This window comes from Carassius carassius, chromosome 36 (genome assembly GCF_963082965.1).
Source record: "Carassius carassius chromosome 36, fCarCar2.1, whole genome shotgun sequence".
NCBI lineage: Eukaryota > Metazoa > Chordata > Actinopteri > Cypriniformes > Cyprinidae > Carassius > Carassius carassius.
The window spans coordinates 15,556,132-15,844,489 of NC_081790.1; the positions used below are offsets into that span (position 1 = coordinate 15,556,132).

A 288,358-nucleotide genomic window follows, 5' to 3' on the forward strand; every position below is an offset into this window, starting at 1 on the left:
CTTTAAAAACCATGTCCAACAACAGTGCTGACAAATGGATTTTTATGCTAAGAAGGTATGAGGAAAACCTGTTGATTTACTCAAATCCTTTGAACTGTAGAACTGATGTTGTATTTCATTATTATAATGAATTTACAATTTTGGAGTAAACATTTCAGATGTCTCATGTTGATCATGCAGAACCATCATGATAGGGCCGTGCAGTTATCTCTTACTTTTCCAGGCACCAGTCCAAGAAATGCAGATACTAGCCTGGAAAGGAAAAGGAGGTCAGCATGCTGACTCAAACCGGCAAGGACAAAATTGTCTTGCCATTTGGAAAAGGTTTGCCTTTTATGAAATCTCTAACTGTACCACAAACCACTTGGTTGAATTTGGTTTCATTGAATTGAATGACTCAAGGGTCTGTGTAATTGGCTTAGTCCCTCCAGGATGCCTGATTGATTTCTTGAGAAATGATCAATGACAAATGCAAATGAGGACTTATGCTATTTTGTTCTCAAGTTTTTACTTGAGAATTACTGTGAGAATTTCGTTGTGTTGTGGCTTAATTTCGTTGTGTTGTGAGAATTTCGTTGTGTTGTGGCTTAATGTATTTGTGTTGTGGCTTAATGTTGTTGTGTTGTGAGCTTATGTTTGCTTTTTTAATGTCGTTGTGTTGTGCACTACTGGGTCACTGTATGAGAGGGACACAATGTGCTCTGACGTGTTTACATGATATCTGAAACGGGAAGGAGGAGCTTCATTCTGAGCATTACGCTCCAACTTGCTCTGTATCTGACAAAAAATAAAATCTCCACAAACATTCAGACAATTACACACTGAGCTTTTGTGTTTCCACAAAATTATGCATATCAAAATATGCTTTTGCTGTACTTAAATATTCCATGTGAAAACATTTATTAAAACATCAGGACATGTTTTCTTCAATGTCCCTGCTGATAGATCATATTTCAGTTTTCCAGACAGGTTTTAGGAGACCATGTGGAAACACAAGTATTCTGTAGGCTGTCAATATTTTTCTGAAGCATGGGTCTTTGCTGTATTCAGTGGACATTAAATTTATAGTGTAAGAGAAAAGCACATAAAGAAAAAAAAAGATAATGAATAGTTTGAAACCTTGAGGTTTTATATGGGAGTTTGTTGTTTATTATTTTGAATCTGTGCTCTTGTAATTATTTTGCTGTGTCATCAATTCCTGATTAATAAAGCTATACTCCTGAGTCTATTGTTAATTCAAATAAAAGAGCCACAGAGGTGCATTTAATCAGGCTTAGCTGCTTAAATTACAAAAGAACAAAATTAGCGTAAAGTTTGGCCAACTCTTTTGTCACATAATTCCAATATAATTTCCTGATCAGAACTGTATAAATACAATTTGAATGTGAAAACATAGCCTACTATAAATACAGCATATAGAGATATTTGGGTAAACAGTAGATTTTTAAGATTTTTTGAGCCCTAAGGAAAAACTGTACATTGAGATTCCTGTTTACACCAATGTGTTATGCTGTTTCTAAGATCTTTCTAAGAAAGAAACTCAATACCCTCAACCCCCAAACGTGTTTATGGAGGTCTTGTACAGTTACGAAAACAACAGGGAGGAGAAAGAATAAGGCAAGTAATGTCAGGCAGTTAAGGTGGACTCTCTTAAATGCCACAAACTGCAGGTCAACAAACCTTTAATTTGTTGGTTTTCTTTATACAGGCCACAGTGAAAAGAAATCACTGCTACTGGTCATATTCAATCTAAATCTGTATTACTCATTAAAGTGGAATACTTTGCCCATAACTGACCAAAAGAGTAACTGATTCAACTAGTACTGAATAACTCGATTCATGTTGTGGTGATTCCTGAGCGAATCGTTCTTTTGAATCTGATCTTTGGTGGGTAAACATAAGAGTTAACTGATGGAGCAAATATAATTTTACTTAAAGGGGTCATATCATGCAATTTCAAGTTTTCCTTTCTCTTTGGAGTGTTACAAGCTCTTGGTGCATAAAGAAGATCTGTAAACTTGCAAAGACTAAAGTCAAACCCCATGAGATATTCTTTATAAAAGTTAAGACTCATCCACGCCCCCCTAAAACGGCTCGTTTAAACACGTGCACACATCAAGATTTGCATAACGCCACCCGAATGTTCACACACAAAAAATGAAGTCGTAACTTTTGTTTCTCACTGTTGCTGCCGACACCATGACGTGGAGTGATTGTTATAGTGTGAAAGCGAAAATACTTTGTTTGGCCTTCCAAAAGAGGACACAACTAGAAATCAGTGGTTAAATTGTATTTCCAGAACTGTTCCAGAACAGTATATTCAGATTTGTGCAGCACATTTTATGGAGGACTGTTTCCTGAACCTGGGATTGAAGACTAAAATGCTGGCGCTTCTGACACACAGTCTGTAAGTATGTTTACATATTTAAAGGATCTGCCAATGACAAGTTTTCAGCAGTTTGCTTTTTGTTTGTCATTTCTCTGATCACAAATGCAGACATGGTTTTATGTTTATGCGGTCATTATAATCCGTAATTATATCCCCACTGGATGCAACAAATGGCTCATTTGTAATGGGTTTTATTGTTATGTCTGGTCTCTCGCCGATGTTCTGCCAAGGACATGCATCACTGTGTATTAACAGTATCTGTGGGTAACATTTCCGTCACATGCTTGAGGCATGCGGCCAATAACAATGCACTGGATAGCTGGCCAATCAGCTTTGTAATCTACCGTCTCAGAAGGCGGGGCATAGAGGAGAAACAATAATGTACACTATATGGAAATGTATGTGTTTTTTTAACCTTAAACCACAAACATTTCATTAAACCAAATACACAAAATAATGTTCTTTTTAGCAACATCATATGACCCCTTTAAACAAGTTAATTAAACTTAAACCATAAATGTTACTGGTACAACATACTGGAAATGTGTTTGCGAGACAATTACATGGTAGTTTCATCATGATGCAAAAAAGGTCATTTAAAACGAATTGTTCAACATAATCGATTGGATAAAATGTAGGGTGTAGCTTAAAAACTGGTTTTGAGCTGCCACCTTAAATGTGGGCGGAGATATAAACACGCATGAGACCCAGAGCCCCTTTTTTTGCCGTATATAAGCTTGAGCATCCCTGTGAATACAGACACGGGCGAAATCAGCGAGCATTTGTCATTTATCCCAGATACATTAACGAAGATTCCCTCATTATTCCAGTGCAGTATTCAAGGTTGGTCTTGGTTAAATTATTATTATTTTTTAAATGTAACGCTGTCAAATTTGCCGGTGTTCTTGATATTTGAGAGTAACGTTACCACGAGTCATACCCTTTATGTCTATTAATGTTAAATAGCACTTTTTCATTGGTATGTTTCTCTTATTTGTATTTAACTTTTTTTACTCGTTCACTGAAAACCGGCGCAAACAACTGGACCAATTTAGTTTAACATTACAAAAGGTCGCGCGCAACGTAAAAATGTGCTTTCAAAACTACCGATTTAAACGAATCGATCGCGTTATATAGTTAACGCTTTTAAACGTAACATTTAGGCCTACGTCAAAATAGAACATGTATTTTTTTTGTCTTTATAGATTCGATAAGGATAACGTTAGATCTGGTACCGGCGTTGTGTTGCTATGTCTGGATTAACTGGATTAACTTTTGTTTTAACAGAGCCAAAATCTTTTTAGAAGGCAAAAAACCTCTTGTATTGTATTGTATTGTTATTCTGGGTATTAGTACATTTGTCATAACTTATTTTTTCTTTTTTCTTTTCAAAAAGTCATCTCTTCGTGTACGGTTTTAGGTGATGCAATCTTCCGGGTATCTTGCGCGTGTTACGCCCATGACGTCAAACATGTGCTTCCTTCCATGTGCTGTGGCGATAGTTCCGTCCTAGCAGCTAATCTAATTTGTTTTATTTTCAGGAGATTTGACAAAAACTGACAGAATGACCAACGATACTGAAGTGGATATGAAAGATGTGGAGCTCAGTGAGATGGAGCAGGAGAAGAAGCCCATGACAGAGGGGGAGGCTGGAAATAATCACTCTATCTCTCCCGTATCCGAGATGAATGGCTTTGTAAAGGTGAAGATTCCAGAAGAGGAGAGCAAATTCACTGGGTTAACCAAAGAAGAGCTCATGAAAGTGGCTGGAACAGCAGGGTACGGAGCCCCTATTTCCTTTCAGTTAGATCTTTGTGTGGATTTGGCCATTTGCAGGTACTCAGATTTAACTGCTGTTGTCTTTTCGTGAATAGGTGGGTTAAAGTTCGCTGGGTATTTCTGATCCTGTTCTGGCTTGGTTGGGTGGGCATGCTGGCTGGTGCGATTGCCATTATTATTCAAGCTCCTCGATGCAAGCCCCTTCCTGAGATGAACTGGTGGAACTATGGACCTCTGTACCAGATTGGAGATGTGAACTCCTTTACAGCGTCTTCAAAGTTGAACGGTAAAAACAGACGACTCTATGAGCCAACATCCAAGTAACCAAAATAGATCTTGTGGGGTGGAGGGAGTGTTAATGGGTCACAGGGATGGGTCAGTTCAGGGAATGAAGGCGGATGACAGGCTCTGAACATGTTGAAACCCATTAATTGCTCTGTCATCAAGCAACAAATCTGGTTTCCTCCCTTACTCTCATGCATGCATCCTGTTTGCTGAGCGCATTTAACAGCCTGTGGACTATTTTAATGAAATAGCATAAGTTATTTTAAATGAAGAGTGGTAGAACGTCTTTTAATGAAGAATATGAGTTACAGTAAACTGCCTATAAATATGGATGTGGTCTGTTATTTGAAACCTTTCATATTTCCTCACTGTCTTTAATACTTTGCAACGCTGGTTACCCCTCAGGTGTTGAGGAAAAGGTTCAGGTGATGGATGAGTTGAAGGTGAAGGGACTGATCATTGGCCCAATCCATGTGTCCAGTGCTGATGAGCCTGAGAAACTGAATTTGACTGAGATCGCTGAAGAGGCTGGTGATCTGACACAGTTTAAAGAAGTCATTACTGCTGCACACAGGAGAGGTGAGCTACAGTTGGCATTATAAAACAAAGCTTTTGCTACTTCTGCATTTAGTTTTTTTTTAATGACTTCCATATACACTGATTGGCCAAAATGTTGCTTTCTGGATTTAAATAAGCAAATACTAAGATTTTAGGGTTGAATCATAATTGCAGTTATAAATATGTTTCTAGCATACTGTATGTTTTGTTATGATTATTTGAACACTAACTGATGCAGTGTGTCACATTTTATTTCTCAAACAACTATGTCAGAAGTCATACCCATGTCGGTATTCTAGGATGACTAGGATTTTTTTTTTTTTTAAGTTTATTGTACTTTTGTTGACTTCTAGGTATCTCTGTTGTTTTGGACCTGACCCCTAACTATAAAGGCAAAGAACCCTGGTTCGCCGATGCTGTCAGCACTGTGCTCCAACTGGAGGTATGATAATCAACTTAGATAATTGCTTGACTTTCTCAATCTACGTTGTCACTTTAACTTGATTTGTGTACTTGTGTTTTTAAAGTAAAAATTGTGACTTTTGCCTCTGCAGTCTGCTTTGGTGCATTGGCTAGAAGAAGGTGTAGATGGATTCCTCTTCTACGGTGTCGATAAGGTGTTTACTGCAGCCCCATCCCTTTGGGAGGATGTTAGAATCCTTATCCACAACCGAACGGAATCAAAAAAGTGAGCAATCGATAGTTGAACTTTAACTTTTAAATTTGATTAGTGCACATTCACTGTTCTGTGAGGTAAAGGAGCCACCTTGTGGTGGTTGGTAGAAATTTTTACAGCCTTAACTCCAATCAAAGGGACATGAGTGGGCCATTTCTTAGTTTCAGATTGTGTTCCAAACCATGCAGCTCCATATGGTGCTCTATACTTCTATTAAATACTTTTTTTTTTTTCTTCTTCTTCCAGGGTCTTAATTGGTGTTACAAATCAGTCCTCTCCTGATGACATTGATGCCATGTTGAACAAAACTGGTGTTGACCTGCTCCTCAATGGTGCTTTAAGATCCAAATCTGCTATGGGCATTGCCAATACTGTTGATTACTTGTATTCAGCTTACGGTCAGACCAGACTGGCTTGGAACATAGGTGGTCGTATTGCTGGACACCTGGCTTCATTGGTGGGGCTTGCCAAAGTCAAGTTGAATCAGCTGCTACTGCTCACTCTGCCAGGCACACCGGTCTTTAATTACGGGGATGAGATTGGACTGCAAGATGATGAGGTGAGTAAACTGAAGATTTTTATCAAGAGAATTCCGACAGTTCTAGGTGTTTTCCAGGAGCAGATCCTTAAATGTTGTGTTCTTTCCATTTAGGGGACCAAAAATCCGGTCATGGTATGGGATAAAAAGCAGACGGAGGTAAGGAGCATGTGCACACAGTGCTGAATCTCCAAAGTGACCCTTTTTCAGTGTTGTGACCAGCTAAAGTTGCATTTCCATGCATTTATTTTACAGGGTGAAAAAAACACTTTCCAGTTCTTCAAGTCTGTGAGTGAAAAACGGTCAAAAGATCGCTCTTTGCAGCATGGAGAATACTTGCCTTTGTTCAACTCGACCTCCGCCATGGCCTATGTGCGAAGCTGGGACCAAAATGAACGCTACCTTATTGCGCTCAACTGGCACACGGAAGAAACGGTCACTCTTGAGCTGAAGCATGCTGAGATTCCTGAACGTGCTACAGTAGTGTTGAGTACTACTGATGATAAAAATGGTGACGTGCTTAAGCTTGCACAACTAGTGGTGAAGCCAGAACAAGGTTTAATGCTGAAGTTTCCTTACACTCCCTAAAGACACATTGTAAACTCCCAATTAGTGTGAGGATGTTGCTTTTACATGCACAAAAGTTTGATTGGCCATTCTGTTACAATATTTATCATTTTTTTCGTACAAAAACACTGGTATAGATCCTCAGATTGTACTGTTACATGCATCACATGCACTGCATGACAACTAAACTGAACTTCAAGCTGGTTGTGTTTTTGTTACTTGGAATACATTCCATAGGAAGAAAAAAATATTTGTTTTTATTTAAATCCTTTTTTTTTTTTTTTTTAAATGTACTGCAATTCTCCACACTAAAAATGTTGAAAACCTAAATGGTTTCTTGTATGTAATTGGAAAAAGATGCATGAAAATGAAAGCTGTGGACAATAAATTAAGTGATGCGGTTCATCTTTGTTGTTTGTTTTGTCATTGTATTTATTCAGGTGGGGTTCCCTCGTCTATTTTCATAAGTGTTGCCAGCATAATGAGATGTAACCGAGACATGGTTGAATTATTAAAATCTACCGCCATAAAGTGGAGCACCTCTCATTGTCTCACGCGTAGTATGATATCAGGTGTCTCTACTGATGACTTCTTTATTTAGAGCTATTCATTATTCATCTGGAGAGCTCAGTCTCACCTGGATATTTTAACTCATTACAGATTTATGAACCCCTACTGAGATCGGCTCAGTGCCTAAAGAGTGATGAGGGAGATTGTGTCAAGTGTGTATGAGGTCTGAAAGAACAGACCTAAACATCAGAAACAACTGTCTTGATAAAAGATATTCTTTGTACAGTTTAGATCTAAAAGGGTGTAAAACCTTTAGTAGATACATGTATGAAGTCTTTCTCATGAATGAGTTTCTTCTTTGTGTCCTCTACCATTTTCACAACACAAATTTTTTCTAGGTCAATTACTCATTTGGGATCACAAACCTGACCATGAACCTCTACTTTTTAGGCAATGCGCCATAGTCGCTTCTAACCTAAGGGTGTTTTTAAGTTAAACGCACATAATTTATGTAAATAACATTCAAAATCAATGTATTGACCATAAAAAGGACGGAATACCAACAGCAGACTCTTTCTCTGACATGCTGCCAGTGTTGCATCTGCAGCAGCACTATATGCACTAACTGCCCTAGTCGGTTTTCTACGTCTGTCTCTTTAAGAACTGCTCTCTTCGAGGACTCCCTGACGCATTGCAGGTGGCTGTCAACCAATTAAAAGACACTTCCTAGGTCAGCTGACGAGTGCCATCAGACTTCTATATATAAACTCACCGGACCATCCATTCAAACCTGAAAGCCCACCGTCGTATGCTATGGCTTTTCAAAGCAATAATACTAGAATAGAAACTTACAGTCTATAAACAACGCCGTATAATATATCGGTTATATAAACGAAAACGGGACAGTTTCACGGCGCAATTTAGAGTTCAAACAGTTCGACTACGTGGAGGAGGAAGACCATAGTAACAAATTTGTTGTCAAGGAGTGCTGCGTCCCACTTTGGACCGAAGTACCAAGGCGTAGTGATCTCGAAATTTGGGCGCACCGCAGCAGAAGATAGTGCTTGACAATCGCACGGGTGGAAAGCAAACGCTTTGGGATTCCGTTTATTTTCTTTACGTACAGACTAACGAAGTTCACACTAAAGTACAATGGTAAGTAAGCATTTATAACACTTTATACTAATAGCCAAATTGCATCGTAGCTGCAAAAATGGCTGAGCCTTCATGGCGAAGTGATAGGTGTGAATGGGCTACTGTTAGCTTAGCTCCTCGCGAGCTAACGTAACCGTCATTCTATTGAAAGCGCGCGAGCTCCCGGGCTAACGTCACTTCAACGGGTTACACATTTTCAGTGTGGAATAAACCGCTTGAAGCTTTCTGTGACGTTTTGCAGCGCTTTCTCTAATCGCAGATGGGCGTGAGATGTTAACAGCAGAAAATGCGCTATACTAGCACATCCTTGACTAGTTCCCTTTTGCTAGCTCGCCTCATGTCGGCGTAGAAATCGCCCTCATTTACATTAGACAAACCCATAGCGTCCCTTGTGCCAAAATAGCCCTGCTTTTTCTAATATATCCGTCACAACATGCTCGTAGTTCCCCACAGCATACGCACCAATTCATTCAGTTGGCTTTATAGTAACTTTAAACCACATTATAGATCAATAAAAACAACACGCATGTTAATGTGGTCAAATACAGCAGTATTGTCTGCTGTGAAAGGGTTTTGTAACTGTCTAACGTTAATGCCCCGTGAATGACAACAAACTTTAATACACAAGGTATCAGGTATTAAACGCGTTCCGTCCAGTTTAACACGCAATAAATAAGTTAAGCTTCAGACGAAATGGGAACATTTGGAAATATCTCAGTGCTATTAAAATAATTTTATTTTTGTGTACTCCTTACAGGCTGATCAGCTAACAGAGGAGCAGATTGCTGGTATGGAAAATTAACCTGTGCTTCAAACCTTTACCTCAAATCGGTTATTTCAATTGTGTGCAATACATTATTTTTATTTCGTTTCAGAATTCAAGGAGGCCTTCTCCTTATTTGACAAAGACGGTGATGGCACCATCACCACTAAAGAGTTAGGGACTGTCATGCGGTCCTTGGGCCAGAATCCTACAGAGGCAGAGCTTCAGGATATGATCAATGAAGTTGATGCTGATGGTAAGGGAGCCCTTCCACAAATAATGCCATGGTCGAATACTTCTCTTTTTCTAAATCTGTTGGCTACCCCCCCCCCCCTTTAGGCAATGGAACAATTGATTTCCCAGAGTTCCTTACTATGATGGCCAGGAAGATGAAGGACACGGATAGCGAGGAGGAGATCCGAGAAGCATTCAGAGTTTTTGATAAGGTAGAGAAGTGTTCTCGTTCATAAATGCCTCTTACTGAAGGTATTTCTTGGGGGGAAAAAACAAATGTGGAGGGAATGTTTATCTCTTTTAATGATTAATGCTTTACAGGATGGAAATGGTTATATCAGTGCAGCAGAGTTGCGTCACGTCATGACAAATCTGGGGGAGAAGCTTACAGACGAGGAAGTCGATGAGATGATCCGGGAGGCAGATATTGATGGTGACGGCCAGGTCAACTATGAAGGTATTTCCATATATTAATCTCATTGGTGCATTGTTGTGTTTTTTTTTATACGTAAGTGAATGTTTTGTCGGAATAAATGCCAAGCCTGCAGTATAATTATGAAATCAGTTTGTGAAGATTGCAACGTTGATCTCATGCATTTTATTTCCCCCCGCAGAGTTTGTCCAGATGATGACTGCAAAGTAAAAACTGAAAACCAAAGGAGCACAACAGACCAAACAGTGGGCAGCACTCTCACTGTCAACCTTCAACAAGCATCCACAACCCAGTCTCTAATCCTCTCCATTTAGTTTTGCTCTCTTCCACTTTCCCTTAGTTTGATCAGTCCTCTGCTCTGCTTGTTTTTCCAACATGATCTCCTGTCAGCTTTTTCCCAACATTATCTGGTTTTCTTCGGAAGAAAATACTTACATGCACAACAAAGTTTAAATCTTGCATATATGATGGTGATGATAACAGCAGTGTAACACATGTATCAATATTTTAAAGATTGGGACATACTATATGGACAAGAGCAATGCATGCTTTATTTATGTTTGGCATGTTTCTGTGTTTTTTTATTTTTTCTTCCCAGCTTGCCTCTTTTTCTAACTTGCTAGTTCTCCTTTAACTGCATGTTTCTCATGCAACCTCTGCTCAGTGGTCTTAGAACTGTATGGTGAATAACCATTCATGGATAATCAGGGGCTTTATATAACAAAATAGCTCAAACTTCCATGTCATAGTGTGATTGTTTTTGTAAGTGTAGATCTCTGTGTCTGAGCGAGTGCTTGTTGGATTTAAAGTGGAGCCATGCAGTACAGTTTACGTTTTGGTATAGGGCTTGTTCTTTAGGGACCGCATAACTAACATGTAAGATAAAAAGAAAATTAGACAAACCTGTGTAGAATAATCCTGGGAATGGTTAATCGGGGACCAGTTATTTCAGTTAGTTAGTTTACTTGTTTTGCCCGTTTTTGTATTCTTTGAGAGAAACATGATGGAAAGGCTCTGACCTTCTTTCCAGCTTGCATTTCCTCATTAATTTCACTACTGCAAAGAAAATGCCACCTATTTGTTCTAGACTGGTGTAGAGAGGTTTAATGTTTGGTTTGAGCTCTATTAGTGTGGAGTTTGTACCGAAGATGTAGAATAGTTTTCACCTAAATATACAGTCTTACATTTTGATGCTGCATTCAGTGTCCTAGTCTGTGGACTATTTCTGTCTAGGGACAAATATGAAATTCAAGCTGTGTGTTGGTTCTTCCTGCAAGCTGTTCATTATATTTGTATACATCAAAAGCATTTGCATTTTATGATCTTTTTATGATCTTTTCTCAAAGAAACAACAGCATGTTCTCCTCTTCCATGATCCTGTAGTTGTGGTCCATGCACAATGGCAATTGGAATGGTGCATAATGCTTGTCATCCAGTTAGACTGTGTCTGCCATGTTGGTGCAGCAACTGCTACCATGAAACCTGCAAATGCAGGCGCTTTGAATGAAATCCATTTTTTTGTAACTGTATAGACCAAGTTTAAACAAACAGCGCTTAATAGTAGAATCACATACATTATGGTGGTAGTATTGCATCTTCTGCCCAGTTGTTAATTTATTCTACTGTTGTATTTTCTTTTTTATGACCTTTATATGCTTTTTTTTTTTTCGAGATCTAAGTTTACTGTCTGGTTCTTTTTTTCCCCTCTCTCTTCTTCAGACCATAAGGTAATAGTAAAAAAAAAATTTTATGCATTCCATTGCAGAACTCTGGTTTTCTTCCTAAATAAACGTCTTGGACTTCTGTTTCTAAATTACCTCTTTTTGTTCATAACACTGTTGCCTATATAACTGTAAACCTGCATGGCCTTATATTAAAAAAATAGTGTAAGAGAGAAAGAAAAGTGCATCTAATGTATATCTATTGTTGTCTATCTTATTACATTTTTAGTACAATTAATAAACTGTCCACACTATGTCAAACATTACATCATATACAAGGTTTGCACAGATTACAAACAAAACCATTAAGAGATTATTTAATCTTTGGAAAGTACCTTACTAAAATGAAGCATGGTTTTATTGTAGTGAAAGTGTATTAACCATTGTTTTTTTTAGTGTATTGATTACCATTTCTATAAACACAGTTTTACTACATATATCTCAATAACAAAACCATGGTTATTTTTGGTTAAAACTATAGTAACCGTGTTTTATTTTTAGCAAAACCATGGTTAATTTTCGTAAGGTGTGTAAAATTAGAAACAAAGTGAGGGAAACAGGAAAGTCCACAATGCATTTGTAGTTTTGTCCCGCCGTGAAACTACAGCACCCAAGTTTCTCCAAGTGTCGCTGATTGACGTGACGCAGAACGAATAAGCTTCAGCGGCAACCAATCACATCAATGACAAGTGAGACGAGGGCGGGGACGTCTGTCTCGGTGCATACACCAATAGTTTAGCAGCATACAGATGGGTGGATTATTGATTGAAGAAAAAAATGTTGCAACGGGCCGAGAACTAAATAGAGTGTTAAGGTGATTTGGAACAGGACAAGCCAATTCAGACGATTTGGGCACACAATTTTAACCAGTTCAACGTTCTGCAGAACATCTGGACCCATCGGCCAGGATATAACACACTGTCAGATGATGTAAATAAGCGAGTTTGGGACAAGCGCATATAGTTACTTTGCTACGTATTCACTGAACTTACGCACCGAGGTTTCTACGTCTTCCTTCTAAGTTACAAGGAACAGGATTGGACACCCGAACGCAGTTGCTGTGAGACAAGAATAAGAAGGTAAGACTGCATTCTCGCATATAATGCATTCATCAAATCAGATGATGCACGCCACGCTTTTTGACACGACTGGTCTAAGCTGTGTTATATTGCATGTACGATGTGCACAAGTTGCTGCCCTAATAAACATTAGCTGCATGATGTGTAAACTTCATGCACAATACGTGCATATTATTTCAGACGAATAGACCGTAAACTACAGTAAACATTTATTAAACTCAGAGATCGAGTTTGTTTTTGAAGTCGTGCAGCATGCGACCAAAGGGCATGCTTTGATCTGTTTGCTAACGCATGTGCCAACTAAATTAATTAAACTGGACAAGCTGGTGGATTTAGCTCATTTGATTGACCTATAAACTATTCGTTGCCACATAGCCAAACATAAACGCTTCATGGCTGCGAGTCAGGTAAAAAAGCAAAGTAGCAGCTTTAGTGTGAAAGTTGTTATTGATTGCGTGGCAAGTTGAGATTCAAGTTGGCAGCTTTCGATGGCATTTAATGTTCATCTGTCCAGTCTAACCCAAGCATGTGTCAAAACTGTCTAGGGGTGCCCATATGATGCATAAAACCGTTTTATATGGGCAGTTTGCTTGGACACACATTCAGACTATTGCGTCATTTTGTGTTGTACGTAATAAAGATATCTTGGCATTCTGGAGAACATAAATTTGTTGTTTAAAAGTGCACTCAGTATTTTAGCTTATTAAAAAGTTTTGCAAATAAAGAATTTAACACTGATTTTAGACATTGATAACTTTTCGCTACATGCAGCGGGTCGCTCATCAACCGGTCTTGGCTCAACAGCACTGCATATATAAAATAATTTAGGATAATGATAGTACTAATACCTGCATTGTACGGAGCAAAGAGTCAAATGGCAGCAGTCAGTAGACTTCATGCATTCAGGCCAATAGGTGTCAGTAAAGTACAAAACCACTGGTAATACTGGAACATAATTGAGCTAAACGTAAACAAAAACTTAATTTTATTTATTTATTTTTTATATGATCTTAATAATATATAAAGTCATTTGATTTTCTGAATGGTACAGGAAGTGTAAAGGCAAAAGTTAATTTGAGAATGAAGCTAATTCCTGTTCCGTTCCTCCTTAGAAGTGTCTAAACACGCCTGTTAGCCAGCACCAGAGCCGTTAAATATAAAATACGTTTTTCAACGGCTCTGGCAAGCACCCCCATTATGGGACTCACAGCTGAAAGTGCTCTACCAAACGTATAATTGTAACAGTTTCCTACTTCAGTGTGTTACAAACATAATTTTGGTGTCTTTGGAAAGAAGACACTTTGGGCTTTACTTTTTATCAACCAGATTTAATAATGCTCAAAAATATTAAAAGTTATAGACACTGAAGTGCCTTGATTTTTTTTTTTTTACCACACTTAAATATTTTTTTATTTGATATAAAAATATATGAAATGAGTCCTGGAGCAATCTAGAAAAGTAATTGGTTGAAAGTCACATGTCTCATGAGTTTCTATTTCAAAGCTGAATAAGATATCATGAAAAATGAGAGCAAATATTTTTCTGAGACTATGTCTAGACCCCCCACCCCCCAAATTTGAGAAAATATATTTCCCAATAGTATTGAAGGCTTCTACAAACTATTTAGTCAATAAACATACCACTGCATAGTTTTTTTCAATTATAAAACACTAGACAGAAACTTAGACATCATATAAATGATTTATTTGAGCACTAGAAAAATACAATAAGAATAATTTGAGTAAGAAAAATAAGAATAATAAGAAAAATAAAAAAAGATTTAACTTTGTTTGCCAATTACAGAAAATCCTGAGATTGCTAGGAATGCAGCATTTACAATGAATTACGATGCAAATAATTGCTGATGTGCTGATGGCCACTTATACAGATGGTAATAACACAAATGCGCCATATAGTAAATAATCCACTCTCTCTATTCATATAGACGCATTCACTTTGATAGCCGTGATCATGCAGTAATAGCGAGCTGATTTGGGCTGATTTGCACTCAAACAGATGGTAATCATGCAGATACATTCACATTCAACATAAAACACACTCTCACATATATAAAAACTAGGGCTTTACTGACGAGATGCGCATTAACGATCGGCCGATCGTGATCGGAGCAGCCCTAATAAAAACTGTTGAAAAATGAAACAAACAAAAAAAAAGGCGATCGCTATAAGTTCCGCCTCCATCAGCTGACAGGTGCGTCAAAGCGCGTCACGAGCCCTCAGGAGGGAGCGCCAAAATTCAAATATACTATCTTTTGCTTATCCTTTATTCATTCTTTTTCTCCGGTGGATCGTCTCATTCTGTTTGTGACACTGTACGCTGCAAAACCATGATGTTTTTTTACTACCAAGAAGCAGTTTCCGACCATGAGTTATTCCATAATGGACACAAACAGTTCTGTCTCTAAAGAACTGAAACGTAAACAAAGGAATTATGATCCATATTAAAACGTTATTGCCTCCATGAGATGTCGTTCAGTGGACCCTTACCTTTCTAAATAAACCGGGATTTACAGCTGTGGATGTGTTTATGACTCGTTATTACGACGGATCTGGTATGTAAAGCGTTTCCATTGCTCATGTTTTATGTGTACTGCTTACACAAATGTAGCAAATACAGTCTTTATAAGCTTTCCATTGAAAAACAGCAATGAGTCGTCGATGCTTGAGGCTTAGATCTTTATAATGATACATAGTTTGTCAAGATTAAATTTGTCCCGTTTCATTTAATCTATTCATAAACACTGACACGTCAGTTTAGGTGTTTTCAGGACGAGGGCGTCGGGGTGCTGGCTAAGAGGTTTTAAAAAAGGCCCTGTTTTAATCTTACCTTGAATTGGTATCAGTTCATTCAAGACACAACATGTAATGCTTTTGCCTAAGCATCTGTATCTTTGTTTTTATTATTTCTCTTTAATAGATAAGTTTTGACTTCTTTTATTGACACGTCAACCACAAGTCTGTTATTTGTAAAGGAACTAGATTACAGATTACGTTGGGAAATCTTTATCTTGTTTATGGCACTGTTGCATTGGTTACCTGAATGTCATGCATGAACAGAATTGTTGGGGGTTGAAGGAGGAAGTTGGTTGTATTATTTTCTTTTATCTTTTTAACAATAGGCTAGACCATATCTCTTTTATAATAGGTTGTTGTGCAGCTGGTATTTAAATTAATGTCCAGTTTAAAAATACCTGGTGGGGGGTGGATGTTGAGCTTCAACAGTCTGGCTCTTAAAAAAAATTCTTTTTTTTCATCCCATTCAATATTCAGAAATTATTCATTATTGAGAGCTTTAATAATAATAAAAAAAGAACTTAAAAATTAAACCTGAATTTGTCACACAGAAGGTACATTTAAAAGATCCAGTGAAGTCAGAAAGGTGATTTAAATACCTAAAAATACATAGTGATACACATTTACATTTACACAAGAATATTCAGTTTCTCTTATGCATTTATTGATGAACCTTTCTTTCTTAACCCAACAAGAACTTATTGTAATTTGACAGTTTGTCACAGCAATAAAATATGAAGTTGTAAATTCTCCAGCAACCTGAAGACTCTTGCACTATGGGATATATCTGAGTCATCATCAGCCATGTGATGGCACCCTATGAAGTGCTAAAAGCTCTGTCTGTCTATCTGTCTATCAAGTGTGAGTTAGCGACAAACATACAGCTATAAAAGATAGAATAAACAAGATAAAAGTGTATATATATAAGATGAATTCTATAAAATATTATTTAATGAGTCATAAAGGTTTAGTAGATTGAATACAAAAGGAGGCTGTTGTTTTTTCTCTTTTAAATGGGAATAAATGGCCTGGTTCTCACAGCATAACTCGGACGTGAGTGAGTTTGTAAGTGGATCTCTGTGCATTATTAAGTTTTTCCTTTGAGTAGAGTACAATTCTTTTTTTATTATAGACTGAGGCCACAGGCTGTGCCAACATACTCTGGATAAAAGGTTCCGTGTGAATGGTTCAGTCAACCTCTCAAAGCCACCTCCTTCCACCCAGTCAGGAAGATAGGATCATTTTGCTATCAAATCACAGCAGCTCACCCCTCACTGTTTTACATTCCCCGTTACACATGCAGAATGCCATCTAATACATCGGCCCATCTCCATACTGTCCTAAACTCTCACACAAATGTGCTACTATTGTTTACAGCAGCTCCAGTTTGTCATTGGTGCAGAGCTCATGTATCAGTGTCATGTTCTCTCTCTCTCTCTCTCTCTCAGCCAGGACCAGGACACAGTAACTGTATTGTTGTGATTTTGGCAGAGGGACGTCCCTTATTTAGGTGCAGACAAGTATAAGGAACATTAGAACCACTAAGTAACCATAAAATGGTTTGAGTGAAAAGAGACACCATAATATGCTCCCATAAGAAATCAGCCATAGCTTTTGTATGGGAATTTTATGTTTTGGAGATTTGTCATGCGTGTCCATTATTTCTTTAGCTTTCCCTCTGCCCTTTCATCTGAGGGGCCATATGCTGTGCAAAAGCCTTTCCTCTGAACTAGGTAGACATTTGAGCATGTTTTTCCAATATCCCCTTAGTTATCAAATACATGTTTTATTTAGGTAGTGGGCAAGTATGAACAAGATGCGTTCGAGGAACAAAGTCTTCATTTTTTCAAATGAACTGATTTAAAGCATTGATTTTTAAGCTGGTTTTGCATCAGTACATTGGATCATCTGACTCCTCACAGTACCAGTATGGTTTATTGTATTAAAAAAAATATTAAATACAAATAAAAAGTAAACAATGTTCCTAAACATGAGTTTTAATAGTATCGCCATGGACTGCATAGAACATAAATTTATGTTGAACATAAAAGATGTTTTGAAGAATACAAGAAGAATCAAATCATGCAGAAGAGTCAATGAAGCATCAAGCAGTTGACTCCCCCATTGACTTCCATTGTATTTATGAGGGTGAACTATTCCTTTAATGTGTGCTATATTGTTACAGTATTAGTAATTTCCAATACAGGATATTTGAATGTACATGTTTAGTTTCCCCATTTTTTTTAAATGTAGTAATTTGGTAACAGTGTTAAAGGAATAGTTCACCCAAGAATGAAAATTTGCTGAAAAACTGCTTGCCCTTAGGCCATCCTAGATGTAGATTAATCACTTGCTCATCATCAGATCCTCTGCAGTGAATTGGTGCCGTCAGAATGAGATTTCAAACACCTGATAAAAACATCACAATGATCCAAATGATCTGTTTGTGTTTTTTAGTCTTCAATCTGATGTACGTCATTTCATTGATACTTAAATGTAATAAAAAAAAATCACAAAATAAATATTCTTTTTTATTTTGTTAATTGCTGTAAAATTGCCTAAATACACTTGTAGCATTTAAACGATTGATTTAAAATTTTTAGTATTGCATTTTAAATGTATGTAGTCTAAATGTCATAATTCAGCATAATGTTATTTGGCTTTGTTTAGTTGCATTTTATTATATGCATTTAACATTGTTTTGCTGTTTTAAAGGACTTTAGTTGTCTTTCAGAGTGGCTTCAAAAATCTCAACAAGTGTTACTGTACAGTTAGGTTTTTTCTAATTTAAGTAAGAGCACACTGGATACAGCACTGGTTTTTGCCTTGCGACACCTGTATCGGTGCAGAATCACTTCCTCATTGTCTGGGTTCTCCCATGTTGTTTTAAAGAATCCTAGTAGATTAGCCAAGTGAGCTATTTTACTTTGCAACTGATAGCGCACACATCATGTTTTGATTTAGTCATGCTCTTTCATTAGATTAACTCCTTTAATTGTGTAATTTATATTCTGTTCTGCCTTTGTCTCCCGAGGCCTCATAGTCTCTGATCCTTCAGTTTTTCACACTGAGTTTAATCAGCGCTGCTGTTGTTTCAGGTGTTCAGTCTCAGCCTTTAAAGCTTTGTCCACAGGCAAAATGTCACAATATGATATTGTGTTCTCTTCAGTTTGGCCTGGTGGGCACTTGACTGAATTCATGTTTTGCAGAATGTGGATATACTTGACCTACAGCATATTCTTTAAAAAAAGCCTTGAGTATCTTCTCACGCAGTCAAGGCCAGTCTTTGCCCAGTTGCTTGTTGATAGTTTATTTGTTTGTGGTCACATTTTGCAGCACTCATTTGTACTATATCAGGCTTGTTGACCTCACTTTCCCTTTAGTTTGAGTGTTGACTCTTGCTATCTCAGCTCCTGTGTTGGTTCTTTAGAAATGCTGATAACACTCAGTAAATATTACTACATCAGACTAAATGACCTGCTTTCTGTAACAGGTCTATTTTTTGCTTTTGCCTTCTAGATGCTGCTACAGGTGGGAGGAAAGTATTCTACCCTGGGCCTGTTGGCCATCAGGAGGGTGTGGAGTATGAGCCGCTCTGCCCATACTGCACCCCAGACACTGGAGTACAAACCCATCAAAAAGGTCATGGTGGCCAACAGAGGTGTGTTAGTGTTCAGAATGTGTGAGACATTCCCAAAAACGTCATACTTCATATTATCAGCATATTAGAATGATTTCAGAAAGATCGTGTGACACTAAAGAAATCTATTAATAAAATAGCCAGAGTTGGAAACTTTTTATTTTAAAGAATACTTTTGTTGCAGAAATAATAAAGCCAGAATGTTAACTGTCTCTCTGTCCTCGGGTATAAAAACACTTGGCATGAATCAGTTATACACTCCTGAATTGTATTTAATAAAATGCCTTTTTTCAGGAGAGATTGCCATCCGGGTGTTCCGGGCATGCACAGAGCTGGGGATCCGCACGGTGGCCGTCTACTCTGAGCAGGACACGGGCCAGATGCACAGACAAAAGGCAGATGAAGCTTACCTCATCGGGAAGGGGCTGCCACCTGTAGCAGCCTATCTGCATATACCAGACATCATCAAAGTGGCCAAGGTCAGACTTTGCACCTGAGTGGTTCTCTGTTAATCTTTACAGATATATGTCGCTTAAGATTCCTGATATGAAAATTGTAATTGAACTTTATTTGGAGTACTTCTTGTGCAAAATGCACATTAAGCCTGCTTTAAAAGTTCTATAGTTCCACTTTAGCACAGTCAAATATACTTCAGTATATCTTTAGATGGACCTTAGCACTATTTCCAGACAATTAAAGTTAGGGGTGTAACTGTACACAAATATGATGGTTCGGTATGTACCTCGGTCTTACCGTCACGGTTCGGGATGATTTCGGTACAAAAGGGTGAAAAACTAAACTTTTTAAAAATTTTACAATTACATTTTTTTTTTATAAACAGTGGTTTACTGAAGTTGCGCTTTCTTTAAATTCATTCAGTTATAATTAAAAATGTTCTTAATGATAAAAATCTACCTCAGCTTGTGCTTTAGGAGCCCTTTTACAATATAAGGTTACAATTAACACTTAACTCAAACTTAAATTTAATAACTGTTTTTTTTTTTTTTTTAAATATAATAATCAACCCACAGCTTAAAAAATTGTACGCAGACATGTAAATTGCACATAATGCAGTTTTTAAATTAACTTTTATAAATTATCAAATTTCTATTTGTTAAAATATATTCAATTGCACAGTGGCTGCATCTTTTCTTAACAGATTAAATTAAACATACATTAAATAATTAAGGGAAATTAGTATTATAATTAGTCATTTTTGCAGTTTTGAAAAAACGTCATCTACAGCTAGTCAGCTAGGTCATTTTTATTAGAATTGACAATTAGATGTCACAGAAAACCATACTTTAAGGCATACAAATGTAAAATATAGCACTGACACAATAGGTGACCGTTCCATTAACTGGCCCAAAACTCTCTCACAGTTGTCCCGAGTCAGCCAGAGAACTGTGTTTGGTGTGGAGTTGAAAAGCAGAACGTGTTCACATTTAACACCTGCAGCTTTTGTTGAAAGTGTTTGTGTGGTAAAACATCAGATTAGTATCTTGTGACCTGTAAAATGCACACACAGCCTGCAGTGATTGGACAGACAGAGCACAAACAAGTCTGCAAAGTGCAGTAATTGCACATAATTATGCCTTCTGACAAAGGGTTCAGAGTCTGACGCCAAGAAGAGATGGTAGCCGTAAAATAATCGCTGACAGGCAGTCGTTCTCCCGCATCTCATTTTCTGATTAAATAGCTTTGGCAACAATCAGTCAATTAATGGCTTTATCAATAAATAAATCAATGGCTTTAACAGCTTATCAGTTTAACACTATACCTCATGTGTGTTAGAGAATGACCCATGTTGTGTTAAGCATCTGAAACATTCCACACCTCCTGTTGTGACTTGTTAAGAGAACTAAACTGGCTAACCTTGAATACAGGTCCATAAACGAAACATTTCCTTGACTCTCACTTTTGATCAAAAGTTCTCAATTAGAAAAAAAAAACATCTGCACTGACCCCAGACTTTTGAACGGTCATCTCTTGTCATTCTCAAAAATAAAAGTGAAGATAACAGCATATTCATCTGAATGGTATTACAGGAATTTATTGTGACAGAATTCTTGTACTGGCAAATGGTGATGTTGTGCAATCTGTCCCTGGCAGAGGAATGGTGTGGATGCCATCCACCCAGGTTATGGCTTCCTGTCTGAACGAGCAGATTTTGCCCAGGCGTGTGTGGATGCTGGGGTACGTTTTATCGGCCCCACCCCAGAAGTGGTGCGCAAGATGGGGGACAAAGTTGAGGCCCGTGCCATTGCCCTCGGTGCAGGTAAAGTGTTCATCATCTTATCTCCTCAGTGAACATCATGCTGTCTTCTCTCTTATCAAATTCTTACATGATATCAACAGTCACAGAACAGAGTGCAACAGCACTTCTTCTTGAACTAGTTTTGCCCTAAGGGGTTTTAAAAATCTTCAGAAGGAATTATAAGGCGTGAACCAAACCAACTAGCTATGAGATGAAGTGCAACATTTCAACCTTTTTTTTTTCTTTTGTCAGATTTTCAAATATTTTTTGCTTCAAATCAAAGATACAAGACTAATGTCCTAATGTGGGAATTACTTTAAGGCAAAGAACTCTCTCTCTCTCTCTCTCATGTGAAAAAGTTCGGACACCCTATTGAATTCCAAGGTTCTCCAAATCAGGACATCAAAAAAAAACATGGTCCTTGGCAGGTCTTAAAATTTGGAAAATAAAACCTAAGATGAAAAACATCACATGACATGTTGCATTATTTCATTATTTATTTAACAAAAATAAAACCAAAATGTTATTAATGTTAACACAAGAATTAAGATGGTAAGTAGCAGGCAGGCACTGCTAATCAGATGCCTTTGATTAACTGATCCTCAGCAAGTGTGTGCAGCTCTAGAAAAGCAGAGGTTTTGACAGTTTGCTGATCTGGAGCCTTCAGGTGTGTTTTAACACAATGCCAAAAAGGAAAAACACCAACAATGATCTTAGAGAAGCAGTTGTTGCTGCCATCAATCTGGGAAGGTGAGGAAAGTTATTCACAAGTGGAAGATATTCAAAACAGACACCAGTCCTCCCAGGAGTGAACATCCCAGTAAATCCACCCCAAGATCAGACTGTGTAAGGCTCAGAGAAATGGCAGAAAACCCAAGAACTACACCGCAGACTCTATAGGCTTCAGTTAACATGCTAAATGATAAAGTTCGTGACAGTACAATTAGAAAAATACCAAAAGTCAAGCAATCTGGTGGAAGGCTGATGCTTTTGTGCTGGTTTTGTAGCCCAAAGACCTTGGCATCTCACAGTCATTGAGCCAACTATGAACTCCTCTGTTTACAAAAGTGTTCTAGAGTCAAATGTGAGGCCATCCAACCAGTAGCTAAAGCTGGGCCAAAATTGGGTGATGCAACAGGACAATGATCCCAAGCAAATCTACAACAGAACGGCTGGAACGAAAAGAATCAGGGTGTTGAAATAGCCCAGTCGAAGTCCAGAGCTCATCCTGAAAGAAATGCTGTGGCGAAAGCTTTGCACAAACAAATGCCCACAAATCTCAATAAACTAGAGCATCGTTGGAAAGAAGAGTGGGCCAAAATACCTCAAGAACGACGTGAGAGACTGATAAAATCATACAGAAAATGATCAGAGGGTGTATATATATATATATATACACACACACGGTACAGACCAAAAGTTTGGAAACATTAATATTTTTAATGTTTTTGAAAGAAGTTTCTTCTGCTCATCAAGCCTGCATTTATTTGATCAAAAATACAGAAAAAAATGTAATATTGTGAAATATTATTACAACTTAAAATAATAGTTTTCTATTTGAATATACTTAAAAAAAATTATTTATTCCTGTGATGCAGAGATTTCTCTGATTGTAATTTTTATATATATATATATATATATATATATATATAAAATTTACAATCAGAGATCTTGGAAGACTGACATTTTTTACCGCATTCACAGTGCCTCATGGGAGTGAGTGCTAATGTATTCTTTTGGCACTATTTGCTTGTCATGGTTTTCTGATTGTGGAGATTTCTTTGCATAATCATGGGTAGTGTTGTTTTCATCAGAAGTTCTGCTGTTAAACATGATTCATTTTAAAATAGGTTGAAAAAATACTGGCTAATGGCTTCAGAAAATGCATATTCCACTAATTATCAACCTTGTAGGTCTGGATTTAACAGATCAAGTCGCCTGATAGAGAAAATTAATATAACTGATTTTCATAACCAAACTCTGGCGGTCTATTAAAGCTAAAGTGTGCCTTGTTATATTAATCAAATGCTTTTTAAAATGAAAAAAAAAAATATATATATATATTTTATTATTATTTAGTATAAAGGGATAGTTAACTTAAAAAATGAAGACATTGTCATCATTTACTAATCCTCTTGTTGTTCCAGACCTGTACCAAACCGTTGCTGCAAAGTTCGAACAACTTAGAGTAAATGAAGACAGAAATTTCTTTTTTTGGTATGGTTTTAAATTAGTCTACTAAACTGGTATTGCATCTTGTGTATACCGGTATATGGTACATCAAAGAATGGCATGACATTGCTATGGTGCATGCCCCCCCCCCCCAACAAAATGAAATAAGGCAGATCTATCTGGTCATCCTGCAGGTGTGCCGGTGGTACCTGGAACAGATGGTCCCATCTCGTCTTTGCAGGAAGCTCAAGAGTTCTCCAACAGCTACGGTTTACCGATTATCTTCAAGGCTGCATTCGGAGGCGGAGGCCGTGGAATGCGAGTGGTCAGGGAATATGAGGTAATGTGTCCGAGAGTCAAATTATTTGTAAGGGTTTAAAACACTTTTTTTAATGTTTGGGCCATTCCTTCTGAGAGCCAGTTGTGAGCTTTCACACTGGAGGGCTTTTAAATGAACGCAAAAGTGAGGCCCGTGTGTGCACTTTAGGTTTGTTGGCTCTTGAGTTACTTGTGGTGTATGAGTTGGTCTGCTGGGTATTTACACTGGATGACCCTGTGGCTTTATGTGTGATCAGGAGCTAGAGGAGAACTTTCAGCGTGCGTACTCTGAGGCCCTGGCAGCCTTTGGCAATGGAGCTCTATTTGTGGAAAAGTTCATTGAGAAACCCAGACACATCGAGGTGCAGATCTTGGGTAAGTGAGTTTGTGTTTGGTCCGTCTCTGGCTGATTAAGTATCCTAATAATAAAGAAACGGATAAAGCGGAAATTAACATTGTCATCATTTACCCACCTTTGTTACATTCCAAAGCTGTCTTCTGTGAAATAAATACATTGTTTGGAAGGTAATTAAAACATATTTGGATATTTCCATAGAGCGCATGGTTCTCAACCGTGAACAGAATGGTGCTAATTTGCATAGTGTTTATTGATCAGTTATATAATTGTGTTTGTTATTATGTTTTGGAGAAATACTAGCAGATGGGTATGTTTACAGTGCCAGATGGGTTTAAGACTTCTGTGTTATGCTCAATAAGTTGATCGACCCTTTGTGTGTAGGCGATAAATACGGCAATGTCATTCACTTGTACGAGAGGGACTGCTCTATCCAGAGGAGACACCAGAAGGTGGTGGAGATCGCACCGGCCGCGCATCTGGACCCACACCTCAGAGACAGACTCACTGCTGACTCCGTGAACCTCGCTCGACAGGTACAAGGGAAAACATCTGACGGATGGCAGCATTGGCTCCTTTCCAAATGCTGATTTACAAAAGTTCATGGTTAGGAAAGAATGTATGTATAAACTAGCTGCTCAAACATTAAGTTTTATTTGGATGTTCTCAGTTAATTTACTTCATCTGAATAACTTAATATTACCATAGAATCTCACTGACTACATTCTTAAAATGTAGTCAATATTTTGTCGTCATATTCATTATTTTAGTAAATTTGTATACTTATCTCCTCATGATGTTTTATTTTCGACTGGCAGCTAGCAAGGATGAAGTAAGAAAAATGTGTGACTAAGTTTAGCTGAGGATGCAGTGCACTGATTTAGACAGCTGGCGTCGCTGCTGTGCCATTGGATTGATAACAACCATAATCAAACTTTTCCATTCATCCATTTCACTGCAGAAACATATGCCAAGACCAAAAAAATGGTCTGTTTTGCTGCAGCACACAAGCCGTCATAGAAACACAGTAACATCTGTTTTAAAAGAGTAAAAAAGCTCCTTAATATATCTGTAGCAATCCATTACTTTTATTGATAACCGATTTCCACCGTAACTCCACTTGTGCTGTAACATCTTAGTGTTTTTCAGATGATATCCAGATGGGTCTTGACACTGATATCTGTTCATTATTACAGGAGTGTTTTTTTTTCTTTCATATGTTGTTCATCTGGCTGACTCTCATCTCTGTATGCCAGTCTAAGCGAGCATATGGACTGCCTGCACTGGTATTTGGGGAGGTTTAAAACTCTCAGTTGTGATTTTAATATTTTATCTGCTGGAGATATGAGAAAAAGTGGTGCTTTTTCTTTGGCAGAGATTTTTGGCACAAGGTTACAAAAATTATGGGTAAATCTGAAGCTGTACAGCAACCAAAACCAGTCCATCCTTTCATAAACTCCTCCCTTCTTGCTTACTGTTGCTGACTAAGACAAACATTACAGAATTTCTCAAAGAAAATGTGATTTTCAGTAATATACATTCATAAAGATGTTAAAATGGGATATTTTGGAAATTCTTCTTAAAGGCACATTTCACCCGAAAAATGACAATTCTGGCTCATGTCGTTTCCAAACCCATGAGGCATTTCTTCATCTTCAGAACACACATTAATATATTTTTGATGAAATCCGAGAGCTTTCTGACCCTGTATTGTGAGCAACACAACTAGCATGTTTAAGGCCCAGAATGCTAGTAAGGACATTAAAATAGTCCATGTGATGAATGGCTGTAGAGACTGACTGGAAGAGAAGAAATTGTTGAATAAAGTCTACATTTTTGTTTTCTTTGCGCAATAATTCAAGTATTCGTGTAGCTTTATGAAATTACAGTTTTACCACTGATGTCACATGAACTATTTTACTCCTTTTCTGGGCCTTGAATGAGTCAGTTGCATTGCTGTCTACTCAGGGTCAGAAAGATCTCCGATTTCATCAAAAATATCTTAATTTGTGTTCTGAAGATGAACGAAGATCTTACGGGCTTGAAGCAACATGATGGTGAGTAATTAATGACAGAATTTAAATTTTTGGGTTAACTATCCTTTTAAGTAGGCCGGAATGAATAAGGACATAGTACAGCATTTTTATGTTATTGTTCTTTTAAAGAAATCACTTGATATCATGTTTAAAAACTGCAGAGGTTGCAGATCAGAATCAAGGGAAACACTTAAAGCATTTTCTAGCAAAAAAGCTTATGAAAAGGATTACATCTGATCGCATTAGTGTTAACTGCACAGAACTGTTCTACAGAATGCTCGCAGGCACTATGAACTCTGCTTTGACCTGCATCAATACTTAAATGAATTAACGTTACCTTAGTAAAGCTCAATTACCTGGGAGCAAATGTTGGTGTCCTTACCGATTATTACTTGTTCGTCTGGGAACGAAGGCTGACATATGATTTATTAAAAGATTTGGAAGAGGGAAAAAAAATACTGGTGTAACAAATTCTTGCATAAATTCTGATTTATTCAATTTAAAGGAACCAACTCAGGACTTCCATGTACGAGCAATGGCTTTTCTGAAAATATAGCAGATGGCATCGCATGCTCTCATAATATTGATCATTAACTTATTTTTTAAGGCAGATGTCAAATTTTTCTTTTATAACACCACTATAGCATACAACCAGAAAACGCAAGTCAAACTGACAGTTAGCTCAAAATCAAAAGAGTGATTTCTTGACAGGAGCTTTTTGCTGCGTCTGTGATCAAATGCCATTGAGGACACGTGTATATGTGCGATTTGCGAAGTCATTTTGGATAAAAATGTCAAATGCATTAATGTAAATGGAAACCATGTGTCCTCTGTTGTGTTCTTCATCTTTAGTGCTCCAGTGGGTTTATATTTGACGTCCTAAGTGACAGTTGAGGGCTGTATATGAAGAGAGAGCTTTATTGACTGACTATTGACATGTGCCTGTGCCGATGATCTGACTTCATGAGCGAAAGAGTCCTTCTGAGCTCAGAAAAAGAGTATATTGTAGCCTGCTTTTGAAGGGGAAAGATGAATTACTCCCAGACTGTGTAGAGACTGAATTGACTTCTCTCGTCTGTAGTAGAAGAATTGCTTGAAAATGCTACATCTTTTGTGTTTAATGCTTTTTTTTTTATTTGTAATTTTAATCATATTAAAGGGGTAGTTAAACCTTACTAACCCTCATGTCATTACAAACTTTCTTCTGTGAAACTGTGCTGGTGTTAATGGGGTCCAATGTTGTTTTGGACCCTAAAGGTTTTTGAAATCTCATCTTTTTTGTTCCACAGAAGAGTCATGCATGACATGAGGGTGAGTAAAAGATGATCAAATTTTCATATTTGTGTGAACCATTCCAAGGGAAGACAGAAAATGGAATAAAGGGAGCAGGATTTCAGATTCAAACTTGCGATATACAGTGTAGCATCAAGGTTCAGTGTGAGCAAAATTCACTAATTTTCCCAAGTGGACCCAGAACCCCTCTTATGTTTATCTGTTAACCCACTTTACACTCAAATGGAGTTCATTTCATGGTTGGCAGCAGTTTTTGCAATTTCTGTTGACTTGTTTGTGCGAGCGTGTGTAATCATGTCCACGCACAGATACACCACGTCCCTCTATGTGCGCAATTGCACGTCTGCCTTGCAGAGTTTGTGTCAGTCTGATGAATCACAAACCTGACATTTCTTGAGTAGTATAAATAAAGCTTCTGACTATTCATGAAAGACCTTACACTTGGTAGATTTTTCCAAGTAATGTCAAACACGTTTACATTTTTAATACCTAGCAGTTTTAGATATAGAGTTCCTGAATAAACATGAATGATTATATTTGGAGAGTCTGGAATCATCTGCCACACTGTAAAGATTCATTGAGTGTGTTATCGGCGTAGAGTTCCTTTCGACGACCCACTTCTGAATTCAACAGACGCACGTACAGATAAAATACAGCGATTGTCACCTGTCTTTCACCCCTTCTGGACTCTCTGCTGTCAGTTGTTATGTGTTCTGGAGAATATGAATGCATTAGCATTTATGTGTGTGCACGTGTGCGAGCAAGAGATATGGAATATTGTGTGTGTGTGTGTCTGTATAAGAAGTGAGGGAACTTGAAGGAAGAGCGAGAGAAAGCTGAAGAGAGTGCGTGAGCTAAAATCTCTCCTCCATCTGTTCTATCATATGGACGAGGGAAATGGAGAAGATGGCCAGGCTTTCAGATTTCTCAGAGCAAGCATTAAAACCTCATTTGAGCTTTTGACATGTTCCCTTAGACGCTTGAAGCTCCCCTCAATCTCATTTCTTTCTGCTGAGTACAGCTTTTCTCTTAAGAGCAGTGGGATGTATTCCTTTGTTCTCTCACGCTCTGTCTTAAATGTCAGAGAAAGTTCTCCCTGGCTCTCTTAATTGTTTAATACCATTTTTGGAAGCATGGTAGAAGTTTCATGTAATTCAGTAAGAGCGAAATGGCCTTTCACCATCATGTTTAATCATTAGGACCGGGTGTCACAGAAATGGAAATGTCACGTGTGATAATGTTTCCCGTTCTTCATATTGGGGCAAACATGACTTGAACTGACCTTTAGCAGATGTTAAAGAGTTTCCAGCAGTAGCCGTAAGAATAACTGGGCCGTTCCATGAGACAGGTGACTTTTTTTGGTTTCTTTCAGATATTTGGTATTGTTTTAGCCATGTAGTGTGACAAATATAAGCAGTTTCAATGAGCCAAATTTATACATTAATCTATTATAATAATTTAATGAATAATTGAAATGTATCAGATTTGATGGTAGCAGGGTTGATGGTTTTGCCAGTTAATTATGTTTGGTTGTGAAATATACTATGGTTGTGATTCTTATGAAACTACAGTGCAAATCATGGAGAATTTAATACTGAGGCCTACAAATTTATACTTTGGTAACAGAGTTGATGTGTAAGCTTGTGCCCTATTCACTGACAAAATTAAAAATAAGATGAAATCATAAAATGAGTGACTTAAATCACTGAAGGTTGCCGGCCTAAAGGATGGTGATGCCAGTATCAGAATCTATTTATTTATTTTTGGGGTATAATTTGTTACTTTAAAAGGGAAGGAATATTGACGGGGTTGATTTTAAGAAAACAACTTAATGATAAATGATACTTTATTTTGTTTGTATGTTTACTTTAAAAATTAAAATGGAAATAAAAACCTTTAATTGTCAACTAAAATATTAATTATGTCTTTCGAAACGCAACAGGGTTGATCGTTTTGCCAGTTAAATATGCTTAAAGTTTTAAAAACGAGGTGTTGATTTGAAATATTTAATACTAATGTTTACAAATACAAACTTGGTAACAGAGCTGACATCTTATGATGCATCCTAATCATAAATCTATATAAACATTAGTGGACTTTAATTAGTCGAGTTTACTTTCGTAAAGGAGGATGATGATGCCATTATGACTGTTTATTTATTTTCAATCATTTATTGTGCATAACCTAAGAACACAACTTCAAGTCTTTATAATAATACACTGTCAATTAAAATCGAAAAAAAAAAAATTTAGATAAAAAATGCATAATATTGTTTTTCTTGATTTCCATTGTAATATATAATTAACCCTATATAACCCTTATATTTATTTAATTTAATTTATATATAACAGATAGCATCTGTTTATAGGATGATTCGACTACATTCTACAGAGTTATGAGACATCTCACCCATGTCCTAACTAATGAAAAGCGAGGATGTGGCGATCTTCTCTCTGACCTTCAGAGCTATCGCCATTTCATGCTCTCTTTTTATTTTCATTTTTTTTGTTCTCCTGTGCAGGATGTCTGTCATTTTGTTCCTTTCTGTTCTCCGAGGGCTTCCTCTTAATAGTTTTTTTTATATGTTGTTGTTGTTGTTGTTCAGTTCTCTGTGTTGACCCCATGATGGGCAGCCTTGTTAATTTGTCCTTTTTGTCGGATCCCTGTTAAACGGTTAACCGAGTTGTCATGGAGGGAGGAATATGCGAGACGACTCTCTTCACCAATTACATTATGCACATTTCGGCAACCTTGTTCTTCTTGGGGTGCTGTTTATATTGTTGTGGTAGCTGTTACAGCTTTTTTATGTGCTGGTAAGACATCAGGATGAGGAGTTAAATGGTATTAACGTGACAGAAGCATCTTTCCTGTTTTAACGTGTTTTCCTTTTTTTTTTTGTTTTATGGCAGCTGTTGCCATGGAGACAGCTGCTCTACCCACAGTGCCTGAAGCTCAGGTTGGGGATCACAGACTTGATGTGCTTTCAGACCCACACTCTACACTCACTGTTATAAACCCCGTTTGCATGGGTTTGAGGCATGCTGAGTTTGATTGTGAACAAAGCGTCTTTGCTGCTAATCATCAGTAAAAGATGAGGGTATTTACATAAGGCTATTTAACTTCAGTGATTGCATAAGTTGTTCTTTGCTTGTCAGAATCAGTTTTCTCACTCTCACTACGCTCTCGATCTCTTTCATGCAAGGATGTAACCGAATCTATAAAAAAATTGTGTAAAGGAATAGTTCACCCGAATATCATTTACCCTTCCTCTCATATTTCACATTATTCAGAGTGTTAGTCAGAATTTCTGAGCTGCTGTTTTTGGTGCAACAAAAATAGGAAAGGTGAAAAAAGGAATTATTGACAAAATTGCAAATTTGGTCAATTTTCATACCAACACCATTTTTTCATTTTTATGTAAAACACAAGAACAGACCTGAATGGTAGAGCGTATGTTTTGAATACAAGGAAAATAGATTTGACACTATGACATGAAGTGATTTAGCTGAAGTGGTACATGTGACTCATACAAACCACGTTCCCCTTCACACCTCTAAAAAAATAAGTTAATTAACTAAGTTTGACATTGTTGGTGTGAAATGGTAGTGATTTTTCTCATGTCATGTGAGAGTTTAATGGCTCCACTAGAGGAGACATTATTAGTAAACAATGAGACATTTTTCAGACTGTTCCTCACACAAAGCAATATCAATATCTTAAAGGTCCCGTTCTTTGTGATCCCATGTTTCAAACTTTAGTTAGTGTGTAATGTTGTTGTTGTTGTTGTTGTTGAGTATAAATAATATCGGTAAAATTCTAAAGCTCAAAGTTCAATGCCAAGCTCGATATGTTATTTTACAGAATTCGCCTACAAAAAACGACCCGTTTGGACTACATCCCTCTAGTTCCTGCAGTAATGACATCACTAAAACAGTTTTTTGACTAACCTCCGCCCACATGAATTCACAAAAAAGGGGCGTGGTCTTGTTGCGCTGTTATTTTCATCTCTGAGTCCAATCATTTTTGTTTGGCCTTCCCAGGGACGCTGTACTTGGAGATCAATGGTTACAATTTAGTTCAGATAAGGATTGCCAGTTTTTCAAAACAAATCATGCCCACTTGCTTCTCAAAACTAGCCCAATCGCGTTTCCAGGAGGGCAGCGTGCTCTAAGCTGGTGTCGAATCACAACACAGGAACCGTTGGCACAATCAGAACTCGTTACGTATTTCTGAAGGAGGGACTTTATAGAACAAGGAAGTCATCAGCCCGTTTTTATGAGAGTGAAAACAGCGGTGTACAGATAGGTGAATTGTGTGAAAAATATTGTGTTTTTTTACACGTGAAAACATGAACACAAGTTACATTGCACACTCTAAACACAATCTAAGCTTCAAAAAAGCACGAAAAACGTGACCTTTAATGACTTCAGAAGACTTCAATATAACCACACAAGTGGTAATCACTGCTTTTATGAAGTTATTTTGCTTTTTTCCCCTATTTAGAGCTTGGCAGTATAAAATCACAATCCACTTTCTTTATCTGAGAGAAGTTCTGCCTAAGATCTCTATTCTTTTTTGTGATGGAAAATAATATGGAGCTACAATGACATTTGGGTTCAATAATGTGATGTTTTTATATGTTAAGTGTATATATGTATAAAATAAAAGTGAAAAAATAAATGTTACAGTGAAAACATTGTGAAATAATATAACCGTTTAAAATTTAAAAGTTTAAAGTTTATAAATTAAAAAATGAGTTTTCAGCAGTTATTATCTCAGTCTATAATGCTCTCAGATGGAGCAGCATTTACTACCGGTACACAGAGCCATAGTTCACTGAGAAAAATACACAAACCACTGTCATTATTGCAGTTGATTTCATTGATTTCATAATACTGCGATTTATATCGTCTGCAATTATGAATGCGATTTTGCATAGCTTGTCAGAGAACTACAGCTCTGTGTAGTAAATGCTGCTCCACCTGAAAGCAGTTGGAGATTTACTACTAATCACAGAACTGGCTTTACTGACAAAATGTGGATGACAATTGCCATTAATTGCATTCGATTAATCGTGCAGCCCTTGTATTAGCACAATGAAATGTGAAATATAACTTAGTTTAGTAATAAAGTGTTGTTTGCTTCATGTATGCGCTCAAAAAAAAAAGCGCATATCAGAACAGCACACAGATTAAATGTTTAACCTGCAAGGCTTTAAAACATGCAAATAATGTACTTTTGTGATTGCGAATAAGTGCAGTGTCCCGTGAGTGTAACTCTACTGCTGAGTTAACATGTGATGTACTGTAAATGTATGTTGCGTTGTATAGTATATTGAGACAGAGGTGTCAGAACTGGAACTGTACTGCAACAAAGATCGTGGAGACATTTTTAATCATTCATGGTCAAAAATCATGATATCGCACACCCCTATTTGGAAGTAAGGATTAAGATTGTGCACTCACATATATTAAAGGTAGATAAGGAAAATATTAAATTACTTTTTACTTTCTGGAAACACTTATATCTGTAAAAATGTTTTAGTTGATTATACCCTATACCCTGCTGTAAAAAAAAAAGAAAAGAAAAAAACTCCCCCTTGTCTGTTTCTCTCTTCTTCTGTCAGTCATAAATCCATAAATTGACTCTTAAATGAAAACCAACTCCACACCCCTCCCTCTTTGACCTCTTCTGTCTTTTGTCATTGACTTCCGGCACCGGCAGACCCTGTTTATTCTATGGATGTTGTGAAGTAATTAGAAATTGTATCAAGCTGTGAAACTCATAATTACTCATTTCTCTCCCTCCTTCTTTCTCACCCTCTTTAGTCCTCTCAGTGGAATGCCATCTGTCCTCCTCTCTCTTGCTCTCCATCCTTTCATCTTCTTATTTTACCCAATTAATCTCCTGTCTGTACCTTTCTTCTGGTGGGCATTGTGCACCGTCTTGTTTAGTTTCATCTCTTTCATTGCGACGGTCTAATAGTTTTAATCTGCTCACTGTATTTCAGTGTGTGTGTGTGTGTGTGTTTGTGTGTGAGAGAGAAAGTGCTGAGAATGATTGATGTACTCAAGTCTAAGTGTAAAGTCTTCATGTCTTCTCGCGGTCTCACAGGGCTTGCAAGATTTTCGAGCGGGTGTGAGTATGAATATCAGCCAGGAATTTGAAGGGTTGGTTGTTTGATCTTGGTATGTGTTGGCAGCCAGTTATCAAGGATGCTTTACTTTCCGAACACTACACGTCTGTGTGTGTGAGCGAGGCAGTGTGTATCCAAACGTGTTGCATTAGTAAATTTGGCAGCTGTGACAGGGCTAAGGACGAATTGGATTGCACTTCTGCGAAATTTGGGGACGGGATTATAGATCCCCTATTGGGCTTTATGTGGTGTGTGTGTCAAGACATGGCCTAGTAAGAGGCAACCTGCTGTCTTGCTGCCTTTCCAATAATCCATCCTTACCACAAGGAACCATAATTTCCACAAAAATATATCATAGTTGACTATTATTGCTGCATAAAAATGTGGTAACTTGGTATTAGCCACAGTTTAAAAAATGTAAAGAATAAGCATTAAAAAAACAGCAACTGAGACCTTTTTTCATGAGATTCTATAATTGTTTATTTTGATTTGTTTGTAGTTGCATTTTTAGCATTTGGTGTCCCATTAAAGAGACATCCAGTTTTCCTTGTAGAGAGAATTTTTGGATAAGCTATTATCTAACAGAAATCAGTATGGAAGTAGTTTGTTGTAAATATATACAGTACAGACCAAAAGTTTGGACACACCTTCTCATTCAAAGAGTTTTCTTTATTTTCATGACTATGAAAATTGTAGATTCACACCGAAGGCATCAAAACTATGAATTAACACTTGTGGAATTATATATGGAATTATATACATAACAAAAAAGTGTGAAACAACTGAAAATATGTCATATTCTAGGTTCTTCAAAGTAGCCACCTTTTGCTTTGATTACTGCTTTGCACACTCTTGGCATTCTCTTGATGAGCTTCAAGAGGTAGTCACCTGAAATGGTCTTCCAAAAGTCTTGAAGGAGTTCCCCGAGAGATGCTTAGCACTTGTTGGCCCTTTTGCCTTCTGTCTGCGGTCCAGCTCACCCCTAAACCATCTCGATTGGGTTCAGGTCCGGTGACTGTGGAGGCCAGGTCATCTGGCGCAGCACCCCATCACTCTCCTTCTTGGTCAAATAGCCCTTGATGCCTTCAGTGTGACTCTACAATTTTCATAGTCATAAAAATAAAGAAAACTCTTTGAATGAGAAGGTGTGTCCAAACTTTTGGTCTGTACTGTATATACTGTATCTTTTGAATGCATCTGTCAAGCGCAATTATTAAGTTATTTATTGACAAACACATTTATTTAACACAAACTATACTTTTTTCCATTTAAAGTTTATTGCTTTTAACAAAATTACACAGGTCTTTCAAACTGTGTTCAGTCATGTGAGTCAGGTAATAAGGATGCAACAGTCACCCTAATAAAACAAATGACAAACTAAATGGCATGTATAATGTTAAGTTTGACCTTCTGAGGTAGACAAATATAGACGTTATATCCAACTTTATTCACATACATTTACGTACATACTCCTGTAAAGCAATATATACTACAGAGTATAGCAAATCTCAACTGCTTTTGTTGAAAAATCCAAATTTATCATCACCCAGCTCTTCATATAAAGTTGGATATATACAAGCATGTCCAACTTTCACAAATCTCAACTGCTTCATTGCTTGTATCTTCACAAAATATAAACTTTAAGTGGAAACTAATATAAAATGTAAGCCTAAATGTTTTTTATATGGATATAAGAGGGGTTTAACTCCTATTATGCACACAATTTTTGAATATCATCTAGTACCTGTGGTGGTTTGGAAGAAATTTTGATTACCTCTGTAAATATTTTATTGGGGCACACTTAATATCTAATTCAGCCATTCCAAGGGATATTTCACCCAAAAATGAAAATTCTATCAATAATTACTAACCCTCATGAAGGGGGTAGAGTTCGATACTTTATAGGCACCAACCAAATTGCCTTGATACCATTGAGTCTCGTCGTTCGGTACCAAATTTAAAGAAACCCAAGGGGTAAATCTCATCAGCGTCAGTGAGCCAATAAGCCCGCAGCACTAGCTGGTGTGTTTAACTAGAGGCATGGTGCAGATCGATCAATGTTTGCAGTCTGCTCTCCATAGCTCTCATCTAATACACTGATCGATCTGCACAGTCAGTCCTCGTCAAGTCGACACAAACCTACTAGTTTACACTGGTTACACTCTGAGATGTGTCACACATGTGAGGCTGTCATGTGAATGCACCCTGGCCCCTTTAGATGTAACGATACATTTACACTGGTGTGTTTTTGTTTTAATATGAAAACGATCCTCATCATATACTGGCATTTCCACTTTCTCCGACAAACGCCAAGCGAAATACCAGAAGTCATTCATTTCCAATGGAGCGTGCAGGAGCTGCATGGAGTTCTGATCATATGCAGATGTCCGTTCATAAATACTAGATGACCGAAAGCATGTTATGTGTCCATTCATGCAAACTATAGCATCATACTACATAAGACAATAAATACGATTTATATTCTGCTTTTACTCAAAACTCACTTTAAACCACCATTGAATATTTGTAATAAATTCCGATTGCCGTTTAATGTGTGTTTTGTCTATGTAAGGTTGCTGAAATTAAAGAGTCAGAGCAGCGATCATAGAAGAGAGAAAACAGGCAGACAGCGCTGGAAGCTGCTAATGCTCATCAGGAAACCAGTGGAAAATAATAGAAATCATGATTCTGATCATGAGCAATGTTTTTTTTAATGCGAACACGCACTAGTAAATGTAATTGTAGCCTAACAGATGTGTTAACAAGACTATTTGAGCTTTATTAAAATTTGTGTTGGTTAAATTTTTTTCCTTTGTGCAGTGGCTTAGGAGGTGAGTCTTTGAGTTTGTATAAACCTCAACAAGCTGAAAAACTTAAAACAACGTTTTTTTAGATAATGTAATCTTGTTCAAATTGATTTCATAAAAATGGTATTGATTAAAAAGTGTCGTTCAGGAACCGGTATCAAAGTCAAGGTATTGGTATTTTTTATTTTTTTTTTTACAATACCCAGCCCTATCCTCATGTCATTCCAAACTCGTAAGAACTTAATCGTTAAAAATAGTCCATGCGACAACAGTGGTTCAACCGTCATTTTATATAAAGCTATAAGAATACTTTTTGTGCGCAAAGAAAACAAAAGTATACATTTTATTAAACTATTTCTGCTCTTCTGTTTCTGTCTTCGACGTGCATTCACAAAAGTACTACGACGCACAAGCTGGAATTCTGATGTAGAACTCAGGTGGGCTGTGTCAGTTGCATTGCTGTCTATCCAGGGTCAGAAAGCTCTCGGATTTCATCAAAAATATCTTAATTTGTGTTTTAAAGATGAACAAAGTTCTTATGGGTTTGGAAAAATATGAGGGTGAGTAATTGACAAGATTTTAAATTTTTTTAGAAATAGTTTTGTGTTTTATAGTTTTAGGTGAACTATCCCTTTAAAGATTATTTACTACAAAACTCGGTCATCACACCATGTGCCAAATTGAAATAATGTTTTTGTAATTTTTTTTTATTTCATAGTATTTTTTATTTTATTTTTCATGAGGATGCAAATTGTGCCTGTGAAAATTTGAAAAGTTTGTAATTATCATAACTCAGTCGGTTCTATCTCTTTCCTCAGGTCGGTTATGAGAACGCAGGCACAGTGGAGTTCCTGGTGGATAAACACGGTAAACATTACTTCATCGAGGTCAACTCCCGTCTGCAGGTGGAGCACACGGTTACTGAGGAGATCACAGAGTGAGTGTCTCTCTGTCTCTGAATGGATCTGTCTCTGAAAAAGAATGGTTTGAAAATTACAAATCAGTCAGTAATGTTGCAGTGTGTCTCATTGATTTTACTGTGTGTGTGTGTGTGTATATATATATATATATATATATGTAAAAATCTTTTTAATTCATCATTCATTTTTTATGCCATACTTGACATATCTGAGCCTCATATATATATATATGAATATATATATATATATATATATATATATATATATATATATATATATATATATATATATATATATATATATATATATATATATAATATTTTTTTTACACAAAACCAAGTGTTAACAAAATGCATAATGGTTCCGTTTTTAACCACCTGACTGTCTGACATTTAGATTCTGAGAAGGTATGCTTTTTTTCACAAACTAATGACTCCGCTAAATATTCCTTGACATTTATTAAGACATTTTGTGTGGCCAAATGCAATTAAACTTGCATAAATGTGGGGCGATGTACAGCAGCCCCATAACTCTAATTAACACTCAAAATTTGTATTGTACTACGGCTCTTAAAATGTCCGTGTTGGGAAAAAAAAAAACATGATAATAAGTGCAAAGATATCATCATCTTAGACCCTTTGAAACCTGTAAGATTCTGAGTGGGCTTGTATCTGAAACGCATCCTTCCTCATTTTAGTAAGAAGCTCACATAGAAGAGCGCCTTGGAGAGGAGGAAAGTGGTTTGTTGTTATCTTTTTCATCCCAGAGGCAAAAGACACAGAAGGGAGAGGTTAAATGTGCTAGACTAAATATATAGGTGGGGGAAAGGTGATTCTTCTAACACATGATGTCAGCACATTTTTTTTTAAATATGGACTCAATTAATATTGGGCTGAAAGAAAAAAAGAAAAGCTAATTTAAAAGCTCAAAGGATTCATTAATGTGTCAAAATTGTAAGTTTGTACACATGCACTCTTGGATGAATACGTGTGATTCTAACCTCTCTGGACAATTTTCCATCTTTGCTGCTGGTTCTGACTTTTCTGAATTCGTGGAGCGTGACTGCCTGTGCAGACGTACCAGGGCTCCATTCATTATAAATGTCCATCTTGTCGCATAAAATTGAAGCTGTCAGCTTGCAATTGGCATCGCGTGGCAACCCAGCTCAGAGCGAGAGGCCTTGGAAGCGCATATGACTGTAATGAACTTGATTTCCAGCTCTCTAGCCAGCAGTTGGGCTTGTATGCCAAGACCTTCACCAGCAGCCACCTTCTGTTCCTCATACTGAGTCACTCTACACCCCACCTGCTCTGCTAACTCACTGCCTTTTATGCTGCTCCGGGATAAAGTCTTCACACTTACGCTTCAGATATTAAACTTGACCAGTCTGATCACACCATGTGCATCATGTTGGGTCCAATGCCTGTCCTTCTCACTCTTTTCAGCATGTATATTTATGTTGTACAAATTATTTCTATTTTCATAATCCAAAATTAAGAAGTCAGCATCAGAAAAATCTGGACTGGAAATATTTTGACTTTAGAAAGGTTTGGTCACCTTATTTTAAGGTCCAGTTAAGTATTAACAATGACTTTTGACTCTGTAAACTCCGTAAACTGATTACTGTTTATTAATAGTTATTAGGGATGTAGAATATGGTCATACAGAATATGTACTTTATAATAAGTACAAATAAACAGCAATATTAATAATAGGCAAGCTAATAAGATAGTACTTAATAGCAAAAATGTGTCGCCATAATGAAGGGTACAGAAAGTTTATACTGGATAGATTATTTTTGAGATAAAAAATAAATAAATAGTTTGTCTATTAAAAAAAATGTGGGAAACAAATATAAAGTATAATACAAATAAATTAATCTGTGCTGACAGAAACCCATAAAACAGCAAAAAAGGTTATATAAAGTTATTTTCTTTACATTTTTAAAATACATTTTTTATTCTCATCAGGACAGCAATATTGTGAAACATTATTAAAATATAAACTAAATATTTAATTACTGGGATGGCAAAGCTGAATTTCGAAAGGCCATTACTCCAGTCTTCAGTGTCACAAGATCCTTCATAAATCTTTTTAATATGTTGATTTGTGCTCAAGAAATATTTCTTATTGTGAAATTTGAAAACCGTTGTGCTGCTTAATATTTTTCTTGAAACAAAATACTTGATTTGGATACTTTGATTTACTAGGATTTAGATTCTTTGATAAATAGAAATTTTAAAAGAACAGCATTTATTTGAAAACATCTCTTTTAGAATATTCTAAATGTCATTAGTGCCGCTTTTGATCAATTTGTCTTGGCTGAATAAAAGCATTTTTTGAAGAAATAGTTACTGACCCCAAACTTTTAAACAATAGTTTATATTTTTAATATACATTTTTGCAATATTTTTGCTAATAGTACACCACTCTCTTGCATACCATTAAGTTGACTGAAATTTGCATTATCATTTAGCTTGTATTTTGCTTTTGAAGCAGTCAGATGGGTTTATTAAAGCATGCAAATGTCATGAATGCTTTTTCAGTTGGTTTCCTGTGTGTGTGTGTGTGTGTAGGCCTTTAAAGCAAGACGAAAGAGCTGGAAAAATAGGTTCTCTTTTGTGACGAGCCATTTCAGACTCCAGTAAAAAGAGCCTTATTCCTCCTGACCCTTCCTGCCAATTACGTTCGCCTTAATCTCTGGTGTGTGTATTGTTGATCCTGAGACAATCATATTCAGCTGTATATTTGTATGCAGCTGGTCTTTCGTCTGTCCCCCAGTCTCATTCTCTGTGTCGGTGATATGACCTTCATTTGGGCACAGTAATTAAGATCAATTACCCTCTGCCACTCTGTCGCTCCATGCCACTGGCAAGGTAATAAAATATGCCAGCTGCCCATAATTACCCATCATGTTTTTTATAATTTGTTATCTCCTCCATCTTTGTGTCATTCCTTTGGGTCAGAAAGTCTTAGGACCGTAATAAGACAGCTGACCACAGTTATAGTTGGTGGAAAAACACAGCTGGTTAGTTCTAATCTGTTCCTGTCAGTTCTGGTTTATTGCTTCACGATCATTTACTTGGACAATTTACAGTCTGTCTAGTTTCTAATGAATATTGGTTAAAAAAAGGCAAGATTCAACCTAATTGGCTCTTTTCATTAGCAACTATCCTAAACTGTGGCATAAAGGCAGCAGACAAGAGAAAATAAGTTATTCTCATTTCACACCAGAAGAAAGTCTGATTCTGGTATCAACATTTATTACAGTATAATAAAATCTGTTATAGTATAATATATTGGGGTCGAATGAGAGCGGTACATTAGCTCATAAATGTCATATGCAGGCTTATGTTGGTGTAAGTCATAGTCTACATATTCTGTTTTAAAGATTTTAGGCAAGTGATGGGCTCTATTATGTTGTGTCCCACAGCCCTCTGAAAGTGCAGAGCAATAAATATGACAACAGAGTAAATTAATATCATAAATTAATATTAAAAAAATGCCTTAAATCAATGACTAATCGTTAGCTTGTATAAGCTTTGCATAGCTGCAGCTCTACAATATATTCTGAAACTAAATAAATAGCCATTCAGTTGAGCATTAAATCTTTTACAGTATATTTCAAAAGTAATATTTTTAACAGTAATTTTATTATTAGTAGTATTAATGATATTTGCTTGATTTATTTTATTAATTTAGATTTATATTATTTAATTTTATATGTCTAATTTTACATTACATTATATAATTAACACATAATTTTTTTTAAAAACTTAAATAAGCAGATGAAGGGCATTTGGGAATATAATATAAAATAAAATAATATACTATGGTAATAATAAATTGTTATATTACATTATATTAAACAACATGCATATAATGTGGGTGTTTCTGCAACTACGGACTCTCCAAAAATTTGGAAAAATCAGCTGCTGAGAATTTCAACTTTAACCATCAGAGTCTGTAATGCATATAAAAAGTAGGGCTGTGTATTGCCAAGAATCTGGCGATACGATGTGTATCACAATACCGGAGTTGCTATACGATATGTTGCGATACTGTAAGCAAGACGATATATTGGGATATTTCTTATTTTAGGAATAGTATATAATGTAAGGAAAGCTGTCATTTAGAATACACCACAATATGCAAACCTTAGCAATAAATAAATAAATAAAAATTGTTTAACCAGAACACAGTGTGATCTGCATTTGTAATAATCAGTCCTTGTAACATTCAACGTTATTGAACCCCTTTTTGTGCACTATGAGTAAATGGGGAAAAATAAAAGTGCTTGCAGGATCCTTCAGTTAAATGTATAATATAAAATGTATTTTATAAAAAGACCATATATATTTTTAGACCCTGCTTTAAAGGTTCACAGCTTAAGTTTACAATTGTGACATACAATGTCATAAGATTTTGAGCTGAACAAAAGAATTACATCTGCTTAATATCTATGAAAAATAAAGTGCTAACAGGATTCCCAAAGAAAACAAAACAATTGTAAAACAAAAAATAAATACAGATGTAGAACCTTTCCACTTGGATTTAACAGGTTTTTCAGTTTGAATTTATGTTCTGGGTGGAATCGCCCAACTGCACAAAACGCCCCCAAAATGAGAGAAAGCTGCAACCGTGGGGCAACCCTCTCGCCTATGGCTGTGCGTGAGCCTCTTCATCATGCGGCAAGCGGCGTAACCGAGGCAGCGCCAGCGCCACAGTCCCGCAGTGGACGTTACCACAAAAATATTCAAAAATAATACAAAAATATTCATAATTCCAGCAGCTCATTAATCCTTAGGGTGTTTTATAGTTCTTACTAGTAGAATTCATATCATTATTATCTTAAGTGTTTTTTTTCCCAATTTGATTTTTTACAGAAATACTGAATGACCAAAAAAAAGCACCACCACCAGTCCAGTTAAAATGTTAAGTTAAAATGGCTAATATGCATTCAAACATGGTTATCAAGTTTATTTCTAATTACTAAAGTTATTTTATTAAATAATATTTGATTATTATAATGCTTGACTGACTGATGTTAAGAGTGTACTTTCAGATATTTAAAAAACTGTGCTGGTTTAAACATGTCTGTCAAACGGCCTCATGGACGGGCCTTGGCCAATGAAAGCTACCATAGATTCCAGACCTTCAGTCTATGCGAGAATAGCTTTATACTGACCCTGATTAACAAAGCAGTCTGCTGTCAAATGATTCGCGCAGACATAAAGTAATTTCAGTTGAGTTGAGGGAGCATTTTCTTCAAAAACAAAATTAATCCACCTCGTCTTCAGTGGCTCAAATTTTGGGAGTAAATGGAGAGAGCTACGGCGGTTCTATGTTAAAACGGCAGTGTCAACTATCGTGGGCACGGCCTGTGGCTAATGTGATGTCACATTAGCAGCAATGCTGAAAACAGGTCGGTGGGAGACACTGCTTATTATTTATGAGGATTAAAAAGAAAAAAGACTTGGTGGATGTTTATCAATATAGGGTGGTTGTGTACACACACTGCAAACACACATTTATGTCCAAACAGTGAAGGTGAAATTTACATAATAGGTCCCCTTTAAATCACACTAATCATTAAGTTTTTTGTCAATGTGTGTAATGACACTGTGAATATATTTATAAAGCATCATATGACAAATTTTAACATAAATCAAAAAATGTCACTGCTGGGACTTAAAAGTGCCCATAGTTGCAGAAACACCCATATGCTAATCAGCATTGTTTTAATATTATTTATATTACTGTATTTTTTTATGTTTTCAGTTTCTTTCTTTTTAGGTTTTTGTAATTTTATGCTTTTTTAAATTATTATTAGCGTTTTAAATGTCTCTTCAGCTATATATATATATATATATATATATATATATATATATATATATATATATATATATATATATATATATATATATATATAGCGGTGGGCATAGATACATTTTTTTTAATCTAGATTAATTTTACTTTAATCTTGGAATTAATCTAGAAAAAAATTCAGCTGCATCCATGTTAGCACGTCATGTTTGATGTGGTAATTTCACAGTAGGCATACACACAGGTTTAAAGACTCGTTCTGGCCCCCTACAGATTCGACTAGGTATACATCTGCGCTAAAATATCAGGGTGAAAGTCATCATAGCTCACGTAGTATAGACCCAGCTCTCAACCCAAATTTGAGAATTTTTTAGCGCCCGATAAGAGTCTCCTGTTAAAATAGCATGTTAACGCCAATAACGGCCCACCACTAATATATATATGTATGTGTGTATGTATGTATGTGTGTGTGTGTGTGTGTGTGTGTATGTATACATATATATATATATATATATATATATATATATATATATATATATATATATATATGATGATCGGATTAGTTGAATTCTACAGGATTTCTGCAGGATTGCTTTATTTCAACAAGTTGTAAAAGTTTTAGTTAACTATTCAAACACTGGTGCAAATTAATAAATAGCTGATATGATAAATTTTATTACATTAAATTAAATAGATTTTCTACAATTAAATTAAATTAACATTTTAGTTAAATTACATTTTTAATTAAATTAAAATGAGCCTGACCCTTTGACCAGAACAAGCTTCTGCGTGGACCAGACTTGATGCTGATGCTCAAAATTCTGGCTACGCAAGACTACTCTCCACATTTCTCCTTGATTATGCAGAAGCCAGCAAGTGCATGGCGAAGAGTTGATTGAGTGCTTCAATTCTTTACTCACTGCCTCCTTCCACGCCTCACAGCTGTGCAGTTATGCCGTGACTTTTCACGCTTATTCTGCATTCATGTTTGTTTTCTGTGTGTGTGTGAGAGAGTGCATGTCCTTTGTGATAGTGTGTGTGTGGGTGCACTGTCTCTAGGTGACCCTGGTAATGGGTTTCTAATTACTTTGGGTTGTTGCTAAATTGCAGCTGCTCATTTGTATTGGTCCATTTTTGCAGGGAAGAGATTGGACAAGGGCATTAGGGGGCTTGGAAAGACAGAGTGATGAAAGTGCAGGAGAGAGAGAGGAAATAGACACTGAGAGAGAGAAGCAAGATGAATGAGGCGGATGAACCTTTCTCACCTAACAGGAGAACAGGCTGAGACATTAGTGCATTGTTGTAGTGTGTTTTCTGCAAGCGTATTTATTTACTTTTTAATGGATGGCCAACTAATGGAATAGATCATTACGGGACGTGCAAAATGCCAAAAGTTTTAAGGGTGAAAGTTAGCTGGAGAGAAGACTTGGTAATTAAAGGTCCAATATGAATTTAAGGGGAATGGTGTAGGAGGAAAGAATCTGATGTATGTGAGGTTGTTATTTTCTTTCTTTCTTTTATTTTTTATTTTTTACTGAATGTGGACTACCCACACTAACCCATTGCGCTCTCTCCATGGCTGATTTCAGTCCTTTGTGGGTTTGGTCTTATGACCTTTTGCTTGTGTAGTTTTGCATCAGATAATGGAGTGCTGTTTACTGTCAATGTGATTTTACTTGTTTGGATTTGTTGTGGTATTGATGTGTAAAGCTTCTGTCCTTTCTGATTTGGCTCTGAATGGAGCAGATAAAAAAAACGAGCGTTCCTAGGAGGCCCTTGAGAGCCCTCTATGTGATGACAGAGACTTGATCCGTGCCAGAATCCCTCTCCAGGAGTTCAGTGTGTTCTTCCTTAGCAGCAGGTAACAATAGGCTGATCGGCTCAAGCACTTTGTCAACAGTGGTGTGTAATGATGCTGTTTAAACAGGCTGGTTGGACCCGACACCTGCACACGCTTCTGACCAGAGATAAGACTGAGGGACAGTGTTCCCGTTAATCTGTACAGGGGCTCAACTGTGCTCTTCTGATGTTATTTCTCCGCAGACTGGAAGAAATATTAAACACTGAAATCAGACCCAGACATTTGTGTGAAAAGATGAGATTTATTTAATTTGAGTGGTCGCTCGATTGTCCTTTGTATGTCCATAAGTCTATCTGTCTGTCTATTAAGCTTTCATTCTATCTATGTAATTCTGTTATCCTTTCTAGCTGTTGTTTTATCATTTTGTCCTCCTTTTCAAGCTGTCACTCTCTGTTGTTCTGTCATCCTTTCTAACTGTCGCTCTTATGTCTTTTCTAGCTGTTGCTCTGTTGTACTGTCATCCTTTATAGCTGTTGCTCTGTCGTTCTGTCTTCCTTTCTAGCTGTTGCTCTTTTGCTCTGTCACTCTGTCATCCTTTCTAGCTATCTCTGTGTTGTTCTGTCATCCTTTCTAGCTGTTGCTCTGTTGCTCTGTCATTCAGTCATCCTTTCTAGTTGTCGCTCTGTCATTCAGTCATCCTTTCTAGCTGTCGCTCTGTCATTCAGTCATCCTTTCTAGCTGTCGCTCTGTCATTCAGTCATCCTTTCTAGCTGTCGCTCTGTCATTCAGTCATCCTTTCTAGCTGCCACTCAGTTGCTCTGTCATTCTGTCTTTCTAGCTGATGCTCTGTTATTCTGTTATCCTTTCTAGCTGTTGCTCTGTTATTCTGTCATCCTTTCTAGCTGTCACTCTGTTATTCTGTCATCCTTTCTAGCTGTCACTCTGTCATTCTGTCATCCTTTCTAGCTGTCACTCTGTTATTCTGTCATCCTTTCTAGCTGTTGCTCTGTCATTGTCATCCTTTCTAGCTGTCACTCTGTTATTCTGTCATCCTTTCTAGCTGTCACTCTGTCATTCTGTCATGCTTTCTAGCTGTTGCTCTGTCATTGTCATCCTTTCTAGCTGTCACTCTGTCATTCTGTCATCCTTTCTAGCTGTCACTCTGTTATTCTGTCATCCTTTCTAGCTGTTGCTCTGTCATTGTCATCCTTTCTAGCTGTCACTCTGTTATTCTGTCATCCTTTCTAGCTGTTGCTCTGTCATTGTCATCCTTTCTAGCTGTCACTCTGTTATTCTGTCATCCTTTCTAGCTGTCACTCTGTCATTCTGTCATCCTTTCTAGCTGTCACTCTGTCATTCTGTCATGCTTTCTAGCTGTTGCTCTGTCATTGTCATCCTTTCTAGCTGTCACTCTGTCATTCTGTCATCCTTTCTAGCTGTCACTCTGTTATTCTGTCATCCTTTCTAGCTGTTGCTCTGTCATTGTCATCCTTTCTAGCTGTCACTCTGTTATTCTGTCATCCTTTCTAGCTGTTGCTCTGTCATTGTCATCCTTTCTAGCTGTCACTCTGTTATTCTGTCATCCTTTCTAGCTGTCACTCTGTTATTCTGTCATCCTTTCTAGCTGTCACTCTGTCATTCTGTCATGCTTTCTAGCTGTTGCTCTGTCATTGTCATCCTTTCTAGCTGTTGCTCTGTCATTGTCATCCTTTCTAGCTGTCACTCTGTTATTCTGTCATCCTTTCTAGCTGTTGCTCTGTCATTCTGTCATCCTTTCTAGTTGTCACTCTGTTATTCTGTCATCCTTTCTAGCTGTCGCTCTGTCATTCTGTCATCCTTTCTAGCTGTCGCTCTGTCATTCTGTCATCCTTTCTAGCTGTCACTCTGTCATTCTGTCATCCTTTCTAGCTGTCACTCTGTTATTCTGTCATCCTTTCTAGCTGTCACTCTGTTATTCTGTCATCCTTTCTAGCTGTCGCTCTGTTATTCTGTCATCCTTTCTAGCTGTTGCTCTGTCATTGTCATCCTTTCTAGCTGTCGCTCTGTCATTCTGTCATCCTTTCTAGCTGTCGCTTTGTCATTCTGTCATCCTTTCTAGCTGTCGCTCTGTCATTCTGTCATCCTTTCTAGCTGTCACTCTGTTATTCTGTCATCCTTTCTAGTTGTCACTCTGTTATTCTGTCATCCTTTCTAGCTGTCGCTCTGTCATTCTGTCATCCTTTCTAGCTGTCACTCTGTTATTCTGTCATCCTTTCTAGCTGTTGCTCTGTCATTCTGTCATCCTTTCTAGCTGTCACTCTGTTATTCTGTCATCCTTTCTAGCTGTCGCTGTGTTGATCTGTTATTCTTTCATCCTTTCTAGTTGTCGCTCTGTTATTCTGTCATCCTTTCTAGCTGTCGCTGTGTTGCTCTATTCTTTCATCCTTTCTAGCTGTCTCTCTTTTGCTCTTTCATTCTGTCATCCTTTCTAGCTGTCGCTCTGTCATTCTGTTTTCCTTTCTAACTATTGCTCTATCGCTCTGTTGCTCTTTAATTCCGTATTACTTTCTAGATGTTGCTGTGTTGTTCTGTCGTCTAGCTATTGTTTGATCTATCTGTTGTGCTTTCCAGCTGTCGATTTGTGTATGTAGGTGTCAGAGATGGGAACTCGAGTTAGTGACTCAGACTCGAGTCACACTCAAGTCATATTTTTATAGACTTCACACTTGACTTCAAACTCGACCTGAAATTACTCCAGATTTGATTAGAGGAAGAGGAGTTGTGAATTTTTTAAAAGCAACTCTACTCTTTTATCCTTAGATACTTATATAACTGATATTCAAAAGGCGGACTGCATCTGCACCCTGGCATCCATCCTGACCACGAACCGTAACAGCAGCACCAAGTGAGCAGCAAGTCAAAACAGCGGAGCAGATCACAAAACAAGTGCTCAGGGTCGTTTATGGCAAATATCTTTCAGCACTATATACTCAAGTATTTTTATCTAAAGCCAAATGCGCTTTATGCAAGACTTTTCAGCTCCGTGCACATTCTGTCTCTTTCTGGCATGCGCCAGGGCCAAGTTTATGATCTGCGATGTTGCAGTTATTTTGTCAACAACAGAAACAATGTGATCAGCAAAATTATAATTATTTTAACTAAAACAGCAGAAAAAAAACAGTGCTGCAAATAGTTATTTTTCTTACTATCTTTAATTGGAACTTTAATTGAATGTATGTAATATCTGTGTCACTTATTTTCTTATGTGTCATGGTAGATCGGACACTTATTATAGAATTGGATTATAGAAAAGCATATTTAACATGGTAATGGATTAAAACAAAGCCTATAAATAACAGGCTGGATGTACATTAACCTTAACACCTCTTTTTTTTAACAAAGCAGATCATAGATTATATATGTTCTCTATAGCCTATAAAACAGCTTCATTAATTGGAAGATTTCAATACATGAGGATTATGAATGGGATTTTTTTTAGCGAGCCATTAAATGATTTGCGACTCGACTCTGACTGTGACCAAAGACTTGGGACTTGACTCATACTCCAGCGATAAAGACTTCAGACTTGACTCTGACTGCAAGTTAAAGATTTAGAGTCTCTGGTAGGTATGTATGTGCATGTAAAATCAATGTTTGGGGTAATGCATTACAAGTAACGCGAGTTACGTAATCAGATTACTTTTTTCAAGTAACTAGTAAAGTAACACATTACTTTTTAATTTACAAGAAAATATCTGAGTTACTTTTTCAAAAAAGTAATGCCAGTTACTTTGTATTCCCATTTTTTGACTGACAAGCCTCCTGTTCCCATATTGGGAGAAATCGGAAGTATGGAGGCGTTGTGTGCGCTGTGTGAACATGTTACTGTAGTTCTAGACTAAATGTGAATGTGCATTAATTCATCCCACTCACAAAAAAACAAAAAAAACAAACAGATTTAGTATTCATCAAAATTAATCAAAACAGTGAAATGCAAACTCAGAATATGACGCAAACCTGCAATAACTAAATATATTAAATAACACAAATGTATCTATTCCCATTTTATTAACAGTGTCTTTGCTGCTGACCTTTAATGATCCAGTTCAACCATACTAATAATTAAAAAATGACTTTAGATAAACTAACAATTGTGCTTCATTGTTTTTTTTTTATTGCTGAAGAGTGTTGAACCTTCTTCTCCTGTGTTCTACTGTACGGACGTGAATTTACTTTTCCTTCAGCCTGAGGTTTATTCATTGCACCTTTTGGTGTGAAAGGGCTTTTACATTTGCTATAAATAGAACTTCTTATATTAAAAACAATCAAGCCCTGCTCATATTTAAAAAGTAACGTGAAAGTAACGCAAAAGTAATGTAACGCATTACTTTCCATAAAAAGTAACTAAGTAACGTATTTAGTTACTTTTTAGGGAGTAACGCAATATTGTAAGGCATTACTTTTAAAAGTAACTTTCCCCAACACAGTAGATAATATTGTTTTAATTTTAATACTACCGGTATATTGATGTTAATTAATAGTCATTATTATTAAAATGTTAATTTATATACTAAAATGTTAACTACTAAAATTAATTGACATCTATATATATCTATAAGTGATTTGTTCCATTTTTTTTGTCCTTAAACTTTTATAATATTGTAATATCAGTAATTAAATCGGTAAATGACATTTAAAATGAAAATGATCAGTATATGACATTAAAATGAAAAGGTTTTTGTTATTGTTAATATCGTAAATAATAATATTGACAAAAATATATTATTAATATATTGTAGAATTATCATTTTTTTTAAACATTAAAATTATATATATATAAAATGTTTAGCCATTTACAATTATTAAATAACTTTCTTTCTTTTACATTTAAAAATTAAAAATTTGTATTTAATTATTCGTACCATTTTCTACCCTTGAACCTTTATACACGGGTAGAGAAAAAAACGGAATATATCAATCATGTATTCAGTCATTATATTATGTTAAAATTAAAAAGTGTGTGTTTATACATAGTCAAACTTAGAAGTGGGTCAACAAAATTTAGAAGAGATATTGATGAGGGAATATTGTCACACATCAGACTTTGACTGTCTCGAGTCTTGGATACTCAAGTGTCGTCATTTGTTGATTTCTTTAAATTCTGGTTGGATACTATTCAGGAGCATTGGAAGATATTAAACATTGTGGAAGAACACACACAGACACACACACACACACACAGTCAATCACACAACAACACACTGTCACTCAGGGGCTCAGTCTGTGTTGTATTACTGACTGGGATTGTTCCACTCCCACATAATTTCTGCATATGCTGCTGCCTGGCTTTGGCAATTAAAATGGAATAGCGAATCAGACTGAATATATTAACATGGCTCCCCCACCTCATCACTGAGCAGCTTCCATCACCATTCTCATGCTGCTCACTGCAGTCGCCTCTTTTCTGCTGTCCTCCTTTTTCTCTCTGCTCTCTTGTTTTGTCTGTCTACTGCTCCCAGTCTTCATTGTTTGTGTCTCTCTTCAGCACTCTCTCACTCTTTCTCATCTGTCTGACTGTAGGCTGCTTAAATGCAGTGGTGTCTGGAGATTTGAAGGGTACACGATGGCAGTTAGGGAGTAGGAAGTGTGGTAGTGTTATTTTTTTGTGAAATGTAATGTTTCAGAAGGCATTGACCAGCACTGTGATCCATTCATGTGATACATGTTCCTGAATCAACATCCTTTGTTGATCCTCAAACAACAGACCTAACAAATTATCCTTGCTGAGTAATATAAAACTGCAATTAATTATTCAACCCCTTTTCTGAAGTTTTTTTATTGCAGTTTAGTGTCATGTTGAAAGTAATAATGTCAGTATATAATGTAATATTTGTAAATATCATATATATGATACAGTAGTTATATCATAATTATTTAACTCCTGTTCAGCACTGCTGAGTAACGTATTTATGTTTACACAACTGTGTATATATAAAAGCACAAACAAACACATATACTGTGTCTGTGTCTGTGTGTGTGTGTGTGTGTGTGTGTGTGTGTGTGTATGTATATTTATGTATGTATATGTATGTTGATTCAGCTGCCACTTATTCTTCTTGAATACAAATCACATTAAGCTTATTTCAGAATATTGAATATTGACACTTCTATGGCAAAAGACATAGAACAACCACTCTTCAACCCTTCTGCCTAACAGTTCAGATTGCCATACAGTTGAAGATTGAAGACGTTGATGATACACTTTTAAGAAATGGTTGATTTATCAGCCGTAGTCTATTGTATTATCCCATATAATGCACCGTTGCCTGGGATTTAAATGCCAGGAAAAAAAGAGTCACAGACAGATGAGTCATTGCTTAAAATGCCACTATTAGTGCATTCTCATCTCATTCTGATGCTTTAAAAACAGGTTAGTTGTGAAACAAATATTAAAATCTCTTCTGGATCTATAGCAGATCAGGGTATTGTATATTTTGGGAAGTTTGGTAGGCGATGCATGTTTGCTGAATCAGAGCCTGTTCATTTAATATTGCAGTTATCTTTTTGAGTTTTTAATAATGTTTTGCATTATTATGGAAGTCATTGTAGCTTCTAGGCATGGATTGCTTGGAGTAAGTATTGCTATGGGTGCAGTATAGATGCATATAGTCTGGAGAAGCTTGAGCGAGAGAGCGTGGAAGTGAACATTGTGCCCTTGAGACTGGGTCAGTGGCCCCTTATGGCTGTGATTTTATGAGTAGTTTTCACTGCTGCAGATTCTTCTTCTTGTCTAGCTCTGAAAAGCCAAACTGCTAAATAGATTATGCATTGATTATACACTCTTGGGTCTTGAGACAACTTTGTAAGTAAACAACTTTTAAGAGCTGTTTTTTTTTTGCAAATTCCCTAGTTATTGGCTTAAATAGTCTCTTCAGATTTTTTTTAAATGGAGTATTGCAGGAATATTGTTTATTATAAATGTGTTAAAAGTGTTAAAGTTAACATCTGATTTGTTTTGTGTGTGTGTTTCTTTAAAAGAAAAATGTCTTCCTGACAGAACAAAGAGATTCATTTTACAAATAAACTTCTTTTCTTTTATAAGGTTTCAAAGTTGCATATTTATTTGTCTAAACCGTCAGATAAGCCCATTCTTTATTCTCAATTCATTCTTAATTTAAATTCAGTTCTAGATTTCTCAGTTTATAATAAATATTTGATATGACAGTTGTATTATTTATATATCAGATTGTGTTGACATTCTGTGTGATGGGCAAATAAGGAAAAATAAGTTTTGTGAGTAAATGGAGGTTGCATGAAAGCATAAGCGAATACTTCTGAATCCAAAAATAAATACATTGAAGTACATATAAGCCTTAGTTTTAAGTTTGTTTGGTGGGTTTCTGAAAGATAACCTAACATTAATGCTAACATAGCGTTACTAAGAACAGCTTTTAAAGCTTTTGAATGCAGAATTAATGTCTTAAGCATTTTAGCTCATCCACACTGACTTGCCTTGTCAGTTGAGTAACTGCAGGGACAGTTTTTATGGGTTAAGTGTCTTGATCAGTTGTTTCACCTAGTTTTAATTCAACTTGCAACCTTATTGTTTGCTGCTCTGATCCCAAATAAATCATCTGATGAATGTCATTTTAACAATTCCAGATCTGCTGGAGTATTTACATGATGAAAATGATAGGGATAATCCATTAAGCTGATTTTGATGTTTCATTTGGTAATTATTTCAGCTTGCAGCTATAATGACCAGAGTTCATGTGAGAAATGTTAGCATTAGACAGCAGTGTCATAAAGACGTATGCGTGCAATATTCAGAGCCTGTTTATACCATTGTTAAAAAATTAATGAGGCCTAGCCAGATAATGTTGAGAGCTGTGCAAATATATTGCCTTTGCCATCACCATGTGTGTATGTGCATATGAATGTGTTGCCGCAATGTTATCGAAAGCATGCTGTGCAGTATATATGTCGGCTTTCGAGAAATCCCACAATTTCTAAATACCTCCTTGCTGGAGATAAAAAAGGCAGACACTTTGTAGCATAAATTATTGATGCACAGCATGAAGGCAAATACGATCTCACTTTTCTTTTATTGGTTAAAAATATTTTCAGACCCCCTGGTGCTTTCAGGTTCTGTCTCGCACACGCACTTTTTCATTTGATTATTCATTCATCATAAAGTTTTAGCCTTTTGAATGCCTTTTATTCCTTCTGATATATGGTGAGACAAACATTAGTAATGTGGAATAAATACCTTGTAGCGTTTCCCGTACACGCCAGCATTGATTTCCAACAAAAGCCTGCAGATTCATAGCATTTCTGTTCGCTAGTATATGCATCTTTTCTCCCATTAGAGTCAACCCAGTCCACTCCTCTTTGCGTCTGTAAGAATGCAATTGACCTGATATATGAGTATTAGGAATTGTGGGACATGAGAAATGAGTTCGGTAAATCTAGGGTGAGTAAATATATCAGAGTGATTTATATGGCTCTTAATAAATCCAACTTTACACCAGGGAAAGCACTTATCCAATAAGATGGCAGATTCAGCCAAATGTAACCAATCAGCCCCGGAAAAGCCTGGTTCATTCAGTTGAGCTGAGGGAGTGATTTAATTGTGAAGCTATTGAGGCCGGATCAGGCGCTAGCTGTTAGCCATGAATCTAGCAGGCATTTCCTGTTTGTATGTCGCTGAGTGACTTGCTCGTTTCCTTCTACAATCCCCTCATCCTACTCTTTGTGCAGTGTTATGAAGCGGATTGCTAGTTGTCATGCCGGTCTAATAGAAGTTATTGGAGCAAGCAGACATCTTGCGCATTGTCACCTCACTGTGGTGAATGCTGCCTCGACGGTTTTCCCCCTGCTGGAATGTCAAGCAGTTGAGTTTGAGTGAGTCTGTTGTGATTCCAGATCACTGAAGCAAGGGGTCTGGTCTGATAACGTGCATTCATTTGGAGCAATAAAGTGTTGGGGTTTGATGTGATCTTTATGGCTGTGGGGCCCATGGCAGGATGTGGTTTTTTTTGTTTACCAAATGCAATATAACCTCTGTCTCTGTTTTTCTCTATGTCTTTCTCATCCAGTGTGGATCTGGTACACGCTCAGCTGAGAGTGTGTGAAGGTCGCAGCCTGCCCGAGCTAGGCTTGAAACAGGACAAGATACGGATCAATGGTTATGCCATCCAGTGCCGAGTGACCACGGAGGACCCGGCACGTGGCTTCCAGCCTGACACGGGAAGATTGGAGGTAGGTTAACATCCTACATTCAACAGCTGGGCCATCACACATTTTTTTTAAAGGGGACATATGATGTTGCTAAAAAGAACATTATGTTGTGTATTTGGGTTCATGCAGTTTAAGGTTAAAAAACACATTATTTTCCACATACTGTACATTATTGTTTTTCCTTTATGCCCCGCCTTTCTGAAACGCGTCGATTTGTACAAAGCTCATTGTTCTGAAAACAAGGTGTTGTGATTGGCCAGCTGACCAGTGCATTGTGGTTGGCTGAATACCTCAAGCGTGATGGAAATATTACACCCCTTAACATATTGTGATGCCGTCTCCCGGTACGACCAGACAAAACCAATAAAACCCATTACAAACGAGGCATTTGTTGCATCCAATGGGGACATAATTACTGGTTATAATGGCTTATACTGTGTTTTTACGCGTTGCATATTGTGATCTGCATTTGTGATCGGAGAAACAACAAGTGCTACTCTACACTGCTCAAAACTCGCATTTGAATCATCAGTGGCAAATTCTTTAAATATAAAACGTACTTACAGACTGTGTGTCAGAAGCGGCAGACCGTCCTTGCAAAGTTGGAACTGCCCCACTTTATAGAAACAGTTTTTGATCACAGATCCATTGTAGGCTACTCTGCAGGTTCAGGTTCAAGTCTTCAATAAAATGCATCACACAGCATCACACACCAGTGAGGAACGGCCGGCGGGCTTCGTCAACCACATGTGACGACCACGGGCTTCAGATTTTATTATAGCTGAAATAATTAAATTCAATATTAAATGCATATGGAATTGACCTTCATCACAAACTATTCCAACAACTAAAATATGATGAATTGTTTTGTTACAGAACATGGGTTTTTAAACGTATGTGTTTGTCCCCTTGTGAGAGACAGTTTAAATAAAATTTATTACATTATTTTTAGTCTGAAGTCTAAATGCAGATTTATTTATCTTTACGGTTAAACCTACTGCTATTAAGAGAAGCAAAAAAATTGCAATTAATGTTGTGATTTTTGATCAAATTTCTGATCAGTCCTTCATTTTCATGGTGTTATTTTTATATTAGTCTGTATATATATATATATATATATATATATAATTTTTTATTACTATATTATTATTATTTTTATTGTAGCAATTAAAAAATGACATTACTCGTATCAATTTCATCTGAATATCAATTATTTTTTTGTGTGTGTGTAAGTATCTGCACAGGCCATTTTCTAAGTTCTGGACTGTCTAAAATGACGTACAAAACGCTATATGGTCTTATTTCATGATTCAGGAGGGTGCTCATGGACTGCTGTGCCCCCCTGATGAGTTTTTATTTGGCTGACTGGTAAAGTTTAAACCCCTGGAAGGGCTGACAGCCACTTCTTCCAAATATTGGACTTGGCCGAAAGTTTTGGTGTAAATCGAACACTGACCACCACAAACACATCCCAAACACGCTCTTCTGAAGTGTGTACCTGCATGTGGTGATATCGCAGAGGTGTGAAATTATCTGAGATGTTGCTGACAGAAGCTTTTACCTTTGGGCCTTAAGGAAATTATTTATTTCTGGATGAATAATTGAACAAATATTGATATCAGCTTTCTCTGCCCAGTCACTGTCGAGCTGCAAGCCTTACATCGGTCCAAATATCTCACAGATGCAACTCGTGCTGTCTGTCTGTGCGGTTATCTGGTTTTGAGCCACAAGGTTAACTGGGGTCTCTGAGGGTCTCTGATTGAGATCTTGCAGGCTAGATGTGTATATATACATAGAAATACCCCAAGGAGTCGACTAGCCCACAAACCCCATCCTGGAATCATCCAGTTATACCCACAATCTGTCAGCTCATTGGCTAGACAACCCCGTATGGTCCAGATGCATCATCTCTCTTCAACAAATCTTTGTTCTTCCATCCAGCCACAGGGTCTTGGCTGTATCAAAAGAGAGCTGGATCTGTCTGATAAGAATGTTGCTCTATTACCTTTAGAAAACTGTTTGGCACTCAGCTTCAAAGACTGACGTGGACGTCATGTGATGTTGGAAGAATGTTTCCATGAAGATGGAGAGATGAAGGGAGAGGGGCGGGAGAAGCAGGGAACTTGGGCGAAGTTTAAATGTTATTGAGATTCCTTCAGCATGACGGCCTGGGTCTCTGCTTTTGCCAGAGCTAAAACAGAGAAAGCGATTGAGAATTCACCTAATGGAGTGTGAGAGAGAATATGAGATGGTTGTAAGAGGGGGAAAAAAAACTTGAGTGACCATCCCTGAACCAGAGGATGATATCTTCAGCATCAGATTGAATGTAGTGGGGAATTATGGGTATGTATTGACCGATAATTAGGCTGAGAGTCTAGACAGCTAATTGAGAAAGATAATAAACCACTGTTCAAAATTAAACACTCACCATGAATGCAAGAAAGAAAATTGGCTTTGACAATTAAATTACACCAATACAATCCAGTTAGTCTGTAACTTTATTAAGACCGGCAATAATACAGTATAATCACATTTTATGAATGATGGACTGACCATTTACATCAGCTTAAAATTGCAAACTCTCTGCAACTTCTTGCAAATGTTGCGATGACTTATGATTTCACTTCAGTGGAAATGTATCATCTGAAGCTTACATAAAAGATGCTTTTTTTCTGTGAAATCCAGCCTATTTCTTCCTTCAAATCTATAAAACGATGTTTTGGGATGGCTAACGGTTGAGAAAGGTTGCTTAATTTTATCGCCACCTTACAAAAAACAAAATCCATATTTTATACCACAATCATATTTCTGGATGTTTCATTGAGAAATGGTGCTCATAAGTATATGATATTGTCTGACAATATGTATTAGTATGTTTTGTGGGTTTTTTTTGCAAACACACAATGATCTGTGTTCTTTGTTCAAGGAGAAAATGGCTAAATCATCTTGGTAGATAAAACATATTTGAAATAAAATATTGCAAAATACACAGTATCTCACACCCACCACTGGCTGTAGGTCTGAATGATAGTGAATGTCCGCAATATATACACAATAGTTTAGTTAATGGTCTGAAACCTACTGTACAAAACTTTAATGCTGGGATATTTAAAAACTTGTTCCTGAACTGAACTTTTTAAACTGCTTCCTAATAAACACATCATTAGTCATTACATTTCAAGTATTCCTTGATTTGCGAGTATGAGAAATTTTCATGTAATACGTTTTTATTGTTACGGTTTAAACAGTTTGAATATACTTGGTGAGAGCAAACAAAAAAATTAACATTGTCTGATATATTTAGATATGCTATACTGTTCAAAAGTTTGAGATTAAATTTTTTTTTAAAGAAATGAATACATTTATTCATCAAGAATGCAATAGGCTACATTGAGCAAAACTGACAGTAAATACATTTACATATACATATTTATTATATTTAAATAAATATAATAAATATGTTGTTAAAACTCTTTAAACTGACAATAACTGAAGGTTTCCACAAAAATAAGCAGCACAACTGTTTTCAACATTGATGGTAAGAAGAAATGTTATTTAGCATCAAATCAGCATATAAAAATGATTTCTGAAGGATCACTGAAGACTGAGGTAATGATTGATGAAAATTCAACTTTGCCATCACAGGAATAAATAGCATTTTAAAATGTATTAAAATAGACAACAGATATTTTAAATGGTGATAATATTTCACAATATTATTGTTTTCATTGTATTTTGCATCAAATAATTTTTTTCAAAACATTTGAAAATCTTACCAACCCCAAACTTTTTTAATGTTAAGGTATAATGTGTGTGTGTGTGTGTGTATATATATATATATATATATATATATATATATATATATATATATATTAACTGTCAGCCAGATCTAATTGGCACATGTGGTTAAAAAAAAAAAAAAAAAGATTTTTTTTTTTTTTGGTAAAGTAACATTTCTACATTTAATTTTGATTCTTGTGGCCTTGGATAGGAACTTGTGGAAAAAAGCCAAATCGAGATGGAGAAAGACTGTGCTGTGTGAAGGTATAATCAGCCTCGCGTTAGATCTTCTTCCATTTCAGTATGTCAACACAAGCTCTCCTGTGTTTGTGTGCAGTACCGACTGATGTGAAAATAAGGCCGCAGGTAAAGAGAAAAGCGCCGCTCTCTCAATTCCTCTGTCTGCTTGGAAGTTTCTCCTCACTTTCTGACGTGTCTGATGTCGTGCTTCAGAGGGAAAAGAGGACGGGCTGTGTGCGGGTCGGCAGAGCTCTTGTTTTTGTTGGAGGGAAAATAAGTGCATAATGGGTAAAGTGAAGTGCCAGGATGAGAGCGTGCAGGGAACAGGCACTGAGAGCTCTTCTCCGCTTTTGTTTCTGAGGGATAAAAAAAAATATGGCTGTTGTCTGAAGGGTGCTCTCTGTAATCAAATGAGAGCGAAGGAGAGGAGAAGGTAGAAGCATTTAGTATAACATGGTGCATCAGAGGAAATATGGTCTATATATGGGCAATTATAGTCTCATCTTCTCTCTAATTCCTCAGATATGAGGCTCGGGTGATTTATATGTGTAGTTTCAGATGTATACTGTTATAGGATCTGATCTTTGAATGCAGACTTTATTTAAGCGAAGCTATGAAATAAATTTCGAGCCACTTTGATGGTGGTGGTACTCGTTTTATCCTCATGTTGTATGTGTGTGCGATCAAATGTTGGTTCATTAACACGTCGCTCTTGCTGGCGCGCTGAGAGAACATAATGCTGATGAGGAGGATCGAGTGATTTGCATTATCATCATAATAAACATAATTATGTTGTTGAATGTGCTGATGGTAAATACTGCTGTGGTGGAAATGGGAGTCCATAATTCACGAGGCGGAGAACAGCGTCGCTCCTCCATTTGCTTTCCAGTTTGATAAATAGAATTTCAATGTGCAGAGGAAGTTGGTGATTTGTGGTGCTTTGGCTTCTGCACCTTGGCTTTTAGCTTTTTCCCTTGGGTGGATCCTCACTAGTCATTTAGGTGACTATATAGACTATATAGACATATAGGCTGAATGTAATATAAAATTGAATTATGTAAATTTAATTTATCTCCTAACATTTAAATTATATTTCTTTATTTTTTACTTTTTTTATTTTATGTTTATTTTATAAGGTTTTGGGGTTTTTCAACCCTGTTTTCACATAAAGCAGACTTTATTTCCTAGCAATATACATTAACATAAGCATCAAAACAAATAGAAATAAAAAATGCTCAAACTAGGTAACAGGGTTGGAGGTTTAGGCTAAATTAAGCTGCCAAGCTAGGTTTCTCATAAATTAAAGAAAAATATTTAAACTTTTTTCTGTTCTTTCGAACAACACAGGTAACATTTGGATAGTTTAGGCTTACAAATGCAAGCAGAATGACAGTTTTGTAGAAAATGATAACATACAATAATTATTTACATTTTATGCTGTCAAAATGCTTTCAAAAATAGGGTTAAAGTTATGTAACGTAATCATTTTATTATTATAGTATTATTCAGTTTTTAAATTCTTAATAATTAATATAATAGAAATTCAATTGTTTATGACATTGGTGTATGATTTTTAATTAATGAATAAAGTAGTGAGGGTCTGTATTAATCTCCATTACAGAAACTCGCTTAGGGATCTACTTTTCAAATGACAAACTCAACGAGATTTACTAACAAAAAACAAACAAACAAACTACAAGCCAAAAATATGTGTATCTTTATATTGATTTATTCTAATAATTAAATAAAAATTTCATGTTTCATTGTTAAATTTTAACATTACTTTGAAAATACCTACAGAATGATAGATTACGACAGCAAGGATAAGATCGGGTGAAGTCCATGAGCTAACTTGGGATGCCCGAAGGGTAATGGCGTTATATTCCGGGCTCGTTGCCCAAAAGGTTATCATTGGCGACAGCTGTCACTCCTTTTAATTGTTAATTGCGATCTCACAAAGTTTCATTAGAATCAATGAATCTCTCTATACCACATAATCAATCTATTATTTACATTGTGTATAAACTGTATGTTATAATGAGAACATTTGTGAGCTTGTATAACTTTTAAGAAAAACTCCAGTGTTTTAAGCGGTGAGTGGATACTATTTAACATAAACATCTCAAATTGGCCTTTGCATTCAAGAAATCGAAGGATATGTCTCTGATTGGCTACAATGCTCAATGCTGTGAAAACACCTTTTACGTTCTCCAGAGCGGAAACACAAATAGGCACTGGATATTTTGCTAGATCTGTTTTGCAAATATGATTTTATTACAGCTTCAACTGAGGATGCTTTTGCTTTCTTTTGATGGCGCTTAGGACCCCTGTAGAACCAGGCCTGCATTTACCTTATAAAAGTTTATCTACCAGCATTGACTTTGTGATAGACTTGTTGGTCACCCCTTTCTTAGAGTGTACAGACACGTGATGTGCTTAAAACTAGCTACTTTTCATTTTAGGCTACTTTGAAGTTAGATTCTAGTTCATATAGCATATCTAATAGTCCTTGCGGGATTTGTGCCTCTAATGATTTAAGTGTGCCCTATTCTTGGAAGTGCCTGTTAATGTCTGTTCATGTAAACAAATGCTTAGATATTTATTTCCCATCTTAATGGCTGCAGATTGACCATAGGTTAATATGCTACTGTCTCTATGCTAGGCCTCTTGCCAAGTTAAAATATTGCTCGCTTACGAAAGTCCACCAGGAGCCCTCCGGTCATTGTTCATAGAGATTCCAATTAAAGAAAACAAATGGAGGATGAAATGCCATGCTGAAAAATTTCTGGGAAAGATTCATGCCTCCTAGGTAGGTATAAAGCATATGTTGATTTGTGTGACACTGCCTCGCTGGCTCCGTGGGCATCTCTGGAGCAGATCTCCATGACCACAAGCCTTTCATCTTTCATCCTGTCTGCCAATAATACACACAGAGCACCCTGAGAAAGAGCCATCTCGCGTCTTCCTTTATTAGAGAGGGAATGAGAAAATATTGTTTTCTCTTCCAGATGGCTGGTGCGAGACTTGTCTCCTCTTGTTTGCATGACATGCTCCTCTTTTGTAGATTGTAACTGATGACAGTGCATTTCCTCACCGCCCTTCACCTGAGGTATGAATCCGAGACAAAACCGATTCTAGCGTTCCCTCGCCGCAGCTCCGTCGGAGTCTGCTGCCGTTTTATTCACAGATGCAAACTCCCTTTGCCGCCACGCAATTTGAAACAATGCAGCTCCGTCAAGAGTCACATTGCCAAGCTGTTATTTCCAGACACAAATGCGTATGGGAAATGCCTTGGGACTGGGTGTTACTGCAGAGGTTGCATTGGTATTCTGAAAATGGCAGCTGCTTCGCAGGCCATTTACAAACATTATTGAAGAGGTGGCAAAACTCCCTCAAGAGCGTCAGCACATGGATTGGAGTGTAGGCACATTTGAAGATATACTCTTTGTCACTTTCTGATTTTCCCAAAATATGCTACACGTATTCAGTGTGCCACAGGCTATTTGTTCTTGGAGCAGTTCAATATGGGTGACTAGTCAAATTGATCTCTTGTTAAACACGGTGTTAGCAAACCATTTGCAGTTCACTTAACGGGATAGTTTCCCAAAAATTTAAATTCTGTCATCTTTTACCCGCCCTCTAGCCATTCCAAACCTGATGACTTTTATTTTTTTCTGTGAAGCACAAAATAAGATCTTTTGAAAAAAGTTGGAGTACAAAATGCAGTTGGACCCCATTGACTTTCATTGTATGGCCAAAAAAAACCAATATACTTTTCAAAATATCTACTTTTTGTTTTTCTGTTTCAAGGAAGAATGAAAGTCATACAGGTTTAGTATGATACAAGGGTGAGGAAATGATTGACAAAAATATAATTTTGGTTATTGGTTAGACCTGCCCTGCGATGCATCATTTTAGCTACAGGCTCTTTGCAGTATTATTCAGTTCAGTGCAGTACTGATGCACAGTGATTTATATAGGACCTCAGAGGAACACTTAAAGCTCATAAGACTGGAAATGGATCCAACAGGAGTTCTGAAGCCTCAGGCATCCAGCTAAAGACTAGCTGATTGTTCAGCAACACTACTGGCACAGTGCTTAATGGTCTAAAATGCTCAATACCAACACCCAAAACTCATCCCAACTGAAGAACTGAGGAGATGTAATGAGGTGGAGCTGCGTTTGCTGCCTCAGGGTCTGTATGTCTCACAATTATTAAAGAATTCTTAGCTGTTCAAGGACAGAATTTATGTTTTATCCGAATATAAAGCTGACTTTCTGTTATCTGAAACAGGCGATGAGTCAGCACAATCAAAATGACCCAAAATTCCAGAATAAATCGAAAACTAGCCGAAGTCATAATTTTGTCATGGTCTTATCTGTAGAAGGCCAATGAGGACAGTATATTCCAAAATTTTATTTATGCAAACTGAATGGTCTTTTTAATCTCCACATATGTTTTAGAAGCCACGGAAAGCACTTTTTTTTCTGAACAAAGGCTCTTTTTAGAGATTTCAGTATGCACATTTGTCTGAAACTTGTTTAATTCATACCTTTTGATATTTGCAGATTATTTGCTTTAAACTTTAAACTACCATCTACGAACCTTCATGTCAAAACTGCTTTTTGTTTATTAAAAATGATATATTAAGTCTGGAATTAAACCTGGCTTTGCTTTCATGTTATATACAGGTGCATCTCAATAAATTAGAATGTTGTGGAAAAGTTAATTAATTTCAGTAATTCAACTCAAATTGTGAAACTCGTGTATTAAATTCAGTGCACACAGACTGAAGTAGTTTAAGTCTTTGGTTCTTTTAATTGTGATGATTTTGGCTCACATTTAACAAACACCCACCAATTCACTCTCAACAAATTAGAATATGGTGACTGGCCAATCAGCTAATCAACTTAAAACACCTTCAAAGGTTTCCTGAGCCTTCAAAATGGTCTCTCAGTTTGGTTCACTAGGCTACACAATCATGGTGAAGACTGCTGATCTGACAGTTGTCCAGAAGACAATCATTGACGCCCTTCACAAGGAGGGTAAGCCACAAACATTCATTGCAAAAGAAGCTGGCTGTTCACAGAGTGCTGTATCCAAGCGTGTTAACAGAAAGTTGAGTGGAAGAAAAAAAAGTGTGCAAGAAAAAGATGCACAACCAACCGAGAGAACCGCAGCCTTATGAGGATTGTCAAGCAAAATCGATATAAGAATTTGAGTGAACTTCACAAGGAATGGACCCAGGCTGGGGTCAAGGCATGAAGGGCCACCACACACAGACATGTTAAGGAATTTGTCTACAGTTGTCGTATTCCTCTTGTTAAGCCACTCCTGAACCACAGACAACGTCAGAGGTGTCTTACCTGGGCTAAGGATAAGAAGAACTGGACTGTTGCCCAGTGGTCCAAAGTCCTCTTTTCAGATGAGAGCAAGTTTTGTATTTCATTTGGAAAATCTATGGGGTATTGTCAAGAGGAAAATGAGAAACAACATACCAAAAAATGCAGATGAGCTGAAGGCCACTGTCAAAGAAACCTGGGCTTCCATACCACCTCAGCAGTGCCACAAACCGATCACCTCCATGCCACGCCGAATTGAGACAGTAATTAAAGCAAAAGGAGCCCCTACCATGTATTGAGTACATGTACAGTAAATTACCATACTTTACAAAAGGTCAACAATTCACAATTTTTTTTTTTTAATTGGTTTTATGAAGTATTCGAATTTGTTGAGGTAGTGAATTCGTGGGTTTTTGTTAAATGTGAGCCAAAATCATTACTACTTCAGTCTGTGTGAATTGAATTTATTTAATACATGAGTTTCACAATTTGAGTTGAATTACTGAATAAATGAACTTTTCCATGACATTCTAATTTATTGAGATGAACCTGTATACAGTATTTTTTAGGGATGGAACGGTTAAAAATTTTTCATGGTTCAGTTTGTTTCACGGTTTTAGAGTCATGGTTTTGGTACGGTTCGGTAATTGGTATGTTTATGGAACAGCTATACTAAAAAAGAAAAAAAAATCCAATCTAATTGCAAGCAACAGCACAAATAAATACATATAAATATACAAAAAAAATAAACAGTGATTTTTCATTTTTTTTCTTTTAGGGAAGTTACGGCCCATTACCATTTCAAGGCTCGTGAATTCTAAGGACACAGGCCGAACATATAAAAAAAAAGAATCACAACCCCTGATATGAGTTCCAAGACGTCTCTATTAAATTAACAGAATTCAAATCAAACATTCACAAATAATATTTATAAGAAAGAAAAACAATCTAATGGATGATTATGAGAACAATCAGTTCACGGGTAGGGAAACTAAGAAAACAGTCCCCTTACTACACCTGTTCTCGGAATAAAGTTCTTACCTGACTACCGAAAAATAAAAACAGGTGAGTCTTCCGGACATCTGCTTCCCTTGCTCAGTTCTTACTAAATAAGCAAACGTGAACTAATAAATAAATACATACACTACCCGCACCTGAAAAGTAAGAAATATACCAAATATCAAAACAGAACTTTATACGTTAAACCCAAGCTTAACATAAAACAAACAAAACCGCCTCCAAGAGGCGATGAGAGACGCTGGTGAATGGGAAGCGGAGCAACGGAGAGAAAGAGAGCACCGCCATTGCCGTCTCGGAGCCTTTTATCCGGTATCCCTGATGACGTCACATAATTCTCGCGTAAGAAATCCTCCCACAACACCACCTACGGACTCAAAAATAAATAAATCACACAGATACACATAACACCCTCACCCTTAAGTGAATAAATTGTAGAAAATCTTTCTTACCCGTTTCCCTTTTGCTTTTACCCTCTCTTTTAACACAAAGGGGGGAAAACAATTTATTCCTATTAGACACGTGATAAAGCGTCAGCGATAACATTATCTTTACCATGAATGTGTCGAATTTCTAGGTCAAACGTCTGTAAAAACAAACTCCAACGCATCAAACGTTGGTTGTTGTTTTTCATTCGGGCCAGGAAGACTAATGAGTTATGATCTGTGTAAATAATCAACGGATACGAAACAGAACCCACATAGACATCGAAATGTTGGAGAGCAAGGACGAGAGCTAATGCCTCCTTCTCAATGGTGGAGTAACGTTGCTGATGTTTATTAAATTTCCATGAAAAATAGCACACGGGATGCTCAACACCAGTCTGATCTCGTTGGAGAAGTACAGCTCCAGCACCTGTGTCACTTGCGTCAACAGCAAGCAAGAACGGAGAGGAAAAATCAGGAGCAAAAAGAATAGGAGAATTAATCAGGAGCGCTTTAATCTTTTGAAAACTTGTTTGACACGGTTCTGTCCATTTAAATGGTAATTTTGGACTGAGGACAATGGAAAAATTTACACAAAAATTCCTGTAATACCCAACCATGCCCAAGAATCGACGCAACTCACGGCGTGTAGTGGGCACAGGAAAATGAGTAATAGCCTCCACCTTAGACTCGACAGGCCGAACTTGACCGCCCCCAACAATCTTTCTCAGATAAGTCACCGTAGCTCATCCGAACTCGCATTTCGCTAGATTGATTGTAAGATTAGCGTCAGACAGACGACTGAAAAGAACATGAATTTGTTCAACATGTTCTGACCAGGATGCACTATAAATAACCAGTTCATCCAGATATGCTTCAATGTTGTGCATGCTGTCAATAACACGATTTACTAACCTTTGGAAAGTCGCCGGTGCGTTTCGTAGACCAAAAGCCATTACAGTGTAATGCAGGAAATGATCCGGTGTTACAAACGCAGAGATTTCTTTTCCACGATCCGACAGAGGCACCTGCCAGTAACCTTTCAAAAGATCGATTTTGGTGACGAAAGCAGCATTTCCAACACGATCCACACAATCCTCCATAAGAGGCAGTGGGTAACTATCTGGTTTCGTAACGGAGTTAACACGTCGAAAGTCAGTACAAAAACGAAACAAGCCGTCGGATTTTTTAACCAGCAAACAGGGTGATCTCTAAGGGCTAAAACTTGGCTCAGCGATGTTATTTTCAAGCATGAAAGTAACTTATTTTTTCAACTGAGCTCGCTTCTCAGGATTCACCCTATATGCATGCTGTTTTATAGGAATTGAATCGCCAATATCAATATCATGTTCTACCAGCGAAGTACGTGAAGGAACGTCAGAGAACAGATTACCATATGTCTGAATTACATTAATCACGCATTCGATAACAGTCAAATGAGAAAGAAACGAGTCAAGATTTTGAATTATCTCCGAATTTCTCAACCTTCCCGCCACCAACTCTGTAGAGGGAAAATCAACATCATCCTCCAGCGTGGTCAGGACGGCGGCACTATCAGAGGTATTGGAGAACAATAGACAGGGCAAAGGTTCAGCACTGGACAGCACCCCATCAGCAGGTAGATCAGCACTGGACAGCGCCTGCTCTTTAACCACCGGAGAATCTGTAGGTGAGACGATTAACACAGCCGACTTCGCTCTTGACAGATCTGGCTGTCTCTCAAAGTACGGTTTAAGCATGTTAATATGACACAGACGAGTTTTTTTCTTTCTGTCAGAGGTCATTATCACATAATCAAGCTCACTCACCTTCTCCTTCACCTGGTAAGGACCATGATAACGAGCCTGCAGTGCAGATCCAGGTACTGGCAACCGCACTAGCACTTTATCACCAGGAGAAAAGCTACGAAGTTTAGCACCACGATCGAAACGTGTTTTCATTCGGTGTTGTGACATCTTCAAATTTTCTTTGGCTAACTCACATGCACGGTGCAGTTTCAAACTGAACTCTGAAACATAATCAAGAACATTGTTTGTTCTCAGATCATTAGTCCAATGATCTTTGATCAGCTTTAGTGGGCCACGAACAGTATGACCGAACACTAACTCGGCCGGACTAAAACCTAACGATTCCTGTACTACCTCCCTCACTGCAAACATTACCATAGGCACTCCTTCATCCCAGTCTTTCTGGAACTCTAGACAAAACGCACAAAGCATTGATTTTAAAGTCTGGTGGAACCGTTCGAGTGCCCCTTGGTTTTCTGGATGGTAACAACTTGACGTGCAGTGCTTGATGTGTAGCTTATCTAGAGCCTGTTTAAACACACGCGACATGAAATTCGTACCTTGGTCGGATTGAATAGTATGCGGAAGACCAAACAATGAGAAAAACTTGAGAAGTGATTTTACGATCACCGGTGCAGTAATTTTCCGCAAAGGAATTGCCTCCGGAAAACGCGTATATGTAAACATTATTGTCAATAAGTACTGATTACCAGACTTCGAGGCAAGGGACCAACACAGTCAACCATCACACGCTCAAATGGTTCACCAATGGCTGGAATTGGATATAACGGAGCAGGTGGAATATTTTGATTCGGTTTCCCAATCTTTTGACACGCATGACAACTTCGGCAATAACTTGCTACATCTTTTTTTAAGCCAGGCCAGAAAAAATGTCAGATCACGCGATCATATGTTTTGTTTACTCCTAAATGACCGGCGAACGGACCGTCATGCGCAAGTCTCAAGATTTCATGACGATATGAGGACGGAACTACTACCTGTTTAACAATCTGCCATTCGTCAGCAGCAGCAGCATTTGATGGTCTCCACTTCCTCATCAGCACACATCTTCAACAAAGTATCCTTGCGTTACACACTCGAGTTGCTCAACAGAAACAACAACTTCAAAGAGGGATGACATTTTTTTTTATCTTTCCTCTGTTCAACAATAAGCTGCTGGCGTGACAGAGACAATTTATCAAACTCCATAGAATGTTCATCTCGTTTCTTGATGGCGATGTCTAAACCATCAACAGGGTTTGAACACGTCATTTCACCAAAATCTGAATTCGAGAGGAATGTATTATTCAAATCAAATTTCCACTCACCTTCTGATTTATCAAAGCTTTTATCTTTAAGTCTCTGTGAAATAGCGCGAGTTACAGCACACGAAGGAAATACCTCTGGATATTTCTGAGCCAATTCATCAGGAGTATCACAGGAAAGAGGAACATTTGTTACCTCAGGGCTGGCAAAAACTTTTCCTCCCGCCAAGTCATTCCCCAAAATAAATGTGACATCACGAACGGGAAGACACGGACGCACTCCAACAACAACGCGGCCGGTAACAAGGGAGGTCTCAATTTCAATTCTGTGCAGAGGCACATTCACAAAGCCCATCTGGAATCCCTGTACCAAGACACTTGAACCAATAGAGCTCTCATTTGACAACGGTAATATTCCTTCTAGAATAAAACTCTGAGTGTCACGAAGTACCCTGACTGATTTTCGCGAATTTGCATTACCAACCAAAGATACAAATCTGTCCATTATGAACGGGACATACCCCTGTTTTTCACACATGTCAGCCTGTGAAGCTAACGACTCCAGTCCTTCTAAATGTGGTGAGAACATCAATAAACCTACCGGTTTAGGGACACTATTTTTCTTTTTGAGTGCTTTGCACTCAGCAATAATGTGTCCATATTTCTTGCAATAGAAACAAACGGGTGAGGACACGGATTTGATAGTATTCTCCGCCACTTTATCCTCACGTGGAGCGCGATCCAAGATGCGCTTTAACCGTCTACTGTTGCTACCAGGATTTTGTGCAGTACCAAACACAGTCTTATGTGTAAGCACATATTCATCCGCTAGAGCAGCAGCGGCAGAACATTTGAGAACTTTCTGCTCATTTAGATACGTTTCAACGCGTTCTGGTAAACAGTTTTTAGAGATAAATCAGTTCACGTAGCTCTTCATACGTTTTTACTTTCATAGAAGCACACCACCGATCAAACATTGACTCTTTCTCACGAATGAATTCAACGTAGGTCTCATCAGTTTTTCGATGATTATGAAACTTTTGGCGATAAGCCTCAGGAACCAATTCATAAATTCGAAGAACAGCAGCTTTTACTTCCTCATAAACGAGAGACTCCTCCACGGACAAAGAAGAATAAGCTTCCTGGGCTTTCCCCACAAGAACACACTGCAACAACATGGGCCAAAATGTTTTCGGCCACTTAAGATTGATGGCAACCCGTTCAAAAAGAGCAACAAACTTGTCTACCTCTTTTTCTCGAAAAGGAGGAACCATACGAATATTGCGACCCACATCGAAATCCGAAACATCCGCGGCACCCGTTTCATGAGCTTTCAGCTCGATTTCCTTGAGGCAGCAAGCTTATTCCATCTCAAGCCGTTTCAACTCAAGTTCATGTCTCTCACGCTCTCTTCGTCTCGCTTTCTCACGCTCCCATTCCTCTCTTTCTTTCAACAACTCTCTATCGTGCTCTTTAGCTTGCAACTCCAACTTCTTGACTTGCAAAGCAAGATCTAAACTACCCTCATCCCCTTCAGGATAATCAACCAGCTTTTCCTCCTCACCAAAGATGCCCTGTTTATGCATAGAATCCACTAGCAACAACTGAAGTTCGCGTTTGGACTGCGTATTACGAAAACCAACCTTATAATGTGCAGCAATCTTCATAAGATCAACCCTATTAATTTGGAACAAATCAGCTTGCGTCGGATTCGCAATAAAATTTGTTAATTCAAACATGATTTATAAACGTCTCAGGTTAAAGAGAAAAAACAATAAAGCACTACACAATCCAAAATGCCCACCAAAGTCTGTGATTCAACAAAGTTACAAAGTAACAAATTCAAGTGTGAACAGATCAAAAAGATCACACGAAGTCACACAAAATCCAGATCAATCCCTCGACGAGCGCCCAAATATGTTACGGCCCATTACCATTTCAAGGCTCGTGAATTCTAAGGACACAGGCCGAACATATAAAAAAAAGAATCACAATCCCTGATATGAGTTCCAAGACGTCTCTATTTAATTAACAGAATTCAAATCAAACATTCACAAATAATATTTATAAGAAAGAAAAACAATCTAATGGATGATAAAGAGAACAATCAGTTCACGGGAACCGAAAGGTTAAATTTTCTTTCAGCGAACGGTCCCATCCCTAGTATACATTAAGCTAAAAACTAGTTAATTTTTAAAAAAGTGAAAGTTTTGGAAGTATTATAATTATTTGTTCAATATAAATTTATTTGCGATATGAATGTTTTTTTTTTTTTTTTTTTTAACTAAGACTTTTTATTCATTATTTGGAAGCTCTGAAACCATGGTGTTGGAGACATTTAGAAATCCGGATAATGCCAAAAAGGTTTGCAGATCTTTTCCTCACCTAATGAGCTCGATAAGAATTACTATCTACCCAGTGTAAACTGAGCAGCAGAATACCTTTCAGGCAAATCGATTCGACAGAGCCGCCCTTAAGTGAAGAGATTTAGCCACATCCTCCCAAATGTGTTTACTAATTCATCTGAACCAGCAGAACCTGTGAGTTAAGGAATGGCCTTTAGACATATGCACGGCTGTGGGAGACATGTCTTGACGTAAAATTCTGCCCATTGAGAGCAACTCTACGAGCAGTTTCTGTAAGTAAGGAGCTGCTTTTTTCCTTGAGGCGTTTTCTTATTTTGCTCTTGTCAGCAGTTAATGGCTCACGGGGCACTAAAACCCTTCAAGCTTCATGATAACACCACCAAGAGTAACAACTAAATCTAAAAAAAAAAAAACGAAATTCAAAAACATCAGGCAGGTATATGGCACACCGGTGTGTTCTCATGTGTCCATATTTGTGCACAAACACTCGCACAGATATGTCTACAAGAAAAGGTTTTTGAAGGATCACGTTTGCTGATGCCTGGTTAGCCCGAAGCTCTTTTCTGGGTACGGACGCCTGCAAGATTTCTTAATTATACTAGTTTGACCTCCAACGGGCCATATGCACCCTTGAGTTGCCTCAAACAATCACTCCTAAATACTTTCTCTCTTTTATGTGAAGCAGTTTATCACATCCATACCAATAAGAAAAAGCTGACTTCCCTACAGATAAAAATGGCTTATAAAATGGCATTGAAATTTCTTCCTGCAGGCTTTTATCATATTTCGATGTAGTTTGGTCCAAAAGTATTTGGATATTTAAGTCAGATAGTCTTTGATGAGTTAAAGTAATGTGTAGAGATTTGCTATAAAAGCTAAAATGTGTCTGCTTGTGATTAGAAACAGAATAAGCTTTGTGTACTATCCAGAATTATGTATGAAATTATCAGGATGTGAATATGTGAATATTTCCCCCCTCCTAATATAAACATCTGAATGTCATGAATATTTCTCCAAATGACAGTCAACATGAAACATGAAAAATGGGTCATATTTCAAATTGAAAGGCAACACTTGATTATATCCATTTGGAGTTGACTGGATTGGGAAAAGAGTCTGTTACTTACCAGTTTTTTTCAGTTTGATAACAGTTTCAAAAATGCACACAGTATTATAAATGTGCTTGTCTTATTAACATTGTTAATAAAGTGAACCACTGAATCATGAAAAACAAGACCAGGATTGTGTAAATACTTAGATTTCATGTTGATTTTCTGGGTTCCATTATGTTCTTTTTAAGATGGGGATTAAAAATGCTTTGGAAACTCTGGCTTTTAACTTGTAAAATATTAAACTGTTTGCCTGTTGTGCGTGTTGCCTGCAATATTCATGATTCAGCTAAATAAGACGAAAGTGTCTCAATGCCTCTAAGGCACCACTCCTCTCCGTTCATGTTGTGACGTAATGCTGGTTAGGGGACAACAGGTGTTGCTGGGATTCAGGGAGCTATGTGGTGTACATGCTGTGCTCCATCTTCTGATACAGCTGGAATGCTGTTGACCTGTGTTTATCTTAGTAGGGATAAATGATGAGGATATGTTGAGCAATTGATTGACATCAAAAGACTACGTTATTTATAGATATCATTTTCTTAGCTGGATTTCTTGCTCTTAGGAGGTGGATAAGAAACACTTTTATATGTTCTTAGTGCTTTTGAATTTGAATTGATGTAACAGGATGCATAAGTGCAGTTTGTAAAGTAAATTGAAATGGGAGGAAAAAAAGATTTATAAATGTTGAATGTTGCCTTATTACATTTTTATGTTTTTGTCATTTAAAAAAATGTGTACACAGGGAATGATAGATAGAACAATGATAGCTAGAATTAGGGGTGGGTGATATGACCAAAATCACAATATGTGTAATTTTATTTCACAGTAATGATATCACGGATAGTTATTTTTGCTTTAAATAATGTCTTTATGATATTGATTGGTTTAAATGTTTGATGCCATAAAAATGTATATAATATTATATCACCAATGTCAAGATAAAAAAAAACTTATATTAGCCTAAAAAAAAAAAAAAACAAGCTCTCTGAATATAAGTAAAAAGTAAGTGATTAAGAATAAGAATAGTAAACTTATTACAAGAAATAGGGCAAAAATTACAGTAGAACAAATAGAAAAAATGCTACATTGTACGCTTATTCTTAACTGTGTAAATTAAATATTTCTTCTTGTTAAAGTTACACAAGTGAGAGAAAACGTTATTTAAGAGCAGTGAGAGATTTTCTTTCTTTTGTTGTTTGATTAACATGAATAACAGACAGCAGGACTATTAGACTGCTGTCACATTAAGAGCTTCCCAGATCCAATATACAGTTACACGTGTTTTCTTTCTCAGCTGTTTGCTTTCACTTATGACCTAAATTTCCAAGGATACTTGCAAAGATGGGCATTTTGACATATACAGGTGTGTGCAGAGGTGTTAAGGTGTCAAAAATAATTTGGTTCAATATTCCCGCACTCTATAAGCAATGTCTTCACATGCGCATGCCAAAACATGTGTAAACAATACATTTTTGTGACCACGTAGCACAGCAATGTCACAGTTAAAGGATAAAGCATATGATTTGATATTTTGCAGATATGAGCCAATTTGTTTTTCAGTTGAACAGACAAGTTTCCAAACCAGATGTAATTCCGTAGAGAATAAGACTTTCAAGCGTGGCCTGGTAAAAAACACGCTAGATATTGCTACCCACCCCATGCAGTCTCAGCCTTCTTAAAAAAATAAAGCCTCTGTTTTAGTCGTGTGCACAGACTGTCAATGTGTGTTTTCCAACAAAGAACATTGTCCATATAAAACCCCAGGTATCTGTAAGATGTCACTTGCTGTTGACACGTTTCTACTGGTGTCTACTGGTATATCGCCCACCCCTAGATATAACAATGATGGATGGATGGATAGATAGTTAGGTAGTAAGGGTGGACTGATGTATTTGTACCGAACCATAATGGTCGGACATCTTGGTTCGGTGCATGAGCGCTCAACGAATACAGGCAATTCTCCCCAAATCCAGAAGAGGGAACCCACAGCAATAAAAGTCGTGACACTTTGCCAAGTATGGTAACACACATTCTCGGAATTGGTGCTCTGCATTTAACCCATCCAAGTGCAGTACCTGATACTCCCACCAAGAGTCCACAATCGAGGATGGGATCCCACACTACAGAGCCATCAAATGCAGTTCTCTTGGAAGCAATTGAGAAACTAGGGAAAGAACATGATTTTTTAGAGAAATTAACAACAATTGAAAACTTCTCGGTTTAACTGTCTCGTGTAACTCAAACCGTGTCACTGAACTTGGAACTAAAATAAACCCGATCTCTGATCTTGCCGTTACAAAGTCCGGTGTGATGAAGGATCAAGTTACATCACTAAAGACCAAAAACAAGCAACTCTGGGAAAAGCTGAATGAAATGGAGGCATACAAAAGATGGTGGAACTTAATGATTGCTGGTATCCCTGAAGTGGAAGGTGAGAATGTAAAGATTGATATGATGGAAGTACTGCGTTTTATTTCGCCATGTCTAGCAGATGTTCTCCAGTCTTCCATCGACGTGGCCCACAGGCTTTGAAAGAAAGGACTTACTCAGCCTCGTCGCATTATTGTGCAGTTCACCTCTCGCACGCACAGTGACCTCATCTGGGCAGACACGATGCGTTCTGAAATTCTCAAACAAAGAATATCAGGGTAACGGAGGACTTATCGTGCAAGGGAGACTCAAAATAAACTGTAGCCACTCATGAACCAAGCTAGAATGAAAGATAAAAGAGCAGGGTTTCAGGGTTCAGCTGCCATCATCGACAGGAAGAAAATTACAGTGGACAACATATAAGTGACTCTTTACCATGACTCTAATTTTCTGTGAGGTTTTTCATCCTCATGGAACTTGTTTCTTGTTAGGGTTCCAACCTAGATTAGATAAATGTTAAACTGGTTCTTACTGCGATGAGGAGGTCTGGATAAGTGTAGCACTCACTTTTAATACATTTTGAAGTTTTATTTACTAAACAATAAATTTTGGTTACACATTCTTATTTTTTTTTATGGCATTCAAGTTGAATTGTTTTTCACTCAATGTTAGGGGAATCCAAGACTTAACCAAATGTAAAGTTTTATTTTTTTTTTGTAAATCGAAATGCAGAGATGTCTTTTTTTTTTTTTGATAGTGAAGTTGAAACAGGATTACCACTTCCTTGTTTTTAAGAATTTGTAGTCAGATATAAATATGTAATTCCTAATAAAGTCAAAGAAACTCACTTTAAAATAATAAACATACTATCCATGTAATGATTTTATTAGTAAGTTTAAAGAAGGGTTTTGGCCATTATTCAGTTTTTGTAAAGAAGAAACTGAAACAATTGTACACTTTTTTTTTTTTTTTTTTTTACTTTTTTCAGTTGTAATTCCCAAGTGTCTTTGTTTCTTTTTTAGTTATTTTACAAGTTTGTTACTGTAACTGATGTAATGGTCTTGTTGATGGATTGTGATACTGGTTTATTGGAAATGGATAAAATAATTAAGCTTGTTATTCTATTAGGGAAATATCATGTGCATAAAACAATATGTATATTGACTGTACCAAATGGTAGACTATTTTCCACTGATCTGAAGATTTTTTACGACTCCTCAATACAGAACAATCGAAAAGCTGTAAAGACATCTAAGCTGCTGAAAAGGATACTTGATGTATTAGAAACATGATTGATATGTGATATAGGATGCAGAATTTATATTTTATTGTTTTACAGATTCAAATGTCTTTGTATTCCCCTTATTGTATTCCCCTTATCTAAAAAAAAAAAAAAACGGCCTCCACCAGAAGAACAGCGAATGCCATGAGTTGCGCACTTGAAAACAAAGCCCACTAGACAGTGTCCATGTGCTGAATCTGAATGCGTCTATCACAGACTGACTAAAGAGTATACTTTAAAGGCTTGTGCACTCAACTGTTTGCCAAATGAAACTTTGTGCTTGTGTATCCTACCTCTCTCATTCGGCACAAATCCAAATATTCCATAATATTTCCATATTTGCAATGTAACGTATCTGAATGCTAAACTATTATTTATCATGTAAATTATAGGCTTTGTACTTCAGTCGGTTCCAATGGGGACAAAGGCGGGCAAGCTGATGTTTGTTTCACTGTATTTTATTTAGATAAAGTACCAACTGTGCTATCAAGTTAGCAATGCTGGAACTGATGCGTTCTCTCTCTCTCTCTGTGTGTGTGTGTGTGTGTGTGTGTGATCACTTCAACTGTTTCCTTATACCAGCTAAATCAACTTTAAACACTTATTGTCTTAATAAGATAGATAGATAGATAGAGATACAATAGATAGAGATACTATAGATAGATACTGTAGATAGATGGATAGATACTAGGTAGACAGACAGACAGACAGACAAATGCATCAGAGGTCAGTGAACAAACTGGGAGGTCTGATGAGGATCAGACTACAAAAGTGGTCAGTCCACTTTTTTTGCTTCACATTATTAATTTTGAGAAAAGTGCTGCCTTTGATCATGCTGGAAATAATGAGGAGTGAATATAATTCATCTGATATATGCGGAGACAAATTGGATGCATCCAGTGGAAGCCTGCAGTTTGTGTGAAGCTCTAAAGCTTAAATCCCTCATTGTTACTCCATAAATTACCTTGTCTTTCCCCCCTTTTATACGCCAACTCTTTCTATTGATCTTAAAGGTCCCGTTCTTCGTGATCCCATGTTTTAAACTTTAGTTAGTGTGTAATGTTGTTGTTGTTAGAGTATAAATAATATCTGTAAAATTCTAAAGCTCAAAGTTCAATGCCAAGTGATATATTTTATTTAACAGAATTCGCCTACAAAAAACGACCCGTTTGGACTACATCCCTCTAGTTCCTGCAGTAATGACGTCACTAAAACAGTTTTTTGACTAACCTCCGCCCACATGAATTCACAAAAAGGGGGCGTGGTCTTGTTGCGCTCCGACGGAAAAGAAGGAAGAGCTGCGTTTGTCGCCATGTCGTTGAAACGCTGTTATTTTTATATCTGAGTCCAATCATCTTTGTTTGGTCTTCCCAGGGACGCTGTACTTAGAGATTAATGGTTACAATTTATCAGTGTTGGGGAGTAACTAGTTACATGTAACAGCGTTACGTAATTTAATTACTAAATTAATGTAACTGTAATCGGTTACAGTTACTAAGAAAAAATGAGTAATTAAATTACAGTTACTTTTGAAAATTTTAACGATTACAAAGGGGATTACATTTGAATATTTACACATCCACATACAGCTTATTTCTTTCCCAAATTGCACTAAGACATATGTCCCATAATCTCCGCGACGCGGAAAACACAGTCTGGTTCGTAGAATCCAGTCATAAAAATGGAATTCAGCCTAACGCGGACGGAATATGTCACATTTTGGAAGGATAAATCAAAACTAGGTCAGTACACTTGAATCAAAACGCGATATGAGAGTGTCTGTGAATATTAAGCCGCAAAATGACAATCTATGAATCCAGCACTTTCTGCCTGTCTGTGGAAACCTGGCACTGACTGGCCATCAGGAGAACCGGGACAATTCCCGGTGGCCTGGCAGATTTGGCACGCTATTTTAATATTGTTATTGTATAATTGCACGCAGAATGTACTAAAGCAATTATTTCCAAATCCGCCATTCGATAATTAAATCTCTAATAAATCATGGATCTGTTAGTCGTGACTGGAAATGGTTGGGCGCGCGCGCTCTCCGCGCCTCCGCCGAACGGTTTGGATCAGACTTCAAGTAATCAATACGAGAGAGACAGAGAATAGAGTGGACTGTGGAAGCGCACAGCTGGAGCAGAGAAGCGACACTTCTGTTCAGGGTTTCACTCACATTTCACTGCTGGTTATATATACTATATATAATTTTGTATGTGATGAATAAAAATCTTGAATCTTGAAGTGCAGGTCAGTTTTATCTGTAAATATGCTATTGTAGTTTTGACTTTGTTTACTTAGTCAAGCAGCAGCAGCACATTGCTCACACTCACTCAAAATACTGTATAAAACGACATCATTAATATCTATTGTAATGTTACAGTAGTAATTTAGCAGACAAATAATCATATTTTATCATAGGTTAAGGGGGAGCTAATGCAGACAAAAACACAACCCTTAGGAAAATTTATGTAGCCTATAGTATGGCACTAACCATAGTTTAGTGAAAAAAATATAGAAATGTCCGCAACACTGCTTCTAGCTCCCATGTTTAGCAGTGTTGCGGACATTATTAATTTTTCACTTCAGTAGTTTCTTTTGTCCTGCACCTGCCAGAAGGTGGGATGTGCACACAATTACTTATTTAACACTAACCGCGGAGTTTAACCATGGAATTTGTAGTAAAAATAAATAAAGTGGTAATTAATTTGCCAAAAAACAAAAATGCACTTACAACATGGTAAAAGTCAAATAAAAATCTTCAGTATTAAAGTCATGAGAGGATGGATGCATAATAGAAGTGAAGGTGCATCATACAAAGAGACAGCAGTGTTTCAAAAAGACACCAACGTTTCAGGAGTTTAGTACAGAAAATAGGACACATGCTTATTAGATAACCGTGTATGAGTTGATGTATATGCTTGTATTTTTTTATTAACAATTTTTTCCCCAAACCATTGTTAGAGTACAGTGTTTCCTGTATGCAAAGATTTGGTTTCAAAAACAGTATCTATAAACTATTTCTTTAGATTTTAAATCTGCATTGAACTTCAGATCAATCTCAAAGTAAAATGCAGTACTAAAGTGATTTTGTGGTGGATGTGTTCAAATGTGATCATCTTAATTCAAGTGATGAAGGATGGTGAAAGTCTGACAGTCTTGAGCACTACTTAAACCTGCATGGTGTAAATGTTTGAAAATGATTTACAGTTGCCAAAAATCATTCATTAGAAATTTAAAAAAGTAATCAAAAAGTACTCAAAAGTAATTAGTTACATTACTTTATTAAAGTAATTTAAAAAGTTACACTACTATTACATTTTAAATAGGGTAACTTGTAATCTGTAACCTATTACATTTCCAAAGTAATCTTCCCAACACTGCAATTTATGTTTAACTCGGTTCCCGAAAAATTATAATCCACATGTACAACTATGTGCAGCACATTTTGCTGAGGACAACTTCCTCAATCTCAATCAGTTTAATGCCGGATTCGCAACAAAGATTATTCTTGAAAGATGGAGCAGTTCCCTCTTTGTCTGGACAAGGCGTTGTCTATGGACCACAACCGCTAAGTGTATTTTATTATTTAAGTTGGTGCGTTTAACAGTTTTTGTAACTTATTACACAAAGGGCAACGCTGTTTAGCTTTGTTAACTAGATGTTAGGGCTGTGCAAAAAAACGAATGCGATTTTCATGCGCATCTCGTCAGTAAAAACGCTCCTGTGATTATAAGTACATCTCCAGCACATGCTCCTGCACACTTGCTTCTCAAAACTAGCCCAATATGCGAAACATGAACACATGTTATATTGCACACTGTAAACACAATCAAAGCTTCAAAAAAGCGCGTAAAACGTGACCTTTAAATTCTCTGTCTCTGACATTAATTTGGGATGTTTTGAGCATCAACAGGGAAATTGTAAGCCAAGGACCAGCAAGTTTTGTCCATCTTCCTCTCTAAAGCTTCTTAAAATTCTCTGTACATCTTCATCTATTTCCCTATATATTCCAGAATGTTTCAGCAGATTATCTTGGTTGGGCTGCCTGTCATACAGTGGATATTTTGTGTCCTCGGGTAATACGTTTGTGAAGACCTCTATTTCAGTGCTTCCAGTGTGCCATCACCTTGCTGAAACAGTATATTTCAGTCTGCCCCTGAAATGAAATGGAAAATTTCCCATTTACTGAATTGTGTTGAAATGAACATGACTACTTCTTCGTCTCCCCTTCTTTTCTGCCAGGAGGCCCAATAGGCAGGCCTGGAATTTAACTATGATTGGCATTTTATTCCTAATAAAATATGCTGCAAATCACGGTCCATTTGTGGAAGTAATGAAATCGCTCTTTCTGGCACATCCCAAGATTTTCTTTACTTATTTCTTTCGGTTTCCCTGCTGCTTCTATCTGTGTTTACCCCACCCCTCCTCCTCTTTTTTTTTTTCTTTTTTTTCTGTCTTTCCCTTCTATTACTCATTTGTCCCACCTCTCCTTCTGTGTGTTGGTGTTTGTGCTTTCTAATTTTCAATTTTGGTTTGCGCTCCTCTTCTGTCTGGTTTTTCTTCTTACTGCTTTTTCAATCTGAAACATTTCTTGTTTTTCCCCCTACACAATTCTTCTTCTGTTTTTTTTTCTATCATCTGTTGTTGTGTTTTATTTTGTGAGTAGTCCTCTACACATCAATGTTTCAGTATTTGCAATTTTACATCACCTTGACAGCTGGAATTACTTCTCTCTCTCATTCTCTGGCGCATTGTGATTCGGTCGGAGCGTTAAGGACTGTTTTTATGGGAGAAGCCGGTGGGTAATGTGCAGGTTTGTCACACAGAAATCATACAAATGCACAATACATATGAAGTTCAACGTCCTGCGGCTACCTTAATTCATGGGTTCACGCTTTTCTGTTCTTTGTTGTGATTATTCTCCCGCTCTCTTTGTTTCTGAGTTAGCAGACCATGTTTGTTTTGTTTTTCTTTGCATTCATTAACAAAATTCCTTTCTTTTTTCTTAAAGAGATAGTTCACCCAAAAATGAAAATGTGATGTTTATCTGCTTACCCCCAGGGCATCCAAGATGTAGGTGACTTTGTTTTTTTCTTCGGTAGAACACAAACTGAGATTTTTAACTGAAACCGTTGCAGTCTTGTCAGTCTTATAATGTAAGTGGATGGGAATCACTGCTAAAACATACAATAAAAAAATAAATAAATAAATACACAAACAAAACCAAACTAAACCCTGCGGAACAGTATTTATATAATTTTTTTTAACCTCTGATTCACACAATGTGCAAACTGTTTGAACTCTCCTAAGCACGTCCTCCTGAGCTGTGAGGCGTGTGAGGCATCTTCTTCTTGCTTTATGGTGGATCGCAGACTTATAAGTGCATTATCGAAACCTGTCCCTCAAATGGACCATTGACACTCCTAATTGAGATTGTAGATAGAGTGTCAATGGTCCATTTGAGAGATAGGTTTTGATAATGCACTTATAAGTCTGCAGAAAAAAACAATATAAATACTGTTCAATTTCTTGCACAGACAGATCGTTTTATGTCTTTACACATCAATGTATCGTTACAAGCCGTAGGGTTTAACTTGGTTTTGTGTATTTTTTTTTGTTTTATCATATTTTTTATCCGTGTTTTCCATGACAGACTGCAATGGTTTCAGTTAAAAATCTCAGTTTGTGTTCTACTGAAAAAACAAAGTCACCTACATCTTGGATGCCTTGGGGGAGTAAGCAGATAAACATCAAACTTTCATTTTTGGGTGAACTATCCCTTTAATGCTTTACTGGCTCTGTAGTCTTTATGGAACATGCTAACAACCTGTCAACACCTTAGCAACTAATAACCATGCATTGGTAACTCTACTCACTAGCATTGTGCTGAAGAGTTTTGATTTTGGGGATGAGGTCTTCTGATTTTTGACCAATCAAGATCATCATAGCAAGCAACTTAGCAACGTGCCAACAGCCAGTCAGAACATCTTAGCAGCTAAGCAGCAATACATGAACAACCACAATATTGCAGTTTAGCACTTATGGTGTGTGCACACCGATAGCAAATGTACTTATTCATGTGAGTAGATTACATATAAAGTCAATGCAAAAGACTCGAATAGATGCAAATTTGTGCCTGGCGATGCAAATTGAGCGACGTGATTGCAGCAGAAGATGGGATTGAGGCATATATTGTGCTTTAGCGGTAGTCGGCCAGTTCACAACTGGTGTGGAAAATTAACATGAATCAGTGAATAGTTTATTTATACATCTGTTTTTTTTTTTCTTCCAAATTCTGTTCGTTTACTGTTTTAATTTATTCTGGGTTCCGTGTGGTTTTTTTAAAAACATTTTTCCAGACAGATTTAATGGTTAAATTTAAATTTTATTAATCAAAAAGTATGTCTAATTAATTGAATTATGAAACTATCAAGAAACTTACACAATTTAACAGCAATTTATTTAAAGTTTAACAAAAATTACATTAAGGCCCTATTTCCATTTTAATGGTTTCATTGAACTTTAATTATAAAAAGCATCTGTAAATAATTTATTTTTATATTAAAAAAACTATTTTTGTTATTTAACTTATAATATAATTTATTATCAGAAAAAATGTGCTATGTATTTAAATTTTTCTGGTAAATATTCCTTAAAAATAATGTTTTAATAATAATTTTAGTAGTTAGAAGGAGTAGCAGTTCCGTTAACTTGGGTTAATAAGGTACACCCTAGCAACCACCCAGCACACCTTAGCAACATGTAACAGCCAGTCAGAACACCTTAGCAACTGAGTAGCAATGCTCTAGTGCATACAATGGTATTATAGGGGACTGCGGTGACTAATTTTATACATAAGCACACACAACTTGTTTTCTTCAGAAAATCTCTTAAAATCAATCATTTTTGTGTCTCTGTTCCTCTTTTTGACTAATTTTCTCAGTGCAAGTCAGCTGGGCATGTGAGACTCCAAGTGGAGGTGTGATATCTTGAGGGTGATCTTTCATGGCTCTTTCATGTGTATGTCCATGTGCCATTGCCGGTCCCATTTCCACAGGGTCCTTTGTCACATCTTTATTTCATGACGTCTGCGAATGTGTAATTATGACGCTGCTCAAAAGCTGTCAGCCCTCGCCTCAGAGGACATGTCCACGATGTGAACTGTGTGCCTTACGCCGGCGCGGCGGTGGGATAATGGAGACGAGTCAAAAAGGGATGGCGTCGTCCCCTGATGCTCTAATTGCTCGGCGGCAGTCACAGCTGGTTTGGGCTGCAGCCATGTCTCTGTGATTTGTTCGATCTGTGAGAGCCTGCGAGAATCAGGGGCCAGTTTTTTGTTGTAGATGGAGATGCCAAATGTTTGTTTGCGAGCGCGTGACTCAGTTAAACCAAACAGGCATTAAAAAAAAAAAGCATTTTAGCTGAACAGGGCTTGTTTAAACAGTGCAAAACAAACACTGCAGAGCTCATCTTTATTAACCAGAACATTATTATGTTTTCTAAAAATGAATTTTAACTCCCTGCAGATGTTTTTCATCCCCAGCTCAGTGTGGGTTATCCACAACCTCATGTGCGATAGCGGAAATCACATTCATTTTTCAGTTTGACATCAAATACAACTAATCCTGTGTCTTAAGAGAAAAATGGAGCCCTCGTGATTTGAAGCAGGGCAAACTTCTGCAGTGTGTGAGACTGCTTCGAGTGAACGCTCTTTAGTCGTACCTTAGAGGTTCTGGAGTTCATGACCCCTTCAATGCTCTGTGCTTCCTAACCCCAGAGAGCCCAGGAGCTCTTACAGATGAGGCCGACAAGACCGTGTGATGTATTTTTCAGCACAGTGAAGCTCGCACACGCTCCTTTTGGACTTGTCAAAGTACTGGCTTGTTACTTCTTGGCCCCCATTCTGGGGAAAACGGCTAACGAGGCCAACAGGACAGGGGTTAAGGGGGCGTTAAAACTGAATTTTGTATCATTCTGATGTGGGTTCACCGAGTTAAAATTGGCTGGTGAGTCGTGATCGTGGCAGGCTGGGTGCTTAAAGGTTTTTTTAAAAGAGGTAGAACTGAGAACTCTAGTAACACTTTACTTAAAGCCTATATGTATAAAGCATTACACTATGCTTTTTAAATTTGGTTATAATTTACGACAAGATCTAATGTATTACAACCCACATTATGAATAATTATAATGCAGTATACCATTTAATACCCCTTTATAATGCATTATACACAGGCTTTTAGTAAAGTTTTACCAGAAGTCTAATAAAAGAGTTTTAGTAGATCCGTTTGTTTAGATTATATATGTTGGTTGGTTCCAAGACAAATTCATATTTAGGTTAGTCATATATTGTCTTATTGAGCATACAAGACTTGATGAGCATGCAAAAAGTTTTGAATGGCAGTGTATTGTCTCCCATTTTTACTTTTAGATTAAAGTTGCTATCATCCATTGCTCTGTTTTCAAAGAAGTTAACGACTAGTTAATGATAAATATGGTAGTAGTTATCATAGTGGAGTTACCAGTGCATGTAAATATTGATGTACATGATACTGTTTAGTTTTTTTCCTGCCAGACTGTTCTACCACAATTAGTGTTTGCCTTGCAGTGGGATGCTGGGCAGACCCCAGGACAGACATGTAAAGGTTAAGCACCGCAGAACAGAGATGCTAACATAGACTCAGGGTAAACAGATCTGAGGCTGTTGGGGAAACGGGGGAGGTGAAGTGACCTACTTAACAGAGAAGGGATGCTGTGTAAACACGAGGGAAAGAAGGGGTGGGCAGGAAAAGACCAGATTGGCAGGTGGCCACTTTGAGTTCACCCAATTGCTGTAGCAACTTGAGAGTAGAAATAAATCACGGATCACTGCTCAAACTGTGCCCTGTTTATTTATACGCATGTATGTACGTGTCCCAGGATGCACCTGCACTCTCAGATCACGACACTTCACACCTCTGATTGGTTCAGTCTCCAGATGGAGTGAGATGCATGTACCCAAGCGCACACACACCTGCACGATGATGAGCAGGAGCCTGTGGCATTACTCACTGTAATGTGGAAATGTCACTGCACACTCGCACACAAAAGCGCATCTGTGGCTCACACACAGACTGCATTTACCCTGATAGATTTCTGTCTCAACAGGCAACCAGTGCCCTTTCTTCAGGTCATGTCTGGAAGGCCTGTGTCTCACCTCTCATTCTCTGCCGTCTGCCACTTTGAGTCATACTTGACTTCAGCACTTGAATACTAAGCCAGGATGTGTTCTAAATAAACTACTTTTCAAATATGTGGCCAGTAAAATGTTTAATGCTATTGGAAGTCTCTCCTGTTCACCAAAGCTGCATTTTTGTAATTTTGTAAAATATTAGGGCAATTTAGAATAACTGGTCTCTGTTTTAGTGTATTTTAAAAAGCTGTTTGTTTCTGTGATGGCAAAGCTGAATTTTCAGTAGCCATTGCTCCTTCAGTGTCATTTGATCCTATAGAAATCATTCTAATATTCTCTAATTTGGTGCTGTAACATTTCCTAAAATCAATGTCGAAAACAGTTATACGGCTTAATATTTTTGTGGAATGTGTTTTTTTTTTTTCTCAGGAATGTTCCTGAATGTAATGTTCAGAAGAACAGCATTTTTTTTTTAACAAATCTGTTATAACATTTATAAATGTTTTACTGTCTCTTGATCGATTTAATGCATCTTTACTGAAAAAAAAAAATCTTTGATTCCAAATGGTAGTGTAAATCTTTTATCATTTATTCTAATTTTATCTTGTCTAAATTTTTGTTTAAGTTTAAGAGTTTCATAATTGTTCATGCAGTTCATTAATTACAAAAACATTCTTAGTTTTTGTGTCAGAAAAAAACTGTTCTGGTTAAATTATAAATAGTATCTAAAGTAATTATGCAGTATATTTATAAATATACTGGCCATTAAAGGGATAGTTCACCCAAAAATAAAAATACAAAATGAATATTACAAAATACAAATTAAGATATTTTGGATGAAATCGGAGAGCTTTTTGACCCTCCATATAGACAGCAATGCAACTGACATTTTATTTTAACACTGTGCCTTGAGCATGTCAGTTGTATTGCTGTCTATGAAGGGTCAGAAAAGCTCTCCGATTTCATAAAACAAAACAAAAGAAAACATTAATTTGTATTCGATTAACAAAATTGCTGTTTTTGTAATGTTAAAATGCTATTTTACAAGTTAAAATACTGGTGAAATTAATATTTATTAACTAGATGGTATTACACCCACATATGATGCAGTGGGATGTTTTGTTCCTAGTCCATCTTTTGCCAGAAGGGAAATAAGTGCCGCTCTAAACTATATCCTGCATCTTATTTTAGATAAGACAGTCTTTCAAACTAAATAAGATCTTTTTTTAAAAAGGAAGGATTTTGATTAGGTTGACATGCTCAAGGCATGATCTTCCATGTGTCAAATTTCATATTCCCTCCGAGATAAAACAATTGGGTGAACGTTTCTCGCTCGTTTCTCTTGGGTTGCTGTCATGGTTTTCTGCCTGTTAGAGCATGCAGGGTTGCTAGGAGCTCGGAAACTGTGGGATCTCTTTCCCTCTATTACCATTTCTCTCTTGCCGTCTCTGAAACTCTACCCTTCACCTGCTGAAATCTCTCTCTCGCTCCCCTGCACTCAGTCTCCATGTTGTTCTCTTTCATGCCTGAGAGTTTCAGGAAGTGACTTAAAAAATTCCATGGGCATGTTCCAGCTACCCAAAAGTCCCCTGCAAAGACTTCACAGGGAATCTGACCACCTCAAACAATATTCCAGATTGTAGAAAGGGTATATATTTAATCTCTGCTAAAGATGTAAGGAGCACCTGGATGTCTCCTCTCACTATAACTGGCTCAATATTAGCATAGTTATTAAAAGTTTCACTGTATTATTATTGTTGTTATAAGTTTTTTAAACATGTTATTTAAAGCAGCATGAAAGTTTATTTTAAAAAAAATATATTTTAATAAATAGTATGCTATTTATTAAAATTTTTGGAAAGGTGTAACAGTAAAGTTTTCATGTGCCTTAATGTTGTAAATTTCAAATTGAACAAATGGGTATATTTCCGTTAAGATGCATAAACATCAAAAATGTTCCAAATCACTTTTATATATATATATATATATATATATATATATATATATATATATATATATATATAAAATCGCAAAAACCATATAGCACTACAACTTTGAGTATGAAAAATCATATGAAATTAATTGTTCTAATAATAATTATACCACCATTCAAAATCTTTGCAGTCAGTAAAATGTTTTGATTCGTTTTTGAAATAAGATAAAGTAGTTGTTTTCTGTTTTATAATATTTTATTATATTAATATCATTTATTCCTGTGATGGCAAAGCTGAATTTTCAGCAGTCATTAATCCAAACTTCACTGTCACATGATCCTTCAGAAATCATTTTAAGATGCTGATTTGATGCTTAAGAAACATTTATTATTATCATTAGTGAAAACAGTTGTGTTGCTTAATATTTTTCTGGATCAGTGATCCGTTCTGCAATACATTTTGTGATTCTTTGATGAATAGAATGTTTAAAAGAACAGCATTTATTAGAAATATTGGTAACACTTTAGATTAGTGACCAATTTTAACAGTTTACAAGTTGCTTATTAGCATGGCTATTAATAGCATATCAGCAGTTTATTAGTACTATTTATAAACATCAAATTCGGAATTTATTGAGGCAAAAGTTGTAATTAATGGTTTAATAGTGAGATTTGGACCTTAAAATAATGTATGACCGAAATATTCTAAATGTTTTTTTCCTCACATTTGATCTACTAAATGCATCCCTGCTAAATAAATGTATTCCTTTATTTTTAAACAAAAACACAAATGTATATAAAAACACATGGATGCATTGTATACAATTAAATAAATTAAAGTTAGTCTATTATTATTATTATAATTATTTTTTTTAAACAATCCGGTTTAATAATATTCCAAATAAGCATATTGTTCTGATTGTCTACACAAGCCCTGCTCAGTGTGAATGCTGCGTAGGGACCCTGTTAATCAGAACGCAGCTTCATTTTCTTGGTCTTCTCTCAGCATGGCAGGTAGAGGTTTGTAATTGTATTTAAAGCTCTCATTTGACTTAAGCCCCTGATGGTGAAGAAGACAAGCATCAGTTTCAGCATCCATTTCAGCCATGTTCCCAATTACAACCGGTACGAAAACAACAGAATGAGAGATGAGGAGAACAAGAGAAAGAATAAGACTGACGCATGCAGAGCTTTGGCTTGCCTTCCTTCCTTTCCATATCTCTTTGTGAGACACACTTCCTCTAGAAGTCTTGCTGTGACCCAGATCAGTGGCGCTTCAACAGAAATCCTGTCCTAAAGCATCTATCTGATGATGAAAAGCCAAGTATACAGCTTTGGATCGCTGTTATGGCTGCCCTGTCTCATTTTTCTAAGCAAAGCTGAGCCGGATGGATCAGCATGGAGCTTGTTGGATAATGATATGATGGTATTTTCTCATGTTTCTGCAAATTTTTTTGGACCGTAATTAAAAGGAAAGCTAGTTTCTGGAAAGTCAGCATAAATCCCAGTTTGCGGTATGTCACAATATCAATATATAAAGAAAAGTGTTTTTTTTTTTCATTTCATTTCTTTAGTTGCAAAACTTTTTTTAAATTACTGAGTGCATTTTTAAGAAAGCAAGCAGCATCCATTTTGGTGTCAAATTGACTTTTCAATAATAAAAACAGTTATTTGCCTTCATTCACTTATTATAGGCAGTCAGGCTGTAAATGTCGTATCTCTGTGACGGTCGTCTCACTGGGTGGCAGAAGCCATTAACAGCATCAAATCAAATTTCCACTCAATTTGAGTGATATCAAATTACGCTTTTGAATTGGCATGGTGATGCTTGTGTAATCTCTGGTGGATTTACTGTTCATTATCATGTCTTATGTCATAAGTGGCGGCACAATCGATGTTGAGCAATCGTGCCATTACCCAAAGAGCAACCATAATGAAGCCAAGACCCCGGCTTATTCTTCAGTTTCTGTTTGTTTGGCACTTCACATTAAATTCCTCTGTAACACCCACCCTTACAATACCTCCGCTGCTGCCTGTGTCTCTGCTGTGCACATCAATTTTTCTGTGCTGTTGATTGTAATGGGGATGCCAGAGGCTGAGACGGAGCACAATTGCACCAGTAAATGACTGCTGCCAGTTGGCTGCTGTGTGAGTGTTTTTGTGTGCATGTTTGTGTCTGTCAGTGTTTTTTTTTTCTCAATTTGTTCTTATTGCCTGCACACTCCCCTGAGGTACTTGTGTCGACGGTTGCTCTATTTTTGCAGGATGAATATTTGTACAGTTCAAGGGGCAGCTCGTTAGATGTTATATTGTTCGATTTTTTTAAACTTAATGTTGGATTTAAAAAATGTATGCTTTTTTATTTTTAACCTCCCGCTTACATAAGCGGCTGAGGGCCACCTCCTGTGCATCACCTTGAAAAGCTGTTTTTTTTAATCGCTCAGTTGCACCTTTAAACACAGCATTCAAACCCTTCAGTGCACACAGCTTATTTTGAGATCATGTCCAAAGCATTTCAACAGACAATTTTACCTGTTCACCTTTGAGTAACTACGCCCATCAATGCCACTCATGCAAAATCCCCTGTCCCTTCTGTGTTTATTTATGGAAATTGAATGTGTTTTCTGTGAACAGCTCAGAACTCTTGCTGTGTCTCATTTAGAAGGCTGCGTCCTCCGGAGGTCACATTTTAAGGCTGCATACGTCTTCTGGGAAGTCTCATTTAAGAAAAGTAACCGTTAAATTGCAAGGTAAAAAAGAAATGATAGTATTTTAAACCTCACAAAGAATAACAGTCAATTTTATTATGGTTACTTTTCTTAAATAAGACATCCTTAATGGTGTATGCAGCTTTCAAATGCGACCCCTGGAGGACGCAGCCTTCGAAATGAGACGCATCTTCTGAGTGCGACTGAACACATTTCACACTATTTAAATGCATTTAATATATTTAAAAATACTTCTTAAAATGTTCACTAAGATGAACCAAGCAGCTGTAAGTCAAACAGTCAAATTAAAATAAAATAGTATACAATTTTATTTTCAGCTGAAATGCATGTCTCAAAAATTCAAATTGGTTGAAAAAGATTATGTAAATTAGAAGACCATTTGGCTTTTATGTAATGATCATTAGTCATTAAGTTCATAAAATTACAATCAATGCAAAAAATATTATAATGATTAATTAACAATATTTTGTAATGAATTAATACATTTAATTAATTTAATACAGTTTTTTTAAATTAGAGAATTATTCACAGGGAAAACTATGTAGATTGAGTCTTAAAACAATTGCTGCAACTGTATAATGTTAGAAACGAGAGCAGAAAATCTTGAGCTGGCTCTTCTGTAACACTTTATTCAAATACATAAATTCATAGCCAAAACTGTTATTATTATGTAATCATATTTTATATATGTTTATATATATATATGTATTTATATAATGTTATAACAATTTTTGTTAAGAAGTGCAGGGAAAAATTAAGTAGCTGGAGTGGCTGTGAAAAAAAGCTGAAAACAACTAAATCTTCCAGTGTTGACAACTGTATTGATTATAATGGGTGTGACTAAATTAAGAAATCATGATGTGTCGGTTGCATGTGTAAAAATAAAACGTAAAGGTGCTAAAAGTCAAGGCAAAGTGTCAAAATATAAAAAGGTATTTGGTGTATACCATTTAAAATGTTGTCTTTAGTATTAAATCCTGTTTCCTTCAAGTGCAGTCCCTTCAGCACGTGCATGAAGATGAATCTGAATCTGTATTCTGACCATCCTTTTCTTTTCTCTTGGGCAGGTCTTTCGCAGCGGAGAGGGCATGGGTATCAGGCTGGACAGCGCATCTGCTTTCCAGGGTGCTGTCATCTCCCCTCATTACGATTCACTGCTGGTGAAAGTCATCGCCAGTGGAAAGGATCTGCCGGCGGCCTCTGCCAAAATGAGCCGAGCTTTAGCGGAGTTCCGCGTCCGGGGGGTCAAGGTAAGCTTTTTCTCGACAGCAGTGCTTGCATAAACGATCAGGGGCAGCATGAGTGCGACCAGTGGAGACCTTTGGAAAATCGCTTCAGTTGCACCTTTAAATGTGCTGTGGTTTCAAAAATAAACTGAAATTGTGTGTGGTGTTATTATGTTGTGCTGGTCAAATACATAGATATATATATATATTTTTTTGTAGAGCAAATGTCATGCCTTCACTCAATTCCTGTAGATAAATTGCAGCTTAGCTCATGAATATTAATTATGTGGCAGCATCTTATTAATATTCAGTATGCTCCGTGGTCCTCTCCTTAATACAATGCCAGCTACGCTCCTGGTCAGAGCGCACTATGCCAAAAATGATAACTTCCTTTGAAAAAGCAAGCATGACAGGAGCATGGGAACCCTGACATGACAAACTGAGACAGAGTATGCGATCAGACGGGAAGTGGTTTATTTCCATGATGGAACCTATGGATTCCCTTTCCCCGTGTTAAATGTGTTGTGGTGTTCTTTTGAAACACATCTGAGCAGCAGACACTTCACGGCCTTGTCACCCGTCATGCTGGTTGCCATCTGAAGCTCTGATCAGATTTTGAGTGAGCTGGAGCTAAAACATTTCCATTTTGAAGTTTTTTTTCCCTTTTTTTCAAACTCCCACACATAAACCTGAACACACTGGATGAGTCACGTTAGACCGTAGATGGTAACATGCGCACGTATAATATGTATTTATCAGCATAATGTGATCAGAGTTGAAGTAATGGCACTAATGGCACTCCCGGATAAAGGGTGCAGACCTCACCATTTTCTGATGTGCCGCTTTTGGAGGAAGGGAGGGGTGTAGATGAGAGAAGTTGTCATGGAGTGTTTGCACTTAATCAGCTTGAATAAAATAAATGTGTTTACATAAACCATTAGGGAAGGAGCTTTTCCTGTAAGCATCTTCAGAAATTAGTTTTAGAGACTATTAAGAGAATCTGTCTGTTTTGCTTGCTTTAATCGGAGAGTATTCAAGAATGCTGAATGCATTTTATTTGGGATGAAACAAGGATATAGACTGTAAAAACTAGTGAGCGGTCTATAAAGGGAAGGATTTAAAGAAATGGCTCACCCGAAATTACAATTGTCAACTTTTACTAACCACAATGCAAGGTCCAACCCTCTTTGTTTTTTTCTGAGGTGTACAGTATATAATAAATTGTGGAAATTAATCCTGTATTTTAGTGCTGCAGGGCTATTGTGTAACACCAAGATCGCTGGCTTTCTCTTTAACATCAATGTCAGAATGTTTGAAGATGTCCAATCAAATAAAAGTAGGTGGGTTAAGCATGAATTCCAGACCGAAGCTTCAGTTGACGGTCATAATGTTCGAAATATGTCTTAATATTTGACAGCTGTTTTACAATAGAAATGGTAAATGACTGGCTGAATTAGGGATTCAAAATAATAAACTTAATCTAATTTCCCTATTTTGAATTTAAAATATATAGTTTGTGATTCATGTATTTTGTAATTGTTAATGTGATTAGACAAGAAACACTAACAGAGCCATTAACTGCATATTAGGCATAAGATTAATAATGAATGTGCATATATTGTGAGTGAAATTAATACATTTTAGTTACATAGCTTTCCTGGTAGCCTTTAACATATTCATTTGTAATATTCTAATGAAAGGCTTCATAAAACATGCATATAAATGTCAGGACCAAATGTTTGCTTTCTTCACTGAAAGACAAAAATAAAAATTATCTATTAATCAAAGTTCAGCTATGGGAGACTGAGTGTAAATAAATTATTTTGAGTTTTGGGTCAACTGATCCTTTAAGGTATCAAATGCATGTGACATGAAGAATGCTCCAAAATGTAGACGGAATTAATTATGCTCCATCATAAAACATGCAAAGTATTTGGAAATTTGTGTATCTTCATGATTATTAGAGCATTATGTTGTCAGTTTAGCAGCAAGTTTGATAAACCTGTTGCTTGGCTAGTCAAGTTTCCCCTTCAAAGAGTTTTTTGTCTAGCATGCAGAGTAACATGTTGGACAAAGCCAAACTACAGTCGCATTATTTAGGACCTGTTCAGGTCAAGGACAATAACTTTAATGTTAATTATAAAGAGTTAATAATGCAAAAGTAAATATGCTATTGAATGATAAAAACTGTAGCCCCTTTTACACACCGCCTTTACTGGTAAATTAACGGTAAATTACCATTAAGAGATTATGCATGAAAATTATTGGCTAATCCTTCCCTGCAATTTACCAGGATGAGAGGTTGTAACATTACCATTAGTCTGCTATGTGTGAACGCTGAATGAGATTACCAGTATGAGCACGTACAACGTCAGAATGCGCTGACAAATAAGTCTGCTTTGGGCCAGTCATAAAATTCTTATGGAGATGACATGATTACTCTGAGCTATTTATAGTGAGCTCTGCTGCTTTTTATTAGTTTTTCTTTGTAAATATGCCTTAGATGGACACCGTTGCACTACGTCTCGCAGCTTTTTCAACGTGTCGCGCTCAAGACCCTGCCTTCTTTTCAATTGATCAGTGCTGTGGCTCTGCTAGTGAATACTATAATGCGCATCTCATGGTTATAAGAGCAAAAACGCATTCTGTTTGATCATCCCCTTATGCCACTATGTCACTCAGACTGTCAAATTGGACAGATGTTGAAATTAAAGTGCTTCGACCTGTGGGCGAATGAAGACAATGGTGCAGCTGCAAGATCATTTTAGATCAGAAAGATCATTACAGAATTTACCGGTATTTGGTGTTGATGTGTGAATTGTCTCTTACCGGTAAAAAGCCAAGAATGCTGTTGTAGCATTTTTGTGTGGTAAAGTCATTCTGACAATTTTACGGTAATTAACCAGGATTGATGTGTGAAAGAGGCTATTGACAGATTCCATCTGACTTTAAAGAGCTTGAACATTTAAAGAGGAGAACAAAAATAAACAGAAAATTATTGTTTGTTGGTGTGGGCACTAATATAGTTATTGTTATCGTTATCTTTATGCCTTTAGCCTTTATGCCTTTTAGCCTTTAGTCCTTTAGTCACAAAAAAAATAAAAAACCTTTTGTACTCTCAAAATAATGTGCAACAATGGTACCTTTAGGGGTACAACAGCTTGCCACTTGTTCTTTAAAGATTCATGGTAGTAACATAATTGTACATATTATGTTTGTAAGGTGTTAAAACATATTGTATGGGGGTATATAAAATACAAAGTTCCTCCAGTAATCAGCTGTTGTACCCCTAAATGCACAATTTTTGCACTTTTTTTGACAGTGTACCTTACATTGACATTTCTAAGGACTTTTGTTTTAGTCTGAGTGAAATTAAACTTTTAAAGTGCATGTAAACAGACTTAATTATTAGATTTGCATTCAGTACGAATGCCGTTTATGTAGGCAGCGAGGCAGCTCAATAGGTTTTGTGTGTGGTGTGAGGGAAGCTTTGAAGAGTCGGCCATCAGGGAAGCTTTTAAAGCACCGCATCATTTTTTTTGACCACTTTACTGTTCCTCCTAGCACATTCTCTCTCTCCATCTCTCTCAGCGTAATCTCCCTCCCATCTTGCCCTGTGCGCAAATCTTAAAAATTGCTCCAACATGACTTTAAATACCTTTCAAGATCATTTTTCTCGCCGGGAAAGATCTGCTGTCCATTTGCTTGTGTTTCTCTCATCTAAATTCCCCCTTAGCCAGAGTAAAGTTTGTGACAGAACATCTTGCACCGACTCTCAATATTTCTCTTTCCGCCTCTCTGCACCTTGCGCTCTCTACAATCAGGAAAGTCCTTGATTACCCTCTGGGCCGGATTCCCAAGCGTGACTTGAGAACCTGGCCTCGGAAGAATTCAGAGAATCACTTCAAGCTGCTAGACGTCTTGGCCGGAGCTTGAGCTGTGCCGCAGCCTGCCTGGTTTTAATGAAGACTGATGAAGTGCGCTCCAGGATATGCGCGAAGTTCAAACCTCTCCTGCTGCCTTAATTTACAGGCTCTGTCTTCCTTCCACGTTCGATTAATCTCGCTCTCTCCTCTACACCACATTAACACACCATGGTTTTTTTGCACGATTGCTTACACTGTTTTTCTATTTCTCTTTTTTTATTGCTTTCTCCCTTGCTCACTTGTTCCCGTCGCTGTGCTCGGCAGGAGGGAGGCCGCTGTTCTCCTTTGGGGCTTGAGAGCTCCCTTGTTTTTATTAGGCATCTTCAAATAGCCAATTTATCTAGTACTGCCACCACAAGATTTAATTAACTCTTCAAATAATGGACTGTGGTTATGCCATCCATTTGCAGAGAATGGATGGAGAAACCAGTATCTATCTGGCTCACTGGGTTTGTTGTTTGGCAAAGATCTGGATCAGGACTTATGTACATCAGAAAAAGTAATGGAAGACAACTACTAATTAATAGTTTGCCATTTAGGGTATTCTTTTTATTCACAGCGAGTTACTAGTGCACTGGCAGGTTGAAGGTGTGAATTATGGGGTGTTTTGAGGTGTCTGACCATCAACAATTAAGGCCCAAAGGAATACAGGATGTTTGATGAATCTTAGAAGTGTGTATTTAAGTATGTTTCAACAGCATACAGCAGTTTCAAACAATGATTCTGAAGTTAGATTACATGTTAGTTAGAAAAAGACAAGACTTGTTCGCCTGAGGAGGTAACCATAGCAACAGCTTGAGCAGTTTTTGTTAGGATCAGTTTCAGATGATACATGAAAAAACAAGTACTCTCATTATTTATCACTTTGTTAGAGAGTTGCACATCAGAAATAAATCACCAAAACCATTTGCGGGAGGCAAACCTCAACCAACCGTGGCTAGAAACTTTTAGATTGGTGTGCTTGAATTTGAATCCAAAACCTTTTATTTACCAAGTAGATTAGTTTGTTCACCCTGTACAGGTACATTGAGCTGGAATTTTGTAATGTCACTGTGGGTGTGGTTTTTCAGGGCTGTAAACACTAGACAATAATTAGACACAGCCAAATTGTTCCCCTAATATTTTATATTCTTGGGGCTGTTCTGTAGCACCTCATTATGTTCTGATCCATTTGTTGTTGACAAAATGTTTAAATGTTACTTTTTTTGGACTGGTTAGCCTAAACTACGGTGGCTGAGAGAGCTCAACGTGCTGCAAATGAAAAAAAAAAAACACATACACAAAAAAACTTTGGAAATAGAAAAACATCAACAAATTAAGAAAACATCTTCATCAGTTTGACAACACATGTACTGCAAATACTCACAACTTGACCATATAAAGAAATGCACTGCCAATATTCGCAACCCAACTAAATACAGAAACGTGCTACAAATACGCTCAACACAAATACAGAAACACACTGCAAATACTCACAACACGACCAAATACAGAAACGTGCTACAAATACGCTCAACACAAATACAGAAACACACTGCAAATACTCACAACACGACCAAATACAGAAATGTGCGGCAAATACATTCAACACAAATACAAAAACACACTATAAATATTTACAACACGACCAAATACAGAAATGTGCGGCAAATAAACTCAACACAAATATAGAAACACACTGCAAATACTCACAACAGGACCAAATACAGAAATGTGCGGCAAATACACTCAACACAAATACAGAAACACACTGCAAATACTCACAACACGACCAAATACAGAAACGTGCCGCGAATACGCTCAACACAAATATAGAAACACACTGCAAATACTCACAACACGACCCAATACAGAAACGTGCGGCAAATACACTCAACAGAAATAAAGAAACACACTGCAAATACTCACAACAGGACCAAATACAGAAACGTGCGGCAAATAAACTCAACACAAATATAGAAACACACTGCAAATACTCACAACAGGACCAAATATAGAAATGTGCGGCAAATACACTCAACACAAATACAGAAACACACTGCAAATACTCACAACACGACCAAATACAGAAACGTGCGGCAAATACACTCAACAGAAATACAGAAACACACTGCAAATACAACACGACCAAATACAGAAACGTTCGGCAAATACACTCAACAGAAATACAGAAACACACTGCAAATACAACACGACCAAATACAGAAACGTGCGGCAAATACACTCAACAGAAATACAGAAACACACTGCAAATACAACACGACCAAATACAGAAACGTGCGGCAAATACACTCAACACAAATACAGAAACACACTGCAAATACAACACGACCAAATACAGAAACGTGCGGCAAATACACTCAACACAAATACAGAAACACACTGCAAATACAGAAACGTGCGGCAAATACACTCAACACAAATACAGAAACACACTGCAAATATTCACAACACGACCAAATACAGAAACGTGCGGCAAATACACTCAACACAAATACAGAAACACACTGCAAATATTCACAACACAACCAAATACAGAAACGTGCGGCAAATACGCTCAACACAAATACAGAAACACACAGCAAATACTCACAACACGACCAAATACAGAAACGTTCGGCAAATACACTCAACACAAATACAGAAACACACTGCAAATATTCACAACACAACCAAATACAGAAACGTGCGGCAAATACACTCAACACAAATACAGAAACACACTGCAAATATTCACAACACGACCAAATACAGAAATGTGTGGCAAATAAACTCAACACAAATATAGAAACTAGGGATGTCCAGATCCAATCACGTGATCGGAAATCGGGCCCGATCGCGTGGTTTCAGACTCGATCGGAATCGGACGTTACCTCCCGATCAGGACTCGGATATATATATATATTCTCATTAATTTTTAACACATCTTTTGTTATGCGGTGGCACAGAGTTAGACCCTTTTGACTCCACACAGAAACAGCGACGCGTGCGGCATGACATCACTTTGTTTTCAAGAGCTGGTGTGAATAAATATAGATTCAAACTCAGAGACATGATCGTTTGCGCATGACCTGATATTTCATTCGGACTCAGGATACAGCGAGATGAACATCACAGAGCGCTAAACTCTCATCCAGTGTAGTGTTGTCAAAAGACCCGGTACTTCGGTACCAAGTCGGTACTAAAAAAATGAAAATGTGACGGTACCAGGTTTCTGTAAGTACCGGTAGTACCGAGGTCCCGTTCAAACCCGGTTCTTGACGCATACAGCGATACGATTACCGCGAAGCAGAAGACGCGGACGGAATCTCAAAATCCAGTCATGAAAATGAAACTTACATTTTAATATGGACAGTCAAAAAATTTGTCAAAGTTAGCATAAATGAATCAAATCAAATCTCCATATGGACCAGTATTTAAATGTTAAGCCGCAAAAGTTGGTTGAAACACGACCAAATACAGAAACGTGCCGCGAATACGCTCAACACAAATATAGAAACACACTGCAAATACTCACAACACGACCCAATACAGAAACGTGCGGCAAATACACTCAACAGAAATAAAGAAACACACTGCAAATACTCACAACAGGACCAAATACAGAAACGTGCGGCAAATAAACTCAACACAAATATAGAAACACACTGCAAATACTCACAACAGGACCAAATATAGAAATGTGCGGCAAATACACTCAACACAAATACAGAAACACACTGCAAATACTCACAACACGACCAAATACAGAAACGTGCGGCAAATACACTCAACAGAAATACAGAAACACACTGCAAATACAACACGACCAAATACAGAAACGTTCGGCAAATACACTCAACAGAAATACAGAAACACACTGCAAATACAACACGACCAAATACAGAAACGTGCGGCAAATACACTCAACAGAAATACAGAAACACACTGCAAATACAACACGACCAAATACAGAAACGTGCGGCAAATACACTCAACACAAATACAGAAACACACTGCAAATACAACACGACCAAATACAGAAACGTGCGGCAAATACACTCAACACAAATACAGAAACACACTGCAAATACAGAAACGTGCGGCAAATACACTCAACACAAATACAGAAACACACTGCAAATATCCATCAAAAAGATGGCCGAACTGCCGGTGCCAGGGTGTAACGCTTGACAAACAAAAGCTTAAACTTGAAGACTGACTACTGCTTGTGGATTCAGATAAAGTGTATTAAGTTCTGAACTTTCAAGTTATCATTTAAAAAAAAAAAAAAAAGAGTGCCTAAATATGCCAAGACCAAATCAAAGACGAGGCGAGTTGTTGGATATTGTGCCAGGAAACCAAACCTGCCGGGAGGGAACGGGCGATGGTAACGCCGATAATACTTCAGAAATACTGAAGGAACTCAAATTATTTCGAACTGAAACGGCTGAAAATTTTGGTGTGCTGAGGAAGGAAGTGAGCGAAATTAAACTGAACTTTGAAGAATTGAAAACAAGGGTGAATGACGCCGAACAGAGGATTGCGGACAATGAGGATCGTAACATGGATCTGACTAAGGTGCTGTTTCATTTGATGTGTAAACAAAAGTACCTTGAGGAGAAGTGTGAGGGCCTGGAAGGCCGTTCACGGAGAAATAATTTAAGAATTTACTCTGTACCGGAGAAAACAGAAGGAAGTAATATGATTGAGTTTATAGAAAAGCTTATTCGTGAGCAGCTTAATATCCGGGAAGAGATTTACATTGAAAGGGCGCATCGCGCCGCAGCAACAGGTGTCTCCACGGGACGTGCCGCGGACTTCACCAGATCAATCATCGTATGTTTCCGTAGTTTTAAGGAGAAACAACGAGTGCTATATGCTGCATGGTCTCTAAAGGACATTCGGATCAAGGATCAACGGATATATTTTGATGAGGATTACACCACCGATGTTTTTAAGGAGCGTGCAAAGTACAGGAGTGCAAGGAAACAACTCCAGGAGAGGAAAATCAAGTCTCGCATTCTCTACCCCGCAAAACTCATGCTGTTTCTGCAGGATGGAAAGACTAAAATTTTTGAAAACCCTCGAAAAGCAGCTGAGGGATTAAAGGATTTTGGCGTAACGATGGAAGTTCCAAGAAAAGAGCCGGATTGGGACTCAGCGCTGCGGGCTGTAGGATGGCAGTCCCCCCACAGTAGGAGCAAACATGCTCCTGCTGGGGAAATAACAACCAGCGTTGAATCACTTCGACTTTCATTGGTCAGTTATGAAAACGAAAAGACAAATACTGAATAAGGTATGTGGAGATTACATTGTGGCAAGCGCTAATTTGTATAAATGAGTGCAATGTCCGCAGTGTGTGAACATATCCCTACACAAGCTGAAAATTCAGAAGGATGTGTCTATGACTATGATGAACTGGACTCGGAGTCTAATTTATTTCCAAATATAAATGATACATGTAAATATTACACAGACGCAGAATTTATTAGTAATATAGAAACGGCTGGTTCATTTTCTCTTATTCATTTGAATTGTAGAAGCCTGTATTCAAATTTTGGTAAAATACATGATTATTTGAACACATTACAAAATAAATTTACTGTTATAGCTTTGTCTGAGACTTGGTTAACGGATGAGAAAGGTGTGGAATTTCATTTTGAGGGTTATGAATTATTTTATGTTAATCGGATTAATAAGAGAGGAGGGGGGGTTGCTCTATATGTTAGTAGTGATCTGAAATGCAAAACAATTGAGTGTATGACTACTGCAACAGAAGATTTAATGGAATGTTTAACTGTTGAGATCGAAATGAAGAAACAGAGGAATATTGTTGTCACATGTATATATAGAACTCCAGGATCTAGTATTACAGCATTTAATAACAAGCTGGAGCAATTATTATTTGGGTTGAATGAAAATAAAGTGTCTATAATTTGTGGGGATTTTAATATAAATCTTTTGAATGTGTCAAATCATACTAGTGGTTTAGATTTTCTAGATTTAATGTACAGTAGAGGCCTTTATCCTACTATTACTAAGCCTAGCCGAATAACTTCCAGTTGTGCCACGTTAATTGATAATATTTTTGTAAATATATTTGAAAAAACGGTCAAAAGTGGTCTTTTGATAAATGATACAACGGATCATTTACCGATATTTGTAACTCACTTCTGTGAAGTAAAAACAAATAAAGAAAAGTATAGTAAAGTTATTAGGTTAAGAACTGAGGAAAGATTAAATAGATTTAGGGATGATCTAATGAAAGAACATTGGGACAATGTTTATAGTACAAATAATGTAAATAAGGCATATGAATTATTTTTGAAAAAGTATTTATGGTTATATAATAATAATTGCCCAATAAAAATATTGAATGATAAAGCAAGAAATAATAATAAACCTTGGTTAACGAAAGGTATATTGAAATCGTGTAAAAAGAAGAATAAGCTTTATCGGGATTTTGTAAAATATCGGACGGTAAATGTAGAAAATAAATATAAAGCTTACAAAAATAAGTTGACTACTATAATGAGACGTGCAAAGAAAGATTATTATATAAACTTGTTGATGGAAAATAAAAATAATATCAAAAATATGTGGAAAGTTTTAAGGGAGGTTATAGGCAGTAAAATGAATTATAGTCAGCCATTATATTTAATGAATGAACAGAATGTCGAGATATGTGGTGAAAAAATGGCTGATGAATTTAATTCATTTTTTGTTAATGTTGGTCCAAATCTTGCCAAAACTATACCATTACATAATAAAAGCTGGATAGGTGAAAGCAGAGTCATGCAATCCATTTTTCTTGACGAAGTTAGTGAGAGTGAAATTATTTCCACTGTCTCTAAATTAAAAAGTAAAAATTCGTGTGATAGTGATGGCTTAGATATGTATATTGTCAAAGAAACTCTACGTTGCATTATTAGACCATTAAAATATATAATTAATTTGTCTTTTAATACAGGTTTTTTTCCAGATAAAATGAAGGTGGCTAAAATTATTCCTTGTTTTAAAACTGGTGATAGGCATAGTCTTACAAATTATAGGCCTATATCTTTGCTTTCCCAATTTTCAAAAATTCTGGAGAAGCTTTTTGTTAAAAAATTGGATTATTTTCTTGAAAAACATTCTTTGATAAACGATAATCAGTTTGGGTTTCGTAGCACCCGCTCAACAGCTATGGCTTTGATGAAAATCACAGAGGATATTACTACAGAATTGGAGAATAAAAATCACACAGTTGGAGTTTTTATTGACCTTAAAAAGGCCTTTGACACTCTCGATCATGGAATATTGATATCTAAATTACAGACATATGGAATTAGAGGTGTAGTATTAAATTGGATTATTAGTTATTTAGAAAATAGACAACAATATGTAGAGTATTTAGGCCATGAATCTAAGTTGGAAACAATACAGTGTGGAGTCCCTCAAGGCTCTGTGTTGGGGCCTAAATTATTTATTTTATACATTAATGATCTCTGTGATGAATCAAAGATTTTATGTTTTGTTCTTTTTGCGGACGATACAAATTTTTTTGTATCGGGGAAGAACTTAAAAATCTTAATCAAAACTATTGAACAAGAATTGGTCCTACTTCAGAAATGGTTTAACAAAAATAAACTGTCGTTAAATTTAAGTAAAACTAAATTTATGTTGTTTACGAATCAAAAATGTTCTGATAATGTTTGTTTGAATCTAAATGGAATAACTATTGAGAGAGTGTCAGAATTTAGGTTTTTAGGAGTACTCATTGATGAAAAATTTAAATGGAAATCACATATAGCCTATGTAAGAAATAAAATGTGTAAAAATATTGCTGTTTTGAGTAAAGTAAAGTTTATGTTAAATTATAAAGCAATGAGAATCCTTTATTGTTCCTTTATTTTGCCCTATTTGATGTATTGTTTGGAGGTATGGGTTAATTCATATTTTACTAATTTAATGCCCTTATTTATTTTGCAAAAAAGGGCAATAAGGATAATTAATGGAGTTGCTCCAAGAGAACATACTACAGGACTGTTTCTGAGGTCAGGACTACTTAAATTGAAGGACTTGGTTTCTTTACAAACTTTATTAGTTGTTCATAAAGCAAAACATTGCTTGTTACCACATGGACTGCAAACCCTTTTTACTATAAATAGTGAGACAAGTAGAAGAAATAATGATTTTAAACAACCTTTTGCTGGAAATACCCTCAAACAAATGTGTGTTTCAATTTCTGGTGTGAAAAGATGGAATTGTTTAGAGAATGATTTAAAATGTTGTTCAAATATAGTTCGATTTAAATATAAGTATAAAGAGAAGATACTGAACTTGTATAAAGATGATGGTGAAAATTCTTAAAACTATAATATGAATGATTATGGTCTCGTCATTGTCTTTGATGCCAGAGTTGTCATTATTGCATTAATGTTGTTTGTGTTCGTTTAGTGTTGTGTAAGCAGAATTAATAGTAAAACAAACACAAAAAATTAAGGAAAATTGTTAAAAATGAAAGTAGATTACATCTGGTCTGCGTTATTTTTCTTTTTTTTTTTTTTTTTTTTTTTTTTTTTTCGTTGTTATTTATTTTTTATTTTTCTTCATGTCGGTTAGGCCATCTAATTTGTAACTTTCTTATTATAAGAATGGGGTAGGAGTTTATAAGATTCTTTTTTCTTCATCCTACTCCTGTTCTTCTTGTCATGGAATGTATTTTTGTTGTGTTTGTGTGGATTGTTGTTGTGGCATTTTGTGTTGCATTACCATGAAAAGAGAATAAATAAATGAAATGAAATGAAAAATGAAATCTGAATCCTGCATGTTCTGCGTGTCTCTGTGTGAATGAATGAATGAATGAATGGCAGAGACGTGCGGGTTTGTTTAATACATAGCGACCCTCTTCATTGCAAGTACACCACTCGCATATGCTACTAAATCTTCCTTCTGGCTAATAAACTCTCAGATTTTACTCGCCATTGTGTCAGATATATGTTCACTCGCCGAACACTCTCTGACTGAGCGCTTTAAAGTTTCACTCTCAAATCGATCTGTGTGATTCAGTTCATCTCAATGGATGCACAGCGCTCCTGTGTTTAATGTACCTCTAGTGTGAAGGCGCACAGATCGCTGTCACATTCTCTCTCACACACGCAGAGACCGAGAGAGAGAATTGACGCACTACATTTAAACTATTCTTGGTTGTATTTTTTCCTGTCAAAATAGTGGCATATCTATGGAAATCTATGGGTTTTCCGATAACGTTAGTGTGTGGAGTTAATGCGAAAATGGCAATCTCATTGGCTGGCGCTCACCTATTATCGTTCGTTTTGATTTCAGCAAATCAGTTCAACCGAATGAACAAAACCTGATTAATATTCATGAATCCAGCAGCTAATTAATCCTTAGTAATCTTTAGTGTGTTTTTATAGTTCTTCTTATTAGAATTCGTATCAATATTATCTTATCAGTATTCTTGTTAGTTTTTCTCACCTCCTTTTTTTTTTTTTTACAGAATCACTGAATGATAAAAAAAGCACCACCACCATACCAGTTAAAATGTTCGGTTAAATTGACTAATATGCATTTAAACATGGTTATCAAGTTTACTTCTAATTACTAAAGTTCTAATTATATATCAGTCTGGCGAGTAAACTAAAATATTTAATGGCCAATGGTGATTCAATTGCAGAGGCATAGACTGAAGCGCGAGACATTTGCAGTGATTTCAGCATCTGCCATCTCAATGAGGACATAAATACATAAACAACATCACCAGAACTGTTCTGAGTCACTTCACAAGCATTTTACCAGTTCATTTGAGTAAAACCAGTGTCAGTTTAAAGGTATTCACGGCAACCCGTCAAAATAAGTTCATTTTTACAAGAAGGCATTGTGCTAGAAATATTACTATTATTTAGTAGAATGTATGTGATACTGCTACTACTGTTGAGAAAATTTATAAAACTTTTTAAAGAAATAAATCACACAATATTTCTTCCATGTTTTAATTTTAATAGCAATTTTCCTTTATTTACCAAAAAATAGAATGTGTTCAAATTTCATTAATTAAAAGACAAATAAAATTTGGGTGAAACTTGTTTACTGTTTTTTTGTATAATTGTATTACTTGTAAAAAAAAAAAACTTTACTCACAGTTTTAAATAAGTATAAAGAATGGCATTGGTTTTAATTTTAGTGATAAAAAGTGTGTTTTTTTGTTTTTTTAATTAGCATATTGTGTTTTGCTTTGGTACCGAAATTGGTACCGAGAACCGTGGATTTTCACTGGTATCGGTACCGAATACTGAAATTTTGGTACCGTGACAACACTAATCCAGTGTGTGTTTCATTCATACTCGAAGCCGGAGCGCGCTCTCGCGCTGATATCAGGAAACTCCTAATATGGACAAAAGCGTCCAGCTATGCTGTGGTGCGCACAGGAAAACAGAAACTTATGCAAACACGAAGACGTTAATATACGATCACGACAATAAATTGTTCTTCAAGTCATCTCCAGCAGGTGATAAATAAAGTATGAACAATGCAGTGCTGATTGACATAGTATTTATTACAGTATAGAAACTATTCTGCATTATTATGTGATAAACAGTGTTTGTAGTATATAAACAAATCATTGTTATTTGTTATTGTCCAGCATTTATAGATTTCTAAGCCAATTAAAAGCTAGAAATTAGAGAAAAAATAAAGTTGCCTATACTACCAGTCAGAAGTTCTTGAACAGTAAGCTTGTTAAGGTTTTTTTTTTTTTTTAAGAAGTCCCTTCTATTCACCAAGCCTGCATTTATTTGATCCAAAGTACAGCAAAACAGTAAGATTTTGAAATATTTTTACTAGCCTATTTAAAATAGCTGTTTTATATTTGAATATATTTCAAAATGTAATTTATTGAACAATCCTGAATCAGTTTTTTCGCTCTTTATTCTTTTTTTATGTATTATAGAAGTATCGGATCGGGACTCGGTATCGGCAGATATTCAAAATCAAATGACTCGGACTCGGACTCGAGGACAAAAAAACCTGATCGGGACATCCCTAATAGAAACACACTGCAAATACTCACAACACGACCAAATACAGAAACGTGCGGCAAATACACTCAACAGAAATACAGAAACACACTGCAAATATTCACAACACAACCAAATACAGAAACGTGCGGCAAATACGCTCAACACAAATATAGAAACACACTGCAAATACTCACAACACGACCAAATACAGAAACGTGCGGCAAATACACTCAACAGAAATACAGAAACACACTGCAAATACTCACAACACGACCAAATACAGAAACGTGCGGCAAATACACTCAACAGAAATACAGAAACACACTGCAAATACAACACGACCAAATACAGAAACGTGCGGCAAATACACTCAACACAAATACAGAAACACACTGCAAATACAACACGACCAAATACAGAAACGTGCGGCAAATACACTCAACACAAATACAGAAACACACTGCAAATATTCACAACACGACCAAATACAGAAACGTGCGGCAAATACACTCAACACAAATACAGAAACACACTGCAAATACAACACGACCAAATACAGAAACGTGCGGCAAATACACTCAACACAAATACAGAAACACACTGCAAATATTCACAACACGACCAAATACAGAAACGTGCGGCAAATACACTCAACACAAATACAGAAACACACTGCAAATATTCACAACACAACCAGATACAGAAACGTGCTACAAATACGCTCAACACAAATACAGAAACACACTGCAAATACTCACAACACGATCAAATACAGAAACGTGCGGCAAATACGCTCAACACAAATACAGAAACACACTGCAAATACTCAAAACACTTCCAAATACAGAAACATGCTGTAAATTGTACAACCAAATGTTACTCTGGACCCGATATTTGTAGCAGTAGCCAACAATTCATTGTATGGGTCAAAAGTATTAAATATACTTTTATACCAAAAATCATATTAAGTAGAGATCATATTCATTCATAATATGCATGGCTAAGGACTTAATTTGGACAAATTTAAAGGCGATTTTCTCTATTTTTATTTTTTTTGTTTGTACCCTCGGATTCCAGATTTTCAAATAGTTGTATCATGGCTAAATATTGTCCTATCCTAACAAATCATAAATACATCATTGTAAAACTTATTTATTCAGATTTCAGATGATGTAAAAAATCTACATTTAAAAAAATTGACCCTCATGACTTGATTTGTGGTCCAGGGTCAAAAATACAGGAATGCGCTACAAATACTGACAACACAACCAAATTAGAACCCTGCACGGGCCTAAAGTATAGCCCAGCTTGTGTCTTACAGCTTATAATACTAGTTTGTATGTAATGTCAAAGTAATTAGGCTATATATATATATTTTTTATATTTTTTTTTATCAAGTTAATTTAGAAAAACGTTTGGAGGATTTATTTGTTTCGTTAAATGTAAGTTTTTTTTTTGTTTGTTTGTTTTTTAAGTATAACCAAGCAGCCAGCAGCAGACAGTGAGTTGATCATATGTTTGATCAATATAGCCTTCTCAAATCATAACGACTTGCCAAGAATAAAATCAATATATATAAAACAGTTCAAGCATATCACAATGTTAGTTCAAATGTTTAACCTATAGTCTATAAATGTGCGCTATTAGATGCATATCTAATCGTTTGTGCGGCGAGCTAAAACGCGCTTTACACTCTTAAAAATAAAGATGCTTCAAAAGGTTCTTTAAGCGATGCCATAGAAGAACCATTTTTGGTTCCACAAAAAATTTTATAATCTGAAGAACCTTCTTTCTCCACAAAGAAGCTTTTGTGAAAAAGAAAGGTTCTTCAGATGTTAAAGGTTCTTTATGGAACCATTTAGACAAAAAGGTTCTTCTATGGCATCGTAAATCCCCTTTAAAACGACTTAGGTGGCCAATAAGATCAAAGAGGTGGGCTTTACTCTTCATAAAGGCTGAAAATCCAGTGCACCATTTCAGTTCTGACAGAAAAGTTGAAGAAGCTGTAAAGAAGAAGCGAAACATTTAACAAATACATCTTTTTTTAAGCATATTAGGCATATGATTAAGAGTAAATGTGTGCATATTTAAAAAAAAAAATCAATTCAAATCCTTAAAAAAAAGAAAGAGGCAACTACCATACTATACATTATATTAGGGGTGTAACGGTATGTGTATTCGCACCGGACCGTTTCGGTACAGGGCTTTCGGTACGGTGTGCGTGTGTACCGAATGACCGAATGCAATATTTTGTGTGTGGAACATCGGTACATTTTCGTGTTTCCACACGAACATATTAAGTGGCGGAAGTCTCCGCGTTCAGCCCAAATCCCGCCCTGCAGCTGATTCTAAAGTTTTAAAAAGGCATCATGCGAGTGTGAACATTCCTACAACTAGGAAAAAAACAAAAGTAATTCAAACGCAGCTCCCGTCTGCATTTAACCCTCTGGAGTCGATTAGCGCATATACACGTTATGAGTCATTTTCTCCTGATAACCCCGAAAAGAACTTAAATTACACTTTCAGTTTTAATCGTACAGATTAGAGCAATACATCAATCGAATCTGTAAAGGGTCTACTTTGAGAGAGATATCTATAGAAAGCTTGACATGTCTACTTTTAAACTAAATAAGTGCTGCTGAAAACAGATATTCTGTGTTAAAGTAATCCATATGAAAACAATGCGATGTCCTTTTTCAAGTCTCCCTTCATTATATCTAATATGACCATGCCCCCGCGCTGAACGCGCTGTTCAGATTCAAACTGAAGCGCGCGGCTTGAATACGCCCATAACAGAAGAAAAAGCAGCGAGACTGTTCAAGTTTTTTATTTTACTGTTTGCTTCACGATGAGAGGAATAAGACATAAATCACCCCAAAAAGATGTCATGTGGTTGAGGATTTGAGAAATGGATTTCCTCAGAAAAAAAAAAGAATGAAGTGCTTTATTCAGCAGAGATCATAAACATGAGTAAGTCTCTTTTTATTTATTTATATACTTGTACTAGTTTTCTCATAATGTGTAAACATTTTACAAGTTTTCCAAAGACTTTTTCCAAACTATAATTCCTGACTAAATGTATAATCAAGTGAAATATTATGAAGTTTCAATAACAATATACAATACTATACCATTCAAAAGCTTGATGTAAATAATATAAATGTAACAAATAAATGTAACTTTAACAAATGTAACAAAAAATGGTGTTCTTTTAACGTATCCCCCCTAAAAAACCTGAAAAAATATTCTCAGCTCTTTTCAACATTAATAATAATAATAATAATAATGATAATAATAATAATAACAATACATTTTTTTTTCATCGGGCAAAAAATTAGTTTGAAAGTCAGCTTTGATTGTTCCTAATAAACTGTTTAACTGCTCCCCCAAGTTGATATTAAATTATGTTGTGGGATAATTAAATATATTCTAAATAAACTACAAACATAAAATTATATAGATTTATTTTCTCACATTCTTTCTTGTAACTCTTCCCTCTCAGTGACACACACCTGACAGAACGGCTCATTATGCAGCTCATTATGCAGGCCTTTGTCTTCTCAGGTGTAATTCACAATGATATTCATGATAGTTGACGCCTACTCGCATGTGACTTTTACCAACAAAAAGTGTCTTAGAAAATTTAAATCAATATATTGTTTTCTGTAAGTGAGTAAACAAGATGATTTTCACATAATTTAGAAAGAAAAATTCTAGGCTACAAGCTCCAGTTCTCAAAAATCCCGGGAACCATTGTTCTTTATGTGTTTTTTTGCCTTATTCAAGTGTTTTAACATTTTTAGTTTTTCACTAACCACGCATAACATTTTTTTTCTCAAAAACACAATCATGTACATACAATAATTTCACATATTATTACAGCCCAGTTTGTGCTGATTACAATGAGATTAGACTTTACCCATTTAGATATTTATAAGAAACTGAAAAAAGCACAAATGTCAGGGCATGACAAAACTTCTCCAGGCCCCAAAAATACCCTTAGACTCCAGAGGGTTAAACAGACCTTTGCTCTTAATTCCGATCAGGCCAACCCAATAACGAAATCTGAGCAGGTCTAAAAACTGAAACTGTTGTTGCTGCACTTTACACTTTGGAAAAGTTATATATATATTTTTTTAAATATGAGCAGGCCTACAAGCTTGGATTGGTAATGCTGCACTGTAATCATAGTTATTTATTTATATTTTTCATTATATTTTATTATGTGATATTGGTTTGAGACAGAGTATTTTATTTAGTGGAGAACTTTGCAGCATTATTTTATTTCTTATTCATTTTTTATTATATATATATATATTTTTTATTATATTTTATTAAAGTGCTTAAAAAAGACAAACAAATTGTTAAAAAAAGTTTAAAGTAATAAACAACCTGCAGTTTAATGTTTGAATTTCTTTCCCTTAATGTACCGAAAATGAACCGAACCGTGACTTTAACCGTGACCGTGATTTTTGCGTACCGTTACAACCCCTATATTATATTGTATTGTTTAGCTTGTGAAATGTAATGGACAACTGCAAATCAGATGTACTAAACCAATATTTTTCCTTGAGATTTTTCTACTGTGACAAGAACAAGGATAAATAATTTAGTTGAGCATGTAAGGTTATAAGGAAATTAGTTTATTATTATTATTATTATTATTATGATTAATTTAATTTAATTCCTGTTCTTTATTTCAAAACTTTGAACTGCAGACTCCCTCATTTCTATGTGTGCCTGTAACATTATTCATTTTCAGGAATATGATTCTCTATCTTTTTACTCCTGAAATATTCAAATATATTATGATCAGATTGACTTAATAGCTTGTTTTTCTGTAAATATGAAGTAATTTGATCATGTACTCCTGTGCCTATACACTTAATGGTATGCTACAGTCTCTGGCTATTAAAACATCCTCACATTCAAGCTCTGTAGCAGCATGGGAAGCTTTTGCATGTTGTGAGTTGCTTTGTTGGCCATTGTAGAAAACTTCAAAAGCTTAGAACAGAATTCCGGACAGATGTTTAAAGAAACAGGCCATTTCTTTTAGAAATAATCTCAATTAGAAACTGCAGGGCATAGCAACAGGCGAAACGATTGGAGCCAAGGCTATGTTCCTGGTTCTAACAGTTCTCTGTGATTAAATAAAAGTCTGAATGTTTTAATATGTTTTCTAGCACTGTCCTGCTGGATTTTAAAGGCCCCTGCTGAGCAAGCCAAGTTTTATGTAGATCTAAAAGAAGTCGTCATGTTCACTGAACATTTAGTTCTTTTATTGTCATCCTCCCATGCCTTGCCGTTTGATTCTTATGTTTGCAGTGCCTCCTCTCTGTGAGGGCTACTTTTATATGATATCAGGATATGTTCATCACTGTCAGGAAGTTGAGCCGTGTCAAGAGCCTGGAGGCCATATCGAATGAGGGTAGGCTGCGGAGAGTGAAAGACATTTATGAGAATAAGGGAGAGTGTGTCTGCATGAAGGCATCAGAAGAAGACTGATGGAAGCTGACAAACATTAAGAACCCTAGAGAGAAAGAGGGTGTATGCAGTAAGGAAAAAGAAAACACGAGAAGCTCTCTCGCTCTAAGTAAATATGTGAAATTGAATGAGGACGCAAACTCAAATAAACCATACGGTTCTCCCTGGTGAGTCACGGTCATGAGTCTGAAGTGTGTTTGTCCTTTCACAGTCATCATGGCCTTTCCCCCTTCTATCACAGTAGAGATGTACTTCTTTAGTATGAGGCACTTTCCATGAATATGGTACAAAATAAGGACTGAATCTCTTAAAAACATGTTTTTTTCTTTGCCAACAAATTAATATCAAGAGTTCAAACTAATGTCAGATGATCAGTTTTATTTTCTGTTCAATTCCTTTGATGTTTGGCAAAATTTTGAATGTTTTTAAATGTATTTTGAAACCTTAATTGCGTAATTTCTTAGAAATATGTGTGAAATAAACATAAAAAATAGCTTGAATGAGTAACGGTAACACCGTTGGGAAGTCGTGGCCTAATGGTTAGAGAGTCGGACTCCCAATCGAAAGGTTGTGAGTTCGAGTCCCGGGCCGGCAGGAATTGTGGGTGGGGGGAGTGCATGTACAGTTCTCTCTCCACCTTCAATACCACGACTTAGGTGCCCTTGAGCAAGGCATCGAACCCCCAACTGCTCCCCGGGTGCCGCAGCATAAATGGCTGCCCACTGCTCCGGGTGTGTGCTCACAGTGTGTGTGTGTGTGTGTTCACTGCTCTGTGTGTGTGCACTTCGGATGGGTTAAATGCAGAGCACAAATTCTGAGTATGGGTCACCATACTTGGCCGAATGTCACTTTCACTTCACATTTAGTGTAAATGAAGCTGTTGTTAAATAGCGATTGGCTAGTTTGGGACCATATGTTAGATTATAGTAGTGTTGGGCGATATGCTCAGTTGTCATGTCGTCAACCCGTGAGATTGTCGATACACAATATTATTGCGCAAATGTATTTAATTATTTATTTACTAGTTTCATTGCTGGAAAATGAAAGTGAAGGCTAAAAATCTAATGTTTTTAATATGACTGAATTTGAATTTGTATTTAACATAACAAATTATTAGAAACTTAAGTTACAAATAGAGCGCGAACAATGTATCATTTTGGCAATATTATCAGCCGATATGAGCCTGTCGCCGATATATCGGTATCAGCGAATATGCTGCTGATATGATTTTTTTTTTTACAGGACATATAATGCAGATAAAATGCTTGAAATGGTGTAATTACTTTGTTTGTCCAGCAAAGCGTGCTCCATTGTTTGCTACTGGCAACCTGGATGAAATGATTTTAAGCTCAAGTCTATGGAAAACCACTGAAATTTTGAACGGCCATATCTCTGTGACTGGGTGGCAAATCTGCACCTAATTCGGGGGATCCCTTCAGCTTGAGGAACCCTCTTGAACACTAATCAAGTGTACGTCTAGAATGTACGTCTAATGAGACTGCCCCCGTGTCGATAGCCAAAGGGGTTAGGGAGTTACAGCTGGTTAAATTCACATTCCGTCGCAAATACAGACATGGTTTTATGTTTATGCAGCCCAATACGCAACCAAATGCGTAAAAAGACCATATAAGTCATTAAAATCCGTAATCATGTCCCCACTGGATGCAACAAATGCCTTGTTTGTAATGGGTTTTATTGTTTTAGTCTTGTCGTGTCATGTCAGTGTTCTGACCGGGACACGGCAGCACAGAATGGTGAGGGGCATAACATTTCTTTCACACGCTTGAGCTATTCAGCCAATCACAATGCACTGGATACCTGGCCAATCAGAGCACACCTCGCTTTTCAGAATGATGGTCTTTGTAAAAATTGACGTGTTTCAGAAAGGTGAGGGTATAGAGGAGCAACATTAATGTACATCATATGGAAAATAATGTTTTTTGACCTTAAACCACATAAACACATTGCGTTACTCCAAATACACAAAATAGTGTTCTTATTAGCAACGTCAAATAACCCCTTTAAAGGATAAACGAGTTTAAGGACTGTTTGACTTTCAGAATAAAAATTTCCTGATAATCTACTCACCCCTATGTCATCCAAGATGTTCATGTCTTTCATTCTTCATTTGAAAAGAAACTAAGGTTTTTGAGGAAAACATTCCAGTATTTTTCTCCATATAGTGGACTTCAATAAGGATCAGTGGGATGAAGATCCAGATTGCAGTTTCAGTGCAGCTTCAAAGTGCTCTACATGATCCCAGCCATGTAATAAGAGTATTATCTATTGTAACAGTAGGTCATTTTCAAAAAAAAAAAAAAAAAAATACAAATGTATATATCGTGTTGAGCTTTTTGAAGATGCATTGAAAACTGTAATTTGGACCTTCGACCATTGTTCCCCATTGAAGTCCACTGTATGGAGAAAACTTTCCTCAAAACTTAATTTCTTTGCAACTGAAGAAAGAAATAAAATTAAATCATATATATAATATATTATAATAAATTATCAGGAATATTTCTTTTATCAACAACAACAACAAAAAAAAAACGTTTAATCTATTTCAAATAAAAAATATGTAAGGGATAATCAGTGGTTTGCTGTGCATTAAAGAATATTGCACAATGCACAACATGGAAGCCAAGAACGACCCGATGCGAAGTGCATTTAAAATCCTTTAATGCATGGCAAACCGTTGATTATCCCGCTTATTCTATGGTCATTTGGCAAGTTATATTATATTTGACCAAAAGGGTAAAAATTACAGTTATTTTTGTCAGTTAAAGCTTGTTAGCTCTAGTATTCTGCATGCTTCAAATCAGACACAGAGATGAAATAGTGCGATAGATCACATTTATTTAAATGTATTATAGCATTTATTAGTTATTTAGTGATCGAGAGAAAGAAGAGCAAGAGAGAGAGATGACGGTTGTTTGTGCTTTACCTGCATCTGGGCATCTCTCTACAAACAATTAATTACTTAAAAAACAGCTATTTAACCACCTTGCTGTTGAGGAATATCTTTTAGCGTTCTAGTTACTAAGCTATTTTATTAGTAAAAATCAAAGAGAAGCATTGACAACAAGTTTATGTGTGTGCATAGCGCAATCTGTGATCTCCGACCTCTCTCTTTCCCCGTCTCTGTGTGTGTTTGTGTGCATCAATTAAAGCAGCACATTAATATGGAATGATGAATAAACTGACTTGGAAGTACAGTACCATGGGATGGTACTGGCGCAGTGGATGAGACACATGCCTTTGGTGTGAGAGACCCGGGTTCGAATCCACTGTGAGACACCAATGTGTCCCTGAGCAAGACACTTAACCCCCAGTTGCTCCAGAGGTGTGTGACCTCTGACATATGTAGCAATTGTAAGTTGCTTTGGATAAAAGCGTCAGCTAAATGTAATGTAATGAGGCCCCAATATACTTCAAATGAAGTTCATTTTCACTCTCCATTTGAGGGCAAAAAGGAGTTTAAAAAGGCAGCAGCAGCAGTATGGTGTAACATTTATTAAAACATACATTTATTAAAACATTGGTACTTTGGTACAAGTGATTGTACAAGTGCGGATATATTTGTGCCAGCTTAGCTATTCAAAACTCCAGTGTGTTCATGTTGGTAGTGACTAGGCTGAGGATATTTTTCTCTTGCTTGACCTCCGTTGAATGAGAAACGATCCCGAAAAAAATTTCACGTCAAAGAAGGTGTAGTTTCAGAACACACCCACCAATTGCGTAACCTCCACGAACCAATGGAAGCTTAAATGTGTTTAGGCGCCAAAACAAACTCCCCCAGAAAGTTTGCTTTGGTCAGCTGTTTTGAACTGCCAAAACTAACCCAAAACAAACTTTGTTTCACCCTGATTTTGTTTGAAATGTCATATCGAAATGAATATTTTGTTCTTTGATTTCGTTTGAAGTACCAGGCCTTAACCTGTGCATTAAACTGTTTTAACAAATACCTGCCAGCCAATTAAGAATCCAGTATTCAGACAGACCATGGAATAATTCTATTTTAAAATGTCCTTTATTCCTGCAATTGCACAGATGAATTTTCAATATTAATTACTCCAGTCTTTAGTGTCACATGATGCATCAAACAAACAAAAGATCTTACTAAACCTAAACCTTCGAGCAGTAGTATATCTGGTATATCTAACAGCAAACATAGGATTTGTGCCTCTATTGTTTAAAAAACAAATTAACGTTTACCTTAACTTCTGGTAAAAAAAAATAAAAAAATACCTGAAGTATAAACGCTCCACTGGATGTTCTCATCCAAGAGCCAATGAGCCTTCTACTGGCTATAAAAGAGAGTAATTGATCTTTACCTACAGCATCATGTGACTCTCATACAGCACGGCATCTTAGAATGGATATCTAGCCTTATTTAGATGAAGACAATAGTTTTGAGATGTCTTTGTGCAGCATTTATGGTCACCAGTGGATTTGTGAAGCCCATCTCAATGTGTCTGTGTCAGTTTTAGCTTCTAGTTGATTATGAGGCAGTGCAGTTGTCTAAGAGATCACAGGCCATGTAGTGTAAGTGTTGTCTCTGTTGGCATCTCTCATCATTACTGCTGAACAAGCCCTTCTAACGCCCTAGAGGTGATCTCGTCAGAAAGAGCCAGGTGCCTCCAGCTAGATGCTGAAGTTCTCCCATGAGGTTGCTGTTTCTGGTATCAGGGTGTCGTCACTCATAATCCTCAAGAAACTGCTTTTGGAAAATGGGAACTTGGAAGTTCTGACACTTTTCCTCAAAATGGCTGATTATTATTGGTGGACAATAGTGGACAAGCATAATGTTAATTTTTTTTCAACAGTATTTTTGTGCATTTTTCTTATTGTAAAAAGATATAAAAGTTATTTAAACTAGGCCAATTTAATTTAAATTTTGTGAGATCTATGAAGTTGGAAATGAATGTAATTCAATATATATTCTCTGAAAATAATATACACTACTGTTGAAAAGTTTGTTTGACAAAGAAAATAATACTTGTATTGATTATTGTAAGGATGTATTAAATTGATAAAAAATGACAAAGTAATTTATTGTAAAACATTTCCATTTCAAATAAATGCTGCTCTTTGAAAATTTGTTTATCAGAGAAAAAAAGGTATCACATTTCACATGATAATAAGAAATGTTTATGAAAATAAAAATCAGTGTGTGTGTGTGTGTGTGTGTGTGTGTGTGTTTGTGTATAAAGTGCTGTCAAATGATTAATTGCATCCAAAATAAGTTTTTCTTTACATAATATAATGTGTGTAGTGTGCATAATTATTGTGTATATATAAATACACGAATGCATGTATATATTTCAGAAAAATTTTATGTTTATATATTAACCCACCATTGACGAGTTATCTCTTCATTTAGAAGACAACGCTTCCCCGCCAAAGATTTTATATGGCTTTTCATGTTTTCACTATTATACACTCGTGGGTGCTATTACACATCTTCTGAAGTAAAAAACCTCCTAAACAAAAACACACATGAACAGGACAGAGAAACGAGTGATCTCTTAAATAAATAGATAAATATGAAAAATAATGCGATCATCAGGAATAGACAGCATAGAAATGAAAACTAGGGCTCGGCGATATATCTAACAATATGATCATTCGCATCTAGTCAGTAAATCTGGTCCCATGATTACCACTAAATCGCCATCACCTGCTTTCAAATGGAGCGGCATTTAATAGACACGGGGTGTAGATCACGTAGATGACAAGTTGATATTGCATTCATTATCGCCTTTGATGAATACGCAATATGAACACGATATTATGTAGCTTGTCAGTGATCTACAGCTCTGTCTATTAAAAGCATTAGTCAACTAATCGCACGTTTATTAATTAATAAACCATTTAAATCTTTATAATGAGCCTTTAATTGCCTACATAGCCTAGTAAGCACTCAAGGATACACATAAAGCTTGCCACAGCACACCAGGAGAAGTAATGATTATGAATGTGTCAGTGCAAAATAGTATTTTTTTTATAATTTGATAAACTAGTGCTTTCTTTGTTTTCAGCTTCAGAGTTGAAGTCGACAACACTGACACGTCATTTTTGCAGTGGTGATCGCATGTTATTCATGTTTCAAACAGATTACATAATCTGAGAATTTCTTTTTTCATTTGAATCGTTTCATTTGAAAGTAGACATTTCACTCTCTCTCTACATATATTTTTTATGTCTGTAAGGCAAATATATACACAGTGTTTTGCGCTCAAGTTCACAGACTGAGACAGCAGAAAGCGCATCCTGTTTGCTTTCATAATTTTACAAAAGCACAGTATTGAGTGAACAAAAAAAAACGTAAGAGTCTTCACAGATTCAAAAGATGTATTACTCTTATCTGTATGATCAAATATTAAGATTATTTTAAGTGCAAGCTAACACACTGGCGCCTCCATCCGTCCTGCAGTGAGTGCGCTCCTGTTCAGCTTCCACACTCCGCACAGAGATTTGAACAGCGCACATTTCTTTAGGTTAACATTAGATTGAGCAGCCATGTAAAGCTGCTAATACTTACATATTTCAGAAGATAAGCCACCAATTTGAGATCGATGAATGATAGGCGAGCATTTGGAGGTCCTGCCCGATGTAGTGTATTACCATAGACTAGCCTTTAACAATCTGTTAGTCACGGACTGTGTGACTTTCGCCTGTGGATTAATCTTTTTTTTTTTTTTGGTCAATCAAACTTCTTCTGGCTGATTATTGATTAATCAACTATTAGGGGGCAGCCCTCGAGATTTGTTGTGCACAAGCTAATCTGAACCCCTACAAAGATACACCATGAGAAAAAGTATCTGATAAGAGTGAGGTTTTCCTATCCTATTTCCTATATCTAAAGAATCCAGAATGCATGTTATTGTGGATTATGGGAAAGCCAGACCAGTATATCAGGTCGATACAAAAGCCAAGGCACACAGCTGGAGATCCCATGTGAATTACAAGTCATTGGGACTAGTTGATAGTATGTACTATATAAAGTAGGATCTAAAAATCTGCGGAATATCTCCCACGCGACTCCATGAAACAAAGAGGTGCTCACAGGAGAACAGAATCAAAGGTTGATGAACAAAGAGCCTGTGTGAATAGAACACAGACCCCTCAGAACTTAAGAGATATTAGTTAATGTTTTTTCCTGGCTAGCGGTTCTGGCAGCTGAGGCCTGTTATGAATGAGAAATCTTGCTGCTGATGAAGAGAGAGTTTCCTGCAGTGAGAGCGAATGCACCCTGGGGGAACTCGGGAGGGCTGAGGGAGCTGACAGCTCGAACCTCCAACTGAAAAGTTCCTGTCAGACTTCCACACTCGCCCTGTCCCGATGGGAAGGGTGGTGGGCCTTGAAAAGATTGGGAGAGGAGGAAATGAAGGATAGAGCAGGCAGAGGTTACTGGGTATTTCTTTACTTGCAGGGGGTATAAGAGAAGAGGTGGTTGAAAAGTCACAAAGGTGGTGCTCTTCTGAAAGCTGTGTCTCTTTTGTGCCCTTTTCCTCTCACACTTCTCCACCCTGCTTAAATTGACGGAAAAGCAGGAACATCATGACCTGCAGGCAAAGAGAGAGGTAAGCAAGTCAAAATGCAGGCTTTGTGCTTGGTGTTAGGATTCTGAGGAGAGAGCCCTGACCGCAGGGGAGAATCAGAGGAACATACATACTGTACACTTGAGATTGAATCATTTGTCTATTTTTGAGCACAGAACCTGCTGTGAGCTGGTCCTTTTTCCTAACATTATCAAGCAACATTAGCAACTGTTTCATTTGTGTAGTTATTTCTGTACTTTTATGGAACAGAACATGCAGCATATTTATTTTTTCTTATTTTGCTTTCATTTTATCTTTTTCTTTTTGATTTGCTCAAAGTTTTGTTTATGTTGTAGATTTTTGTTTTTTAATTGTGCAGCATTTTGGGTAAACAAAATTACATTAGCGACTAAATAACAAACATTTTTTTAAATGTTCTTTCATTTTGTCTCCTTTGAATGTAAGGATTTGCCTAAGTTTTCTTGTTTTTGTCAAAATTAAATGTCATCAGCAACCATTTTATTTCTATATTGTGTCATTTTTGTACAAAATAATATTCTGCATTTTTGAAATGGCATTTTTAAAATTCATTTATATTTGAATTGTGCAGCATTTTGGGTAAACATAAAATTACATTTAACAACCAGTTTTAGTAAAACAGTATTATTTTTTCAATTTTCTTTTCGTTCTTTTGGTATAGGAGTATTTCAAAATCAGAATCAGAATGAGCTTTATTGCCAGGTATGTTTACACATACAAGGATTTTTTTTCCACAGTGCAACAGAATGACCGTTATTAAAATAATAAAATAATAAAAATAGAACAAGTAAATAGGTAATAATAATATACAGATTGACAATTGTATGTACAGGCATATAATAATAGACAGTTTTGTTTGTACAGGTGTATTATGTGCAAATTCTAAATGTAAACTAAGTATGTGTGTTATGTGTGATTGTCTGAGGGAATAAACTGTTCCTGTGTCTGGCCATTCTGGTGCTCAGAGCTCTGTAGTGCCGACCAGATGGCAACAGTTCACAGAGGGAGTGTGCTGGATGTGAGGGGTCCAGAGTGATTTTGCCAGCCCTTTTGCTCACTCTGGATAGGTACAGTTCTTGGAGAGTAGGGAGGGTTGTACCAATGATTCAATGATTCAAACAGCAGTCCAGACTGTCCGACATAGTCTTCTGAGGTCAGATTTGGTAGCTGAGCTGAACTAGATAGTTACAGAAGTCTATAGGACGGATTCATTGATGGTAAGGTAGAACTGCCATTGACTGTAGTGTTGTCTGCCAAATTTAAAAGCTTGACAGAGGGATCCTTTGATGTGCAGTCAGAGAACACATCCCTGAGGGGCACCAGTGCTGATGGTGCAGGTGCTGGATGATGATTTTCCCAGCTTTACTAGCTGCTGCCTGTCTGGCAGGAAGCTGGTGATCCACTGACAGACAGAGGTGGGCACGGAGAGCTGAGTTAACTTGGAGCATTTGAAGCATGAAGGAACTTCACACAGCTCCAGTGATCTGTTGAAGATCTGTGTGAATATATGGGCTAGCTGGTCAGCACAGGTTTTCAGACAGGCTGGTGTTACACAATCTGGGCCTGGTGCTTTCTTTATCTTCTGCTTCCAGAAGACCGGGTGCGTGCACAATCTGAAGTGCAGGTGTGGTGGAGAGGGGGGTTGCAGGAGGTATTAATGGTTGTGTAGAGAGGTGTTCAGAGCTGGTGTAGGGTGTTTTTTCAAACGTGCAATAAAACTCACTAAGATTGGCTGTCAGTTGTTGATTCCACCATGCTGGGGGATGGTGTCTTGTAGTTGGTTCTGTCTTTCAGACCTTTCCACACTGATGCTGAGTCACTGGAAGAGAACTGAATTCTTAGTTTTTCAGAATAATTATTTTTTGCCACTCTGATCTCCTTTTCCAGTGTGCATTTGGCCTGTTTATACAATACTTTGTCCCCCTTCATTCTCTTTGGACCGACGGAGCTGTCTGAGTTTTGCAGTGGACCATGCTTTGTTGTTGTAAGTTAAATGGGTCCTGCTAGGAATGCACATATCTTCACAGAAACTGATATATGAAGCTACAGCCTCTGTGAGCTCGTCCAGATAAGTGGCAGCAGCTTCAAAAACACTCAAATCAGCAAGGTTGAAACAGGCTTGTAAAACCCACTCTGTTTAATTAGTCCACCTGTGTTAACAGTCCTTAACACAGGATTAGCTGATTTCAGTTTCTGCATGTAGGTCGGTATAAGATGAACCATAAAGTGATCAGAGAGCCCCAAAGCTGCCCATGGGACAGAGTGATATGAATGCTTTATTGTGATATAACAGTGATCCAATATATTAGTGTCTCTGGTGGGACATGTAACATGCTGTATTTTGGCAGTTCATGGGAGAGATTTGCTTTATTAAAGTCCCCGAGAATGATTAAAACAGAGTCCGGTGTTGTTGCTCTTTCTCTGTGATCTGAACAGTGAGTTTCTGTAAAGCCAGGCTCACATGCGCTTGCGGTGGTATGTAGACAGTTACAAGAATGAATGAACAAATCTCCCATGACGAGTAGAAAGACTTACAGTTAATGAAAAGCACTTCTAGATCGGGACAGCACACCTTCTTTAACACAGTTACATCTGTACATCACCTCTGATTCTGGGTTGCGATCGCCTTTGAACAGCTGAAAGCCCATCAGATGTAGCGTGCTGTCCAGTATGGCGCAATTAAGCTAGGTTTCCATGAAAAACAGACAGCAGAATGTGAAAAATCCTTGTATATCTGGGAGAGCAGAAGGAGTTTGTCCATTTTGTTGGGTAGAGAGCGGAGGTTCGCCAGATAGATGCTAGGCAGCACCGGTTGAAATCCGCACTGCCTAAGCTTCACGAGCGTGCCGGCTCACTTCCCACACTTGCATGTCATGTTTCATCAGCGCTGCTGCTCCGCCAACTACAATATCCAGCAAAATGTCAGAATAGTCGAAAACCGGTGAAATATTGGGTGGTGTGTACTGCTGAATGTGAATCTCTGGTGAAACTGATTGCAGGGATATAAATAAAGACAGGACAAACTAACAAAAGCATAAAAACAACTGCGGAGCAGTCCACGGAGGCAGCCATCTGCGGCGCCATCACAAGAGAGTGATTTGCTCAGGTTCTTCTTTTTTTTTTACACAGTACTTGACTGTAAAACCTATCTGTGAAAATTACTAAATGAAGCCAATTAATTTCACATACAATACTAAAAGTTAACAGAGGTAGGTTTTTTTTAAAGGGGTCATGACAAGAACAATCAAATTTGCCTTGATCTTTTGGCATATAAGAGGTCTTTATATCATTATGAGAGTACTGCGACCATCAAAATCAAATACAAACCATTATTATCACTGACGTTAGATGCAGTATACAGATGCCTGTTCTCAATTAAACGTTATCCTTTTTTTTTTTAACTCACTGGGTTTTATAATGTTTGGTCAATCTGAAGTGGCGTTAGCAATAATTGTACTTCAGTAATAATTTTTTTTAATTTGCTGTCATTATCTTTTCTCCTTTAAATTTGAGTTACCTACAAAAAATTATTAGAACAAGTCATTTCATTAAATGAAATATCTTACAAATTGTTTTTGGGTTGGTCATACAATAAGACCATGGGATGTGTGTGCTGTTACAAAAGATGTGTTGTTAAATGCACTGTAAGTCCTTTAATGTATAAAAAAAACCCCTGCAAAATGAGTAAATGTAAACCAATACATTTCAAGTTGTCCCGATTAACTGCTTTTTTAAATGAATACATTTTTAATTACAGAATAGATCACTCAAAAATACAAATACTGTTATTTTTTTAATCTGTAATTTATTCTATATTTTACATTTGAATTTGAATAAAATAAATTTTTCAAGTGGATTGTTGCTTTAAGAACTGTTATTTAACCTCACTGTGTGAACACTGTAAATGTGAACCATCATGTGCTTTGTGGTGGATGCCCATTGTAAAGTAAGTTTGACTTCCAAAGGACTAAAGTTGCTTAGGCTGCGGAGTTTGCACATTGCACCAGCTATCGTCTTGCAAAGACTCACTGGAGAGAGAGAGAGAGAGGCGGTAAAGTTCAGCGGCTGCAGCTGGAGTAGAGTCATCACAGCCAGCAAGAGAACAGACCAGCTCTGTCTGAATCACTGCTCCTGCATGCATGATCGGCTAACCATCGATGTGCCAATCAGAAGGTTTTAATTGGGTAAAAGAGGGCAGAATGTTGCCTGTTGCAGTTATAAGGAACCGTTCCATCATCTCCTCCACCACCTCCTCCCTGTGCTGCCCACACTTGTCTTCCATGCAATCTGAGTTTTGTGCTCTTCGTGGTGTGTATGAAGACATTTATGCACTCTAGGGGTGCTTTGGAAATAAAAAGCATGCTCATGATTTTAGATATCACACTATGACAACAAAATCGCCTGTAAAAATTAAACCATGCGATTGGTACATGCTGTTCCTCACTGGAACTAGATATCAAATCTGGGTGAAGCAGTGCTTTTTTCCAGTAGTTTTTGCAGTTATGACAATCACTTTTTCCCTATAGTTATAATTTTTTTTTCTTTCATCTTTCCCCCCACCTTTTTTAAATGAGGCAGGACTTCAGCATAGTGTGTGTAGCTCTGTTCCAAGCTCTGGTGAGCTACTGTCTTTATAGACCATACTAGAAAAACCCACTTAAACCAGCCTAATCTGGTCTTAGCTGGTCTGGCTGGGAGAACTGCTGGTCACCCAGCTAAACCTCATCTTGGCCAGGCTGGAAAACAAGCTAGACCAGTGGTTCCCAACCGATAATGAAAAATGTTTCTTGAAGAATCATGTGACACTGAAGATGCTGAAAATTCAGCTTTACCATTACTGTAAATTAAAATATTTTGAATACTTTTAAATTGTAATAATATTTCACAATATTACTGTTTTAACTTTATTTTTCATCAAATAAATGCACCTTACTTTGCACTCTTAAGTATTCTGCTTACTAGGTTTTTTAAAAGGAATCAATCATATATTGATAAAAAAAAAAATGATACACATACACATTATTTCTCCATATCATTAAATCTTGGCTACAACCTGAGCTTCAAAGCCCAATTACGATATACAGTATAACAAAGAGCTTAACATAAGACGCAGACCAGGCAGACAGGAAACCTCCCCAAACTGCACCACTGTCCTCTTTTTCGGGTCCACACCTTATCCCCTACCTTTTCCTTTCATCTCCGTCCTGTTTTTCTCCTCCTCTTCTGTTGGCTGTTATATAAAAATAGTCTTTAGTGGGCTTAACAAAAGAAATGAAGAAACATAACTGGAAATAGCAAGCTTAATCTTGAAGCCTTAGCTCATATAACACGTTACTTATTTTGAGGTTATGCAGATGAACCGACCTTGTTGTTGTTGTTGCTGCTAATTATCTGCAATTAAATCTCCAGTTAAGTTAGCTGAGATAGAATTAGCACAGTAGAGACATTAAGCTGATTATATTATCTGACATTTTAATCAGGTTTTTTTTTTGTGGCCTGTATGCCATGCTGTCAGTAAACTTCAGCGCTTTTGTTTTTTGGTTCAAAGCATTATGTGCCATATGGCTTTTTATTCCAGCTTCTCTTAAGCAATTAACCTGGGAGCTATCATTTCAGATTGTCTCAATTAGAGCTTCATTACAACTTCATTCCACAATACAGAATATAATTTTTACAGAACAGCTTTTTATTCTTTTTATGACTCTGAAAAAAGGCTGATCAGACAAGAACAATTATGACTATTCAGACCACTGTTGAATGACATTTGAACAAATGGCTTCCCCGTTTTAAACACTAGTGTGTTGAAGTGTTCTGTGAGTCCCCCTTCCATCTTTTCAATTCATTGAAAAAAACATCCACCAAAAAAATAAAAAATAACTTTACAGCATATTTATATACTTTCCCTCATTAGAGGGGCCAGACATGTTGTGCTTCTTCGCAACAGTGAATTTCGACAGATAATGCATTCCCTCTTTGGGTTTGAATTTTTTTCTTTTTCTTTTTTTGGTCATATTTACCCCTTTAGTTCAGCTCCTCATTAGCATTTGAATAGTGTTTCTTCTGCATGAAGTAGCGGCTGATTTATTCAATAATTTATTAATTGGTTAATTAATCTTGTTGAAACAGACACTTTAGGTTGTAATCCCCCGTGCCCTGGGACTGTCGTAAAGAAACAAGCCTGTCCTTGAATTCTTATTTCTTCAAATCCTACTTGTCATTCTTTGTCTTCACATAATTCGATTTTGAGCCTTGTTTTGGTTCGAAACAATGGCAGTCATCAAATAACAGCCAATCCTTTGTGTCAGGAGCATTATTCTCATCAATCCTGCCCTCCCCAGATAATTTGTTTTCATCAGATTTTTATAGTTACCTCATTTGTTCGTATGAGCCTTTCCTAAATGTCAGTTCTCCAAATGTGGAGCCTTTTTCCCCACTATCTACACCACACTTTCCTCTAGGTCTCTTGGATTGACTGTCATGCTACTGTTTGAGTTTGAAGTTGAATTGGAGTTGGAGTTGGAGGAGTTGTTGGAAGCGAAGGCATGTAGATAGTTCTGTGTTAGGCCGTGGCCGTACTGCTCGTTGCTACCCGTGCTGGACGTGCTGGTGGTGGAGGTACAATGGACAAGCATGCCATGTAGGGACTGGCTACGTCGGGTCCAGATGACGCTCAGACGCTTGGCGTAGCTGTAACATGTGGTGGTGGTGATTTCACCCACATCAAAAGAGCAGCTACGCTTCATCTTGAGTGCTTGCCTCAAGTCTGAGCCTCCTTCCCTTCCGTCATCTCCATCTTGTGTCAATTCAAGTGAGGCCAAGACTTGTCTGTCCACGTATCTATCTTTCTCCAGAGACTTCCTCAACTTGAGCCTACCTGCTTGCTTTTGTGTTAGCGTGGGAAGTGTGTTAGATGGGGAGTAATAGAGTGTCAATCTCTCACTTTCTGGTGTGAGAGGACTAAAACATTTTTCCCTCACTTTCCCGTCTCCCTTGTGACGTCTGCCACGGTGAGGCTCCGGGCTCTGTTTAGATTTCGGGGGAGAGCTGGGCTTGTGTTTGTCTTTTGTTCTTTGGGCCAAGAGTCCATTTGGCAATGCCACCATCATCATACTGTTGTTTCCGTTCGTCTGGGCATAAACATCCACCCCTTTGGCTGGAAAAAACTTTCCCGGCCTGTTGGCATCATCCCGACACTCTCCGCAGACACGATGGCGCACCATCATGGCCACAGTGAAGACCAGAAGGGTTACTACCACCACGCCCCCCACCATCACTGTCAACGTGCCGCCCAGGAAGTGAGCGTGCAGAGAACGACATTCTGTATAATCCTCTTTAGTGCTGAACTGGATGCAGCCCAGCACCTTTGTAGTAGCCAAGGAGGAGATGCCATCATCGAATATGGCCAAGACGCACAGGCTGTAGTCTGCTCCTGACACCAAGTTTTTCAGCAGGAAACTATTACTGGTTGGAGGCAGAATTCTGACACCAAATAGAGAAAGAAGAGAATATTTATGAGAAATTAAACAACATGTCAAGGAAATATCCAGACAGAAATACATCAAGCACAACAAAGTGAGCTTTAGAAGCTATGTTTTGTTGTGAAAATGGCTTAAATCAATACCCTGCAATGAAGGGGATTCTACAAAAGAGCAAATTAAGAATAAGCTACAGATATTGTGGATGCACCAGTCTGACAAGTGGTGAAGCATTTTTACATTAAGGCTAAGAGGATGCCGACATGCTTCTTGCCTTCTTGCCACACTAGTCTTTACAATCTGCCATCTCTGGCAGAAACAGTGTCCGTACAGTACCCTTTAATAGACTTCATTGACTGTGTCCAGTGCATTTGCTTTGGCTGCTTGGTATATACAGTATGTCTGTAATGAAAATGCTTTGGATGGCTACACCTGATTCAAGTCCTTAAATTCACTTTACTTTGAGAGGTAATTGGCAGTCACAACAGAAGGACCTTGAACAATTTTCAGTGTCCTTTGCACTAGTTTCAATAAGCTATTTGCCTCCTTTCTTTAAAGATTCAATTATCTTTTGTTGAGATTCGCCAATTGTATTAATTTATTTATTTATATTTCCTTGAGTCTCCACCTCAGTAAAAAGAACTGTGGTGTTACTGAATATGCGCTACACTGTAAGGAATAAAATACATTTTAATTCACATTCATGTAGACTTCTTTAGATCAGTTCAGGCCAAAATGTGTGCTAGTGATTTTTCTGTTCTGTTCTTGTTTTAACATTAACAGTTTTTCCATCTTTATATTAAATGAATGGTATATGAAGCAGTGTCTTGCTGTAACCATGATGTTTGATTTAAAAAAAAGTTTTCTTTGGTTATTGACATTATGCCACAAATGCTGTCAATAGAGTTTAAGTAGTATTGAATGTGGAACGTCTCTTTAATGTGGAAAAATGTCTAGGAAAATCTCTCTAGTTTAGCAATGCACTCAAGGTGGCCAGTCAGTATGCATTAATGTCTGTCTTCTGGCCTAGAGTAGCTTACTGTGTTTACTCTTACAGATTCCTGCACGTTGATGGGAATAGCTGTAGTAACAGGTCTATTATGAAGATGCCTGACCTCCCACTCATGCACTTCTCTGCCTGCCATCACTCAGCAACTGCTGCTACTTCTGCTACCCCCATCCCCCTCTCTTCAGGCAGTCCTCCTGTATCTATATATATATATTTTTTGCTCCTTTGTCATCCAAACAAGCCCATCACCTTCACCATTTATTATTGATCCCAATCCCTGGAAATCTCACTGTACCTTTCTTTTGTTAAGCCTCTCAATGCATGTCCTTACCATGCAAGAATTGGTTCTTCTGTGCATGTGCATTGAATGTTGCAGCTCTCTTCAATGTTATTGAGTTGAAGAGCCTCTAGTAAGGTTGTAAAGGAAAAGGTAATGAAAAGAAAAAGTGAGATAAACCAAACAAATTGTCAAATAAAGACTACCATGAAGGAATTTCTGTTTTCATATCTGTAATAGGATATTTGCATGCAAGCTATGTTGTTTGTGCATCCAAATACTGCTGCACAGTATGCAAAAATGATCCATATTCATGATCAGTAGTTGAACATTTCCTAGATGATGTACTGCATCTGCTGAAATTCTGAAGAGTGCAAAGAGTGGACACTTCACTATCCCATGAGAGAACACAAGCTGAAGAACCATCAGACTTGAAAGATGATAAAAAGCCAGGTGGCTTCTTTGTGTAGGTACTGTTTTTACAGAGAAACTTTCTTTTGATTTAGATATTATTAAATTAGCAGGCAAATAAATAGTTTTCTTGTTCGTTGTTAGAGTGTAAAAGAACAAAGCCAACCATTACTGACGTCCGCCTGTCTAAGAACAGTTGGTGTAAGGGACTCTCGCAGCCCTACGCTTTGTGACCTGCCCTATCTCTCTATCCCCTTTCTCTCACATTTAGATCCATTTCACTCTTCCTGATTCATTGTGACACCATCTTCAAATGTATAGGTTTTACCCTTTTAAAGGGTCCATCCTGTTTTCCCCAGAGCCAGCAAGTCTTCTCACGCCACTGCTCTGCTTTCTTTACCCTCCCTGGATATAAATAGCTGCCTGTATCTCTTTTAGCCTCATGGCTCAACTTGAATGTTCTGTCCGCTTTAGGCTTTGTCTGTTTCCTTTGGCCGTATCCTTCCATCAATATCTGAAGCCTATAATCCATGAACATAAGCACCAAGGATGTTTACATGCATTCACTTGAAACACATGAAAACCAAACACTAAAACCAAGACATAATTTTCTCTTTTTTTGTCAAAAGTGATGCAACAATACAGAAACAAGGTATCCTTACCTGTAAACAAGTCCACCATCAGCTGTGCTGTTGTACTGGATCTGATACATCCACACCAAAAAAGGCGCTGAAGATCGACCCATTTTCCAGCGAATCTGTGCTGAATTGGATGTCACACCTAGAACTCCTATCAAGGTTTCTGTGCCTCCATTACTACTTCCACTTCCTCTTTCTCCTGTATCTCCCTTGCCTCCGGTGGCATTCCATACAGTCACTACACCAGTCCCTGCCCCTTCAACCCCACCACGGCCACTACTTATATCAGAGGATCCAGGGTCTCTGTGGTTGATAAGAGTTATTGTACCATTCCCTCTATGAGGAAGAGGGATGATCTTCAAGTCTACCAGAGCTGTGGATTCCCCTGCGGCATTGATGGCAATACACGTATAGGTGCCATCATCTCTGGCACGGGTCACCAAAAAATCCAGTGTGCCATTATAGTACGAGTGAATGCGACTAGAGTTGGCCACAATACGGTCATCTGGTGACACCCAATGAATGACTGGCTCAGGGTCACCAATGGCTCGACATTTAAGTGTGGCTCTTTGGCCCTCCAACACCCACAGTTTGTTGGTATTACGGGTGATCAGTGGAGGCTCACATGTGAACTCTTCCTCTGGAATGGACCAGAAGTATCGACCCGCCAGATGAGTAGGTGTGGCACATGTCTCCATGTCGTCTTCCCGAATCAGTCGTCGTAGCCACAACAGCTCACAGTTGCAGTGCAGGGGGTTCCCCCCAAAGTTAAGGCTGGTGATTGAATTGTACGGTGTTGGACTAACAACCCCAATCTGGGATCTGGAAAACAGTGGATCAGGGGGAAGTGTCTGCAGTCTGTTCGAGGTCATATCCAGTCGGGATAGTTTATAGAGCTCACTGAAAGAACCCTCAGCAATCTGGTCTATTAGATTGTGATCTAGATTTAAGGTGTGCAGGCTAGCCATATTCTGAATAGATTCCCAAGGAACCCTACGGAGGTTATTGTAGGAAAGATCCAGATCCTCTAGAGTTAGCAGGAAGTCATCAAAAGCATCTGCCGAAACATCTATGAGCTGATTGTTGTTGATGATAAGATGCTGAAGGTTAATAAGACCTGTCAGGTCCTGAGGCCCCACCACTGTGAGACGGTTGGTGTCCAAGTGAAGCGAACGCAAACTCTCCAGATCAGCAAAGGCCAGTGGTTTCAGAGCATGTATGGTGTTGCGTGACAATGTCAGGTCAACTAGTCCTGTCATATTGGCAAAGTCTGCACCTCCCACTTCCAGGATGTAGTTGTCAGCAAGACGCAGCTCCACAGTGCGGCGATCAATGTTTGGTGGCACAAAAAGAAGACCTTTATTCACACACAGTGTGCTCAGAGACTCTGATAAGTTCCGACACACGCAATGGATGGGGCAAATGGACACCATGCCCCATGTCTCCCCTGCCAATACACCTTGTCCACTCCGCAGCAGTATGGAGGTGAGGAGACACAGCCGGAAAAGTGTTGACTTTAGCATGGGACAGGGGCGGACATTTGTTGTGCTGACTGAGATAGATGAAGCAGGATATTTTCTTGGTTGTATCCATTTCAAGCTCTCCTGTTCTTGCAACAGATTGTTTCCTCTAGATGGACTCCCTGGTTCTGTGCGTCGCATGGTAACCAGGTTGTCCACAGACCTGTGTAAAGAGATCAAAAATTAGAGGCTTCAACTCAGATTGGAAGAAGTTGAGCACTCTCTGTCTCCCTGAGTCCTAAGCCTGCTTGTCCAATCACTAATCCCCTGCACAAATGCAGTTATCCATTATTTGCCACTGAGACTTGGTGTTATGCCTAGTCATTCATCCAGTATATGCTCACTTCATCAAAGAGGAGCTAATCATGAGCCAATCTACCAGTGTCCATTGCTTCAGATTAATGGTGTACCTGGAACCCTTTGTCAGTTGTTTAGATTTCAAGGCATTTATCATGTGCCCAGTAAGAACTTTAAACTTTTCCACTGGTCTGTGAACGAAAGAGAGACTCAATTTGGCTGCCAGGGACAAGCCCCAAGATGATCAGTCACATTCTAAGTGATGAATGCCTTGGCTGTCTTCTCATCGCAGATGTGAGATTATGTGGCTGTTGTTGTGGCTGTGTGTGCAGACAAAGTGTATATATTTACCCAAGTCTTATGTCTTTCTGTTTGTTCTCCTCCCTGCTCTCCTACAGGGGTCTGAATACTCCATTAACCTGATACATAACTGTTTGTGTGTGTCGCACACATGAATAGAACTGCTCCAAACAATCAGTGCAACAACAGTGGGGAGCGACACAAACAGCAATGAGTGTGTAAATGAATTTTAATTGATTTCACAAGACCGAAACCCTGTGATATTAAACATTTGCAAATGCTTGCATTAGTTTAATACGTCCATCAGTCACTGTCAACAAAATGCTGCAATGTTATGCTGATGATTCTGTTTGTTGTTTGTGATTTTGGCCTGTTCATTTCAGTCTTACGTAATGACTACAGTATCACACTCGCAAAGCAGTTTTAAAACGAGAGTGTATGCAAGTGAGAAAGGGAAAGATGAAGAGATGAGATGGGGCAGCGTAGGGAGTAGAGTTATATCCTATAAATAACCATGTGCAATTGGCTCAAAGCTGTATGTGTGCAAATTTGCTATAAAGAATGAGTACCCAGTGGAATTCATATTCATTGTTCTGAATCTGGAATTACACTTACACTTACATTACAAATATCCTGCAAACAATTGTCAAACCTCATGAGCTTCTACCTGCCAACAGTATAATATTTTGTGCATGGAGGGAAAGGAGAAAAATTACTGTCATTTTTCATACCTGTTGTGTCTGTTTCATCAAGATTTAAAATGGTTTCCAATCCTTTCAGTTCTTTTATAGACAAACTGCCCAGCTAGTTCCATCATTGCTTCAGATGAAAATCCAGAGGGAAACACTGTGGAAATATTCAGGTGTGCTAAGGGTCGATTTGTTCCTCATAGTGAACTGCTGAAATTCATGATGATGTGAATTTGATCTGTGGTCAGATGGATGACAGTCCTTCATCCTCATTGCTTTGCCGTTCTTTTCTTTGCCATGAGTCACTGCCCTGTTTCCATAATCCTTAGTGAACCTCAGTTAAATGAAATTGGGTTTGTCTTTTTTTTTTTCTTTGATTTTCATTGTTTCCGAATTCTCCTTTATTTATCTCCTTTACACAGCATTATTAAAGTCAGAATCCAGTGAAAGCTTGTATTATTCAAATCATCTTTTATTTGCAAAGGTGCTTCCAGTAGCAAATGGCTTCCAATCCATTTCATCTCGGAGTGAACTGCCAAAAGAAACAAAAATCCCTCTTAATTAATATTTAACTACTATTAAAAGCTCACATTCCCTTTTTATTATCAGCCTCTTTTTGTTCTCTCCTTTCTCTTGCATAGACCTTTAACTCAGATTCCACATCTTTAAGTAGAAAGCATGCTGTGTATCGTTCATGTCTGTTTGCTGATGTCGGAGTCTTACACTATTGAGGATCCTAAATTAATTGATTCTTCCTGTAAACTGGCACATTAAAGCAAATAATCCAATTAGACCTGCTTTCAAGCAGACCCTGTGGGTCTGACTGAGCCAAATAAGTGTGTATGTGTGTGCGCACACTCTTGTCTAGATGGACTAGAAGTCTATACACTCAATTTCACTGCATGATTCCCTCTTTATTGTTTTCTCTCTAATCCACCCTTAACTCTTGTAGCCTTTCTGCTCTGTCTTATCTCCTTATCTCTGTCTCCACTCCTCCTCAACCTCTCCTAAATACCTAAAGAGTGAAAGCAAACATACACCAACCTTTTTTTTATTTTTAATTCCTGCTTATGTCCATCCAAGAGAACTGCTGCCCTCTCCAGTGGTCCCTCCAGGGTCCCTCTCCCTCTCAGGTTCCTCAGGGAGGGATGGTGGCATCCTCACCCCTCATTTCTCTCCCCACTGCTTCTTCTGTTTTTACTTTTGCAAACGGTCCACGGAAACCCTGCCCTCAAAGTAGGACACCTACAGGCACAAAGAACCTTCATATAACCATGCGGTTGAGCCCCCACTGATGTCGCTTATTGCCATAAATCAATGCCTTCTTTTTGCTTTTTCGTTTCTCCTCTGTATTCTTGAACTGCACGAGTCTGTGATTTGTTGGTTCTGATGCAGAGAGCAAGTCGATGTGAGAGCAAGTGTTTGCGACTGCAATGTGTCTGCTACAGCAAGGGCAGAGTGAGAGGGAGGGAGGGAGGGAAAAGAGAACAAGAGTAGAGAGAGAGAGAGAGAGAGAGAGAGAGAGAGAGAGAGAGCGCAAGAGAGAGGGAGGGGAGAGTGGCAGAGCCTGAAACAGTCTTGGCTCTCTATATGAGGGGAGAGATGAAATGCAATGGTAAAAATGGCAGAATGGGTGTGCATTGGCTGACTGGGGTGTGAGGTTGGATCTGGAGAGGAATTGCCCTAAGCTTTGTCCCTATTGACAGTACATTTTTAACAGCAGGGCACCATCAGTCAGCAGACACACTAAGAACTTTTGTCACCAATTCTCCCATAGTGTCAATTTTCATCTTCTGTGAATGCAAATTCATTATAAATCATTAAAAATGGACAATAATAGCTGATTCTGAGAACTTTTGAGAGATTTATGGGTTGTTGGAGGTGGGCAACAAGGGTATTCTGATGCCCTTTACAGGATATGACATGGGTCCAACCCTATCCCTAACATCTTTGTTTGTTATTTTTGCTTTTTAAGTGAAAAAACACCTTAAAATTAGTGAAAAATGAAATAACAAAATTAAATTAATAAATGCATAAACTTTCAAATATCGATGAAAACTGTAACACCTTTGACAGTAATGTTCAATTTGTTTACATTACAGTAGGTATTTTGAACTAATAATGGTTTTTATTAGTAAAAAAAAAATGACGTACTATGTTTTTAAATAATTAATATTCATAATACTTGACCTAATATTAACTTGAAATGTTAAAATGTATTAGTTTAATAGTTTGGGGTCTGTCAGATTTAAAAAATAAAGATTTTTTTTCACGCTTGCCAAGGCTGCATTTATTTGATCAAAAATATATTAAAACAGTAATGCTAGTAATGCAGTAATGTTTTAAATGCTAATATTTCTGTTTTAATATATTGAAATACTGAATTACTCCTGTCTTCAATGTTACATAATCTTTCATTAAGCATTGTAATATGCTTTATGCTCAAGAAAGTCAAAACAGTTGAAAACAGTTGTGCTTAATATTTTTATCAAGTCTTTTTTTTCTTCATAATTCTTTGATGAATATAAACTTCAAAAGTACAGCATTCATTCAAGGCATAAATCTTCTATAACATTATAAATGTCTTTGCTGTCACTTTTGATCAATTTAATGCATCCTTAAAAGCATAAAAAAAAGAAAGTAAAAAAGAAACCCTACTGATTCAAAACTTTTGAACTGTAGTGTATGAAGGAACAAACATTATTAATAAATGCTGAAAATGTATTACTTATTGTAGCTGTTGCATTTAATGTTAACAAAATGAATCTTGTTTTAAAGTGGTAGCCTAAAAACAATGTCGTGGCCCAGTGTTATGACTTACTGTTGATGCAAGCGTTCACGGTTCAAAGCCCACTGTCTTTACCAAATCATGAGAGAGCCGTTCTTATAAGCTGAGCTGTATAATCATCTCATGAGCGTGAGGCTAATACAGCTTTACACGGCCAGCAAAGTTGAGAAGTAGAGAAGGAGCCAAAGTTGTTCAGTCCAAGTAACGCTTTTTCTCAGTTTCTCATGTTCTATCTTTGATTCCCGTAATCTTTGTTTTTCTGGGCTCTGTGATTTTAGGTGAGCATGAGTCACTCAGTCTTTATGCAGGTCTATATATAGAGGCCTGACTGCATGCAAGCACAGCTAAGCGGACGGCTCGCAACATTGCCAGAGGCCCGCTTTAGCCCATCTCCACACACTCGGAGCATGTAACCAGTAGGCTCAGAGTCTGCTTAACCTCGCTGCAGCTGACGGATCAGACTCAAGATTTGGCTGGCAAGCTAAAATCAGCCTTGGTTCAGTTAAATCATGTTTAAAAAAATGACAGATCATGAATAATACATTTAAGTACCATAAGACAAATATCAATGATTCATGTGTATATGTACATTGCGCTTGCGTAAAGAAAGAGACTGCAGCTGCTGGATCCAAGCCACAACTAATTGCTGTGAAAGAGTGATTCCAGCAGGGGTACATAACACACTGGGGGAAACTTAAGCGGGTTACTGTAAGATTTAGTTTTTGGTTCTTGAACCCATAGGTGTGTTTTTATAGCAATATTGAGAGGCTGTAACGAATTTATTTCCTTTTTAAGGAAACTAAATATGTGTGATTTGTCAATTAACGTGTACATTTATTTTGTAGTAAAATATGCATGACTGTTCAAAAGTTTAGGCTTAGGCCTTCTTTTTTGGAAGGAATTTAGTATTTTTATTTTCATTGATCATAAGTAAAGGTAAAGACTTGTACACCCCCCCCCCCCCCCCCCAATAAAAAAACATATTTTAAATGTTTAAATATTGTACTTTTTAAATATTTATCAACTAAACTTGGAATAAATGTATCTTGGTTTTCACAAAAATATTTAGCAGCACAACTGTTTTTAACAGTGCTATGCTTGTAATAAGAAATCTTTCTTGAGCATCAAATAGCATATTAAAGTAATTTTCTTTCTGAAAACTGAAATAATGGCTGCTGAAAATACAGCTTTGCCATGACAGGAATAAGTAATATTTTAAAAATATATTCAAATAGAAAACTTACTTTAAATTTGTAATAAAAGTTTACTGCAATAATTGTATTTTAGTATATTTAACAGTATTACTTTTTTTTACCTGTATTTCAAGTAAATGCAGCCTTGGTGAGCATAAGACTCAGTGGTGTATGTGTGTATATAAACAATGCAAATGTGCAGGATTTAAATATAACAATCACTGGTTCCTCACAATTTGAGGACTTAATCTTATGTACTATTTATCATAGATATTCTTGCTGCTGGTGCCTTTCTCATTAACGTGTATAAATGATGGTGTGTTTTGCTGATGGGTGATATTTCATACTTGTTGAGGTTTGAAAGATGAAAATAAAAATAATACAAATGTCTTGAATTTAATTAAACACCCAATGTGGATTTTACTTATGAATAAATTATCTCCTAGGCCTTTCTCGGTTTCTCAGCCGATTGCCCTCAAAATTGTCAAAACTTGTGTAAGATTTCATTATAATAATATTAGCTTTTATAGTAATAATTAGCTATCATGTGAATATAATATGAATACTTTTCTAGATTGGTGTTGTTTAAGGCATATTTGAGTCTTTCTAATGAGGCTGTGGAGACACAGAAGGTTGGGAAGCAGAGTAAAGCACAGTGGACTTGAGATATTTCAGCACCCTGGACAGCTCCAAAAATGAGCTACTTAAATCGGTTAGATCTGCAAGACTATGTTGTGATATCGCCATCTGTACTTCCATCTGTCTTGTTATACAGGTCCCGTGGCTGGATGGTTGGCATTGTAACTGCTCATTGTAACCATGTATTCTTCTATGTGGTTACTCCTCATTTCTAAATGTAAAAATTCAGACAGGTAGCCCTGAATATATCAACAGCCTGTCTGTGCTTAAATGTTTAAACTCCAGTGTTTTCTCTCTCCCGCTCTCTCTCTTCCCTGATTTTGTCCAGCCATTGTGGAGAGCTTGTGGGCAACAAATTGTTTCCAGCAATACCCAGTGGTTTACCACTAAACAACACTGTCCAAGCAAAGCTGTTTCTTTTACCAGGCATGAGAAAGCTTTGATTATTGTGGATTTAGTGTGAAGTGTGAGTGTGAAGTGACATTCAGCCAAGTATGGTGACCCATACTCAGAATTTGTGCTCTGCATTTAACCCATCCGAAGTGCACACACACAGAGCAGTGAACACACACACACACACTGTGAGCACACACCCGGAGCAGTGGGCAGCCATTTATGCTGCAGCGCCCGGGGAGCAGTTGGGGGTTCGATGCCTTGCTCAAGGGCACCTAAGTCGTGGTACTGAGGGTGGAGAGAGCACTGTACATGCACTCCCCCCACCCACAATTCCTGCCGGCCCGAGACTCGAACTCACAACCTTTCGATTGGGAGTCCGACTCTCTAACCATTAGGCCACGACTTGCATGCTTGTGCTCTTCAGCATCATTGTTATTTTGTATTGAACATGTGGACAGGATGTGGTTGTAGAATCATGTTATTGAAAATCCCTTGTTTGCTCTGCTGTCCTGCAAAACATTAACCCTCTGTTATGTATTATTTTACCATTGGGTAAAAAAAAAAAAACCCAAATTCAACAGTTTTTTCCCCCTTTATATTTAAAATAAATACTTTTTTATTGTTGTTTCTCTCTGAATTTTGTTATACTTTATTTTATTTACTTCAGGAAATTATTGCCTGAAGTAAATTGCACATCCTTCTTTGAAATATTAATGTAGTTATCTACATAATGTAGTATGATTCTGACAATAAGGCTTAATTCATGGTCAGTTTTTTGCATTTCTGTTATTCAGAATATGTGGGTTGTCTTCTGTTTTTTTTTTTCTGAGTCAAAATGTGTCTGTTGCCTGGAGGCAGCACTACCATAGAGGGTTAAACTTGCTTCCCGTCGCAATGGTTTTCAGTACATCAGTATGCACCTTATTGTTCAAGTATGCAAAGTCTGTAGCTTCGGGCACTTTATCTTACACAGCATTAGGTACTTTATGTCTCTAGCATTGTGTCTGTATGTCTGTATGAAGTTACATTTTGGATGCACATGATTGATATTGTATTAAGACAAAATAGATCACCCAAAAATGAATTATAAATGCACACTCATGTCATTACAAACATTTTTAACTCTGTGTAACATAAAATATATTTTGAGAAATATCTTTCTTTGTCCATAAAGCCATCAATGGTTAACAACACAGGTTTACTAATGTTCTTGAAAATATCTTTTTTTTTTTTTTTTTTTTAACACGGAAGTAAGCTATTTTCTGTAAATCTCATGTGATTCATTAGGTATATAACTAAAGAATGACAAAGTACAGTATACAGTAAAACTTTTTGCAAAACAAACCATTGTGTTCATGATTATTATAACAAAATATACCAACATCAAGCAGCTAACTTACACCAGAAGTCTTGTGCATTCAAGCCAAAAATGGCTAGACCTGCATTTACATTTTAAAATGCTTACAGTTTGCTTTTTGAGAGGGGTAATGTAAAAGTTTGGAATGAGGAGGAATCCTGCAGTCAGAAGAATCTGGGTCAGAGTGCTGGCGGATTAGAGCCGACTCTTTCCAACTCTCAATTCTTGGGAGAAGATTTGGACTCGGCCTCTCTTTTGGTTTCTTTTCTTCCTCATCCACGATCTCTTTCACATGTTCTCTTAAGGCCTCCACTAAACCCTTCCCTAGAGAATCAATGTGTTATGTGTATGTATGTAGGTGGCAAGGGTGCAAAAACCAAGTGCTAAAACTATAGAGTTTCAATTAACACTTTACTTATTCTGTTAGTTTCTCACAATGCCCCCTTTTCAACTCACTATCTCGTCAACTTTCTTCCAATTTCATACTCTTTATTTCATGTATATCTAAACCTTTATTATCTCCCCTTCTCCGGCTGCCATTGGAGTACAGTATTGACAGTCAGGCTAATGGATTCTTAACAATTCTTTCATGTTCAGCCGTTGGTTTGAGCTCATAGCACCACAGAAATGCATGTAGCAGACTATTAGGAACAAAGGACTTCAAATGTGTTGTGTGTCAGCTCAGTATATTGAGTTGTTTCTTCATGCTGTAACAGTGAGCACAGTTTCCTCAGTGACCCGAGCCTAGTTTTTCACACACTCAAAGGCAGGTTTGAATAGTGATGGAAGGGAGTATTGAGTGTTTAGATAATGGTATTGATTTCAGCAGTGCCTACCGAATGGCCCCATCTGTCCTGTGAAGGACCATTAGCACCTAAGCTCAGCCCATGTGAGAGCACAGTCTTGGATTGGTCTTCATCTCTCAAGAGCTACCGACTCTAGGCACTCTCCAGCTTTCAGCTCATCAGTTCCTCTGAACTAGTTAAAAATGTATTTGTCTGTTCTCTTTTCTCACTCCCAGACAAACATCCCATTCCTCCAGAACGTGCTGAGTAATAATCAGTTCCTGAATGCGACGGTAGATACTCAGTTCATCGATGAGAATCCAGATCTCTTCAACCTCAAACCCGTGCAGAACCGAGCCCAGAAACTGCTTCACTACCTTGGTAACCTTTATATTCAGTATAAATATCCTCATAAAAGAAAGTGTTGTTTTACATTTTATTGATATTTCACAATATCATTGTTTTTTTCTAGGGTTGTGCGATAAATTGCATGTGATTGTCATGTGCATCTCGTCTGAAAGCATGTTGATGGAGATTTACTTCTCATCACAGAACCGGCTTTACTGACGAGATGCGCATTAAAATCACATACGATTTATCATGCAGCCCTAGTTTTACTGCATTTTTGATCAAATAAATGCAGCCTTTGATAGCAGAAGATATTTCTTTTAAAAATAAGAATAAGATAATAAAAGATTTTGTGCTTATGAAAAGAAAAGTGAACTTTTCACCATCCCTGCTCTTTCTCAGCAGCCCTTTACATAGTTTTAAGTCAAGCCAAGTGCCAAAACCTTTTAAGTAACGTGGGCTGTGCAGTCTCCAGTCCACTTGACCCATCCACTCAGTGTATTATACCAGCAGAGGTGGATTTGAAGCAGTTTGGACTATTTGTGTATGATTGCGTTTCCTCGTCATTCAGGGCATGTTATGGTGAACGGCCCGACTACTCCGATACCTGTCAAGGCTAAGCCTTCTCCCATCGATCCGGTCATCCCACCAGTACCCCTCGGTGAGAAACACACACCATTTCCTTATCTTACATTCACATACTGTCAGTTTCTCACACTACAAACTCAGCCTAAGCTGCCTTTGCACTTAGTTGCCATGTTATTTAATTGATGCACTGCAGAAGGCATGAAGTAGAGTATGTTTACGTCTTTCAGAAGGTGGTCGTAATCCATTCTTCCCCCTCAGTGTTTCATGAAGTTACCCATCATTCTATTATGAATCTACATCAGGAGGAACATAATAGACATTTGTTTACACCACGTTTTCTTTCACTTTTTTTTTTTTTACTTCCATCTTGAGTGGATTTGTTTGGGCATGTGCCAAGAGTGTAAATCAATGGAAAAACGACTTATATTTTTTGTTGTAATACTTTGTCTATTTAGATCCATGTTGTTGTGTGTTTGTGTCTGTATGTGAATAATATCCCTGATAAAAATAGTTTTTTTTCCTTTGTAGACCTACGCAGCGTGGTGTTTGTGATTAATGTCTGTTTTATTAATTGGCAGTTTGTTTATTTGTATGCACTCTGCAGGTGAGCCACCAGTGGGTTTCAGGGATGTGCTGCTGAGAGAGGGTCCAGATGGTTTTGCGAAGGCGGTACGTGCCCACCAGGGTCTGCTGCTTATGGACACTACGTTCAGAGACGCCCACCAGTCCCTCCTGGCCACTCGTGTACGGACTCACGACCTCAAACGGATTGCGCCTTTTGTGGCCCACAGCTTCAGCAACCTCTTCAGTGTGGAAAACTGGGGAGGTGTGATACTAGTTCTGCACTATTGTTTTCTTTCCTTCTCATGCTTTCTTTCACACTATCTCCCTCCCTCTCTATTTTTTGCCTTTCCGCTTTCTTGCATTCTAGCAGCAAACCCATCCCACTATTCTCCAGCTTGTCTCACATTTTTCCCTCATTCCAGCTGACAAACACAGATCAATTGTCTGTTGATCAAATACCAATGAAGCCAGGGTCTACAATTGATTAATCTTAATGACTGTGTTTTAGTCATTTTAAGGAATAAATGTTTTAAAAAATAAATGCAATTCCATTGTTAAATGGTTTGTTGATTTTCTAATAAATAAGTTCAAATTTATATTTAAAAAATATGTTTACACAGGCTAGGCACCATAAATCCTATAATTGGCCTATACTATTTATAAAACAGATTTAGTAAGCAACCACAATTGGCAAAACACACAATGCATTTTTAGATGCATGTTTTCATATGAATTATGTATAAATTAAACTATTAAAAGCAAATTTTCACTGGAATAAAATATAAATATTAGATAAGACACCTAAACTTACAAGGATAGTTCACTCAAAAATGAACATTTTGCCATTAATTACTCACCATCATGTCATTCCAAACCCGTAAAACCTTTTTATCTTATGACATTTTTTTATGAAATCTGAGAGCTTTCTGACAATCCATAAACAGTTTTGTTTCCACACAAAGTATTCTCGTAGCTTCATAACATTAAGGTTGAACCACTGATGTCACATGGACTATTTTATCAATGTCCTAACTACCTTTCTGGGCCTTGAAGTCAATTGCATTGCTGTCCTACAGAGTCTGAAAGCTCTCGGATTTCATCAAAAAGATCTTAATTTGTGTTCCGAAGATGAACAATGGTCTTAAGGGGTTTGGAACGACATGAGGGTGAGTAATTAGACATGTTGATTTGGCAACTAAAATAAATTAAATAGAAATAATGAAATAAATTAAAGCTGAATAGAAAATGTTTAGAAAAAATAAAAAGGACAACTACTAAAACAAATTAAAATGAGGACTGAAAATATTAATCTTGTATAAAACATTATTAAATAATAAATCAGTATATAGATAATACAAAATTAAACACTGCCCGTCTTTAACTACACTTGTTTAAAACTATTTAGCACCAAGTGTTTGAGTCACTTAATAACTTTGATTAAATAAAATGAACCAGTACAAAAGACTCTACTGTATATATATAGTAAATATTGCACACCCCTAATTTATGCTATTTAATTGATATAGTAATTTATTGATAAAAATTGTTTAAATAGTATAATAATTAATACTTTTGACTCATCCATTTTAACAATGGTTTAAAGTTTTTTTTAATCATTTTATAAAACTTTGCTATTGTGAAAACTTGTATCTGAACTGTAAATTATGCTTTTTACAGTAATTTTACAGTTTAAAATGGTAATATAGACATTGCCCTACCCCATTCATATGGTATTCATTTTATTTGTGCAGGTCTTAAAAAAGGTCTTAAAAAGTCTTAAATTTGATTTTAAAAGTCTTGCAGAAACACTGTTATAAATACTGAATGACTGATGCACATTGGATGTGTGTTGAGTTCATTTCTGGAATTGAAGCAAGGACTCCAATAGGAAGGTTCTTTACATGCTTCTTAGAGTTTCACATCTGTTCCACTTATGTTTATATCCTGATCCTCTTTTTTTTTTTTTTGGTCCGGTTTCTCTTTCTTCACCAGGCGCTACCTTTGATGTAGCAATGCGTTTCCTATGTGAGTGTCCCTGGAAAAGGCTGCAAGAGTTGAGGGCTCTGATGCCAAATGTGCCTTTTCAGATGCTTCTGAGAGGTGCCAATGCTGTCGGATACACCAACTACCCTGACAATGCCGTCTCCAAGTGAGTCGTGGTATCTTAAACCACAACCTGCTCACAGTCTAAATGAACTTCTCAAATGTTAATCTTTTAACGAACCGGAATCCCAGGGAATTGAATGTTCTGATTCAGATTCCACTTACAGCAATGAATATTTTCATACCGTTAAGGAAGCAGATGAGGAATCCAATTTAAAAATAATTAATAAAAAAAATATATATATATTTTGTGTGCCACTAATAAAAGGTACCTGCTCATTAGAGTCACTTGTTTATGAATTGCTTGCTATGACTTTGCAATAGTAAATTCTTTTGCTATTACACTATAGATTCAGGAACAGCACAATTCTGCTGCTGAATAGTGACACATGAAACACTGACAGAGTATTTTAATATGGTTTTCCACCCACTTCAGCGGAAGAATGCAGACATTACCGAACAAAGTGAAAAATCATTTGATTCCACTACTTGTTAGAAAAACCCTTTGTCTTTACTAGCTTTAGTCTTCTTCATTTGTTTCTTGCTGCCACTGATTCTGGCCCCAAGCACCATTCAGATGGCTTTTAATTCATATTAGAATGTGGCGCTGGGGAGCATTTGTGCTCCTTTAATGGCTTTGTTTCAGACCTACCATAAAATGGCTGCTACTGGTTTCCATTCAGCATTTTCAGTGGCAAAATATGTACATTTAAATAAAAAATCTCCCTTAAACTGATGGCAACATAAGCAACTGACATTTTAATGGGCCCTAAATACTTGCTTAAATAAGGTAGGAGAACAATTAACAGGAATGACACGTGTACATCATCTAAGCCTCCCCTAAGTAAACAAACCAGTGTTGTTTTAATATTATTCATATGCTATTATAGTATTAAGTAATATTTTAAATTAGCATTTTTATATTTTCACTTAGGTATTATTTTCACTTAGGTTTTTTTTTTATGCTTTTTGTGTGTTTTTTCTAAATAGATTTCTGTTTCACTTTATTTTTATTTCAGTTTGTTTCACATTTTAGTAAAATTGTTACTTCAGCTTAATTAAAAAAAAAAATTCAGTCAGTTCCCAGGGGAACATTTCTAATTTACATTAAAGTTTAGGTTTTTCATCTATATATACCCCATGTTTAACACACACACACACACACACACATATTTTTATATATATATATATATATATATATATATATATATATATATATATATATATATATATATATATATATATATATATATACACTCACACACACACACACATATATATATATATATATATATGTGTGTGTGTGTGTGTGTGTGTGTGTGTGTATATATGTATGTGTGTATATATGTTTTGTAATATATAACAATAATAATAATATGTGTCACGTATATCTTTGCTTTATTTCAGTTACCAAAAACAAGGTTTTACTTTTATAGTTTTATGTTAATCTAATAATAACAGCACTGAAACAAACAGCTCTTTGCTATATCGTTACTCATTGCATCATTTCCTGTTTTTGTTAGGTTCTGTGAGGTGGCTAAAGAAAACGGTATGGACATCTTCCGTGTGTTTGACTCGTTGAACTACCTTCCAAACATGCTCTTGGGGATGGAGGCAGCAGGTGCAGCAGGAGGAGTGGTGGAGGCGGCCATCTCGTACACTGGCGATGTTTCCGACCCCACAAGGCAGAAATATTCTTTAGACTACTATCTCAAACTAGCAGATGAGCTGGTCAAGGCTGGAACGCACATCCTCTGTATCAAGGTGGTTGTTTGTTTATTTTTTGTGTGGGTTTTTTTTTATCCGTTTGTCTGTTTTGTTAACCTCAACTCTTGCTCACTCTTTCATCTCGACTGCTGTTCCCACTCTGCCTCCACCCACACATAAAATACCACTGCTTCACTGTCTCTGTTTGTTTCTGGTGCACTTCTCTCACTTTCCTTTACATTCTCCCTCTGTCTCTCCTCTCTGCAGGACATGGCGGGTCTCCTGAAGCCTGACTCTGGCCATTTGCTGGTGAGCGCGTTGAGGGACCGTTTCCCAGACGTGCCGATCCATGTGCACACTCACGACACCGCAGGGGCCGGTGTGGCTGCCATGCTGGCGTGTGCAGAGGCTGGAGCAGACATTGTGGATGTGGCGGTTGACTCCATGGCGGGAATGACGTCCCAGCCCAGCATGGGCGCCATTGTGGCATGTACCAAAGGCACCAAACTCAATACTGGTGAGGCTTGTCAAACTGTGAGCTGATATACATTATATTATATTACTATGTATATCTAAATATGTAGTTAAGTTTAAATAGACTGTAGTGTTGTCAAAAGACCAAGTACTTCGGTACCAAGTCGGGACTACAAAAATGAAAATGTTATGGTAACAGATTTTTTTTAAGTTCCGGAGGTACCGAGTACCCGGTCAACCCGGTTCTTGATGCGTTATCTGAGAAGTGTGCAGATGCATGAAACACACCAAACTACCAAAACATTTCAAAGACAGACACCCAGATCAAATGAAAGAGTTCAAGCAGGCAAGTTTAATTGTGTGTCCAATACATTGATTTATTTGTGGCGCCTGCCACAATATCAGAACTGACCGCCATAAATAGATTTCCTAAAAAGCTTTAACTTCATTGAATAAATATGAGCACTGTACATGTCAGAGTCGAAACCCGGTGCGGTTGTTTTTATATCACTGTATTTCTGAAGGAAACTGACGGTCTTCAGAAAATTGTGGATGTCATTTTCATTTCATCTTGCCTGTAATGCCTGAACAGGTTTGAGAGCGCAGACTCAGCGCTTATTTGATTACAGCCGTTACCGGGGAAACCTCTATCTCTCCTGCTCTAACAGCGCCTCCTGCTGGCAGAGAATTAATTTGCATATATATACCGCCACGAATAGAGTGCAAGGCTGTGGGAAACACCACTTCTGTTATGAATATTATTCAATATTTTAATTTGAATGTCAAATTGAAATAAACACTGTTATTAGAGTAGTTAATGGTTAGCATAAGCGCAGTTAACGCTAATATAATAAGCATTAGAATGAAGTGTCTTTAACTATTTAATGCTCCTATAACTTTTATTAGGGTAAAAAAAAACAGGAGGACATGATGTTATTTACTATTTTTACACAAAACAGGCTTTTAAATTAATTGTGAATCTGAAATATGCGTGTTAGAGAAAGTACAAATGGTTAACATTGTGTCATATCAGTCAGAAAAGCAATTCTGTGTTTTTTTTTATTATTATTATTATTTTTTACTCTAACTTAGTTGTTATTCTTGGCTTTAAAATTCAAAAGCCCTTTCAAATTAAATATCAGTGTTGGGGAGTAACTAGTTACATGTAACGGCGTTACGTAATTTAATTACAAAATTATTGTAACTGTAATTAGTTACAGTTACTAAGAAAAAATGAGTAATTAAATTACAGTTACTTATGAATTTTTTTACGATTACAAAGGGGATTACATTTGAATATTTACACACATCCACATTTAACTGATTTCTTTCCCAAATTGCACTGACTATTTTGAGACATACCGCCCTAATAATTTCCGGGATGCGGAAATACAGTCTGGTTCGTAGAATCCAGTCATAAAAACGAAATGCCTAACGCGGACGGAATATGCCACATTTTGGATGACTAAATCAAAAGTAGGTCAGTACACTTGAATCAAAACATGACATGGACTAGTGTCTGTGAATATTGAGCCCCAAAAATGCAATATATGACTCCTGCACGTTCTGCGTGTCTGTGGAAATCAGGCGCGGACTGGACACCGGGAGAACCGGGACAATTCACAGTGGCCTGGCAGCCGATTTTGCCCCACTATTTAATATCATTATTGTATAATTGCCTGCCGAATGTACTAAAGCGATCATTTGCGAATCCGCCATTTGATAATTAAATCTCTAATAAATCATGAATTGTTAGTCATGACTCGCGCGCTCTACGCGCCTCCGCCAAACGGTTTGGATCAGACTCAGAGTAATCAATGCGAGAGAGAGAGAGAGAGAGAGAGAGAGAGAGAGAGAGAGAAAGAGAGAGAGAGATAGAGAGATAGAGAGAGAGAGATAGAGAGAGAGAGAATAGAGTGGACTGCTGGAGCAGAGAAGCAGAACTCCTGTTCAGGGTTTCAGGTCAGTTTCATCTGTAAAGATGCTTTTTTGTCTTTGTTTTTTTATTTATTTAATCAAGCAGCAGCACGTTGCTCATCAGTCATCACTCAAAATACTATATAAAGGACATCATTATTATCTGTTGTAATGTTACAGTAGTAATTTAGCTGGAAAAAAAAATCTGATTTTTTTTTTTTATAGGTTTAGGGGGAGCTACGACAGACAACAACACAACCCTTACGAAAATTAACATTTTAATATTTAACTATAAATCCAGAGAAAATGGTTACTATTGTTTAACTGTGATAACCAAAAATTTAAAATTATTTTACAAATGTATTTATTTAAAAATAAATACAAATCCATTCGCAAAAAAACAAGGTTATTTTACTTTTATATAGGCTAATAAAAGCAAGGTAATTTCTGTAAGGGAAAAACATGACTCGTGTACAGTATTAGGATTTTTCTATAAAGATATTGTAGTATTGTAGAGTAGTGTATTATAAAGTATAGTTTTGTTCAATCTTGAGTATTAAAGTCACGAGAGAGATGGATAACAGGGCAAAATAAAGAGACTGAAGAGAAAAATGGAAGTGAAGGTGCAGTTCAGGAGAGAACTTTTAATTATTTTGCATGTACCCAAATTAAAGATTTAAACCTTTTTTATGTCAGGTCCATACAAAAAATAGTTTTGTCCATGAATTTGTTTGTATGAGTTTGAATTTTCCAGTCTGAATTTTTTTCCCAGTCCGCCCCTCCTGTAAATTAATGGCAAAGACATGGTTTCATTTACTACACATAGGCCTACTGAAGCTCGCAGTGTTTTCAACCCCTGCTGCCTCAATATAGGAGTACACAAGCACATAAACATAATTTCTAGAACTGCTCTGTGTCACTTCATGTGCATTTTACTTATTTTGAGAAAACTATCATCATATACAGAGACAGCAGTTTCAAAAAAACACCAATGTTTCAGGAGTTTAGTACACAGAATACGTCACATGCTTATAAGATAACTGTATTTAAGTTGATGTATATGCTTTTTTTATTATTCTTTAATTTTCATAAATTTAGAAAAGTAATCAAAAAGTACTCAAAAGTAATTAGTTACATTACTTTAATAAAGTAATTGAAAAAGTTACACTACTATTACATTTTAAACAGGGTAACTTGTAATCTGTAACCTATTACATTTCCAAAGTAACCTTCCCAACACTGTTAAATATGTACACAGTTTGGATTAATGAAAGTATAGTAAAAAAAAAAAAAAAGTTTTTGTATTTTGCTTTGCTACCGAAATTGGTACCGAGAACTGTGGATTTTCACTGGTATTGGTACAAAATACTGAAAATTTGGTACCATGACAACACTAATAGACTGATAGATGGACAGATGGATGGGTGAACAGGTTGATAAATGGATTTAAGTGAAGATAGACTAAAAGATGGATGGATGTGGTTATGTTTAGAGAGATGGATAGATGACGGTCGGACTGATAGATAGAACCATAGAGCACTGCATAGAACTAGAGTATATTAAACATTCATTATTTATTGATGGCAATGATTGATGGGTGACCTGACAGTTAAGTGGGGTCAGCAAAACTGTTTGTTGCTGGCAACTTTGTTTCATCTTGGTTAGGACATGGCGTTAGAGTGATTTATTGGTTGTTTTGTTTTCTGTTGTCTTCTGTGCATGTAACAGCTCCTAATTTATTTTAGTTTGCCTGAGTTTCCATGATACAGCCCATCATTCATTTGCCAAGGCATATGTTAAAGGGAACATTATGTAAACATCCTTCTTCTATCATAAAAGCTATTTTCATAAACAAATAGTCTTCATCCTTCTGCAGTCCTGATGCTCTCACCGCAACCCAAAATGCTCTTTGTGGCATTTAATATTCAACACACCTGCTTTACACTATTTTTCAACTGCTGTGCCTCATATGCAAATGGTCCCACACTTTCGTTCACTTAATTTTTCTTTTCCCTCCTTCATAATCCGGGGGCGAATGAGGTCATGAGAAGTCAGTTAAAAGAAGAAGCAAAGCAAATAAAGCAGGGCAGAAGTGGTAATGACAGAAATGGGAAAAAAAAGATAACACAGCAAGGCCAGTCAATCCTGGAAAGACGGAGAAGAGACAGAAAATGATGTTGGGGTGAATGAAAAGAGTAGAGAGAAGGGTCAGAGTGGACAGACATCATTTGGATGTTGGTGGCTGACCCTTTGACCTTTCCTTAATTGTGACATTACTGTGGCTGCTGGTGCTTAACCTTCACTGATGAGTCTCGTGCCCTGGTGGGTCTTCTCGCAGTAGGGTGTGTGTGTGTTTGCGGACAGAGACTTTCATTGCGGTTGGTGTGGGAGACCATCTGTCCAACCATGGGTCACTGCGTCGCCTGCCGCTGTAGTGACCAACAGCATGAAGATCTGCTTCATTAAGGCTGCTTCATACTGCCACAGCAAATGTCAACATTTCTGACATCCTGTTGACTGTATAATTAACATCACTCAAGCAAAAGTGCTGATGTTCTGAATATCAACAAAGCTGTAATGGATTTGTGGATATTGTTTCTAGGGATTATTACATTGCTGTTATTAATCTGGTTGATAGTTGATACCGATACGCAAATAAATATTTTCATGTTATGGTCGGTATTGAAATTCTGTAATGTTTTTTCTAATTAAATTAAAAAATAATTATCAATAACTATCAATAGAGAATCAATAGTTTTAATTCTACAAGTGAATTCTACAAAAAAAAAAAATTATACAAAAAAAAAAAACAACAACAACTAAGTGTTAGATGATGGCTGAGGTAATATACATTTACTATGGTAAATGAGCATGTACAATTACATTACCAAGGGTAGCCAAGGGTTTTTATAGGTCTTAAAGAGTTCTTAAATCAAAGCAGAAAGTCTTACATTCATAAAGTCATGGCATGCAAAGCAAAATATTTATATCTTCCTCTGTATTGTTGTTTTCCAACATAGATATCTAAACATTTTAAAATCAGGATATGTTTACTTGAGAAAAAATTTAAACCATTAATTAAATGACTTTATGCTTGAAACAAATACAAATACCTGTTAGTGGGGCATGAAAACTTGTTTTCCCTTTTAATCAAGTAGATTTCTTTTCTGAGCTCACAGATATTTGTTCTTGTTTATCAGTTTCAAAGAAAACACTTATTATCTTACATTATTTTGATGTCAATTTTGTTTAAGAATCTTTATTTACTGTATATTAAAGGTGTGTATATATAGTTCACTTCAGCTTCACTTCAACTTCCATATTATGAAAAAATAAAACACTATGCAAGTCAATGTGGACCAGCAACTGAAGGTGAAATATCCCTTTAAGAGAACACATTGGTTTAGTGTGTTAGTTTTTCATTTTTCTTTAAATAACGTCTTAAAAAGATACTGTATTTTAAAAAGTCTAACATTTACAGTGGTCGACCAATATATAGCCAAGACTGTATATTGGCAAATATTGAAAACAGTACTTTTATTTTAACAGCACTAGGAATGCACCTGAGTGCAGTCAGTTCTCTTATAAATTATATAATAAATTATAAGACAGATCTGTTAACCCCTTAACTGTCACTCACATTTTAAAACATTGACTTTGTAGTGCACGATCCAAACTTAAATTTTTATAATTCATGAATGAAAATATTTTGTTACATGACTTTGATGTACCATTTACATGGTAATGCAATGTCTGATTTTAAAATGGGTTTTAAAGGATGAATTTTGAGATTTTAAGTTTTCAGTCGATATATAACTTCTGACGATTTCTAAAATTAAAAGTATGCAGCGTTTTCCTTTCTATTATAAGTAAAAGAAATGCAAACACTATAGTACTTTCCCATAAACTGTTGGTATTCAGCAAACAATGTGTGCATTTATGTCATTAAAAACAATGAATTTTGAATTTCACCAGCTTTACCAGAGCCAACTCTCACTGGATCTACACAAGCAACAAACTTTAAATTCTGTATTAAATGAAAATTGATATTGTATATTATGGCTTTATATTGGCCATCAACCACCTTGCATTCTAATGCCATATAATGTAATGTATAAACAACACTCATTTTATTTGCTTGGAGAATGTGAACTAGCCTTTACATTAGCTCTCAGTTATACTGTTATTAATATATAGGCTGTGTAAGCTAATATAATTAGCATCTTAGACTTTCTAATTAATCCACCAAACATTACATTAATAAAACAAGGAGACATGAGCTGTGGCGCTCACAAACCGGAAAGCCCTGGTTGTTGTTTCTATGAAAGTCTATCCTTTATGTATAGATTCCACCTCCTCCTCTGGAGCTCCACATAGTGTGGGTGTGTGTCTTTGGCAGCACGCAACGCATCAGAGAGCTCACATGATGAGGAGGTGTTCACGTTTTTGTTGATTCAGTTCATTTTATTCCCACAAGATTCAGCCGTACCCCCCTCACTCTCACTCCCCGTGTTTCTTTGGTTTTCGATCCTGGAGGTGTTGCATAGGTAATTGAATTGTTTGGAGGCTCTGTGGCCGTGTTATTGCAGTCTCTGTCTCTGTTCACGGTTTTGGCGCCATATGCAACATCCAGTATTAATCACCTGTTTACAGCTTTTTAAAACGAGCTGCTGTATGTGTTGATGTGAAGAGAAAGAGACAGCGCTGACAAACGCTCGATAGTTATTACAGTACTCGCAAGGCAGCGCTGTATTGATATTCCCCCAAAATTCCATTTGTTCTCTCCTCCTCCTGAACCTCTCCACTGTCGTCGTTATTTATCTCTGTATAACTGTATAGACACCTTTACACAGCAAGAAGTATCATGTTACAGTATGTGTTGATTCTCATGCTCAGCTGATTGAGTGTTATGACAACCTGCAGTCACTCTAATGTGTCACTTATGTAAAAATTTTAAAATCCAACACAGCTATTTTGTTACAAATCTAGTTCATTGCACTTTCTTTCTTTCTTTCTTTCTTTCTTTCTTTCTTTCTTTCTTTCTTTCTTTCTTTCTTTCTTTCTTTCTTTCTTTCTTTCTTTCTTTCTTTCTTTCTATTGATCTTTGTATCATTCTTTGTATAGTTTTTTATTCTTTGCATTGTTGTATCGTTCTTTCTTTCATTGTATCATTCTAAATTTTTGCTTTCCAATCCATGCATTCCATCCATCCATCGGTGAACTTGTCCATCAATCATTTATTTTTCTTTCCTTAATCGATGGATTTTTCTATCCATAAGTCCTTCCATCCATTAATTTTTTGTTTCATCCATGCATTCATTTTTCTTACCATCTATCCATCCATCCATCCATGAACCTTTCCATCAATCCATGAATTTGTCTTTCCAACGTCTTTTTGGAATGACCTCCCTCAATCTATTAGATCTGTCAAATCTTTACACATGTTCAAAGCTGTGTTAAAACAACATCTTTTAAATTCAAATGGAGAGCACTTTTAAATGGGTTAATGTTTATGTATGTCTATGTGAGGTGGATGTGTCTATCTCTGTCATTTTCTTATTTTTTTTTGTTTAGCTTGTGACTGTAAAGCACTTTGGGCAACGTTAGTTGTATTAAACTGTGCTATATAAATAAATAAACAAACAAACAAAACAAACAAATACAGAATTAAAATGAAGGAAAAGGAAGAAAATTAGTTAAAAGAGCCCCTACAAAAACACAAGATGTGAGTGAGGATTTGTTGTGAAATGAGAGATACCAAGTCTGTCTGTCAGACCGCTTATCAGTCCCTCTAGATGGATGGATGGACAGATGGATAGATATAACATCCTGTCATCTTCCAGTTTCTCCTTCAACTTTCTCACTCACCTTGTCATTTTTTTAATCAGCCTTTCTTGCTCACTCGATCAATCTCTCGTTGTCCTGCGCAGGTCCCTCTGCTTCCTAAAGTATCTCTCTTTCTCTCTTCTCTTTAAGCCAGTTCATCACGATAAAGGCCGTGTGGCCAGAGATCAATGCCTGGACTGACTGACATGTGCTGATAGATTGGTCTGCATGGAGCGAGCTGGACACAACGCTTTTACACCGTAACATCAATAGCGCCTGATAGCCTGTAGTCAGGGTGGCAGCGAGTAGGAGAAGAGAAATGCATGCAAGCTAGTTTTATGAAAGCGTTATTGTGATTTCCGCAGTCATTCTCCAGTTGTGCGCACACACGTTAGAGCGTATTTGTTTGTGTGTTATCTTTTGCACTGGAAAACTATTGTGATCAAAGCGTTGGGCAATTAGTGAAGATGAGGGAGCCAAATGAGCATGTGAACTCTGTTGCAAGTGGTGCGCCTCGTTGATTGATTAATTGACTGACTGCTGCTGGTAAATGATGAAGCCGTGAGTGGCAGGAAGCAATCTATGCTCCGCCACCAATTCCCTGCTTCTACCACATACAGGCCCCTGTGTGCTGAGCTTTCGATGACTGATTAAAAGCTTTGGAAGAATGCCTGATTAGCTGGTGCAGTCTGTTAAAGAGACGAGGACTTCCATTATTTTTGATTAAATATTAATGTCATATAGTCATTTGTTGTGCTACTTGTTCTCCGATTGCTTATTCCTCTTAGTAGACTAATGATCTCCCCTCCTGTCTTTCTTTCTCTTTCTCAGGCATCTCTCTCGAGAAGGTCTTTGACTACAGTGAGTATTGGGAGGTGACCCGAGGCCTTTATGCTCCGTTTGACTGTACTGCCACCATGAAGTCTGGGAATGCTGATGTCTACGAGAACGAGATCCCAGGCGGCCAGTACACCAATCTCCACTTTCAAGCACACAGTATGGGGCTGGGGAACAAGTTTAAGGAGGTGAAGAAAGCCTATGCGGAAGCCAACAAGCTGCTCGGTGACCTCATCAAAGTGAGCAATTACCCCTGTGTTTTGGGAGATCACATTTTCTTTATTTACATATCCTATTTTTAGTTATTTGAGCTCTAGTAAACAGGGTTTCACCTAACAGTCCCGTTGTCCCATTTGTGACAAACTACATCCATAAATCTGGATTCTTAATTCCTAATCTTAATTAGAAATTACAATTACAATTACATTGTAAACTTTTTTACTTTAAATCAAAATTGGCTATGTTCTTGTAATCCTTCTCTGAGCTGGTTTTGCATAGAATTATTTAAAATAAATCCTTTCGGAGAAAATTAATGCTTCCAGAACCAAGGATAGTGAAAAGTGTGCCGTCACTTTTACACTATTCAGTAATTGTCAGACGAGAAATCAGGTCAGCTCATTTCTTATGAAATGTCATAATACTTAAAGGGTTTTAGACATGATGACTCAAATAGAAAATATTAATGCAGTAGTACACGGTGTATTAATGTGCAGTGTTATGATAAACCCCTTTAACCCTTCATGTCTGTTACTGCGTCTATTAAACCAGATCTTCAGTCTCTCTGAAACCACAGACATTTACATTCCTCTAGTCTTTATATGGAACCAAAGATATCACACCTTTTTAGTTAATTAGGTCGATGTCTTTTCCTCAGATGTTATGTTTCACACGCTTGAAGACGGAGTCGTGATGCTGTCAAATAGTCACGTTTTCTGAGTCATTCCTTATATTGTCTTGCGTGTCCATTTCCCAGCTTGATTCTTAAAAAAGTATTGTGTTATAATTTGAGTTGTTTTGGTCAAAAGCGAAAACACCAATTTGCACATCATACTAAATACTCGGTTCTAACTAGATGTCTGGTTCACATCATTTATTCAGACTTTGTTGGTCAGTATGGTTTTTAAAAACATCCTGCTACCCCTTAGACACATAAAAGATAGATAAAAGATAGATTTTTTTTATCAGGGGATTTTGCTGTTGTTTTCCTATAATTTTGCACTGGAATAGATTCTTAATTCTTCTTTCTTTGTGTATTCTTTTTTTTTTTTTCGGAAACTAGTTCACTTGAAACTTTTAATCCTGGCATGTAATCGCTTCAAAACACTCCAGTTTTTTAAATGATAAAAGCCATCTCTGAAGAGACCACTTTATAGCTTTTAAAAATGGTCAGTCTTCTGAGAAATCTATCATAAGATATAATTATCAGCATAAAATCCACTCAAGCCTTTAGTATCTAGGATACTAAAGATAAGTATAACATTTAAGTTATATTTCTGAGAGGTACAACATATTACTACAAAATATGAGCTCATAAAAGAAGCTTGTATGATAATTATAAAATAATTCTGCTTTTGGGTTTAGACTGCTGTCAGTACAGTGTCATGTCATGCCAAGTAAACTTCCCACAAGTATTTGATATGAACTTTTACTATTATAAGGTTTAGATATACAGTCAGTTGTATTTCAATTAAGTTCTATTCATAAAATGTAAACAAATTCTAGGAATAACTATATTTAGAATATTAACTGCTTTGGAATATGTTTTGATTAAAAATATGATGTGCTTATTCAGCCATATACTGGATAGTGGAGATAAGTGGTTAAGCAGTATTCAATCTGGCTCTGTTGACTTAAAATCCAATTTCATATTCTTTACTTCCCGTAAAATGTGAAATCCAGATCATTTTTAAGATTTCCAGTCCATAACCAGTCTTTTCACAGATTTAAATCAGATTTCACCCCTTCATTGCATTCAAAGTTGAATGCCAATCATTTGAGATTAGCAGATATGCGTTAAGCTTTAGACTCAAGTGCTGTTTTTCCCCCGTTTTTCTATCAATGAATTGAACGTTTGAGATTGTTCATACGCTGTAATCACATCACGTGACCACCATGAGCGCCGCCGTTTAAATCATTCATATGCAACATTCTCCCTGGTTAAATAGGGCTTAATTATCACCCCCTGCGCTCAGAAGGGTCTCACCCTCACTTTTGAAATCGGCTCACGCTCACAAGATCGTGAGCACCGTGGACCCAAGAGCTCCTCTCTGAATCGCAGATTTAATTGCCTGCTCTCCTCTCTCTCTTTTCTCCTTCCACCTCCTCATCCCTCTTATTCCGTTGAAGCCATCTCAATCTCCAGATGAAATTGAATACAAAATAACATGGCAAAAAAAAGAGGGGGAGAAAGAAGGAGTGAATAAAGTCTCCTATGGGCCAGAGACAGATCAACTGGGAAGAGCTCTAAGCAAAGCTTATCTGTTGTGTTTCAGAGAGGCTCTGACTGATCTCCTCCAATCAAAGGCGTCTGTGAGAGTTTGGTCTCGCCTTGCTGCTTTCCATTTCCCTGGGCTTAATTAAATGATCGAAGATAATCGGCTTTCTCTTCCCAGAGTCCCCTCGCTGTTAATATTGTCAATATCGGAGGCCGAGCTGCACGCTGCTTAACATACAACACATTAGCGCTGGGTTTCATTAGCCCCTCTCCGTTCTCTCTGTCTCCCATTCTTTTTCCCTTTTGTCCTCATGACGAATGTTATCTTCTCCCTAAGACATGTTTCTGTTTGCTACTGCAGTCGGTTTCCTCTTTTATTCCTAGTTCAGATTGGCCGGAGGGCCCGAGGGCAGATAAGCCTGGCAGAGAGCGTATGTAGCGATGGAGGCCTAAGCAAGCATGTCTTTCCTTTCTCATTTATCTGTCCTTCTCCTCTCTCCTTCCCTTCCTTCAGGTGACACCCTCCTCTAAGATTGTGGGCGATCTGGCGCAGTTCATGGTGCAGAATTCTCTGACTCGGGCAGAGGTGGAGGAGAGAGCGGATGAGTTGTCTTTCCCCCTCTCCGTGGTGGAGTTCCTGCAAGGTCACATCGGCATCCCTTATGGAGGCTTCCCGGAGCCCTTCAGATCAAAGGTACGACCTTTTAATTAATATTTTAATATTATTTCAGTTTTAGTTATTTTAGTAGTTACTGAATAAGAAAAATGAATATATAAATGAATAGGTGGTAGTTTTTGTTAACTATAATAACCCTGGTATCATATAAAGACTGATGTAACTGAATTACAAGCAATTCACTTTACAGCTACAGGTTTGCAGAATTGCATGAAAGTGAGGTAATATTTTGGCTTTAGTATTATGTTATATGTTTAATTTCTGGTGCCACAGAGCATGATCTGTTGCAGTGAAAGAGAAAACTGTGCATGTTCAAAGTTTAGCATGACTCGCCCTTAACACAGATTCATATCCTTTCTGTTTAATAACCATTTCGATTTCACTTAGGAAATAGAACTTTTCCAAATCTTTAGTCAGAAATTAAGATAGAAAGTTTCTATAATACTGCCCCAGGGTTAAAAATATGGGAATTACTGTCTTGTATGGGGCCAGAGGTTGGCTTGAAAATGAAATGTTCAGAAGAACGGTTTAGAATTGATTATTTAAATGACTAAAGTTGAACTTGAGTGTTAGTCTCTGCTCAGCTTGAGCTAAGATCAGAAAGAGGAGAAGAACCTGTTTTATACAGAATTGCATAAACACAAGTTATTGAATATCTCTGTGGTGAGCAAAATAAGTTTCAGCTCTCTCGCTGAAGAGATTCGGTTGATCGCAGTGAAGTGTGTCTTGAGAGGGTTTCCCTACAGTCTCTAGAGTGCATTAACACTGTGTTGTGCTTGTCAGAGATACGCAAGACAAAACCATGTCATTCCTTTTGTCTTGAACGCCCCAATTACCCAGCAGCCTTTCCTGTGCAAGATTAGCCGTTTCCCTGACAAATGTGTCTCGCATCAGAAATGAACAATGCCTGCCTTAAAGCTTTTCTGCGCATGCAAGTATGCAGCTAATTTATTTACAATGTCTCTTTCAGAGTTAGAAGGCCATCTGCTTTGCATGTAATTTAGATAACAAACATATTTGAACAACGTGGCCTTATTGTTTTTCCCCATCTGTTTTGTAACATTAATATTCTTTGTCATTATGCAAGCTTTTGTTTGCTTTGCATAAAAAGAGTTTTATTTAGGTCTGCTGTCTGTCTTTGTTTTGCCGAATCAAAATGTACATTTCGTCATTCCGAGATTAATTCTTCGCTTCTCGCACTTGATTCTTCAGCCTCTTAAATTCATTTAAATGAAGCGATTAATCCTGCTCCTGGTAATGATCGGTTATAAATATTCTCGGGTGCAGTGTGGGGCTCAGGGGGATTGTGAACGCTCTACATCATCTTCTTACGAGCAGCTTGGAAATAAAGCATGGAAATATACATTTATTGTATGTTCAGGCACCTGCTCTTTTCTCAGGTTCTCATCATCACTTGTTTGTGGCACAGGTTTTGAAGTCTCTTCCCCGTGTGGAAGGACGTCCTGGAGCCTCCCTGCCCCCCATGGATTTCCAGGCCTTGGAGAAGCAGCTGCGAGACGCTCACGGTGATGAAATCACCCCGGAGGATGTGATTTCCGCATCTATGTACCCCAAAGTGTTCCAAGAGTTCAAAGAATTCACCAGAACCTTTGGGCCAGTGGATTGTCTGGACACTAGACTCTTCCTGGATGGACCCAAGATTGCTGAAGAGTTTGAGGTAAAAGATTTTCTTTTTTTAAGAAATAAAACATTTCCAGTTATTAAACAGAAGTAGCGTCAGATTTTTATTTGCTCTTACTGTGCCATAAATCTCCCTGTCATCCATGATTAGAAGTGTCATTTCTACATTCCAGCCATAAGTTCCTTATTTCCTCTCCTCATATCTCTGCTGCCTGTCTCAGGTGGAGTTGGAGCGAGGCAAGACGCTTCATATCAAGGCTCTGGCTCTAGGAGACATTAATAAAGCTGGTCAGAGAGAGGTTTTCTTCGAGCTCAATGGTCAGCTGAGATCGGTTATGGTCAAAGACACTGTGGCCTTGAAGGTGTGTTTCTGTCTTTTTTCTATTTTGTGAAATGTGGCAAAGTTTTGCACCAACTTCTAGAGAGTGACAAGAAGTAAATTATGTAAATAAAACTCATACAGTTTTGATTTTATGAGCCATATCCAGCATTATTGTCATGCTGTATAGATTTCACTACCTCATGAAACCACCAATTAGTTTTAGTTATAGGTTATTATTTTTTAGATTTTTTACATTTAGTTTTTATTTCTTTTTTCTATTTAGTTTAGATTTCCCACACTTTCTGGTTTTAGTTTATTTAACTTGTTTTAGGTTGCTAGGCTGCCACAGTAAATTTGCTAACTGATATTTGTTAATAAATATTTAATGTGTAGCCTTCATACTGTATGTATGTTTTACATTTCACAGCATAGTCTAGTGTAGTGCAGTCTAATATGTTTTAAAGTTTTCTTATACACCATGTATAAAAATAATTACTTTGCGGACATGTTTTTTGTTTTGTATGTTTTGAAACATATTTGGAAAATATATTTTAGGTTTCTTTTTTTCAGGTTTTTGCAGCGCAGTTATGTTAGTTATTATTTTTATTTCAGTTTCAGTTATTATTTTTATTTCAGCATTTAAATGTAAGGATCCTAAATACATGCTAAACCAATGTGTATTATAAATTATTTATTTTCATTTTAAAATGGACTAAATTTATGTTTTAATTGTGTATGTATATAAATGTAAACATAAATGTGAGTGTGTGTGTGAGTGTGTGTATATATGCAAGTGTGTTTGTTTGTTTGTGTGTGTGTGTGTGTGTATGTATGTGTATATATATATATATATATATATATATATATATATATATATATATATATATATATATATATATATATATATATATATATATATATATATATATATAATACACACGCACACACATATTAAAAAGATAAATTGCACATACACTTAAAAATACATTAAAATAAATAAAGTGTGTCCTCATAAACCATATATACCAGAACACATAAACAAATTATCTTATTTATTAGATTTTAACAAATCTATTTCCTGAGAACAGTTGGTTATATAAATGCAATGTGTAAATGAAACCAATGTCCCTGCCGACCTAAATGAAACCTTTTCAAAGTCAAAAACATTCCTGTTTTTGTAGGAGATGCACTTCCACCCTAAAGCCCTGAAGGACGTTCGTGGACAGATTGGCGCTCCCATGCCTGGTAAGGTGGTGGAGGTGAAAGTGAAGCAGGGCCAGCAGGTGGAGAAAGGACAACCGCTCTGCGTCCTCAGCGCCATGAAGATGGAGACAGTGGTGAACTCGCCGCTCTCCGGCACCGTGGCAAAGATCTACGTGACCGCCGACAGCACTCTGGAAGGAGACGATCTTATTCTGGAGATCACAGAATAGATATCATGAAGGCCAACAGCAGGGAGCATAACACATCACCACTGCCAGTCCCTGCAAGGCTAAACACACACACATTCACTCTAGTGTCTAACATCTTTCAGAAGTAGCATGCATTAGAGGAGGAAGGTTGAGCAGAATCTCGAATAACGGATGAATCTGAAAATATTTTTACTTTCAAGCTTGAATCCTTTGCCTTTAGTGTCATATCTGCTTTTGTGATCCTCAGTCACTTTTAAATTTATGCGTGATGAGGATATGAGCTAGTGTTATGCTGTTGACAGAGAAATGTCTTTAATATTAATGAATGTAGTAAAAACTAAAAGATTTACACTGACAATATAAGCAATAAATGAATGACAGAAAGAGACTTAATTAGATGCGTTCCTAATCACGTTAAAAATTGCACACAGATTTTTCATTACTTTGATCGTGATTGTATAAATAAACTCAATGACCTATAACTGGAAAGAAATTCTCAATTCTTCCCTTACATATAAAAGTTTTATAGTACATAGAGTACCTTACTTGAATAACCAAGCGAAAATCCATTTATTTCAAGACAAATAGCCGTGTCACACACATCCAGTGTTGTGTTCTGACCAATGGCCCATTCTGCTTTGTTACTGGGAAAATACGTGCAAGAATGGAACCGACCTTGTTTCCTGAGTCTTACACTTGAGCTGTGAATCATGTAAAGGTGGAGGATAGTTCCCCAGGTGGTTTGGGCTGAAGTGAGCTCCATTGAGGATCGATGACTCTATATTCAAGAGCACTTATAGACTCTGCAGCAGCTTTGGGGCACATTGAGTTGGAACACAAGCTTTAGGGGGAAAGTCCTTTTCCCAAGGCGCATATGGGGCTTGTGTTCCAATTCCTCTATTAATATGAATTTATTTCACTGTCCTGTTACATTCCCCTTAGCAGCAGATGCCTCATGGCTGCTGTAGTGATGGCTTTATTCTCCAGCTTTGTCTAATTTCCCTTGTTGAACACGATTGATATAATTTGTAACAGATAATGAGAGGTTTTATTCAGTGGCGTTCAAGTAATTGAAAGCACTCAGTCTGAAATCTACGAGACGCACGACTGTTGTGGCAAAAGAGGTCCACTGGGGTGCGTCTGAAATGGTTTTAATAGTCTTGACTCCAAGTAGAGAAATTCTTCATGAGGACCAATAGACTGCAATGTGGATATATTCTCATCTGTTTATCATAACATCCCAAGGTGGAGACTAGAGCGTGTGGTTTTAACCGTGTGAACCGTACAGGCCCATAAATGTGATGATCGTCCCTTCAAATAGACGTTGCCATTAAAATTGAACTAATGTAGATTTTAGAGCACAAATGTCCATCTCATCACCAGAGTCATTTTTGAGATTGTTCCTCTTGTTATTTGACAAATAAATCTCAGTTTACACGAGCATAGCACAAAGGAGTTTATTGTGACAGGCACAAACCTAGGACTTGTTGGGAGAGGGAAGCTTCCCGTTGGCTTTTGGACATTTCTACATGGGCCACTGGCAAAATCTCTGGAGAACTGTTCGATATTATCAGCTCTGACAGCACAGAGACCCTCTCTGCGATTCTGTAAGAGTTTTTGAGTCTAGAAGTGGTTGACGCTTGGCTTTGTTTCATGCTGCCAATACAACAATGCAGTATTTATCAAAGTTGTTGTTAAATGGGTCATGCGGCTTAATATAGCATCGTACATTGCTGATGCATAGGTACTTGACACATTACTCATTCAAACTTTTTACAGGGTAAATATTTCTGTGCATAGATTATGTCACTGTGTTTGAAATTGGGAATGTTTTGAAAGGAATTGGAACTAATCTGCGTGACATTTCAGATCTGATGCCTTTAATAGCATTCGTTATCTTTCCATTTGAATGTCTGTTTTTCTGTGTAGTTCATCTCTTTTGATCTGTTTTGATAATGAGAAATATAACATATGCAAAAACTAATTTTTCATACCCTTGTATGTGTTGTTTTAGAATTGAAAATGTTAGAGAAAAAAAAAAAATATATATATATATACATACAAATAAAAAGAGGATAACAGACTGTCTACTGTGTCCGGTTTGATTTTATTTGAGCATTTTGTGCATATAAATCAATAATTAAGCACATGGTGATTCGATCCATTCTTAGAAGTAATCGATGTTCCTGTGAATATGAAAAGCACAATGTAAAAATAGCTTGGCATGATGTTTTTATAGGTCAATGTTTGAGTGGGTTCCATTCAAATCAATATCGTGATCGCGTGATCTCGCACATGCCTCCAATAAACACTGCTTATTGATCCTCCATCTGACTGCTACATGTGGCTGGGAGAAACTGTCTGTATAATGGAAGAGATGGTATAATATAAGATCCATCATGTGAATAATTAACTTGATTAGCTTCTTAGAGGTTTATGATTAGGCATAGTCAGCCTGCCAACCATACTGCTGACTGGTGGCTCCATATTGTTGTGCTTGTGGCGAAACGGGGTATAGGATGGTGCGATAATGTAGGAGTGATGGATGACGCTCCCCTGTGCATCCATATGCTCATTCTATTCTGGCAGCAAGTGTGGGGTGAGTTGATTCGCTCAGCTGATGGATTGATGTATATTGTACTATGGATGAAGCTCTGCAGGGTTTTGTTTTTATGTTGGTCAGTCTCGTATCTGATGGATCTCATGTTGACAGTGGGGGTGTTTAATTGGAGGGAGAATGACTCAGAAGCATTAAATAAAATACAATTTTAGAACTGTTTTTTCATTTTACTGACCCAACTGTAGGTGTGAATATGGCATATGTCCTTGTAAAAACAGTGGATTAGCTCCTCTTTGGGATCAGAGAGTTTAACTTGTGTTATCTTGCAGTTATTCCGGCACTTTGGCAGTCTTATCAGCAGATGTAAAAATCGATGTTCTTCGCCGTGTCCGTCGATCCCACAATCCTATTTTCATTGCCCAGCTTTCATCTCTTTCTTTCTCTCTCTCATTCTGTCTGTTTCTCTCTCATTTTTCCCTAGTCTTTTATCACTATAACCCTGAAGGCCCGCAGATTATTCCACGTTCCTTCCGGCTGTTAGAGCTCTGTTTAAAAAGGTTATCATGTATTCAGGGAAGGCATTGCAACCCTTGTCTGCACCTGGCTGTAAGTACAGTGATGAATTAGATATGAATATTCACAGTCTAGTCCTACCACTCTTTAATACCACAGTGTCACTAAATATTCATAGGCTCTATGTAATTCTGGCCTTTGGCTTATCCTACACGTCCCTCTTGCATACATCAATGAGTCTCAAATAAGCCCCAGTCAATAATGGAGACGTCCTGCAATGCTACTGTCCAAAAGCCCTTTTTTGCAGGTCATCTGATTGGTCATACTTCCCGGTCTCATATTTTGGTATTCTTACAGTAGGTAAACTAAACCAGAATGGATTGCTGAAATTTTCAAGGATACAACCAGTGGATGCTTTGCTGTCCCATAAGACCACAGGAGCTGAGGAACTGTTGGGTCTTGTTGAAAAGCAATTCGGTGGAAAAACTGAAGTGCAAAAAAAGGTGTTCCTCTAGATTATATTTTAATTATTAATATTTAATAAATTGTTTTTGTGATTTTAGTATGTCATAAAACAATAATCAAGGGGGCAGGGGTATATACAACAACATTTGTATTCTTTACCCAGACTTAAAGGCTGTTTGGTGTTAATCTACATAATCTATATTTGAGGCTAAGTTTTCTCATCATTCATCGTGTACTTGAACTTGTGTCGCACAAAATCATGAGATGTTGAGAAAAATGTTCTAGTGGGATTTAAATGAATTTGATATTACATATAATTTGGTAGTAAAACGTAAAGTGTTGCCCATTGTATTGGTGCAGAGATATGTATTTTACAGAATGTTTGCAACTACTTTTTGTCCCTTCACATCCACTTGAACCCCTGAGCCAAATACAGGCAACACATCATATAAGTAGACAAGAGGTCAGGTGCAAAGCTTGCAGATGTGAGTATGGGAACAGGCCCTATGTCATTGTGGCTCATGAATATGAATTAGGCGTTTTTCCGAAATTGATTTTCCAAATACTGTCAAATTTGCAGTTGTGAAAAGAAAGTAAGTCTGAGAATTCGGACACTGCTTCTGTTTTATCACTAACTTCGTGCTTTTCTGGGAGTTCTTCAAAATCCATCAGTGAGATAACGGCTTCTCCCCTGGAAATGAATCCCCCGCCTGAAGATCTGACACTGCCTCGCAGCTCTTTGGACACGTCTCACGGTCTATCTGTCTGTCCCTCACGCAGCTGTCTCTGAGTCAGTGTGTGTTGGAGCTGAGAGCAAAGTGATTATGGAAGTCTGCGCGCGTGTTGAAGTGAGATTCAGGTTGTTTCCTCTCATCCTTGGGGGCACTCATCCATCCCTGCGCTGGTAGGCCTGTAGCTCTTGTACCGTTGGGAGTCAAACAAGCTGTTTGAGACCAGGGCTCGACTAGGTCCCGCTATCCCATGCCTGAATCTGTAAACCCTGTCCACTTCTTGTGTTCATTTGGAGTTGTGCCTTGTCATCATTACATGCTTAACTATTCTGGTGCTTTATTTTTTTGTGATCAACTTTTTTTTATCGTTTTCATTTCAACAAAACAACATCAATTCAAATAAACAAAACAGGAAAGGTGAAGCAACAGACACATCAATAATTTTACAAAAAAAAAAAAAAAAAAAACTTTTATGGTCATTCCTTTATATAGTCCAAAGTTTTTGAAGAAAAATATTGCCATGCATCGATAGTACAAGGTTTAAACTTATTCAATCATGCTGTTGTACATTTACAAGTCACTATTTTAAGGAAGCTATGAATCCAGGATGTTTCTGCACACATGCAGAGTAAACCAATTGTGTATTGTTGCTTTTGTGGCTGTAAAACCAGCAAACAACATTCTCTTCTGTAATGAACTTATACATGAGTTAGAATTGTCATTGAGAAGACATAAAACTGGATTAAACATGTAATCAAGTTGTAGTAAAAAGGGCTAAACAGAATTTACATAGGTTGACAACATCTGGCCATTCCCAAAATATGGAGAAAAGTACCTGATGATACAGTGTTACAGATATGACAGTTATAGGTTGATTGCGGTTTCATTTTAAACCTCTTGTAAGGAGTTATGTATGCTCTATAAATGATTTTGAAATGAATATGATGATAAGCCAAGTTTTTAGAAGTTGAATTTAGATTAGACCACACTCTCTCCCAGTCGACCAGTAAGTCCAAATCTGTTAGTTCACGATTCCAGATAAGTTCAATAGAAGGAGGCTTTGCAGGGTGATCATTAAGTTTACTATTCTATTCTAGTGCTTATTTGATCGGAAGGCTTGTGGAAAGACTGAAGCCTTCTCATTGGATTAAACCGTGGGCACATCGCTGTCAAGTTAAGGCAGGGGGAGAGAAAAGCTGCCTTTACTCAATGGAGTGCAAATGCCTAATTGGCTTCATTTGAGTGGCTTGAATATGCAGCCATTTGCTTAATTTTCCTAGTGAGTGTACTGTCCAATTTGTGAGTCTTGTTTATACTGCCTTATGAAAGAGAAGCTCTCACTGTGATGAGAGTATAATGGCAGTCTGATTGGAAAAGGTCACCCCTTGCCCATTAATGCCGCCTCACCCGAGATCTGCAGCACACAAGTGGGAGTTATCTGCAGAGATTGGGTAAAAGGTGTTTGATTGCTCTGCAGTTCCTTGTGCTTCAGATTCAAGGTTTATTTCAAGAAGGTTTTGGCACGCGGATCATGTTGTACTACAAGCAGAGCCATCATCAACAGGGTTAGGGTTTGCACTAGATCAGGGTTCTGGCTGGGACCCCCAGGGGACACCTGGACGTTGTTGTAGAAGGAGGTCTGTGAAAGATTTGAGAGAGGAAGAATAGTTTGCGTTGGAACAATATTTAATAAATAATGTAATATATAAATATATTACATTTTTATAAATTTATTTTGTGTCAACATTAACAATGTAAAGATTTGTTTTAAATGTAATATTTATTTAGTACTATTACATTTATTAAAATAAATGTTTAATTAATATTATTAAATAATTTAATGTTTTTTTTATATAGTTATAGTCAGCATGAAATGAAAGTTCACCCTATTCAACATAACGTTTATTCTATTTGCTAAATGCATGTTTGAATACTGGGAACAGTTAATTAATGTATGTGTTTATTAATAACTAATTTAGACTAAGAAATACATTTTTTTAACCCTGAATTAATCTAAATATCACACCTGGATTTTCTGGTGAAAATCCAATCTTTTCTGCTTGTCTGTTTAAACCCTGTCACTTCAAATAATAATAATAATAACAATATAATATTATTAAATGCATTTAAGTTAATAAAAAAATGCATTTTTAAATAATATTGTTATTTTATAAAAGTCTGCATTAACATTCACCCTATCATCCTAAACTGACTTTATTCTCTGTAAATTTTTATCTAAATGCATATTATATATCTGGCTGTAAACAATTCATCTATGTATATTTTATTTATTTATACCTATAGTTTTAATCAAAATATCATACCTGGAATGTCCAGTTAAAAAAAAAAATGCATACAGAAGCAATTCCCTGTCCTACTTTTTATTTTCTTCTCTTTATCAGTAATCCTTTGCACTCATTCATCATTAAAGGGTCTCCTGCTGTTGAAATCACTAAGGCCACAGGGCTCCACGTGCAGACTCACTGGACACTTTTGGCCATAAACAGCATTTCAAAATCACTGAAGCAGATCAGCTCCTTTGTTGACCAAATTATTTCTCAAGATCTTGAAGAGGACATCATCAGTACATTTATTATAACAAAGGGCACAAAAGTCAGTGTGCTTCCTGCACCAGCCCAGTAAATTCAGTCTCTCTTGGCAATGTGATTGTACACCTTTATCACAACGTGCTCTTACCTGATTAGTCACCGTCTGCTTTGGGCCGCATTGGTTCACTTGAACAGGAAAATGAACCATTTACAGATCCTGCATCATCTGTGTCTAATCAATGACCTCTACAGCTCCATTACTCTCAATAACTACCAATGACCTTCCTCTGCAGTACTGCTTTTATTTACCTCCTCGCTGGAACGTATAGCACTATAAGTCTGTCAGACTCTATTTTCTCAAGAACATGTGCTCAAACCTCTTGTCATCTTTTCAATTGTGTATGCATTGTATTTACACAGTCTCTGTGTAGTTACATTTGCTTCAAGGCATTTTACAAGTTCTGATTAGCTTGGAAATTGAACAAAACAAATTACTAAAGCACTTCAACATACTCGCCAGTATAAATAACTCTTGTTCTGGACTGTTACATTATTTCGCCATATAGAGAGATTCAGCCGCCAGACAGGATTTTATGTGGTTGCTTTCATTAGAAATTCATCACTCATGACTCCAGAACTTGATTAGTCATTTGCAAAGATTTGTTTGTGTTCAAAGGGTCATCTTCTGCTAGCTTGTGCTTCACAGTGTTTGGGATAATATGGATTACAGCAATGATGTGATGATGAATATGAGTCAAATATGATATCAAAACAGACTCACCGCAAGCTCCAAGAATGGCAAGTAATTCAGTGAAAAATACAGTAAATACGCTTCCCACAATTTAATTCTTAAATAAGACATGAACACATGGTCGAGGGAACACATAGTCTTCAATTAATTTTAACCAACAATCTGTGATGGCGACATTTGGTAGGCACAGCATGATTAGTGCACATCTGCTGAAGCCTGTAATCATTTATTCATTTAAGGTCAAATGTAACACACACCTGCCCATAGACTGAGTTTGTTGTGATGTATCGAGGCAGTAGGAGAAGGGGATTTTCTCATTTTGGGGAGAGCAGTTGACTCATTTGCATTCAGTCCGTCTCACTGAAACAAGCCACAGGAGAGAGAGTCAAATGACAGAATGAAGCAGGCTGTCTGCCCACCTTTGGTCACCCACAGCAACGGAAACCTTTTTTATTGCAGTCACATACAGTACAGTCACATGTGACTCATGGGATTGAAATGAGAAACCTTCAGACAGAGATGAATAAAGCGATTATGGTGATGCTTTTGTTCGGGGTGGAGGTTGAATATGTGCCACGCATCCTGAAAAGATTGCTGCCACTTGTAGTTTTAACCCTCGAAAGCCTGTCATAGGAAATAATAGTCAGAATTTATTTGATGGAACAGTTTATTCAACCTTACATAGAAGAACCTTGAATTACAAAAAGGAAACCTTAAGAAAGTTTTATGTATTGTATCATATTTGATACATCAGGCTTTTATGGCCCATAATAGTGATGCATGAGGGAGAATATGGAGCTCATTCTTGGGAAGAAACAAAGTGTGTTTTATTCAGAGGTACAAACTGAGCAAAAATGTAATTTGGTGCAGATTGTGTTTACATGTTGCAATTCTGCTATCTTAGATTTTTAGACCCATATCAGACTACTAACATAAAATGCTAAATATTATTTCTTACTCTATATCTCCCAAAAATAAGGCGATATTTTAAAATATTAAATCAATGTGCAGTATAATATATAGCCAACCTTACCAATATCACTCCTCATCTTCAAAACGGTTCTACATTTCCTCATAAAATAATAGGCTTACTGCTAATGTTTCTAAAGTTTAGCACCTGGGGTTTAGATATTTTACAAATAAGAAAGTAATTAATGAGGAAATAGCGCCCCCATGTGTCACTCTTAAAAGTCTAAGCGGCAAACAAAATAAAAGTCCTGTTTCAATGTCCCAGTATTTCCTCAAAACAACATATAAAATTACTGCGTCTTATTTGTCAGTGTAGTATTAAATAAAATTCTTATTTGAATATTACAGGATTTAAAAATACATGTAGTTTTGAATTATTATGTCTTAACCCTCTTAAAGACGTACTGAATTTTGAAGAGCTAGTAGGAAGCGAGCCAGGCCTGCTGATGTCACTTCCTGTCCTGACGAAAGACTCATTCTGAGATTCGGAAAGGACGAGAATTTTATCCTTGTTACAGGTAATTGCATTTTTATCAATCAATTAAGCATTAAAGGGACTAAAATATAAATGTATCTTTCATTTTATAAATGTATTGCACATGGTACAGTGAGCGAATAATCCTAATAACGTTAAACATGGTTTAGCAGAAAACCGTAGCCGTCATCCAATTAACTTCCTCTAAAATAATTAAAGCACGCTACAAAAAACCTGCTGTGATTATAAGCGGAAGTGTTTTGCTAGTTAAAATGCACCTTTTAGATCAGCGTAAGCTAATTCAGAGTCCTGCTGCGTCTAACACGGAATCAATTAAATGATAACGTGTACTTCTGTGTGGAGACCATACGCATGCGCAGAAAATAGCAATATTGCTTTTCTTTCAAAGATCAGTTTCTTTCATGTTAATTCTGAGCTGATGTTTCTTCTTTACAAAGACATGAGGCTGAATTTGGTATTAGCTGTCACTCTGATGTCCATCCCCATGGCACTTGTGCAAGGGTCTGAGAAGAAGAAACTACAGATTGGAATCAAGAAAAGAGTGGACAACTGTCCTATAAAGTCCCGCAAGGGAGACGTGTTGAACATGCACTACACTGTAAGTGTCTGACTGGTCTGACCTAAATCTGATTCTTGCCAAAAAATGTTGTCGTCTTCTAACAGTCTTGTTTTTATCTGCAGGGGAAACTGGAGGATGGGACAGAATTTGACAGCAGTATACCGAGGAATCAGCCCTTCACCTTTACTCTTGGCACGGGACAGGTCATCAAGGGCTGGGATCAGGGTTTGTTGGGGTGAGCAGCAGCACTACTGCATTTCTAGATGATCTGAGGTTACTTGTCATCAATCAGGATAAGGATTTAAAGAGATAAACCTAAAGTTAGTTTAATAAAGAGGAATTAAAAGATTAGAGCCGTTGTGAAACTGTTAAATATGTGAGCCTTGACCGCAAAACCAGTCATAAGAGTCGATTTTATTTGATAAATAAGCTTTCCATTGATGTATGGATTGTTAGGATCAGACAATATTTCCTTTCAAAATGATTTCCTGATATAGCTTTGCTGTATTTATTTACATATATAAAAAAACGATTTAGCATGTGATGCTCCTTCTCTTAACTCTTAGGATGTGTGAGGGTGAGAAGAGGAAGCTGGTTATTCCCTCTGAGCTTGGTGAGTATGTTATGGAAATGTAATATGTTCCATGAGTTTCAAAATCCATCAGAAATGTATGATTTTAGACCACATCTTCATATATGTGACTTTTTAACTACAGGTTATGGTGACAGAGGAGCACCACCTAAAATTCCAGGTAAGATGATTAGCAATTCTTTCTTCAGTTTTTAACATGGAGTCTGATATCAAATTAATATATTTTTCTTCTAGAAATAAATGAAAGATACAAGTTTGATATGTTAGGGATCGTAGAAGGTCATACACCACAACCTAAAGTAGCTTTAAGAATTCTTTGGACACTTTTTTTTTAAGCTTCTTAATCATTATCATTATAGCAGATATACTGTCTCACTTTACAAATCTGTTTTCCCACTAGGTGGTGCCACACTCATCTTTGAAGTAGAACTGCTGAGCATTGAGAGAAGATCTGATTTATAGTGACAGATTTGTGGGCCTGTCAGTCTTAAGCATTTAAAGTCCGTGTGTGTGACTCACTTTAAAGAGCTTTTACAGATATTCAGAAGGTTACAGAAACAAAAGAAGCTTGGTAATAACACTTTAAAAAAAAAAAAATAATGACCCCACTTTTCAAACATGTATGTAGCACCATTCTTTATTTGCCAGTCTTACTACACGTATTTGGTTGTGAGAGTGCACACAGTACAGATTTTGCCAATCCAACAAATTCTGATCATCAACATATGCATTTCTCAAATCGTGTTCACTTGAAATTGAATAAACATTTTATTTACAAAAGATATGAGGGCTTTGAGCTTCATTTAGCATTGACCTTGGCCTACACCACCAAAGCATGTTCATTCTTAGCCTTCTTCATCTTCATTTTTGTAAAAATATCAGATGTAACAAATTGGCAAACTCACTCCATCAGTATTGCTACTCGTCATCCTCAAACTAGTTTGATTTTCCTCAGTCAAATGATATCTAAAAGCAGTAATACTAAACGCAGACCTGTCTTTTTTCCCCCTAAAAATGGTAGATTAAAAATGGCTTACAAAAAACACAAGTTCACAATTCTCATCCCCCCTCCCTCTTTCCACATTACATGTACACACCCCAAAATCTGAAACCCCACATCTAAAAACTACTATTTTCTGGCCTGCAAAAAATGATTCCGCCCTTACGAAAGACAGCAGATGTGAGAGACTGACTAACAAAGAAGGGGGGTGAAAAGAAATCAGCTTTTTCAATTACAGACGGAGACATCAGGCCAAGTTGCATGGCTGAACAAAAGTGTATTAGTGAACAGTGTTACTGTAACATCAACCATTCGATTCCTTTCCCTAAATCACCACAGGAGTTTTAAGCTTAAGGGACACTACCACACTCTCTACATGGAATATGTTCTGAAACAGTACTAAGACGAAGTAAAAAAAACAGTTTTGGCTTGGCTGGACTCGTATCGTTGATCTCCGTTTGACAGACGCTGTGGTGTAGTGGTTGGGTCTGCATGCCTGCGTCTCTCCTCTGGGTTTGGAGTGACCGGTTGGTTTTGTGGTGGTGGGAGGAGCTGTGGTGACCTCATGGCGTCAGCTCCCCTTTCTTCTGGGGGGTGTTGAGTTTCTGCATCCCTCGGACCTTCTCCAGCAACGCCGCTATGAAATCCTGCAGGTGGCCAGAGCGAGAATTACGGCAAGAAAAGGCATATTTCTGTCCAGAGTGAGATTAAATGATGCATAATCGCATTATAATGAGTGACTCAGTGGATCTGAGAATATCACGACCGCCTGGAAAGAAGTTAATTGCTAAAGCTATTAATATTCCAAATGGCACTTACATCATTAGGCTTATAACAGTCGACCAGCAGCATCTGAAAACAAAAATAGAAATGCCTTTCAGACTAATATGCTGTTTTTCCAACTGTGTACCAATGAAAGCAGAAAGCTGTTGCTAAACGCTGAAATAAATCTCCGGCTGAAAGTGTAGTCTTCAAAAAGAGCTCAAGACTGGATGGATTACTGTCAAACCACCTGCAGATGAAATGTCAGAGGGATGCCAGAGCGCAATTCAGCACTGAAGGGTGAACGTTAATATTCTTATGAGGAGATATCTGAAGTGAACAGAGTCAAGTTAAATGTATTAAAGATCTGATTAGACCTTTACTCGAATGGCTCTCTCAACATCACTGGGAAGATCCAGCAGCTCATCCACATCTATTTCCAGCTCAGGCACCTCATCCTCCTGCAAAATACAGAACCACTGATGAGAGAGACGTTAACGGGGACTTCTGTGGAGAAAAAAAAGTCAAGGTGAATAATTCACAAGCCATAGAATAGCGGTCAGGTTCATAACTATGTAGACCAGTATGAGGTGAAATCAATCAGGCAAACATCTCCTGATCTCAGAGAGCCAACAAGGGCTGCTCCACTTTTATTTTCATATCCCACAGTGTCCCACAAATGTGCAAAAACTGTACCTTTAGCGTTGTAACAGCTTGTCAAAATTGATAACTTGTGCCCTATCTACCACTGAAAGGTACATATCGGTACCCTAGAGTAGCAACGTATGCCCTTAAAGGGACAGTCCACCCAAAAATATTTATTTTCCTTCATGTCATTCCAAACCTGTTTTTTTTGGCTGAAAAGAACACAAAAGAAGATATTTTTTTGTTGGTAACCAAACGGTTTTGGTTCCTATTGTATGGAAGTCAACTGGAACCACTGGGAGCTGTAATCAGTAATATTGTGAAATATTTTTACTATTTAAGATAACTGATATCTATTTAAATATATTTAAAAACAAAATTACTTTATTCCTTTGATTAAAGCTGCATTTTCAGCATCATTACTCCAGTCTTCAGTGTCACATGATCCTTCAGAAATCATTCTAATCTGCTGATTTACTGTTTAAGAGACATTATTATTATTATCAATATACAACAGTTGAATACATTTATTTCAGGATTATCTGATGAATAGAAAGATCCAAAGATCAGTATTTATATGAAATAAAAAAACTTTTGTAACATATACACTATATCTATCTATCTGTCTATCTATCTATATAGATATTGGTTGGAATTATAGAAATGATAGATTATAGAATTTAATTATAGAAATTAATACTTTTAATTAGTGAGCTTTAATCAAAAACATTTTAGGGGTATATAAGATACAGAGTTGCCTCTGTGAAAAGCTGTTGTACTCCTAAAGGTATCATTTTTGCGTAATTTGTTTCTGAGAGCAGAACTCCAGCCATCTCTGGCCTTTGTTCATGACATCCTCTCTGCACAACAGGATGGGCTGATCCTCATGTCGGTGTGCGACTTATTGTCTGCTTGTAAAATATAACAATTTCCATTCACTTCCTGTCAGCTTACAAAGACAACATTGTGTCTCTATCCACACAATGCTGTCGGATAGCTTCTTAGATTGAGACACAGTACGTGAATGGAAGCACAAGCACAGATCTGTAAAGCCCAGGATTTATGTCTTATTGCAGCTAGTTTGCAGACACCCTCCTTTTCATCAGAGAATCACTCTCATTTCGCTGTTCCTGCAGTGCTATTAAGCACCATTAGTGAGTTTATATGTGCTGAGGGAGACGGGGGAGGAAAGCTGCCTGCCGTGGAAGGAATTGTCACAAGTTTTGTGCTATTGCAGACATTTAAAAAAAGCAGGTCTGTTATGAAACCCTTTACACTGCCCCATATTGTAGAGTCGCCTTAACACACTACAGCTGACCAAAGCCTATCCAGAGGTGCTACTCTTAAAGTAAAACACCTTTTCTTGGATCTGTAACTTACTGTTTACTGTTACCAGTAAACGAAATGGCAGGCAAAAACACTGGCACAACCAAGCTAGCATGAAAAATATTTATTGAAGCAACACAACTGTGTAAACATTAATAATAATAAATGTTTCTTGAGTAAATCAGCATATTAGAATGATTTCTGAAGGATCGTGTGACAGTAAGTACTGAAGTAATGACATTCAGCTTGGCATCACAGGAATATATTTTTAAATATATTAAAATAGAGAACGGTTCTTTCAAATTGTAGTAACATTTAACAATATTAGTGTTTTTACTGTATTTTTCCTTACATAAATGCAGCATTGGTGAGTACAAGAAACTTCTTTAAAACATTTTTTTTAAATATTTTTACCCATAACGTTTTGTATTTCATGTCAATTTATTTATTTAATTGTTAAGTGTCCACTTTTTTTATGATAATGACCAGTATGTTATTCATCACACAGTATTTCTTTCATGTAAAATGCAGTCATTAAAAATACAAAATATACTCACAAATATAATCATTAAAGCAAAAACACATTTAAGCCAACCTTTGTCCATGCTACTCTGAAAAAAGGTCACAGTAGAAACCTGTTTAAATTAGGTTATGCAATTTGTCAGTGTGCATCGTTCTCCTCTTAGGTACAAACATTTATCTTTAGTTTTTGCTGAAGGCAACTGTGATTTAAGATGTGCATTCTAAACATCAGCTTAATTGGACCAAACATTGCTGAGACTAGTAATATAATGGACGAGTTCTCCCGTCAGACCACATTATTATTCAAATAACCTGTGGGACTCAGATGACATTTCACGGGTTCAAATATGTGCGCTTCTGTTTTCCTCTCCCTTATTATTCAAATATCACAGTAACGCGTAGGACTGTGTTCAGACATAAGAAACCATTCATCAGAAACCAAGTCAGAGGCTGTGAAGCAAATCTAATAGATTTGGGCTACTTTGGAGTATGTCAGTGAGACAAAGTGAAATGTGGATTCCCAAAGCCAGAATTCAGCTCAGGATGAGGACTACCGGTTGAAAAGAGCATTCTGAAAAATCTCATTTTAAGAGCTGCCTAGTTTTACATGACACATAATCTAGGTCAGTTATATTAGCCCTGGAGGTTAAGTCAAGCTTAAAGTGAAGCATGCTTTGCATGTCTGAACAGATGACATCATCACAATGGCTAGAAGGGTGATTCCAAACATCTCAGGGGGGTTACAAAGAAGACAAAAAACCCATCTTGACCAGTGTCACCTACTGTAAATGTGCAATTGACATAAAAATCCTAATCCGTGATACCTGGGTTTCATGTATCTGTTGACATGAATATATTGGGATCGTAATCCATGTCTTTGTTCATGCAACTGGAGCTCCTTGCTCATAAAGATCTGTTACATTAACATATGTTGCAAGCCCACTTTTCAATTAAATATGAATGGATGCATTATAGATAAAGAATGCATTAGGTGCTATTTTTTCTCTCGCTTCACCTGTCCATGAGGCTCACCTTTGTTTTACGGCTTTGTCTGTAGTTCTATCATGCCACGCCCTTCCATGTGTAAATGCATAACCATAAAATCAACATCGATTGAAAATCAAGACATAAAAATAAAACATATCATGCTGCTCTTAAAAGGAACTATTTGTTGAAAGCAAGGCAGTTATCAAAGTGGAATGTAAAAATATAAAAATGGACATGACAAATGGAACGAGAGGAATACCGGTGCACGAGTCCTGAAAAGAAAGATCTGTCATTCCTTGCAACAAAGGACTGCACGCGATCAAAGCACTGACAGTGTTTTGTTTCCTACCTCGCAGTCGTACAGATTCATTAACTGGCTAACTATCCACTCCTCCAAATTCAGTCGCCTCCTCAGCTCTTTTCTGTCATATTTTACGGTCACTCGTCCTTGCTTCTGTGGCACTTCTTCTTCGGTACCGGGAGGTGTTTGAAAATAAACCCGGGGCTGAGGTGTCGTTTCCGGACTTGTTACCGCTGCCATTGTCCCTATTGATAGAAAAAAAAGCTGAGGTGGATTTAATGGCTAAATCAATTAGAACAACAATTCAACAGCGAGAGCTGCTCATGTGAACATCCATGTTAGAAAAAAAGTGCCGGGCCCCCTTTTCTTTAAATGGAACAGACCTTTAGCTTACAAGGAGTCCGCAACGGTAGACTGGGATCAGGCATGCAAGGAGCTAGAAAACAGAAGAATTCATCAGACTAATTGTGTGGCAGTGGTTTATCAAAGTCCATCTTCCCCAAATCGGTCCATCAATTGTCACAGAACAGCTTGAGAGCGCCTCCAAGTGTCCGCGTTGAAATACTAGCGATGTCGTGAACGAATCACTCGGAACTTTTGAATCAATGAACCAGTAGATTCGGATCTTTTTAATAAATCAGCGAAGCGATTCACTAAAATGGACTGACTCGCTACTAGCACACTACTCTGCTCAATTTTACATTACACTACTTTTATATTTAAGAAATAGTAATATGTAGAGATGTAGTATATTATCAATGCAGCTAGAGTTCACTTTTCACACAGTCAATGCATTTCTGAATGGGAGTTTGGATAATCCCCTAAAGTCTGTGGTTCACACAAGCTCAAGATACTTTCACCGTTTCACATTTTATTCTATGACATAAAACACACCAGCTACACCCGACTCGTGATTTTATTTATTTTTACTGTTACGTTTCTTTAAAAAGACTGCATGGGACTACAGTTGTCGGAAACATGTAATGTCATCACGACGGACAGTTGATTAATTTACAGTATATTCAAATTGTAGTATAATTTAAAGTACCAATTACTAGTTTACAGCAGTTTATATTGTTGTTTGACAATGTTTGTTGTTGTTGTTGTTGCAATGCATTTACATTAGGCTACATTTACATTATGCATTTAGCAGACGCTTTATCCAAAGCGACTTACAGTGCATTCAGGTAATAATATGAATATTCCATGTAAACACCACGTTTACCGGCTAAGTAGTGGTGAAAGTGAAACTTTAGCTGCATAGTGCTTGAAACCAGAGCTTAAAACCACGTTGAGGGACGACGTCATTACGCAATTACGTCAAGGTGCTAAACAGGCGCGAACAGTAGCTTATTTGAACCTTCTTGAAACGAACTGTTCAAAAGAACCGAATCAAGAAAGAATCGGAGCTTCTATCAAATACCACCTTCAAAATGTTTCCCTAGTCTATATGCAGGTTGTGTCTACTGTTCTAATAGATGATAGATTAACAATTAAAAATACATAATAATTTCAGGTACAGATATCGTGATTTTTATTATAAAATATATTATACTGACATTTTATACATCTGAGAGGCCCCCCACCCCCCTTTCTTGTATGTGGACTATTCCATCTAAATCAAATATTCTGTGCCTGCTTTCTCTCTCTTTATGCCGGCGCACACATTGTGCTTGTGCCAAGTGAGCCTTACTGTCTCCTCATTTCATCGTAAAATCCAACAATTTGTAATTTTTTTTCAACCCTAATTGGTTCATTCACTGGCACTGCATTAAATCACCATCATTTCTGCATTCGCTGAATTTGAATGCCCTCAAGCTATTTGATTTAGACTTTCCTTTTAGATCACTATATTATTAGGCTATTATTTGATTTGGTAATTGCTTGGCTACAGATATCTCTGTATGATGAAAAGCAGTAAAGCAGTAATTTACTTACTAATACAATATAAATAGCTTATAAATATTACCATAATTTAACATTCAGTAAAACATCTTTCCATCATTATATTATAACATCCCTTAATTTCCACCCATTTAACTTATCACAATATATTTTTCCATGATTTTTCAGCTCAGCGTTCTTCATTAGTGATGAAATTCAAAGGATAAAAATTGCAATGAAATTACCACTGGAGGATGTGACTAAAAGTTATCCAGAGGTGTGTTCATTTACTTTACAAAAAAGTAATAATAATAAAGTAATGCACCATATTATGCTGTTATACCGTTATTTTTTTCTGTGGAAACTATTTGCAGGATTCTTTGCCGAATAGAAAGTTTATTAAAATAAGAAATCTTTTATTATTATTATTATTTTTATCAATGTAATGCATCCTTGTTGAATAAAGTAGTAGTGTCTTTGACAAGAATTCTTAATTCCAAACATTTGAATGGCTGCTCTTCAACAGATGTGTCAGTAGAGGGCAGCCTATGATTGCTTTACTTCAGTGAATAATGTCTAGTGAACCACACTGGTGAGAAAAGCCCATCACGTGAATGCAGATCTTTTGTTTAGAATTGTATCTTCTTCTTCTTCTTATTATTTTTTTAATACGTAGAAACGAGACAGCTGTTTGACTTATTCTTTACAGCAGAATGAGTAACTGGACAAAGATGTCATGCATATGCACATTTGGAACAACTTGTATACTCAGTATAAAAACAACAAATGCATTTTAGTTCATAGTGAATAACACACAAAAAAGACCCATCCATAATTATTATCCTGGATCCAGTTACAGGTACTTCTCTCTGTTTGCAGAAAAAAATTTGAACAGCAGCAAAACCCGATCTGTCAGACACATACAGTAATATCTACTGTTGTCTAAAAATGCTCCATTAATATTTCTTCTTCTGTGATTTGCTGCGTCTGGGGCAGACCTTGTATAAAATACAAGTAGCTGCCAATGAGGCCATTATCCTTCTTTTTAATGCACTGTGTAATTGGTTCAGTGGCCTCTGTGTGCAACACACCAGCTCTGGATTATGAGCTCTGGGTCCTGTGGGCCTCCCTCTACAGTCACAACAAATCCAATCTGCTGGTACATGTTGCCTTCTCCAAACCATTTGGGATTATAATTGATCTTAGCATTAGTGTTTAAGATTAAAGAGCTCTTCCAAACAATCCAGACATGAAATGTTGCATAACCACTTGCCATTGGTTTTAAGTATTGGATAATGTTCAGACTGAGCATTCAGTTTTATCTCCCTATATATACCCTTTAGAGTCTTAGCTTGAGAGGAACGGTGGGAAATCTTCTGTGAAAACTTAAAAGTGTGACTTTTAGCCTTAATCTAGTCTCTCTTTTGGGCCATGTTCCCTCTTTTGAGAACCTGTCGGTCATGGAGATTGCTAAAACAGAAATTAGACAGCAGCTTTCACCCATCAAAGTAATCAAGCTATGTCCGATCAACACCTGAATGGAAGACTGCTAAGACTCTGTTTACTCCTGGTACCTCATTGATAAAAAGCGTGTGCACAGATTTGTGCACAGATTATGTACAAAAAAAAAATCCATGTCAATGGTCGGATATATAAGGCGGTCTTGATGGTAAAATAGTGCTTTTGGTTTGTTTATATGTCTTTGGTCAGTGCTGCACTCATATGTCAGTCAAACTGCAACTGCATAGAGTTTATTTGGGAGTGGACTGGTTGTTTGGTACAGCAAGGTTCGGATGGCAGCATTCAGCTGAACTGGATTGACAAAGCAATCACACCAGAGTTCATTTTAATCAAACACACAAGACAATTTTTTTTTTTAATTAAGCAAACGTGATTTAAAAATGATACCTCACTTTACCCACAAATAAAAAATTAAAGTGGGGTGATCATCTTAACCTGGCAAGCATCTTGCCTTAAAGGGGTCATTTAAATGCGATTTCAAGTTTTCCCTTTTCTTTGGAGTGTTACAAGCTCTTTGTGCATAAAGAAGATCTTTAAAGTTGCAAAGACTAAAGTCTCAAATCCAAAGAGATATTCTTTAACAAAGTTAAGACTTGTCCACAACCCACTAAGCCGGCTCATTCTAACACACCCCAATCATGTCTATGTCACTATGTGGGAAGATTCGCAAAATGCCACCCAAATGTTCATGCATAGAATGAAGGCGTACCTTTTATTCTCGCAGTTGCCGTCGGAACCATTTCATGGAGACGCTGTTTGTTTCATTGTGAAAGTGAAAATACTTTGTTTGGCTTTCCAAAAGACAATGATATCCACTTCGTCATGCATAGAGCTGATTTGTGCTAGTCGCTGAGGAAATACATCAACTTCACGCTGTGGATCGCCGGATCGGCTTTCACTATGGATGAAGCGGAGTCCAGCCCTGGGTCGTCACGTGTGGTTGCTGCAAGCCCCCGGCCGCTCCTTCGTCGAATACGCCAGCCCTTCCTCATTATAGCCGCTGGCTGCTGTTGGCTATTCCTCAATCTTTACAAGGACAGTCTGGCACTTCTGACTCACGGTATGTGAGGTTTATGTGAGGTAGGTTTACATATGTAAAGGATTTGCCACTGATGATTCAAACGCGAGTTTTGAACAGTGTAGAGTAGCACTTGTTGTTTGTCATTTCTCCAATCACAAATGCAGACATGGTTTAATGTTTACGTGGCGCGATATGCAACGCAACGTGTAAAAAGACAGTATAAGTCATTATAATCAGTAATTATGTTCCGACTGGATGCAACATCTGCCTCGTTTGTAATGGGTTTTATTGTTTTTGTCCTGTAGTGCCAGTGTTCTGACTGGGACACGCCATGACAATATGTTGAGGGCCGTAACATTTCCATCAGATGCTTGAAACGTTTGGCCAATCACAACGCACTGGATAGCTGGCCAATCAGAGCACACCTCGCTTTTCAGACCGATGAGCTTTGTAAAAATCGACTTTCAGAAGGCTGGGCATACAGGAGAAACAATAATGTACATTATGTGGAAAATAATGTTTTTTTTTTAACCTTAAACCGCATAAACGCATTTAAGTACACCAAATACACAAAATAATGTTCTTTTTAGCAACATCATATAACCCCTTTAACTTTCAAGAAAAAAGGTAGATATATCTTTGTACTTTATGGTACTTAAATTGTACAAATTACCCTAAAGTTACATACAGTACTAGAACTTTAGTACAACAGTTTACCTTTCGAAAGAGTTCCGGCCCAGTGACAGTTTTGAACTTATGAGTGAAACAGCCAGTGTGTTGAGCAGACAGTTAGTGGAATACCTGCAATATTACGATGTGTTTCAAATGATCTGTGTCACTGCACATTGAAGTAATCCTGTGAAAGGTGGTCCTTCCCGTCTGTTCGAACACCTTCACCACATGAGAGTTTACACTAAATGCAGTGTGGTCACGGTCGTTTTTGACAACTTACAAATGTGGCCAAAACGGCCAGTCTCAAAATGTCTTCAACCCTGTTTACACTTGTTTTTAACGCTGTCCACCTGTTACTGGATTGCTAGGTTGCTGTTGGAAATGGTGCTAGTAACAGCAGCAGGGGGCGCTTGGTGCCAGTGATGGGGATGGAATGCTAAATAAGATGTTAAACTGAGGTTCTGACACGCTGCTGTCATTATACTTCCCAAGGTAGGTACTTTCGAAAACGTTTAGGAGTATAAATGAAGTTTCTTGGACTCCTGGACAAATTTGCCCATTGGCCTAGTCAGGTATGGCGATATAGTATTGACTGTTTCTGTTCTTCTCTTCTCTGTTGTGTGATGGATGTTCATCCAGGTCGAAGAGATTCTTCCACTCTCACTGCAGTGTTTTGAGTGTGACAAAGGCGATATATAAATGTATCCCTGCTCAATTTGGCTGATGCTTTCACACTTCAAGCAGTATAAATAGACTTTCAAAGAGACAGAATAGTTTCCAATCAGATGAAACAACCACAGCGAAAAGCTGGCAAAGTAATGCTCCACTTCTCACTGTATCCTAATATTAGAAAGTTCAGGAGATTCAGCAAGCCTACAGTGTTAGTGTGCACTAAGAGTGAATCATCCTAACCCTGAATTGACACTATGTGATGACTAACTTGGCTGAGCTAATGATTCCTGAAACAGGCATCCCTTTCTCTCTCTCTCTCCTCCCACCTCGTATTCCTTTTCTTCACCGTTTTAATTCCAACCATTTCTGCCCCTCTTTCTGTGGTATTCGGGCAACCTGGTAGATAGAAAGGTAACAATGTACATGTAATTACAGACTCTGAATAAGGGTAATGTGTTATTTTTTAATACAAGAAGGAGTTCTTCTATTTCCTCCAAAGCGCAGTGGGATGTTGAGCTAAATTAGTGCAATTGCTTATCTGTTGGTTAGATGTTAAGGATTCTGACCTCCAGCTAATGTTTAATTTAGAATAGTTTTTTTTTTCAGATAAATATGTTAATAAATATGTTTCAGATAAATATGTTTTTTCAGATAAATGTTAGTTCTGAATTAGCAGTTATTGTGCTTTTCCTGCTTTGAAAGACATATTAATTTAAATTAAAGATTACTATCCTGGTGTTTTTACTTATCTAAAGCCCTGCCACCGATCCAACCGAGCTCACCCAAGTCAAATCTGGCTGTGGGATACAACATGACGGCTGTAATTGGCCAGAGTGGAATCCATTTCCCATTCCAACTGTGGGTGAGTTCTGAAGCATAATGTGAGCTGACCCCGCTTCAGCCCCGTCTCTTGCCACGGCCGCTGTGATTGATGACACTAAATTGCCAGTGTAATGTTTATCACCACAGCTGTGTCTTTTTTGTCTCCCCAGTGATCTTAAAATAGAACTGTGGATTGCCAAGATAGACTGTCACTGAAAACAATGAACCTCTGATTCTTCATCGATCGAGAAGATTCTTGTTCTCAGAATTTTTAAAGAAGGTGATTCTTTGAATTACAAATGTTCAGCATCAGCGTTGACTCAGCAGGTAACACTTTATTCTCATTCCCTGTAGTGGCATATGGAAGCGCTTTACACCTGCTATCAGTGTTAACATCCTGTCCAATTCAATAATATTAATCTTTAGCACAATGGCATATGTCCAGATACATACAAAACAGTTCAGATGCTATGAGTGGAGATCTGCTTGAAAAATGAAGCAAAGATGGAGAGAGAAAGAAAGGAGAAAGAAAATAAGCTTCTCATTAGACCGACAAAATGTCCTTTAAGAGTTCAAATAAGGTCCAAGGATCTCAACTGAAGAGTGACAGCATTGTTATTAAGAAAATGTACTCCAGTTCAAATGCATTATTGAACACGGGCCTTTGCTTTGGCTCACTATTTCTGGTTTCCAAAACAGATCAAGGTTTCTCTTTTTATTGCACTTTTTTCTCTCTCAACTTTCCTTACTGCATTAAACACTAGCTTTCTGCAATGTCCAGGAAAATATAAATGTCATCATAAGCCTTGAATATATAAATAAATAAATTCAAATTATACACTGGAAAGTGTTGATTGATTCACATTTGACATTAGAAGAGATGATTGTCAGGAGGGAATATTTATGGATGATTTGCTGCGGGAATAGTCAGGGATAATAACTCAATTGAGAGTGCATGTAATGAAATTAATCTGGAAATATGAATGGAATATAATGGAATTTTTGGCATATGAAAATGTACTTATATCTTTTATGTCGGAGAGAAATGTAAAGTTAGAAGAAAAGTAAGAAAATGTAAAGTTGTAAGCTATACATTCGAGTAAAACAGACTAAAAATGAAGGGGCGGGACTTTGTTAATCCATCGGTTGATTAGATGGCGGCAGTTCTGAATGCAAGATTGCAGTTGACTGTGAGAAGGGTTTAAGTGGAATGAATGATTGTCATAATTTCTCCGGTCAGTCGAGGTGATCTATTCTGTGATCTGTGATCTATTTCGACCTCACTCAGACCATCACCATGGTCTTACCTTGAATGACGCCATTCCTCCGCCTATCCTCGAGACCTAATATCAACAATGTCAGGTGACTGACCTTAGGTGTTGGCTATATAACATCCAGGTAAACAAACCACTTCCTCTTGCCTTTCTCGCCTCATCTGAGACCAACACGGTAGAGCGCATTGTTTTGATTACAGGAGAGATTAGTTTCAATCCATCACGTTTTTGTGCAGGTGCTTAAAGTCCCTGAGGATTGCAGTGGTTTTTCTCCTCATTTAAATATCTCAACGCGTTGTTGGAACGCATGTCGGTTAGTATTTGTTTATTTTTCTCTGTTTGTTTACAGGTATTTATTGATGGTTCTCAGGTCAGCTGTTCACAGCAGACAAGAGTTTTCTTTTCCATTTACTGCGTGTGCGCACATAGAATGATGGATATATAATTTTCTAATATGGTTTTCAAGGAGTTCTGTTCGCAGACTTATTCTGAATGAGTATGAAGAGTGATTCGTTACAATCTTTATATTAAATTGTACCTGGTTAATTGTGTTTAACTAATACCAGGCAGATATTTTTTGTGGATTAAGGAAGTGTTCAATTTGATTAATGATCTAGTGATTCGCCACAATCAATTTGTTTGCATTTTTGCTTGTTTTTTCAACTAAATGCTGAATTATTTTGGAATCTTGCAGTTCAACTTCCAGAATTAGTTAAAATACTGTGATTTATTTTCCCTTTCATAGACTATCATTATATGAGTGACCTGACCTCTGGCTTATTGTCATGAGTCACTCAAAATGTCGTTTTGGCCAAACTGGCATACACCCAAGATATGGGCATCACAAATGTCCCTCCTGTTTGGGTATGCAACATGTACTAGATGATATTTAAAATCCCTGTGCAGCTGCATTGGAGCTATCTTTGCAGGAAAGAGTGCAAAGAGCTAAACTTCTAACTGGTGGTAATAAAGAAATTATTCCCAGTAGTTCCTCTCATAAACGCAAGAGGCCTGATGATTTCATCAGGTCTTCAGGTTCTGACATGCCTCCAGATAAATGGAAGAAAGCCACAGTAGTCCAAGAGCCCAAGGATGACACTCAGTTGCAAATCTTTGCAGCATTGCGTGACTTAGCTAGTAAGCTTGAAACAGGTAATTCTTCAGTAAGCACACAGCCATCTGCACGCCGGGCTGCACCCTCTCTTGGAGAGGAGTTAACATCACGTCAGGAAGAGAGGGATGATTATACGGATGCCTTGTCACTGCATGCAAATAACTCCCTTTTTGGTAGTGAGGAGAATGCAGACGAAAACGAGGGAGATGAATCCAGGTCTGAGGTTTCAGAAGGAAGCCTACATTCTGATGTTCTTTCACGCATTTTAAGTGCGGCAAGGATCCTGGGCCTTAATGCTCTGGAAGAAGCTACAGCTCCAGCCCCCACACAAGGTGTATGGGCGAGTATTTCCCCTGCAAAGCCTACAGTGTCAATTCCTTTAGCCGAGGATTATTCCCAGATGTTGAGGAAAGCCTGGAATAATCCAAAAGTGGCACCCCAGTTTAATGCAGGATGTAGACGGTTTGTTAAATTGGATTACCCCGCTGAGAGTGGTATGGGGAACATGCCATCAGTGGAGCGAGAGATCACTTTTTTTTTGGGACCTGATAAGGTTACTGACAATCCTCGTTGTCCCGGTAAGGAGTGCCAAAAGACAGACCGGTTAATGAGCCAAGCATATAACGCAGCTACTTGGGCAGCCCGTTCAGTAAATGCTCTAGCAATAGTTTTGGCTGCATTAAGAAAAGTTATTAATAAAGAAGAGCATGATGTGATGAGCTTGATTGACAGCACTCATCACACACTCACAGCTTACCAGGGACATAGGGGCATCTATGTCATCTGCAATTTTAGCCAGAAGACAAATCTGGTTGACTCAATCATCTTTACCTGATTCAATCAGGAAGGATCTGACTAATATGCCAGTGGTTCCAGGTTGGATATTTGACACTGATGCACAGGCTTTACTGGATACTGCTGATCAGGCAAGACGCAGAAGGGAGTCAGTTCAGCAAACATTTGCTGGCCCTACCAAATAGGGCTGCTCATTCTTTTCATCCCCCACACTTTCCTTGTTCAGAAACTTTGGGGTATGATAGAAGACAATCTAGGGGTTACCAGTTCCATGATCGAGGAACCAGACCTTTTTACCAGGCTCCCCAGACCGACCAAGCTCATAATCCAGTCAGGGAAGGACCACTTAAGAAGCGTCCTTCCAGGGGTTTCAAATCCCAGGGAGGCCAGGAATAGCAGTCTCAGAATCGCCGGAGAATGCTCCCAACTGTGCCTGGACAGTTGGGAGAAGGTAACATCAGATCCTTGGGATCTAGATACCATCAAGACAGGATACAGGATACAGTTTGCCTTTCAAGATCGGGTTTATCAGTTCAGGGTCCTTCCATTTGGCCTGTCTCTGTCTCCAAGGGTCTTCACCAGGGTGGTTTCAGCAGCCCTTCGTCCTCTTCCATGTGCAGGTTTGAAAATTCTGTCATACCTGGATGACTGGCTAATTTGTGCTCCTTCTCGCAGTCAAGTCATGAAGGACACAGAAATGGTGCTCCAACATGTCCAGTCTCTTGGGTTCAAAGTGAACTGGGAAAAGAGCAATCTAAGTCCCAGACAACAGACCGTATTTGTAGGAATTTTGCTAGATTCCCAACTGATGACTGCAACTTTATCACCCCAGAGAGTGGTACAGTTGGTCAGTCTGACGCAATCATTCCATCTGAACAAGAGAGTGAAGTTAATTCAGTTTCAGCGATTGTTGGGCATGATTGCAGCAGCAGCAGCTGTGGTCCCACTCTGCCTTCTCAAAGCCCATCCACTACAATGTTGGTTGAACAACTTTCACTTGCATCCCAGATTACACAGACATGTAAGGATAAAGGTTACATGAAGTTGTGTCCAAATGTTACACCCTTGGAAGCCGTTACCATCACAAGGGGTTCCTCTAGGCAACATCCCAGCGAGACGGTCTGTGATAATGACAGATCCCTCTCTAACAGGGTGGGGAGCAGTTTGGGAAGGCAGGTCCATCAGGGGACACTGGAAATTCCCCTGGACCACAGAGCACATCAACATGCTGGAACTCAGGGCAGTCCATCTCTCCCTGAGGGTTTTTCTCCCATTGTTGCGGAACAAACATGTTTTGGTGAGAACAGACAACATGTCTGCAGTGTACAACATCAATCACCAGGGCGGCATCAGATCAGCGCGGTGTCTCCAGGTGACAAAGGAACTACTTTTTGGGGCAATTCCAAAGCTCTCATCACTCAGAGCAGTATACATACCGGGAGTAGCAAACAGAGCAGCAGACCTGCTGTCTCGAACTGGACCTCTCCCGGGAGAGTGGCGTCTCCATCCCGAAGTGGTGAGCTTAATATGGAGGCATTTCGGTATGGCAAAGGTTGATTTGTTTGTGACCACAGAGACAACTCATTGCGATCTATGGTATTCCCTGAACAGCCAGGGAGGCCCTTTGGGGATCTCAAGAATGGCCGGAAGAATTGTTGTATGCTTTTCCTCCCCTACCCTTGATCCACCTTGTGCTCAACAGGGTAGCTTTGGGACGTCACAAGGTTTTTACTTGTGGCCCCAAGTTGACCAAAGAGACATTGGGTTCCGACTCTTGTACGTTTGGTCCAAGGTTTCCCTTGGCAGTTACCAAAGAGAGCAGATCTCCTCTCTCAAGCGGAGGGCCAAATCTGGCACCCAAGTCCAGAGACACTTCAACTATGGGTATGGCCCTTGCTCAGTCCCTCTCTGAAAACTTAGAAGAAGCTGTATTAAGGACAATAAATAGTTCTAAGGCACCGTCTACATGGAATAAATATTGTAGCAAGTTGCGAATATTCTCAACATGGGGTCAAGACCAACAACTAAATCCGGCCAAGTGTGACACCAGTTTGGTTCTTCGTTTACTTCAAACATTGATTGATTCTGGGAAATCAGTCAATACCATAAAGGTCTACATTGCAGCCATTTCACACTTCCATGTGTCAGTGGAAGGTGCAAATATTGGCAAACACCCTTTGGTGTCTCAATTTCTCAAGGGTGCAAAACGCCTGCGACCAGGGAGAATTATGAGATCACCTGCTTGGGACCTTTCTATTGTCTTACACTCACTGGCCAAAGCACCTTTTGAACCTTTGGAGCAAGCAGATCTCAAGTTCTTGACATGGAAAACAGTGTTCCTACTGGTGATATGTTCAGCCAAGAGAGTTGAATTGAGGTGAATTGCACACTTTATGAATGTGAAAGTGAAGTGACATTCAGCCAAATATGGTGACCCATACTCAGAATTCGTGCACCATCCAAAGTGCACACACACAGAGCAGTGGTAACACACACGGAGCAGTGGGCAGCCATTTATGCTGCGGTGCCCAGGGAGCAGTTGGGGGTTCAGTGCCTTGCTCAAGGGCACCTAAGTCATGGTATTGTAGGTGGAGAGAGAACTGTACATGCACTCCCCCCACCCACAATTCCTGCCGGCCCAAGGCTCGAACTCACAACCTTTCGATTGGGAGTCTGACTCTCTAACCATTAGGCCACGACTTCATCTTATCAGTCAGTGAAGACTGCTTGAGATGGAAGGCAAAAAACAGGGTTTTTTCTCTGGACAAACCCATCATTCCTACCCAAGGTCCTTAAGCCTAGCACAATAAATCAGGTAATTGAGCTTGATGCTTTCCGTCCAGATCTCCTTTGTTCAGGTGAAGAGCTGGATCATTGTTCTCTATGTCCTATTAGAGCATTGCACACATATACTGAGCAAACTCATCAATTATGACAGTCACACACACAACTATTTGTATGTTTTGACAAGAAGTGTGCAGGCAAACCTTTGTCTAAGCAACGGTTATCTCATTGGATAGTGGATACCATTTCACAAGCTTATGTCAACCATAATCTACCTATCCCTGGTGATCTGGTTGCTCACTCTACCAGGAGCATGGCCACTTCCTGGGCGGCACTGAAGGGGGTAGCAGCCTCTTGGAGCAGCTCATGCACGTTTACGAGATTTTATAGGATTAATGTGGCAAATCCAAATCCTTTTGGGTCTGCTGTTTTATCTGCCGCTAAATAAACAGGGGAGGGAAAAACTACTAGTCCCTCGTGACCCTGGTGGTATAAGTCATCCAAGGTAAGACCGTGGTGACGGTCTGAGTGAGGTCGAGATAGATCGTAAGTTATGACTATCACTATGGATCTATGAGACCGATCGATGACCGTCACCATCCCTTGTCACTCGGGACGAACTGGGACGTTCCAGGCAAGAGGAAGTGGTTGGTTCACCTGGATGTTATATAGCCAACCCCTAAGGTCAGTCACCTGACATTGTTGATATTAGGTCTAGAGGATAGGCAGAGGAATGGTGTCATTCAAGGTAAGACCGTGGTGACGGTCATCGTTCCGTCTCATAGATCCATAGTTATAGTCATAACTTACGTTTTTTTGCAGGTGAAGAAAACTGCACCAGTCTTACTATACACATTTCTCTCACTGTGGTCCGGATTTAAAGGCAACTAAACTGCAATAGTACGTTTGCTCTGCCTTCACAGATGATTGACAGGATGGTTGTTTCATGTTGTTTCTGAGCAATAATAAATGAGCGTTTTATATTGAGTTTACATCTCATATTCTTACTTGCTGAGGTATTTGTATCTCCTCAAATGAACAGACTTTTTAAAAAGTGTATTTGCCTGCTGTTCTTCCCCGCGAGGGTTTCTGTTTCTTGTAATTTACATTCTCCACTCCACAGCATTTCCTCTCCCCTGTCTTCCTTCTTCCTTTCTTTTCCTCTAATGACTAATTGTACTCCTGCACTGTTCATTGGTCTACAGGGGGATGGGACCGAGTCAGGAGCCATCTGTCAAACATTCTGGAGAACGCAAGAGCTTGAAAAGAATATCACTATTCAAGCATAGATTCATTAAGGGTGTCATATGATGATGAATCAAATTTTCCTTGATCTTTTGAGATAAAAGAGTTTTTATGTGTTATAAAAACACTAACTCCCTCACAAACCTTGGGAAATGAGTACAACTCTTTTAAACTTCAAAGATGTTCTATTTATGCACCCTTCTGTTTTCCAAAACTGCAAAACTTTCTTTCTTCTGTAGAATGCATACCCAAATTTGAATTTGTTTTTGCTTTGGGCCACACTGACTTTTAATATATAGATAAAAAGGACTTTAGATTTTCTTTAAAATATCTAGATAACACATAGCCTATAAGAAAATCTCTTTTAAGTGCTCATTCTGTGTGTTACATTGCAGTTAGTTAATTATCTTGAATATTCCAGTTTGATATGAAGACGAAGAAAAGTCAACAAAGAAACAGTGGACAGTAGATTAACAGAAGTGTTTTGTTTTCTTTTGTTATTTGCTTGAGAGAAAACAAAGCCATTTTAATTAAGAGTTAAAAAGTCTGTTAATAGTAATATACAATTCCAACTTTAAAGTACTCATAAATAAGTTAAACAAGAAACAAAGTTTTACGCATTACAAACAGAGACTCATTCTCAATCTTTTGGCAAAGCACTGTAGTTTCCCTTCACATAACAGCTTTAATGAATTCACATAAAATCACACCCTTTCTCCCTCAAACATAGTTTTAGATACAACACTGAAAACATTAATTATTTTGTTATTGTTGTTGTGAAGATAATGATAAAGTACTCTATGCAGCACATACATTTTTTTACCCAAAGTATAAATTTGTCTCAGTACAGAACATATCTCAAGACAACAATAGTGTCATAAAGCTAAGTAAAGAACACTTGGCTTTGAAAAAAAAAAAAGTCATTTAAAACAGTAATTTATCAAATAGCAGTACATACAAAACCAAACACAATTCATTTATTTTGTAAATATTTCAATGATTGTAATTAAAGAGAAATGCAATATTAGTAGACGGATACACACACATAGAAAAGACATGCTTTAAGACTGAAGTAGAGACTGAAGAGAGCACATGTGACACCGGGACTCTCGCACGACACAAGCACTCTGATGTACATGCTATGACGGACTATGCATATCCGATATTCAAGGTCATTTTGTTTATGCGAGGATGTTTTGGGGAAGTGGTGACTGATTTAAGATCAAATAAAAGTAAATAAGCGGAAAAACATTTAAAGGCACAGTTTAGCCAACAAGGAAAACTATGCTATCAGTTTTTTTTCTTTTCCCCCCATACAATACAAGGTTAATGGGGTTTATTGATATTGTTGTAAGTGACATTAAGTGTATTGTGTTTTTAAACTAAAGAAAAAAAAATCGTCCAGGTTTGGAATGACACAGAGTTAATTATCACTTTAAGTGTGTTTAACATCTACTGTTATTTGATCATAAATCAGTCACACTGCTTTAGGTTTATTCCACAAGAGATGGTCCTTCCTGGTCCACATAAACAGATTTTCTTGCGCGATATGTTCTCATATGGTAGTATTCTTCAAGGTTAATGGCTGGCTACTGAGCATTAGATTGGAGATTCACCACCATAATCCTCTGTAGTTGTTAATTTTTTTTTTTTTTTTAGTTTTTTTTTTAGAAAAACCCATTAGTTTGATGCAACTATGACTGCTATGTTTAAATATGTTTACCTCAAGGGAGATCAATCACTGCTCTGCTCTCCACAAAGCAAAAGCTTACATTAATATGACGCAAAAATCTCAGGGGCAACTTAAGGTTCTTAATTAAGGATTGTCCTTGAATTAGGGTTTATTAACCCTGTGTGGCCAGATATAAGGAGAGAGATGAGAGTGACCTTATAAAGTAATTACAATCCACAGATCCCTGTCTCCACCCACCCTAGAGCACTGACACCAGAAAACATAATGACAGAAAGACAATGACTCTAAGACATTGCCTAGCAACAAGAAGCACTACAAATACATTACTCTGTGCTTTTTTTTAATCTGGTATCATTGGAATGTATAAATACACATATGCCAGTATAAATGCGGACTGTATGTACATCTGTTTCGCCCACTTTCGCGTCACACATTGTATAAGAAAGTGAGCAGAGCACTTGCAACATTTCCATAGATAGCTGACTGTAGATTTTTATGTTTGATCAATTATGAAAATGAAGGGCTGTAGCAGGCCAGTCTCTTTTAAGCCAATGGTGTCGTCATAACAGAAAACACCCTTCTAAAATGGTGCATTTGGCCATTGGCGTTATTATAAATCAGGTAATGGGACTATGTGTTCCCTCTTACCATTTTTTAGAAAGCTCTTTAAAATGACTTTTATCTAGTGCATTAAAAAGTTTGAAGGACTGGTCTGCTGGGGCCCCTAATAGTGAGAATTTCCTACAGCTATAACCTTTCATTTCCTATAGCATGTGTCCCAGGTTGGGCTAAGCAGATGGCTGATAGCTGGGAAATTGGGGACACATTACCCCCTTGTAAACAATTATTTAATATCTGTAAACTGAAACCCGTAATCACTGTATCGCTCAGCAAAGAAGAGAATGGGATAAAGAGCTGGGCTAACTAAGCAAGTTTAACTCCTGGCTAACTGGAAATGAACCAAGTCTTATTAGTTAAGGAGCAGATGGAGGAAACTGATTGTAGAGAGCAAACAAAAAAATTGAACTTGAATCCAATCCATTATACATTAACCATACACCTAAACGCAAATTAGGTGGCGCCGATGCTATCAGGAGAGGTAAGTGCTTGAATAATTAGATATGCTCGGGATTTATGTGGTGAAAATGAGGGACTCACATTTCACGGGTAAAGTATCCACATTGCGCATGAATGAAACTCATCATTTTCACCATCTTGTCAGTGTAAACTCAGTGACAGACCTACTGTATGGCCTAGATACCTTGTACTGTTGATATCAAGGCACCCATGTTGTGTTCAAACACAACCACATGACTCAATGACACAATGCCTTCAGTAGTGAATAGAGCTAAAAGCTTGACACAGTGAAGCTGAAGAACATGGCCTGGTACAGCAAGACAGTCACTGCATGTTTTAGGACCAACAAATGTACCACATGAAAGCTGCAGCCATTTGTAAATTCATGGATGTTGGGAGAGGATCCAGAAAGTCACAGGATGGGAGCCTGAAACTCCTGAGCGTGGCAGTGACAGACACAAAATTCACTGTGCTTGAGTTTAGCACACTTTCATACTTAGCATACACTCATAGTCAAATACAAACACTTTGAACACTGTTCAACAGATTGGCACACATGACTCATATGCTTCATCAAATCAGTTGGACTCGCCCATTCGAATACATGCTTTCACTCTCACACACAGACAGCCTGCAGTATTTCCCCACATAATACATAGTTCATAATAATAAATATCACATGAATAAACACCAATACCTTGGTTCTTATGTCACCATTAAACTATTTCTTTTGGTCTCAATTCAACTTCTATCACTAATGTTTTTCCATGCAAATTATGTATCTCTTCAGGTTGTTAACTTTCAACAAAAATAACCAGAAAAGACTGAAAAAGATCTTTCTTTCCTTCTTACTATCCTTCTGTTGACTTAATAATTAACTTTCAGTAGCATGGTAAAAATAAATGAATAAATAATAAAAAAACAACAACACAAGAGCATTTTTAAAAGATTCACAATACCAGCAAATAGTAGATCTGAAGAGGGTGTGGTGTAGATAATGTTGGGGGGCAGGGCCACAAATGAAGAAAGTGTAGCATGAGTAGAGTTGTGGGTGGGGTCAGAATTGAAATGGTTGTGGTTGTTGGTAGTGAGAGTGACAATGTTGGGGTCAGCATGGAAAATATGTGGTATACTGTAGATAATACAGGGGTGGAGTCAGATAGGGAAGAGGTGTGGCACAGGTAGGGTTGTGGTGGGGTCAGACGTGAAGAGGGCTTTGTTTCTTGTGATTTGGTGTCATATGTAAATAAGGTATCAAAATAATGGTGTGGCATAAATAGTGTAATGGGTGGAGTCAGAAGTGAAGAAGCTGTGGTGTATCTATAGTAGTATAATGGCACTTTTCCACTGCATTGTACAGCACAGTATAGTTTGGTACAGTCCACTTTTGGGGGGTTTTCCACTGGGTACAGTACCTGGTACAGTACATGGTAAATTTTTAGTACCACCTCGGTTGAGGTTCAAAGTGAACCGTACCGTTACCAAAACGTGACGTGTAAACTCTGCTGATCACTGATTGGCCGAGGAGAATCGTCACTACCTGCATCACTGAACTTGTGACACAAACACAACAGAACCACTAAAATGCATCTGTTTTGAACAAGCGCACCTTTTTTAACAACCCAAAAATGGTTGTTTCATTGTCTGTTGAGGAAGTACAGACGTTCTTCTCATTGATAGCAGAGGAGCAGATCCAGTGAGAGCTTGATGGGGCAACGCGAAATGAAAAAGTTTTTCACAAGCCGCTGTAGTAGAGGCGGCACAACTATAACGACATGTGAATAACTCCGCCCACTCTAAAGCGATACTAAATTGCAGTGGAAACACAAACCGAGCTGAGTCAAGCCGTGCCGTGTCGACTGAGCCATACCAAGCCGAGTTGTACCACGCAGTGGAAAAGCGCCATAAGGATATAAGTAGTACTAGGCAGAGCCTGCAATGACATTGAGGTAAGATTAATAGTGAGGAAGTTGTTGTATAATTATTGAGGGTGAGCTCAGAGTTGAAGAAGGTCTGGTGTAGATAGCACTGGGGCATGTTCAGGGTGATGAAGATGTTTGAGTAGAATTTGGCCAGGGTTATGGGCAAAGGTCATATTATGGGCAGAGTCAGTTTGAGAAGCTCAGCTCTCATCGGATCACTTGAGCTGAAGTTATAGTTGTGAAAAATGAACAGCGCTTTTGTGGTAAAAATGTCTGCAGGGAGCTTTAGTAACAGGCAAGAGAAGACAAATGAAACAGAGTGCTCATGTCTTTAGGGTAGGTAGAGGTGTGAAACATGCCCAAATCTCTGCAGTGGGAATGAGTCTATTGACAGCGACTTGGAGGGAAAAGAGAATAATAGAAGAGGGGTTTCTGAGAGAATAGCAAAGTGAGGCATAAAGGACCATCCTTGGAAAAAACAGCACTGAAGCAAAAAAAACGCTGAGGGGGCTCTCCGGAGAGTATTCTGGAGAGAGTTGCCATGTCTGAATATCCAGGGGGTGGCAGACACCATGTAAGAGAGATTCATCTATAAAGAGAAGCTGTGCATGAAACCACAGAGCCTCTATCATCCTCAACTGACACTTATCTAGATATTCACGTCAGTGTTAGTGAAAGGATGCAAGTTCAATTTCTACAGCAATAATAATCAGTAAGAACAGATGTAAACACTCATTTTAGACTTCTCATATACACAAAAGCAGAGAGGAAGAGTGATGGGAGGTTTTACAGCATAGAGTACATCTCTCTAAGGAACTTTCTCAGAAGCCAGGGACGTGGCAGTAAGCCTCCAGTGAAGCCAGGAGGATGTAGATGAGCCACATCATGAGGAAGAGGAACACGGTGAGCAGCTTGGCGGTTCGCGGGCCCCCCAGCTCACCCCCGGACACAGAGGGCCGGCGGCGGTACAGCAGTATCAGAACACACAGCAGTGCCATGATGGTGAAGAGGGTGACGGAAAATGCCAGCGACCCCGGCGGGACCTGGAATTTTTTGCCCTGACTGTGCCAGTACACAGCAGCGATGGTCCACGCCACTCCAATACCCAGGAAGACATTAACTGCATTACTACCTGTCACATTTCCAATGGATGCATCAGCGTATTGGTCCTGGATGGCTGCCACCTTGCTGGCAAAGGTATCTGTGGAGGGCAAAAGAAAAGAAAAGATGAAAGAAGAATGGTGAGAACTGGAAGAGCCCCAGAGGAACATTTTAATGAAAGACATTGCTCATAGCTCAGGACAGTGTTTTCCAAACCTGTTCCCGGAAGCACATCAACAGTACACATTTCGAAGTCTTCCTAATATAACACACCTGATTCAACACATTAGCAGAGACCTGAAAAGGATGGGGCGGATAAGGATAATGCATCCAATAACAGGGTTGGGAAACACTGGCTCATAAGACTATTAGAAGGTATCAATTATGTTTAATCAACAATGTTTCTTCTAAAAGTCCATATGATAAAGAAAAGCTAAAACAAATGAAATAACAGTTGACATACAATAAAGAGTATAGAAATACATAATAAAATGAATGTTGTAAGCAATTCAGTTTTGGAAGAACTTGATAAGAAATGTCCAAATTAAAATATCTGACTTTCGATTGCAGACTTTGGAGTCTTGGAAATCTGAGCACAGCCTATGATCACTGTAATCTCTTGTGTATCCCTAGATGAGACAAATATGAGATTACAAGAGACAAATATGAGATTCTCTGGCAATAGGGATGGGCGATAGGCAGGGTAAAGCAATAAACCAGTACAAAAAATAAAATAAAATGTAATAGTGTTGAGTTATAAATCCGAGTTTTCAGTCTGATTTGAATTTGATGTGATAAAAGACAGCAGAAAAACAATAATGACAAGAAAACACATCTTTCTATTAAGTGCACACAAAAATATCACAGTCCAACTAGTGAGGTTTGAATAACAAACAATTGAGTCTTATGGATTGATTCTTTTAATGAATCCTTCAAAAAGACTCAAGCACTTATCAGTTTGATGAATGCTTTGCTAAATGAACTCACTGAATCTATCAGAGTGGTTACTGAATCAGCATCTATACAGGTAAAATACTTCCAGAAAGATTTGTGAAAGTGTGAGTAGTATTGCAAATATTGTTTTCCTATGCTTCTAACTTAATTTGTACTTTTAATCTTTTTTGACACTATTTTACCTTTAAAAAACACAACATCAAATTTGTGACTACAAAGCCTCTGCAAAAAAGTAGCCAGAACTTATTTAATATTTTTTTATCACTTTTCCATAACAATGTGTATATTACAATATACACATTATAAACAACACATTATAACATATGATTAGCAACTAGAATGTATAAGAATACTGAAAATAAATGAGTACTTGTCCAACACTTAACTGAACAGACAGAAATGCAAGCACCATTTGCACTCTATTTTATCTTACTGATGTCTTGAAGAAAAGTGGATCTTTTCATTATGTATGTTGGAGCTTGAAGATGGGTTGACATATAGAGCTTGGGTATGTGCAGAATCAGTCCATCCACTCTAATGCAGCTAATGCCAAGACAAACACTCAGATCTCTTGCAAATCATGGTCTGCTAAAGAGTCCACATCATTAAACACAGTCTAAGTGAGCTACAGCATTCACACATCCACAAGAAAGCTGACGATAAATTAAAAACCATGTTGAAAGCAGCTGCTGCATTAAAACAGTACAGTAGGTAATGCATCAATATTTGATAGAATACTTTATTATAATTGGTTAATTGTAGCATTCCGGGTTTATTTTTTGATAATGACCGGATGACTACATTATCCTTTACTAATTAGCTACAGTACATGCAATGGCATCTGACACACAAATAAACACTCACCAGGCACAGATGTGCCCAAAGCCACAAACACCACAGCTGTGACAGAGTCCTTCAGGCCTACTGTACAACCAAAGTGAGAGGCCAAATCTCCAGTAACTGCGGTCAGGACCCCGATGAGCGTGATGGAGACAATGAAGCAGGCCCAGCCATTCCAGTACTCGGTGGGTGGAACGAAGGCAAACAGAACCTTCCAGAAAACTGTCAGGAAGTGCATGATGTAATCAAAGCATGAGGGCAAGCGCTCTTCCCCACTCTCCTCTTCATCATCATCACCTAGGGGTAAACAAAAGGTACAATATACAGAAGGGTTTGCTTGGTTATGAACATTTTATCATTAAGTACTCACCATCATGTCGTTCCAAACCCGTAAGACCTTTGTTCATATTTGGAACACAAATTAAGATATTTTTGATGAAATCCGAGAGTTTTCTGACCCTGCATAGACAGCAATGCAGTTGAAATGTTCATACATTGTATAAACGGTCCATGTGACATCAGTGGTTCAACCTTAATTTTATGAAGCTACAAGAACACTTTCTGTGCACAAAAAAAAAAAAAATTCACTTCACTGCGTGTTCACGGGAGTACAATGACATATGGACTATTTTAACAATGTCCTTACTACATTCCTGGGCCCATTTCAGTGGCCATAAAGCGGTCAGATTTCATCAAATATTCCTTAATTTGTGTTCCAAAGATAAACAAAAGGTCGTAGGGGTTTGGAATGACATGAAGTTGGGTAATTAAAGAATTATCTTTTTTGGATAAACTAAACCTTCAAGTTCACAACTATTTAATTTGATTGCCCATTTACTTTTTGGAAACATGCATATAAATGAATTAGTTTTCAAAGGAATTTTTTTAACTCGAAAAAAATAAATAAAAAATACTGTATATACATACTGTTTATAACAAGACAAAGAGAGTATCTTTGCAAAATCGAATATGACGCAATCATTTCCCCCCTCAAATGAAAATAAAATGTGATTAATTGATAGAACAATTTGTCTTGCTCCACATAATTGTACACTGACAAATAACTGTTTAAGGACTTTGCTGGTAAATTTCACAAATAATTGCAAAGAAACAGCAAAAAACACATTGAATTAAATATGAAATTTTTAAACAGGAAGACTGAAATAGTATTTTAACTTTTTTTAAAAAGTTTTGCCTTTTTCATTTTGGCAGAGATTGTGTCATGTCGCACAGTAGGATTCACATTCAGTGTGGACAGACAAACTGGTTGTTGCTGGAAACCTGTCACATCTTGCCTTATTGCATGATTTTATATAAATTTTTTATTGAATATGAATCAGTTGTGTGGTCCACCTCTATCTGAGCATGTGTGAACACAGTTTGGCAGGGAGACGCTGACCTGCACTGACAGTGACAGCGCTGACAAACTGTTCTCTCCAACTGCTGCTGCCCACCACCAGCGCCAGGTTAGTCTTCTTTATGAGCTTGTCAACGGTATTCTGAAAACACACAAATATATAGAAGATCAATCAAACCTAAACCCACAAAACTATGTCCTCGTAGTAGACAAGATTTAATATGACTCTGTGTCCTAGCCCAGTGAGCACAAAGGTCTCAGCTAAACTCATTTCTGTGAGGCAGTGGGCGTCTGTGCACAACCCTGTCAGAATTTCACTTTCTCCAATGTCATCCTGTCCTAGCCGTTTGCTTGGTTGCATTAAGAGCGCTGCGGATAATCCTGGAGAGAGTAAAACAATATTTCTACCTCAAATCTCTTATAAATCCCAGAGCTGCCTGACCCCGATGACCTCCAGTATTGAGACTGCCACCATGTGAACAATTGAATGTGAGAGACTGAGCTGGTAAGACCACTTCATGAAATTGTATTGTATTGTTCTTCCTGATTCACATGACTTACCTTAAACTCGTACGATTCCTCTATCATCACTTCCAGTTTGGTGTGCTCTCCCAGACTCGGGCACCCCATTTTGGCCACCTCCTCTTCCTCTGCCCCCACCGCCGGTTTGTTATCATTGGAGTCTCCTGTCAAAGAAAGAACACACAAAAAAATCTTCTGAGCCATAGTTTGTATGTGTATTACAGAGCTGAAATGGTAGAACTCAATTTACAAGGAATTTCACTAAGAATGAATTGTGCCCAGTGGTAGCGCTGTTTATTTGCATGCATGGTCTGCACTTGTTGTTGCACCCAATTCACTAAAGGAATTTTGCAAATCAAGTAACTGAAAATGCAGCCAAAAATGTGTGTTGAACACAATTTGCATGATCATTTTCTATCTAGCATGCCGTTTTTGATTTCTAGTTTGATAAAAATGCAACAGAGTACAGCAATCTGGCAGACTTTGTTGTGACTGGGTAGCATATTTATAAAAATAAATCATTAACTTTTATATTTTCATTGTACTAAAGCCAAAGCAAGCTGTATAAATGTTTCATAGAAGAAAGCAGATCTGAACTATATTCAGACTAGGTTTTTATTTCTCAGTGTTATGAACTTGGCAGTGGCTATTTGCACTAAGTGTATAGAGAGATAGAGGCTATTTGCAGCAAGTGCAAATAATGGATTCTGTTTACACAGAATCCACAGAAATTAGCAGGATTTCTGCTATTTTTACTACTTATTGCAAATAGTAGTAATTATCTGCACCTCAATTGTAGTGCGTTATAAAACAGTATACAATGATAACATATTGACTGCAAATTACAATTTTAATTCATATGATTAAATGGATGCCACCTTACTGGGACAATAGAGCCCTACCTACACCTACACCTACACCTACACTACCCGATACTTTATTTTCAACTTTTCGATTATTTCCTTCATATTTTTATTGAAAATAAATGCCCTTTTGACATGATATGAGATTAAGATAGGGAGAAAAAAAATTCAGCAAAAGGTAGAATCGAAAAAGATTTTGATAGTTTCTTTCAACAAAAACACCATTGCTGTCAATAGATGCAAAAATAAATACCTAAAAAAATGAAAATGATACAACATGTTTATTTAGTAACTTCAATTTGTTAAAATTTAAATTTTAATTAATTAAAAGTATTATATGTACGTAATTAAATATCTACTTTTCCATTTAATTTTCCGACTAGAACATTTCTGTGGCCCCCAAAGAACAATTTAAAAACCCTCATTATGAATGAATAGGGAACAAGAAGCAGGTTTTTGTTTTAGGCAGGTCTCTGAAATACTGTATATATATATATATATATATATATATATATATATATATATATATATATATATATATATATATATACATATATATATACAGTGGGTTCGGAAAGTATTCAGACCCCCTTAAATTTTTCACTGTTTGAAAAATTATGGTTTACTTTCTACAACTTTCTCCCATCTTCCGACTGCATCTCTGGAGCTCAGCCACAGTGATCTTTGGGTTCATCTTTACCCCTCTCACCAAGGCTCTTCTCCCCCGATAGCTCAGTTTGGCCGGACGGCCAGCTCTAGGAAGGGTTCTGGTCGTCCCAAACGTCTTCTATTTAAGAATTATGGAGGCCACTGTGCTCTTAGGAACCTTAAGTGCAGCAGACATTTTTTGTAACCTTGACCAGATCTGTGCCTTGCCACAGTTCTGTCTCTGAGCTCTTCAGACAGTTCCTTTGACCTCATGATTCTCAATTGCTCTGACATGCACTGTGAGCTGTAAGGTCTTATATAGACAGGTGTGTGGCGTTCCTAATCAAGTCCAATCAGTATAATCAAACACAGCTGGACTCAAATGAAGGTGTAGAACCATCTGAAGGATGATCAGAAGAAATGGACAGCACCTGAGTTAAATATATCAGTGTCACAGCAAAGTCTGAATACTTAGGACCATGTGATATTTCAGTTTTTCTTTTTTAATAAATCTGCAAAAATGTCAACAATTCTGTGTTTTTCTGTCAATATGGGGTGCTGTGTGTCCACTAATGAGGAAAAAAAGAACTTAAATGATTTTAGCAAATGGCTGCAATTTAACAAAGAGTGAAAAATTTAAGGGGGTCTGAATACTTTCCGTACCCACTGTGTGTGTGTGTGTGTGTGTATATATATATATATATATATATATATATATATATATATATATATATATATATATATATATATATATATATATATATATATATATATATATATATATATATATATGCATCATAACTTGTAAGTGAATTCATCCTTTTGTGTTTATTATTATCCACTGTAATGTATCATATTCTATAGCAACACTACACATAAGCAGGAAATGAACCTCTTAGTGTGTCCTAGAAAAGCATTAAAGAGAGAGACTGAAAGACAAAAATCATCAAAAAATGCTTATGTTAATGGCATCTACATTCTTAATTGGATTCTGTAATAGTATGACACTTTGAAGAGCATGGGGATGAACATTAAATTAGAGCAGTTAGTACATAATTAATGTGCAGAAATGGCCTAGAGACATTGCTTCAACATGGCTGCTTGCACTGTGACCAGTTACTGTCTGTTTTTGCTCTCCCATTATAACAAGTCACCCATTATAAGACCTCCACTGTCTCCCTTTATATGCTCCGTTCACACAAAGAAACCTTTCTATCAAATTTGTTTCTAAGTGGAAGCTATTAATACAATATTAAACAGAGACCCCACTCTGTATTCTAATACAAAGCCACCGAGCACTGCAGATGGAGTATGGATGTCACACAGAAATCCACTGACCATGTTTCTGCCCGATCTCCAGCAGCACCGGCTCCCCCAGGTGGATGGTGAAGGTTTTGTTCTTCTCATACTCCTCATCGTCAATGATCTTCACCTCCAGGATTTTCCTGTGGTGGACAAAGACATCAAACTTAAATGCAGTATGTTTTCAAAGAGCATGTTATACATTATGTGGAAGTTGACAGTGGCAGGAATATCTAAGTAGACCATAAAGAAACACTGGGATACCTTATGCAGCATTTACCACTGACAAAGACTTGAAGAAAGAGTCAAGGAAAGTCTCTTTCATGAAACACGAGCAGAATGGTTTTCTGGGTAAATCATTCATAAAACCATTCTTATGCAGATTGTCATCTTCAGTGGACTGCAACAATTGATGTAGGAATGGATTTATGAAGGATGTACAGTGAAATTAATTTAGCTTGTTTTTATGCATAAGCCCTAAGGAATGTATGTAACATCCATAATATTCACTGAACGTAAAGTTATTAAAAAAATGATGGGTTACCTTAGGATATCTGATTTTCCTCTTTGAAAACTTTATGCAGAGGGCGTTTTGTTCATTGCTGATTCCTCAGAGAGTTAGAAACATGCAGCAGCTCTGATTTTAAGTGACGGGGCTGTGGTACAATGTTTTTGTGCTTAGGGAGCAGGTTAGCTATGGCTAATCACCATTTGTCATTATTAGCACACACAACACTCTGGTCATGGTTGATAAACACCGTCTACTACAGAAAAGCTGTACAACAGCAACAAGGGGGAGAGTCGGGGGAGAGAGAATTTTATTAATTTAGCAAAAAAGACAGTGGCAATCCATAACAACAGTATACAATTATGTGGTAACATTTATTTTAGCTTGTATTCTATTTTTTTTTTTTTGTGCATGTTGTGAATGTCATTATAAAATCGAAATTTCTAGTTATTTAAGCTTTTCTTCAGTGGTGCTGAAACGTACAATAGTGATAATTATGATACAAAACACTTGTCCTGTTTATTATATCATAGAGGCAACTATAATATGATCAGGCACTACATCTAGTGGAAAGACGGTACTTTAATACATTTGCTAAACATTTTAATAAAAAATGAGTCCCTGATAATTTTCTTTTGAAATTATCCTTTCCTAAATGGACATTTCTCAAGAATATGTCTCTCCCTGTTAGACATTAGGCATATGTGAATCCACACTTTCATCAAATGTTTGTCAAGAAATATGTACTATACATATACAATATACATATACGTTTTATGTGCTCTTTCACAGGCAACTCAGCAACATGCATGCACTTTCTGAGCAGATGTGTAGAGATAACACAAAGAAATGAATGAAGTGTGATGCACTATAAGTCACTGTTTTATGATATGTATTTATGCTTTGCCCATATACCGTATGTAACACAATTGTTACAATTGTTACAATATTTTACATAACTGCAGATTAAGTGCAAAAAACACACACACAAAACATTTTGTGTCTAATCCTGCATGATGCATACAGGAAGAGAAGTGAACTGATCTGAAGACTCATGTGTATAGAACACGGCTCATAAATAATGAAGAGAGAAAGAGACAACGTTTAATTTTCAAAAATTAAACAGTACTCAAATTGGTTTACATGCTCAGGTACATCTGCATCTGCTGTGTAAACAGTTTCCGCTGCTGTTTTGTACTGTAATCCCTCTATTACATGTTAGCACTAATCTTCTCTTTTCCCACCTCTCTTTGCTTTGCAGCCTTCACTGGTCAGACGTGTGTGTAATTAAATTCATTAGGACTTGTTCTTTATTAATTAGCCCACCGTGCTTATCCTACATGATTGTAGCACATGCTTTCAGTCCCATCCCCCCTTTAACCATTTTTCTCTTTTTACACTTTGCCTTCAATCCATCCATCCATCTACCTATCTATCCTATAAATAGATATACTGTAAATGTATAGCATTTAGTAAATATATATATAAAACTACAGTTAATGTTTTAAAATATTTTTGATTATATTATTAAGCATGGATTAAAGTGATCAGAAGTAAAAGGAAAGATGGTAAATGGTAACACTGTACTTAAAGCCTTTATGTTTAATGCATTATAAATGTTATTAAAGGGTATTATGCATTATAATCATTCATAATGTGCATTGTAATACATTATATGTTGTTGTAAATAATTATAACCAAACTTAAAAAGCATAGTGTGACAAAGAATTGATAACTGTACTGATTGTAGTTACAATTATTCATGAGATTGCACAATTTACTTAATTCATAAGGTGCATTACAAGGCATAATTAATGCATTAAATCTACTTTTATAATGCAATATATATGAAGGCTTTAAGTAAAGTGTTAATAAAATTTAAATTTCCATTTAAGAATCCTTAAAAAAAAAAAAGTATTGCAGTTGTATTGAAGACTGGAGTCTGAAAATTCGGCTTTGCCGTAGCAGAAATAAATAATATTTTTAAAATATTTTTAAATAGAAAACAGCTACTTGAAATTGTAATAATATTTCACAATGTTGGTGAGCATAAGTGTTTTTCAAAAACATTTTAAAAGTCTTACTGACCCTTTTTATATTATATATAAAATAAAATGTGATCGAAACCCATTCAAATGTAATAATTTTATTATATTATATAGAAAATACATCCACACTGCATCATAGGTCATTTTATGTTAACGTGGTCATGCTGGTCCTTGTGAGATAAAACACCTTTATCTCTTTTATCTATCTTTTTCTAGTTTCTTTGGCCTGGATATTGAAAGAGGTTATCAGAAGATAGGAAGATCCCACTGGGTGCACAGGATAACAGCAGGATTAGGAAAGTCGAGCATAACAGAAAACAGTAAACATTAATCATGAAGCCAGGCATCCAATTTAGTGTCATCTCTGCTCTGTGACCAGGTAGCTTAACCTCACACGCTAGCTCTCAACCATAATTAGAGCTATTACTCACCGAACCAAATGCACCCCACCAAAGAAAGAGACAGATGTGCATAAACAAAAAAACGAACAAGGGACCTTAATGAGGTCTGAAACTCACACAGCTGCTCACTTCCAAATCTATCCATTTCACGCTCACATGCACGTATGCTAACAGGCATGAATATGCACATGGCAGCTCAAAAGTAGAAACACTTCATGTGCCATTTAGCAAGCACCCAGTTGTCATGGGGAAAATTCACAAGTTTACACACAGCCACACACACAGTGTCAACTTAATAATAAGTGAGTGCATTAACAGTGTTGGCAATAAAAATATTTCCTCGATGCACTGTGCTCTCTCAAGCTGAAGAGGGTCTTTATGGAGTGCGTGTGGGCTGTGGAGATGACAGGGCGAGCGCAGGAGGCGGAACATTAAAAGCTCGGTTCTAAATGAGTCATTAAAAGCACCTTCGGTGGAACAGCGCAGGTAAGATTCTCATAGTAAGGCGAGCACATGAGGCAGGTGTATGCACTGCTTTATGTAAGACACTAAATTATGGGGTTGGCATGGCAACAGGTAGCTTGAGTGCAGGGACTGATAAAAGTATAGGCCTTAGGCATAGAAAAGACAGAGACGGAGTCAGAGAGGAGGAGGGAGAAATAGCGAGATGGAGGCAAAGTAAAAAAGGGAGGAGGGCTTGCATTTAGAAACAGAAATAGAAAGGTGAGGCCGATAAAACAGCAGAACGTTTTCTTAAATGAGCAGCATGTTAATGCACGCATGTTGTGAAATTTACAGACACGAGGGTAAATACGGCAGCCAAACTATCAAAGGAAGCACTGTAAGCATGAGCGAGGAAGATCAATTTCACTTTCATTCTTATGCAGAGACAGATCGCTTCACAGATTCATGAGACTGGGGTGAAGAAAAATGAAAACAACGAAAAGCTCAAATGCAACTGGAGAAAGATGAAGAAGAGGAAGAGGAAAACACATTACAGGGGTAGTTACACTTGATATGACTCCATATGATTTTTTTTTCTCACTGCAAATCACAAAAGGAGCAATTTTACTTGCTCTAAGCAACTGCAATGTAAAGGGACTTGAAGCTTTGTAAAAATGGTCCACATGACTCATGCACTGCATTTCAAGGCTTCTAGAGTCATGTGATGGAGAAGACTGAAATGTAATAGCTGCTGTTATTCTCTGAACATTTAACTGTCTTTGGCATGTTCATGAGAGAGGCAGTGATGTGCAATATGCAAGAGAATCGCTATTTTGAATCAGATGTTTGCAGTGATGTTAATCCAGTTCATAAAACTGGTTCGAATGATTCGACACCTAATCTGATAATCCAGTTTTAAATTACAGGTGAGCAAATGACAACAAATAGTTTCTTTTTGGGTGAACTATCCCTTTAATACAAGAGACAACACATGACAAAGAAATCTTGTTGAATACAAGACATATACATATGCAATAGATTTTGAATGAATATATTTAATTATAAATATTATAAAAACTATACAAAAAATGACATGTATATGTGATATTCATGCTGTGTCTGACATGAAAATCACTAAATGTAGTTACATTTATTGTAATGTTATTATTTATTAATAGATGAAAGGAAAACTTGCAATTGTTTTAAGCTACTAATACTAATGAAAACAAAAAACAAAACAGATCAGAACAATAACAGGACAGGACAGAACAAGACAAAAACAAAACATAGAACATGACAGAACAAAACTAATTGCCATTGCGGTAAGAGCAATAAATTAAATCAAGATATATTCTTTTATATATTCTTATTGTTTTACACAATTTTCCTTGTTTTAAGGAAATATATTTTGCATTGCAGAGAAAGAAAGGAGTTAAAAATATTGAGAGAAATTGAGACAAGGATTAAAGGACAAATAGACTGAAGGACAGATTTCATAAAGTAGAGGGGATTAAATGGCTTGTAGAGGAAGTGATTTCTGCTGTGGGTCAGAGAGAGGGGTGCAGACAGCTGAATTCAACAGATGCTGGGTGAAAGCAGATTGCTGTTAAGCTTCAGGCTGTAACACATGCACCCATAACATCATCAGTCCACTCATACTGCTACACACAGAAGTCTTCATGCTGCCCTAGACTGGTTAGTGCTGGTCTAACTAGTAAACCTGCATAGCCATGCTGTTCACCTGCAAAATATAAAGCTGAGCAGCATGGTCTGTCTGTTAGGCTAGTTACATAGTCAGTGGGGACTGTAGAAAATTTTCCACTTTTATGCTCCACAGGAAAAAAAAATCATTAATTTATATATATATATATATATATATATATATATATATATACTATATGGATGAACTAATCCATTTAAAATTTTCAGTGTCTCATACATATAACCCATAACACCCTATGTACTTGCTACATCATTTGAAGAATGGCATCTATGCTAATATTTGTCTGTTTCTCTCTTATTCCAAGGTCACCGTAGCCACCAGATCCAGTCTGTGTCCAGATCAGAGGGTCACTGCAGTCACCCGGATCCAGTACGTATCCAGACCAGATGCTGGATCAGCACCTAGAAAGGACCTCTACTGCCCTGAAAGACAACGGAGACCAGGACAACTAGAGCCCCAGATACAGATCCCCTGTAAAGACCTTGTCTAAGAGGACCACCAGGACAAGACCACAGGAAACAGATGATTCTTCTGCACAATCTGACTTTGCTGCAGCCTGGAATTGAACTACTGGTTTCGTCTGGTCAGAGGAGAACTGGCCCCCCAACTGAGCCTGGTTTCTCCCAAGGTTTTTTTCTCCATTCTGTCACCGATGGAGTTTCGGTTCCTTGCCACTGTCGCCTCTGGCTTGTTAGTTGGGGTCACTTCATCTACAGCGATGTCGTTGACTTGATTGCAAATAAATGCACAGACACTATTTAACTGAACAGAGATGACATCACTGAATTCAATGATGAACTGCCTTTAACTATCATTTTGCATTATTGACACACGGTTTTCCTAATGAATGTTGTTCAGTTGCTTTGACGCAATGTATTTTGTTTAAAGCGCTATATAAATAAAGGTGACTTGACTTGACTTGACATATACAAAACAAAACAGCATTTGCAGTACTTCAGCCAACTCCAGCGCCAATAGGAGATTAAAAGCTTTCTTTTAGCTTCTTTCATAAATTCTCATCCATTTTCTTTCTCATTCCGTCATTTAGGAGAAGATTTTCTGGTCTTTGTGTAAGAGACAAAGGCCAGCATGGACCGAAGCACTGCTTTATGATGCAAACAGAGAAGCTACAGAAGATGAGACTGACAGTGAATCTGCACTGTAAATCCATTAAGACACGACCAGATGAAATGAAGTACGGACAGTGAGTGCCCACACAAAGCAGCTGGTTCTACACAATATGATAAAACTTAGAAATTGAAAAGAGATAAAACAGTATGTCAGTTCCTTGGTTTTATTTACCTTATTTTCAATGCACAAGTAAGCTATTTTTGTGAATGTGTGAGACTTTCGATTGATTAACCCATATAGGTAAGAAAATAACTAGATGAATAATAAATATTTCACTGAATGGTAAAACTATTTTACACTACAACCCAGTGTGTATGATTGTAATAATACATTTAAATAATAAAAAATAAAAACCAATTTGCAATATCAGTCAGCATAACAGACAGTTTTGTACAGCTAAAATATGTACATGCCCCTTCAGATTTTTAAGCTAAATGGTTTTCAAATGACGCTTCCAAAAATATATTGTTACATTTGAAAATTAAATTGCATGATTTTGTGTTAAAAAAATTAAGTGACCCAAAATTTTAATTTTTTTAAACATTATTTCTGAGCTTTTAGTGAAAAAGATTTTTGCAGATCAATCTAAATCAGCACGTGCCAGGTAATCTGTGTCTCAGGTGTGTCATGTTTATTTGAAGGACAAGACAAAACAGCCTCTATTTGCAGATTTAACTTCATGTTATCCAGAGCTTATGTTTTCAAATTAGTTTGTTTCCGTGCAATCACTGCAGGATTTACAGGCCTAATATTCTTAAAACTGGATCTGACACTGCAGTAACTATTACAATAGAAGCTTAAGTAAAGTTTTACAATAATAGTTATATCATGAAAACTCTCAGAGGGTTTAGAATGGTAATGTACATGACAATGTTAATGTTTTTGATCTTGCAGCAAAGCAAAGTACAGAGACTTGCAACAGCCAATACATCCAAAACATGCTGCTGTGAGCATGTAAGAAATACTGCTGCTGCACATATAACATATATGAAACAACCTTCAAACATAGCATATATTATCACCCCATAGCAGATCTATACAGGTGGAGCTGGGGAAGGTGGGGGTTTCTGAAGCGCACCGCAACTGCTAAAGCAAGCACTAGCACTAAGTATTTGAAGTGAGCACCGAGCTCATTGCCTCCCAATACAAAAATAGCCAATCAGCTCTGCAATTTTATAAAAATGTCATTATGTCAGATTGAGTTATAAATCTATTGGACTGTGGCATCTAGAATTTCATGACAGAACTTTGGATTTGTGCTGTATTCCATATATGAAAATGCTGGCCGATCACTGGCATTCGAGTTCAGTTGCAGATTTGCATGGCTGACTACAAAAATTTATATTATACCAGGAATTGAACCCAGCCCACATCCACAGACTGCATGATGCTCCTGGCATTAAGCTTAAATTGTTATAAACTTATGCTAAAAATAAAGGTGGATTTGTGCAGCATTGTGCTGCTTAGCCACACCCACTTCAAAATCTCACTGATCCAAAAATCACACTTTTGAATGTTGAATGTTGTGCAGACAAATGGCTTCTCATTGGTTAGGGCATGCTGTTAGGCAGGGCACAGTTTCTAGTGTGATCATAAATACAAAACACTAACCACGTTTTTTTCTGCTAGTAATTTACAGCACAAAGCTCTATGAACTCATTTCTCACCAGGGCCGGCACAGCGAGAGCTGCTTAGAAACTGTGCCAGACACTAATGAGAGGTTAAAAACAAGTGGTTTTACAAAAAAAAACACATTCAGCAAATGTCTGTCAGCACCTAACAAAAGCGCTGGAGTGTCATGGCTTTCTGCTTTCATAAATACCTGACTGATCTGATCAGACTCCTGAGAAATTCTGTCGCCGTCTCTGTGTCACAGTTCGGAGTCTTTGATGTGCGGTTTAATGAAGCGCATCTGGATTAACCACCGCTCCAGATGCAAGCTGCTATACATTAGCATGCTATCTCTCCTATCCCTATTATCTGTGAAATGTTCACATTCACACTTCTGATGAGAGCATGTTTCTGGTCTTGTGAGATTAACAATTACAGAGAACGAAAGCCAAGATGGCACATTTTCATCCTTCTTCCTCATGTAACATGTCTTCTTTTTTGTTTTCTGGCACTCCACAGGTCTGATTAGGGCATCTGTTCCACTCATTCATTAAATATTGATTGTATTTGGCCCAGATGTTAAAAGGATAATTCACCCAAAAATGAAACTTCTGTCAGTAATTACTCACCCTTATGTTGTTATAAACCCGTAAGACCTCTGTTCATTTTAGGAACACAAATTTTTGATGACTTCTGAGAGTTCTCTGACCCTCCCATAGACAGCAACGTAATTAACATGATCAACATCCAGAAACATATAAAATATACCGGTAAAATAATCCATGTGACATAATGGGTTCAACCTTAATTTTACGAAGCTACGAGAATACTTTTTGTACGCAAAGAAAACAAAAATAACAACTTCCGTGTCAGCTGAGCCAAGGGTATAACGTGGTTTTCGTTCAAATCAAAAGCATAAAAAAACATAAAAAACTTATCTATGTGGTGCAGCTGACACAGAAAACAAATAAAGTAATTATTTTTGTTAATGAGAGGAAACATTTTTAATCTTTACCACACTTGCTTTGCTTTTGGCCTTGATTTTGATGTGGAAAGGCAGAAGAAAGCCTTGCTTTAATGAATGTAGGTGACTGGTGTAGATTATATCTGGTGCAATGCTGGCATGGTTGGTTTACCTCTAAGAAACAAAATGGAGAATTTCATTTCTCGAGAGATTGCGTCTTTTTTGAGGCAGCTTGTTGCAGTACTAAACAGCTGTGAGGCTCAGGTTTTTTTGTCTAGGCCTCGGGGCTAAGACTAGCAGTCTCGTCGGAGCTAAACTATGGATATCACTATGGATGTTATCGAGGGGAGCTTTCTCTGGGAGAGAGAAATTGGAGGAAATGTACCCTGTTTGGATTGTTAGAGCTGTTTTTACCAGTTTATACCACATTTACTTCTTTGGCCAGTAAACCAGCAGCAACAAAACAAAACAAAAACATTTAACCCAATAACTGTTGTTTTTACATTTGTTAAATTATGACACTGCATAAGGTCTATAGATGTGAAGTGAATACATTTTATAACAATTCAACAGCACGTTTACATTGTTTCCACATGTAATTCTTTGAATGGTATTGGCTCTAAAACCATTGAAATGGTTGCAGCAGAATAGATCCTTTTTCATAATGTTGTTTTAAAGTAGCATAGAGAAAGTTTGAGAGCGTATTGTATAACAATATTGCATGCTGCTTATTAAGAACTAAGCAAGAAGTAGTAAAAGAGAGAAAAGGCAAAGAGAGAGAGCGTGGGGCTTCAGGGAACAGCTCAGTTACAGAGACAAGACTTATAATTACAGGAGAGCTGTGTGCGTGAGAGAGAGATCTGAGATATGATAAGATGAAGAATGTAATTAATTTGAGCGCAGTTCTCTCTCTGGCACTGGAATCATACACTTCTGTAATCCCTAATTGTTTAACTTAAACCATGTGGGTGAGAGCCAGACGGGACATAGGAAGACCTTGAATAAATAAAAAAAAGATAGGAGGTGGGGCAGGTGCAAGAGTTAATGTCTAAGCATCAATCATTGTTTTCCTTCTTGCCTAGTAATACAGGGAAATGTAAATCGCATGCGTCTGTGCAAGAGTGAGCCCTCATTATAGTGTCTAAGATTCTATAAGACGCTGGAAATAGGGACAGCTTTAAAAAATAACCACACAAGAGGAACTCTATTTTCACCCGGCAATATTAACACAGAATTGCACTTTATTGACAAATTGTATGCTAATATCTGCAGCACGTTAGCAAGAGGTTCATTCTGCTTTGGCTTTTAAATGAATCTGCCTGAATCTCTTTCTTGCTTTCTTATTTCCTGAAAATGCTCCTTCATCACAGTGCCCTGGAAAAACAGAAGCTTCAAAGTTCATTTCAGCAGGCTCAGAAGAACCTCTGATAAAATAAAGATGATATGTGTTGGAATGGTCTATACTTGACACATGATGTAAAAATCTCATCTCTGCACTGCTGTTCCAGCCTGCAGGGGATACCTTCCTTAAGGCTTCTTAATCTTGCTTGGTACTCTCCTTGTTAGTCCTGATTCCTTCACCTGTGTTTTATACTTTATAAGGGTGCTCGTTCTCTGCCATTGTGTTCAGTCTTGAGCCTACGTACTCCAGTTACCAGCTCTCAGTTAAGTCTGTACCTTATTGAACCTTTTTGACCCTTGTGTCTATTTTCATTTCTCTGTTTTATGGAAGCTCGGCTATCCTTGTTTATTTGTACTTTGTAACCTTGGTTTTTCTCAAGTAAAGATTTTTTGTTTGGAAGACTCCTGACTAATGACTCTTCTGTTCTTTTCTCATCAGCTTGAGGAATTATGATATTGGAAACTGGGAGTTGCTGGCAGTTAAGATTGCCTTGGAGGAGTGGAGGCACTGGCTGAAGGGGGCCAAACACCCATTCCTAATCTGAATGGACCACAATAATCTGATTTACATCCAGGAGGCCAAGAGACTGAATGCCCGACAAGCCCGTTGGGCCCTCTTTTTCAACCAGTTTAACTTTACTCTCTCCTATCACCCAGGTTCAAAGAATCTTAACCCAGATGCACTTTCGAGGCAGTTTGAGCTGCCAGAAGTGGAGTCTTGTCCATAACCCATTCTGCTTCTAAGATGGTAGTTCCCATTCAATGGGATGTTGAAACGGCTGATAAGAGGGAACAACTAAAGCAGCCAGGTCCAGGTAAGGGCCCTCCAGGGCACCTCCTTGTTCCTAACCCTCTACGTTCTGAGGTTTTACAGTGGGCTCATGCTTCTCTCCCTTCTGGACACCTGGGGACTACGAAAACATGCAAGCTCATACAGAGGAAGTTCTGGTGGCCTAGACTACAGAAGGACGTCCAAGAATTTGTCGCCACTTGTTTGGTCTGTGGCCAGAACAAAGAGCCAAGGACCCACCCTCATGGCCTGCTGCATCCGCTGCCCATTCCAAGACGCCCCTGGTCTCCCTTTTTTTTTCTTCACTAAACTTGATCTGCGAAATGCATACCATCTAGTTAGAATCTGTGAGGGAGACGAGTGGAAGACAGCCTTCAACACACAAACAGGCCATTACGAATATCAGCTAAAGCCATTTGGCCTAGTCAATGCCCCAGTTGTCTTCCATGCCTTGATTAATGATGTTCTCAGAGAAATGTTAGATTCATTTGTGTTTGTTTATCTGGACAACATTTCAATATTCTCTCGCAATTACTCAGAGCATGTTCAGCATGTCCGACAGGTCCTATCCCAGCTACTGAAACATAGACTTTATGTGAAGTTGGAAAAGAGTGAGTTTCATGTTCCAGAAGTTTCCTTCCTTGGTTTCAGGGTATTAAAGGGCAGCCTTCAGATGGATCCTGGCAAGATATAAGCAGTCTTGGACTGGCCTCGACCAACTTCAATAAAACAGGTACAGTGCTTTCTGGGCTTTTCCAATTTTTATAGAAGATTCATAAGAAACTTCAGTTCTGTTGCAGAGCCTCTTTCTGCAATGACCAGGAAGTCAGCTAAGCCATTTGTGTGAACCTGCAGAGCAGATCAAGCCTTCAACAAGCTAAAGAGACTCTTTACGTCTGCCCCAATCCTAACCCTCCCCAGAACTGCTTTTTGTGTTGGAGGTAGATGCCTCAGACGTGGGAGTAGGAGCTGTCTTGTCACAGAGAAGTAAGAGCAATAATAAGCTTCACCCATGTGCTTTCTTTTCTCATCAGCTTACACCAACGCAGAGGAATTATGATATTGGAAACTGGGAGTTGCTGGCAGTTAAGATTGCCTTGGAGGAGTGGAGGCACTGGCTGGAGGGGGCCAAACACCCATTCCTAATCTGAATGGACCACAATAATCTGACCTTTGCCCAAGCTCCCTACAGCCAGCCAAACTGCGGAACTATTGATGAGGCAAGTGTTCAGGATCCACAGTTTTCCACAGGATATGGTTTCTGATTGGGGCCCACAGTTTACTTCCCGGTTCTGGAAGGCATTTTGCAGACTCATTGGATCCTCCATTAGCCTGTCCTCCGGTTTCCATTCCCAGTAAAATGGCCAAACTGAGAGGGTAAATCAAGAGATTGAAAAGACACTAAGGTGCCTGGTTGCAGACAACCAATCAACATGGAGCTCTCATTTAATTTGTCCTGAATTTGCATATAACACCCTTTACCATTCCTCCATAGTCATGTCCCCTTTTGAGTGTCAGTATTCCCCCCCCCCCATTTCCTGGACAGGAGCTAGAGGTCGATGTTCCCGCTGCAACAAGGCTGTTCCAACGATTCCGACGTTCCTGGCAAAGAGCTCATGTTGCCTTATTGAGGGCTGTCCGACAACAGCGGAGGCAGGCAAACCTTCACTGGAGGGCAGGACCCATGCTTCGCTCAGGACAAAGATTATGGCTCTCAACCAGAGACCTTCCTTTGTGAGTGGAATCCTGCAAGCTGGCCCTTCGATACATTGGTTCTTTCAAGATCCTCAAAAAGATCAATCCAGTTGCTTATCGACTCCTCTTGCCCAGGTCTAACTTTTCATGTTTCCCGTTTAAAACCTGTTGTTTGTTCTACTCTGTCTCCAGTTAGGAAACCCCCACCAGTACCTCACATCATTGATGGCCAGCCAGCTTACACAGTTAGAAGGCTATTGGATTCTCGACGATTCCATGGCAGGATTCAGTATCTTGTCGAATGAAAGGGGTTTGGCCCAGAGGAGTGGTCCTGGGTACCTGCAAGAGATATTTTAGACCGGACTCTCATCTCGGAGTTTCGCAGAGCCCAAGGAAACTTTCAGAAAAACATCAAGGACCTTTATAAGGGTGCTCATTCTCTGATATTGTGTTCAGTCTTGGGACCACGTACTCCAGTTACCAGCTCTCAGTTAAGTCTGTACCTTATTGTACCTTTTTGACCCTTGTGTTTTCATTTCTCTGTTTTATGGAAATTCGGCTATCTTAGTTTATTTGTACTTTGTAACCTTGGTTTCTCGAGTAAAGATTTTTTGTTTGGAAGACTCAAGTCTCCTGACTCATGACTCTTCTGCTCTTGGGTTTCTATACCTGGGAATCAGCTCAGTAGGAAACACATCACACCTTCTACTAGGGGTGACCCCAAATAGTCGACGATTCAATGCTTCGATTCGAGGAGCCTGATTCGACCTCCAATGTCACAGTCGAATATTCGCGGGCTGTTATGATTATGCCATTCTGACTATATGTGAGCGCACAAATGTCTGATTTCACATAGAACTTGCGGTTTTCTCCCAATAAGTTAATATGCAGCCTATTATGATAAAGCCGCGAATAAGAATCTGAAAAGAAAGAAGCTTCAAATTAATATTTTAAAGTGCGTGAATAAATCCAACCACCCCTATACATTTATGTTACACTTTCCATAATCCGTGACTGACAGAGAGCATCTTGGCGGCAGGGATTTAAAACTCAAACTGACAAGGAAATTGATTTTTTTGTAACAGGTAGGGTACAAGTGAATTTAAAACATTTCAGCCGGTGTATATATATCGTGAATATATTATTTACCTCATATAAGATGAATTTGGTTTTGAGTCAAGTGTTTCATTCATGGCCTCCTAACAATCCCCATATATGCTGATTGGCTTCATCACTCTGTCTCCTCTCCACCAGTAAGCTGGTGTGTGGTAGGCGTTCTGGCGCAATATGGCTGCCGTCGCATCATGCAGGTGGATGCTGCACACTGGTGGTGGATGAGGAGATACCCCTGACTATGTAAAGCGCTTTGAGTGCCTAGAAAAGCGCTATATAAATGTAAAGAATTATTATTATTACACTACTGTTGAAAAAAATTATTATTTTATTCAGCAAGGATCCATTCAATTCAAAAGTCACAGTAAATACATATATATTGTTACAAAAGATTTCTATATATTTTAGATTAAGGTTTATCTTTAGATTTTTTCTATTTATTAAAAAATCATGAAAAAGTACATCATTAGTTTCCACTAAAATATTAAGCAGCACAGCTGTTTTTAACACTAATAATAAAAAGAGCAAAGAAAACAGTGGAAGTTAAAGCAAAGCAAAACTGTTTATCAACATTCTTCAAAATATCTTCCTTTGTGTTCCAACGACATGAGGGTGAGTAAATGATGACAGAAATAACATTTTTGGGTGAACGCTCTCTTTAAGTCAGTGTTTTGTAATAAAACTGTCTTCTAAATGCATAACACATTGTGTAACACATTATTAAGTTAAATATGGTAATAACCCTTGTGTATATGTGTGCAAATGCATTTCATAACAGCACTATGGCTCCCAGCTGAGAGCTAAAAGGCATTAACACGATTAAATTATTTATTTGTGTCATGTGTTTGTGTATGTCAGCGCCTGTATGTCTTTACTGCTTATAGCAGCACCAGTGGCCTGAGACGGACGCTAGTCCCCAGTCGCTCATTACAAGCTTCTGCAAACTGCAACATGGCACACCACGTCGCGTTTAATTTCTGCACCACAGGTTTATGCGCACATGGAGGACTGCCACCAGGGAAAAACAAATAATGCTGGATAAACAACTGCACTGAAGAGTGAAGGATACACAACAGTGTGACTCTGTTTCAGATATTGCCATGTAGCAGCAGTGTCATAGAGGTCCAGCCAACGTGCTGACATAAAAAGTATTTATGTGCGCTAAATAGATGCGTGGGTGTCAGGATGTGTTTTGAAGTGTGAGTGGGCTACGGGGATGTGGGCGAACATGCAAACACATGGGACGGTGATTTACGGCTGAAATTTAGCCGCACCTATAAAGAACACAAGCATGTGGTAAAATATGGTAAGAGCAGAAGATGAAGTACGTAAGCAAAGAGGTGCCCTACGGTTCTAAAGTCTCGCATACAGTGTTACAGTCTGTCCAGGGCTCCCCTGTAGTCACGTTCTGTCTCTCTTTCTCTCAAATGACCTGTGGGTGGATGTCTATTTCTATCCGTACACTGACACAGACACACACTGACTGGCAAAAGGCACAAAACCTTTACCAGCTTGGTCGAATGTCATTCTCTTTCCTCACACACATAATAGGCTCGTGCCAAGAAAAAAGAACGGGGTGGGGAGAAAAACGAAAGAGAGATACTGGCATGTTTGCTCGGTTTATAAATGATTCATTTAAAATTTTCACTCAAACACATGCAGTCGTACAGAAATGCTCCGGATACACGGAGCTGGCATTGAAAAGCATCTATGAGACAAATCTGGCAATGATGGATGGCAAAGAAGACCAAAAAATGACAAGTTCGAGTATGAAGCAGAAGACTTGGATAAATTGAGTGAGGATGACAAGTGTGTGTTGGAGGAGTGGGACTGTTTTTAGCTCCCAAACATTTCACCAACTCACACATGCGGAATGCCAGAGTTTAGAAAATAAAAATATCAGGGATACTGTCAGCAGAACCATATACATGACTTACAGAGGTTAAAGGCTGCTAGATAAACATATGAAGCACATACATCCCAGATGCACTGCTTGAAAAGACAATGATCATCAAAGCCACCTCTCCAAAATACAACAGACCAGAAATCTTTCATTTTCAATGGAGAATAGTAAAGGAGCTGCAGCCAAGTTCAACTCGTATAAGCAAAACAATTTAATTGAGCTTTTTCATGTGTTGAAACATTTGAACCGCTAGCCCATATGTGACTAAAGTGAGAATTACCTATTATTTACCACTAAAATGTTCTTCTTTAAACACTACTTTAAAATGGATGGTTGTGAATAGCTATGTTTGAAATGGTTGGACCGGGGGTGGTTGTAACAAGGGTCAGTTGTAACTCTTCTGATTTCTCAAATAAAGAACAAGTTACAAATCACCTAATTCACTTCACAAATTCTCAGTTAAGTCCTTATTCTATATGTGAGAAAATAGAGCCCTGTGGCAGACACGGCTGATTTTAGAGCAGGAAAACAAATTTGAGGGAAAAATGAACTTTTTATACTTCATTTATTTTTTAGATGGCAGTCCCTGCTTTATAGTTAAACTCATCAAATTTAAATTATGTTTATTGTGTGTCTGTGTAGATATTTTCCATCCAAGTTGTTAGTGCTTTTGGTTGTTAACTGTAAGGTGAGCTAGTTCATGGCTACAAAACTCTGTGTTAGTTGTAACAGCAATACTCTGGGTTGGGTTAGTTGTAACAGCGGACTCTGGGTTGGGTTAGCTGTAACAGCAGACTCTGGGTTGGGTTAGTTGTAATAACAAGACTCTGGGTGGGGTTAGTTGTAACAGCAATACTCTGGGTTGGGTTAGTTGTAATAACAAGAGTCTGGGTTGGGTTAGCTGTAACAGCAAGACTCTGGGTTGGGTTAGTTGTAATAACAAGACTCTGGGTGGGGTTAGTTGTAACAACAAGACTCTTTGTTGGGTTAGCTGTAACAGCAGACTCTGGGTTGGGTTAGTTGTAACAGCAGACTCTGGTTTGGGTTAGTTGTAATAACAAGACTCTGGGTTGGGTTAGCTGTAACAGCAAGACTCTGGGTTGGGTTAGTTGTAACAGCAAGACTCTGGGTTGGGTTAGTTGTAACAACAAGACTCTTTGTTGGGTTAGCTGTAACAGCAGACTCTGGGTTGGGTTAGTTGTAATAACAAGACTCTGGGTTGGGTTAGTTGTAACAACAAGACTCTTTGTTGGGTTAGCTGTAACAGCAGACTCTGGGTTGGGTTAGTTGTAACAGCAGACTCTGGGTTGGGTTAGTTGTAATAACAAGACTCTGGGTTGGGTTAGCTGTAACAGCAAGACTCTGGGTTGGGTTATTTGTAATAACAAGACTCTGGGTTGGGTTAGCTGTAACAGCAAGACTCTGGGTTGGGTTAGTTGTAATAACAAGACTCTGGGTCGGGTTAGCTGTAACAGCAAGACTCTGGGTTGGGTTAGTTGTAACAGCAAGACTCTGGGGTTGGGTTAGTTGTAACAGCAAGACTCTGGGTTGGGTTAGTTGTAACAGCAGGACTCTGGGTTGGGTTAGTTGTAACAACAAGACTCTGGGTTGGGTTAGCTGTAACAGCAAGACTCTGGGTTGGGTTAGTTGTAACAGCAAGACTCTGGGTTGGGTTAGTTGTAACAGCAGGACTCTGGGTTGGGTTAGTTGTAACAACAAGACTCTTTGTTGGGTTAGTTGTAATAACAAGACTCTGGGTTGGGTTAGTTGTAATAACAAGACTCTGGGTTGGGTTAGTTGTAACAACAAGACTCTTTGTTGGGTTAGCTGAAACAGCAGACTCTGGGTTGGGTTAGTTGTAACAGCAGACTCTGGGTTGGGTTAGTTGTAACAGCAGACTCTGGGTTGGGTTAGCTGTAACAGCAAGACTCTGGGTTGGGTTAGTTGTAATAACAAGACTCTGGGTTGGGTTAGCTATAACAGCAAGACTCTGGGTTGGGTTAGTTGTAATAACAAGACTCTGGGTTGGGTTAGTTGTAACAACAAGACTCTTTGTTGGGTTAGCTGTAACAGCAGTGTAGCCGAAATGACTCGAACCAGACAAATTAAAGAGTCGATCAGGGCTGTGTTTGAAACATGAGCTGAATTCCTAAGGAAGTCATAAAACATTCTGTGCCACAAGTCCCAAGCAACATAACCAACCAACCAAAGCTTTCACAGAACAGCTTTCAACATTAACACCACTAGAACAATTATTGACAATTTCAATTCGGAGAAGAGATTTGTCAAATTTGTTGTTCATAATTGAAATGCAACGCTGGACATCACATGTAAACCCATGAGAGTTAAAGACTTCCATTGACTTTCCCCCACCTAACAGAACCAGACTGAAATTCCTAAGGGGGGAAGGGAACCTCTGGTCTCCACAGAAGTCTTTGTGTTAAGAGAATGGCAAATAAACTGTCTTTTGTACATATATATGGACCAGAATGAACTCAAAAAGACTTAAAAATGAATCAGTCCATCGCTTAACTCCATATTCATTTATATGTAACCCACACCTTTGACTATCATGTTATAATCACTTATTGTGTATGTCTTTCAATAACTATGGGATAACTTAAGGATTCATAATCATGTTTGGTATGTTTGTGATGGAAACTGCTTGCTTTAAATAGGCCTGACAATCAAATATTTATCAAATGTATCATATTCGTGTTATAGGAATCATGTCCAAAATTATACCCTGCAAGAGCGGGAAAATTCGGACCACATGCTTGGTAAGATAACAGATGATTTGTGATACACCCGAGCCAAGACTATATCTGATTGGTCAAGACAACTTTTGAGGTGTGGCCAACAGGCCAGTTTAAATACCCAGTACACCATAAAATATTGCTTTTAGTTGTACGCTTTTAGTATCTAGCTATGCTTCTGCTACTAGTCATGCCAGCTTTTAGTCTTCAGCTTTGCTTCTGCTACTAGCCATGCCTGCTTTTAGTTCTAGCCTTGCTTTGGCTATCAGTCATGCCAGCTTTTAGCTTTGCTTCTTAGCTTTAGCTTTTAGCCATGCTGTTTGTCATCACTGTTCTTTCAGCACGGTTCCAGCGTGCTTCAGCCTGCACGCCTGCTGCTACTTAGCCACGATGAGGAGAAACACCACCTATAGTCTCGTTAAACTTTACTTCTTTTCTTTTCCGTTTGAGAGTTTCGTGTTCTGAGTTAAGTTTTGTAACGTAGAGTTCAACTTCAGCCAGCTACACACAACTCTTTTCAGCCAACGCCCAACACACCACGGGCCTTCTCAAGACGTCACTTCAAGGACTACTGAACTTCCAGCCAATCAGCGACAACTTTACACAGGCAATGTACCTTCAGACATTTGTGCTGGTGTATCTAATATAATTTTAACCGCATTGAGGAACTCAGTGCGAGGGTTAATTAAGTGATTGATGGTTGTTCATGTCTATGCAATTTAACATATTGCTATAAACTTGGGATTCCATATTTCCATTCTCTTAAATTCATCTTTCCCTAACTTTCGATCTTCCTGCAACTTGTGTGAATGTGTGAGTGCGTGCGTTTATGTGTTAGATTAGTTTATATGTCTTAGATTTATCTAATAAAGCCTTATTCATATGGAAAAGAGAAGTATCTTGTGTTTTGTGCTTACAAGTTAATGTCTTAAACTGCCGATCTTGTTACTGTGCTAATTGATAGTGTTTTCACTATACTTTGGATATTAATATTCAGCGCAGATTTGATAAACGGCTTGTTCAGTGAATCGCAGGGCGTCTCAGTGATCAGCCGTGAAACAGTGATTCTGTTCAAATTCCCTTTAAAATCTTAAATGATTCCCTTTGAGTTAAATTGACCTGTTTCCTTTACAGCAGACTCTGGGTTGGGTTAGTTGTAACAGCAGACTCTGGGTTGGGTTAGTTGTAATAACAAGACTCTGGGTCGGGTTAGCTGTAACAGCAAGACTCTGGGTTGGGTTAGTTGTAATAACAAGACTCTGGGATGGGTTAGTTGTAACAGCAGACTTTGGGTTGGGTTAGTTGTAATAACAAGACTCTGGGTTGGGTTAGTTGTAATAACAAGACTCTGGGTTGGGTTAGTTGTAACAGCAAGACTCTGGGTTGGGTTAGCTGTAACAGCAAGACTCTGGGATGGGTTAGTTGTAACAGCAAGACTCTGGGTTGGGTTAGTTGTAACAGCAAGACTCTGGGTTGGGTTAGTTGTAACAGCAGGACTCTGGGTTGGGTTAGTTGTAACAACAAGACTCTGGGTTGGGTTAGTTGCAACAGCAAGACTCTGGGTTGGGTTAGTTGTAACAGCAAGACTCTGGGATGGGTTAGTTGTAACAGCAATACTCTGGGTTGGGTTAGTTGTAACAACAAGACTGGGTTAGACGTAACAGCAAGATTTGCGGTTAGTTGTAATAGTAAGACTTTGTGTTAGTTGTAACATCAGTGAAACATGTTATAATGTACTCTAGACTATTTTTTGTTTTATTTATATGTTTTCTTAGAATTTCAGTATGCCTAGGTATTGGAAGATAAAGACAAACCAAGGAGTGTCTCTCTATATTCAAGTTTAATGTTATTATGCACAATTTCTATATCTGATATTAACAAACATGCTTAAACACACACATACACACATATGCACACTAATCAGATTTATTATCACAATGCTAATGTAACACTCACACAAACACACACCAATTATGTTGAAGAGTGTGTTTTTAATAAAAAGCTTTCTTTTTTTTCCTTCTTTTTTTCATAATCCTTGTTGTATAATGTAACATCTCACTCTGGTAAATATCATAATTTTACATCTCACCCCAGAGTCTGTTACAACTAACCCGGATTATGGGATGAATTGTAACATGTTTGAAATTCTGTGTTTGAAACTAAATCATGCATTTTCTGTTTGTGCTGCAAAGATAACAGCTATGCCATTCAATAGCAGTCTCTTATAACTAGTTTTGATCACATTTTGAATGTACTGGTTTTAAAGAAATCTAAGATACAGACAGAAATGTGTGTGTGCCATAGTGACATAAAATATATATACTGAAATGCATTTGAAATATATTTATTTTGTTCTAAGTATGCTGCAAACACTTTCAAAATGTGAAGTAAACATGCAAATTTAAAGTAAACTTAGTACGAAGCAGCAACTCAATGAATTTAGGCATGTACTGTAGATGTGGTCAAGCCAATGTGCTAAAGTTCAAACTGAGCATCAGAATAGAAAAGAAAGGTGATTTAAGATAAGAAGATAAGGTGACTTTGAATATGGCATGGCTGTTAGTGCCAGAAAGGCTGAATTGAGTATTTCAGGAACTGATGATCTACTAGGATTTTCATGCACAACCATCTCTAGACTTTACAGAGAGTGGTCCAAAAAGAAAAAGAAAAATCAGTGAACAGCAGTTCTGTGGGCAAAATTGCCTTGTTGATGCCAGAGATCAGAGGAGAATGGCTAGACTGGTTCAAGTCCATAGAAAGGCAACACCCTAGTTACAACCAAAGTATCAACACAAAGTAATATTATGAGTTTGGAATGACATGAGAACACAAATGACAACAAAAGATAATATTCTATAAAGGTTTTTTTTTTATGAATGTACATACTCAGCTGTAATGAAACCAAGCCTATACAACTGAGTCTGTACATCCTTTCAAACTTTTCCTTCAAGCTGTTTAAGCTTGATTTCATAAGATAATGGTGCTTTTGAAGTCAAAGCACTAAAAATCTAATTATATTTATGTCTGGGAAATTGCTCTACTTCAAATCTAAAACAAGACTCTGAAGTAATAGGCCAATTGAGGTAAGCCATACGATTACTGTATCTTCATTTAAAAAACCAGAGAGAGGAAAACAGAGGGATGATAATGTTAAATCTGAGCTATGCCCCTGATAAATTAAAATAAAAACTATGCTCTCACAGCATTGTTCTTCCCCCACCTTCAAAGTACTGGCAAGGATATCATAATTGTGCCGTGCTGTTAATTCATATTTCAGAGATGAGGAGGTGGGGGATGATGGATGGAGATAGGAGGAAGAAGGCAGAGAAAAGGAGGTAGGAAGAAAAGAAAGATTCAAAGGCAGGCATGATGGTAACACTGACATTGCCAGCTGGAAGGTCTCCTGTGGTCATCACTTAATATTTGTCCTTTTCCTCAACAAAATAACCCTTTTACATAAACCATCCAAACAATCAAAGCGCTTTGTTCACAGTGACACAGTTGCAGATAAACAGTCTTCAATCTAAACTGATGTCACAGTAAACATTCTGAACATCAGATGCTTGCTTGGGTGTGAATAGGGGTGAAAATGACAATCGGAATGTTTTGGAAGAGGTGACAGAAGAGCCTCCATATGTTTGGGACGCTAACACAGGGTTTTGAGGGGACATAAGAGCAGCTGGGCTTCATTACTAGATCTCACTTCTTTGCTCACTAGCTCTATCTCTTTTTCACAGGAAATTGTTGGGTTATGGGAAGTTGCAAGTTGTTCTGTGCAGAAAGCTCTTCAGTACCGTCTTATGGTTACACACTCAAACAGATTCTTAGAATCCTGATTACTACATTTTATCTTTGGCCTTTTACAAAAATACTGTAGATACATAGAGGTACGGTAGGGGAGAAAAACTGAGGTCAGGAAAGGTTGCAAGCTAGTAAAGAGTCTCAATTATTACCCTATTAAATATTTTATATCTTCAGCCACAGGCATTGTCTTCTCTTCCGGGTCTGTTGTAAGTGCGTTCACAACACTGCAGTGACGCATTTGACGTAAGACACTGCTGACATGGAAGAGAAGACAATGCTGAATAAAGTTGTAATTTTTTTTTTTTTTTGGACCAAAATATTTTCAATGCTTCAACAAATTCTAACTGACCCTCTGATGTCACATGGACTATTTTGATGATGTTTTTCTTACCTTTCTGGACATGGACAGTTTACCGTACACACAGCTTCAATGGAGGGACGGAAAGCTCTCAGACTAAATCTAAAATATCTTAAACTGCGATCCGAAGATAAACTGAGGTCTTACGGGTTTGGACCGACATGAGGGTCATTAATGACATAATTTTTTATTTTTGGATGAACTAACCCTTTAAGTGTAACTTTTAACCAATAAAATAACTGTACTACATTTTAGCTCAGTCCTGTTTAGTTAATTTGAAGAGATTATGGTACTAAATAATATGCACAATAATTATGATCCATGAATGACCATTTAAAATATAACATTTTCTAATATGCTTATTATTTATTTTACAATAAGTGTAGTATTTAGGGTTAAAATAGAGAAGTGTTTTTAAACTCCAGTGCAAAGGCATTTGGTGGCCTGAAAGAAAATATTCTTATGTAATACCATTGTTTATTGATGTTTAATAAATACATGAATTTAATAAATACATGCGCTACTATAGTTGCTCAAAACAGTATTGCTGGTCATAACTGCTTATTTTTTAGGTTTTGCTTTTTAATGTACATTTAGACATGATCAAACACTCGATTTTTATAAGCTTTTTTTTATGTTGCATTTAAAAAGGTTCATTAATGACAAGCAAATTAGGAATTTACCCCAATGAAGAAGTGTAAATTATTTTTACAAAACATATAAATTATAAAAACAACAGAGTTATGTTGCAACTCTGGCACAGCGATAAGCAGTGGGATATACATATGAAAGATGTTGCATAATTTGTCTACCAGATAATACCTGATGATGAATCTAGTGTCTTAAAATCTTGTAAAAGCTAAGGATAATCAGTGAAAATAGTTTGCAGTGTTTTACAAATAACTGATACATAAAAGGCATAAGATGCATACAACACAAAGGATTTGAAATTGCACTGGCAGATCTGAGAGGATGTAAGTGCCGACTTGACGTTGTGCAGCGAAACTGAAGTAAAGTGCAAAGTAAATATGTCGTAAACATTTGTGTATATCATTTTCTTTGTGTGAATGTCATTTTACACATTTGTAACTATTAATCTACAACTTCCATTTCAAAACACGGGTGTTTTGATAATTGTCTGTGTGTGCAAATTGAAAGATTTTCACATCAGAGCTGTGAGTGTAAATTTCAACTTACAAATATGAATGTTAATATGACAAGTTCTCACATTCAGATTTTGAACCTCGAGTTTATTTACTGATTAACCTCCATATGATTCTTTAGGGTCTTAATAAGAAGTCTGTTACATAGTTTGGTTAAAACCACACCCGTTTTACCTTGTAACAAACAGCTCTTTTCAGAGCAAATGCAAATTACCTCTGCTGACCCTGCCCCTCTCTTCTGATCTGCTCTCTGTGGGACTGTTTTCTTTGGGCCCTATCATACATACAAGGTGTGGTGCAAGTGTTTTTGCTAGTTTCAGTCTGATGTCGTTCTTAATTTCCCGTCCTGTGCCACATTGTTTAAACAGCAAATGCATTTGCGCCCATTTGTGCGCCCATGACCCCCATGGGCGCACAAATGGGCGCAAATGCATTTGCTGTTTAAACAATGTGTTTAAACAAGCTGTTTTTTTGGTCTTAAAAAGAGGTGTGTTCAGGCGCGTTGATATTTTGAGGAACTGAAAATAGACTGCGCCATAAACCTGGTCTAAAGTATGGCGCAATATTTTTTCTTGGTTATTTAAAGAGTGCACAACGTGTGTACACTTTGCTAATTACACACACAGGGATGCTCAGCAGCACACAAACATTTTTAATAATGAAAAATTACATTCCGCCATGTAAATACCGAACCCGCCATGGTGCGAGCGCAACTGGCTTTTAAAGGGGATGGGAGATGAAACTCAGATTGGTTTGTTGAATGTTATGCCCAAAAAACACCCATTACTCATTAAGAAAAAAGGGACAAGCCGTTTAGACCACGCACCCTGGCGTGCCTAACATTTTCCTGTCATTACACGATCACAAGTGGATTCGGATACACCCTCAGATTGATAACTCAATCCAACCATACTAATCATCATCAACAGGTGTGTTCACTAAGGTTAATCAGTGTTCTTCATTTCACTAGTGTTTGTAAGAGGCTTTTCAATAATTAAGGCCTATACGGCCCCTCATATTATAGGGTGGTTGTGTACACATACTGCCAATACACATTTCAGTTCAAACAACTTGTAAAAGTGCATGTAGCATCCAATGGACCCTTTAATAAATTTCAGCTTTCATTGAATTTTTTTTTATAGTTTAGATTTATTTCCTATTTCCTGTATATGAGCGATATTATTTAAAAACCTGTTAAAAATAGTCATTATTTTTGCAACTCCATTTGGTGCTGTGCAAGATATTACACCCTGTTAAGATGGTCATGTGATCATGGAATGTAAACTAGTTTTTTGGCTTCTGATATGACTGGCATTTTAAACGAGCGAACATGACTTCATACACATTTTTCAAAAGTACTCTTCCTTTATTTAGATCTTTTTAATGATGAAAAACAGAGTGAGATTAAAGATTGTTTACTATTAACTTAACTTTCCAAACTTAAAGTTAAAAAAGACTGGTATAGCCATTCATACTCAAACATTCATTCACAACCTTCGGCCCTCCATTTTCACTGATCTGCTCCCCACTTTGTTTATATCCTGGTCTATTGTACAGACAGTGTGAAATTAAACAGCTCTCCTATTCACTTTTTGATACCCGTGGAGATGGATGGAGTGATGAAAATATGCTTCGAGATGCATGACAAAGAGGGTGAACAAATGGAGGAAAATGCTTAGCATGTATCTTTAAGATGAACTGAAATTGGGATTTAATGAAAGTACTGGTATTGGTTCCCCTGATAATAATTGCTTAGAAATTTTGTAAATTTGTTAGAATATGGCTCTTCTGAATGCACATTGTTTTCCGTAAAACTAGTAACCATTACTAACTGATATTTGATGGATGATTCATTTTTTTGCTTATGTATGCTTGGAATAACTTTTTCTGATTGCCTGAGCTGTGCTGATGGCCATTTTCCACTAAAAATCCAGTGTATGATTGCATATTAAATATTTTAAGTGATAAATTGAAGGTGAATAACAAGATATTATAGGATTAAAGGAATATAATTTCTTGTACTGTAGATGCACTAATCTGATGGTGAATCACTGCGCCTAAAGGCTTTCTAAATTAGAGTGAATTTAAAGCCACAGCTTATGGTGGCAGCATTAGCAGAGACATTCAAACATTATGAGCTTGGCAGGGCTTCTGTGTTCACCAGTTTGTATGTGTTTTTATGAAGGGAAGTGAGGTTGATTGAGTAGTGCAAGAACATTTTCAACAAGAAGAGCAAGCAGCAAAATGATAATCAGTGCTGTCACTGTCTGGAGAAAAGATTTGCTCCATTTAATCTCAATTTCCCCATTTTAGGAAAAGAATGACACTAAGATGCTTTGTCTTCAGTTGAGCTGTCAGAGAAAAAGCTTGCATTCTTTATCCAGTGGCAACAGAAAATGTAAATTATTAAGCCACAAATGTGTTTGTTCATATGCATACACTGATGCATGAAGCACTTCGTGTTCGATACTGTGCAAATGCATATAAAAATTCTGTCACCATTTACTAGGGATGCACCAATATTGGTATCAGTATCAGGCCCGATACTGAGCTCCTGTACTCGTATTCGTAATCGATAAAATCCCCTGATACCAAACGACGATACCACACAGCATGTGGTAAGTGCAATATTCAGACAAAGAAACAGACAACAGAACAACAGACAGCAGAATGGAGTTATTAGAGATTAAGGATGTCTACGAAGTATATGTATGCAATGAATGTAATGTTAAACATAGCTTACGTGCCCGAGCTGATGAATCACGCTGAGTGGATTGAGCGTGTGGCTGCATAGATGTGCAAGCTTGTCGAGTGAATACATTTCAGCACTGGAAAGTTTGTAGTCTGGTCGGATATGTCAAAAAACAATACTTAACAGTAGGGAGAGAGAGAGCACTCGCGCACTTCTGTTGTGTGATCTTTGATGTTCACTCACTTAGCACACACATTAAGATTTAAATTAAATTGTAAAAATAAGACCATTTATAGGGGCATTCACTATAAACATAATTTATTTTCAACCTTAGGCATGCACGACTTTCTGGCGAAAGTGAATCTAGCAGCCTGTGTGTAATGTGCTAGGCACTATGTTACTACTTGTCCCTCTCATTCTGCACCAGCACCAGTACAGATACATGCACGTGTTGCGCATTTTGCTTGCTAGAGTGTTTCTGCATTATACGAGTGGCTTTGGAATATAAATCGCAACACGTTTCAGGAAAAAAACAAAACAAAACAAAAAAACACGACTTCTATTTGAGAAAATATCACAGTTAGGAGATTTATAATGAGTGGTTCCCTGCATCATTACAGCAAAGCGTGTGATTACAGTACTAAGCCACTGTAATAGACCAGTTCTAATGCTTTTAAATTAAAGATGATGAACCATAGAGCAAAAAAAATTAAAAAAAAGAAGGTAACAAAAACTTGTAAAATAAATTTCAATGGGCATAATTAAGTGTGAAAATAAACTGAGCATATACAGTCAAAGCAAAAATTATTTAGAGACCAGATATAATTTTTTATATTTGTTTTTACTTGTGGGTGCAGGACACTATAGTTAATTTATGTAAGTGAGGATGGTAAAATAAATTAAACTGCCTGAATAATATTTGGTTGACTGTAATTCATTACATACCTTTCTATCAAAGTTATCTAACATTATCACGCTGAATTTGTTCTGACACAGTTTAACTCTGAGTTCTTGTAATGTTTTATCACCATCTTCTAATATATAGAGAATAAACTGTGATAATGTGAAATGTTGAAGATGTCTGAATAAATTTTGGTTTGACTAGATCTATTTAATAAATTAAGTTAAACAGCTAACATTATACATACTCTTTTGGTTTCTAAACCCAATATTTAAAAATTTTACAAATGCAATAAAAATATCAGTATCTGTACTCTGTATCGGTAAGTACCAAAAATAAAATTATCGGTATCAGGCGAATACTGGAAAAAGTGTTATCAGTACATCCCTACCATTTACCCTCATGAACCATTATTAATTCTTTTTTCACACAAATATAGTTATATAGCAGAATGTGCAAGCAGCTCTTTTCCAGACGTTTTTATTTTCATTTATTTTGATTCTATTTGTATTTTTTTTATTGCTGTGGCACTATTTTTGAAGTACACTTACATTTATAAGTTTGGGGTTGGTATGATCTGCAAAGCTGAATTTTCAGCAGTGATTACTTCAGTCTTTAGTGTCAATGATCCTTCAGATCATAAAAAGATAAATATCTTTAATAATAATAAGTGTTAATAAGTGTGATAGTGATAATAAGTGTCCAACATAACAAATAAAGTCAGACAGAATTATACATATTTGGGTGAGCAATGTTATTTTCTAGACACCAGAATATGTGTTATAACCTAAAAGAGTTTAAAATAATATTCAAATGAATTCAAATAAATTAATTAAAATCGATACCCCATAAAATGATTTGGCAGGCATTCTGAATCTGTGTCTAAATATGGTTCTAAGGCTTTCCCACATGTTTAAATCAGTGGGGATGTTCAGCAAGCAGATTGTTTGTGTCAGAAGGCTGGGTCACTATCGATTTGTCACACCCCACAAACTCAGAGCCAGCGGATCCTGCTCGTATCGATTCACTCTTTTCTTTACTCACAATGATCATCATGTAAGCCTCTGCCGTGTGCATGTTTCCCGCCTGTTCTGAGAGCAGCGCTTACATAAGCACACTCATAGCCCACTTCACACCACTTCAACTCAATTTTCTTTGGCACGGATTATCATCTTCATATGAGAATAGCAGAACAAACAGGAAAATAACACAACCAGTCACATAAACACACAGTGGGTGTGGGGGAGAGGGCGAATGGATCAGCCCGCAATCGGAGCTCAGGGTACTGAGAGTGTTTAAAATTCTTCATATATGTCATTCTTTTTTAATGGCAATGAATACACACCAAAATGCACACTTGAATTTCAGCAGAGTCTCTAAAGTTCCTCATAAGGACCACTTTACAATTTCATGCACACACACAAACAAGTACCAAGAATCCCCTGGTCTGCTGCTGTTGGGTGTCAGTTGTCTGAAATTGTGACTGCGGTGGGAATAAGAGTTAAGCTTCTGTCGTGCTGTTTGGCAGAAGCGGTTCAGCTGTCTGATCAGCAGAAATCCACTGACAAACACACTCGTATGCATATAAACAAAAGCACACAAAAGAATACAGACATTCAAAACACAAAACACATTCAAAGGATACAAAATAAGATCTATAGATCTTATAAATATATAGATATAGATATAACCTCAAAAACAGACCCTCACATGCATTTATTTCCACACGTGTGCATACATGTTTTGAGTATAAATGCAGGCAATAGAAACATATATGCACAAGCTAAGAGAATCATATCTGGAGTCAAATTCACTCATCCACCCACACAGACACACTATACACAATTCCAGACCACCTCCAACATGCTCTCAGGAGTGATCACACTCACACATATCTTGGGATGGGAATTGTAAGGAATTAATCTACTCCCATGATTTCACTGAACGATTTGGGTTTCTTAAATTTATTTTGACCAAACAATACTTTGCTTTAAAGGAATAGTCCACCACAAAGTTTATAAATTACTCACCTTCATGTCGTTCCAAACCTGCAGACCTTTGTTCATTTTCGGGAACACAGATAAAGATATTTTTGATGAAATACAAGAGCTTTCTGACCCTGCATAAACAACAACTGACACATTCAAGGCCCCGGAAGGCAGCAAGTACATCGTTAAAATAGTCCATGTGACATCAGTGGTTCAACCTCAATTTTATGATGCTACAGGAAGATTTTTTATTTGCAGAGAAATTTGTTTTTAATGATGTTTAATGATTATTGCTTTATCGGGTTAATCTACTGCCATTCAGGAAAGTACCATGTCTCTATGCCGGGTCAGAAAGCTCTCAGATTTCATCAAAAATATCTTAATTTGTTTTCAGTAGATGAATGAAGGTCTTACGGGTTTGGAACGACATGATGGTGAGTTATTAATGACATTATTATTTTTGGGTGAACTAACCATTTAATATTGATTTATTTGTTTATTGCCATATAGGATTAAAGACTACAACTAAAGTGGTATTTTGTATGTACAACTGAGAGAAACAGATTACTGAAAAGGAAATGTCACCAGAGAGAACTGTCGTTTCACTGAAAGACTGAGTTATAGCATTTTGATAAAAAATTACAATGTTAAAAACATTTTAAAATGACATGGATGGATGATGGATGAATCATTTGCAAAACGATCAATAATGCATTTAGAAAATATGTATGGTGAATTTCCATTTCATGCCAACTTTAAACTTTAGTCAGGCAAAAAGTGAATCAGTGAATTTTACTCCCTCAATGAACCGCAAGTCATTTTATGGTTATGTCTTATTTGAAATTAACTGGAAAAAATAAACTTACATTACATTAGTCTTACATTAGTCTATTTACTAACTTCCTGTTTACATAATGACAATGTGTCAATAAGCATACACATTCACATTTTAACATATGAATTAGTGTTGTCAAATGATTAAATGCATCCAAAATAAAAGTTTTTGTTTACTCAATATATGTGTGTGTACTGTACATATTTATTATGTATATACAGTATAAAGACAAACACATACAGTATATATTTTGAAAATATTTACATGTATATATTTATAGTCATAAAATTTATATTATATATAAATATATTTAAAATATAAACATTACATATTTTTCTTAAATATATACATGCATATGTTTGTTTTTGTGTATACATGATAAATATGCACAGTACACACACATATATTATGTGGAAAAAATTTTTTTGTGTTTTTTAATTAATCATTTGACAGCACTAGTATGAATTAATAATCATTATGAAAAAAACTTTAAATAAAAAACACAAAACAACTGAACAAGGTAAAATTGTTGGAATTTTGAAAATATGAAATTTGAAATTTGAAAGTTGAATTGAGGTTAAAGTAATATTTTGGGTGGCATATTTATTATAATCAACATTAATCATCAGTTTATCTGTTTTACCCAGAATTTTTATACTGATGCCTTCCTATTCATCACATTTTTTTTTTCCGGTTCTCATTTTCCACTTCTGAACACGCAAAAGCTCATACGTGGCACACCCACCTCCAAAATACTTACACATTTCATGTAAAACACGCACACACACACACACACACACACTCCTACACAGTGCTTGACTTCTGTAACCCTCTCTAGTTGCTCAACACACTGAACAGTATGAGTGAACTGATCAAACAAATCACCCTCATCTCTCATGCCTCCCTCGTTCTACCTTCCCTTCCGCCCACACACCTCCCTCTCACCTCTTCTCTCTCTCTTTATCTCTCTCTTTCATCCTCTGTGAATTATAGCTTGTGCTTTATCATCACATCATGGTTTAATTCTGTCCATCCCATGATGCCTTGCACACCAATATGCCTCTCTTCATTTCGCTGCTCTCTTTACAACTAATAACTTCGATCGATGCTTCCATCTGTCCCTGCTCTCATTTCTCATTCATTGTGCTCCCCTTCCATAATGTCATATTGTTCCCTGTCCAATCTTACAAACCAGAGGAATCATGGGCGTCATGCGCATATTGTTTTGGAGGGAGCACCTGCACCAGTTTTGAGCCTGCGGTGAGATAAGCCCAAAAGCAAAAACACATTTAGCATGCACAAGGAAACATGATGAAATCTTAATTTAATATTCAGATGTAGCCAAACCATCAAATGATGCAAGACTTTTTTCTAGAGAGTGATAAAATTATAATTTGTTTTGCCATCCATGCATGCATCTTTGGTTTGCAGTGGACAAAACAAAAAAGCGGTGACATTTTGAAAGAACGGACATTTTTCAGCACATAGACATACTAAAATGGCCTGGGCAACATTACTGGCACTTTTAATAAGCAGAGAAGAATTTAAATTGGGAATTGAGCATTAGGTTTCTTGATTTTGATGCAAGTTACCCTACATTTAAAACATGTTTATTAGAAATAGTGGTGACTTTTGTTACCAAAATAGTGTTTCAAGCCAATTTAAAAGGGATAGTTCTCCCAAAAATGAAAATTCTGGCATTAAATACTCACCCTCATCAACCTGGTTGCGTAAGACCTTTGTTCCTATCTTCATAACAGAAATCAAGATAGTTTTGATGAAATCCGAGAGCTTTCTGATCCTGCATAGACAGGATCTTTTCTTTGTGCACAAAATGTATTCTTGAAGCTTCAGAATATCAAGATTGAACCACTGATGTCACATGGACTGTTTTAAAAATGTCCTTTCTGGTCCTTGAACGTAGTAGTTGCGTTGCTGTCTATGCAGGCACAGAAATCTCTCAGATATCATTCAAATTTCTTAATTTGTGTTCAGAAGATGAATGAAGGTCTTAATGGTATGGAATGACATGAGGGTGAGTAATTAACATCAGAATGTTAATTTTTGGGTGAACTAACCATTTAACCCCCCTTTTAAAAAAAGTCTGGATTTGAATCTCATTCCTTTTCAAGGTAAATACAAACTATACCACCACCACACTGTCCTGTTTACACTTTTTTTTTTCTTCAAGCTGCATTCATCATCTACTTGGCTTAAGGATCTGAGGGGTTTGTCCGTTTGAATGGGCATGCTACTTGTGTTTGGATTTTCTCCATCTTGAGATGCATGAACTTTTTTTCTCACTGTCAATGTAGTCCATCCATGAATCACAATGCTACGTTCACCCCAACGTCTATTTCAGTTGTTTATCCACAAACTGACAAATGGTTTACAACAACTGCCTCCCTCTCTCTTTTGCCAACATGTTCTTTTCTACAGTTGACCTCCATTCCTTAGATCTGCAGCAGGCAGTGCAGTGTGCTTGATGTGCAGGTCAGTATCGATCTTCAGGATTGAGAGAAAGCTCAGCAGCTTTATCGTTCTCCATCTCCCCCTCTCTGGCGTCTTTCCAGACTTCACACATCTTTTGAACATTATCCCTTGTTTCTTCCTTCTGTATGTGTGACTTATAAATTTCCTTCTGCCTAGCTCTTATCTATGGGTGTTTCGGTTTTTAGCATTGGAGCCTGTAATCCATGCAAACTCTTATCATTCCAGGTCATGAGGGTACATCATCTAACTTTAACTGCCGATCTGTGGTGGAACATTCATGTACATGCAGACTACAAAAAGAAATCGGATACATGGACTGCTTACCAATTTGCATTTGTCACTGACACTGTGATAGTTTTGAAATGAGGAGACGAAGCCCCCAAAGATTTTAATAATAATTAAATATTAATAAACAACTCTCTAGCTTGTCACCTATATTTTACTTTTGTGTGTCAAAACACAATTTTAAGTTTGTCCCAGATCTTATGTAATGCGTGATTATGTAATCTCTAGTCAAGTATGCACTATTAGTACAGAGTAGAAGTATGCAGATTGGAGAGCAGCTTTGAGCTATATTTTTAATAACAAGAATGAATTGATTCAGTCTTGCTTATTTAAACACAAAAAAATCTGCTCTATGCAAACATCTGGCTCGATCAGTGTTGGTGGTTACAAAGAGCGTTTTGTCTGCTTGAAATCTGCCCATGCACACTTGAAAAAATTATATTCAAGTAAGAATATTTAACTTACATGGTCTCATCATTGAGGAACTCCAGTTTGCCAGCCACCTCTTCATAGTCTTCACCAGCTTTGGCGGTTCCCTCGGTAGTGTGATACGGTACTGCCACCTTCCCCCTTGCTCCAGATGTTCTGTGGACCTTTACCTGCATTATGCCCACACTTTCGCTCACTCGTGTGGAATTGCTCTCGAACGTGAAGATTCCTGCGTGGTCATCATCGTAAATGGTCACCGTGGCAGTGTGTGCGCTACCTAGGTCAGCTTTGGGAGGAATGTGGCTGGACCCTATAATGCTGTTGCCTGGAGTCACCGCATTAGGGTCGAGGACAGAGACCTCAGCACGGTGGACAACACGAGGGTTGCTGAGATTTACGTAGAAATGCTCATCTTCTTCAAATATGTCATCGTCAATCACGCCGACTGTCAGTTCCTTCACTGTCTCACCCGGTTTAAAGACCAGAGTGCCCTCGGCAAATTCATAGTCTGATCCTGCGTTGGCAGTGCCATCCTCTGTGCGATAGTCAACCTAGACACAGGAACAGTTTTTACAGTCACACAGCTAAAGTGCTGAGGAAGCAATGCTATCTTTTTATATTCAGAAGAGGTACAGTAACTGTATGGGGAGGGGGATCTTATACATAGAGTCTGTTATAATGTAATCTTTTGCAGAGATTTGAAGATTCCAACGACAATAACAATAATAATAATAAATTATTTATAACAATATTAATAAAAATAAACTATAACTATTAATCATATTATATAATAATAACAACATCATAGATATTGACATTTATCCATTAATTATTATGCTGCATTGTTGTTATACCGCATATAATAATAATCAAATTAATGATAACTTATTTTTACTGATCACATCACATAATAATAACACAATAGTTATTGTATTAATTTCTAATAATTGAGACTCTGTACTACAAAACCATTCATAAGTAGCACAGGTATATTTGTAGCAATAGCTAACAATACTTTGTATTGGTCAAAATTATAGATTTTTCTTTTATGCCAAAAATCATTAGGATATGAAGTAAAGATCATGTTTCATGAAGATATTTTGTAAATTTCCTACTGTAAATATATATAAAAAGATATTTTTAATTACTAATATGCAATGCTAAGGACTTAATTTGGACAACTTTACAGATGATTTTCTCAATATTTAGATTTTTTTGCACCCTCAGATTCCAGATTTTCAAATAGTTGTATCTCTGCCAAACATTATCATAAAACAGACATCAATGGGAAGATTATTTATCCAGCTTTCAGATTATGTATAAATCTCAGAAAATTACCCTTTTGTGGTCCAGGGTCACAATTATTATTTGGTTTATTATTTTTTATTTAAACATATAATAATAACAATACAAAATCATATGGAATAAATAACAACAAAATTATCATTCTTACTGAATTATTAGTCTATGTGGTATTATTAATATTAATAAAAATATAGTATATTTCACCCTCATCAACACCACTTAAAATAATTTCAAAAAATGTTCTGTGGTAAACTTCATAATTGAAAGTTTTAAATAATAAAATGAACTAATCTGAAATCTGTTAAAACAGTGTCATTTCATTGCTCATCTCCTAAGTGCTGTAATTATTTAAAATAGCTCTGAGAGTACATCCTCGCTGTTGGGAATCATGTAGGTTTCTGGCCTCAAAATGATATCACATCCATATAATTAAAGTACAATCACAGCAATGTAATCACAGTACTGTTGAGTAAAGACAGCAGAATCATTACCTTGACAGTGCAGCCGCTGTCTCCACCATGTCGGGTCACAGAGAGTTTTAAAGAGCCGCAGTTCTCAAAGCACTGATAATGAGAGGGCTCAAATTCCAGGTAGATGGTATGAGGGTCTTCTTCTTGGGCATTAGCCTCATGGCAGCTCACCACCTTCCTGGCTTGGTCTGCAGCATGCTTCTTGAGGATGTTCCCTGCTCCGATCATCATGCGAGTAGCCTGGATGCGATAGAAAGCTCGACTCTTCTGCTGTTGCACCAGCACTTGATAGTTCGCCATCTCGATTAGCTGCTCCATGTCCTTCTCCGGGTGTCTTTGCTTGAGTTCCTTCAACGTACGAGCCATCTCCCTCCTCGCCTCCTCTTCTTCCCCTCCACCACCTCCTTCCTCCACCCCAGCCAGCATCCCATCAAGTGCCTCCTTGTGGTGGGAATTGGTACCTTGGCCATCCATCTCCATATCCATCTTGGTGAACATGCCATCTCCCTCTGTCTCAATGATGATGCCACGGTTCTTGTCAGCACGGTAGCGCTTGTGGACATATTTGTAAAAGAGCAAACGACGGTCAGCGATCCAGGCCTGAACCACACAGAGCGGAAAGAATAGGAAAGTAAGCACAGCCTCCCAAACTTCCACCACACCAGGAGAAAAGACAGAGAGGATCATGTAGAGCCAAATGTAGGCGAATATGCTCCAGGCTGCAGTCACAAAGAAGACCCTCAAGTGCTTGATTTTGCGTACCTCACCATCTGGGACCACGTAAACACAAATGGCGATGATGATGAACATGTTGAAGGCAGCGCTACCCACAATTGTGCTCGGGCCCAGGTGACCAGCCTCAAACTTGTGCCCACAGACCTCAATCACAGATAACAGGATCTCAGGGGCCGATGATCCCAAAGCCATGAGGGTCAGGTTGGAGACTGTCTCATTCCAGATGCGCACGGTCGCAGTGGTGGTCTCTCCATTGGGTTTCTTGATCGTTATCTCCTTCTCTTGAGATGTAATCACCTCAATGGATGACATGAACCGGTCAGCGATGATGGACATGCCCAAGAACATGTAAATGAGCGCCACAAAGTAGACGATGGCACGTGCCACCTTGTCGCCTACAGAGGGGTTTTGGGGGTTCCATACGGGCAGGACGACACCCTCAGAGCAGCTGTCCTCCCCTGAACAGTTCCCCGGGCTGCTGTGGGATGCCTCGCCACTGGCCTGAGAGAGATGGGCGAGCCCCAAGAGGAAGATCAGGAGGAGGAGAAAGGAAAGGCATGGAGTTAAGGAGAAAGGGGTTGACGGAAGGCGCAAATGAAGCATGGTGGCTGTGTAGCAGTTACTGTGTCCACCAGTCGCAGAGATGATGATCAATAAACCTCTGTAACACACAAAAGCAACAGAATATTCACATTGGTGAGAATGACAATTCAAAAAGAACCTGTTAATTATATCTAAATGTAACATTCACATTAAAGGGATACTCCACCCCAAAATGAAAATTTTGTCATTAATCACTTACCCCCATGTCGTTCCAAACCCGTAAAAGCTTGGTTCATCTTTGGAACACAATTTAAGATATTTTGGATGAAAACCAGGAGGCTTGTGACTGTCCCATTGTAAATTACACTGTCAAGGTCCAGAAAATTATGAAAAGCATCGTCAGAATAGTCCATCTGCCATCAGTGGTTCAACCGTAACGTTATGAAGCAATGAGAATACTTTTTGTACACGAATAAAACAAAAATAATGACTTTATTCGACAATTTGTCTCCTCTGTGTACGCAGGCAGCGTACACTCTTCTGTGTCAGCCGCGCAGCACGGATGCACTGTTTTTGTCCAAAACAAAAAACTTTTCTACATGTAGAAAAGGTATCCTTGTGTTGCGGCTGACACAGAATAGCGTAAGTAGTTTGCGTCCAGTGGATGTTCTCCAAAATGGTGCTACGGCGATGCAGAGAGACACAGAGGAGACAAATTGTTGAATAAAGTCATTATTTTTGTTTTCTTTGCATACAAAAAGTATTCTTGATCACTTTGTAATGTTACGGTTGAACCACTGATGGCAGATGGACTATTCTGACAATGTCTTTCATACTTTTCTGGACCTTGATAGTGTATTTTACTTGGCAATCAATGGGACAGTCATAAGTCCCCCGGTTTTCATCCAAAATATCTTAAATTGTGTTCCGAAGACAGACTAAGCTTTCACAGGTTTGGAACGACATGGGGGTGAGTAATTCATGACAAAAATTTCATTTTGGAGTGGAGTAACCCTTTAAGAACAGCTTCAAAGTAGAAGTCTGCCCATGGGACCTGACGCAACTTAAGTGAAGCTTTGAATTGCTGGGTGACAGTGGGATGATAGTGATTTGTGTGCTGGAACAGGGAGAAAGAAATGACTGGTGGGACTCAAACTAAATATAAATAACTAAATTAAAGGTTATGAACTGAGACATCAAAATTCCATTTATCTTTTAACATATAAGAGGTTGCACTACTATAAAAACATAATGTATTTTTCAGAACTCAAAACTCTTGTTAGAATGTACAACTCTATGACTAAATAGTGTAGTTAAACACTGCCTCCGCAGAAGAAGATCAATGCCTGCTTCAACATACCGGTAGCTGCCTGTTTAGCAACATAGTATGTAAATGGGTTTAGGTCTAGGGTCTAGGTTTTATTAAATTACAGCTACTTTCAAGGCAGATAAAACAATTTACTTACTGTTTTGAGTGACACTTACATAAAATATTCAAATAGCCACAAATGAACCAATGACATTAATAAACCAGTGAGAGGTAGCAGTGAACTAATATGTTGGTAATTTGCAACATAACAACAGAAGATCTTGAAATAAGTCTTAAAGGGCTCATATGATGTGATTTCAGTGTTTCATTTCTCTTTGGAGTATTACAAGAGAGACAGGGTTACACAGTGGAGTCACAGTCTTTTTCACTGTGTCTGTCAGGCCACTCTGTTCCCCTTTCGGGCTTGAACGTATGGTAAAATTAAGGACATTATTAACTGTCTTTACATTTATTTTGAAAGATGAACCTCGCGATTATGCAAAGGGCATTTCCAACGAGTGCTTGTGGTGTTCTGTCAATCACAATGCACTGGATCTGTTGGCCAATCAGAGCAGACTGCGCTTGTCAGAAGGAGGGTCTTTGTAAAGACCCTTTAATAGACTTTTCATTCCTTTCCTCCATGTATGTAGTTATCTTTCACTAGTTGCATTCACTCGATTCATTTCCCAAAGTCATCTTGAAATATTTGAGAGATCATTTATTTTTTATTTTTTTAATTATAAAAAAATTAATTAAAGTTAAAGTGATTAGCCTTTCCTTTTGGTTGGGCAATTGGAACTTCTTTTAAATGATTATGATTTGCTTCCTGTTTAAGCAGCAATGCAATATGAAATCAGAGTAATTTGGTTTCAAGGGAAGAAAAGTAATAAATGGGCTGCTTTTAGAACCTAATCTATCTTCTAATTAAAGCAATAAAGTTGGGGGGGTTTTTTTTCGTGCTTGTGTTTATCTATGAGCTTTTGTAAAAATTATTTTTCATAAATATCTTGAAAGGTTTATAACTGGGTTAATATAATCCTTAAACAAATTGTGGTAATATACTGAAGTCACACACTGACTTAATCATTCAGCACGGGAATCACAACAATGGTAACAATTAAATTTCATTTATTTGTATTAATTGTAACAATAACCATTTTATTTGCTGTTTTTGTTGTGCTACTACTGACACAAGACAGCAAATAAAATTGGGAAATAAAAGCAACATCTGTAAAACAAAGCAACTGCATAATTTATTATGCTGTAATCCACTCTGGGAGTCAGTTAGTAGCTGTACTGAGTCATGAGTAAACCTAAATTAAAGGATCAAGTACAGTTCTTTTTTAGTTACTAGAACTCTCATCTAAGTAAACTATACTAACTAAGCATTTGTCAGTACAACATACTAATCTTATTTAAATTTACTTCGTTTTTTCAAGGCAATCGGTTTGCATGCTTTTTTAAGGAAGCCCAAGTAATTTGATTTACAGTGCAGATGTCGGGAACACAGATGTCTGTTCAGTCTGGATAATGGCATCCTTAAACACAGAATGAAATATATCAGCTTCAATATGTGTGCAAGCTATTTTGAAAGTGTGACTTATATCATATATTGCATACAGTTCTATATTACACTGAAATATGGGGTCTACAAGAAAAAAAAGAACTGAATCAGGAAATGAATACAGGAGTTATGCAGATACACACTAAAAATCCAAAGAAAAATGATAATTTATGCTTTCATTCAAAAGTTTGGGGTTGGTTTATTTATTAGAGCTGGAGTCACACGTGTATGATTGTTGCATTTGGCCTTGAGTGTCACCATTGCTAATTTACACAAGGATGCAATCACACCTCATGTTAATATAATGCTAATATAATATAATGATAATATAATTTGATTACGTGGCCTAGGATAAGTCTGACTCCCCCTTTTTAATTAATTAATTGATTTATTATTATGATTATGTTCTATATTCATGTGTGTCTTAAGTTGGAAAATGTTCAATAAATATATTTAAAATATATATATAATGTACATTTTATTTTAATGCAATTAATGAAAAAAATTAAGACCAGTTGAAATACATATAGAAATAGACAACCGCTATCCTTAATGATATTATTATCTTACTATTACAAATTTTTTTTTTCTGGAGTAAAGGAGTAATTAAGGCTAAAACTTTCACTTTGAACTGAATAAATTACATTTGAAAATATATTAAAATAGAAAACAGTTATTTTACATTGTAATAATATTTCACAATATTGCTGTTTTTTATTTTATTTTTATCAAATAAATGTAATAAGAGCACAAGAGACTTCTTTATAAAAAAAAAAATGCTTGCATGTTTCTAAAGCTATGCATCAGTTTCAGAGCATATACAAGCATAATTTTTTTTTAAATAATGTAGTATGTACAAATATGTATGATTAACGTGATTAAGCTGGAAAAACAGCAAATATCATTCTAGGGCACTTTACATTCCCAGAATTCAATAAGCACAGAATCTGAATGTGATAGGCCCTTATATCTACTAGGGCTTATAGATAAACACATTAGATTAATTAATTTTTAAGCAGGTGCAACCATTTGTAATTTAATATGCATGGCTTCCAATGTCATCAACTTTCAGTTATTTTACCTGTCCAAGCTCATTATGCTGCTTGATATTCCATACTGGTTTTTGTTATAAAATTACTTTAATTTATTATCATAATAAACATACTGATTTGTAGTTTTACCATTTACTGCACTTAATTATTCTTACTTTATCTTCATACCTATAGCAGCTAATGTATCTGAAGTCTTGCACATTTTGAAAATAGCTTACTTCCATATTTCAAAATAAGATTAGTAAAAATAAGATACTTATAATACTTATAATAAGGCATATAAAGCCATAATGGCATTCAATTATCTTCATTAAGTGCTTTTATCAGCAAATATTGGTGTATGTGATTAACTAAGGTTTATTAATTGGCATGTAATCGTATAATTAATTCAACAGAATTTTTTTAATCAATTGACAGCCCCTCACAAACATTAAGTGACCTTTCTCAGCACTCTTTTAACGATTTGATGACATAAGCATGTTCACCCTGCCCCTTCCACACATCCATGGGCACAAATCATGCACTTGGCATCAAGCATGCTCCCCCACTATTGCCACACACGATGCAAGGCCTATAAATAGCATCAAGGCTGTTCCCTGAGCCCTTAGTGCAAGCTCTTAGCCAATAGTGCCCATCAAAGATGAGGGCATATCTCACACACCATTTGGACTGTATCTTATTAATTTCCCATGACGGAGCAAGCAAGCAAGCAAATGGAGCTCTGAACAACATGCAAAGCTATCAGCCTGCAGTCAGCTTGAGCAGCAAAACAGATCACAGCGCTGCATGGCAGCAGGACGGCTGCAGTTGCGATCCTGCAGGCAGAGTGTTAGAGGGATCTATGGACACATCAATCAAGAGTCTGATTGCATTAATTGGCATATGCAGAGCATCCACATCACAGCAGCATGTTTAGTGGTGGGGCACGAGGCAAACAGAGCAGCGAGCAGCAATACAAAGCCCTCAGTTATATGAGCAAGCCTGCGGAAAAGGAACACACAACACAGTATGAGCTACTCTTGATGGCCTAAAGGATTCATGAACACACTGACTACAACAGCATAATAATTCATGGTCTCTGATGATGTAGGAGATGAATATAAGAATTTTCTGGCTGTTGAGAGAAAAACGGATGCGTGCAGGTCTTAAAGGAACAGTACACAAGAATGCTGCCGATCATAGACAGAGGGTGAACCAGCCAAATGTATTAACTACAACCATAATAAATACGTCTTTTTTAGACAAGAACCAGATATGGATGTCATAAAATATGTTTAATGCAACTGAATTTGTATTTAACGTGATTACAATTTAATAAAAACATTCGAAATTGATAATTGCAGCGTTCCAATTCAACATCAAACAGCGAATAGCCTACATTATATACAGAAAGTACGCGAATAACATTATCACTAACCTTGATCTATGGAGAGTTCAAGCAATCACAAAAAAAAAAAAAAAAACATAACTATCGTTATACTGTAATCTCCAAAGCTGTCTACACTGTGAAATTGATCTATTACGTACTTTTTACGTACCTCTGCGCTTGTTGTTTATGATGAGAGAATTCACAAGTGTCTGAATTACGATGCACGCACACACAACTCAGGATGACTCATCTGAATGCCTCTGATTGGCCATTGCATTCCTAAGCTCAGCATAATCGTAAAAATACTTAAAAAACAAAATGGTGCAAATTGGTGCAAATATGAGCAAACTTAATCTAATTTATTGCCGCGATAAACTCAATTGTGCAGGGGCATTTTTGTCTAATTAAGGGCATTTTAGCTCCAAGACCCCATGGCCACACGCTGCTGCCTATTGTCATTAAAGGGATAGTTCACCCACAAAAAATATTTCTGTCATTATTTATTCACTCACATGTTGTACCAAATCAGTATTTATTTATTTATTGTGCTGAACAGGGGCGTCGCACCCGTGGGGGGTGAGAGGGTTCAACACCCGCACGTTTTCTGCAGTTTTTCCACAGTTTTGCACAAACGCCTTACTACAGTCGCTCCTCCGTTTCTCTGGCCGCTCTGCGCTCGCTGCGGCTGCCTCCTTTCCACCTCCCTCTCAAACATGACACCGGCTTTGAGTGTGACCGGCTGATGATTGGCTGTTCTGCCTTAAGTCCCGCCTCTCTTGGGGTGTTATCGGTCAGCTCGTGCTGAGGAGGCAGGAACTTATGGTTATGGTTATTTACATCTCCCTTTTCCAGGTACTTTTAATGAGTGTTTATGCTTTCGAGGTTTTTAAATGAGCTTGATATGTGTTTGGGAAGATGTTCTGTTATCGTTTTGTTGACATGTCGAGTGTTTTCGGTATTATATTTCGTATTTTAGACTAATGCTAATTGCTATTATTTGGATATTGTTCAGCAGCTAGCTAAATTCGGTTATGTAACATTATGTGGCATGCAATGTATGACATAACTGTGATGAAGAAGGCAGGGAATTGATGAGGAGGGGGGACAAACTGCCATTGTTAAGCAGTGTATTTATTGGGTTCATTGCCAGTGCAACTGATTTTGATATTTTGAGCAATGTTTGTTGATTAGATGAATACTTTTGTGGATACTTACCTGTTGTGTTTGATTGTAATGTTACCAGTTGAGGAGAAAAAAGTGAGAAATATGACATTGTTTGCATACCTGTTGAAGAACTATGAAAGAAAAGTGTATATTATTTTAATGTTTAAAAACAGTAAATTGTTACATTATTTATACCACCAGAGAAAAAGCTTTGTGTGGGCGTTTTTTTTTTCTCCCCTTTTCTGATTTCTTTTTTTTTTTTAAATGTAGGATTATTTTTTTAAGCCGGAAATCCGGCACAGTGCCGGAGAACTTTAAGCCCTGCATTTTGTACCCCTCTGTCACTGTATTTATAGTTTTTATTGTTTATAAACAAACCACATCCATCCCCCGCACTTTTGAAAAGCTTGCTACGCCCTTGGTGCTGAATACAAAAGAAGATATTTTGAAAAATGTGGGCAACCAGTAGTTGGTCCCTGCTGACTTTGATAGTGGGGCAGGCCCGGCTCCAGAGGGGGCTTCGCCCCCCACCGCGGACATCCCTGTGCCCTCTTTCCAGAACGAGGGGGATGTTCAGACTTTAGTTTAACGTGTATAATATTCTAACTCATAGTGTATAATAGTCTAACTAATTGATTTTAGATTGGAAAAGCTGCCCATAACTCCTGGTCTAGGATCTGTTTTCTTCATAATAATAGCATAGCAAAATAGATTTTGCAAACAATCCAGTGCATCTTCCCTTCTGCTTTGGAAAGCCTAAAATTATTTTACAATGCGTTATCGCAGAGGTGAGCAACAGACATGTTTGTTGCTGAGTTCTATCATGCTCGTAACTTCATTAAAAATGTAATTGTGTGGTCACATTCATTGGTTAAAACTGAACTTTGTGAGATTGTGATGAATGATTGACAGTTTTTAATAAATTTCAAGGGAGCACTCCCTTGCTGTAGACAATAATATATTCGGAATTCAAATAAAACTTGTGTTTTTCAAGCTTGCCAAGAGGCCACGTACGTCAACTACTACACTAAATAGAAAAAGATAATAATTTCAGAAGCACAGAGTGATGTGATTCTACTACCAAGCCTGGTCCAAATGCAAGATTTATGGAAACGGTTATTAATAATTTGTATTGGCTGCCATGCCAAATCATACACACCTGCTTGCTTTTTTTTATTATTTAACAGTGTTTTTGTGAATGTATGGGCTTATGCTTTAATAAAAAAAATTATTAAACTCTTTACAATAAGGTTACATTAGTTAATGTTAGTTAATGCATTAAAGTGTATTAAAGTGTTAGTTCATTATAGTAAAGTATTACCCAAAAAAAATATTTTGAGCATTCACTTGAAACTAACCACACCCCAGACAAACAAACAAAACTCGTGAGTGAGCAAATAATGACAGAATTGTCATTTTGGGGTGAGCTATCCCTATAATGGTAATAAAACAAAACCCACAGAGAAAAATTCTCAAGGCTCTTGACTGAAGAACTTTAATACAGTTGCTTTTTTGATAAGAGTCAATGTATAATTGATGTATATAGTGTTTTATTTTTATATATGTTAATTACTGTAATGATAAAACTTCCTAAACTTCGGAAAGAAGGAGGCGGGAACCGGCGGACAATCAAATTAAACTTTAATAATCACAAAATAAACAAAACAGCGCACCAGCCCCTCACGGACAACTGATGCGCACAAAATAAAACCAAAACCTAAAATAACGCCCAGACCTGGTCCTCTCTCTACCTTCACTGTCGTCGCTCCAGTTTTATATCCTTCCATCTCCTCTGTGGGACTCAAGACCGGTGGTGGGTCGCAGGTGTAGCGGATTTCCCAATCCCTCCACCGGCCTCACTCGTGTTCCCACATCCCTCGGCCCCGCCCCACTCGTCACATACCCCCATCGCCCCTCGCAGGCCGGGGGGTACCCTCGAGACTGCGCTCTACTCCCCCCCCCCTCCCTCCGGGGGGGACCGCTCACGGGGACCTGCGGGAACCTGGGGGTAGGACAGACGAGGCGAGAGAAACGGAGATGGAAGGAGGAGCGACAGAGACGAGAGAGGGGAGAGAGGAAAAAAAAAAAATTCCGGTTCCCAGACGCACTGCTGCTCGGCCCTCCACCGGCTGGGTGATTTCCTCCGCGGTGCCTGGCGGTGGCACTGGACGGCCCTCGGCAGACGGCACGACACTCCTCCGCCGCCCGGTGGACGGCGACGGCTCCTCCGGTTTTGGGCAGCCGGCAGGAGTCCCCCGTTCCCTGCTCCTCCGGATTCCTTCACGGAGGCAGCAGGCTCCGGCCCCCTGGCGAACGGCGCCGACTCCTCCGCTCCCTCACGGACGGCAGCCGTCCCTCCATATCGTGGGCGGTCGGCAGCGAGCTCGCCCGTCCCCGGCAACTCGCTCCAGTCCACCGCCTCGAGCGTCCATGGCGGCATCCTCCTCGCCTGCTCTGTGGCACCGCAGATTCACCACAGCGGCGAGGGATCTTCAGCAGCGCGTCCCTCCTTCTCCCGGGCTTCGGCACCACTATAATGATAAAACTTCCTAAACTTCGGGAAGAAGGAGGCGGGAACCGGCGGACAATCAAATGAAACTTTAATAATCACAAAATAAACAAAACAGCGCACCAGCCCCTCACGGACGACTGATGCGCACAAAATAAAACCAAAACCTAAAATAACGCCCAGGCCTGGTCCTCTCTCGTCCTTCACTGTCGTCGTTCCAGTTTTATATCCTTCCATCTCCTACGTGGGACTCAAGACCGGTGGTGGGTCACAGGTGTAGCGGATTTCCCAATCACTCCACCGGCCTCACTCGTGTTCCCACATCCCTCGGCCCCGCCCCACTCGTCACAATTACATTTCTTGAAAGCTGCTGGTAAATACACCTACTGTAACTGAAAAAATAAAGCACTGTTTGTTTTATTGTGTATTTGTAGCTTTGTCCTTATTTTTTAAAAACAAAGACAAAATAATGACAGATTTTAATCTTTGCACACTTTGGCCTAAATGACTGCCATTATTTTTTGTTACCTTGCAAAGCTTTGTTTTTAAAATAGGGAAATTAGTTCAGCTGTAATGCTCAGACAACATGCAAAATAGAAAAAAAAGACATGACAAAGAATCTTGATATTAATCAAGAAAATCGTAAATCGTGATATTTCTGGAAAAAAACTAAAACAAAATTGTGATATGCTATTTTGTCATCTCGCCCTCCCCTAACTACCAGTCAAAAGATTGGAATAATTTCAGTTTTTTTCATATTTTTGAAAGAAGTCTTATATGCTCACCAAGCTATTTATTATTAAATGTATTCTATATATTATTAATGCTTACTTTATTAATTATTATTATTTCTGCTGAAAATACAGCTTTGTCAGCACAGGAATAAATTACATTTTAAAATATACTAGAGTAGAGAATAGTTATTTTAAATTGTAATAATGTTTCATAATATTACTGTTTTTACTGTATGTTTGATGTACAGCCTTATTATTAAACAAGCATAAATTATATATATAATTATTATTATTATTATTCCAAAATGGTTTTGTAAATGCATTCATGTCGACTAATAACCAGTTGTTTGTTTTGCTGGTGAACATATTTTCTATACCAACCTGGTCTAATGAAAACTGTATTTTAATTATGAATAAAATGTGTTCAAGTTCAAGGGTTGTAGAAAAACATACAATCCAATCCTAAACCTAACAAAAAATGTCACTGAAAAAACCCCCCAAAGTTCATACATTTTCCCAGTTCAAGTTGCATAGTATTGAACGATTTTGGCTTTTCATATGAATTATAAAATGGTTCATAATTTAGTAATTACTGGTCTACAAAATAACTGGTTGTTATTTAAATGCGTGAAGAAAGTAAGAGTTAATTTATTTCCTTAGGGCTTATAAAGTAGCCTAATTACATAAAAGTCTTAATTCTTTAATTCTGACACATATCAGATCATTATTGAAAAACACATCAAGCCAACAGTTCTTGGCAAAAAAAAACATCTAATTAACTTCACATGCACAGTTTGGATCTTCTCAAAGACATCTGTCAAGATGTTTTTTTGAGTGTGTGTGGCCAGTCTGATCTACAAATGCAGTGTTCAGCTCTCTGGCTTTATGATCTGCTGTGTGGAGCCTACTGGGGATTCTACCAGTGACTGTAGTAGCTGTGGCCAATTCCCATAACAACAACAGAGCTCTCAGTACATCTGCCCTGACACTCTATCTGCACACGTATGAACACACACAAACAAAACTGTTATATATATGATAGTTAAATTTGACAGTTACAGTATATATGACTCAACAAGCTCATGAGGATCTTTCAGCTTATGGTTTATCATTATAACATGTGCAAGAATACTGCAACTGAATGTCAACACACATATTTAGTATACGACAACATGTGAGAGATTGCTTTTTTTATACATTTCAATAAACTAATATCACATCACTTACATTCCAGACACAATGTTTGTAATTTCTTTGTTGATATTTGGTCTGCAGAAACACAACAGAAACAGAGCACAGAATAGAGGAGCATGTGAATAAATCAGTGAGTGTGAATGAATCAGTGGTGCAGATGATTCAATGACTTATTTATAACGACAGTCCCATGATTTGTTCCTGAATTAATCAGTGCGTTTGCACCAATCGATTGTGTAACTGATTACAGTTTTTCTCAGTCGCTTTGGTACATTTCTCGAATCATCCTTGAGATTTGCAAAACAGTAAGTGCATTTCTCAGAACAACTCGTACAAATAGCAAAACACAATGGATTACCTGCAAAAGCCAATTTCTTGCTCAAAATCCTTAGTTCATCTCTTAAAAATAAATATGTGTGTCAATGAACATGTCAGTGCCATCAGAATGACAAGTCCTTGTGTCATAGTTTATGGATAAGACAATCAAATCGCTTAGTCATGTTGTCAATATAACAGTGTACTGTTAGCAATTAGCAAATGATAATGTAGGAAACCGCAGATAAATGTGCGTAATCAATTGCATGAATGTACAAAAGCAATCGCAACTTGTTCAAAAGAATGAGAACTGGTTTTATGATGTGTATAAATGACTAGATGATGTGGAGGTTGTACAAGTAGTTTTGAGAATTTCATTTCTAAATTGAAAAATGCTCCAAAGTGACTGAGAAAAAGTGTAAATCACTTGTAAAGACACTCATTGTCGGTTACATAATTGACTCAAAGACTCTCTTATAAATAGAATGACTAGTTGCCACCTATTGATTCAAGAAGTCACTAAAAGACAATTTGAATATTGCAAGTTAAATTCTAAATACAGTATAAATTAATTAATATAATTAACAATAATTAATGTATTATAAATATACTGTGGTGTATTGTTAATTCCTGCATATTTATACACTGACCTACAGTAGATTGATAAATGCTGTAGAAATTGTTGTTCATTCTTAGTTAATGTCACCTGAATGCTGAATTTATTGTAAGGTGTTACCAATAAAGTGTACTGTATAATGTCATTCATCAGTTTGATATTATCCAAAAACTATTTTGTTAATCTCTCACGGCACTCCATTTGTATCTTTATACATCTAGACACCAAAAATATGGTCTCCCCTTAGTCTTTTCAAAACTCATTTTCTGAGCAGAGAGTTTTATGTTGTACATATCCTGTAAAATAAGCCACATCAAAATCAACTATAAAGCACTTTCATTAAACAACACAAATCCTCCAGCTATGCCTGACTGTGGAAGTGCCTCTGCTCAGACACAACAGGACACATTTAGAAAAGATAAACTTTATGTAACAATGGAATTGTTTTAAATATGCTGTGAGTCTGTTAAATCCTTAATCTCACTTAAGGCTTTTAGTGGTGGTAAAATATGAATGCTTTAGTCTTTTTGCCCGGAGTTATCTTTAAGGTAGAGGAGGGCAGGTTGAGTCTCCTGAGGCTAAGGGAATAGAGAGAAAAAGAGGGCAATAATGAAAAAGAGACAGTTTAGGAGAAATTGGTAGACAGACTGACAGGTAACAAAGCGTGAGTGTCAGAATGGAAGGAAGGAAGAAGATGGATGAAAAGGGAGCACAGAGGCAAAAAGTTTGAATGCTGTGTTGGTTAACAGGAAGTAAAAAACCTTCTTTAGTTAGTCTTTAATCAAGCAGTGTCAAAACTCAGCAATGATGGATTCCCCATCCACTTTGTACAGCTAAGATATCTGCATATATAAGTCCACACGACTCCCAAGGCATTCTTATAAACTTTTCTGTATTTCACTTGCATCTGGCTCATCCTTTTATTACTATCCCAATTTATTATATATACACTATCTTCATTCAAACGTTTGGAGCCAGTAATTATTTTATATTTAATATATATTTTTAATATGTTATATTATTTATATATTTTTTTAATTAAAGGGATCGTTCACCCCAAAATTAAAATTCCAAAAGTGTGACGTTGCTGTCTATGGAGGGTCAGAAAGCTCTTAGATTTAATCAAGCTTACGGGTTTGACATGAGGATGAGTTTTGGGTGAATATCGCTTTAAGGTTTCTGATGAATATCTTGAAAATAATACAATAAAATTTGTGGTTAATAAATAGCATCTACACATTTTTGGGTGAACTATACCTTTAATGGTCCTAAAAATAGACTTCTGTTTCTTAAAAAAAAAATATAGATATATATCATTTCTGTTTATTCCTTGTGATTTTGTGAGCAGCATTTTGTTGACAGGGTTTAGGTGAGATTCCATAAAAGTCACGGCTATATTTCTCAGTGTAAAATGATTATGAACAGATCGGTCAATATTTGTCCATCCATCCTCCACCTTTTCATTCCACAGCAGTCAATATTTACCAGACATCCCTCCATCTTAATTTAGTTTTCTTACAGGGATCTCTTCCTAAATTCTTCAGACCTGTAATACAGTGTGCAGTGGCAGTCTGAGGCTTTATCCAGCTGGAATGAAGTATTTTCTAATTGCAAGAATGAGATTCAAGCAGAAGATCACAGGGTGTGATTTAAAGCAACAGAACCATATTAAGAAAGAACATGTTTTCTCTAAAATGCCAAGTTTGCAATTGCCAGTATGTGCAGGCATAACAGACATAACAATGATGATCAATTAGGGCCAGTGGCGGCAGGCGGTCATGTTGCAGTTCAGAGAGGTGTGAGAGATCACAACACACACACACACAACCCAGCATGTGGAATCTGTACCTCACTAGTGCACCAGACCTAATTAGGAAACAAACTGAGAAAAGCAGCAGGTCAGCTCGATGTATAACAACACAACCGCTGCTTGTTCGTCATCATTACCGCCCATGACTCCACAATCAGGCCTGTGAAAGTCTTTCATTTATACGCTCTCCTCTTTTATCTGTTCCCTTTCTCCTCTACATTGCAGGCCCTTTCAAGCTCACTCGACAGGGCATATCATAATTGGCAGAAAATTAAGTCTGTCTTTTCTGAGGATGTTTTAATGTCACTGGTGACACATTTTATCATTAAGCGGGTGCTCATTTGACTGGCTGAGGGCGGAACGGGGACATCCAGCATTCCCACATCGTTTTTCTTATATCTTAAGGAGGAGATGAGATGGACTCGTGGACAATAACCACATAAGCCAACGGCATGATTTCATAGAAAAATAATTTCTGTGGAGATAACCAGAGGTGTTAATAGTTAATAATGTGCAATTATGTAACATAAATGAAAAAAGGGGATCATGCAGGGTTGAGCATCAATAAAAATTGAATTAAAAAATATGAATTAAGGGAGGATATTAATCTAATGGAATGTAAGATTGTAATTTAAAGTAGAGGATAGATAGATAGATAGATAGATAGATAGATAGATAGATAGATAGATAGATAGATAGATAGATAGATAGATAGATAGATAGATAGATAGATAGATAGATAGATAGATAGATAGATAGATAGATAGATAGATAGAATGTTTTTTTAACCTTAAACCGCATAAACACATTGAATTACACCAAATAATGTTCTTTTTAGCAATGTCATATGACCCCTTTAATTGAAAACAGTCTAGACTAATTGATACTTGGGATTTAGGAATCTATATCATTCTGTAAAAATGTGAATCGATTGATATAAAGATATCAATATTTTTTACCCAGCCCTACTTCACAGCCTTCATAAAAATACCATGAGGAGTCTACAAGAGGAAAATTGTACGAAAGCCAGTTCAGTTTCTCAAAATAAACACTGAATGAGCAAGATTAGTGAAAATAAATCCCACTGAGTCATTTGTTTAAGAATGTTGCTACTTCGTAAGCTTCACTTCACACCAAGATTTATTGACTGAGTCATTTGCTCAATCTGTGGACTGATCCAAACACCATCTTCTTTCATTCTAGAACATCTATATAATCAGTGAACGTGTTGCTTTTTGCTTTTGATGCATAGTGAGATGAGAAAAATGAAGAACAGCAGATGAAAAGAGGAGCAGAAAGGATAGAGAGAGAAAATGAGGAAGACACAACGTGAGCTGGAGAGAGATCTTAGTGAAATCTCAGGCTTTGAAGCTTCTCATACTTGAGGGCAGAGATAAGGGAGGGTTTGCAGTGCAGTCGAAAAACTTATAGCTTTAATGAACGAAATTACTTCAGTATCCAAACACTTTAAAAATAAATAAAAAAAGAGAGAGCATAGAAGACTATAATTATGAAAATAACCCAATACACAAGACAAAAAGTGCACATATACTCTTAAAAACACACACCATTTCCATAATCATGCAAACCCTAGGGCTCTACCATTTCTGCATATTACAAATTATTATTTTATACTATATGCAATAACTCTCTATATGTTCGCTGGAAACAGATCTCATCAGTGCCTCGGCTCAGAGTGCCCGCGTTTCCTTTTTTTTACTCAGTCTAGTAGTTTTCTCGCTATCTCACCCTATTGTGAGGCACCACACGCATCGAATCTGCCATTTAAATGGGTCAGCCTTCTCTCCTGTGTACTGAAAAAACATGAAGCTTCTCCCACCCTCAGATTCCTAACAACTGTCATGAAGCGCTCTCTCTATATACCGCCCGCATGTCTGCCGTACGCATCAATATTCATGAAACATGCAACATCTCTTCACGTGCCCTCTGTAATCTTTAACAGTGGACGGACGAATAAAACGTAGCGGCAGATCTTTAGTGCTGCAGGTTTATCCAAATCGCAATAGTTTAATTAGCCTCTCGTTCTCCATAAAGCATTCATCGCTCTCCCGGCGGCTTTGACAGGAGGGAAGTCTATACGGGCCTGAACCAGCAGAGAGTCATCCAATGCTTTAAATACATAATAAGCAGGGCTGCTGTAGAGTAGCAGGAGCTCTGAAGGGTTTGAGAATGACTGACGGTGCACCTTGGAACAGTGTAGATATTTGGTTAATGGTATATGTGGGTAAAAGCAAAGGTGCAAAGCAAAAATACTTTACAGTGTGACAGATTTTTACTGGTGAGACAAAGGAGGTCTGTAATACATGTAAAACATACAAAGTCATGCTTTATCATTATAGTTCATGTCAGAAGCAGCTGCTCAGCTAGTGTAGAACATTGTGGATACACAATCATCCATCTTTGCATGTAAGCACTCAGTTCTGCAGCTAGACATTTTTACCCCAATCACCTAAGCGGTAAATGTCATGTGACCAATGGCATCACAACAACACTGATTGGCTGACTGCACCACAAGAAGGCACACAGTTCCAACTAGTATTATTTTGGTCAACAAAAACTATGTGATTATTTAAAATTGAAATAAAACTAAAAAAACAACAACTAAACTAAAGGGCATTTAAAATACCATGATAGTAAATCAGTAAAATAATATATAGATGATCAAAAATACATTTTTGATCATCATCCATGCGGATATGTTGTTTTCATTCAGATCGAAGCATTAACAACGTAGACAATATATCTGAGTGGCACAGCAGACAGAGAACAGCATACATAGTTTAGTGGATACTCTCCAAAATGCCGGCTAGGTGACGCGGAGGAGACAAATTGTTGAATAAAGTAATTATTTTTGAACCGCTGATGTCGCATGGATTATTTTACCAAACTCCTTGTTAAGTTTCTAGACTTTCATCATGGTAATATCCTTGCTGTCTATGGAGGGTCAGAGAACTCTCGGAATTCATCAAAAAATATCTTAATTTGTGTTCTGATGATGAACAGAGGTCTTATGAGTTTGGAACGAGTAATTAATGACAGAATTTTAATTTTTGGGTGAACTAAACATAGTAAAACTAAAATTAAAGGAAATAAACTGAAACTAGAAATCAATTAATTAATTATGATAAAAAAAGCTAAAGTAAACTAAAAATAGATAATAAATAAATAAATACAATGAAAACAAAATTATAAAACTACTTATAGTGGACTATGTGAAAAGTAGCAGACCGGAGAAAAAAAAAAAAGTCCATTTCACACTTTTTGAGTCTTTGAAATAAAAGGATGAAATATCTGTGATTTATATGCTTTTGTTGCTTTTAACCCTTGTGCGTTCTTCGGTCACTTCTGGAGAATTTTACATTTAGAATTTGTATATGTCGTAGCTTCACCAGAATGGTGCAAAACTTGGTATGTGAACACAAAAAAAATTGAGGGCATGATTTGAAAACGCTAAGTGGTCGCAAAAAAATAATCACACTCATGGTCGACCATAGGAAATTAAAAGTAAAAAAATACAAAAAACTGAAATTTTTGTGTGAACAATCTACAAATCCCCTACACTGCAGAAGAAAATGCACAGCAATGAAGGGGTGAAACTCTAAAACATCTAGCATGCAAAATCAACACCAACATATGCACAGACACACACTTGTGCGTACACACACACATACACACATACACACACCTATGAACTGGTGTGATTGTAACACTGCAACTATGTAAAGTAAAATCAACAATTCAACAACAATGCAGTAAAAAATAGTGGAGAGCAAGGAAGGGGTTACACTCTAAAACATCAAGAATGTAAAACAGATTAATCCACTCACGCACACTTATTTACACTCACAGACACACATACTGATTTAGACATACTCAAATGAATTGGTATGGCTAAAACCATATAGCCAAAATGAGTAAGAAGACTGAAAAAAGAGGTTAAAATCAGATCAGACCCAGAAGGATTAAGCTCTGATAAAGCATTCCTGTTATTTCTGTTTCAATTTTATAGAAATTTTATGTTTTGTGAAACAAAATGCTTTCTGAGTTCAGGTTTGAATGTAGTTGTCAGGAGAAAGCAGGCTGGATTCAGATGCGGGTAAACTCAAGGCTTTATTCAAAACAGAGGAGATGAGTCACGTTTCACAGGTTTCACTCGCAGTGACAGGATGAGTAGCAGATGAGTCACGTTTCACAGAAGTACGTATAACCGCCGAACCGGAGGGATGAACAGCTGGAAGCTACTAGGAGCTCTAGGCTTGTAAGAACAAGGGCAGAGGAATCAACTAAACACACAGGAGCCTTCAAAAAGAGTTCAAAGAGCTGCTAGATGATCGGAGCTATTGGTATGAATAACAACAGTCTGACAATAGACAGAGAAACACAGGGAATAATAAAGGGGAAAAATTAGAAGGACATAGAGAACAGGTGGCGAGCAATTAAGGTTAACAACGGGGAAACAAGGTAGGCAGGGAAAACACAAACAGGCAGACGCGGTGAGCTTTCAAACCTTCCCCACACACACACACACACCAAAAAGACAGGTGATTAGCCCAGAGACCCGACAGTATCCCCCCCTCCCAGGAGCGTCACCTGGCGCTCTAGGAAGGGGCCTACCTTGATGCCGCCGGAAGTCCTCAATCAACGAGCGGTCCAGAATGTCCCGGGACGGCACCCAACACCTCTCCTCTGGACCATACCCCTCCCAGTCCACAAGATACTGAAACCCCCTGCCGCGGCGCCGCTCATCGAGTAATCTCTTAACCGTATAGGTAGGAGATCCATCCACAAGACGAGGGGGTGGGGGGGTGGGGCGACTGCAAGCAGGATTAAGGGGGGAAGAGAACACAGGCTTGACCCTGGAAACATGAAACACCGGGTGAACCCGACCAAGAGTAGGAGGGAGCTTGAGCCTGATCGCCACCGGACTAACCACCTTGGTGATGCGGAATGGCCCAATGAATCTGGGTGCCAGCTTACGAGAAGGCGCCTGGAGAGGCAGATCCTTGGTAGAGAGCCAAACCCGTTGACCACACACATAGGCTGGAGGAGAGGACCGGCAACGATCAGCTGCAGCCTTGGTTCTGCCAGAGGTTTGGACCAAAATCCTCCTGACTTTCTCCCAGGTGCGACGGCAGCGCTGGACGAAAGCCAGGGCGGATGGAACCGCTGCGTCGGGTTCCTGTGATGGGAACAGAGGTGGATTATAACCAACAGCACACTCAAAAGGGGACATACCAGACGCGGCCGCAGGAAGGGTGTTATGAGCGTATTCTGCCCAGGAGAGCTGCTGACACCAGGAACTCGGATTGTTGGACGCTAGACAGCGGAGCATTCTTCCTAGATCCTGGTTGGCCCGCTCACACTGCCCATTGGTCTGAGGATGAAAACCAGAAGACAGATTTGCAGAGGCCCCAATCTGTCTACAAAATTCCCTCCAGAACCGGGAGACGAACTGGGGACCCCTATCTGAAACCACATCTACCGGTAACCCGTGGAGACGGAAGACGTGATCCACCACCAGTTGGGCGGTCTCCCAGGCGGAAGGCAGCTTGGGCAGGGGAATAAAATGAACCGCTTTGGAAAAGCGATCCACCACCGTGAGAACAACGGTGTTTCCCTTCGACGGAGGAAGCCCAGAGACGAAATCAAGGGCGATGTGCGACCAAGGACGGGAAGGGATAGGGAGAGGATGCAGTAGACCATCAGGAGGGCGATTGACCGGCTTACTCTGGGCACATGTGGGGCAGGCCAACACAAACTGTCTAACATCTGCGGCCATAGTAGGCCACCAAAAACGCTGTCGGATGGCAGACAATGTTCTCCGAATACCTGGATGGCAGACTAACCTGGATGAGTGACCCCACTCAAGGACCTCAGAGCGCAGCGCAGCCGGCACCGGCAACCTGCCCGCCGGGCACTCTCCCGGCACCTGCACCCCTCGACCGGCCTCCTCAACTCGCTGCTCGATACCCCACGAAAGAGCCCCGACCACCACCCCCTCAGGAAGGATGGCCTCGGCCGCAAACTCCCCCCCCCCCCCGGAGCACCGAACAGGCGAGAGAGGGCATCGGGCTTGGTGTTCTTAGATCCCGGCCGGTACGAGAGGGTGAAGTTGAATCTGGCAAAGAAGAGCGCCCAGCGGGCCTGACGCGAGCTCAGCCTCTTGGCCGAACGGATGTATTCTAGGTTCTTGTGATCCGTCCAGACCAAGAAGGGCTGCGCTGACCCCTCCAACCAATGACGCCACTCACCCAAGGCCAATCGTACCGCCAGCAGCTCTCTGTTGCCGATGTCATAGTTACGTTCTGCAGGGCTGAGACGACGAGAGAAGAATGCACAAGGATGAACCTTCCCATCATGGAGGGAACGCTGAGATAGAACTGCGCCAACCCCAACGTCCGAAGCATCAACCTCGACAATGAACTGGGCCTCCGGATCTGGAACCATCAGAGCAGGTGCAGAGACAACCTACCTGCGCTTCCCGGTTCCACCTGAAGGACACCTTAGTGGAGGTTAAGGCTGTCAGCGGTGCAGCGATCTGACCAAAATTCCGGATGTATCGCCGGTAGAAGTTGGCAAAACCCAGGAAACGTTGCAGAGCCTTCCGGGAGTCAGGGACCGGCCACTGGGCAACAGCTTCAATCTTAGCGGGATCAGGCTTGATCCCCTCCGTAGAAATAATGTGGCCAAGGAACGTAACTGACTCAGCGTGGAATTCGCACTTCTCCGCCTTGACAAACAACTGGTTCTCTAGTAACCGCTGGAGAACCGTCTGACCTGCTGGGTGTGTAACTGGAGAGAAGAGGAGAAAATCAAAATGTCATCCAAATACACAAAGACAAATTGATTAATCATGTCACCCAACACGCTGTTGACGAGTCCCTGGAAAACGGCTGGAGCATTGGTAAGACCAAACAGAAGAACCAAGTACTCGTAGTGTCCCGAAAGGGTGTTAAATGCCGTCTTCCACTCATCCCCCTCCCGAATGCGCACCAAGTGGTAGGCGTTGCGCAGGTCTAACTTGGTGAAGACCCGAGCTCCCTGCAAAAATTCAAAAGCAGAAGACATTAAAGGTAGGGGGTACCTGTTCTTGATAGTAATGTCATTCAAACCTCTGTAATCAATACAGGGGGGCAGGGAGCCGTCCTTCTTCTGAACAAAGAAAAACCCGGCACCAGCGGGAGAGGAGGAATGGCGGATGAGCCCAGCCTGAAGTGACTCACGTATGTACTTGTCCATGGCCTCTCTTTCAGGACCTGAAAGGGAATATAAACGACCCTTAGGCGGAGAAGAGCCCGGGAGGAGATCAATGGCACAGTCGTAGGGGCGATGCGGAGGTAGCGAGGTGGCCCGGGCCTTACTGAAGACCGCCCGAAGATAATGGTACTCCGCCGGAACACCAGTCAGGTCAAAGGGATCCTCCTGAGGAACACAAGACACAGAGACAGGACGAAAAACAGCACCCAAACATGACACGTGACAAGACTGACTCCAGGCTAAAACAGAATTACCGACCCAATCAATTTGTGATTGTGCTTGTGCAACCATGGGTGTCCCAGAACTAAAGGAGCCTTAGGGGAATCAATAATAAAAAGTTCAATCTGCTCATGATGGCTGCCAGCAATCTGAAGAACTATCTTGGGAGTGACGTGGGTGATTGTGGTAAGGGGACGGCCAGCTAATGACCATGCTGATACGGGACTAACCAAAGGAAGAAGCGGTATTCTCCAACGTTGAGCAGAGGTAGCATCAAGGAAGTTCCCCTCAGCCCCTGATTCCACAAGGGCGAGTCCAGTGTGTGAATGACTCTGGAAGGAGAGTTGGAACGGCAGCTGAGTGCGTGTTGCAGGAGAGCTTGAGCTGAGAACCGTGCCCACCAGGACTCTCCGCCTCACTGGTGGACCCTGGCCCTTTAACGGGCACTGAAGGGCGAAGTGGCCTCCCTTGCCGCAGTATAGACACGCCCCCGACGACAGACGCTCCTGCTTCTGCCGTGGTGTAAGCCGTAGATGACCCAACTGCATGGGCTCCTCCTCCGAGGGCTGTCGGCTGGCTGAACTGGCTGAAGAGGACTCTAGGTGGCGCCACGGGGCGGGCGTTTGCCGTTGTTTGCGGTGCCGGCTGAGACGACCCTCAATACGGAGCGCAAGATTAATGAGTTGATCCAATTCCCGCGGGAGCTCTATGTAGGACTGTGTGAGAAAGAATTTGCTCATGTGTTAAGACAGACTGGCATTTTCTCATCTGTAGTGATTTATTTTGTATACAACAGTTCTCAAACTTGATCGGCCAGGTGGTGTGATATTTAGTCCAACAGCACTGTGACAGGGCAGTTCTGGCCTAATGGATAGAGAATCTGACTTGTTACCTGGAGGTCACGGGTTTGAGTCTCAGGTCCGGCAGGAATTGACCAGCGCTCTTCCACCCTCAATACCATGACTGTGGTGAGACTCTCAAGCAAGGCACCGCAAATTTGGCTCCCCATTGCTTTGGGTGTTTGCATACTTGGATGGGTTAAATTCAGAGCACAAATTCCAAGTATGGGACACCATACTTGGCCACACGTCATTTCCCTATCACTGTTTGTATCATGCCATTTATCTGTGCATTAGTGGAGGGGATTTTCTTTGTACAAGTTCCATCATTACAAGATAATCGCGCTGTTCACTCGGCTCAGAATTCAACAGCACGAGGCGAACTCGCTCCCTCCGATGAGTCTCGGTCACGTGACCACTACAGCGCCGTGAGATCCGGTGTGAAGCTCTTCAATTCAGCAAAGAACACAAATGTGATTTAAACTAGTTTAAATCCAGATGAAGCAGCGCTGAGAAACAGGAGAAACATGTGCAAGCACAATATAGTCAGAAGGCTTTTCTTTTAAATCTATAAATTGCCATAATTTACCATGGATTTATAGTAACATTAATGTTAACTGCATGCATTGTGTCATAAATGTCATTTGGGATATTCAAATCGAATTTTATTTAATAGACATATCGAATATCGAATTTTATTTAATAGACATAATGTATTAAAGGAGTAATAGAATATATTTTACAGTATTGTTTGTGATAAGTGTTTAGTGTTTATGCATTTATGTATTTACGACTGTTTTTCATATAAATACGAAATAAAAACCATATAGTTAATTTTTTACCATGGTATTGCTGCGCTATATATGTGTGGTTTTAACGAGTACATTTTCGAAAAGCAAACAAAACACTTGCAGAGTGCGCGCATACGTGATGGACTAGACTAGTGCCCATACGCATTTGTAGTTCGTTCTTTCACTGGAAATGTAGAATTATGACATGTTTTAAGATATGGGGCAGAAAATGTATAGATTTATAGAATTTCATATAGAAGAGTGACGTTTTTCTCCAAAAGTCCAAGAAGTTAATATTAAGAGACTTACGTTTTAGACAACATATTCCCAGTTTTTTGCTCTATTTCTAAAAACAAAAATTATTCCAAACATAGCCACTGTTTTGCATCTCTGAGCAACATGATAGTGTTTCTTTCAATTGTTTAAATGATTCGGTTCAATCACAATGACTCACTTATTTATAGTGACTCGCTGCCACCTACTGGCGGTTTTAATTTCACATTTAAGGTACCTTTTCATTTTTAAAATAATTTCAAACATCAGTTTTCAATGTTTTATGTTTAAAATATTACAACATTATTTATTCATTTGTAACTGCAGGTTAAAGTGTTCCATGTCCCACAGAGCTGCATTAAACAGTGTGTAAACGCATCTAAATGGCACTTCAGATGCAGCTTCTGTGTTTTCTCTGCACTGCAAATATCAGTTTTGTTGATACCGATTGCATTTGCTTGGTAAACAGCCCAAATGTAAGAATTTGACCTAAAAGATGATGCACACTTTTAGAAAAAATGGCTTAAAGGTAAAAATAATGAATTCAGGAGTCAGCTATCAGCACAATAAAAAATAAGATATCAGCACAATAACACATTCAGCAAAATATTGTCTAATTATCGTTATCGATAAAAACCCAGAAAATCCCATAGATATAATTTTTTTTTAATATTGCAAACCCTTAATATATGTCATTAAATTTATATAACAATTCATTTATAACTGTTTAAATTAATATAAAATGTTATACTTTTGACTCATCCATTTCCTAAAAAATGGTTTAAAGGCTGAAATGTAAAGTTCATCATTTTATAAAACTTTTTGCTTTTGTGAAAACATGTATCTGAACTGTAAATTATGCTTTTTACAGTCATGTTACAGTTTAATATGATACTATAGACATTGCCCTACCCCAATCATATGGTATTCATTTTATTTGTGCAGGTCTTAAAAGGGTCTTGAAAAGGTCTTCAATTTTAGCTTAAAAATCCTGCAGAAAGCCTGTTTAATAAAGCCTGTCAGAATAATTACATTTCACAATATAAAAATGTTTGTTTCTACCTTGAGCTGCTGCTAAGCTGCAAAGTTAACTAGTCACCCTGTGCTATGCTTTCGATATAGTAGGCAAGAAATAGTATGTGAAAAGAATAGTATGTCTGAATTCACAGTATTTCTAAGACAGTATGGAAAAAGTATCCAAAATAATTACTCCCAGCAAGATTATAATGTATTCATCCAATGGACACTTAACTATCCCATGCTAGTTGTGAATGGTAGTGAAGCAAAGCAACTGATGCTGGTAGATGGCAGATATAGTAATTATGGATTACAACTGCGCTACACACATTCCTACTATGTAAAACACATTCTTTAACATTCGGTAAGCATGTACTTATTCAAAAGAAGTAGCTAATCAGAGAGTATGCAGTTTCTAAAACAGTCACAGCCTTTAGCAGTAAATGATTGAGTCATTCACCCAATTAAATCGGTTGAAAATGAGCAACATTTAATTCCGCATTTGGAATTATTTTAAAAAGTGGAGCAAAAATAAATATAGCAATATTTTGTCTAAAATTTAAGTTACTCGTTGTTAACTTTAGCTCAGTATTAGCTTCAGAAGGCTCCCCAGAGCCATATGGAGTAATTTTTATGATGGATTGACGCACTTTATTAGACTTCAAAATCTTAACACCCATTCACTGCCATTATAAAGCTTGGAAGAGCCAGGAATTTTTTTTATATAACTCTGATTGTATTTGTCTGAAAGAAGAAAATCATACACCTAGGATGGCTTGAGGGTGAGTAAATATGGAGTAATTTTCATTTTTGGGTGAACTATCCCTTTAACCACCGTAATTTTATAATGAAATTACAAATGTATTTGAAAATACAACCTGATGCATCTTGGCTTCCTGCAGAATCTAATTTGACACCAGTGGTATTTATTAATTTCCAAAACACAATAGACATCTACACCGGACAGGGTGCGTCTGAGAAAACACTTTTCAATAAAAAGATATAATGTGTCGATTGTTGTTATGTTAAGTCTTCTGTCTATAGTACTTATCAGGAGCTGTGAGAAAACCTATTGAAATCTAGTCAAGTGTGAACATTTTCCCATCATACCAGCACCACTGAATGTGACAGAGGAAAAGAGAATGGGTGGAAAGTCCATCAACATGTTCCACCTCATAATTTACATTCATGCTGTGGAATAGACAGGGGAGCTCAAAAAGCCCAGAATTCAAGAAATAGAAACCTTTAGCATGCCATCATGGGAATAGAGAGGAGGACAGAATGAAAATCAAGTGATAGGAAACAATTTCACAGCACTTATTCTGCAAAGTCTGACACAATGGTGGATGTAAAGAATTTAGATTTCATTTGCACTAATTAATCTGGAGGTGGGAATCAATGGGTCTCTCAGTTCCCATGTTCTCACGACCCAGTGTAAAATCACAGGTCTGCAGCCAGTTTTGTGACTGATGTGTCTCATATGAGGAATTGATCTATCATTCAAATTCATCTCACGTCATCCTGTTGCAACAGTTATACAGAGCCCAATAAAGCTTTGAGACTAAATCACCTTAGACAACCTTCAGTACAGAAAAACAAATCCAAACAATAATGTCTGGAAATCTGTCGAGAATCAAGAATTGTTTCAAGGTAAAGAAGCAGTTCATCAAAAATATGCAAATCCTTTGAAAATGTACTCACCCTCAGGCCATCCAAGGCCATCGAAGATGTAGACGAGTTTGTTTCTTCATCGGAACAAATTTGCAAGCATTTGTAAGACCTATATTTAGCATTACATCACTTCCACTCTGCAAGTGAGTGAATGCAGTATGATAAAATGCGTTGATAAAAACAGCCGATAAAACATCACAATAATCCAGTCCATCAATTAATGTCTTGTGAGCAACAAGCTGTGTGATTGTAATAAATATATTCATCATTAAGGGATTTTTAAATACAAACCTCTGCTTCTGGCTACAGTACAACTCTTGTATAATGTGTAATATTGTTTTCTCCAGTGGAAAAGCCATACGGTCTGAATCAGGAGAGAAATATGCACAGATCAAGCACTGCTGATACACAAAAACAGTTCTAAACAAATATGTCTGTAGATTTTGAGAGGACAACAGGAGATAGACTTCACTGGAAGAAGCATTATTATGGATTATGGAATTTCTTCCCAATAGCAACAGACTGAAGTTAAAATTATTGATTTGTTTCGCTTTACAAGATGTTAATTGATGGACTGGAGTCCATCAGTTTGATTACTTGGTGCATTACTTGTCATTTATTGTGATGCTTTTATCATTTTTGGACTCGCATTCTGATGGCACCCATTCACTGCAGAGGACCCATTGGTGAGCAAATGCTGTAATGCTAAATTTCTCCAAATCTGTTCTGAAGAAACTAACTCGTTGAATGGCTTGAGATCTCTGACCCTCCCATAGACAGCAAGGATCCTAACACGATCAAGGTCCAGAAATCTAGCAAGGAGATTAGTAAAATAACCCATGTGACATCAGGGGTTCAACCATAATTTTACAAAGATTACTTGTTGTATGCAAAGAAAGAAAAAAAAAACTTTATTCAACAATTCGTCTCTTCCACGTCATCTTAGCGCCCCTGATGTCACATGGATTATTTTACAGATCTCCTTGCAACGTGTCTGGATGTTGATCATGTTAATTACATTGCTGTCTATGGGAGGGTCAGAGAGCTCTCAGAATGCATTAAAAAAATCTTAATTTATGACATATTTTCATTTTTGGGTGAACTATCCCCATAATATGGATTCAGCACCCTGGACAGCGACTAGAGCACCAGATCTTATTACAGTTTGCCACTGTTGCATTTCACCAAGCATATTGTATATAATAGTCTGTAGTATGGGTGTAACTGCAAACTAAACTTTTCTAACATAGGATCTCACTCAGCAAAAGTGCTGTGTTGCACAGGTTTTTTTTTTTTTGCCATTTTATCCCAATAGTGTAATGGAATTATGGGCCTGGTGTAAATTTGGCCAACATGAATATATCAGGAGGGAAAGGTATTTTAAGATGCTCTTAGAGCTGAATAATTAAAAAGCATATGCAGTAGAGATAAATAGTGAGGAGGCAAGTCATGCATTTGATTGTGTAAAAAATCAAATCAGCTGAGTCTTTGATGAATGAAGCACAATAACTTGTTCACAATTATAGGAGCACTCTCAGGAATGTTTGTTTTGGGTATCTCCCAAAGTCCCAAAGAGTCAAACTGTATTTAATTAATGTTATTATATAATTACCCAGTTTTGGCATTCATTACAGGACGTACAAACACAAAAATCACAGTCTAACGACAGGAAGTAGGTTTTCTTAAAATATGTATTCAGAATCATGATTATAAACAGAAGAAGTAGGACGGAAGGACAGAAGGGGAAAGCAGGAGAGTAAGGAAGAGAGAACATAAGCCTCATGAAGCACCTAAAAAATGAAAATAATTTGCTGAAACCCAGAGGAGCTATCACCAGTGTCCCAGTAGAGACACCCTACAACCCCATTCCCTGCTTCAGAAATGCTTGAAGTAAAACAGCACGCTGATATTAAATCTAAATTGAAGTTCCTGCATGAGGGCTGGCACCTTGAAAACAAAGAGGTAGATCAAAGGCATTTTCCCCACATCCAGAATTATCTGGCTACATTAGCAGAGACACTTACAAACAGCAATTATTAAAGCTGATGGAGGTCTTGGGTTGCATAAGGCTGATCGTATTAATTAAATTAACCCGTTTCAGATCTGCAGGGCAGAGAATATATAAACATGATTCAACTGACTACAGTGTTGCAAAACCATTTAAATGATATTGTAAAACTTATATTGCATTATATTATTTATAGAATATTAAGTGCATAAATATACATTCAAAAACTAAATATATATAAAACATAGCTGAGAAAAAGCATATTAATATAAATATTGAATATTGAAAGTGTATTGCAGTATATTGCTTTATTAATATATTGTGATATTTTTAAAAATATTAATATATATTTTTTCAGTTTTGATTGTAGTTTTGATTAAATTAGTAGTATAGAAATTTTACACTTCAGCTTCAATTTAAACTGTATAAAGGTGTAAACTACTATCTGTGGTTCAAGCTATTAACCATGAACAGACACCCTGTTATTCAAAGGTAAATAACTAGTGGTGAAATCCAGAAATCAGTGTCCTCCTGAAAGCTAAAAGTCCCATTTGGTACAGCCAAGATATGCTACCTGACTGGTTTGAGGTGCTTTTGTTGGAACCCCGTATTTCACTTTTGCCAAACATTTTGGCATCAACAATTTGAGACAGACAAGAGTGTTCTTTTGGAGAGCTGTTTTCCTCCTTGATTTGTTCCCCTAGGTCACTCCTTTGTGCTTTATGCAGAAAGATGAATGTACTCATTCATTCTTGCCATACTGTTCTTTTCTAACACTTTTGAAGACTGTTGTTGTAGCCATTTTACTTGGACAGGGAATTGGTGTTCTGTTATCTTCAGGTACACATTTTCTACATGGCCACGGGTTCTTGGCAATATTTCACACTGCATAGCTTTTTCAGCTTCAACTCTTTCTCTGGGGTCCTCAGACATTTAATTTGATCATAGCATGAGTCCTGTATGAAGAGACACCCCTGAATAGTAAAAGGAACCAATTTTGCATTTGTTGTATAGAAGGGCCATTCAATTCTGAACTGTCCATAATCAACCTGTCATATGGCCACATAATAAAACATAAGCACTGTTCCAAAACTTAGTGAGATGCCTGCAGAGGAAGCAATTTAAGGAATCATATGCATGTGAAGGTTGTTCCAGAATAGTCATCTTAATTATGCTGCCTCCTAAGATACCTCAGTTTAGCCAAATTCTAAGGCAGCATCACATGCATAGTTTCCAGAGAAGACAATTCCAGGCAGGGTTTAGTGAAAATAATACAAGATGGCAACCAAAATGTTGATTATAAATATGTGTAACTCAAACCTAGTGAAACAGAAGTGTGCTCAAATCTTAAAAGAAAAAAAAAATCCAGGTAATTTAAATTAATGAAACAAAAAGCCAGTGAAGTGTACTTAAAAGGAAAATATCTTCATGACTATGCTTCTTAACACATTAAGTACACTTTCAAAATGTTATTTAAATTAAATTACATTTAAAATCTTTATCTTTAAAAATCTTTTGTCATGCTTTAAAGATGTAAACTTTGATGTCTTGACTAAAATTTAAAAGCACATGTAAACTACTTGATAATCTTTTTTCTTTTTTTTTTACTTTAATTACATCAAAGTTTTAGTTCTCTGTTAATGCTCATCAGTACACTGAGAAAAATTATAATATTTAAATTAATTAGTTTTATTCAAAATATTATTTAACATCACTGAATCAACCTAAATATGTTAATTTATACTAAAAAAACTAATAATTATGGGCTAAATTAGGTAAAAGTAGCTCTTAAAGGTAACGATTATGTTATCACTTTTTACAGTGTACATTCAACACGTTAACCTTATTTAAAAGATAATATGAATTACACATAAAATGTACTTAAGTGGGTCAAACAAAACCAGTTATGTTCAAATAATTTCATTTAGCATAAATTCGAACTATAATACATTTTCATTTAATTACATGCAATTATTTGCCTGAATACATTACATTTACTTGCACTTAAGCCAAGCAAAGGATAAAGAAAATTGTGTTTTGGTACAATGCAGCGAATCTTGAATCGTTTGTTTTGGTGTGCTGTTTTGTGTTTGGTGCATGTTTCTCTCAATGCATCTCACAATGATTGCATATCATGTCAGTAGCATGCAGTCTTTTGTGTCTTTACAAGTAGATTTGACCACATGAGTGTCTATGAAAGCAGTATGGTTGAATGCATTTTCGACTACTTCTTGAGGTGGTGTAAAGTGGATGAGCTCAACATTTTAGACCCTTAAAGGTGTCATGAAATGCAGAATCCAAAATTCCCTTGATCCTTTGACATATAAGAGGTCACTGTACTATAAAAACATCCTGTAAGTTTCAGAAGCGTAACCTTCTCATTACTCTCAAAACAGCTTACACTGAATCCAGTTTGCCAAAATGACAGCTTGTAGAATGTACAACTCTATGATGTAACGGTCTGGTTAAACTCCATCTCCGCAGAAGAAGATCAACGCCTGCTTCTACATCGCTGCTTTTTTAGCCCCGCCCACCAATTCACAGATGTAGTATTTACAAGAGAGGCGAACACACAGGTGTACGAAGAAACCAACAGGACAACAAGATGCTGTACAATGCCAAGTTGTGGTAAAAAAAGGTCTTTGCATCGCCTTCCTTCTGATCCACACATTAGGAAAGAGTGGATTTTTTTTTTATTATTATTATTTTTTTATACGATCTGTCACACCCATTCAAACGAAGCAGAGAACAGTACAAATAATAATTTAAAAAAAACAGAGGCAGTGCATGAACCCTTTAATACCAAATGAAAACAAGACAGCAGCATCCTGTATAGACAGAAAGTAGCTGACTACATTTTAGTATAGTTCTTTATGCAAACAAATAATTCAAACTGGGAAAAAACTCAAAAGACTCTAAGGGCTAAGAAAAGCAGGCAAAAATATCTCATAATATTTATATTATCTATAACACGGCTTGACAGAGCTTGCTTACCTCAATTGTGCAGAGACTCGAGAAGGGTGAGATAATTTAATGGTTCGCTTGGCTGAATTTTACAGTGCTAACAATTTGTAAGGGCAGACGAGCTGTGGACTAAGGGTTAAATAAAAAGGCTTTAGTGTGGGGCTCCTGGCTCTGTGATAATGGTGGATGAGCTGCAAGTGGAGGTGAGAATAACACCATTTGGATTCTCACTGAGGAGGGTGATACTAAAGAGATCACACATATATAACCAGCAGACATAAACACAAGTGCACTGAAAGAACCTCAGATTTAGAAACAGAACTCTAAGCCTGCACAAAAAAGGTTTAACCCTACAATTTTCTGGATGTTTTGCACACAGTTATACCCATAATTCTTATGCCACATATAGAGACCCTGGACAGACTTGCTGGCTTTACAATCATATGGAAGCTCATGCTTGTAACAAAATTAGTCTTTTAAATCTTGGCCGACATAATTCACGTCTTCCGGAGCTTTCAGAGCAAGAGGATGTACAGATATTCCGACACGCCACATAATGAAAGAAGCAGCAGCAGTGGAAACAAACCACTTTCTGAATTCATCCTTTAGCAAGAGTGGGATTATTTTCAGTTCGCCAGAAACATTAAGATTAGCTCAAGCTGTGAGTAATGGTTCCTGGCATTAGGGGAAAAGAAATAATGCCAGTGAAACCAAGAGGAGAACACATAGCAGTTTACAACTAGACGGCATCAGTCATACTAGACTATGAATTGTGGGAACAAAACTAAATCAAGCCTTTAGCAAACACGATAAATGTGGCACTAATAGTCACATGATGTATAGAGACCACAGGCATTGCTAATGACATACTATATGATTCAGGATTAAAAATAGATATTTCAAACTATTTCATGCCATCAACTAAAGTAAAAATGGACGGGGCTGATTTGAAATGCAAGCTGCAGGAGTTTCTTTTACCTACAATCTGTTTTTTGATGCAGTATAATTATATAACAAACTAAATTATAGCCATAATTGATTTCCCTAGTGAGGATATTGTGTCATATGAGTGCAGGTCTGTCAAATGCATCTTGTTTGTCAAACTGACCATCTGTTATATTTGCTTATATGTTAAAAGGATAGATGATCCAAAAATAAAAATTCTTCATCAATTCCTCACCCATACACTCTTAAAAAAAATTAAGGTTCCAAAGGGGGGTTTTCACTGCGATTCCATAGGGGGGAAAAAAACAAGGAAAAACCATTTACCCCTTTCAGTGATTAGTTTTTACAATTTTTTCTTATTGTTAAAACAATTTAATTATCTAAAGAATCTTTTTTTTTCGCTCCAAAGAACCTACGGTGCAATAGATGTTAAAGGTTCTACATGGAACCATCAATGCCAATGAAGAACATTTCTTTTTAAGAGCGTATGTTGTTCCAAAACATGACTTTCTTTGTCCTGCATACCACAAACTTTGAATTCTTGAAGAATGTCTTTGTCCATATACAATAAAAGTCAGTGGGGTACAAAAACATTTCTATGTTTTATGTATGGACTAAAACATCATCTTTTGAGTTCATGCTGAAGTTATTAAGTAATACAGTTTTGGAACAATATGAGTCATATGAATGACAGAATAAATAATGATTTTTATTATTATATTTGGGTGAATGATGACAAAGTAGAATACTGAAAAGCAAAAAGCAGCACACTCCCCTCCAAAAGAGAGGGAAAACATGCCAAAATCAGCCAGAGGTTTTTTACACCTCACACAAACAATGTGGGAGAGAAATAAACCAGCACAATGCAGATGACTTTATTATTATTATTATTATTATTATTATTATTATTATTACATGTCTCAATTCTTTGAAGAAGCTCCCCATGGAAATAGTTTTTGATCTAAAGTCAGAGAATTGGAAACTGAGGGTTTCCCTACATACCACAGCACACTGGTATCACATTCTATGTTTATCTGAAACAGGTGGGCTGCTTCTGTAGTGAGAGTAGGAGAGCGTTTCCATGAGAACTGTGCCTGCTAAGTATTCACAGCCAGTATGAAAACTATGTGGCACTTACTACTAGTTATGCAGGGCCAGAGCGAAACATTTAAGAGGGAGTTGTTGCTATATGCGTAAAGAATACGAACTCAATTGAACCGTTTTAGTACATGAGTAAAATCAGTCTTACCTGCTCTGACAGACAGACGTAGGTTAACAGAGGTTCATTTTGTTGAGTAGCTCCTGTATAGGCTGAGAGAAATTTGACAAGCAACTTTGCACCTGAAAAAAAAATGTTTAAATGAGGAATGTCTGTATAATCTTTAATAAATGTGGGATGTCTGAACGTGATAGTTTCTTTTCATAGAATCGCCAGTAACCTGAAAACATGGAGGCTGTAGGTCTGTTAATCTTTTGTTGCAATCGATTCGCTAGGTTTGTGAATATTAAACCTCGCGACTGGTTGGTAAAAAGTCATAATAATGCATTAGTTACATTATAATGTGGTGTGGTGAGTAAATTCGTAGTCGGCTACTTACAAAGACGGTGTGTGTATTCCGGCGGACTCCAGCACTCGCTGTTGACTTGCTCTTCTGTAGTTCGGTTTAATTCACAGTGAGAATGCGCTCGGAGCGCGCGGCTCAAGTCTCCACGGAGCAGCGGTGATGCGCGCGAGCTGTACAGCTGTGGCGTTCTTGATTTGACAGTTCAGACAATGAAATCAACTAACATAAACACGCACAATCCAATCAAGTTGTAGTCTCGAGGCGAAGCTGATTTAAGAACCTGTATCTCGCGGCGAGACACGAGCGTCTTTCGTTCAAGACGAGACGTGTCTTAAAACCGAATTCGAATTTAAAAAAGTGACTGACGAAAGATCTCCGAGATGTTTAGTAACACCAGCTGCAGCCCATTCACATCATTCCAGACACTAGAAAAAAATATAGGGAAAAATAGAAAGTGCTGAAAAATTGGCTTTGTACAAAAAAAGTGGAGATTATATTATACACTTGAGGGGAACGAGAAAGAGAAAGGGCAGCGTATTAGGAGAATGATCAGAGCCGCACATGGACGTGTGGAGCCAGAGGGAGTGAATGAGAAGATGCTAACGATACGCTCGCATCAGCATCAGCCTCGCCATGCGGGTGGAGGAGAGGAGACGGGCAGAGTATGCTGGAAAGGGTAATATGGAAATGAACACTCTGTTTCTTTTTTCGGCGAATGGGATTGTGAAGAAAACCGAGACCGGGTGCGAAAAGCGGCGTTTTCTCAGCAGCGTGGACTGCAGAAAGAGGGGAGGGGACATTTTGCTATAGGACAACTCGCGCCGGCAGAGCGAGCCAACACTGGACGATAATTCATCAAATTGGCACTGATGTAGCATAGACATATTAGAAATGCTAATTACGTTGGCTTGGCTAGAGTGTAAAAACATGTGCACATCAGAAGGGCTAAATCAATTTTGTACCCTCTGACCCCTCTACTGGTGGCAGTGCTTCCATAATGACACTTAGCAGACAATAACTGGAGTGGCCCAAATGTGAGCAGCAGTTTTAACGAATCACTTGTCAGTTTAGGTATGTAATAAGAAGTTAGCATTTCTACACTTCTTTGTTTTTACATTAATGAAAATGACCTGAAGGCAAAGTCTCTGGCTGTGGAATTAAAGCCAAGACTGGTTCACTGGTCTTCGCTCGTTTCTCGTTCTCCTGGTTGGCTGATTTTATAGGGTGTCGGCACTTTTAAACTTTTAAGCCATCCCTGGACCAGCTTGGAAAGGCTTGGAGACCACCTCAAACTAGCTAAGGCCAGCATACCTGGTTTAAAATAGTGTTTTAATTTTTTTATTTAACATGTATTTATTGCAGCAATATCACTGCAATGAAAACACAAAAATAATAACAACAGTATAAACAATATAATAAACAGTAGTAGGACCCTTCATTTTTATTACTCTGCAGGGATCTCAAACATGTGTCCATCTAGGATGCTGTGTTTGCTATCTAAATCTTTTGCCAGCTGTAAAACCTATCTATCTTTTTCAAATTCTATGCAAGGTTGTATTCACAAATTCAGTTGGCAAACTGGCTGCATTATATATTGTGTTTTTACCCATTTTTATGTATTTACATAAATTTCACTCATTTGGATGTTCACATCTGTGTTTGTGTTTTAAAAGTGCAATACTCTGACTGTCATTCACAAAGGAAGAAAAAAACATGACAGAACTAATATTTCTAACTCAAATATTAATATCCAACTCACAAAAAGTGAGCCTTTATGCTATATGTCTACGGCAGGATTAGAATAACATTTATCAGAAGCAACCATTTCTCAGTTTTGTTCATGCAAGAATTTCTTATAGCTACAAAATGAAAATGAACTGCATGTACACAACAGTCACGGGCATACAGTGTTATACTTTGTAAAGATCATATCACAGATATGTAACATATGCAGCAAATTACACAGTAATGGGTCATATTAACCTATATATTTCTGTGTTCTGCAGGTATGAGTCATAAGCAAAGAAATAACCAACTCCTGTTGACTCAACAAAGAATATCTCTCCTGCCATCTACAGTTCAAACTGAGAAATTGCACATTGTGACCACAATTCTTGAACAGATATAACACAAAAAAGACAAGACAAAAAAAACATTATGTATATATGAATACAAGTTTTAAATTATTTCTAATTTTCAATTAAGTCCGTATAATAAACAGCAAATCATTCAGGGTGAATCCCAATATTAAGTACTCTCCATAATAAATTAATTTAAATTGTAATTTAACAAAGCATATACTCTCTGTACAAAGACTGATGTTATTACACGGATAGCAACACCAACTAAACTGCACTGTTTTGAACTCCACTCCATGCAAACAAATCTAAACGAAGTGTTTCTTTTGCAAATTCTCTTGCGGCGGCGGCTGCGTCCTCTTCCGCGAGACTGTGGCCCGGATGAGGTAAACAAGTCACGGGACAGTGAAGGCTCGCGAAAGCCTATCGCAACAGTGACGTTACATCAGAGAGCGCACAAAACACCCTAGCAGCGGGCTGCGATTGGCTGATCGAAGAAGCTGAAACCCTCTGATTGGCCGAGAGTGGAGCGCTACTGTAAACGAGCACGGACAACAACAATATCCGAGCCGAAATGAGATCATACACACTGTAGCGATAACAACAACCGGACTGGAAATTTGCCACTCTACTGCTTGCGGCGAGAAGACAATCACTTCGACTAAATGTCACGAAAAACGGGATTTTTTTTCCATTATTTTTGGCCGACGACGTTTTCAGATGAGCACGACTCAACCTTAGAAATATGAAACTTATATAAAGTAGCAATTACAGCTATTGTTGTTGTTTGGGTGTGTCACATGCAATGAGGCAGTCAATATATGTTGAGAATTGGAGAAGCTACTCTTAATCATACTGAAGATAAGAAGGAATAGCACCTAGGAATAGCACTGACAACTGAGACGAGCACATTCATATCTATTGTCCTGGAATCCGTCCAGAGCGCGTGCCACAGGTACGTATTTAGGAAACCAGGGAATGCTAGTCTCAAACAGTCAACGCTGGTCATTCAACACCACTTAATATTAGATAATTAATTGTTTTATCCCCTTTAAATTGCAATATTAATATCATTCTATTCTCTCATCAACAGGACTTACAATGGATAACACATTACATGACCATCAAGATGATTCCAGCACCTGGAATAACAAAAAGAAAGGAAGAGAAGAGACAATCAAAAACCAAGGACAACATCAGGATCAACCCTTGCCAAACATTTCTCCTCAAGGTGAGAACCTCCGAGAACCACACTAGCCATTAAACAGGTCAGAGTTTCAGGATATGCATCATAGATTGACCTAGATTTAACAAATGTTTTTGTTACCATGTGACGCGTGCTTTTGCAGGGCGTGTGCGGCTCTATTCGGAGTCTCAGGTGTATACGGTCATCCGCTGGCAGGAAGCAGAGCCTCAGGATGGAGCAGTGGCAGAGGAGAACGGAGGAACCAGAGATGGACTTTCATTCAGAGGTCGTTCTCAATCAGCTCCTGCTGCGCTGTGGAAAGCAAAGAAGTACGGGCGACAACTGAGGAGAATGAGCGATGAATTTGACACATGGCTCGACAAAGGGGTGAGCTTACTATATGGTACACTGAATGCATTTCTATTTAATAGACTGTAGACTTAGTATTAAGTGGTTTCGTTGTTCCTAGGAGGTCAAAAGAGCAAACAGCCAGAAACAGAGCTATCGAGGATGGTTCTCGTTCCTCTGGAGTCCCAAAGAAGAGGAGGGCAGAGAATGAAGTTGTCTTGCTTTAAACACCATAATAACAGTTACCAGAGAGCTGCTCTCAGATGAAGGCTGGTCTGATCACCATCATGGCCTTTTTGTCAACCAATGTGCTCAAGCTAGTACAAAACCAATCTGAGAGAATGGTATAACGTCTGCTATAACGTACATTTAATTAAAGGAATTGTCAGTGTTAATTCAATTTGACAATCTTAAGGGGGACAATCTCTTCTAAAATATAACAGTTCATTGGACAATCTTTATATATTCTGATTTTAAAAAAATGAAACTATTTATTGATATGTATTAAATTCATATTTGACAAAGAAATGTGTTCTAAGATGTATTTTATAGATGGATATATAGGTGTGTGTTTTGTTGAACTAAAGGCTGGAGCGGTTGCTTGCAAAATGTAAATATAATTCAAGGACTGTGACACTGGATAAAGTAAGTTGTGAAGTACAGGTTAGTGATGGTAATAATAATACGGGTAAAGTTTTTCAGTTCATTTGTTGCTTCATCTCAGGTTTCTTTGTTTTTTAATGCCAAACTGTTGTGGTAAAGTAAGATTGGATGAAATCAGTTGTTCTGCCATCTCTTTTATGCTGACTATACTTGGATATGTCACCAGGAAAACAATTTCTCACTGCCTTTCATGTGCATATTTCTTGATTGTAGAGTTGTCTGTAGTCTCTTGGATTTTTTCTTTTTATATTCCATCTGCTGGTCTTGTATGTAAAACAACATTAAATTTTTGCCAATCGTATGTGCAGATGAACAGCACAAGTTCTGTTTCTGTACTATCAGCCTTGATGATACTTTCATTCCTTTTTTCACGCTCCTTGTACATATTTATACTCGTCAACGTAGATTGAGTAATGGATGAACTGTTTTAATACTTTTTAAAACAATCCCAAGTTTTTATCTTTTTTTTATAATTTTGTGGTCAAAATAAAAGATTTTCTGGCTGAATTTAGTGTTAAATTATTTTAGCGTTGTTATTTGGTCAATGTGACTTTGTATTAATCTTTTGGGGGCTATGTTGATAATTCAAATATAATTTTTGGTGGGTCACCACCTTATACAACCTGAATTAACCATGCACGGTCATAAAAAGGTTAACTTTGCATAAAAATACATCTTATCACCATATTTTGACTTTTAATAAAAAACAATAATAATAATAATTCACATGCTCATCGATGGTGTATTCAAGTCATTGCATGTACAATTTGTTTTCTTTTTTTAAATACTACTAAAGCAAGCATCACAATCACATCATTGAATCTATTTACAATGATAATTCAGATTGCTGGATTTTACATTTATTTTGCCTTGGGATCAGTAAAGAGATGGACATATCTTCAGGCTTAGGCTATTTTGCTAGAGTCTCGTTTGCAAAACCTTGTTCCACAGTTCAAGGCATCCAGCCTCATTATATCCATCTCACTTAGCTGGAAGTCAAACACCTGTGCATTCTCCTGCACTCTGCACGGCTGCGAGGACCGAGGCAGAACGGAGATGCCTTGCTGCACAGCCCACCTCAGGAGAACCTGGGCAGGGGTCCGACCACAGCTCCTCACTATATCCATTACCTCAGGCTCCCTCAGGAGAGCTCCTTTACCCAGCGAAGAGTAGGCCTGGAAGTGAATGCCTGTCTCCATGCATAATTCCCTCAGTTCCCTCTGGATCAGCTTTGGCTGACACTCAATCTGAAGAACCGCTGGGGGGACGCGGCAACTCGTGAGCAGCTCCATAATGTGCTTTGCGGTGTAGTTTGAAACCCCTATGGCCTTGAATCGCCCGCTGGCATAGAACTCCTCTAGGGCCGTCCAGCTTTGCGCTCGATACTCTGAATGACGAGAATCCCCTGGGTCAAGACCCTCCACCCCAGGCCAGTGCACTAGATAGAGGTCGATGTATTCACAGTCTAGTTGCTCCAGACTCCTCAGGCAGCCTTCCTTTGCCCTCGGCCCATGGTCTAACGGGGCAAGCTTGCTGATAATGAACACATCTTCACGGCTTAGGCCATACTTTGGCAGCAGCTCTTTGAGGACTTGCCCTAGAAGTGCCTCATTTCCATAAACTGCACCTGTGTCAAAGGCTCTGTATCCAGCTTGAAGTGCAGAACTGACAGATTTTTTCAGTTGCTCACGGTCATGTAGCTTGTATGTGCCCAAACCCAAAAGTGGCATCTGCACTCCTGACATCAACGTTACTGATGGTACTATCATTTTTATAATACTACAAAAAATTCAGCACTGTTTTTTTTTTTAAAGAAATTCTTCCTCTTTTTAAAATTATTTGGTTGGCATTAAATTAAAGTCACGATGTAGAAAGTATCAAATCTTTTCTTCTGTATTGTGTGTTTGAGGGACATAGATTACTGAAAAAGATAAAAGGCAGGATGGGTTATTTCTTGGTTCTGTTTACTGGTTGAACTGCAAGAAAGGAACAGAGTTTAAGATTAATAAATGAGAAGTCTATTGCTCCTCTAAATAAATGAGTTATAACATTTTATTGGAAATTATGAGAAAAATAAATAAATAATAATAATAATAATGACATATATATATATATATATATATATATATACACACACACACACACACACACAGATTAATTGTACACAATAAGATCAATAGCTTGTAGCTTGTGATTTGTAGTTAAATTATGAGAAGGTAGATTTATTTATTTTCCTTACTTTGTTTTGGCTTGCTAATGAATTTAAGTTTAAATTGGCTAACCTTTGAAGACCAATTGCGCTTAAAGTCATTAGGGTTAATAGCTCACCAATTGATCTTAAGAATACAGATATTCTCTCTCCATTAGCCGCTTTATATTAAATAATGATAATCACGCATACGTAAAATGTATATAATCAGAATCTTAGAAATGTGATCAGTGAATGTTTGCGTATTGCTACATTTACTAGTAACTTTGTTTTAAGTTAGTCAAAAGTTTATACTCACGCACGTAAAAGAGCTGACTGGAGAGTAAGAACGCTGTTCAAATTCAAACAAAAAGCGCGCCAAATTGCGACAGCATCCGCGTCTTCTTAGAGCACGTGACGCCGTACATCCGCTGGGACTCTTTCTTGAAATGAGATGATGGATGCAGGATTTCTTGTCGGGCAGCGGAGGGCGCTTTTATTGACTCGGTGGTATCTGAATGGTCAGTTACTCGTTTCGTGTGTGTGTGTGTGTGTGTGTTCGGGGAATATGAGGGTAGAGACGATTACAGAACTGCAGAAAATAGCTGTGCAATGAGGTAAACAAATCCACGACACAGGAAAATGATTAAATATCCATCATGTTGCCTTTATTCACAGATATGAGAAACAAATGGAGATGAGCATTAGTGAGCATTAAAGCACAATGTGAAACACTTGATCAAAGTTATTTATATTGTAAGATACTATACATTGTGTATATTGTATACCTAAATTATATACAGCTTAGATGATGGAAACGCTGTCAAAAGGCGAGAAGATGCCCCATTAGACCCCTAGAGATTGTGCATTCCTTTTGGGTAACTTTGGTGTTCTATGAAGGTTATAATTCTGAATCTATGAACTTCTTATATTGCTCTTCTGTGTACTAATAGTCCAGATAAAGCATATAAAGTCCTCACCTCCCAAAACTGCACATCTGATCTGCTGTCACAGGACATCCTGCTCAAAACCAATGCTTCACTCACTGTCTTGTATGAAATTATATATCAGACTGAAATCATATTAATTTCATGTTCATTTTTATATGGGTCATTCTTATAAAACGTGTGCTATAAATGTCTAGGACAAAAAGCTAACAACTTTCTAAGAATTTTTATTTTTTATTTTACCTCATTACAACTGTAGGAAGACGACCTTGCACCACAATATTCAGATTAGCGGTTAATAAATAACTGTTTTTCAGTTATAAGGTGGTTATTACCTTTCAAATCAATAGCAGTTAAATGTTAAATCACTGAATAATTTTAACTCAGGATTATTTAGACTTTTGTAATTTATATATAGAGCTCCTGCACTCATGTTGAAGGGATGGTGATCAGTGCAACAATTCTACATTAGTCAATCGTTATACTTTCTTGGTTAACAGTTAAGAAAAAACTGAAGGAACAAGGACAATTTCATAAAAAAAAAAAGTCTTTGCATAACTCTTAAATATTATAATGATAGAGACAAACATTGACATTGATGCACAACAAACATTTAGAAATGAAATGTAAAATGTACTTCAAATATATTGGGACCAAGTATAAAAAATAAAAAAAAGTTAGTACCTAAATATAGCAATATTAAATCACAGTGACAAACGAGTTTCCTGACCAATACCTTAATGTCTACATATTTCCATATTTATATTATCTTGTATTTCTGATTAGATTTAACTTTCACTACCCTAAAATCGTGGAATGACATAACATTTTCTGGAAGTTCGTTACCTAATTTTGGCAATACTTATTTTGAATTCACAATGTTCTTTAATTGATCACTAGAAATGCTAAGCGTAAGGCAGCCAATGAAACCTAGGAATTTAAAGTTGCTTTTATTCACTAAATCCAAGTAAAACTAAGTAAACATTCATCACTCCCATTAGAAACACGTGTATGAGAAGTCACAAGCTGGTGTCTGTAGTACTTCAAACGAGGCATATAGCACAAGAAAGGGAAGAAACATAAAAGGTATAGTTTATGAAGTGTAAATCTGTTCCTCCTTTTGAAAGAGCTTATTATAGAGATGACAGCAGAGTACAGACTTATGTCAGTGCAGCTCTACTGAAAGGCTGTGAGGAGAAGAGGTAAATCACACTTTATTAACACTTGACGGACATCATGAAACAACTGCACTGACTATCCGGATGAAGTGTTTCAGGAACAGTATGTGACTGTTCTAATAATATCCCCAGTGAAAAAACAAGACACAGGCTCTACTAGCACACAGATACATACAATAACGTGCAACGTGACAAGAAGAACAAAAGTCAAAAAATCTAGCTTGAAATGCTACTTACCTTCACTTTTAACTCACCCATCCTGATGAGCCACAAGCTCATAGTAATTTGAAACAGAGCATCATACATTCATTCATCTTGGCCAAGGATCATTGTGGAGCAAAAAGAAGATTAAGTGACTGGAATTTACTGAGGTTTAAATGAATGCCTTTGACCTTCATATAAAGGGTTCAAGCGGAAAGTGCAGTTTTTATACAAATCTATGTGTCCCTTTACATAGAAGTGATCAAGCCAAAGGACATTACCGTCATACGAATGACAACGTGAGCGACTGAGACATGAGGTAGAGATTAAAGAGACTCAATTAAAAACGAGGGACATGAAAACGTTGCGTCTAAGTCAGTCGTTTTTTTATTCAGGCGCCAAGATGACAGCGACTGGTAGAACAAGAATCTGTTTTCATAGGTTTAAATCAAAACAAGCATAAGTTTCGAACCTGCTCGAGTGGACAATAGGATAAAGAGAGCGGTTTCGGATAAACAGTCGAGAAAACAGGCTTTTTACAAACGTACATTTTAAACAGAAGTGTACGCTAACAATAGGCAAACAGCAGTAGTACAAGTAGGACAGGAAACAATGTGGAGTATTCAATAATATTTTCAATCACAAGCACGTCCATTATAATGTGATGTCAAAATAAGTCTTTGTAATCTTTAAAAACTTTCTCTGAGTCTGCGGAGTCGGCAAATCAGCTGTTTGTCTAATACAACGAGATTTGGAAGTACAGTGTAGATATTGCACTAATGATTCAGTGTTGTTTTTTAATTTATTATGCGGTCGGCGGCTGCTCGGTTCACTTCCTTTGACCGGTGGTGCTTTATCCTAGGATGCGGCAGCGGATCCGAAAGTTGAACGGCTGGCAGATGCGATGTGCTCGGTTAGCCGGTAGGATGTGATTGGTTGATCAGTCAGTTAGCACACAGCTCCGCTCACAACAACCTCTATTACCATTTCCTCTCGGTTCCTTCCCACTGGTCTCACTTACATCCAACATTACTTCTAACAACACCATAGCAAGTTCATTTACCTAGTCCAAGGTAGTCAAGCGAAGAGATTAAATTTGAAAAAATAAATAAAAAAACAAACAAACAAAAAAGTATCAAATTTGGTCAAATTACCTCTAAATTAACTCTCTGACTCGTGCAAAATACTTCAATATTCTTAAATACCAAAAAGAAGAAGAAAAAAATAAACATTCAATACGACTAATTTCCTGTTGGGTAGACTATGCATGTTGAAATATCAATGCAAAAAATATATGTATATATATTCAAGCAATCTATTGTATTTTTGAAGTGCGTGCTAGATTAAAATGAATTGTGAGTAAAAAAAAAAAAAAAAAACATAACGAACAATTATTTTAAGAAAAAACTCAAACCGATATGCCTGACAAATATAATACAACATAACATGCTATAAATATTAATGTGTATTTAATTTCCTATTTGCCATTCCTTCATCGGGCGGAGGTAAAATTTATTAGTTAAATGAGTACAGTATTAGCTGATTGACCCGTTATATCTAAAATCGCTACAACTATCACAGAAAAAAAAAAAAATCACCCCTAACTCCCTGATGGTAAGCTCCTCTTAAGATTACTCAGCTCCTCGAAAATAAGGGGACGGGCAAACTTCAATGCTTAGTAACTACGGGTGAAGCCATTGCTGTACTTGTCCTCCAAATAATCATCCTTATCAAAGCCTGGGCTGAGAGAGTAGCGCTGATAGTGGGAGGAAGGAGCGGCGGTATGGGGAGGGGGCGCACAGCTTGCGCCATTGCGGGCGAAACCCCGGGCAAAGCCGGCAGAAGAGGGTGGAGGGGGAGGCGGAGGCAGTAGAGAGCGACGACCGCCAAGAGGACTGCGCTCACGGTAGTAGCGACTGGCGAGAGGAGGCGTGACCGGTCGCGGAGGGGGCGGAATGCGCCGGTCGTATGGATCCCGATCATAAAAACGCGGGGATGGGTCGGCATACGGGTCATGGCGGAGGCCCCTCTCATACACATCGCGCTCATAGTAGGCGCGGGGTGGTGGCGGTGGGAGAGGAGGGGGTGGAAGTCGGCCACGAGGTGGATAGTATTCACGGGGCGGCGGGCGTGGGGGGAGAAAGTGAGGATGGTGGTGTGGGTGAGGTGGATAGTGATGCGGTGGCGGAGGAGGAAAATAGTCCTCCCCTCTGTCATTTCTGGATGGGTTACTGCGTGAGAGGGACACAAAGATCTTTTGGCCCTCCAATCTGGAGTGGTTTAGCTTTGAAATGGCCTCCAGAGCCTCGCTTTCCCTCTGCATGTGAACAAATGCATAATTTTTCACAATATCGCACTCCACCACCTTGCCGAATGGCTGGAAGAGATCCTTGATTTTGCCAGCGGTGACGCCTTCTGGAACATTGCCCACGTAGATCTTGGTGGCATTGCGTACCTTGGTGGTGGCGTACTCGACAGTGATGCGGGAGCCGTTGACCTCGTGCTTGTGCAAAGCGGAGACAGCTTTCTGCGCCGCCTCTTCCTCATCCATGTGCACGAAGCCATAGTTTTTCAGAATGTCACAGTCGGACACGGCACCGTACTTCTCAAACAAAGCACGGAGTTCGTCTTCTGTGGTCGCTGAAGCTACATTGCCAACAAATATCTTCACCATTTTGGAGAGGAAGAGCAGCAGTGCGTTTTGGAATCAGTCTTTGGCTGATTCGCAAGTGCAAAGCATCAAACGATGAAGTTCCTAAAAAAAAAAATAAAGTCAAATAAACAGGCAAAATATATGCAAATCACCTTTTCCAAGAACTTCAAATGCAACACACACAGGACAAACCACAACTTCCATGCTACCGGTCATATTTTTTCACTAGTATTTGATAACAGTAGATAATTTAAATTATAGGAATACAAGTCACACTATGTATTAATATTACTGGATTATGAAGTCTGACTGACATTGGGGTTCTCATAATTCTGTTGGGGTTTATGTAACTATAATTAAGTACTGTCCATATTAAAAAAATATAGGCTTAATTGGAAATTATTACATAATTACTATTTGGCTGTGCTTAATGATACAGTTTAGCCACCACCAAACTACAAAAAAAAACTTCTGAACGTGACTGACCATTCATAGTCAAGTATTTCGGAGAACGCGTAGTAACGAGAGCCTAACGTTAGTGGGTTTCAAATCAGACACTTTCTGGTTCAGTCTTTTTATCTTATTATGTAGTCAATTCGAATTGGGTTGAAACCCCGATGAAAAGAGTTTCTGTGATCTAATGTAGCAAAAGATTATCTGCATCTCAATCATGCAATGTCTAAAGCTATCATGCTAACGCTAGCATCTATTCGTGCCAAGCTGAGGAAGGAAATTAATTATTTTGACTTCACAGACATTTACAACCCAGTAGCAATCGCTAAGAAACTAATATAACATTGTAAAACAAATCAGCGCGATTATTTACAATGCAATATTCTCGGTTCACGCGAGGCACACGTTCAGTATAAAGAGAGCTATGAAAGAGAGATTATCGGACAAGAGAGTGGATACATTTTCTGCATCATGACTATTCAAACGGTCGTACCGTATTTATAACCGACGGGTGAAATACGAAGAAAACGATTTGAAGTCTCTAATTAAGTGATATCTTTAAAACCTACCTTCAAAACCGAGGATTTGGGCGTCAGTGCCTCGTTTAGGGGTTGGGGGAGGGTCACATAAGCGTTCAACGGAGAGTTGGCGCCTCCTACCGTTTGACCTCAGTTAGTGATAGAATGTCCGAATCATTTATGCGAATCGGTTCTTTCGAGCAGGCTCAAATGTTTCATGTTACGTAATCGCGTGAATACGTCAACGCGTGCTCCGCGATCCCTTTGTAGTGTGTAGCGAATTTTTTTATTATAATAAAGTCATAAATATATTTAATATTTTATTTACATAGTTATAACATTTCTGTTATTTGTATATTCAGAGCAACTTACTTTTCGCCCCAATTACTCAAAAACAGGTCGGATCGATTGAGTGTGATCATGATCCGATTAAAAAAAAAAAAACGATTCGTTCGAGAATCTGAAATAATTACCCCAGATGTGGACATGACAGAGGTTGCATCCCGTGCCATTTTTTATTTCCTTCCTCTGATTGTTCTTGCCAGTTTATAACAGTATGCCTAATTATTTGAACTAGACATAAATTTACACAGCCCAGCTATTTACAAAAGAAGAGTTCATTTGCAAAAACATAACTCGGTTTAAAAAAATCTTTATTTCCTGCATTCAAATTAATATCAAACTGCAGCTGGGTTGCTTTGGTGACATATACATATATACATATATACATACATATATATATATATACACATATATATATATACACATATACATATATACACACACATACACATATAATTATACACATATACATATATATACATATACATATATGCATATATAAAGCTAACACTAAATAATTCTTTTTTTAAAGAATGTATAATAAAAACAAAGGAGTCATCTGTTTTTGCTAATAAACTCTTCAAATGTGGGTTAAATCTGGCGATGGGTTAAGTTAAATTCTCTTTTTCTAACCTGAAGACTCTAGAAACTAGTCTTTTTTTCTTCCAACAAACAAAACTGCAAATGTTGACATTTCAGTATCATAAATAAACTGTTTATGATTAATAATAAATGTTACATATTGTTCAACAGATCATTATGCAGATGTACATTTACATTGAAACATGTTAAGATATTAATCCAATTAATATGAAATCTATTTGAATGCACATTAATGACTTGTTAAATACAATAATAATAAAAAAACATTAGGAAAGTCTTACCCTAAAACAAACAAAATTTGCCATCTAATTTGTGAAGTTTGCAAGAGCTCTCAATTGGAAATATTTTATAAAGTAGTTTTATTTGTATTGCATGCTCTTTAAAACAATTAAAGAACAACAGCATATTTCAAATTATGCTTGAAGGTGAAACAAAAGGAAATAAAACAAATGTACTAAAATAAAAAATAATACAGTTCATGAACAACTGAACACAAATCATCCAAGGTCTGGTTTATTTATATAATAATATTATTAATTATCTTCTCCAGAGAAAGGCAACGAAACACAGACTCATTCCAGTGCAGCAGATTGGATCCAACCAGCAATTCTTAATTACACTACAATCCACCAATAATTACTAAATTGGCCCTTAATTAGTTTCAGATATATAACCCCTGCAGTAGAGGGAAAAAAAAAAAAACGATTAGTCTGGGCTTCGAGTGCTAAGAGGTGATTCACCTCCACTGCACCGAGGGTTCAAGTCAAAACTTCCATTTCAGCTCAAATAAGACACTCTACTGTGATGTAGGTTACAGATTAGCTACCATATCATTAGTTAGATCAGAACCGATCAGAGCATGACAAATGGATATGAAAATTCAAATAATGGCTCTACTGAATGTGCCTAGCCATTTGGGTCTTGATTGCATGTTGTACATTCAGAGCGTCAAACTGCCAATCTCTCCATCTCTGCTCATCACAGCTAACCTGGAAATGGAAGTAAGATCAAGTAATGTGGTAGTTTACCATAGTTTGTATTTGGGGATTAACAAGGAATAAGAACCAAGGTATGGGGGGGTAGAGTTAGAAACCGCTTTCCAGGACAGTAGCTGGTTTATGTAGAAAAAACAAATTACTGGTAAGCAATTCCAGTTTATTAACACCAATGTCTTCTCGCTGTTTTCTGAACTGAGGACAGTTGTGAGGTCCAAGAAAAACCACATTTGAATGAACTAGCCACAAATAAAAAATGACAAAATAAAGATGACAACACAAAGTATTCGAGGGGGAGGGGTGAGTAAGGAACAGAAAACCCAAACCAAGACAGAACACCTCCCCCAAAAAATAAACCCCCTGAAAATTGTCTATATGCACAAATGTCCCCCATGAACCTGCTCTACACCTTTTCCCCTTTCCAGCCTCAAGACTCTTCATTGCAGCCGTAGAGCTCAAAACTGAGTTTCCTCACAGTGCCTCCTCATTCCCAACACAAGGGCTCCAGCCATTCCTCAAGATCTTTTCCACAGACACGATAGTCTTCCTCACAGTTTTAGCTCATTGGTGATCTTCGAGGCGATGTTCTTGAAGGCGAAGTGGGTTCCGGTGATCCTCTTGAAGCGCACCCCATTGAGCGAGAGGCGAGGTAGTTTGCACACCTCCATCTCCCACTGGACAAAGTTGTCATGCGCGTGGTCGCCCGAAATGCAGAGGAGCATGAATTGCTCACGCAGCTCGTACTCGCAGCTGTTGGAGTCCAGAACTTTCTGGATCTCCTTCATGATTTCTTTGGGCTCCATGGAGGAGGTGGTCTTCATGCTCCAGGTGAAGCGCAGGGAGCGTGGCTTGGCATCCTTGGAGGCCTGGGTGGACGGGGGTGTGCTGGAAGCTGGAGAAGTGGAAGAAAAGGAGTCCTTGTTTTCGTCGCCAGGCAGTCCTTGGGTGCCCTTCTCCATCTTGTCCGCTGTGCTCAACATGGGTCTTCGGTGAAAACAATGAGAGGAGAGAGGCACAAACAGGAAAATGAAGGTGAACATGAGGAAGACAAGGAAATGAAAACAGAAGAAGCTTAGTTGATTCAAGCTGTAACTAGTTCTGCTTTAGCACGTTTAAAACTGTCAGTCAACATGATTATGATCATCAACACAAAACACCAACATGTTGCTATGGTGGAAGACTACAATGCAGTCAAAACATCAGCGTCTAATTGGACATATGTAAGGGGCTTTGGGGGTAAAAACAAAAAATTACATAAAAATAAAACACTCTCAGAAATTTACAATTAATTTATTATAGACTTATTTTCAGATGCTAAGAAAGTCTTGCATGTAAATGAAAGAAAAACACTACCTTTTAAAACTTTAGGGTCAGTAAAATTAAGGAATTCATACTTTTATTCACCAAGGAGGCACAGAATTGTTCAAAGGTGACAGTCGAGATATTTCTAATGTTATAAAAATATTTCTACTTTAAATAAATGCTGTTCCTTCAAACTCAGTTTCTACAAAAATATTAACCATTTTAACATTTATAAGAAATGTTTCTTGAGCACCAAATCATTATACTAGATCAAGGATCATGTGACACTAAAGACCGGAGTGAATTCAGCTTTTCCATCATAGGAATATTACATTTTAAAATATATTTCAATTACAAATTTGTAATATTTCACAATATTACTGTTTTACTGTATATTTGATTCAATAAATGCAGCCTTGGTGAGCATAAAAAGACATTTCAAAAACATTTTAAACATCTTACCAACCCCAAACTTTTGAACAGAAGTATACATTTGATTGAGTCTCGTATTGCAAGTCATCCAATGATTTAAAAGAACAATGCCCAATTTAAGCTTCAAGTGACTCCACACTCCAACAGAACATGAATAATTCAATTTAAAAATGTCTTAGTAAGTAATGATTCAGTGATTTTAGAAGTAAGCTTCTGTAGATAAATGATTTTTATCAGTCAGTCGTTGTCCTCACCTGCTGGCCTCATCTCGACCCTCTCCCTCATACGGACTCCTCAAAGAAAACCAACAAGTTTAGTCCCTCAGTTCAAGTTATCTTATAGCTGCTAGCTAAGTATTAGTCCTGTTCAAGTAGATTTTGGTATGATTACATAATAATGCTAATAAAACTTAAAATATCTGAGGCAAAATCCATAAAGCATCGGTTTACAGTCCCTTCACCAACTTCTTGACCATTTCATTTTAAACTCTGAACCTTGGGATCGACACACACTCACAGAAGCCACTCTGTATTTAGTGTAAAAACACCTGAACAAATGAGCATACATGTGGCAGTCTATGTGTTAAAAGTGCACATTTTTAAAAGATGCAGGTAATGTAAGAGTATATGACATATTAAATGAGGAATGAAAACGAATTTCAAATCTTAACTGAAACTTAACCACAGAATTCAGTGTAACGCCTACAGCAAAACTACCAGAGGTCCTTCTAAACTTAAATTCCCAAACTTGTCTGTCAGATATGAAATGTATAAATATATATATATATATCTGGTTCATTTTCTCAAGTGTGTGTTGTACAGCTGAGCAAGTGACTTCAGTGAGATGGGTGCTGAATTATGCAGTGGTACGGGGAGACCAGCCACCTCCAAAACAGCGCAGCTCGAGAACGAAGGGACAGAAGCAGCACGCCTGTTTTAGTGCAGCCATATAAGAATAAGCAGTAAAGAGGAGAGAAGTAGGCATCACCCTTTAAAACCCTCACCATGAAAACAAGACTGACATCCTCTATTGACCCTGTCTGGCTCTGCGCTTCCATCTGCAAACTTTGAACTTACCTGACCTGTTAAAAATCAAATGTCAAGCTTTGGGCGAAGGTTTAGCTGCCATCAACAGAATATACATGACAAATAATTCTGTGCCAAATACTTCTGCATGCTACTGTAGATATAAATTTTTTGTCAATCTTTTGTCTGAGGGTCTACAAAATACACCAGAATAAGGGATTTAATTCTTTCTCTGATGGCGCTGAACAAACACAAAACAATAATATTTATGATAATAGCACTATAGCTTCATTAACAATGCTTTATTAATACAATAATAATGTTGTTAATGAAGAAACCGTTTTTTAATTCTTTATTAAAATTACACTGATTTGTAATTACACTGAAGTCTCAAAGCCTTAAAAGAATGAAAATTATCACTACTCACTTCATCCCAAACCAATAAGAACACAAATGAAAATATGTTTAATATAACCTGAGAGATGTGTGTCACTGCTTTGATTACATAAAACTAATCTATCAATGTGAATAAAGTACCGAAATGCAGGTCTTCACTTTTGGATCATTTTATATGACAAACAGGTTTATTTAAAGGGATAGTTCACCCAAAAAATGAAAATTCTGTCATTAATTACTCACCCTCATATTGTTCCAAACCAGAGACATTTAATATTTGGAACATTTAAGATATCTTTGATGAAATCTGAGAGCTCTCTGACCCTGCATAGGCAATAATGCAACTGAAATTTTTTTGTATTTCTATGCGCACAAAAAGTATTTACGTAGCTTCACGA

At 37.6% G+C, this 288,358-nt stretch overlaps 11 protein-coding genes across 18 annotated transcripts in view; 5 read left to right on the forward strand and 6 right to left on the reverse strand.

The window, feature by feature from the left end:
• The first annotated feature begins 3,110 nt into the window (after positions 1-3,110).
• LOC132117281 (4F2 cell-surface antigen heavy chain-like) lies at positions 3,111-7,197 on the forward strand. The gene is made up of 7 exons (XM_059526453.1): positions 3,111-3,232; positions 3,931-4,168; positions 4,264-4,454; positions 4,859-5,032; positions 5,365-5,453; positions 5,566-6,246; positions 6,340-7,197. The coding sequence occupies exons 2-6, from the start codon at positions 3,954-3,956 to the stop codon at positions 5,701-5,703; spliced, it is 807 nt and encodes a 268-aa protein (XP_059382436.1). The 5' UTR covers positions 3,111-3,232; positions 3,931-3,953; the 3' UTR covers positions 5,704-6,246; positions 6,340-7,197.
• Positions 7,198-8,139: 942 nt separating this feature from the next.
• On the forward strand, positions 8,140-11,700 carry calm3b (calmodulin 3b (phosphorylase kinase, delta)). The gene is made up of 6 exons (XM_059526454.1): positions 8,140-8,457; positions 9,215-9,245; positions 9,333-9,476; positions 9,560-9,666; positions 9,776-9,911; positions 10,069-11,700. The coding sequence occupies exons 1-6, from the start codon at positions 8,455-8,457 to the stop codon at positions 10,095-10,097; spliced, it is 450 nt and encodes a 149-aa protein (XP_059382437.1). The 5' UTR covers positions 8,140-8,454; the 3' UTR covers positions 10,098-11,700.
• Positions 11,701-12,347: 647 nt separating this feature from the next.
• On the forward strand, positions 12,348-161,027 carry LOC132117285 (pyruvate carboxylase, mitochondrial-like). The gene is made up of 21 exons (XM_059526462.1): positions 12,348-12,687; positions 19,020-19,161; positions 19,435-19,619; positions 21,253-21,418; positions 23,764-23,909; positions 24,145-24,262; positions 24,627-24,778; positions 37,333-37,451; positions 54,139-54,301; positions 90,169-90,351; positions 138,334-138,478; positions 139,017-139,106; positions 139,638-139,859; positions 141,590-141,746; positions 143,224-143,464; positions 143,675-143,924; positions 152,456-152,700; positions 155,410-155,589; positions 157,001-157,249; positions 157,434-157,574; positions 158,716-161,027. The coding sequence occupies exons 2-21, from the start codon at positions 19,020-19,022 to the stop codon at positions 158,965-158,967; spliced, it is 3,546 nt and encodes a 1,181-aa protein (XP_059382445.1). The 5' UTR covers positions 12,348-12,687; the 3' UTR covers positions 158,968-161,027.
• lrfn4a (leucine rich repeat and fibronectin type III domain containing 4a) lies at positions 123,991-131,492 on the reverse strand. 2 transcript variants are annotated; one of them, XM_059526455.1, is made up of 3 exons: positions 130,982-131,492; positions 128,158-129,816; positions 123,991-125,802 (listed from the first exon to the last, which is right to left on the reverse strand). In XM_059526455.1, exons 2-3 carry the CDS (start codon positions 129,792-129,794, stop codon positions 124,761-124,763), a joined length of 2,679 nt encoding a protein of 892 aa, XP_059382438.1. In that variant the 5' UTR covers positions 129,795-129,816; positions 130,982-131,492; the 3' UTR covers positions 123,991-124,760. The 2 variants fall into 2 exon arrangements, with proteins under 2 accessions (XP_059382438.1, XP_059382440.1); XM_059526457.1 differs by having other exon boundaries at positions 128,158-131,492.
• A 6,820-nt stretch (positions 161,028-167,847) lies between the features above and the next one.
• LOC132117289 (peptidyl-prolyl cis-trans isomerase FKBP2-like) lies at positions 167,848-169,913 on the forward strand. 2 transcript variants are annotated; one of them, XM_059526470.1, is made up of 6 exons: positions 167,848-168,002; positions 168,418-168,578; positions 168,662-168,774; positions 169,106-169,152; positions 169,256-169,291; positions 169,532-169,913. In XM_059526470.1, the coding sequence occupies exons 2-6, from the start codon at positions 168,420-168,422 to the stop codon at positions 169,591-169,593; spliced, it is 417 nt and encodes a 138-aa protein (XP_059382453.1). In that variant the 5' UTR covers positions 167,848-168,002; positions 168,418-168,419; the 3' UTR covers positions 169,594-169,913. The 2 variants fall into 2 exon arrangements, with proteins under 2 accessions (XP_059382453.1, XP_059382451.1); XM_059526468.1 differs by lacking the exon at positions 167,848-168,002 and having other exon boundaries at positions 168,367-168,578.
• Positions 169,753-175,216, reverse strand: ppp1r14ba (protein phosphatase 1, regulatory (inhibitor) subunit 14Ba). The gene is made up of 5 exons (XM_059526471.1): positions 175,058-175,216; positions 174,723-174,919; positions 171,271-171,354; positions 170,951-170,983; positions 169,753-170,778 (listed from the first exon to the last, which is right to left on the reverse strand). The coding sequence occupies exons 2-5, from the start codon at positions 174,912-174,914 to the stop codon at positions 170,695-170,697; spliced, it is 393 nt and encodes a 130-aa protein (XP_059382454.1). The 5' UTR covers positions 174,915-174,919; positions 175,058-175,216; the 3' UTR covers positions 169,753-170,694.
• Positions 175,217-192,727: 17,511 nt separating this feature from the next.
• slc8a4a (solute carrier family 8 member 4a) lies at positions 192,728-270,858 on the reverse strand. Its single transcript, XM_059526472.1, has 9 exons — positions 270,486-270,858; positions 270,137-270,228; positions 235,990-237,364; positions 234,230-234,744; positions 200,794-200,900; positions 197,984-198,108; positions 197,465-197,564; positions 196,090-196,362; positions 192,728-194,371 (listed from the first exon to the last, which is right to left on the reverse strand). Exons 3-9 carry the CDS (start codon positions 237,304-237,306, stop codon positions 193,992-193,994), a joined length of 2,817 nt encoding a protein of 938 aa, XP_059382455.1. The 5' UTR covers positions 237,307-237,364; positions 270,137-270,228; positions 270,486-270,858; the 3' UTR covers positions 192,728-193,991.
• Positions 270,859-272,655: 1,797 nt separating this feature from the next.
• LOC132117295 (bcl2-associated agonist of cell death-like) lies at positions 272,656-275,234 on the forward strand. 3 transcript variants are annotated; one of them, XM_059526480.1, is made up of 4 exons: positions 272,656-273,485; positions 273,624-273,760; positions 273,876-274,103; positions 274,189-275,234. In XM_059526480.1, exons 2-4 carry the CDS (start codon positions 273,632-273,634, stop codon positions 274,273-274,275), a joined length of 444 nt encoding a protein of 147 aa, XP_059382463.1. In that variant the 5' UTR covers positions 272,656-273,485; positions 273,624-273,631; the 3' UTR covers positions 274,276-275,234. The 3 variants fall into 3 exon arrangements, with proteins under 3 accessions (XP_059382463.1, XP_059382461.1, XP_059382462.1); XM_059526478.1 differs by having other exon boundaries at positions 272,676-273,485; positions 274,186-275,234; XM_059526479.1 differs by having other exon boundaries at positions 272,685-273,485; positions 273,624-273,761; positions 273,880-274,103; positions 274,186-275,234.
• A 215-nt stretch (positions 275,235-275,449) lies between these two features.
• On the reverse strand, positions 275,450-278,274 carry zgc:110782 (uncharacterized protein LOC541358 homolog). Of its 3 annotated transcripts, none has more exons than XM_059526477.1 (3): positions 277,239-278,274; positions 276,611-276,703; positions 275,450-276,523 (listed from the first exon to the last, which is right to left on the reverse strand). In XM_059526477.1, exon 3 carries the CDS (start codon positions 276,494-276,496, stop codon positions 275,633-275,635), a length of 864 nt encoding a protein of 287 aa, XP_059382460.1. In that variant the 5' UTR covers positions 276,497-276,523; positions 276,611-276,703; positions 277,239-278,274; the 3' UTR covers positions 275,450-275,632. The 3 variants fall into 3 exon arrangements, with proteins under 3 accessions (XP_059382460.1, XP_059382458.1, XP_059382459.1); XM_059526475.1 differs by having other exon boundaries at positions 277,235-278,274; XM_059526476.1 differs by having other exon boundaries at positions 277,010-278,274.
• Positions 278,275-279,605: 1,331 nt separating this feature from the next.
• On the reverse strand, positions 279,606-283,031 carry zgc:77262 (uncharacterized protein LOC402952 homolog). 2 transcript variants are annotated; one of them, XM_059526473.1, is made up of 2 exons: positions 282,917-283,031; positions 279,606-281,996 (listed from the first exon to the last, which is right to left on the reverse strand). In XM_059526473.1, exon 2 carries the CDS (start codon positions 281,913-281,915, stop codon positions 280,917-280,919), a length of 999 nt encoding a protein of 332 aa, XP_059382456.1. In that variant the 5' UTR covers positions 281,916-281,996; positions 282,917-283,031; the 3' UTR covers positions 279,606-280,916. The 2 variants fall into 2 exon arrangements, with proteins under 2 accessions (XP_059382456.1, XP_059382457.1); XM_059526474.1 differs by lacking the exon at positions 282,917-283,031 and adding an exon at positions 282,857-282,875.
• Positions 283,032-284,307: 1,276 nt separating this feature from the next.
• The window catches only part of mark2a (MAP/microtubule affinity-regulating kinase 2a), a 32,423-nt gene continuing 28,372 nt past the window's right edge, over positions 284,308-288,358 (reverse strand). The window contains exons 18-19 of the mRNA XM_059526481.1: positions 286,794-286,832; positions 284,308-285,789 (exon numbers count right to left, since the gene is read on the reverse strand). Coding sequence (XP_059382464.1) covers positions 285,354-285,789; positions 286,794-286,832 — 475 coding nt within the window. The 3' untranslated portion in view covers positions 284,308-285,353. The remainder of the gene's footprint in view (positions 285,790-286,793; positions 286,833-288,358) is intronic.

What these genes read in the sequence shown, in the direction of transcription:
- LOC132117295 (XM_059526478.1), top strand. Translation starts at nt 273,632, where the DNA reads ATGGATAACACATTACATGACCATCAAGATGATTCCAGCACCTGGAAT. An exon ending in TGCCAAACATTTCTCCTCAA is followed by an intron (nt 273,761 to 273,875) that starts GGTGAGAACCTC and finishes ACGCGTGCTTTT; the next exon opens with GCAGGGCGTGTGCGGCTCTA. An exon ending in ACACATGGCTCGACAAAGGG is followed by an intron (nt 274,104 to 274,185) that starts GTGAGCTTACTA and finishes CGTTGTTCCTAG; the next exon opens with GAGGTCAAAAGAGCAAACAG.
- lrfn4a (XM_059526455.1), bottom strand. Translation starts at nt 129,794, where the DNA reads ATGCGACGCACAGAACCAGGGAGTCCATCTAGAGGAAACAATCTGTTG. An exon ending in GATGGTGGACTTGTTTACAG is followed by an intron (nt 125,803 to 128,157) that starts GTAAGGATACCT and finishes ATTTGGTGTCAG; the next exon opens with AATTCTGCCTCCAACCAGTA.
- LOC132117281 (XM_059526453.1), top strand. Translation starts at nt 3,954, where the DNA reads ATGACCAACGATACTGAAGTGGATATGAAAGATGTGGAGCTCAGTGAG. An exon ending in AGCGTCTTCAAAGTTGAACG is followed by an intron (nt 4,455 to 4,858) that starts GTAAAAACAGAC and finishes GTTACCCCTCAG; the next exon opens with GTGTTGAGGAAAAGGTTCAG. An exon ending in GCACTGTGCTCCAACTGGAG is followed by an intron (nt 5,454 to 5,565) that starts GTATGATAATCA and finishes TTGCCTCTGCAG; the next exon opens with TCTGCTTTGGTGCATTGGCT.
- slc8a4a (XM_059526472.1), bottom strand. Translation starts at nt 237,306, where the DNA reads ATGCTTCATTTGCGCCTTCCGTCAACCCCTTTCTCCTTAACTCCATGC. An exon ending in GGAGATCGGGCAGAAACATG is followed by an intron (nt 198,109 to 200,793) that starts GTCAGTGGATTT and finishes TTTCTTTGACAG; the next exon opens with GAGACTCCAATGATAACAAA. An exon ending in AGGAATCGTACGAGTTTAAG is followed by an intron (nt 197,565 to 197,983) that starts GTAAGTCATGTG and finishes GTGTGTTTTCAG; the next exon opens with AATACCGTTGACAAGCTCAT.
- ppp1r14ba (XM_059526471.1), bottom strand. Translation starts at nt 174,914, where the DNA reads ATGGCAGCGGTAACAAGTCCGGAAACGACACCTCAGCCCCGGGTTTAT. An exon ending in AGAGAGCCATTCGAGTAAAG is followed by an intron (nt 170,984 to 171,270) that starts GTCTAATCAGAT and finishes TTTTGTTTTCAG; the next exon opens with ATGCTGCTGGTCGACTGTTA. An exon ending in ACTGTTATAAGCCTAATGAT is followed by an intron (nt 170,779 to 170,950) that starts GTAAGTGCCATT and finishes GGCCACCTGCAG; the next exon opens with GATTTCATAGCGGCGTTGCT.
- zgc:110782 (XM_059526477.1), bottom strand. Translation starts at nt 276,496, where the DNA reads ATGATAGTACCATCAGTAACGTTGATGTCAGGAGTGCAGATGCCACTT.
- LOC132117289 (XM_059526468.1), top strand. Translation starts at nt 168,399, where the DNA reads ATGTTTCTTCTTTACAAAGACATGAGGCTGAATTTGGTATTAGCTGTC. An exon ending in TGGGATCAGGGTTTGTTGGG is followed by an intron (nt 168,775 to 169,105) that starts GTGAGCAGCAGC and finishes CTTAACTCTTAG; the next exon opens with GATGTGTGAGGGTGAGAAGA. An exon ending in AGCACCACCTAAAATTCCAG is followed by an intron (nt 169,292 to 169,531) that starts GTAAGATGATTA and finishes TTTTCCCACTAG; the next exon opens with GTGGTGCCACACTCATCTTT.
- calm3b (XM_059526454.1), top strand. An exon ending in CAATGAAGTTGATGCTGATG is followed by an intron (nt 9,477 to 9,559) that starts GTAAGGGAGCCC and finishes CCCCCCCTTTAG; the next exon opens with GCAATGGAACAATTGATTTC. An exon ending in CGGCCAGGTCAACTATGAAG is followed by an intron (nt 9,912 to 10,068) that starts GTATTTCCATAT and finishes TTCCCCCCGCAG; the next exon opens with AGTTTGTCCAGATGATGACT.
- LOC132117285 (XM_059526462.1), top strand. Translation starts at nt 19,020, where the DNA reads ATGCTGCTACAGGTGGGAGGAAAGTATTCTACCCTGGGCCTGTTGGCC. An exon ending in AGATTGCTGAAGAGTTTGAG is followed by an intron (nt 157,250 to 157,433) that starts GTAAAAGATTTT and finishes TGCCTGTCTCAG; the next exon opens with GTGGAGTTGGAGCGAGGCAA. An exon ending in AAGACACTGTGGCCTTGAAG is followed by an intron (nt 157,575 to 158,715) that starts GTGTGTTTCTGT and finishes CTGTTTTTGTAG; the next exon opens with GAGATGCACTTCCACCCTAA.
- zgc:77262 (XM_059526473.1), bottom strand. Translation starts at nt 281,915, where the DNA reads ATGGTGAAGATATTTGTTGGCAATGTAGCTTCAGCGACCACAGAAGAC.